Here is a 227,832-nt window from a genome sequence, read left to right on the forward strand (position 1 = left end):
AAAAAAAAAAAAGTCACACCAGTTCAAACGTGACAAAACTTTTCAAGATTAATTTTTCTGTTAGGATTTATTTAATAAAAATTGCTCATCTGCTGATGTCATGTGACCTCAACCCCCGAAAGCCAGAGGGGCCTCATCTTTGTTGTCATTCTATCGAAGATGATGATTTATTGATTTATTTGAGTGGTTGTCATGGCGGCGGTCGTCGTGGTAGTGGGAAGTTGTAGTGGTGGGAGTGGTCATACTTGGGATGCTCCTCTGCTGGTAATCAGACACAAAGAGTCAAATGACCAGCAGGGTCACATGACACCCACAATGTGACTGCACAAAGTGGCGTCCACTATTTCTTTCAATGAACAACTCAAGAGGCAACTTTTGAATCCTTTAAAGTGTGTCAAAAGTCAACTCAGGTAAAGCTTCTCAGCCGACATTTCCCGGAATCCACGTGATGGTCTCACTTAAAAAAATGACAAAAACGAGCCATCTTCACGGCCGCGTGCGTGTTCCGATTCAAATGTACTGTATAGCACAGTGCCGAAGATTTCCATAATCTGCTCAAGCCGAAGCATTCCTGAAGCTGATGGACAACAGATGAGCACGTCACATGACATTCAGCCAATTCCAAAAAAACACATCAGGCCGTCAAGAACTTCTCTTGGATTTCTTTCACGTCGTAAACCAGATTTCTTTTTAACCTGCAGGAATAACAATGACCATCCCTTTGAAAACACTGAAGTGTCTTTCCTTAGCCACACTCTGCAGTACGTAGACTTACAACTGCATCAACATGCCAACGCCACACAGATTCAAACTCATAACTGTGAGGTCAATGCGCAATCCACTAGTCCACAGTGTTGTATATTTTTTCTTTATTTTTCCTAGAAAAAGAAATATGGTCAAATGCCGTCTATATTAATGAGATCATGAATTTAAATGTTCACATTGAAGATTTAAAGAATAAATCCCAACAAGTTGACCAGCTTGATCTTTGCGCCATCTAGTGGCGATGCAGTGCACTGCTTAATAGAGAAAAAAATTACAAGGATTGACGGTGGATTTTACGGACACTTTAGTCATCATGACAATGATGAATGAGTTGTCAATTAATTTGAAAATGACAAGGCTTAGGCTAACGATATGCAATATGTAGTCATTTAATAGTGGCGAGTTGTTATATAAGTGAGGAGTAAATTGTATGCAAGATGACTTAAAATGTTACAGAATAAGAAATAAAAATCAAATCATGTCAAATATGAATAAAAACACAGAAGAGCACATTGGGTTCTTTTTTCCAAATTTATTGTCATGCTAAAATATAACAAAAGTCTAGTCTTCTGCTTCAGAGTCTTCGTCATCCTGGCTAATCTGGAAGTAGCGCAACTCGTATGTTTCCTTGTCCGAGGCCACCACTCTCAGCCAATCACGCAGGTTGTTCTTCTTCAGGTACTTCTTCGTCAGGTACTTTAAATACCTGCAAGAGGGGGCAGATGTGGCTTTCAATACCAACACATGACATGCAGGCAATTAGGGGGAAAAAAAAGCTTAACAGTGCCTTCACGTTCTCCCACCTTTTGGAGAACTGTTTCTCAGACGTGACATTGATTTTATTCTTCATGCGGCCGACCGACACCACGTTCCCGAGATTGCCGGTCTTGCCGTTGACCTTAATCTTCTCTTTCAGGAAAGTTTCCTATTGGGCAGAGCACAGTGACACGCTAGGGAAGGGCGCCCTAGTCCACAAGCCCCATTAGCAGCCCGCTTACCAAAGCGCATCTTTCTGGCAATACATGTCTTTTTTTTTTTCTTATTTAAAATTCAGACTGCTTACAAAGTTGGCGGAGTCCATGATGCCATCCTCGACAGGGTGGGTCAAGTCCAGACTGAACTTCCAGCCAGGCCCCTTTTTACTCTTCTTGCCAACAAATTGCTTCTTCTGACGCACCTGGGATGCCACACCGCAGACGTCAGAACAATATAATAATAAAACTCCCCATCTGCTATGTGGTAACATTACCATTTTGTAGTATTGTTATAGCCTGCAATGCATCTTGAAAACGAGTTACTGTACAAGTCAATACAGTATATGCCATGACACATAAGCTATCATTTCCAGAGTGTTATTAGATTTTCAGCATGAAACAATCACAAGTATGGTCATAAAAATATCATTAACTCATTCAGTACCAGACTTTTTCAGACCATCCGTGAAATGACAGTCATTGGGATAGAATGGCAATGACAAGTACAGCAGTGATTTGTTTGGATTCAGCGCACACATTTTAAGTGTGACCTATCTATTGTTGTGCCTTGGTGACATTTTGGTTCCAAGGATCTATGTTGAATAGAGTTGAAACGTTTAATTTAGACAAAAGTAGTACTAAGTCGCCCCTTGACGCTTACGAACAATGTCGGGGTGTGTTTAGGAGTTTCGGTTGGACAAAAATAGTGGTTAAAAGCAATTCTAAACCTTTTACGGTGGACGTCAATCACACGCAGGGTGTGTAATTGTACTCTGCTCTCGGTAAAGTGTAATATGAACATAATATTAAAGTAAACTAGTCTGACGGTGAACTTTTACAACATACGATGAGACAAAGGTTGAATTTTAAACATTTGAAGACTCGCGTAGTCCGCACAAGAAACACGTGCAAGCTAGCGCAGCTAAGCTAGCTTCTTTCGGTGGTTAAAATTAGAGCTTCAGTTCGCACAATTGTAAACCAGCAGCTTTCTATGTCATTAAAAAGATACAATTCGCAGATTTATGGGTAAAATAAAATGCACACAGAGTGGTTAATTTTTTTGGAGTGGAGAAGCAGGGACTTACGGGTGCCATGTTGGACAGAGGAAAGCGGAAAGGAAGATCCGGAAGTGACGCATGAATTGTTGTCATGTCCTTACCAAATATGGTCAATGAAAAAGAAATACATTTTTACAAATAAATATCACGTTCTGATAGCGACTGAGACAGTTTAGATTTTTTCTTGTCCAAACGTATGAGCGCCGCAAAGAGGACGTTTGAATGTGACGTCAGATCCAAAGGTTGACAAACAAACCCACTTTGTGAGCGATCCTGTCAATCATTAACTCCACCGAAGCGTCCGCCCAGGCCAAACTAGAATTGAAGGAAGATGACTCAAAAAATCCACCGTCGACATCAACACGTGTTCTGACTCACTTTTGAGAAGTGAAATGATTCATGAAAACAAATTCAGATTCAAATTAAATGACATTTTCGAATTTTACATAACTCCCATGTTTTGAAACTAGAATTTTGAGAAATTGCAAACAGAAGCAGTGACTTTTTGGCCTCACTAGTAATACTGTCCTACTGGATATAAAATAAATGCTCAGTTATTTCGGCATTTGTTCAAGGTCTTTAAGGAGGAAACTAGATCTTGTTCTATGTTGGACGTTTATTTGGATCAAAATGTATGCCTTGCTGCGCTCTTTGTATTAACGAACTATATTTGAGTTCTGAAGTTTAGTTTCATCATTGTAGACAATAGCAGGCCACTAATAGGGAGGCCCTTTACAGGTGATGTTCCAAGTGCACTTCCATTCCAGCAACAAGACGCACAAAAGCAGACATGTTCGGAGTTGATCCATTTGTTTCAATGTTTTATTTCAGCCATCTCCAGTCAGGTGACAAAGGCCTCGAGTGAACAAAAAGTTTGCGGCCGCCACCCTTCCCAACGCGATTTTGAGTTCCTCAAACAGAAAGCTCACTGCAAAGCGCCTCCCACGTCTGAAGCTCACACTGCATTCAAATTGCGCCTCTTGGATAACAAATAAAAAAAGCACTCTTTTAGTATTGGGAGGATGGCTTTTTTTGGGGGGTGGGGGGTCGTGCACGCGAGCCTCACAGCATTATGAGGGAAGAAAATCACTCACGTGTCTAAGAATGGTGGGAGGATGGGGGGCGGGGGAACTTCCTGGTTTTGGAATTTGTGGTGGTGGGGTGGAGCTTAAGCGGCCAGAGGTGCTCGCCACCGCCAACATCCCGTCAATGGAGATGCTTGACGCTAGAAGGGCGGCCCCAAGCGGATCTAGTATCTACAGAGGCCCCTCGCCTCGCTCTAAAAGATTTCAATCTAAAGAATAGTCCTAAAAAAAAAAAATCAAAAGACAAAAAAAAAAAAAAAAAAAAAAAGATGCAAAAGCTGAATCCCATTGTTGTCATTTCAACATTCAGGAATGTGAGCGACACTGTGAAGGCGAAAATAAGCAGATGCAATGAGCAGCTGATGATTTTTTTTCGTTTGAAGTCGTTTTTATAGAAAGCCGACGCGTTACCAACAAAACGTGAGCGATCGGGCAGCGAGCTGCACCCAAATATTCCCGACGGCGATGAGAAAAAGCCAAATGGGAGGAAATCAAGAAATGACAAAAGAATGATTGAGGTTGTCAGTGAAGGCCGACGCTTTGGTGACAGAAACAATGAGAATGCAAGAGACTGGTTGTGGGCGGTGCTTGTTGCCGGGGCTGCAAAGTCCGTCTCCTTATTTGTTGGCCAGGACCTTGGTAGCCACGGCGCACTCCTCCCCCATGGCGGACATCACGGTGACCTGCGAAGCCAGAGAGACGCGTGAGTGGTCGTGTGATGGGCGGGTGGGGGTGACGCGGCACACGCGCGGCTCACCAGAAACTCGTCGCCCGCCTCAAACTTAGTCTCGATTTCCTTGCCGACTTCGTTGTCGGGAACGCGCAGATCCTCCCGGATGTCGCCGTTGTCAGCCATCAAGCACATGAAGTTGTCGGTGATGTTGAGCAACTGAGACGGAGTTTTAGATGAACAATATGTAAAAACATTTATGAAAAAATTCTAGGCCAGGTCAGTCATGTGCTAGTGCAAAGGAACTGTGATTTGAGCAGTTTCATTCTGACAAAAACAGGGCTTTGCCGCCATCTCGGTCCAAGCAAATATGTTGAAGTGAGTTGCGGAGTTTGCTTGAGACAAATGTAGTGCTTTGCCACCATTTTTGGTCACTGTTGAAGTCAACTGAGAAGTTTCAATTAATTAATTGAATTACAAAAAATGCTTTAACAGCATCTTGGTGTTGCTCGCATCTAATGGCCCCTAACAGGCAATTACTATTTTTTGGGGTGGTCAATTACTTGCACTTTTTTGCAATTCAGTCCTTATTCCCAGTCAATAATCAGGATTCACTGTAAGACATTTTTTTTTGGCTTGGCTGTTCAGCCGAAATGAACAAGGCTAAACTAGTTAGCGTGAAACCACCACGAGTTTGACACCTGTGCTCCAAAGAGTACGACTCAGCGTTCCAAACTCGGGCGAGTGCACGGTGTGGCTTGTGTGGACATACCTGATAGTCTAGCCTCTTGATGGAGGGGACATCCATGTTGTGGGTGGAGGGGCACATGTCTTCATACTTCTTCTGGGTGAAGATGTCGATGCCAGTCAAGTTAACCTGCACGGCAACAGAATTGATATTCAACAAATAAGATCTGTATTTTTTTTTTTTCATGTACACAAATATAGAAACAAAAGGACATGCTGCCGCCAGGGTCAACATCGTCAGACAGGAAATCAGACGTTGCTGGCATCACCTTAGCGTGGCCATGCTTGCCGGTCTTGGAGGTGGACATCTCCACGATCTTGCAGGGACGCCCCTTGAGCACCACAAAGCCGTTCTTGCGCAGGGCCGAGCACTGCATGGGGTACGTGGCCGAGGCGCCGGACTCGACGGTCCCGAAGTCGAGCTCGGGATCTGACATGATGCAATGCTTCTGGGCTGCTGGAACGCAAATTGGCACATCACAAAAACATTGGCGTGTCACAGAAACTCAACAGCAGATCCAAAGTTTAACTAATAAGACTTTTTTTTTTTTTTTAAATAGAAGATGCTTTCACCCCATCAGGGAAATCAAATTGTCATAGCATTAATTACTAGGGTCCGGGTGATATTAGCTCTTATACATTAAGATAATGACATTCTTCCCCCCCCCCCCAAAAAAAACAGGCAATATTTCTCTGTTGTAAAGTTGAATAAATGCTAACAATGGGAAACGTATGGTAAAAACAGTCAACTGTGCTGTTGAAAAAAAAAAATTTTTTTTTTTTAATTAATTTTATTATGCCAAATATCAGAATAGGCACCAAAAAGTCCATTTTGGTACTTGCCTCAATATTTACTTGTGCAAGTAATAGAAACCAAGTGCAGCATTGGGGAGAAAAATCTACCAAAAAAGCCGAATGACCTTAACTTTCATTTTATTTCACTGCTCAAATAAATGTATTTCCTTTTTATGATAACCGCAAGGCGCGTCTGATGATATTAACAAGCAAAATATGTATACCACAAAGTAATAATACTGCTTAGAGGCATTTAAGAAATAATAGCCCTCAATTATTCCCAAACTCTTAATTTACCTGTGAGGTTATTGTCACAGTTTAATGTTTGCATTCTTCAACTTTTAACAAGTGTCATACATGGAGGCTAGACCATTTGCCGGAGAAAAGAGCCACAAGTGCCTAATACGACAACGACATGACGCCGGGATTCACTGAAAGCTTTGACTTAAGCGCCGAACAGAAGAAAAAAAGTGCACACACAAAAAATACTTTTGGTGACAGTGAAACGTGGAGGCGCTGACGACGCGCTCGCGTCAACACGAGGCTTGCCTACTCATTCAACTTAATTTGAAACTCTTGTCTGGAATACTCAGCCGGGAGAAAGTCCATGCTTAGATTAACCGCAGACCACAAAAAAGAAAAAAAAAATCGATACATTTGACAAAGTTGGAAGTTTTAACTGGATGCCAACACATTCTGTTAGCAAATGCTAACTTGTGTTAGCTGGCCTGTGTTTTTCTAATGATCCTTAAATCGTCTCATTGTCGACACATTTCCGAATTCGCACTTTTATCCTGACATTCCTTTTAAATGTCTTGAGTCGGTTCCGGCGGTGTTGTCAAGTGTCAGCAAAGCAACGTGGAAAAGAGCTTCGTGTCGGAATTTAATCTCTGCAAAGGCAAAACACGCGGGGCGCTCGAGTACCGTTATCTGAGTTAGCGACGCCATGCTACCAGCGGCTAGCCGCCTTAGCCGTCCATTCAATTAAGTCGCCATTAAAAACCACAACGGCGCACGCTCCAAATTCCTCCCCGCGGAACCCGTTCCAAGGCCGAGCCGAGCGGGGCGCTTCCCATCGGAGAGACCACCGACGCGAGCGAGGAATCGGGGCCAAAGCGTGGCCGTTAGCCGAGAGGATGACAAGCGACTTGTAGCGGCCGCGCCGCGGCGAGCCGACCTAAGGCCTCGTTGCCGCTAATGCTTTCATTCCAGCCCGGCCGCCCGTGCGACACGACAGCCGCGCAAGCTCTGGAAGCGACAGCTGAGGCCGCCCGGCCGGCGCCCAGCTCCGTTTGCTCGCTCCCTGCCCGCCATCACCTGCGCCGTGGACCGTTATTTCCCTTCTTTTCCCCCCTCGAGGCACAAACACGCGCCATGCCACACTTACCTTCCAAGGAAAAGAGGAGCGAAAGTGCGCATGCGCGTCTAACTTACTGCAGCACCCGTAAGAGGGGGAGGGGGTGGGCGAGGCAGGGGGAGGGGCTGTTTATGTGCCCACGTCGGGTTGCCAGGCTGCAGCCCCACATGGCAACCCACCGCAACCGCATTCAAATACAACGTTGACTTTTGTTTTGTTTTTACGCCTCTATTAAGCCATCGTGCTTCTAAACACTTGCTTCGCTTAATAAATGCACCTGTTAAAATGCAAAATGGAGAATACCGATGCTGTAAATCAGTTTACCTCCGGCGGAAGTTCTTTCAATTAGAAGACGAACAAGAAGAACAGTAGTCATGGCAACTAGCTTTTGGTTTCCACAACAAGGTTTTTCTTTATAAACCCACCAAGATTGTGCTTAAACTGTTAACTTTCCTCCCCATGGGCGCTCATTATAGAGAAAAAGCTTAAAACAGCAACCAATCACCAAAGTTGATGTGCACGTGCATGCCCACTTCCAGATTGCCCCAATATTTTAGATTTGGGCATGTCACATTACATTTATTTTAATTTGAATACAAAACTATCCGCTCGCCACTTTCACCTCGAAATACGAAAAAATGTGAATCTTACGTTAGTGACATCATTTTTCCAACTCTTCATATTGATGGTTTATTTTGCCGATTGTGAGAACAAAAACAAGAGATGTGGTTGCTGTACAAGAAGAGGACGTTTATTGTAGAATTCTAACATCACAGATGCGTGTCCTTAGATTGAGGTCGTTGTTTGATTCCGGTGATCCAGATGAGGTGAAAACACACTCACATGCATGTCACTCATCTGTGCTCACACACGCGCGCACGCACGCACGCACACAGTGACAGCTGCTCACAGTCTTGATACAAAAATTGAAATACAAATATCACAATAAAAACAGTGTTGACTTTTTTTGTTGTTGTTTAGAAAGTGTTATCGCTATGTTTTCTAATCTGTAGAAAGACACCTAAGCCTTGATCAACATGATTTTTTTTTTTTTGTCTTTCTCTAGAACTCAAGAGTAAGATATACAGTGTAAATATATATATATATAGAGAGAGAGAGAGCACAGAATGTCCACAAAGGTGAACATCTGATGCGTGACGGAAAAAGGCTTCAGCGGGCCCATGTCGGCTCGCTTCCACCTATCACATACGCTCATTAGGAAAAAGAGATAAAGTCAAACATGAGCCTCTTGTAGGCCAAACAAGCAAATGCTGGAAATTAAAACACATCCAGTTTGTGCTCGGGGTCTGGGAGAGGGGGGGGGGGGGGCTGGGGGAGTACCCCACCTCTTTGTAGAGTGGCAGCAAAACTTAAAAATAATCAAACAAAAATAAAATTGCACAATTCCAATGATTAAATCATGTGATGTGCATGACTTATTTCATTGTTACAATGTTCACGGTTACATTTTTATGGAAATCCGTTTGAGCATTTACGCCATATCCATGATATCCAAGGTAGGTCACTAGTAAGACAATTTAGCACGCTAGTACATTTCCCCCCCCCCATTATTGTATAAAAATTATGCACACTAGTAGGCAGTGGTAGTTTCTGGCATGCGCAATATGTGAGGCCGCGCGGGGCGGCAAAAATGATACGCTTTCTCCTGGCATCATCCATCATGGGCGTTAAAAGGGATCTTCAAGGTTTTTTTTTTTCAGTGAATCTTTCAGGGAGCGTAGCTAACGGTAGCTAGTTGCTAGCATAAAGTGACTCAAGACGGCCACATCTGTAAGTTTGTTTGTTCATTGTTGTACATGAACGATCAATGCTAATGTTGCTAGTCGTGCTAGTAGCGCGCATTTTGCCTCGCTAGTTCTGCTACTAGTTGGGCCTAGTAGAATTACTAGCGGGGGTTAATTGCATATTTGTCATTCTATTAGTGCATTGAATTGTTTTATTAGTTAGGACAAAGGGCGTACTAGTGCATGGACATCAAGAATATGGAATAAACGCCCGTCTGGGCTTTCCATCCATTTTGCTCAGTAGCCAAGAATACACGCGGAGTTTCCTGAGTGAGTGACGTCGGAGCAGTGGTGCGTTCAAGGACGCCGACATCGGCAGCACTGCTACACTCACGGCCCGCGTTTGGGTGCACCGTGTGTTTATTTTGCAGCAGAGGTCCTGTGAAATGATCCGATATACGCAAATCTCAGATTCTTCAGTTCAGCAGAGCTCCATGAATTATTTTAGCATGTTGCCGAGCAGTGGGGTGCAAAGGTGGGTGTGGGAGGGGCAACGGGTTGGGGGCCCCTGGGCATCTAGCGCGCTTTGCACACCACCAAGATGGCAAATGGCGAGTTTCAATTCTTGGCTGTGAACATTGAGTACCTACTAGTCTACTTTTTCTGTCACACAGTTGTGAGGTGCAAAAAGGTGTGTTAGAATGCAAAATAGTACACAACTGAAGCAAGTAGCTGTGTGGGGAATCATTCACTCCTGAATCACTACACAGAAATTTTTATATGACGTACAGCTCGTGACAATCGGTGAGGGCGGGAACGACAATCGACGGGTGAAACGCGATTGCAGGGTGTGCTAAAAAGAGCCCGAAAACTAAATCCCGAAGTATAATGCAAAGAGAATTACATCTTGTGTGTTTAAAACAACCAGGTAGCTTAGCCTTTCTGTTCGCTAGCTTAATGCTAACGCTAAATAGACATCTACTGTCTGTTGCTGTGCTTCAAGCAACGGATTGAAGACAAAAAGAGGAGCAACGGTAGCTAGCGAGGGATTCCCGACACAGCCAGTGGGACGAACAGTGTTGTGCAAAACTCCAATGTGTGCAGATGACGCTGCGTCCTAAACACCGGGGGAGTATTTACACAGTAGCATGGAGCGTGGGGGGGTGGGGCGAGATTTGGGTTGAAGAATGAAGAAAAAGCCGGCGTGCAACATTTGTGGTTGCTTTAGTGGGAATAAGTTCAGGAGAGGACAACGCTTTGGAGGAAAAAAGAGAGAAAACAATTTGAACATGTGACTGGTGGATAGTGACAACAAGGGAGGCTTGAAAAAAAAATGGAACAAACAAAAGTCAACCATGCATGTTGACTCATGACGAGGGTTGCAAAATTGCGGGAATTTTCAAAGTTGGGAATTGATGTGAATTTATCTGGATTTATCTGAATTTTAACTGGAGGTTGCCTCTTAACAGAGAGCTCAAATTTAGTTGCGGAAACTGGATTTTAACGATTAATTAGCCAACATAATTTGGAATATTGGCTGCAATGTTTTGAAGTGATCACTTCAGGACAAGGAAAATAATGAAGTGAAAGAAATGTTGCTTTGCCAATGACTTCACTCATGACGTGACTTATGCACTGCATACATTTATGGCCAAAATCTTCATGCACGTTTTTGTACTTGAAAATTCATCTCTGTTGTAAAGCAAAAAAAATAAAACATACTACAGAGCATTGCAAAACAGTCAAATGTTCTGCCTGCAATCCATATCTTTTTTGTTGTAAACATTAAGGGACCAAAAAAGTTATTTTATTCATCGTATTTTTTTTTTCAACTAATCAGCCGATTAATCGGTTATCGGAAAAAAAATCCATCGCGGTCGGGCCCTAATGCTGATTAAATTAATCAGATCTGTGCAGTGGGATCTTGACTTGAGATTGTCACAACTTCAATTTTTCAAGTTACAAGATGTCCCCTGGTTGATTTTTTATTTATTTTTTTGCTTTGTTTTACCAGCCAAAATTTCGTTACAAGCGAGCTTCTGGCACAAATGAATATGTATGCATATCATTTATGACAAAACAAAATTCCTATTCACTGTAATTCCCATGCAATTTCCAATCTGGAATATTTCCAAAATCCCACAATTGAATTTACGTGATAATCACTTGCGTATTATTTCATCCTCATTAAAACGAATCAAGTTGTTTTTCCTCTTTTCCCCTCAGCGACAATTTTTTTTTTTTTTTTTTTTTTAAACACTACAAAGTTTCCACAGCGCTCACGTTCATGAGCCATTATTGGACAAAGACGTATTATTTTGAAAAGCAACAGGCGGGCGGAGGCGTCCATTTGGGAGTAAAAATGTTTCATTTGGTTCCTGGCGCAATAGGAGTGGTGGCGTGAAAAGACGTCGCTGGACTGGAGCAGATCCAGGAAGTGGTCCCGCAAAGAAGAAATGATGTGCTACAAAGCGTCCGCAGTCGCCCGCTCGGCCACACGGGGGAGATCCGAGGCTACTCGGCGTCACGTCGGCCACCTGGCAAGGAGCCGGCGCCACAAAGGCATCGCGGAGCTCTGCCGGACCCTGGAGGGTCCGTCCTTAAGCCCCCGGGGCGCGGCGGCCAGGTTGCGAGTGGAGTCGGGGTTACCAGTTCATCATGGAGCTTCTGTTGAGGGTCATGAAGAACACTTGGCTGCTGCCTCCCGAACGCACCGACGCAAAGAACACCTGCGCGGGACAAAGACGACCACACTAATACATCGAAAATGTTTTTTTTCCCCCCCCCCCACGCATATATTCTTTATCCGCTACAAAGAACAACTCATGTTGCTACGCCTTACTGAGGAGTTTTGACCTGCTCCATGCGTATCTGTATTATACTGCCCCCAGGTGGCCAAGGTATGTATATCAGGAACAGCAAAACAATGTCCACGTGGCAAAAATGGTTTCATTTGTCTACATTCTATCTAATTATATCATGTCTTTATTGTGCTCGAGGCCAAAGCAATAAAAATATTCCTTGCCTGCAACTTGGGCCAAGCAACTACGTTGAAGTGAATTAAGGCGCTTCATTGAGACAACCTTATGCCGTTGCCACCACATTGGTGTCAAGGAAACAATTGTTGCCTAATTTTGTCTCATTAACACTCCTGATCTCACTTTAACATACTTCCCTCACACCAAGACGGCGAGCAAAGCACCATTTCGGTTCAAATGAAACTCCTCAACTCACTTCAAGATCGTTCATTTACACCTATGGGGTGACAAAGCACTAATTATGTCTTAGTGAAACTCTTCAGCTCACTTTGACACCGCGAAGGCAGAAAAGCAAAACGTTTTGTCGAAACGGAATTCCTCAACTTACGTCAGTCGTCTTTTACATCAAGATGGTGGCAAAGCACTATTTTTGTCTAAATGAAACTTCTCAACCCTCACTACAACATAGTTCCAAATAGCAGCAAAGTACTATATTTAGATTTTTTTTTTTTTTTAATTTATATATATATGGACATTCCAACACCAAGTCTGACCTTCTCCATTCGACCCACTAAAACAATCCCACAGCGTTTTAGTGCAGCTTCGGCAAGTCACACGCGATTTCCACCCAAATTTCCTTCCTTCTCTCGTCAAGCCTTCCACTTCCAACCTCGCCGCGGTGCGGCTGGCGTGGGGAAGAATATTCCAGTTGAGGCGCTCACCTTGTCGTTCCTCTCGGACAAGAACTTCAGGCGCTGCGCTCGCTTGTGCATGAAGACCCCGTCCAGGTGTCCCGTCTCCACCGAGCGGATCTCGATGGCCTTCTCTCCCCAGCCCATGATCTGGTTGGAGTGGATGTAGGCTGAAACGCACACACGCACGGATCACTTTGTTATGTCTCGTAATCCGATACGGTCGCACCTTGGCTCACGAGAGCCTCCGCTAATACGCGCGTTTAAGTCAAGACGACGATATGGCAGGGCCACGTACCGACCGAGGTGGGCATTTCCCCCCACTGCAGCACCACGTCTTTGGTGATGCGGCCGTAGGTGTTGACGTAGACGCCCTCGTCCTCGTAGCACAGCAGCATCTCCATGCCGTCCGTCTTGGGCAGGACCACGATGGCGTGCGGCGTCACCTGACCTTGAATCTGAGGAAAAAAAAAAAGTCATGATGAAAAAAATATATATATATACAATAAACAGACGATGGCGAGGTCATGCGAGTGTGAAATTTGATCGATGTCAAAAAAGGATTTGATACGTGATACCGTTTATTTATTTTTGGCCATGATGATCATTTCTTTTTTCGACTCACATGTGAGGGTATGTAGATATCGTAGGGGTTTCCAGAGTCCACATCCACCACGTGGAAGCCGGCGTTGGAGCCGTAGATGACCTTTAACCTCTGCCCCTCCTCCACAGTCAGGTCCACCAGCAGGGGGCGGTGCTGCAGCTCGGTGAAAGACTGACGCCACGCATATACAATGAGCCCCCATTTCTCGTGGAGGACACCTCGCATACCCACCCACAATATAGGGAGGCCATATCCATTTTGTCACTTTTAAAAGGATTGTCACTGTCAATACTGAATGGGAGATTATCGTATAACATCACCGAGGAAATGAAAAGGAGAATTTGTCACTCCCAGTTGAGGTTTATTGCAAAATTGAAAACAAAACAAAATTAAACAGTGTATTTAAATGCCAAAATGTTCGACCAGACCGTTTAATGACGAAAGGCCACTAGCTTAATGCTAACATAAAATGTGAGAAGCCACTGACGGGCTAGCCGAAATTAGCATGGATCAATTGTTTGGAAGTTTCGTCCTTAAATTGAATGATGACATTTTCCAAATTCTCTCTCGATTATTGAATGATGACATTTTCCAAGTTCTCTCCCGATTATTTTTGTTCTCCACACAAACATGGACGCACCTTGAAGGCCATGAACTTGTGGTAAGGTTTGGGAGCCCAGGCGTAGATCTCCACGGCGTTCTTCAAGGCGATCACCAAGAACTTGATCCTCTCGTACTTCACTGCAGTCAGAGTTGAGAGGTCAGCGCTTGGAAATGATACCCAAGAAGTCCCGCGTCGCGACGGCGCCGAGGCGACCTTCGTACCGACTTTGTAGTGCACGCAGCCCTCCAGATCCCCCACCGTGATCCAGCCCTGCTTCTTCTCCACCTCGGGGTCATTGTGGAGTATCCGGTTCCTCAACCAGGACAGGTAGTAAACGCGCAGCTTGTTCTTCTTGCCTGCAGATATTTCTTGTTTCAGTGAGCTGAGCAAAAATGGACCCCAAAGAGATTTTCGGACAAAGGTGTTCAAGCGAGCGTCCACCTGAGATGGTGACCAGGACGTTGAGACCTTCCAGGACGTCCATCTGCTGGAAGCGTCTGCGGTTGATGAGGTTGTACACTTTGCCCTGCCCGCTACGGTCCAGCAGCATCAGACCGTTCTCCGTTCCCACCAGCAGGTTCACTCCTGCACGCGCACGTATAAAATGTCAACTTTGTGAGGATAGGTGGCAGTGGACCAAGCAAATATCCGCATCATTTGTTCTTTGCTTTTTCAATTGTCAGTCCAAAAAGTCGCTCAATATTTATAGATGTAAAAGTAACGCTCCATAAGGTGCTGGAATATTCGTCAAAATACCCGTGAGTATTGTTATATTATCTGTCTACCTGTGTTGCTCCACTGTTGGAGTCCAAATGGCTTCTAAAACTATTGATGCTAATGTTAGCGTGTCAATTGTGTTCTGTATTGTTTGTTAGCATTAAGCAAAGTAGGCTTTCCAAAGGCAAAGCTATTGTGTGAAAGTTTCTAAAACTGTGACTATCTTGATGCTAATGTTAGCATGACAATGGAGTTTTGCATTGTTTGTCAGCAGCAAGCTAAGCGGACTTTCTAAGTTGCTTAAAATTCCGCTGCTTTCTAAAACCGAGACAGTCAATGTTTACCGTTAGCATGCCAATGGCATTTTCCGTTATACGTTAGCATTAAGCTAGCAGGCTGTTCTCAAGGCAACGCTGCGCTCACCCCAGAGCGCGGCGCAAAGGATCTCGGAGTTGAAGCGCTTCTTGTACTTGCGGATCTCGGGCGTGTCGCTGTGCGGTCGGATGTTGGTGGGGTTGACGTTGACCACCGAGATCTTGCGGGCCTCGTTGAGCCGCGCCTGCTCCTGCTTCAGCAGCTCGTCGGCAAACAGCGCTGCGCCACCACGCAAAAAGACGCGTTACAACAGCAGCGTTCGCATCAGAGTGGACTTGCTGTTTTTTTTGAGAGCCGCATCCGCCGCACCCGAAGCGGAGATGTCGTCCTCGTCTTCCGTCGGGGACGTCCCGTACACCCTGGGATCCACAAATGGCGTGAAGGAGGCCTTGGAGCCTCCGCCGCCGCCTCCTCCTCCTCCCATCCCATACTGCGGGGACACAAAAACACAGTTTAGCCACAAGCGGGAAAAAAGTTTCCAGGCAAACGTCTTCAATTAAAAGCGCTGACGGGTTGCTATGGCAACGGCAGAGTTCGAGGACATCTGGGAGGATATTTGTGGGTCAGAGGCCAGGAGAGGAAACACGGGCTGTGTTGGGAACCACTCCATAATCACAATTTTTAGATTGTGGACTATATAGTTGTCCCAAGGGCTAAAGCGATTAATCGAATGCTGCATAATCCCTTTTTTTTAATTTTTTTTATTTTAACAGAGTGGACTCATTAGTCAAATAAAAAATAGCTTTGGAATGTGACTCAGGTGCCATTAATGAGATTGCTGTCGCAAATATAGGGCATGGGTAGAGCGCATCTGCATAGGGGGAAAACTGATTGCCAACACAGTCAGAATGGCAGAGGCTGCAGGGAAGACGTCCAATCACCAAATCAATAAACCTGGAACAGTGGGCGTGGTCACTGGGAGGGATCACGGGGTGACAAGGGGATGTTTGCTTTCGTCAACAAACATTGGATTCGTTCAACCTTACTTGTGCCCCGGGAGCGTCGCCAGGGGCAACGAGGGGGGAGGCGCTTTGCTGCACCAAATCGGGGAGATTTGAGGCGTCGGCAAACAAATTAGCGATGCCGAAGACGCCGTTGCTGGCGGTGGAGCTCCGCCGCCGCTCGACGCGCTTCTGGAAAAAGACAGACAGGGGGCGGGCAGCGCGGCTGTGATTGGCAGGCGAGGGGCTGGAGAGAGCAGGTTGGAGGGCGCTTTGGTTTCGCCACCTTCTCGAAAGCTACTACTGGCGGCTACTGGATGCGGTGGCGATTTTGGTCAGGAGGCTGCTAAACGCGATCGGTCGTTCGTTGACTTGGTGAAGCAGCACGTGGTTCACGGCGGCCGCAAACGTGAGAGGACGCTCACCTCGCGCATCATCAGGGTGCCGTCCCGGGAGTTGTTTCCGTACGCGTCGCCGTGCGAGTCGTTGTGTCCTCCCATCATGCCCTGCGAGTCGTTGGCTCCTTGGCTGGCGGCGGGCCTGAAAGACATTCGGGGTACGTCTCATTTCTTTCTTTGCAGCCTCCTCTGTCTTCTGAAGGACAGACGTTTCTCTCTTCTGTGTTGTTGTTACGATAAGGAGACGCCAATCAAAAATGGCGCGTCACAAAGTAGTGCATCGTCAATGCTAATTTCCATTAGCCTGTCTATATAATCTCACATTATTTGTTAGCATTAAGCTAACTGACTCTCATTATAAATGTAATTAACTATCGAGCTAATCTCAGGCGCACAACGTCAAATGCTCACATGATGCGCGGTATGTCGCTAACGGCGACCGTCCCGTCGTTTGGTCCTCCCTCTCCGTCGCCTTCCTCATCCTCGCTGCTGTGCGACTCCTCGCTGGATGAAGAATAGTCGGTGACCTTGACGGGCGGCCGGCTGGTTTCTTCGCCCTGGCGCAGCTCTCGCAACTCTTTGGCCAACGCCGTCAGGTCCTGGCAGGGACATAAAGCAGAAGATTAATTCTGGGAAAGGAGGAGTTCAGAACCTCACGTTTGTCGAGTGGTGCCAAGGAATTATGTTGATGTGGTGGATAGTTTTTTTCGCTGTACATATCGGGCCTTAGTTGACTGTAAAAAAAAAAGGCTTTACATTGACAAAGGAATAAGAGCACAGAGTGTGGTAGCCTCACTAAGTTTGTGGGGGGGGGAGGCTGTGTAGACGTGCTGCATGCTGGGGAGGAAAGGTCAAAGGTCAGGGAACTTTTGCACCCCCAAAATGTCAACTACAAAACAGGGAGAGGTGGTGACCATAGACATATATACGTAGACACCTCATGGTCCAGTTGCTGGGATACGTCAGCATGTCGGCCATATTGGATGTGGCAGATCTGCTGCCTGTAAATTAAAACCGATGGTCTGAAATTCAGAAAGCAACAAACAGACGGCGTCTATGTCTACATGTCTTTGGCAGTGATCGGAAGGTGGTGCAGGTTCACATCGGGAAATCAATTCATCCTCTCATTTGGGCCCCCAAAATTCGCTACGTCACACTCCCTCGGGGCGACAGGCCACATTCTTAAGCACTCGTCCGCCGCTACTGGTCCCGTGGCTAGCATGCTAACGTGCGCGTGAAGACTCGCTCGTACCACTGACCTCGTCTAGAGCTTTCTTATAGCTCTGATGGACGGGCGGATGGATGGAGGAGAGAGAAGAACAGCGACGATGAGCATGAGAAGTGGGCCAAGTGTGTGTTGAGTGCGCGCGTGGTTGTACTCACTGCTGGCCGACTGGGTCTGGACACGTCTCTGCTGTCGTCTTTTACTTCGTCACACGCCGCCGCGGAACCTTCAGGCTTCATGGCTGCGTTCGCTGAACACACCAATCGATAATATTGAACACGTTCTACATATACGCTGAATCAGCGATTTTGTTCCACGTGCCATTCCTCCATCTACTCTTATTACTATTTATTTGTGTGTGTGCGTGTGTGTGAGCACCTCGCTCGTTGGATCCCCCCTGCGAGCTGGGGGTGCTGGAGCTGGAGGAGCTCCCACTGCTTGTCCTCTTCAGGGGCGTATCCATGGAAATGTCAGTCCTCCGCAGGTCAGGGTTGCTACGGCAACACAAGCGCTCATTTACCAAACGACGAGTGGCGCGAACAGCGTGTTGCACGCGTGCTGAGTGCGTTTGTGTACCTGGCCCGTATGAGGTGAGCTCCGGCCCGCGGTCCCAGTCCCGGCCCGTTTCCCGGAGAGTTCTTCCTGACCAGGGCCGGAGAGATGGACGTGGTCCTCTGAGGAACCTGCGGGAGACACGTCGGGAAGGTCACATGCGGGATCTCAAATTCACGACGGCAGTGAACCCCTGACGAAGACGACTTTCTCATGATTTTGAAGAGTCACAGTTTTGGGCTACGGTTAGCGTCAGGTCTATTGTTTGGAACGCGTTATTTCTTTTGCTTCTATTTTTCATTTTCAATTGGTTTTCCTTTTTTGTGATTGTATATTACTATTTTACATACAACTTGACTTTTAAAACTCAATGGTGGCCACTGTTTTAAACTATTAAGACATGTAATAAAAACAAAAATGCGGGTGGGGTACCAGTTAATGATAGATTTTCGCTAACTACTGGCAGGGGTCCACTGTACTGCATAAACAAACCACACACACACAAAAATAAGACGACAAATGACGCCTGGTGTTTGTGCTGACACACACATGCACACACACGCACACAAAGCATACTCAAATGGAGTGAACCCCCCGCTATAAGACGATTCCTCCATCAAGTCTCTGCTATATCACCATTTTTCTTGTTGCAGTATATAGACAAGTCCCAATTTCAGAGCAGTCCCACATTGTGCCACAACATGGCAGGCGGCACTGAGCTCTATTGGATGAGATGCGGCGTCATTGAATTGAAAATGTATATGCTCATTTCTATTAGCCTGTCTATGGCATTTCCCCTTATACGTTAGCATTAAGCTATCAGGCTTTTGTTACTACATGGTTTGGTTGAACATTTTGGTGTTTAAATATATAGTGGGGGTCATGAAGGTATCCCCCGCGTTACACGGGGGGCTCACTGTACACGACAGAAAGCACGCACGCACACACGGAGGCGCAGAGGAGGCGGCATGCAGACACCTTGGGGGGCATGTCGTCGTCCTGCCGCAGCCACGAGCTGCGATCCAGCTTGTCAAGAGGGGGCGCCAGACGTGCGAGAGGCAGGGGAGGAGGGGTGTCGGAGGTGGGGTCCGAGTTCTGCCGGGGCATGGGAGGGCGCGAGGGGGAGGGCGACAGGGCGGAGGACGAAGACGACACCCCGTGGGGGTCGTAGAGGGACTGAGAGCCAGACAGGCCCGGACTCTTCACCTGCACCAGGTGGGCCATCTGCACCGGCACCAAGCGGGAGAGGAGGAGGTGGAGGAAGGTGATGAAGGAGGAGGAGGAAATGCAGGAGGAAAAGGAGAGAACGTCATGCATCACGCTCAGCATTCGACTTCACGCACTCACACTCGGGCGGACAAATAAATCCCGGTTTATTTGTCAGGACAAATCCATTTTTTCTCAACTTCTTTGACCCCCTCCGGCGACCTTGCTGTTTTTGATCGTCCAAACAGCAATCAAAAAAAAAAAAATCTCATTTGACTTGAGAGCATTGAAGGGGGCGTGTCTATTATTTGACTGACATCAGCCGTTGAGGTGCATTTTGTGCGCGGGAAGTCGCCTGGCGTGTGCCCACCTGCGGTTCGACGGAGCGGTGCATGGGCGGGGTCCTGGCCTGCTGGATGCCGCCGCTGCTGAAGGACTCGGAGCGCGGGGGCAGCGACGGGTCCGAGATCCGGTTGGAGACTTTGTGCTGCAACGCAGGAGAAGTCTGTCGGTTGACCGCAAAACGCTCGTCCACCTGACACACACACACGCGCGCATCAACTCAGTCACTCCCAGCATGCAACAGGGCAACTTGAAACCTTGGAAGCATCTTTTGCCAGCCAAGCTAGCGCCGCATCTTAAATTTCAGCGTGTGCAGCGTACATCCAAGTATGCGCTCAAAAAGCGAACAAGTGAGTCCCCCGTCGGCCAAAATCATGTGACGCAAGAGTGGAGCAGTGCGTGCGTGCGTGAGGGAGTCAAAGTATATGTCTGTGGATGTGAGTGCGCCATCCGCAGGGAGCGAGTCTGATTATAGCCGCAGTTGCCCTACATGTGTCAACCGGTCGCTGCGGCCCTGAAATGAGTGCAGCAGTGTCAGGGGAACTTGAGTGAAAAGTGCCGCCTCTCTTTTTGTAGCGCATACAGAGCTACACTGCTCATGAACGTTTGCTCGGAACGCAAAACATGTGCTCAGAGGGACTTCATGTGTTGAGAAAATTTTGAGGGGAAAGAAGCCTGCGGGAGAACAAGGTGTTAGTTTGTTAGTTAGTTGGTTAGTTAGTTCCCCTCGTGAGCCTTTTAGTGCAAAGGTGAAGAGTTTGTGGGTTTGGAACAGTGCTGCCCAACCTTGACCGCTAAATAAAAATGTCACAAAAGTTATGGTGTCATGGTGCTTTGAGCTACCATTTTAATTATGAAAAATAGCACTGGATAATATTGCAATTTTAAGTCATGTTGAGCAATGACAAGTAAATAGAACGTAAAGAATTGAGGCTTGATTTCAAAAGACAGTGTGCTGCTCCTTCTGGCGTGCGTGCCGTGGCCACCTGGGGGCAGTGTCATACAAAAATGTAGATACGACAACAGCTGGTCATCTCCTCAGTAAGATGCAGCCTGGAGTAACATTTGCCATTCATTTCAGAGGATAAAGAATATATGCCAGGGGGAAAAAATTGTTTTTTTTCTGGCATATATTTACTTAATATTTAATTTTTTTAAAAAGTGAATATTTTCAAATTAATCTTTAAGTAAATATTTTCTTTTTTTCTTTACTAAAAAAAAAAAAACAGTAATTTTTTTTTGGGGCATGTGAAAAAAATCCTTCCACCCACCTGGCGGTGGTGCCCTTTGCTGAGTGACTAATAAATATATATTTCGAAAAAAAAATTTCCTTGCGGCACAATGGTTGGGAAGCACTGCTTTGGAAGAAGGAGCTGAAGAAAAAAAAGACCGTGAGTAAGAGACGACAGCAATGAGGACACATTAATAGCTTGTTGTGAGCACAAAAGCCCTTGGAAGATAGTGAGGATGGCTGTGAAAGCGGGTCGCCCGTGAGAGGAAGTGAAGCCACCTGCTCAGGCAAAGAAGCGTTAGCGAGCTTTTGAAAAAAAAAAAAAAAAAAACAGTTAGTCGCGCCCTCCGGTCCTCCAACTGACCCGGCGGCCGGGACTGCGGCCTCGTGAGTCGCGCTCCGGGACGCAGGTGATTCGGATGCGCGGCAGGTGGACGTGATCCCTGGAGGGGCTGACGTGGGCGGGGTAGGAGGGGGGGCGGCGGCGCCGGCGAGGCTTGTAACCAGGAAGTAAGAGAAGAGGGTCCAGGTGGGCGTCTCGCACGTGCCTAAAGGAGTGGTACTTCTTGGGGGGAACGCGAGGGGAGTTGCTCTGAGCTCGCCGCATCACCTGCGGAGGGCGACGTCAGTGTTTACCAGACCACACACACACACACAGTCTGCATATTTCTCTCCATTCGGGGTCACCATCCTCACGTTCGACACCGTAGTATCTGTGACGCTGAATGTGTGCATGCCTTTAAAAGGTGAACTGGAACGAATCAGTAAATGTGAGTCAATCGCCCCGCCCCAATACACAATATGAGACCATGTTCGCAGGTATTTTCCCAGACATTTGTCACACATTCAAAAAAGGTCAGCCGTGATTGGTCATTGAGAGCGGCTGCGATGTCATTTTCCGTCGACAGAAGACAAAATGGCCGCCCCCAGCGATGGCTAAAAACGAGTGCATTTTGCTTCTTAATGTATATTCCACAAAGGCAAAATTTATCCAAATGCCGTGTTTCAACTAGTGAGCCTGCTGGGAACATATTCTTGAAAAAATATGTTTGGGTTGACTTCCTCTTTAAGATGTCTCAACTCCTTTCTACTCATCAGTATGGCACTAATTTGTCATTCTTTACAGAGGATAAAGAATATATCACTTTGAGTACTGTTATGTTGCTTGCCTGTGTTGCTGTGCTCAAGCCTTTGCTGAAAGAGTCATCACAATGCAAATAGGATGCTATTTAGCGTTAGCATTGTGGTAGCAAACTGAAAAGCTAAGATGTCAAAGTGTTTAAATACCCAACTAATTGTCTTTGTTGGCTTAACTGTTGACTATTTCACAATTGTTCTGTCGCATGTGGATGCAAATGTTTTAGGGGAAAACGTGCGAACATGCGGACTTGATCTCAAATGACCCTTTGTCAAACTGCAACCTGCTTCCAAGCCTGTTCAAGCTGAAGGTTAGACTCTTAAGACAAACCGTTAAAGGGCAAACAGTTGAGAACTGCGACAATAACAACGGAGAGGATGGACAAAGTGGACTGTTTGCAGCAGGAGCTCTGGAAGTCAACAGAACGTGTTAGCAAGTCAAATTCCAAACTCAGAATGTCTCTCAGTCTCACATTTTCCTCAAGCAATATTCTCCAAGGTGACTTCAACCTCGGACCAAAACAATTTTCTGAATTTTCCCTTGAAAGTCCCTTGAGCCAAGTATGACTTTCAGGTATTTGATCCTACCTCCTTGGCCCAGGCGGGCTTGTCGTTGGCGGCCCCCGGCGCCTGGTCCTTGTAGTGGTAGAGCTGCTTCTTGTCCTGCAGGGGGCGCTGCTGCGGGTCCTGCTGCTGCTGCTGCTGCAGAGACACCAAGTAGGCGCGCTCCTGCTGCAGCTGCCTCTGCAGGCGCTCGGCCTGACGCTGCTCCTCGATCTGCTTGCGCTTGTACTCCTGGCCACGAAAGAATGATGATACAAACATTACGGACGTACAGTACAGCACAACACACTTCCGTGTTTGTAAAATCTTTTTTTGGTTTGTTTCAGATTTAGAAAAGTGCGCCTTCTGTGTAGTACCGCCTTCTGCCACAACATGCCAGGCAGTGCTGAGCGCTACAGGAAAAGATGGAGCGGGATTAAAATCAAGAAGAAGAGGCAGAGAAGGTTCCCTACTGTTATTTTTATTTTTATTTTTTTTGTGTGCGGGAGAATTCAAACTAAAGAGTCCGACTTTCACCTATCGCGGGCGTGTCCGGAAAACATCCCCTGCCTGTACATGCGCTTCTGCGGTCGCCACGGAAACGGCACCGCCGAGTAACGTTACCAGCAGTAAGGCCTGTTCCTGCAGGAGCTGCTGCTGCAGGATCTCCAGCTGCCTCTGCTCTTCCTCCAGCTGTCTACGGATGTACTCCTGAGGCGGGCCCCGCCCAGAGAGCGCGGCGGCAGCCAATCAGAGCCACCCGCATCACCAAAGCAGGAAGAAGAAGAAGAAGAAAGTGCAGGGAGGACAGAGCGGTTAGAAACCCAAAAAGGGGACGCTGTGTTAGTGCCTGATTGGTTGCAGCTTTTCAAAAGGCAGGAAGACGTCAGGTGACGTTCGGGAGACAGGAAGTAGCGCGTTCCAAACAGATATTTCATCGTTTTATTCTGCTCAAATTTTGAACGGCGATTTGATTTCTCTCAAGGGATGACGAGAGCGCCGTTGTCTTTTTCCCATCGGCGCAAAAGGCTCATACCTGCTCCCTCTCGGCGTGCCGCCTCTCCTCCTCTCGGCGAATCTGCTCCATCTCCTCGTACCTCCTCCTCTGCTCTCGCTCCTGCTGCTTGCGCATTTCACGCTCGCGACGTTGTTGCTGTAGGTTGGGAAAAAAAACAAAACAGGCGGGAACGTGAGTGTGTGCATTTGACAGCACTTAAAATTTCAGGCCAGTCAAAAGTGTGATTATTATTTTGTTTTTAATTGCAGTGGCAGTTTTACGCCAACGGGCGGCGCTGTGTCAGTTGGAAATCGCTCCTAAAAATGTCAAAGAAGAGTTGATCTTTTTTTTTTTCCTATTACAACTGTGTCAGATGATTTTGTGGATTTTCAAACGAGTCAATATTGTTTGCCATTGATGGTCTATATGCACTTTAGTTGAATAAAAAAAAAATGTAAAAGTGGTGACCTCCTCCAGGCGTCGCCTCTGCTCCTTCTGCTCCTCGATGCGCTTCTGCCTCTCGGCCAGCAGTTGGCGCTTGTGCTCCTCGTTCTGCTGCTGCTCCAGCTGCTGCCGGCGAATCAGCTCCGAGCGCTCCTTATTGGCCAGCTGCAGGCGCAGGAAGTCTCGCCTCAGGGTGGACTCCCCGGGAATATTGATGATGGAACTGGAGGAAGGGACCGAGGAGGCGGGGTTACACACCGAGGGGGCGGCGACGGAGGCGGGCGGTGCTCGTACCTGGGCTCTCCGATGTCCCGCTCTTCATCCTCTTCCTCACTGCCACTGTACTCGTACTCCGTCTCATCTGGAAGCAGACGCGGCTCGACATGGTCATGGAAAGATTTTCCACATGGATGACTTTTTTTTTTTTAAACACGCAACAGGCAAGTCCCAATTTAAAGTTGCATGCCTTCAGTGTAGTGTATGCCATTAGAAGAAATGCAAGTTGAAGACTGGATGAAGGTTTTAAAATATAGTAACAATAATGTTCATTTTTGTTAGCCTGCCATTGGCGTTTTGAATGTCATGTTAGCATTAAGCTAGCAGATGTTTGCCATTTTGCCGTTGACTATATAATGTTGTCTTTAACCTTGAAATGCGCCGGTCAAGGAGGATAATAAACTCACCCCTCTCCCCGCGCCTCTTCTTGGTGCGGTCGATGTGGTCCTTGAGCTGGATGCGCACCTGCCGCTCGTTGGGGAGGTCGCGGATGAAGGGATGCTTGAGGAGCTGCTCCGTGCTCGGCCGCTGGCTGTGACTTTTCACCAGGCAACTCTCGATGAACGACTGGAACTTCTTGGACCTTCGCCGGCACAAACACAACAACAACACAGCGCTGAGGCCTCCCAAGCACATTCAAATGGACCGATCGACTACGTTCTATTACTTCCGCTGGTTGGAGGGCTGCATGTACGACAGCGTGTGTGCGGGTGTGTGTTTTGTGTCACACGACTCACCACTTCTTTGACTTGAGTCTGGGGGCAGGATTTCTGGGGATGAGGAAGAGCGCTCTCATGGGATGCATGTCACACAGCGCTGGAGACAAGAGAAGGAAGGGAGAGGAAAAGAAAGCAAAGGACAAGAATGGAAAGGAAGTGACAACAGAAGAAAAAGGGAGAAAAGGAAATGGGGAGGAAAAAGGAAAAACAGAAAGGAAATGGGGGAGAAGATTGCACAAGAAATAATACGAATTAAAGGATATTGACCCGATCATTGTGCGCTGAACTTTAAATTTTGTTACTTACGCGGCGCTCCTTCCGCCATCTCGATGGCCGTGATGCCCAGTGACCACAGATCGCTCTGCAAGAACACACACACACACAAGCCTTCACTTCTCCATTACCAGCTAACGTGCTAACATGCTAGCTGCTCTACATGTACTTGTTAAGTCATAAAAATATCACGCCGCCATCTGTCCTCTCACATTCGGACACTTTTCGCTCGCACTTCACTTGTTCCGGAACCGTTCGGCAGCCACGCTTGGAAGCGGATAACGGGAAGTGGAACACACAAACACGTCGCCAACACAAAAAATAAACAAAAAAGGCTTCGAGGTCGTCTTGTGAGGGCGGATCAATTGTACAGCTAGCACAGTAAAAAATACTTCCTGATCAGAACGGGATCGTTGGTTTAAAGTTTTTGAAAAATGTGGACTATTTTGCCCGGCAACATCAGAATACTGTACGTGGTATTGGTATTAGCATTAGCTCAACCGTAAAGACACTTAAAAAAAAAAATCATTCAGATTTAGCGATTTAAAAAAATAAAATCCCTGTCTTAATTTTTGGGTCATAATAGAAAAGACAACCACGAGATAAATAAACAACTTTCACGGCAGTCCGATACAAATGTAATCTGAGCAAGAAAAATGTCCGAATTTTGCACATGTACCTTGAAGTCGTAGGTGGCGTCCGGGTTCTCGTCACAGGCGATCACCTCCGGAGCCATCCAGTATGGCGTCCCGATGAAGGTGTTCCTGCGGCCCACCGTGCGATCCAGCTGGGCGCTCACACCAAAGTCCACTACGCATGCACACACACGCACACACAATATAGACCGTGTTATATTGTGGCCCAGATACTTCCATAAAATGTACACTTGAAAATTCCGGATGTGCACGTGCGTTTTTGTGTGTGCATGTCTGCGTTTGGAAAATAATTTCACTTTTACTGTAAATTTCAACTCCAAGTGACAAATACCATCTTGAAGCAAGCACGCTTAGCCTCTTTGAGGTTTTTTTTCTTTTCCTTAAAGTGCCGTAAAAAGGTGTTTTTAAAACATATGTAAGCATGTTTAACGTGGACACCCGGGCTGCTCTGATCTCACCTAGCTTGACTTCGGCATTCTCTGTCAGGAGCACGTTTTGGCCTTTGATGTCACGGTGGATGACCTTGTGCTGGTGGAGGTGAGTGAGACCCTGCAGGAGGACACCGTCAACTTGTCAGGGCGTGCCCTTCCTTCTCTCACTTGTTGTTCAAGCCAGCTCACCCTGAGGATCTCCCTGCAGACGTAAGCGATCCACTCCTCCTTCAGAGAATTGCCTTTGGTGTTCTTGATGAGATCCGTCACCGAGCCGGCGCCGCAGAACTCCATCACCAGCTAGAAAATCACACACGTAAAAAAAAAAAAAAAAAAAAAAGAGCAAATCTGATTTGAATAATGGAAATTTAGAACAAGTCAGCGATGGTCTTTTAAGGCTGGGCCCGACCTACAGGAAGTGAAAAGCTGTGGAATCTGTGGGACCTTTTGTCCACCCGTCATCCGAGCGTGACTTGTTCTCACAGAGTAAAATGTCAGCTTCAACTAACCTCGGGTGGATTCATTCATTGGTTGAATGTGTGTCCCAAAACTTTTGTCCTGCCCAGTGTGTTTGGCTCCATACGCACCCACAGCTGGTCGTCCATGCCGGGAGGATTCTTCTTGATGAAGGCGCCGTAGTAGGTGGCGATGTTCCTGTGGTGGCTGTACTTCTTCAGCATGTTGATCTCCGCTTTAATCTCCTCCTCCTCATCCTTAACACACACACACACATACACACATTTGTGAGTGTGTGTTTACGTGAATGTGTATGTACGGCGTTTGTGTATTGTCCGATGCGCTTTATTTTGCTGCTCTGTGTTAAAGTAGCAGTTGTTTGGAGGGTTAGAATTAGATGCTAATTTCGAATAGCCTGTTTATGGTGTTTCACATTGCACATTAGCATGAAGCTAGCACACGTTTGTTGATTTATTTGAGCATTATATCATGCGTCCATCATACGCGTCACGATATATGCCGCGTGCGTTACTTACTCCTGTGACATCCATGACCTTGATTGCCGCCAGCTGGCCAGTCTTGACATGGCGACCCTGACGCACAGAGACGGGTTTTTTTTAAATCATGTTAATGTGATCAAAGGCGTGTGAAATGTGGGCCTGTTACGATACGTCACTGGCATAGGTGGAGAAATAAAGTTATTTGCAGTCAATAAATAATCATTTTGAGACCGAATGATGTGTCATGGAGAATATATCGCATTTCCATAATTGGCGACCTCCTCCAAGGAGGCCTGAGGACATTTTCATCCACGCCAGTCATGTGATTGGACGTCAGGTTGACAGCGCCAGACTGTGGAGGCGGCGGCTTGTCGGCGGCGGCCATCGGGCAATAAAAGTGAAGCGAGAGGAAGAGATAGCATCTCTGTTTGCTTATCTGTCTTCCTGCAACACTGACGCCTGCCACACGATCGCTCCTGTTAGTCGGTGCGCGCGCGGGCTTGTGTGAAATCCACACACGCGCGCGTGCGCGCGGGCGCACACACACCTGCAGGGAGAGGAGGAGGTGGACCTCTTTTAGCCGCAGCCTCGCGAACAACAACAATCCTCGGGTGCTGTGTTCAGACAAGCCTCACATTCTTTGCATGCTGTTGCCGCTCAAATGACTTCAATATTATCAAGGATAAGCTTCAAAATGATGACATATATTACAAACGTACACAAAAGCGGCATCTTGGCAAAGAGTGAACAATCCTTCAAAAAAAACTTCACGCTGTTTATTGCCATTCGCACTTTACGTTTACTGTTAAACTAAACGTAAAACCAAGAGGTACACGTTGTGGATTTAAAACAACCAACAATGATGTCTTAAGAACCGCCCATAATGCTAATATATAATGGAAAACGTCATTGATATGCTAACGGTTAGCATTGATAAGCGACACATGCAGACAGATAATATAACACTCACAGGGGTATATTCTTTATCTTCTGAGAAAAATCAGTAATATTAACGCATCTTACTGAGTCATTTACAGTAGTAAAAAAATATATATATCTAATCTATTGTTCTTCGTTCGAGAATGTATTAAACTGCTTCCCGGTGGCCAAGGCGTCCACACTAGAAGGAGCAGCACAATTAAATCAACTGCAGCATTAAATCATGACGCACGAACTGTCTAATTCATCACAATCTATTGTACATGTTAATAAAGCACAATATTATAGTGCGCTAATTTCCCTTCATTAAAAAACATAAACACAAAAATTACGTTTTTTGGGGGGGGAGGGGCTGGAATAGATGAAAGGCATTTCCAATCATTTCAATGGGGAAAGATTATCAAGTGTGCTATTAACTTCTCATTCCTAGTCTTCTGATTTAATCAAACCGAAACCTCCCCAACCACAAACATGCTCACTAGCCTAATGAGTCAATATTACTGACTCACTAGCCAGTATTAAGCAAGTCATATATGTGTTATGCAAGAATGGACAGAAATGATTCTTTGAGTGTGCACATTTTCCATGACACACAAACACGTAATTATGTAATTTTTCACCGTGCGTGAGCGTTACGGGAACATCGCACGTGTGAACGTGCGCTACTTTCCCGACTTCTCTGTCAACCTCCAGGAATTCCAAAAATGTTTCGCCCTTCAACGGCGCTGCTAGTTGTTAGCACCTGTGTGTTAGCACCCGTGCTAAGAGTCTGCTCAGGCAAGTCACAACTCTGAAAATTACATTCACAACCTTGTAATGGACTACCAGAAGCTCCTTGACCATCACTACAACCTGGAAATTCAAATCAGGGCCACTGCACCACGTCTGGGAATGCGCAGCTCAGACGGGATGTGTTTACACTAAACACTTGTTATGATTTTAAACCTGATTATTATCAGAAATATACACAGTCACACAAAGGGAATAACAAGAATATGAGGCCTTACCTTGTAACAACAGGTCTTACCTTATATACTTGGCCGTAGGTACCATTGCCAACCAGTTCAACCAGCTCAAAGATGCCCGCCGGGTCCTGGGAGAGAAGCGGAACAAGTTAGCAAACGGGAAATCTCAACAAAAGCATGTTCAAATTACAGTGGTACTACAGTACAGTTCTACAGTACTATTTTTGAGAGTGAGACATTGCTTAAATAAACACTGAGTAGGAAAAGAGACTACCTAAAAGATGCAAAGTTCGCATAAAACAATGTTAAGCTAAAAGATGCTATGTAGGAAAGAGATGACGCTATAAGCTAAAATGTGCTAATTTGGCGTGAGATGATGTTAGGCTAAAGCTAACAGATGCTGAATAGTAGCGAGATGACGCTAAGCTAAACTTAAAAGATGTTGAGTAGCAGCTCGATGACACTATAAGCTAAATCATGCTAAGTTGACGTGGGATGATGTTAGGCTAAAGCTAACAGATGCTGAGTAGGAGCAAGATGACGCTAAGCTAAACTTAAAAAATGCTGAGTAGCAGCTCGATGACACTAGAAGCTAAAGTATGCGAACTAGGCGTGAGACAAGCTAAAAGATTCTGAGTGGGAGCGAGATGATGCTAAGATAAAGCTAAAAGATACGGCGTGGGTGTGAAAGCTAATGGATGAGATGGACACTATCAGCTAAAATACCACCACCCCTGATATTTGAGGGTTTTTTTTCCCTTTAGGCCCTTTTCAAACAAGATAGAAAAGAGGGATTAGCTGATGTTTTCTGTAGTGAGGAAATGTTTCAGGTGGTCAGAAAGAGCACCAGTATCCTCCGTTTGGATTGGAATGAGAGAAGCTAGCTGTTGTGTCATGTGTATGTCTCCCAAAAATAAATCCATGGTCCATTTGGTGGTTTTAGCGCTCACTGTAGAACTGTCACTGTCGAGATATACGTAGAGGTGCTGCTGTACCCGAGAGATTTGTAAGGGTTACAGTTTTACGAAAAGCTTGCAGTCTTGTCACCAAAATGTACGCAAGCGATGTACGCAGCGCCCGGACACATTCAGGTCAACGCGGCCGAGCTGAGCCTCTCAATATATTCCCACTCGTATTCTCCTAAATCCTCTATCTGCAGCAAACCACTTCTTCCTTGACTGTTATCTTTTTATGGTTTAATAAAAGTGATAAAGTTCAATACACTATGCGCGCTGCCTCAAAAGCCAATGCGGGCTCGCCGTTTAACGTTGATAGACCAAATCAGAATAGGTTCTCGTGGTAATTGGGTTTGGCCACACCGCGTGGTGTGCAGTGGGTTTTTAGAGGTTAAATTATCGAGTCTCTTCGGAAGGGATGAAAGGACAGCTTTGTACGCGGGAAATAGGTGGTGTCGTGCAAGCCCCCTTCTCCGTTTTAAGACGACTCCTCAACCTTAATGTACTGTATCTGCTGGCTTCTCTCACTCCTCTGTTTCCGCCATCCAAGAGTGCCACTTCTATAGGCTAGACCGTGCTAATCAGCGGCTACATTTTACGAAAAGCACAATTTTTTTTTTTTTACAACAAAGGGAAGTGAGCAAGGTTACCAAAGTGAATGAGTGCGTGCGTGCTCAAGTGTGTGTGTTATCTCAGCCCTGTGTGACCTAATTTCTCCTCACTGATGGAGACATTTGAGGCCTACAATGCATCTGCTCTTTTCTGACATCTCTGACACACACACACACACACGCGCGTACACGCACACACACCCGAGTCGCACCCTCCATCATGTTCAGACTTGACTGCAGGTACTTGTTTTGTGTCTCGTGTTGTTCACTGTTGTGTTGTGTAATTAAAACAATAAAGGAGAAGAGACAGGCGAACGCGCACGCACGCGCGGTGACACGCACGTCTGAGCCATATAAGAGGAAGGTGCAAGTTGGCATGTGAATTCTCTCAGCAGGCACACGCACGCGCTTGCCCGCACGCCCACACATTCCTTAGCTGTGGCGTGCGAGAGTGCGCGTGCGCGTGCTCGCCAAGCGCGTCACTGCTGCTGCTGTGACCACAACATCACGAAATGGCGGAACTGGCTGGCTGGCGCGCGCGCGCGTCGTCTCCTCGTAGGGATTTACGTGCACGCGCGTCAAGCCTAACGAGACGCGCACACATCTGCACTAATCGAGGTGTGAGCACACGCGCGGCCTCGATTGTCAAGAAAACACCTCCGCGCGCACCACAAATGCAGCAAGTAACGAAGCAGCACGCGCACGCGCACCGCCGGTAGGATGAGGGGGGGAGCAGGCAGGTTGAGGAAGGATGGTGAGGAGGAAAAAGGGTGAGACGAAGGAGGACAGGACAGGTGCTGGGCAGCACGCACGCAGCCGTGCGCGCGCTCGGCTTACCCGCAGAGCAGACAGGTCGATCTCGTCCAGACTCCTAGCGGGGGAGTCGCTCGCCATGGCGGCGGAAGGACGGATGCGGCTGGTTCACTCAAGATGGAAGGGAGGAAAGAAGCGTCCTCGACTCGTCCTGCTATCTCGCTCCCTCCTCAGCCTCCTCCTCCGCCTCCTTCTTCCTCCTTCCTCCTCTACCACCTCCTCCTCTTCCTCCTCCCGCCACGCGGTCGGGCGACGTCAGGAAGAAGAAGAAGAAGAAGAAGAAGAAGCGACGACGACGTGCACGGAACCTTCAGGTACTGCTACATGCCTCCACCTGCGCGGACGCGCGCACGACAGAGTGCATAGCGGCGGCGGCGCGCACTCGGCAGCGTCACTCGCCGGCCACGCGCGCAGATGCCGGGAGGGGCGTGCGCGTCACACCGACACGCCTACTATTGAGACGAATAAAGTATCTATCTGTCTATCTATCTATCTATCTATCTATCTATCTATCTAACAAAACAACATGGGGGATAATCATCCTGGATAATATGCTTTCATTAAAATGTATTGTTTTGGATTAGTTTTTATTAGTTTCAGTGTTAGTTTTTTTTGTGGAGATTTTAAAGTCATAAAAACGGAACAAAAGATGCTACTTTTAAAATTATATACCGTTAGAACACGAACAATTATTATATCATTAAAAGTATATAAAATAATCTTAAATACAATATGAATTGATTGAATATGATTCACCATTATTGCATCTTTTTTTTTTTTTTAATTAGTTTTGTGAACACACAATGCAGTTTGTTAGTGATCTTTTTCACCCACATTTGAACTACAGTACCTTGGTCCTGTGAGTGAGATCCGGATGGTGGTGGCTGTCAACCACATTGTCTCAGGCGCCACCCAGTGGCCACAGGTGGAATATTAGCCCACTTTTTCAGATTTTCTAAGGACATAAAAAATAGCTTTCACACCCACTGCTGAGGATCTTTACAAGTGTGTCAGCCTGGAGTTGTTGAAGAAGTTCATCTTGCTGTTCTCGGGTGCTCCAACCTGAGTGAGCCTCACCGACCTCTTCTCAACTGCTGTCACCCTGGGACCAGCAATTTCTTATCTTTACATCATAACCCCAAACTGCCCAAACTTTCAACCAGTGTCGGATGAAAGTAACACTACGGGCTCAAAATCCGCAGCTCCCCAGCTGGCTACGAAGACAACGCAGCATTTGTTTTAGTGTGCACGATTTGTTTATTCGAAGGAGCACAAGGTGACGACCGGGCACTCGCCACGACAACACGAGCAGAGTCTGTGCAAAATAGTGCATGGGGTGGAGGACACACACAGACGCAACATGCGGGACAACGACGACGCTCACTTCCTGGGAACATTTCCACGTTTCAAGGCAAGTCGAGGGCGAGTGGCGAAGACGAGGCAATCGTTGAAAACAAGGCGGGAGCGCTGCGAGGTAGAAAACGAGGGGCGAGGAGGATAGGAAGAGGAACAAGGAGAAGGATGGAGACGATTCCACCTCCATCCGTAAGACAAACATGCCAAGAACAAACATGGAGGACGGCAAGCCGGACACATGCTCGTCGCGCAGTGATGACGTCGCCCGCCGTGGGCGGGGCTAGCCAGTCGGAACGGCACGTGGGCCGCTTCCCGTGACGAGGTCGTCGCATCGGATTTAAGGCGACCGTTTTCCCACAGGGCCGACGACTTCCCGCCGGTCGGCTGAACAGTCGGCGAGCGCTTGGCACTTCGGGAGCATGCGAGGAGGCCAAGGGGCCGCTAGTGTCTTCTGCTGCGGTCAGTCTTTTCACTTGGTGAGGTTTTCCGGAGGGAGGGGGAGGAGGGAAAGGCCCCGCGAGTCCCGCCGGACGCGGCCTCAGGTCCAAACCTCCATGGGCACCATGGCCTCCTTGGAGCCGATGGGAGGGAGGAGGTTCTGCTCGGCCAGGAACTGCAGAGGAAACTGCACCACGAAGCCGCGGATCTTCTTGAGCTCCTCCCGGGCTCGGTCCGGGTCGTCCCGGTCCAGGCTCGGCTTGCTCAGGTAGCCCTCCAGTTCCAGGATGTTGCGCACGTCGCTGGACGGCAGGCAGCGGAACACCTGAGCGCCGCACGGCAACAGCAACGACACACCTGTTAGCATGAGGCTAATGAAGCAGCATTTTTTACCAAGATTTAATGTAGAGTATTTAAGTCACTTTTAGGGAGTATTTAAGTAGACTTCAAAGTTTTTTTACTTTTGAGAGTATTTTGGTAGCTTCAAGAGTATTATATTAACTATTACGAAGTATTTGAATACATCCAGGAGTGTTTAGGTCACATTGTAGATGAACACTTACTGTCTTATTGGTCATTATGGTGGTACCGGAAGAGTAACGTAGTTGGGATTTGACTTCCTCTATATCGCATTTCAATTTTTGAACGTGAGCTACGAATGAATTCCCGAAATCTGGAAACTTTTTCTACCTTCTGGTAGATGGTGGCGTTGCGAGAACACGTGGTCATCCAGACCTCCTTGTAGAACTGATCGCTGATCGGGTCCGACACGTCGATGCCGGCATCGGTGTGGCCGCCCAAAATCGTCCTGACAGACAGACGGGCACCAAGTGGTCAAAAGTCTTGGGACGCAAACACCCAAGAAAAATGAATGGATGGAAGAAGCCGGGAAGTAACAATCGCTGCGGTGTTACTTGAAGCACTCGATGCGAAGCTGCAGCGCGAAGCGTCCCGCCCGGTACTCCAGCCCGTCCATGACCGACATCACCGTCTCCACGTCCTCCACGATCACGGCCACCTCGCTGTCCCGCTTCCCCAGCATGCTGCGGTCGTTGATGTTGGCCGAGCCTGCGGGTGACCGCGCGCCGGTTACTCGGGTCGGCCGGCGCCGGCCGCGCCGCGCTTGCGGCTTTACCGATGATGACGGTGTTGTCGTCGGCGATGAGCATCTTGCTGTGCACGTAGATGAGCTCGGTCACCAGCTTCCCCTCCAGCTCGGCGTGCGTCCTCAGGCCGGCGATGGAGATGTAGTTGATCCACTGGTCGTCCACTGCGGGTCACATCGGCGATACATGACAATGGTGAAATTCCAAATACTAAATAAAAAAAAAATATCCCGCACAAACAACATAAAGAGGAATTTAATATTGAATATTAAAAGATCAAAACAATCAACCAAACGGCCACTAGCTCAATGCTAACATATAAAGAAAAACAGCATAGACAGGCTAAGGGAAATTAGCATCCATGTTGTGGTAATTGTAAATTGTTTTATGAGGGAAAATTTGACAGAGCCCTGCGAGTAAAAAATGAATTTTGAAGTGATGGAATTTGAAGAGTCAAAACTATTCCAAAAAAAACCAAAAAACGACGACTTCCTGTCAGGTGACTTACTTTCTCTTTTGAGCTGTGAGATGATGGAGTGGTCGCCTCTGTTCATGGTCCTGCGGAGGTGACACATTGACAGGCGAAGGGCATCAACGTTTGCAAATTTACGCAAGATCCTCACACGCGGGGTGGACCTGAAAGGAATCTCATACAAACGTGCTCTCACACGCGGGCCCCAACCTGTAGTTAAAGTGCATGATGGCCTGGATGGCGCTTCCTCCGCCGGTGCGGATGTCTCCCTCAAAGCCTGGCAGCAGAGGCGTGACCACGTACACGCGGTACTTTTTACCTTCCCTGAAAAACGGAAAACAGCCGCTTCTTTCTTGAAATAGTCAATCAATTAAATCCAGACTTTCAAGAAACGGAGCAAACTCGGACATACGGTTTCCGCCCTACAGCGACAAGATGAAAATAGCGTGCGTCACCTGTGCGCTTTGATGATCCGCTCGGCGATGGCGTCCCCGATCTTGTTGAAGACGTGTCGGTTGTCTGCGCAGCTGATGAAGAATTGATTCTGGAAGGAAACACCTGCATGTCAGCAAGGCGCCCAAAACACCACAGCGGCGCTGGCAACAAAAGTGAGTACGCCCCGAAGTGAGAATGTCCAAATTGCCAAAAACGCGTATTTGAACCTTTTGGACGGCGTTGCCTTGAGATGCTAGTCGAATTTGTGCCATGCGCACACACGCACCTCGATGTAGATGAAATGCCGGCTGTTCTCGATGACCTGCACGTACGCGTTGTGGATGGACTCTTCGTGGTACTTGATGCCGGCCGACCAATCGGACGCCGAGCGGAGGACCTGGACAGACAGGACAGACAATTGGACGCACGTTCCAGAAGAAGAACGGTTGACATTGTCAAGCTTCTTAAGGGAGAGAGATAAAATGGCGGCCAACCTGAACGTTGGTGTTGACGCATCCGGGGACTTGGTAGCGCTGAGGGCCGGCGGTGGTGTGCGACTTGGGCAGGAGGTACGGGAAGGACAGCAAACGATATTTCGGCTTGACGATCTGCAGAGGGAAAACCCGCCGTCAACAGGAGGCCTGATGGATTTGATCGATGGGATCGAGGTCAGGACGATTTTTCAAGCCGGCCCACCTTGGTGAAGTTCCATCGCTGTATGAAGTGCCGGGCCACGTCGCGCGCCGCTTTGCCATGAACCACCGACGAGATGTCGTGCCAGGGCATCCTGGGTGTCAAGTGACGGTCGATGAAATCTGCGAGAGCAAAGATCACCGGATGGAAGGACGGATGGTGTTCGAGGTAAATGTTAAATATCGATTTATCAGAGGGATACTTCAGAGAGTTCAAACCACCACATAGCTTAGCTTTTTAGTCCGCTAACTTGATGCTAATGCTAGCATCTAGTGATTGGACACAAATGGTTCAGCAACACGCAGGCATACAATGGAAGAGCACTTGGTCATATTCTTTATCGTCAGCGTAGAATGATGATTAGCGCCGCACTGATGAGAGGAGCTGAGACGTTTACCATCGAAAGGTTTGTCCAGTTCGATCCAGTCCTTGTGCACAAAGTTGCAGTAATCTTTGCCGTGCCAGAAGCGCGTGTTCCCGCACAGGTCGTCTTCGCACGACGGCGTGTTTTGCTCCAACTCGTTTTCTGAAACCCGCCACAGACGTTTATTGCGGATCAAGTTTTTTTTTTTTTTGGGGGGGGGGGGGTGAGGTTCTTAGAAGTAACATTTTTGGGGAGTTTGTGAGAGGTTTTTGAGTGTGTGTGAAATAATTTTTGTACACAGTTTTTTTTTGATAAGTGTGAGATTTTCTTTTTGTGTGTTTGTATTTTTTTTTGGCTGTGTGCTCCGGTCTGTGCGAGAGTTTTTTTTGGGTGTGTGTGGGATTTGAGTGTGTGAGAGTTTTGTGATGTGTGAACGTGTTTTCATTGCGTGAGAGGTTTGCTGTTGTTTTTTTTTTTTTTTTTTTTTTGTTTTTTTTTGAGCGCCTGAGTTTTTTTGCGTCAGCTTTCTACCCGTCACGTCGAGTTCGTCATCGCTGTCGACGTGGGCCAGCCGGTGTTTCTGCAGGTGGCGCTTGATGCTCATCTTGGCCCTCCTCATCCTGCTCTGACCTTTGATCTTGGGTTGCACCACCGTGTCGTCGGCCGAGAAGGCGGCGTTCCCGTAGCCGCCGCCGCCGCCGCCGTTGGCTTGGGCGACCGCGTTGGCGGAGCTCGCCTCGGCCTACAATCGGATACGATCACAAATGGGATGCAATTGTAATAACGATGGAGTAAAAAATGTCAACAATACGGGATGCGATCATGTAAAAAGGACGCGAGGTGACCTGCTCCGCTTGCGAGAAGGTGACACTCCCCACGTCGGTGAGTCTGTGCTGTCGGTCGTCCCAGCGGCCGTAGGCCAGGTCGATCCCGCCCACGAAAGCCACCGATTGGTCGATGACCACCACCTTCTCGTGGTGAGCCCACAGGTACACGGCGGACGACACGTGGTCGGGGTGACGCATCACCTGGCCGGCGACGGCGACAGTGTCACGGGGCACAAACGCGCACACGCGCACACACACACACACACTCACCTTGATGTTGGGGTGCAGGTGGCGTAGCGTCAGCTTGCTGTATCCCGAGTTGATGCCCAGCGCCAGCTCCACTTCCTTGTAGAGCATGACGTAGATGTGCACGCCTTGCAGCTGTCGGCAAAGCGCCACAGCCGAGGTCAGCGCCACGCCCAATCGCCGCTCCCGCCCGCCCAAGCCCGCCTCCCGCCGCACTCACCGCTTTGCGCCGCAGCAGGTGGTCCAAGCGCCAGCGGTTTGCCCTCCACGATGGGCCTCTTCAGGAAGATCTCGGGACTCAACCTGACATCAAATGAACACACACGCACACACAGTGAGGAGTTGTGTGTGTGTGGGTGTGTAGTAGCCTCAGACAGTAACTGATCTGCTTGGTGTAGCCGAAATAATTTACTCAAGTAAAAGTACTGTTCCTTCAAAACAATATGACTCAAGTAGAAGTAAAAAGTAGTCATCCAAATAATTACTTGAGTAAAAGTAAAAAAGTACTAGGTGAAAAAACTACTCAAGTACTGCGCAACTGTAGCAACGCCTCTTTTTTTATATTTTTCAATAAAATGAATATAATTTAATTAAAGAATAGCGTAAAATAATCTTAAGGTAAATTCAAGTACTTTAATAAACAATAAAATAATCATCTCTGAGAGAGAGAGAGAGAGAGAGAGAGAGAGAGAGAGAGAGAGAGAGAGAGAGAGAGAGAGAGAGAGAGAGAGAGAGAGAGAGGAGAGAGAGAGAGAGAGAGAGAGAAGAGAGAGAGAGAGAGAGAGAGAGAGAGAGAGAGAGAGAGAGAGAGAGAGAGAGAGAGAGAGAGAGAGAGAGAGAGAGGTGATTTAAGTAATGGGTTCAATGTAGCGGAGTAAGAGTACAGTTTCTTCTTCACAAATCTACTCAAGCAAAAGTAAAAAGTATAGAGATTTAAAACTACTCCTAGGAGTACAACATTTCTCAAAAGTTACTCAAGTAAATGTAACAGAGTAAATGTAACTCGTTACAACCCAACTCTGCTGCTCAGACATAAAAGTTCCACTCGAGGTGACCACCAAGTGAACTCGCATGCTAACACGCGCGCACGCACGCACGCGCGCACTTGAACGCACCACCAGTCTGTGATGAAGATTTCTTCTTTGGCCTCCTCGAGAGCATTGGCCACATCTTCCATGAATGTCTTCCCGTTCACGTACCTGCACACACACCAATGCCGAGTTAAAAAAAAAAAACAAAAAAAAAAAACACTTTCTGATTTTTCAAAACATCTCTTTGCAACGTACGCTATACTTGATCATATTCGCCTGCACACCCGCACACACACACACACACACGTCTCACAGACAGTATAGTGTTGCCCAGCAGGGGGACAGGTGACGGACAACAGAGGCTCACTTTCCCCTCACTTTGTGTCGAGTTACGTTTGTGAAAAAAAAAAAAAAAAAACACACACTGGATGGCTGGCCTGCGGCGTTTAATTTTCCAGATGGAAGCTCTGGCCGGTTTTCGCTGCGTCCGCAACGAAGCCAAAAAGCCGGACTGACGGGCGGTTGCCGCGGTTACCATTTGGCGGGGACGTTCTCCTCCTGCCTGGCGAAGGAGCCGAAGCGATGGTCGGTGAGGAAGGCGCCGCCGTGCTTGTGCACGAAGCCCTCGATGGCCTGCCCCCACCAGCGGGCGTGCCGGTAGCTGCTGCACTTCAACACCAGGCACCTGGAAGGACACGCTCGGTCGGTGTACTAGCACGCTCCATGGCAGGCAAAAATTGGCCAGCCAGCGCTAGTAGGCAAAGAATTTTACTAGTCAGAATTCTGGAGTCGTTTTTTTGATTGTGGGCGTTGTTGACCTGGACAGGCTGTCCACGGCGCACGCCGTGCTGCGTCGCCGTGTCCTTGGAGTCCATTTTGACGCTGAACTCCTTGTCGAACAGCATCACGAAGGAAATGGCGCCCGAGTCGGGTTTCATGTACAGCAGGAACGAGTCCTTCACTACCAGCCACCTACTCACGCGCACACACACACACGCATAAATACACGACGACGATAATGGCATTCAAAAAGACAATTGCTTGATAGGGTTCTAAAACCGCCACAATCGATGCTAATTGTTGGCATGTCAATGGCGTTTTCTATGATATGTTAGCATTAAGCTAGCGGCTTAAGGTAACCTTTGGCTCATTTGAATACACAGTATGTCATTCGTTTTGCTTTTCACAGTACAAAGCCTCTTTTTTTACATGAAAAAAAGATCCTTTCGTCAAGTAATGGGAGTATTTGTGCTCAGTTCCTTGTGGTGTGCGCACTGACCGTTTGGACCAGCGGTAACACATCTTGCTCTGACCGCAGCAGTTGAGTCCGGGGATCCGATGGCCGCCGGAGCGCTTCAGAACCATTCCTTCTCTACGAGCACAAAACACTTGAGGGTGTTGGCAATTGTGTGTTAACTATAAAATGTGAGGACTGGCCAATCAAATGACTTACAAGCCTTTCGGGCCCAGATCGTGGATGAAGGACAGCTCGCTGACGTCAATGAACTCCATCTGACAGCGAGAGCAAGTCCAAGAATTCAACGTAAGCAACAACAACAACAACAACAATGTGGCGGCTGCTGACCATGCCGTGGTAGTTGCGGTACGTCGGCATCTTGAGGAGCTTGTTGAGGTAATCTTCCAGTTGTTTCTGGACAAAAAGCAGCAGAGGAACATCAACGTTAGCTAGCTAGTTAGCTCCACTAGAGAGAATAATTAACTCTTAGAATGTGGTGCTGCTTGGTGTGTGTGTGTTAAAGTAGCAGTTGCTTGACGTTTTACAATTGCCATGACATCAATGCTAACTTCAGTTAGCCCGTATAGGGGGTTTCACATTATATGTTAGCTAGCTGGTGGGATGAAATGATATGGTTTGGTGGGGCAAATATACAACGTTTAACTTTAGATTAATGTGGCCATTTTTCAGGCAACTGGGAGTGAGCCTTGAGGACCAATTTTTGTTGGCGGACCTTGCGGCTGGACACTTGCTCCTCCCTGGCCAAGTCGTCTCCTCCTCCTCTGGGCAGGTTGGGGATTTCCCTGCCCTCCCCCGTGGCCGTCTGCCTCCTGATGGTGTGACTAAAAAGAAAAAAAAAAAAACCAACATATCACGATCCAGTCAAATCAAAGAGATTTTCGGATTCCTGATTCAAATCGGTTTCCGTGACATCGCTAACAGCCACGGACCTGCGCGTGGGCAGCGGCAGGTTGAGGACGGCCTTGTACGTCTTCAAGTCTCTGTGGAGATCCTGGAAGTGCTTCTCCTTCTTCTTCACCAACCAGGTGAACTCGCCGTGTTTCAACTCGATCTTGTAGACCGCAGGCAGGGACTGAAACGTCACACACACACACACACACACACACACACCAAAACCTTTTAGACAGAAGACACACGTGCGGGACTTAGCTAGTTTGGACTTATGTGGCACCTTGTTGACACTCCTCTGCTGGCTGACATTGAAGCGGTCCTGGGCCGCCGTGAAGCGTTCCACCTCCAGGATCTTGGCGGTGATGGGACAGGACAGGAAGGCCGACTTGCAGTCTTTCAAGCCCACCGTGTTGTACACAGCCAGGAAGGGCAACCCGTCCCCTGGAATGGCATGAAGGTCAAAGTATCAGTGTAGCTGATATCAGACGCCGCAACCCCAAATTAAATTCTCCGAATCGGAGCTACCTGGCTGTCCGGCGTTGTGAACTCCACCGCCGCTGTCGCCCGTGTCCAGCTCGCCGGCGTCCAGCGTCTCCATGATGCCGGTCATGTCGCTAGCGACCAGTTGCAGCGTGCTGGTGGTCGGCTGGGTTTGACCCAACATGGCTAACACTCAGCTGGGAGCCCGAGGCTCACCTGGAGAGACAGGTAGGGGAGGTACCAACAATGAGGACACACTTCGGCCCTCGCTATATCGCAATCTTTTTTTTTTTTTAATAATTCACGACAGTACATCTCAGGTAAACATGACTAGCTAACTCAATACAGCCTAACCCAACTAGTTAGAACAAATTGTGATGGATAACGGGCGAAGATGGAAAGGAAGATTCCCTTATTAAACAAACAGTAACAAAACACGATGATCACAAACACATTCTTGCTTTACCTCCCAACTGACATCATAGCCGTACGCCGCAGCGGCGAATGCTATAGCTAGCAAACAGCCCACTTTTAAGTTTCATCAGACTTGCGACAACAGAGTTCAAAGGGTTTGACGTTTGTTTCAAAGAGTCACTCCGTCACTTGGGCCCCAAAAAATGCTCAGCCAACATTTGCCTTCGAGAATAATATACGGTCCAGACAGCGTTGACAGCACGCCGTTCAGCACTCACGTTAATTGGCCGCGCACGCGCGCACACACAGCCACTGAGCTCAGGCTGCTACACCGAGCATCGCCATCACCCTCACTGCACACGCACGCACACACATCGGCATCCACTGACCTGAACCGGCGATGACAGAGGAAAGCTGGTCCTCATCCTCACCTCGTGTGCTCCCCCTCCACTTTATCATAAAAGCCCCCACACACACACACATGCGCTCACACACCGACAGACGGTGTGTGAGGTGGTCAAGCGGACTAGTGCGGCGTGAAGAGGAGAGAGACCTGACTGGGCGGGGGTGGGGGGGTGTCATTGGCCCGCCAGGCTGTCTGGAGTCTGACCGACAGCCAATGAGAGGCCAGCGGGGACGGATTGCGCTCAATCTACCTGTGTGTGCGTGAAACCAACTTTTACTTCACGTAATGCCGAACTATGTCCCACGTAGGTGTCATGAGCTCTCTCTCACATCACACAACGATCACAAAATGGCTGCCCGAGACAGGAAGTCCCAAAAAAAAAAAAAAAAAAGAACAACACAAGACATTCACACTGGACGGAAGTGAAGCGTAGCAACGCACCAGCGTCAAAGAGGTGACAGGCTGACGTTGAGGTGTGTGCGCGCGTCAACAAAGAAGCCACACAATTAGTTTCAGGTGGTCACACACACCATGAAACGGGAAGAACCAGAAGGCGTGCGGCCTGGCTACTGACTCATTGTTGACATTCCACATGGCAAGCAGGCGCTTCTTCGTCTGTAAACATCTTAGCCGTGTGTGTGAGGATGACGATGACGATGATCTTTGATCTCTGGCATTCCAATACGTAGGCTTTCTTTCCAAACAAAAGCGACACCAAACCCTTAAGTCTGACACTCAGTCAGTGCAGTGACAGCATCTTGTCCTCATCATCAGGTGACGCTCATCTGATGCCGAGATAATGCGAGCGTCACAAAAAAGCAAACCAGTCGCACAAGCGCCACATTGACAGGCGTCAGTGGGACAAATGTCAAGAATTCAGCGGACAATGCCCGATAAGAGCAAAACATCTCTTAGCGTCCGGCTTTCTCACATCGCACCTGGCGGATTAGCTTCATTGTGTCCGTGTTTTTGATTGCATTCAAAACGCTTCGAAAGCAGACTCGAGCGCTCTTTGCTCGAGCACCATTTTGGCGAATGTAGCAAGAGTCCCGACCAGAATTTCACGCTAAACACGTTATGTCAGCGGTTCGTTGTTATTCACGTGTTATTCACTTTTTCGGCTAGCATCTTGTCCTTGGTCATGTGACCTCAAGCTACAGCGTCTCGTTTTTCTCACATTGGTAGCACCTGGTAATTCCTTTGTTCGCTAAGCTCTCACACGGGTGAAACTTTGTTAACCACAACAACAACATGGGGGAGCAACACCAAGATAAATTGCTGCCATTAATGATTCAAAAGCTAATGCCGGCTACTTTCTGTGCATTGCATCAACAGCTGATGATGACTATTGATAAAAGGCTGCACCTCTCACACACACACTCACCTTGAGCACTGAGTGTACAGTATGTTGGCCACGTACAATACACACATACACACCCACAAAGTCAATTAAGTGCTTACGGGCGCACACACACACACAAAACACACATACACGCCCACGTGCGCAAGGTACCTGCACGTAACAAAAGCGACGCCAAACCATTAAGTCTGACACTGAGTCAATGTTCATTCAGGAGGACAAGCCGCAGTGGAAGAGCAGGTCTCTCACACACGCACACACACTTTCCTCACACTTCCTGCGGGGAGCCTTTCGACACAAAACGGCCAAGAGATCGTGAAAAAGACGCACGAGACGATGGCGTCATTTTGAAAACGCAAATGCCCGAGGGACGGGCCTGGGAGTAGCATATGTAAAAGTAGAGAAACGGCGCTGCGCCGACTTTTTAAGAACTCGCTCGAACTTTGAACTCTGATTCAAGCAAACAATGTGGCTGAGGAGTACTTTATAAATATGTGACAACTACAACTCCCATGCAGCATCTCTGCCTCATTTTGGACACATGTGGTTACTATGGCAACGCCTCTTGGCATTCGCTGCCGCTTGGTCTCCATGGCGATGGCATCTAGGTAATGTCATTTCCAGGTAATCAAATTTCTAGGTAACCATTTTGTTCACATTTGAAACCCTAATTTCAAACCTGAATCCTATCATTAAGAAAAAACACAATTTGAAACCCTAAACTTGTCTTAAAAAAACACCTTAAAACCCTAATTGAAACCGAGCTTGCAACCGTAACTTCAAACTTGAGACCTGGTTTAAAACCCCTAATTCCAAATCATAAAAAATGAATAATTACAAACCCTGACCCCTCATCTTATATCCTAAACTTTTGGGGGGTTGTACACCTATAGCCACTACACATTCCTACAGCACTAAAAAAAATGGCCAAGTCATTCCAACACATACGCGACGAAATTTGAAAAAAAACAAAAAACCGGAGAGCCCATTTCCAGTCAATAGGAGGAAGTGCGGTGGAAAAAAAAAAAAAAAACAGAAGCTGATCACGTGCGTCTCATCCAATAGAGACCCCCCCACCATCACCCCACCGCCCACAACGGAAGCGCAGGCTCCGGGGTGATGCTCGTGCACGGTGATTGATTGACGCACGCGCACAAAGGCAAACTTTCTCAAATTCGTACCCACGACCACACACACACACACACATTTAAACACTTGCACACACACATCACATCCCGGAAGTATGGAGCGCCCGGCGTGCGTCTTACCTCCTCCAGATGAGAAGCAACTGCTTGAGTGAGCCACTGAGCGCGACCAAGACGTGAAGACGACGCCTCACTCACGAGAATCGCCACACCAGCACTTCCTGTCTCTTCAAAATAAAGGTAGTAGAGCGGAAACACGTTCACACCATTGCCTGAAAGCACAACCGGGTTATTCACAATTACCTCTGTCAGTCGTTGTAATGCAAAATCAAAATGTAATACAATACTGATCGATAAGTGAACTCATAATTTTTGCACGCAAGCCTTTTATTTTGAAAACGGACAGAAGAGCGGGGGGAAATGCGTTAAATAGATGTGAAACGTCATCCAATAAGTCTTGTATTTTTTTTTATTGATAATTCAATAATGAATCAATTTATATTAAAAAATAGTGTTAGTAAATCTCATTATTATCAGTCATTGTTTATGATTCAAATATAATTAACCACTATTATTTTTTCTATATTAATTCAGTAAATTGATTACCTAGTTATTGAATTTGGACAAATGAACAGAAAATATAGCAAACATTTTAACGAAGCAATTTTAGCAGCAAAAAACAAACAGAAAACGAATGCAAAAATTAGAATATTACATTACAGTTGATAACCAAACTGCTCCGTGGGAATGTTGAATGGTTTACAATCCACTTTTGACTAAAACAAAAAATCCCAAATTGCGACACAACATTTCAGTCATCATAAACACGACAAAAATGCTGTCAGTCTTCCAAAGGCAGTTACATTTTCACTCATGTTCCATATGGTTCATATTTATATATTGCCTGACTTATATGCATAAAAACAAATCCCGTAATGGCCAAACTAAAAGCCAACTTTTCAAATCAAACCCTCCAAATACCTTGAAGAAGTCATTAGCGGTGTGGTGTGCTTTGGAGCTTTCCGACGACGTTTGTCTGCTTTTTGTGGCGCCTCCCTGAAAGCAAACAGGTGTCGGGTACCTATGTGGCCTTGTGGCACACGTCACACACAAAGCTCCCACGCAGGCGGGAAAACAGGAACCGTCGGCATTCCAAAGCAGCTCGACATTCCGGATCGCGCCGCACGGGAAATGAGAAGATGGCGGCACGTCGCCAATATTACTACAGTGCTTCCATGGCTTTTTGTACACTGGAAACAATTTCATGGGCGACAAAAGTACATTTGAAGGCCAATCCATAGAAATAAAAATCCATTTATTGCATCATAAGGTAGACTGAAGCATGCAACTGAGCAGAGTAACAGAGTGAAGGCAAAATATTACATAGAAGATACATTCAAGCAGTGCATAGAGTCACCCAGGAGATGATAAATAAAGTATCATCTTTAAGTATGGATGAGGTGTGTGACATCAGAGCGGTAGTCCACGCTGACTGGTCCAAAAGAAAAGGAAGTAACAGAACGCAGATGTCAAACATGTTCCCGTTGGGACAGCCTTGTAAACATCACAAAAAGTAACACGCACACACGTGACCATGTGTGATGCGTGTGCGTCTTTGATAACACACACACACACATTTTAGCTCCGTGCCCGTCACTTTGGTTCCACAGTTTGATTAAAGTGACGTTTCCCATCCAGATACAACATGGACTCTGTGGGACAAACAACACACACACACACAATGAAGGGGCGGGACTAAAATGCGCAAGGGTGTGTGTACAGGTACTTCCCAGAGAACGTCATTTACTTCAGTAGTTCATTTGAAAAAGTGAAACTCATTTGTGCTAGAGATTCATTAAACACATTGGAAAATACTTTTCAGAATACCAGTTCCAATCTAATATCAATTTCGTCTCATGTGATATTCTAATTAGGGCTGGGGGAGAAGAGACGATCATAAAAATGTCGACAGTAGCTGTGTAATGCTTCAAGTGGAGTCAACACACTATTAGCACCCTCTACTGGTGGAAAGCAGATACTGCAGTCTAACGCTGAAATAATTCAGCTTTTCCCTGTCAACGGCGTCACAACAACCCAATTTTTAGTTTATGAACCGAACTACTGAAAGTGATTGACTTTTGGACAATGTATTTAGGAAGCCCCTCCCAGTAGGTGCATCATGTGCGTGCGTGCGTGCGTGCGCGCTCACCTCCGTACGTCTGAGGGACGATGCTGGGGACGTCGCGGTCGGACACGAAGGTGAAGTGGAAGACGTTGGTGGTGTTGTGCTGGCGCGTGAGCGGGTCAAAGACTTCGCTGTGAACTCGGACCTGGATGTGCTTGCCCTCCGTGTAACACACCTGAAAGCGCCACACATTCCCGGTTGTTGTTGCTTCATCTCGGCTATCGTTGCTTTTTTTTTTTTTTTTTTTTTTCTACCCGACCTGTGACGAGAGCAGCAGCAAGGATCCGATCTCCACGGGCTTCTGGAAGAGAATGTCGTCCACGGCCACCAGACTGGGCCGACACCCCCTGTCGTGGAGCGGGGACGCCCCCCCCCCCCCTCGTGTAAGTGAGTGTCAAAGTGCTCGCGTCGCTTGTGTATTTCATTCCGATGTCACACTGACCCGAAGGAGCAGGCGTTGGCCCAGCCCAGCTCGTACGCTTTCCTCATCAGGAAGCCGCCGAAAATCCTGTTGAAGATGTTCCTTTCCTGGCACGCACACAGTGTCACTATTTACCCAACTACATGTTTTTTTCTTTTTTTTTTTTTTTTTAAATACAAAAGACATACCTGAGATTGAATGGCTGGATTTTTCAAAAAAAAAAAAACATGAAAAAAAAAAAAAAAACGAAAAAAAAAAAAATTCTTGGTGCGCTCACCTGCGGGTGGCAGATCTCCAATCCTTTCAGTTTGGCGTCTTCCATCCAAACCGAGTTGGGCGGCAACACGCGACTGCGGAAGCTCACCGTCCTTCACAAAAAAAATAAAGATACAAAAAAAAAAATGTGAGCGACTGCGTTAATTGTGATTTTTTTTCCCCCCTCATTTATTGCGATTGCAATTTAATATGCGATTCTTTTTTCAAGGTCCTCTTCCCATGTGTTTTTGGACAAACGCAACCAATAAATAGTCAGATTTACTCTACGTAAATATTTTGGTCTTCCAGGTTATGCAAAAATAAAGTGAAATCAACCGTGGGTCTTCCTACTTGGTGTCCAGCGTGTTGAGGAAGAGCCCATGAACGATCTTCCGCTCCTCGGCCGTGGGCGCCACTTTGAGGAGGGACGCGGTGCTCAGCTCCACCCGACGGGACTTGTTAGCTGGAGAGCACGCGCAGCAATACACAAAACGGAGGTCGCATGTCACAACTTTGGTCTTACGCAACACGCGTCCTCCCCTACCTTCGCCCTGCCGGAAGAGTTCCTCCTCTTCCGGACCTTTTGGACTCAGAGGATTGACGAAAGCCGCTCTGGAAACAAGACAGACGACAAAGTCAACGGGCTTGAGCGGGATCCCTGATGTCCGCCGCGCCCCACCTCTTGTTCTCCGGATCGCGAGCCACCATCACAATCGTGGCGTCCAGGACTGGTGAATACGCTCCATTGCGAAACTAAAACGACAACAAAAGAAGAATCTAAATTGAATTGTCCATTCAAGCTGGACGGACGCAAGTGTTGGGACAAGCGCAGCGGCCTGTGGGCGCGCGCCACCTGCCGATCAAAGCGTCTGCGACGTCACACCTGCGTCATGTGCATCTTGGCTTCGATGGAGGTCTTGCCCACCCAGGTCACGTGACCCGTGAACTTGATGTCGCAGTCGGGATAGATCACCTGCTGTCGCATGTCTGCAAACAGCCGTGTAACCATGACAACCCACGTCGGTCCATATATGGTGCGACGTTGCGCTCGTACTGCTCACGAGCAAGGCAATACTACCGAGCATCGTTTCATGTTTATAATGTTACTAGTGAGGACATACTAGTGCATGGACAGCAAATAAAACTCATATTGCTTTTCAGAGGCGTTTCCATGTGTGTGAAACTTACCAATTTTGTCCACCAGGGCGGTGACAATGGACAACGGCGACCTCTTCAGGGCCGGATTGTAAGTGTGCGAGTATGAAATGAGCACTGAAGAAGCAGAGATGTTATCGTTATCATCATCATCATCATCACTCAGTCTATCAATGTTGTATTTTGTGCGCTACGTATTTAAAAATCAAGTGCTTGACAGAAATGACATGAATAAAGATGTAAATACAAGAATCATTTTTACTTTCGCGTGCAATCGTTTTAATTGAAAAATTAACACATTTTGTTTTGTTTTTTTTTACCCTATTTTTAAGTACAGTGTTAACGTCAAGACAAAAACGGACAAAGAAATATGAGTCTGTTAGAAGTTCAAATTTGTGGAATAATTATGAAAATAATCTGAAAATGAGTGGTTGAAACACACTTTTTTAAAGTATGTTTAAAACTTAAAGTACTATGTGCCAGGCATTAAAAAAAAATAAGTGCAGAAATATTTTATATTTTTGTGGTAGCTTGACTGGACAATTTTGCGCAACAAGCTTGTTTTAAAAAAAAAAAAAAATTAAAAAAATGATTTGCTTCTACGTACACTCATTTAATTTCACTTTAAGATGATGAAATTTGTGATGGTGTTTTGTTTGATTTTTTTCATCTCCTTATTGAAAAAATGTTTTTGCTTCAAAAAATGGGGCAGAGGTAGAATAAAAATGACCGATTAACTGAAAGCCAATCAAGAAGACAAACACAGGAAAAGAGGCCCCCCAAAATGTCATTTGTGATGTGTTGGTACCTGCCAAACTATCCAAGTCCTCCAGGATGCGTCCAAACCTGACAAAGACAAAAAGCGGGCGATGGCGTCAGCGCCGGGTCTGCCCATGTGTGCGCGCGGTGCCGCTACCTGACGGTGTTGTGGAAGGTGAGGTATTTCTCTCGCAGCTGCGGCTCGGAGCCCAGGGGGAGGTGGACCTCCAGGAGGCTCTCCTTCATGCTCTTGGCCGGAAGTTCGCTTTGGGATCGGGCCAGCATGGACGACAGCGACGCGCGTTCCGACATGGCCTGCTGGTGGTCGCTGCGCGGCAATCAAACGTACGGTCATGACGTAATACACCCGATTTTTTTTTTTTTTTAAAACAAGGCGGTATAAGACAGACAGAAGGATATACTGGTTATCAAAACGTCTCAACTCCTCTCGGCTCATCAGTGCTGCGCTAATATGAGTCATTCTATGCAGAGGATAAAGAATGACACTCCATTGCTGGAAGAGTTGAAGCACCGCGACACAAAAAAGTATGCGCTGTTACTTTGTGAACATTTCACGCCTAAGGTGGGGGCAACTCGAAGGAAACAACAGGAAATGTGTGAAATCTTCGCTGATGATCGCGTACCTCCAGTTTGTCGAAGCTCCCACGATTTCTCTCAGCCTGTTTCGTACTGGAACAAATCAAATCACAAACCATCAGAATCTTTAAAATAACGCAGCACCGAGCCATTAACGTCTGGATTGTAGGCAACAAAAGTGAGACCACCCCGAAAATGAAAATGTCCGAACTGAGCCCAACGAGCCATTTTTACTCCCCTGTGTCATGTGACTCGCTGGTGTTACAAAGCCTCGGGTGTGAATGCGTGTCAAGAGTGTTAAATTCGTTATTATTGCTTTGGGCCCAATTTGGACATTTTCACTTCGGGGTGCACTCACTTTTGTTGTCAGCGGTTAAACATAGTACATATCAAATGGGCATTGTCCTACAAGCTGTAAACTGACTACTTTACATTGGAGCAGAATATTATTTTGTCATTGTCGCCCCGCGAAAAGATGAAAACGCGCCAATCGCTCGTTTCCTCGGTCAAGAGTCGACAGCGAGAGAAAAGAAACTAAAAGGGGGAAAGACCATACGGGCAAAGTTAACAGGCGAGACCAATCCCAGTGCAGCAGGAAGTGTTTAGCCGCGCTGTGGAAGGAACAGGAAGTCATGTCCGTGTGAGACGCAGACGGCGGCATGCATGGGAGCAGCCCGGCGGACATGCCGCAGAGGATAAACTTGCTACGCTATTAGCACTAATTAGAGCTGGGCGATGTAGTGTGCCGGCCTGTTTTGGCCACCTGGGGGCAGTATAAGACAGACGGCCGCATCTAGTGTTCATTGAGACTTCTCAACTCCTCTCAGCTCATCAGTACAGCACTAATAGCAGATGTTCTTTGCAGAGGATAAAGAGTACATGGCGTCATGGAGTCATGTTTTGTTGCCTGTCTGAATGTGGGGTAACTGTTTGTGTTCAATCTGTTGCTTAAATGGTTACAGCACTGCAATTTTGGATGCAAATTAGCATTAAGCTAGCAGACTGAAAGGCTAAACTGTGTGGTTGCTTTGAATATACAAGGTGTACTTTGCTTTGTTTTATGTGTGGTTTCACAGTTCGCTGCAACTGGAGTGACATGAAACAGCGTGGCGCCTCTTTTTGGAAGTGTTCACTATCGCCCAGCCCTAGCACTGCTAACGATGTTGTTATTGTTATTATTGTGCATTCAATTACCAACACACCGTTTGACACGTGCAACAGAGGATTTCCTGTGGAGAAAGAAAAACACATCAGACACACGCCGCGCAGTCCTTCTCGAGATTTAAGAGGCCAACATCCGATGACGTCAGATCATCAAATGAATTCTTTGAATGCGATCGCACATTTTGAGTTCAAGGGGGGGATGATGATGATGATGGAGATGAAGAGGCTTAAGTCTAACCTTCGGCCATGTCAGGCGCTCTTCCATTCTTCACCGCCGAGCACAGAAGTCTTCTGCTCGTCCAGGACGCTGAAGGTCGCAGACATGACATCAACCTGGACACACACATGATGTATATAAACAACTTTGGATTTTTTTTTTAGTCTATGCATGGAATCTATTACAAAAAAAAAATGATGCACAGCAATAATATTCATTATTTTCGCTGTATTTTACCACAAAGGATAAGGAAAATGATACCATTGGAATCGTCTTTAAAAGGGCTGCCAAAAAATGCTGGTTTCATGTACCTCGATTAAGATTTGAAACTGTACGCACGCCTAGAACGCGTGACGCATCAGATTTCAATTCATTTGTCTTGACAATCATGCAGACGTCAAGAATCATTCCCAGTAGTTTTCCTGAGTATGTCCGTTCCAGACACACCCAACTCAGTGTGGCCCTCCACCCTCCAGCCAAGCCCAAAGCAAACCCGAACACTAACTTGTTTCTTTTTCCACTTGTGGTGGCTGGGGGGGGGGCAAAAACAACCTTCGGGGAAACTGCTAACATCGACGCACGGAAAGAATACAACAAACCTCTTTGAGAACATCGCGCCGAGGAGAATGAACGCAGACGAGTTGTCAAGAAGAAGCAAGGAGGAATCACTTTTCCTCTCCTCGGTCCGACAGTACGCTGGGGACCACAGAATCAGGGTAGACAGGCACTTCCGCGTTGGCGATTAAGCACGCCCATTAGAGGATGACGCATAAAAATGTGGTCGGTTTTTTTTCGGCCGCGTTGTACCGTATATGCCCAGCAGAGGGCGCCAGTATAGTATACAAATGATCTGAAAACAGTCGGCGTACAGCACAGTCAACTCCGCTATATCGCGGTTCATTTTTCGCCTTTTCATTTGTCCCCTTGAAATTCTCTTCTTGCATCTTGTCTGCATAAATAAATAAATAAAAAAATTAAATTAATAAATTGAATTTTTTTTTAATGACAGCAGTCGTCTACAGAGGTAGACTGACTGTTATGTAAAATTTGCGGGGACACTAAGCAACAACCTGTGGTGCTCCTTTGAGAACCAGACCAAAATTGTTCTATACTCTTTAATTGTGATAAGAGAACTATTAACAATAACAAGCATGATGCAATATTGACCGTCGTGCTGATAAAATGTCAGTCTTATCTGTGTGAACTTTCATTCAGGAAGAGAATAATATGAATGTCAGGTCGTCAATCCGCAAAGGTTGAATGGGGGCAACTGGACTAGGTTTGTTTGTGGAGTCTCGGTGGGTGTGTGGAGTGTCGACATTAGGGTGTTGTTGTTGCTCGGGGTGGTTAGTGAAACTATCGTCCCGCAAGTGGTCGTCCACTCGCCTTTTGAAAAACAGCTCTTCTCGTAAAACGAGGCAACCCTAAGGGGGAGAAATGTCAGGCGATAATTGATGACTCAAACTTCCTGCTGTTTACAGACAGCTTGTTGGACATAGACGGCTTCTTTTACACCTCTTTCAAAGCAGAAGTCCTCCCTATGCAGAATTTGGACGCCGTTGTCCTCAAAGGAATGACAGTGATTGAGATGAAATTGAACTGCTGACTGGACACGAAATAGCAGGCCGCCGATTTTGCGCCATTTGCCTGCGTAACGTCTCTCCAATGTAGACATCATTGCACTCCCTACTGCACCGCATTAACGAAAAACAACAAACTATAATGAGATATAACAATCTTTAGATATCATAAATGTGTGATACAGTGCGACTGCAAAAAGTGAACTGCGAGAAGGTGAATGATGATCATATAATGTTAACCCCCCCCCCACCCCCAAAAAGGCTCATTTAAATATCTGCAATGCAGCATTAGGGTGAACCGATATTGACAGTTTCGATTTGAGAAAAGCGTTCAAAAGCCGGCTCGTCACGTGACAATGACGAAAACACAAAATATGAGCATTTAGACTATTTAGTAAGACACTAAATCTTAATATCCCTACACGTGACACCCAGTAATTCCAAAAGGACTATTGTGTATGTAAACATACCCTTTACTTCCAATTGGATAAAACGACCAATGGTGAGCAAAATTGGGAGCCAGGTAATGAAAATAACAACAAATATGACGCAATTTGGACGATTTACTCGTATAATCAGTCTTGTTTATTATTTGTTGATTGTTTTAACAGTCGTAATCGCGAAACGCGATAACTGTACTTTGATTTGAGGAAAAAAAAACATTCTAGCCGATTAGGAAAAGTACTCGGCACGTGAACACACCATCAATTCCGATTGGCTAAAATCGACCAATGGGGTTTGTGGAAACCCGAGCTGGTCCGTGCGACGTCCAATCACAAGGCAGAAGGAGGCTGCTATAAAAAGCGGAAGTAAACAAAGAAGCTCAAGCAGTAGTTGGCATCGACCCGTCCGGGTTTCTCTTGCTGAATGTTCTTGCGTAGACAAACTCGTCCGGACCAGCGGCTGACTGCGGGGGGAAAGCGTCTCTGAAGCGAATGAAGAAGCTCCTAATCTTTCACTTCACTTACAGAGGACTTCGAACGAAAGGAAAAAAGAGTAAACGGAGAAAATGGAGTATAAATTGCGAAAGGCTGAACCAAAGGACGTGCCTGATATATTACGACTGGTGAAGGTAAACAGCACAGCAATTATTTACAGATCGCTTTTAATCCCGAACGCATCACATGGAAGTGGGTCAGATTAGCCACGCGCAGTTTGCTTTCGACCTGTTTTTAATCCAAACCGTAACAATAACTGGGGACAAATTTGCTCGATGGCGATGTCGTACGATGACCCATCATAACGGGGAGCCAAAAATGTTGACGTCAGAGCCGAAAAAGTATTGAGGACGGCCGATTGTGACGTCACCGTCGTCATTCTTTGTTCGGGTCGGATGACTCACATCCGCTTTACTTGTATAAACAGCAGCTGGTGGCCGCTCTGCATGGATCAGGGCGCACGACCGTGTCTTACTAGAAACATATTTTTTTTAAACCCGTAATGACACGTGTAGAGCCAAATATTTGACTCCTCCACTGCCGGCCAAAGCATCATGTGACCTATTAAAGCCATTTATTGATAAATGTTAACTGTTGTGAAGTTGCCACAAATAACTGCAGACATCAAATTTTAGGCACAGTATTTATACACGCAGTACACAAATTTTTGTTTTGTTTTATAAATGTGCCCATTCTCTGGGAAAGCAGCCAAAATGAAACGCTTGTCAGGTTTAATTTGTTTTGAGAGTGTGGGTGTGCACTGAATAAAAACCTTGTTGTTTTTGTTTAAAGGAACTTGCCAAGTATGAAGACATGGAGCACCAGGTGACGCTGACCGAACAAGGTGAAGATTTGAAAAAACAAACAAAAAAAAAAAAAACCGTTCTGTGTCTGTAATAAGGTTGCAAAGGGCTGGAACATTTTATTTCCATGGCAAATTAAGAAGGGAGGATTTGGAAATAATTGCAAATGTCCCATGGGGATTTATGGTAATTTAATGGAATTGGGTCATATTCAATGATAAATGGGAACATTTTGTCGAAAGCAGACAATAGTGCAAAAAAGTGGTGCCTTAAAAACTGGAGAAAAAAAATTAAGAGCTAGCCAACTTCAGTTTTGTAAATTCCTGGTGTATTCTCATGAAAAGGGACATTCTTTCTTGTATCTTTTAATTAAAGATTTTATGTACAGAACTTGTTTTTTTCTTTTCACAGCTGCAGTTGTTTTAAGGGCTCTAAAATCACAACTATTGACGCTAACCGTTAGCACGTCAATGGAATTTTCCATTGTGTTGGCTGCTAACAACATAACCTGAAGGCAACATTGGCTGTTTTAAATGCACATGTAATTCTTTGTCCATCTTGAAAGTAAACTTAAAGTGAGCGTGGACTTAAAATAGCCTGAAGCCTCTGCTCTGAAGAACAAAATGTTTGTCGTCGCAGAGCTCCTGGAGGATGGATTCGGTGACACGCCGTTCTACCACTGCATCATCGCTGAAATCCCAGGAGGCGACGGCAGCCAAGGTCAGCCAGGCCGTTACGTCATGGAAAGAAAATTCCTCACTTCCTCCTTGTGTGGGCAGCGCAAAGAGAAAGCCGAGCCAAGCATTTATTTAATTTCCGGCTTGAGGGCCACGTACGAGAAATAAGCTCTGTGTCCTCTCTAGTGGGACAACTACATGTTACGAGTAAGGCGAGACTGTAGAATTTTCTCATTTCAACTAATTTCGTACTTTATGACAAATAAACGCTCAGAAAGATAAACTCTTGGGAACAAAACACAATTTTGTCTCACCCCCCAAAAAAAGAAAAAAAAAAAGTCAGGTGTTACAAGTTGCCAACTCTGATCACATGAGTAGCCTATGGGCCTGTTCTACAAAGTAGATCACTTGATGTTTGCAAAAATGGGACATTCAGAAATGTTGTGCAACTGACCGTTTGAAAAAAATGTTAACACTTGTTGCTCATTTATTCTGGGAAATCGCGAACAAAGTAAATGTGGTTATTTTGACGTGTGGGCAGATTCCAAGGTGGTGGGCTTCGCCATGTACTACTTCACGTATGACCCCTGGGTGGGCAAGCAGCTCTACATGGAGGAGTTCTACGTGATGGACGACTTCCGCGGTAGGAAGCGACGTCCGCTATCGCCGCGCTCTAGCCGCTCCGCTCCGCTCACACGCGCGCGTCTCGTCTTTTCACAGGCCTCGGCATCGGCTCGGAGATCCTGCGACGGCTCAGCGACGTGAGTGAGCACTTTTTTTTGGGTTTTAATGAAGCTCCTCAATTCACTTGAGCATAGTTCCTTGGCCCTAATATGCCAGCAGGTGGCGCCAAAGCACTACTTTACTCCAAATAAAGCTCCTCAACTTCGCTTATTCATAGTTCATCGGCACCAAGAGTCGAATCGCGACTTTTGACTTTCTTGATTTTTGTCACAGTAACTTGGGACTTGAAAGTTGAGACTTAGAACTAACTCCCTCCCCCCACAGCTGGCAGTGAAGACTCGCTGCACGGGTATGATGTTCGTGGTGGCCGAGAACAACGAGGTGTCCATCCAGTACTACAAGCGGCGCGGCGCCGAGGACCTCTCTCAGGAGGAGGGCTGGAGGCTCTACCGCTTTGACAAGAGCAGCCTCGTCAAGATGGCCACGCCCACCGAGGAGTGACGGCGCCGGGAGGAGTTTTCACTCTCTTATTAAATAAGAATAAGACATTTAAGTTCTTGAATTGTCTGCTTGACATTGTACAAACCGCATGCTAAAGTCACTGAGCAATAATAAAATCTTTGATAACATGTCAATTGTGTCATTGTTACTTCACTCCAATTACACTCACTGGAAGCCCATTGGTTTAAGTAGCATACTTGTCGACATCTATTAGTGGTAGTTGTTTTACGATTTCAATCGTGATATTTGGATCACAACATTCAATGATAAAACACGCGGGGCATGTCAGTATAAGTATGAATGAACTCGCACGCAACTGTAAATACCTTTCCAAGATGGCGGCCGACATGCGCATGCATTTTGGATAGCTGCAAAACCTTTGGAACAAATCATCAGACCGATCACAATGAGGACAGAGTGTGTGTGTGTCCTTTATTACATTAAATGGGGAAGAAAAAAAAAAATTTCAGCAGCGCTGAATTTCTCATGTTGACACGACATTTTCCTTTTTCTTCCATTTTAGCTTCTTCTGTGAGTATGTCATTAATAGTCATAAGTGTCTAAACTGACTTTCATTTGCATTCCAGACATTAAGCAGTTGGAACACGATAATTGGTCCCAGTGAGCATTCAACACGTTCCTGTGCACTCTGAATAAAGATTAAATTAATTGAAACTATTTTTTTAATTAATGTTGATTTAATGTGTGCGTGTGCGTGTGACTCGTCTGGCTTCAGCTGGACGCGCCGCCGCTCTCCCGCCGCTCCGTCTTGTCAGACTTGACAAACAAGTTGTTTTTTTTCTTTTCTTAGTTACGGACGTGAGGTGCGGCACATGCTAATTGTGAACAAAGTCCCTCTGCGAGACTCACCTTCGGTTTGCCAAACGGCGGCTCTTTCCATAGCGTCTCCACGGCGAGGCGACCGCGCTGAACCCACACGCGCGCCGAGTCCCGACTCACCTGCGGGGACGAACGACAACAACTTGGAAAAAAGGTTTCAGAACCACGATGTCGCCTCTCACACTAAACCCAAACAAATGATAACAAGTACCATGAGATAGGGAACAAAAAAAAAACATACAGACCTTGACTAGCGAAGCGGCCTGCTGAGGGTAGAACATGGAGGCGCTCAGAGCCATGAGGCCCAGCGGAAACGCCACGCGCTTCACCTTCGACCCTGAAGACGAAACAATCGCACGTGTCAGGGGTGTTTAACTCTGGGGACCTCTCACATTCACCTGAAACTCCTCCAGACAAAACAAAAGTGTATACACGGCTTATCTTATCTCGCTCGGCCATGAGCGCGATATTGTCGGAGCGCTTTTATAGCACTGCGAGTTAGCCTGTTAGCATAGCGAACACCAACGACATCCTTCCTCTCATAAATATAAACAGGGTTTTGTTGATATTGCCAATGTTGAGCGCGTGTTTGGGTGACCCAGTCGGCGGCTGCAGGCCTGATATTTCTGACTGAAAATAAATGTTTTAAACTGCTGTAACAAAGGGTAGCTCATTTCTCATCACGTTGTCTTTGTGCGCAGCAGGTCACCTTTGGCCAAGTAGAGTCCCAGCAAGCCCGAGAAGCCCACCACCGCCACGCTGGGGTACAGATCAGGGGGCGGAGCGCTGAACAACTGGACAACGTCTGGAGGACAACGCCACAAGCTTTGCGTCAACTTTTTGTTCACGTGTGTCTCTCGGAGGTAAGTCTCGTGATGGAAGCTCGTCAACCTGTGACGGCGGCGGTGGATGCGGTGACGGCGGGCTCCACCTTTTTGTACACTTCCTGTGGGGAATCAAACAGGCGCATATATGTGCGTTTCAGAGAACAGACATTTTATCTGGGCAACACAGCTGAGTCGTGGTTAGTTTCCATATGAAAAAAATAAATCAAAGTAAATTTGACTAACCTCAACTTTGTCCGCCGCTGACCTTCCTGCTTTCTGCAAACAACAGAGATGTTTCATGAAACACCGGCTGTAATTTCTTTAAATGCTAAAGGATATGGAAAGCCCTTTGAGTATTTACTCCACATCCTTGACGTGCTGAATTTTCTGACTAGATAGGAGAAAGAGCGTGCTAGTACACGGACCAAGAGTTGGACATCAAGGATATGGAAAAAAATGCACACAAACTTTCCGTAAGACGTCAAGATGAGTGACGTAAGCTGGCGTCTCCAAGCACATCATCAAACCTGGCATTGATCTGTGTACGGTTCCGCCCATTTCCTCAGTGATGCCACGCTCTGCTCCAACTGGCCCGCTGCCGCCACTGGATCCACGCGGCGCTGAACCTCCTCAGGTCTGGTGTACAGAGAGGGTAGCTCAAAAAACAAACAAACAAAAACATTATTTGCTTATGTTGTGTACAGTGCATCTGAAAATACAAACATTTGTTGACTTGACTTGTATTATCTTACAGCCTTCTTCCAAAATAGAATAAATCGTACAAATGACCCAGCTGAGTTTTTTTTTTTTTTTAAACACATATCTTAGCCTTTAAGTCCGCGCACACCACAAAGAGCAGCATAATGACCACTGAATTCAAGCAAAAAGTGGAACAAAACTGTTTTAATCTTTTTCACATTCTGTTTAATTGTATGATTACTGTCTGTTTGTATAACGTTTTAAAGTGCTATTTTTCCACGGTCAAATTGTGTGTAACACACATGACTTTTTTATTCACTGTACAATGGACATTACGGAAAATTGAAAATACTTTTAAATGCTTGCATACAAATTGCTGTGCGTTTCACCCACCACCTTTACGACTGCTTGAGTACAGAATGTAAGAACTTGTTCCACCACTGTGTATTTGTTTAGTGGCCTGCACAGTGGTCGGTGGAGGTCACCTCGTCGATGCTCATGGCCGGCTGTGCGCTTCTCTTCGCGGCCTCGCAGGCGGCAGCAGTCGGCAGCAGCCCCGGAGCGGCGGCGCACAGCGACACCTGCAGGAACAACCACAACACGACAAATACACCTTATCAGGTTAAATGTAAGTCACGGGGACAATAATATCAAAGAAATATTAAAAACAATATACGTCAAAAACAATAAGAGTGGCGTCAACCTTTAGGCACTAAAGACACTAACTAAAGACTGACACTCACTACTAACAGTTAGCAATCATCTGAGTCAAGGATTAGCAACTAGCTAACGTTAACATTTAGCTTGTGTAGCAATTAGCAAGATATCCTCGAACTGGAGTTAGACACTTTACTGCGCTCGCAAACACCAGATATAAATATAGTGGCAACACCAAAGTAGGCTTTGCGTTCAAACATGCAAAAGTAATTTCTTATTTACCAGCTTGAAAGATGACATTTCCCGTCCCAAACAGATTCGCTTTCTACGGCAAGTCGTAGGAGTTGGGCGCATGCGCAGTTCTACTTAAAAACGGAGCTATTTATTTCTCCTAGAGAACAAAAAGACTTGTTGATTTGTGTACTGTACTTTAGATTTTTGTATGTATTTTTAAAATATGAATATTTTAAATAAAAAAAAACTGTCAGAATTCATCCAATATGAACATTTATTTCAGGAAAGAAGTTACAAACATTTCCAAAGAGGATTTACCCAGATTACAAGTTCATTTTATCCTGCCCTGTTTTCCTGTTTCAGTGCTAGCAAGATACTGTTTGAGATGCAACAATCAACCAATGAATCACCAACTAATCGATTGTCAAATTAATCGACTATTTAAATAATTGACTACTCATTTATTGATATTACCTTTAGCTTGTCCAAATCTGAATTTCAGCCTCTCAAAAGTAAATAGTCACCTCATAGCCTCATTATCTTTGTGGTTAATCAAAAGAAGATATTTGCAAACATCAGTTTACTTTGGAAAGCAATGATCAAAGTTTTGCCCATTTTCTGGCATGTTCAGGACCAACCAGAAACTGAATCATAAACATTTTGTTAATTTTTTCTTCACTGTCAATTTGAAATGTCAGATTTTTGACTAAAGGAATGGAAACTTGATTTTTTCTTTTTTAAATCAGATTCATCGAAAAAGATCATTGCTAGATCAATCGATTTTTAAAATTGTTAGTTGCAGCCCTACTGTGTGTGTATATATATATATGTATATACAGTATATATACTGTACTGTATGTGGTTATACGTTTTTATCTTCTACTCTCGATTGCCTACTGACGGACTAAAGGATGCTGCGACTCGGCAAGGTAACACTTTTTCCATCACATTTCTTCTTTGACAGCAACACCGGAGGAAGTAAACACAGACACACACCTTAAAACAGCCCCTTGCAAACATTCCTCAAACAATTAGTTTGACACATCAGTGGCCATTAAAAAAACAAATAAGCACGTGTCAAGAAAAAAAAATACCAGTAAAAAAAAAAGAAAAAAAAGTGCATAGTTAAAATAACAGTAGTGACAAGGTGACTTGTGTGAAATGATGTGGAACCGATAACCCGAGCCAGGTGAGGGCTGACCTCATAAAACAATATATGAGATGAGATAGTGTGGAATGTGTCGATTTGTAAATTGCGACAGTGCAACCCTGCCTGACGCGAGCGGTTTGGAGGCTGCTAAAGTAAAGTTGATAGCGTCAACAAAAAAAGAAAAAGAATAAAGGAGGAAAGGACGAGGAGGCATCTTGGCAACGAACTTTTTCAGTCTTGATCACCCCCCCCCCCCAAAAAAAAAGATGACATCTTAAAAATAAATAATGCAACACATTACTGCATAGCTTGCTAAATAAATAACATTAAAACACTGCATCAGTATGTGCTGAGCCCTTTGCGCAAAAACAAACACAAAAAAAACGATCCCGGGCGTTCGCTTGGATGCGACGAAACGATGAGCGCTGATTGACTGACGATTCTAAAAAAAAAAACAAGAAACAGAAACGAAGGTGAGCGCAAATGTAGACATGTCCCGACCCGACGGAGACACGCGTGCGGGGGACGCACTGGAAGCCCAAAGCACATTTTCATTCTTACGAGTGTGAATTCAACTTCAACAACTGCTTATACAACTGGAATTCTGTGTGTGTGTGTGTGTGTGTGTGTGTGTGTGTGTGTGTGTGTGTGCGTGTGTGGTGCTAATACTGCACATGAGGAGAGTATAAAAGTAGCTGCACTAGTTCAAAACTCATTCAGTGCATCGGGGTATTGATTCCGCGTAATCCTCCGACGAGAATATTCTTGACTACATTTCAAGTCCCAAGTTTGAGCTTCCAGTGCGTTGAGCAGGAAAGCGAGCAGAGCCCCAAAAACAGGTACAATCCAAACCGTTCTTTTTTTTTTTTTTTTTTTTTTTCTCCTTTCGGCCATTTTCTCGGAAAGCTGAGTGTGAAAGTGTTTGGAACCCCGACAACACCGTGTGCTCAGTTGTCCATGTACTAGTACACGCGTTGCCCTCGCGAGGAAGACAATTCAGCACGCTGGTAGACACGGCCATGTCTTACATTTGTGACGTTTCTTTCCTTGCTTCCACTACGGTGACAGGACTGCGCTCAAGTACAGGCTACTAGTGAGGCAAACTGCACTAGTTGACGCAACTCGTGCAAATTTTGCCTCACTACTAACATGTAGTTGTCCTACTGGTATGCCGCAAGACGTCAAAGTAGCAGGAAATGAGCTTTAGGGTGGGGAATAAATGCGCAAAACCGCTTTTACCATATCATTAAAAAAGGAGGTTACTAGTGCATACTAGTTAGGCCTTGTAGTGTTATGAGTGCAGTATAGCAGTTTACTATTAAGGTTTATTTGGGTACTAGTTGGCTAAAAGCGCAAATAGTGAGTAGGGCCGATCCCAATTGCCATATTAGTCAGAATAAAATTTGATAGCCGATTAATCGTTCGATGATTTAGAAAAAAAAAAAAAAGAAAAAAGAAAAAAAAAGCTTCTTTTTTCTTTTTTGGGTGCCTTAACACTCACAACAATTAAGATATTGATTGGAGGCAGAACATGTAAACGTTTGTACATTTACACTAAAATTGGCAAAAATAATTTTGGGAGGGTTTTTTTGGGGGGGGGCGGATGAATGTCATCTTTGTCTTATGTTGTAATAGGTTTAAATGTGTAAATACATTTAAAAAAAAAAAAAACATTAACAGCAGCAAAAATGGGCCGGCCGATTAATTGGTCATGCCAGTAGTGCCCCAATTGTCTTACTGGCGAGGTTAAAGAGCGCAGCGTACTAGTATGGCCCTTAAGATGGATATCAAGGATATAGAATGAACCCTTAAATGCGCGCAAGCAAGACGACGACTACCACTACCCTTGAGTCATGCGCAGAAATGTCATACGATCATAGTGGAAGGCAGTGGTGGGAAAAAAAAAAAAAAAAAAAACATCACTAGTAAGACTCGTTTTAGTATATGGACAAGTCAGCGCACTCGTAGGATACGGACTAAATGCTCCCCTGGCGTTTAAAAAAGGAAAAAAAGTGTGTCCAGTGTGTAGCGGACCTCAGCTGCAGCGTCTGACGTGCTCCAGCACGTACTCGGGGAAGTGCAGGGTGCACACCTGCAGCCCGTCCAGTTTGCAAGGCATCCGGGGATACTCGTCCTCCTTCCACTTGTTGTCGTCGGGGTCAAAGGTGAGGATGGAGTCGCTGTAGTGGCCGTTGTAACACAGGCCGCCCAGCACCATGATCTGGCGCTCCAGCACGGCCACCCCGTGGCCGCTGCGCCCGATGGGCATGGACGCCAGGATGGTCCACTCGTCGGCGTCCGGGTCGTACACCTCGGTGGACGGGCAGCCCTGCGACTCGAAGGAGGCGCGCAGGATCACGCACACGCCGCCAAACACGTACAGCTTGCCGTTGTGCGAGATCATCTTGTGGAAGCAGCGGGCGTAGTTCATTTTGGATTTGTTCTCCCAGCAGCCGGCGTGGGCGGCGGGCAGCGGCGCGCCGCGGACCCCGCGCGTCCGCAGCGAGTCCGACCCGCCCGAGCCCCCTCCGGCCGCCGCCGCCGCTCCTCCCGCCGCCGCTTCCCGGCCCGGATCGAAGACGCACACCTGCTTGGAGGTGGACGAGGACGTGATGCCGCCCGTGATGTAGAGCTTCCCGCCCAGGACGGTCCCCTCGTGTCCGTACTTGTTGACGGGGTACGGGTCCACAAACTCCCAGCGGTCCTCGGTGATGTCGTAGCGCTCGGTGGAGTAGAAGGTTTCGTCCCGCGTGCGACCCGCCACCGCGTAGATGAACTTGCCGATGACGCCCACGGCGAACTCCGACCTGCAAACCGACAACGGCCAAGAACCAAGACCAGAAAGATTCATGACCATTTCGGCGGCAACTACTGCCATTTTTTCCCGGAATGTTGCAATTGAGATTTCTTTTTTTTTTTTTCTTTGCCAGGGTCCTCTTCCCAAACACAAACAATAGATTCATCTGTATTTAGATCAATATTTTTGCGTATAAAACCAAAGCATATGGCAAATCTGATATTGTTTATTGATTTCATTTAGAGTTAATTAACTCAAGACGAAACTCTCCCAAACAAGTGTGATGTAAACGTCATAAGTCACATGGCTTTCGCAATGCGAGCTTGAGGGTAGGGCTGCTCGATTAGGAAAAAAAATATTAAATCGCGATTATTTTGGTAATAATTGAAATTACAAATATTTAAAACAATCATTTATTTTTTGGTACAAAACAAGAAAATGTTTCAGCTTCAAAAATATAAAGACAAATACATTTCTTTGAAACAAATAATTATGTTGATAATCGTTTTTTTTTTCCGATTATGCCAATTTTGTAATCGTGGAGCGTAATAATCCAAATTGTCATTGGATTTCGATTCATTGCACAGCACGACCCGAGGGCACTTTGACATCAACGCCAGCTGACAGCAGACGACCGAGAGCAAAAGCGCAATCTCTGACCTGGGCACCGACATGTCCGCCATGCGCAGCCACGAGTTCTGCCGGGGGTCGTAGCGGTAGACCTTGGACGAGGCGTGAAACTCGCCGTCGGGCCCCAGCTCCTCCCCTCCCAGCAGGAAGGCAAAGTTGTTGACGATGGCCAGGCAGTCGGGTCTCAGCGGCACCTGGGGGCCCTCCAGCTCCCACCACACCTGCGGGATAGCGAGCGGGTTACCGCATGGGGCCCGCCGGCCCGAGCAAACGGCGACGGCGGGGGCACCTTGGGGCGCTGCAGCAGCAGGATCTTGCTGTTGACCATGCTGTGGCCGATCATGCCCCGGAAGACGGCCGTCTGCGGCCGCTGCGAGCGGATGCGGTTGGCGCGCGTCTCGGCGAGAGGCTGCCGGTTGACGTCGTGGAAGTAGCCCAGGGCCTGCTCCACCTCCTGCCGCAGCTGCCGCGAGTAGCGGTAGAACTCCGACGTCTTCACCTGCAGGCGGCCACTCAAGTGTTCACGGGAATTGCATTGTTCACATCCAACGCTGAATCGAATTCAAATCGACGGCGCTATGGGGTCAAAGGCGCTTTGCAAATCAAAAGGCTGTTGTTTATTTGGAAAGTCAATACGTTGAGTACGTCAACACGTCTTGGGAGTCATTTGCCTTTATTTTAGCATAAGACTATCGCAAAAAAGAATCGCATATTCAAAAAAATAAATGGCAATTAGGTTCTTTTTCAAAATGGTTCAGGCCTACAATAAAGTGTGTTTTTAATAGGTTGGGTGGTTCGGGAACAGAGTTGGTGACTGGAATGGCGTCACCTCCAGCCTCACCTTCTCAAAGATGTTCGCGGGCGTCATGAGGCAAAAGCGGACCGACTGGACGATGGTGTCCGTGTGTCTCCAGCGCCGCCGGTCGTGTCGCAGCCACGACTGGACCGCCTCGTACAGTTCGATTTCCGGGTAGCGACTCAGGGTGTCGCTGTTCAGGTACGCCTATGGCAAAAGTCACCTCGCTTCATTAGCGCTTACCCGAACCGGCAAAGGAGTATTGCTAAGTTGTTTGAGACATTTTTTTTTTCCCCCCCCGTATCCTAATAGTGCGCTTTACAATAGTTGAATGCAGGAGGTCCCTGAATTATTTTAGTTATATTTATACACAAACATGGTAAGTCCACAAATACTGCCTTTATTTCATATTATATCTAAAAAATACATTCATTCGTTTTTTTTACTTTATCCTTCAGCATTACTGTTAAAAATTCACTTCCGATAAAGTATCGACAAAAAAAAACAGTTGTCAGTTACTTTTAAAATCAAATAATATATATATATATATATATATATATATATATATATGTATAATATTACATAATAATAATAATAAATAAAAAAATAATCCATTTAAATAGCTAGGTTACTATTTCAAGTTAACTGTGGCAAAGCTGCTGTTTACTGCTCATTAGTAAGATGATTCAGTAGGATATGGGGGGAAAAAAAAAAAAAAGGCTTTGTAAAAAATTGTTTAGTGCCGTCACGGACGGTCTCAACCTGCAGTCTCTCCAGGCTGAGGTAGGACAGGAAGTCGGCTCGGCTCATGAGCGGGACAAAGTTGTCCAGGAGGAAGTTGTCCAGCTGCTCCTGGACGCCCTCCACGCCCACGCTGAAGTCCTCCAGGAGCCGCATGACCTCGGCGCAGTTCTCCAGGCAGATCTTGGCCAGCAGGAAGGAGCAGCAGAACTCCACCGCCTCCGTCAGCTGCACGTACATCGCCGCCTGCCGCCGCACGCGCAGCAAGACGTCACGCTCAGAGAGGTGGCAAAAAACGCGCCGTGACGTCACCTGTAGGATCTCCTGCACGGTGGGCATGCTGAGCTCCAGCGAGCCGTAGTACATGAAGCGAAGGATGTGGCCGAAGCCCGCCGCCGTCAGCCCCTTCAGGTGGATCTTGTCCTGGTCCCGCTCCCGCATGTCCGCCGTGAACATGACCCGGAAGTAGTCGCTCTGGGTGGCCAAGAGCGCCTTGTGGGCCTACAGAAGACATCGAGAACATTTTTTATTTTATTTTTTTTTTTTTAGTTCACAACCGCTGGTCTTGCGAGGGCATCAATGTACGTCTACCGTAAAACCCGATCAGCTCGATGAGCGCAATGTTCGAGGCCGCACACCTGGAAGTGATGCTCGTCGATCATCAGCGTGACGTCCAGCAGCAGACGCTCCTCGTACAGCGCCCGGAAGCCCGACGACACGCTCCCATCGTGCACCTGGGATAGATACACCTCCACATCCGCCCCCGACATAACACACCTGACGGCAGCAGAAAAACATATTACCGTGTGTTTCGATACATTCAAATACTGTCTGGTGAGCTTAAATGGGCCAGAAAATGAATGATTTTTTTTTTTTTTTTTTTTTTACACACTCACCTCTGATTGGCCACGGGCATGTCAGAGGGAGTTGGTCGCAGCCAATCAGAGGACAGTGCCCCAGTGTGTCCAGCTGATGCTAACAAAGACCCTCGGTCAGCGTCAATCACCTAGGCGGCAAAATAACAGCACGAGAGAGGATGATGAAGCTGTTTTCAAAGTTTGGAGGTGAGGGAGGTGGCGGCTGACGTGTTTTGCACTCACAGCTCCCAACGTCTGGGCTCAAAGCGGCCGCTGGCATTTCACGTTTGTGTTTCCAGCCTAGTAGGAAAGACACACGATACGAGTCAGGTGACCATGCAATGATGCTGATTTGATGAATGAATGAATGATGGATTTTAAGTAACAGCACTGCATATAGAGTAATGTTAGCCCATCTGATCTAACCTGTAAAATGTTTTTTTTTTTAATTAACCATCAGAAGAGACAGAAATGGTAACGCATATACATTAGACTACGAAATGCAATTTTTTTTTAAAGAAATTGAATGAAGAATGTGTGAAAAATTGTAGATGGAGGTGGTAAAACGTCTCAGTTTTTAAACTGAAAATTCAAGGTGTCTTGAAAAAGCAGTTTATTTTGAAGTTGCTACACTGAAATAGAGGTTAGTTGAACCTTAAGAGTTGCTATGTTTCCGCTTGTGACCAAACAAAGACAACGTGACAGCGCCACCGTTGTGATTTCACAGCTGGCCATCTTAACCGATGGAACACCACGGCGACGAACGACCGTTACCGAACGTCTCCAGCTGCCGTGGTGATGTTTACTGGTGTCGGGGGCGGCAGGGCTCCAAATGGGCTGGACCGGGAGTAACAACTTTAGCCTAGCGGCTAAAGAGGCGTCTCACCTCGGCGCTGAGAATGCACACGAGCCGTCTTCGCTTCGGACATGGAGCGGTGCCGTTAGTTTCGGAATGAGAGAAGACGACTGCAGCGACCCGCCGCCATGGTGTCACCCCTCAGCCAGAGCCCCAGAGCCCCGGTTCGGCTCAACAGCAGACAGCTAGCAAGCCAAATCGATCCGCAAGCTTTGTGGACGCCATCTTCTAGCTTTGCGTCACATCCTGTTTGCGCGGAAGTTGGATGTGCAAGCAAGTGTTCGCAAAACAAAACTATAATAAAAATGGACAATCTTTATTTGGGTTATTTTATTTTAAAATGATAACATAATTCACAAACTAACCAAATCCTTCATCTTTTATCCTCAAATGTGCCGGTGGTACATCCACATCCCAACATTTCGCGAAAGGACTATAAGACTACAAGACACCCGTTGATGATGTCATTAATCCACGACGGACCCGACAAGCGAGGAACGTACAGTACATTTCTCTACTCACACTGGAGACAACGAAAATCGTTTGTCGATATTGTTTGACGGGTCGGCGGAACTCCGTTACTTAACAAATGTAAACAGCTGTGGCTGGATGTTAGTGGAGTCACCATTTTATTTAAGTTTTTGATCATACCTGCAAGTTGCATCAGCCGTAGTTAAAGGACCCCGTTGCGTTATTGTCAAGGTAAAATCAATATAAGAAAAATATTTTTCTGTCACAAACACATACTTTAATATCATTGTAATCGAAAATAATCCAAAGTAGAATAGATACCACATTATGACAGAAGAAAATAATTTATTTGAATGAGTTCAGGCATTGTCTTCGGTTACCTTCCTTCCTTTCCCATTCAAGATGGCGGGCGACGAGTCAGGTACAACGCTGGGTCAGCCTCATTTGGCCAAACAAGACCTCAGTAGCCTGGTAAGTGCTCCCCGAATACAGCTGACGCCTTCGCGATTTAGTGGGCAAGACTTTATACGTTTTTTTGTCAAAGATTAGCTGTAATATAAGTCTTGTTTGTTGCCCGCTAAGCTACTGCTACTGCTGCGGCTCTGCCACCACCCGGCACACGACGGCAGGCTAGTAGCTGTTAGCTGCCGGGTTCCCAACAAATGTTGAACTAGATTTTATTGGCACTTGATCACGTCTTAATATAACATTTCCATGGATAAATACTGCATTCTATTCACTCAACACAAATAGTGCAATATCACAAGTAGACAATCAATATTATAGTACACAGTCATTTATGTTCTCTGCATAGAACTAATATTACTGTACTGATGAGCTCAGAGGGGTTGAGACGTCTCAATAAAACTGTTGTTTGCTGTTTGTCTGCAGGATGTGTCTACTCTGACGACTCTGTCTCCTGAGATCATCAGCAGACAGGCCACCATAAACATTGGTACGGCCATCCAATGAACAGTATCGAAATGCTCACCGCGCTCTGCGCCGTTTAACGCAACCAACCAAGTTCTCTTGTTTTGATTGCCAGGCACCATCGGCCATGTGGCGCACGGAAAGTCCACAGTGGTCAAGGCCATCTCGGGCGTTCATACCGTCCGCTTCAAAAACGAGCTGGAGAGGAACATCACCATCAAGCTCGGCTACGCTAATGCTAAGGTACGCTAGGCATCGAGACGCGGCTCCTGACGCTGATGCTAACCGCCGCCGGGTTGTCGCGTTAGATCTACATGCTGGACGACCCCAGCTGCCCTCGGCCCGAGTGCTATCGCTCTTGCGGGAGCAGCACCCCCGATGAGTTCCCCACAGACATCCCCGGCACCAAAGGCGACTTTAAACTTGTCAGGTGAGTTAAACTTGGCTGTACCGGGATTACTTCTGACCAATCTGAGGATGTGAAAATGTTGATGTCATCGCTGGTTATGATACAACAAAAAACAACTAACAATGTCATGGAGTAAATACATCGGAACTTGGGTTGGTAAACATAAGTCGGTGCGTCTTACAGTAATTGGTCTCTTGTAGACACGTGTCCTTCGTGGACTGTCCCGGTCACGACATTTTGATGGCGACCATGTTGAACGGAGCCGCCGTCATGGACGCCGCCCTCCTCCTTATCGGTGAGTCGTCTCGTCCGGAACGGCCTCGCCGCCCGCCACGTGACTAGCGAGTAACGCGTCGATCCTTCCAGCGGGCAACGAGTCGTGTCCGCAGCCGCAGACGTCAGAGCATCTGGCCGCCATCGAGATCATGAAGCTGAAGCACATCCTCATCCTGCAGAACAAGATCGACCTGGTGAAGGAGAGCCAGGCCAAAGAGCAGTACGAGCAGATCCTGACCTTCGTGCAGGGTGAGCGCCAACGCCCTCACAAATCCAACGTCGGGGCTTTCCAAAATTAAAAAAAAAAAAAAATCAAGAAGACTGTCCACATTGAGCACTCATCTCGTCTGATTGACAGGCACGGTGGCCGAGGGCGCGCCCATCATTCCCATCTCTGCTCAGCTCAAGTACAACATCGAGGTGGTGTGCGAGTACATCGTCAAGAAGATCCCCGTCCCTGTGCGAGACTTCACCTCGGAGCCCAGGCTCATTGGTAAGAAAGGCGTGGGAAGGAGCCGCACCGCTTGCATGTTGGAACGTGGGCTTGGGTGATTTGTTTGAGTGTATTTGTAGATCAGTGGGTTATATTCATCTTGAAGTGTCCAATCCAATCAGACTTTGCATTTTGATAGACTTTTTGGAAAATCCTGTCATGTTGTTGCCAGTATAACTGTCGTACTGAGAACCCCAAAGAGGAGCTGTCTCCAGGACAGCACATCTTTGTGGCATGCACACCAGAATGAGCACAGCAATGTGCAGTGAAAGAAAAAGTGTTAAGTCCTACTTCAAAAAGTTTAGTGTCTCATTTAATTGTCGTCCTACCGTAGTCATCAGATCGTTTGACGTCAACAAACCCGGCTGCGAAGTCGACGACTTGAAAGGCGGCGTGGCGGGCGGGAGTATCCTCAAAGGCGTCCTCAAGGTGAGACACCGCCGAGGCCAGCCAAAGAGTCACGTGACCCGAGTGTGAACGGGCCGCCTCGGCGTCTGCAGGTGGGCCAGGAGATCGAGGTGCGGCCGGGCATCGTGTCCAAGGACCACGAAGGGAAGCTGATGTGCAAGCCCATCTTCTCCAAGATCGTCTCGTTGTTCGCCGAACATAACGACCTCCAGTACGCTGCGCCCGGAGGCCTCATCGGTACGTACGTTCGACGTTGGTGAGGTCAACCGTTTGCCGATTTATACATCTGTCCGGCTCTCGTGAACTCGATGAACCTCGGTTCAGGCGTGGGCACCAAGATCGACCCGACGCTGTGCCGAGCTGACCGTATGGTGGGTCAGGTGCTGGGCGCTGTCGGGGAGCTGCCGGAGATCTTCACCGAGCTGGAGATCTCCTACTTCCTGCTCAGGAGGTTGCTGGGCGTGCGCACGGAGGGAGACAAGAAGGCCGCCAAGGTGAGCGCCGCATCGCCGGGCGTGCGTGTCAATATTAATTGAAAACCGCGATCATGGATGCTAATCGTTAGCATGTCAATGGCGTTCCGCATGATTAGCATTACGCGAAGCGGACTTAAGTCCTAACTCCCTCGCAGGTCCAGAAGCTGTCGAAGAACGAAGTGCTGATGGTGAACATCGGCTCGCTGTCGACGGGCGGCCGCGTTAGCGCTGTCAAAGCCGATCTGGCTAAGATCGTCCTCACCAACCCCGTCTGCACCGAAGTCGGAGAGAAGATCGCCCTCAGTCGACGTGTGGAGAAACATTGGCGGTGAGGAACTTAAACCACCGCATTTTTTTCCATGTCAGCGTCAGGTCCGTGTACTAGTAAGACAATTCTACTAGTACTGCTCGTGACTTGATACTTCTATACACATCTTGTTTGTCCTCGTATTGTCATCTGATTGTCTCTTCCCCTTTTCCTCTCTGCAGTTTGATTGGCTGGGGGCAGATCAGGCGCGGTGTGACCATCACACCCACTGTGGACGACGATTGAGAGGAGAAGGCCTTAGCAATGTTCCCATCATATACCGCAAACGTCACACCGGTCTTTGTCGTTTTTTTCCCCGCCGAGAGGACAAATCGGAATGACGCCGACTTAACTTCGGACTGGCGTGAACATCGGCCGCCGACTGCACTTCAGTGCAGCTCACTTTCTCTTATCCAATAAACATTCGAAACTAACTTTTTGTTGCATCTCATTGAAGAAGGCAAACGGCGCAGAAGATTGCGCAATTGGCTATGATGCAAGTAGAAACTGTTAAATTTTACACATCAGCCCAGCTGTTTTGTATAAGTTTGCATTTGGTTGGTGATGCAGTAATAAAAAAAAAATCTGATTCAAATCTATTACAGGCATGTTCTTTATCCTCAACAAAAAAATCTTACTGAATCGCAGTAGTCGCAACATGACTGTATTATGCTGCCGCCCAGTAGCCAGGACAGGCACACCCAAAGGCGCAGCAATAAATCAATTGCTATTGTACTGTTTCTAAAATGTAAAATATGTAGTGCTAATTTTCCTTATTACAAAAACAAACAGTTACGTCATATTTGAAATTGAAATTCTACCTTATTTAACAATGTGTACAGGTCTTTCTGAATCAAGAAAATGGAGGAAAAAAAATGTACTCAGGCGTGGTTTTTTTATTGAACAAATTTTGAAGAAAACTGAAGTAAAAGTGACCATCAGAAACAAAATGACGTCAGCCTGTCCTTTTAATACAACCAAAATCACAGAATTAGGAATAACACAAATTGTCCTCGTTGCATTTTCTAATAAACAAAAAATGACAAAGTAATGTAATCATTATGTTGAAATGAAGTGTTTCTTCTGATGCAGCGTGAACGTTCGTGTTCTTTGCTTCCTCGAGGTAACGCAGCAGTAAAGCTATTTGTTGACTACACAGGGCCACTGGTTTACAGCGGTTATTTGGGATTTTCATACAACCATTTACACCTTTAGATTGGTGTGTTCAATATGCTTCGGGTCAAATTGACCCAGGAACTTATTTGCTGCTCCAGAAAAATGAACATAACAGTAGGGTTAAATCCTAATGCGTGTTTTAATGCTTAACTAGATTTTCAAATGCGTCAATTTGACCCACAGCAAGTTTAAGACCGCTTATGGAGTCCAGTTTATTTTTTCTCACATTTGACCTGAAAAAAAATTCTAATCTTTTTTTTTTTTTTATACTTTCAGTATCGATTTCTAACAGGTCTAATTGACCGACAGCATATTTAACCCCCAGTTACGTTGACGTATGCCCCGAGAACATTATTGCTACTCCTGAATAAAAAGCAATGTGCCAGGAAAGTATAATTCTTAAACAATTTTCATTTTCAAATGGGTCAGTTTGACCCCAGCCATGTTTAACACACCAGTTACGGAGAAATTAACCTGTACTGAAAATATACAATGTGGTACATTATCACAAAATACATTTGCATCTCAGGAGCAGCAGTAATGGTTGTGGGTCCCTTTGACCCCGGGGCATGTTTAATCCTATGGTTATGGTCAAACTGACCCACATTTGAAAGTCTCAAGTAATATATTGAAAAACACATTCAGATTAAAATATGATTTCTGATCCTTTTAGCTAGATTTTCAAATGGGTCAATTTTACTACAACTGGTGTGTTGAACATGCTCCGGGTCAATTTGACCCAGGGCATGTTTAACACACCAGTTATGGTGAAATAGCAACAGAAGAGTGTCGTAAAACAACATTGATTCTAAGCCGTCTTGTTCATCACAAGCCTCGTACTTTTAACATTTTCAAGCATGCCTGATTGACGCGACAGTGCAAACGTGGAGGCGGAGTCATTGGGGGGAGGGGGGGGGGGCGTGTTTGTGGGAGGAGTGTTTTTCACCGCTACGAGAGAGCCTCCCAGTCATCGTCGGAGACGTCGTCGATGGGCACGGCACGCGTGTTGCTGGCGCGGATGCTGCTGATGGGCGTGGAGGCCAGCAGGCCGGCGATGCCCGCCAGGCTCACGCCGGTGCCGTCCAGGTTGACCTGAGTCAGACGCATGCGCGCCAGGAACTTCACGCCTGGCGGGGGGGGTGAAACGTATGACGTGACCTTTACTCCGTGTTAGAAAGCGCGTGGATGGGCTTACCGTTATCCGTGATTCTGGTGCGGCTGAGATTCAACTTCAGCAGCTGGGGGCAGTGGATGAGCCCTCGTCTCACGACATTGTCGCCCACCTGAGTGCTGGCCAAGCCCAACACCTGCAAAACATCAGTCAAGTTAAAAAAAAAAAGACAATCATTATCATTTTTTTTTTTATAAAATGGTGGAAGGATTAAGGAACAGAAGGAGGACCTGGAGATGCGGCAGGCAGGTGATGAGCGCCGCCACTCCTCGGCTGCTGACAGCCGTTCGGTCCAAGCACAGCTCCTGCAGCTCCAGCAGGGGGCGCAATGAAGGGAGCCCGGTGTCTGTCACTTGAGTGTTGCTCAGAGACAGTTTCTTCAACCTTACACACACAGCAGACGTCTCTTTACGCGCTGTAGTCTATCGCTAACCCACTCTAGACATTATGGGACAATGTGGCAACAAAACATGGCACACAACATGAGATAGTATGGTATGATGAGAAAAATGACAGACACTATGAAACAAAATGGGACACAGTCATTATGGGATGAAATAGGACATAACAGGGGTCTTTACAAGACACAACGGGGACATTACGTGACTAAATAGAGGACATATGTATGTACCTGGTCATAGCACAGAGGTGCTGAACTCCCAGGTCCGTGACTTGTGTGTAATCAGTCAGGTCGAGCTCCGCCAGCAGCCGCAGCCGCGAAAGGAACGCCAGTCCGCCGTCCGTGACCGAGTGACGTCCCGGGAGGGTCAAGTGAGTCAAAGCAAGTCCTGTTGAGAAGACAAAACGCCTTGAGCGACGTGGCGCGCAATTCTTCGGGCTAGAAGCGGGCGCCGACGCTAACCCGAGACGATCCGCAGGGCGTGGTCGCCGTCCGACACGCGCACCCCGGCCAGGCTGAGGGACGAGAGTGACGGGTGGGCGGCCAGCTGCGCCAGCGAGGCCTCCGTCACGGCCGTGCCGTCCAGGTTGAGCGTCTGCAGGCCCGGCAGCTCGGACAGCGCCGACACGTCAGACACCTGGACGCACGATGATGTCACAACGGGTGGGTAAGTGACTCAAGCAAACATGGCGGTTTTATCGATACATAAAATGGCGGTGGAATGCTTTTTGTCTTTAATCGGTCCTCACCCCACATAATAAAATTACATTCATTCATAAAACAGAACTCTACAATATTGTACTTTATGAAAACACAAAATGAGGATGTTTTTATGTTTTCTGTCAACACGTTTTCAAGTCTATAATTACTGAGACATCCGTACTAGTTTCTTTAGCCTGCCTATGACGTTTTTTATTGTGTGTTAGCATTGAGCTAGCAGACAACGTTAATGTGGTTTGTTTAAATACACAACATGTAATTCAGTTTGTTCTATCTTTTGAGTAATTCACGTTCAAATATAAATTGTTTAATATTTCTAGTTAGCCCAACAACAATGCTAGTTTTGTTAGAGCCTCCATCACATTTGGCATTGTGTGTGAGCTTCAAGCTAGTAAACTCGGTGGTTGGTTAAATAAACGAGTAATTATCTTTTGTGTGTTGCTTTTTCTTTAGTTCAGCCTGTGCTCCAATACAAGATTAATAATTAGCCCATCGTCAATGCTGGTTTCTTCAGCATTTTGCACTGTGTATTAGCATGAAGCTAGCAGACTTGGTGGTTTGGTTGAATACACAACATGGGATTGTCTTTTGTTTTACGTTTAGCGTTAAAAGTCAACTGAAACAAACAACTTGAAGCCTCTTTTTTTTTTTTTTTGCTCTCCACCGTCAACAGGGTGGCGTTTGAAAGAGAACCGGCGCCATCACGTGGCGAACGACCTTGGTCTGCTTGATGCTGAGCATCCGCAGCTGCGGCGCGCAACCCGGCAGCGCCGCCAGGGCGGCCTCGCCGACCGCCGTCTGGTTGAGGCTGAGCTGCGACAGGCACGGCGGCGCCGAGTGCAGGTACAGCGCCACTCCCGCGTCCGTCACTTTGGTCTGGTCCAGCGATAAGAAGGACAGGCTTTTGAGACCTGCAAACGCCACCGGATTAGGCTACACGCGGCGTTACGTAAACTATTAATCCTGCCTGAGTGCGTGTGGAAGGACTTTGTCACCTGTGATGTACTGCAGACAAGAGTCGGTCAGTTTGCTGCAGGAGGCCAAGTTGAGGTACTGCAGTTTAACCAGACTGGACAGAATTGACAGGCCAGAATCTGGATGAAAACACATTAGAATGCGGGGAGTTAATTAAGTCTCATCATTTAAAAAAAAAAAAAGAAAAAAAAAAGAAGAATTGACATCAGATGGAAGTTGTTTTGAAACAAGGCAGAGTTGTCTGTACCCGTGATGAGCGGCGAGTTGACCAGGCTGAGGTGCTTGAGCGCGGTGAAGGCGCGCAGCTGGCGCAGCAGCTCGTTGGTGGAGTACGGGTAGCAGTTGAGGACAAACTTCTGCAGCGGGCAGCCGAAGAACAGTTCCAAGTTGCGCGGGCGCAGCACGCGCTCCTGGGCCATGTGGCTGAGCAGAAGCTCCGCCAGCTCGGGCGTCAGGCCGGCCAGGCTGCTGCTGTACTGCATGCTGGGAGCTGAAGCGCGCACACACATTTAACACACAAACAGACGCGGTTTCCCTCACCGCTCCAAGCGCTTACCCGTCATGAGGTGAACGGTGGCGCGGGTGGCCAAGGCACAGAGCGAGGAGACGCTGGGGGTCTTGAAGGACCTCTTGGGGGGCAGCGGCTGTCCCTGCGCGGCGTCCGGGGGCCGCGCCGCCCGCTGCAGGCGCTCCACGGCGGCCTGGCCGGCGGCCCCGGGCGCCGCTCGCCCCTCCGCGTCGTCCGCCTCGTCCTCCCTGAGTCGATTGCCCTGCTCGGGCCAGCGGTGCCTGGGCTCCGAGCCGCCGCGGTTCCTGTTCTCCGGGAAGAACGGCAGCCGCGGCATACCTGGCAAAACACCGTTGTTACGTCACGAGCGCGCGCTTTAAAAGACTCAATCTGATTGGCTGACCAAGGGGCCATTAAGTAGGATCTTTCCTAATGTGCGGCGTACCGTTAAGCACATGTGGCGCTTCTCCTTCTCCCTCTCCCTCTTCTTCTTCTTCTTCTTCTTCGTCGTTGCCCTCCTCTTCCTCCTGTTCAAGTTGTACGTCTGCAGCTTCCTCTGGATTGCCGGCAATCAACTTTTGGCCTCGCCCTGTGCAATAAGCAAGTGTTCGTGATGTTATAGTTAAGAGACTGCATCTCCGGGCGACTGCTGTACTCACAAATACGCCCGGATAAATATTTGACGGCAGTTAAAACGTATTCTACGTCATTGTACAGCTTATGGTGATAACTTGCGCAAATTGTGCAACATTTATTTATCGTAAGGGGAGGGAGGCATCTTTTTTAAGTGAAGACGTATATTTCCAGACACCGGTTGTTTCCCGAAGGGGGGGAATTGAGGTCTTTATTAGTGGTACAGACACATAAATGTTTTCCTGAGGGAGAGAACGGGGTGTTTTTTGAGGTAAGGCATTTATTTACAGACACTCGTTCCCGAGTTGGAAAAATTAGAAGAGCTGTTTGCGGTAAGGTGTTTATTTACCCAAAAAAGCAGCAATTGGTTTTGTTTAAGAGGAAGAATGAAGTGTTTATTTACAGGCACTTAGTTTTTCCTGGGTCAATTATTTGAGGGGAAGCGAACACTCTTTATTAGTTTCTTGAGAGATGGGAATCAAGCCTCTATTTACAGACGCTTGTTGATTGTTTGCTAGGGTGGCTGGGTCACTTACTTGAGGCGAGGCATTCACTGACAAATGATTATTGCTTTATTATCGGTTTCCGAAGGGAAGAAAATAAGAAAGCGTGAAATTGCAGACACTTGTTGTTTACGCAGGGAGGTGGACGGAGGCATTTATTTGAGGCGTGGCTTTTAATTCGGGGATATCTGTTTTCAGTCAGTACTTGCCCCAAAAGTGAGAGGGTCCATGCAGAGGAGGACCTCCAGAGATCCCAGCGAGACTGGCGGCCTCTTCCCACACGTGATTGGGAAGCAGAGGGGGCACGACAAGGTCCGGCCCCGCCGCCCTCTCCTGAACGGGGAGCTGGGGAGCGGGCCGCGCCTGCCGGTCGCGCTCGACCGGGGGCGGCTCGGCGGGGCCGGCTGTGTCCTGGGGGGTGTCCGGGGGTGTGGTCTGAATGCAAAGGGCGGCGTTGGGCGTGAGGCCGAGGGAGCGCAGCGAGCAGGCCAACTCGGCCTCCCCAAAGCGTTTGCGTGGGAAGCCCTGGAGGAGAGAGAATGTGGGGAGGGAGGGGTGACGTCCGGTGATGTGCTCCACAACGCTGCGCAGCGGCGCGTCGGCCGGAAAGCGTTCGCGCACGGACTCACCGGACGGCAGCCGGATCTGCAGCGAGGCCACAGACGAGACAACATAAATTGGGCGTCCCGCATCAAAACGACTGCGGCGCCTTTACAACCTCACCATGAGGATACAGTTGTTATCCACATTAGTCTGAACCTTCCCTTCCAGCGTGTGCCCTTGACTGCCATTGGACGGCGATGCCGCCGCCGCCGCCTCCGCCACAGCGCCAGACTGGCCGCTCTTCTTCTCCTGTAAGCTCCTGCGGTCATCTGCGATGCGCTTGAGCACCAACTCTCGCTCCTGGAATGAAGATGAGGCAAGGACAAAATAAGGACCGGAAATCAAAGAACAACTAGTTGGTGCACTCGCAAAGCTTTCACAGCGCCTCACTTTTCACACGTTGTGTTACAGCGATATCGAAATTAAAAAAAATGATGAAAAGTTTTTTTTTTTTTTTTTTAAGCGCTTTGTTACAGCTGTAGCTGTTGTGAAATGCGCTATAGAAATAAAATTGTATTGTACTGTATTGTATTATGGGATGTTACATCATAAAATGTAAATAATTTCTGGATGCCCGTGTGAGACGACGAGGCCACGCCGTTCAGTACCTGTTTTTTTTGCCAGCGCTCCGCCCTCGCCTCCTGAGCCACGCGTTGCCTTTGCTGCTCCTCAAAGTCACTTTTGTCCTGTTTGATGCGCGACTCCACAGGGGGCAGCTCTCGGGATGGAGGGGAGGACTTCTGCGTCGGCCTCAGCACTAACGAGCTGCTTGCTGTGACAACATGAAAATGAATACTCACTTGTAAGTATCTGTTAATGCAGGTATATTATGTTTTTTATAGTGTGTATACAAATATGATGGTTGTCTCCTTTGGAAAGCATCTTCCCAAAATTGAGAAATGCTATTTGTGTTGAGGTGTAGTTGGGCGCCATACCAGGACAGTCAGCAGCAGATGCACTGGTCGACTCTTTAGGAGGGTTGAAAGCCGCAAACGCCGTTTCCGCTGGTCCTGTCGGCTGCTTGAGCAAACTGTGTCGTGGATGCTGATGGCCCTGCAGGAGCCTATTGGAAAAATGCAAACCATGTTGCTTAAAAAAAAAAAAAAAAAAAAAAGAGGTAGCTATTCTGGGGACAAAGTTTATGAGTTATGTGGACAAACTCACCACTCAGCTGCGTCCATCACGGAAAAATGGCCGGCCTGCACAGCCGCCTGGATCTGCTCCTGTGTGAAGCCCATTTCGCCAAGTGTGTGGAATAGCTCCCCAATTGTCTGCAAGACAGTCACAAACTCTATAAAACATTGAGTATGACGAGCTTCTCAAATTTGGAGGTGGTCACCTCTGCCTAATATCAAAGGACTTCCGGTATTATTTTAACTGCAGTTATGGTATTATGCAGCCTGAAACAGTTGGAAGAAAAAAAACACCATGAAAGGTGGGATTTCTTACCTAATGCAAATGCGTTGTACGATTTTGTGGATTTTCAATTTGGTAAATATTGTTTTATTTTTTTAACTAAGCACATGTCAGCTTTAATTTGAGCCAGGGAAAAAAAACAACCTTCAGTCAACCCTTTTCAGACGGGTGACCAGACTTGGAGGTGCTGGTTCTCATCCCAACCGGTTCACACTCGGAATTTGAAAAAAGGGCTTGATGAAGTCACCGGAATGTGTAATCTATTATATGTCCATTACGTCATACCTACTTTAAACTGCTGTTACCTTTATCTGTTGCTCTTAATTTCAATGACGCTGCTTTAATCAGATCACATATTAACACGCATTTCCCAGAACAATTCAAAGTAAAATAAGATAATCAGTCGACGTAAATGCGACTGATCATTTGTGACGCCTGACTGTCACAGCCGTTAGCATAACAACTAGCTTAGCCGTCGAGGCTAACTAGCGAGCTAATCTGCCCCAAGCGCGTCGTGACGTGTCTTTTACAAGACTCAGCGAGTCGTTAAAAGCTTACCGGGGAGCCCGAATAACTCATGTCCCTCTTTGGGTGTGCAATTAAAACGCCGAAGTGGAATTAAACAGCAACTTTGTTGGACTTCCTTCATCGGCTGCTTCGCTATTTTAAACCCAGCCGGCTATGCTAACAAGCACGAGACAAGCGTCCTGCGGCTGCCCCCTTTTGATTGACAGCAGGACAACAACAACAAACCAGCCAGAAAATTCTTCAATGTACACGATCTAGTCTGTTGTTAGCAATAACGGTATCAGTGACTTTGATGGGCAAAACTGGCTTTATGACGTAATGATGCACTCGTTTTGATCGAGTCACTAAGGATTTGTTTTGCAGCGATCAACCGCAGAAATCAGTCAGAATCAAAACAGCTACAAATAAAATCGAATGTGCCAAGGGCAATCCGGCGTTGATTATTTACCGTGGAGAATAAGAAGAGTGGTTATTATTTTCACAAAATAATCTAATGTCAAAGCCAATTCGATGTGAAATACAGGTTTATGTGCATGTTTGCACACATTGAGTGATTGAGCACATCTGCCTCAAGGTTCTGGGATTGTTTCTCGAATTGGTGTTGTCTCCGGGCACTCCGGCTTCCAAACAATTCCCAAGGTTAAGTGAAAACAGCAAGGGTATACCGTATACCCTGCTTTTCACGTCAAAAGATCATCTCAGGTTAACTGAAGAATCTGTGATTCTCAGTGTGTTAACTAGCACCACTAGTGTTACTTGGGCGCACTCTCGTGTTACATGAAAGAATCAATGCCCTAGCGCAGTTCAGTTTTATTGAATTTTCAGTCCCATATTTAGGCACAGTATTAATGGTCAAACTGTACATAATGTTACAGGGAATTGCAGTAATATTATTTTCATGAAGACTTGGACCCACTACATGCTACTGTATTTTAATGTTGGTCATATAATGGTACTTGATATAAAAGGTTTGAGGATAACTGCTCTTAATTGTCCATGGGTGTGAATGTGAGTGCAACTAGTCCGGGGTGGAGATCACCTCCAGTTACCTGGGACCCCGATTAGGACAACAGCCACTATAGACAATGATTGGATGGATGGGTATATTGGGAAGTAAAATCAGAAAATACTGTATAACATGTTGATAAACTTCATGTGGGTGGACGTATTTGAATAGAAGGTCACTCATACATGATTATTTTCAAAGGCCACTCCAGCTTTTTATGAACAATGGCATAACATCTAAAAAAAACGATGCAGATTGACAGTACAGTACTTGAAATCATGTTTCTTCATGGATGGATGGTCAGCAAACACCTTCTAGAATCCGCATCAAGTCTTCCCTTGGTGATATTTAATAAGGTTTTCTATTTTTAAAATTGAAGGTCGTGGCATCATCATCCTAACGGAAAGGGCCCCGCCCCTCTACAGCCTCTTGTCGGAATCGTGAAGTTGCATTTACGCATGCGCAGAAAATATACAGCCCGGAGACCCCGGTAACAAATTGCCTGAAGCAATCCAAGCGCAACCGGAATGTGCAATATTAATTTCAAAATAAAAACTTAAGGTAGAAAACAATGTTTGTATAACTCCCCAGTGTTGTTTATGTGTGTTACTTGTTGATTAATATTTAAAAATATATGTATAATATATAGGTTAAAAAAATTAAGAAAAGGAAACATTCGAATACACTCGACGAAAGGCTTTGATTTTTTTTAACAACTGACCGGAAGAAGCGAACATTTGGTATCACTTGTCTGACACCGGTTGAGAGCAAGTCATCCAGCCTGCCAAAGGCAAGAGTTTGAGGTGAGTACCACCTGGTATCGCCGTGGAAATAAGTCACAATTTCTGTGTCATATAAGCTTTATCAGACACTTTTAAAATGTCTTTTGGCTGCCGGGGTTAAGTTGAACACCGTGGTTGTGTGTCTGTGTGGGGGAGAGAGTTGTTCCCCCCCACATTGCGAGTGGACTGGCGTTGACAGTTCACACTCACACATACATTTTGAGTGAGTTCGCTTTTGTTTCTCGGTTTATTATTAACAAAGGTCCTTGCAAATCTTTTCCCCCTTGGAATTTTCATGTGGTTTGGCACAGGTGGATTTAAAAAAAAAATAAAATAAGAATCTCGAAGGGTGGGTGTAGAGACGTATCTATTAAGCTAGCGGGTACCCCCCACGAAATATGATTGCTAATGTTATTGCTGTGCGTTAGCAAGCATCAATTTTCTGATTATTAAGCATAATGGAGTATTTACATTTGTGTGACTAAGGAAGTAAGTAGATAAGAGCAAAAGGGATATATGTGCTCATTTATTTATTGTTCAGTTGTGTATAAATGAAAAGTCTCCCGCAATAATGAAATGTATCATTCCATTAGTTGATGGCTTGTGTCAGTCAGGATTAAGTCATTTTTATGTAATATTTGTTTCTTTTAGAGAAGCAATAACCACAAGGTAGGAAGGTGTGGCATCCAATCTAATGTCAGTACAGTGAACCTGTACTAGCACTTTGTGGAGGTTAAGGAACCAAAACCTGAAGGGAAATGGGAAAATTCATGACTAATGGGCACTCCCCGCATTGAAAATATTCATAATTTCATGTATTAAACATTTAGACAGTAAACAAACCCCAAACTACTATCCCAAAAATCTCAAATATCATTTTAATCACATTTTACAACATTACACAAAATGAAAATAAATCTCTTCTCAGTTTGACACCACAATAAAGCGGTTGTTAACAACCATGGCAAATTTAAATAATTAGAAAAATTACTAAAATGAGGCTTTAAAATCGCAAAAAAATCATTTCATTGTTGCCGCATATAATTTTTAGTAAAAAAAAAAAATCTCATTTCTGATTTTGATAAATGTTCACCCTTTTAATAAAACGAAAACTAAAATGACAGTGACATTTTTCAAAATGTGGAGGAAATGATCCCTTAATCGCAACCCTTAATGCATTTTAATAAAGCATTTTAAGTCTTCAATTACATTAACAAAAATGTTCCCTATTGGGTTAATATGTAACAACACAACTGTCACTGAACATAACATGAATCAAATGTGCTGCTTCCAAGCAAAATGAACCTTTGTCCCTGAAAATGTGAACAAAGTCCTGCATATACTGTAGCACTCCAGCTACACGACAGGTAGGTTGCCTTGTTTTACTAAAGATTTTTTTGGCGGGGCGGAAAGGAAGCCAGGAAAAGGATTTTTTTTTAATTTAAATCGATGTAACCGAAAAATCGATTAAATTGATTTTTTTTTCATTTCAGATTTGTGTTCAGATTTCATTTTGTGAATAAATTGAGATGTGATCATTATTATTTCAGTATATCTACACTTTTGTGACATTTTTGTTTGCTGTGACATTTTCATAACGTAAAATATATGCCCTGGCTCAATTCATGTTGGGAGACACTGTTTTAATGGAGCGATATGCCAGCCCATAATTGGTTGCAATTGCACAAGCCTCTTTTTAACCCGCTGATGCATGATTACGATGTTGTCCCACGTCGGACACTGCCTCCGAAGGGAGAGAATGTCTGAGCTCCTGTTCCGAGTCTGTGTCGATTACAGGACAGCCACATGGAAAAAAGATGCTGGTTGTTGCAGCCTATGTAAAGCGGACAACGGGACATAGTCACATGACTATTATCAAGATGGCAGGGCGAGGAAGGATGTGTCTTGTTGACTCATCTGTAAGTTGAAGATGAAGTCAAAGTGGAATAAATCAATGTGACGTTTAAGAACGCCATCGTCCCATATCTTTGGATTTGTTTTCCCTCGCCTGTCAAACGCGCTCCGTGTGAACGGATTTGTCGCAAGCGGAGCGAACGTCCCCGCATTCCTGCTGGAAATGGCTTGATCATGCAGAAAACGAGGCGGGGGGGGGGTGCAAAAAGGTTGATAATGCCGACTTTCTGTTTGTTTTACCTCACCCTCAGCCAAAAGGGATTTGGTGTGTGTAGCCTTCAAGAAAATCGCGCGATATTGACTGCGATCCTTTTATCATGAACACGGAAAGACCTTCAAGCGCTTCGGTACCGCAGGATTTTCTTACTTAATTTGACCGTGAGATGAGATTGTCGTCCTTTTGCTTACCGGGAGCCGGCCGGCTTGTGTTTTCTCACGAGCGCAAACGCACTTATTACGGGTCAAAAGGCCTCAATGACGACGCTCTGTGAGAACTCAGCCCGGTGCAACCCGAGCAGCTTCCCATCCAAGTTTTGCGGCTGCCGCCGGAGCGCACAAAAGGGCTTATTGTTGACCCCGGCCGAAAAGCAATTATCAAAGCGGGTATGAATAACACGTTTGCAAGAAGCAGTAGATTCAAAATGACTTACAAGAAGAAGAACCGTTGCTTTGGTGGTATTAAAGACTCTGCCACTCCTGTCCTCCTATTGGTCCCGTTTGTTTGGTCTCCAATAATCGAACCCTCGAGTGAACTGAATCAATGGCGTGTCGAGAAAGCAAAATGACCAAAAGCCTGCAAGCCAAAGGACAAAAAATCCATACTGAGCTCACAGGAGCTTAATCTAAGACTGTTTCCCCCCCCCCCCCCCCCCCCCATCCGCCTTTTTGTTTTTCTGGGTAAAGTTCTTTCGGTCAAAATGCGCTAACTGACCCAGTTCATTACTCAGAACTTTCCATTTCATTTGTCCAAAACAATACCCCCTAGTCCTAATCAGGGGTATAAAAATGATTGAAAGTTTATTGCTTTTTCCTTTTCGAGAACAATGGGTAAGCCTTTATATTGGCTGTTACGTAAGCGGTCATATCTCGGTCCCCCCTTAAATCCCTCCGTACCCCCGGACAGGTGGCGCCTTAGTCCCGCCGCCACTCCTGGGATGGTACAAAGGGGCGCGCAGCTGTTAGCGGATCCCCAACATGCTGATGCGTCGGACCGACCCGAACCCTCAGCCACGTTAGCGCCGACGACCGCACTCGCAGAAAGGCTCAAGTCTCGCAGGGCTATTTCGGGCAAAAACACTCAAGCGCTATCATCGCACACCGGCGGCACTAAATCCCTTCAGAGATTCGCGGGCCGGACAGCTGTCGGGTTTGGCCAAAAGACGAGGCGTCCGGGTGAGTTTTGCACGTGGATAGCTGACAAACCAGGAGAGCTACTGCGCGCGTTAAAACTAACAGGCCTTAACTGGAAGTGCTCCGAATATTATTCCTGTTTTGATGTTTGCCACTTGTTGCTAGGCAGAATTCAGACAACTTTTCCATACGTGGTAATTTCACAATTTTCTGCTTCCGTGCAAAACACGAAGACTGCCCGATGCTGAAATGCTGTGTAATATCCCACCGGGTTCCGCGTGGATCGCTCTGTATTGCATACGAAATTGTAGGAGGGACTACGAAACAGCGCCATCTTCTGGATCTGTACCTCATAGTGGCCCCCGTGTGCGTATAGAAATGTGTTTAACGGTGTGCCGGGGTTAAGACAATGTTGTTCATCCTCAGCGCGTCCTCTAGGTCACACACACCTCTTCACGTTGTTGACCACGTTTGTCTCGGCCCAGGAGGCTATTTTCTGCAACCTGTTGGGATGGAGGAAAATCCCCAAGTGACATATTTAGCTTTCTGTATGTATTTCCCCCCCCCCTCCCCGCAAGACATTCATGTGACTCCACGGTGAGCCCTCGTCCCCGCGGACAACAATTCCGTCGTGCACACACAGAACCTCCTCCGGGGTTTCGGATATTCCGTCGGCCCCCCCCCCAGGCTCAAATAAGCCGATGTGGAATGCGCGGCTCGATTATTTGGCAAATGGGTCGTAGCGACTTGTTTAGATCACAGGACCTTCTTTGTTCCAACAACACAATTAATCCGGTGGCTTTTGTGACTTTTAGGTGGGATTCTTTGTGTAATGATTTTGTGGGTTTGTTACTACGTGACAAAATGCATGCCAGTGTGCCGTTTCGCGGTGATGAAACAATACACAGGCATATACTATTTATCCTCTGCAAAAACATATGGCCGCTGTGCTGTGAAAAACGCGTATATCCAATTTTTTAAAATTTTTCACCTGAATGCAATGTCTGTAACATGGAAAGACCGTTCACTAAAAATAAGAAATATTAAAAAAATGGACATAAATATTTTTCACAGGACAGTAACAATATGCATCTTATTGAGTCCCTAACGGTAATTTTTGATACTCTTTTTTTGTCTGCATGACTGCATTTTATTTACTGGCCCCTGGTGACTAAGACGCACACTAGAAGGAGTCACGTTGCTTGATTCGCGATGCTGAAAGAAAATCTTCACATTCTATTTGATTATTTTAGTACTGGATGTTTTCATATATTACAGTATGACAGCGTTTACATTTTATCATTTTTATTTGGAAGGCTGACATGGATTTATTCACCCCCTCATTTGATTTCGTGAATTTGAGACCAGTGTTCTGCGTTCCAAGTGGGTCACAAAACAAATTAATTCGCAGGGAGCTGTGATTTAAAAAGAAAAAAAAAAAAAAAAGTTTAAATTGTATTTTTTTTTTTTATTTAAAGACTTAACATACTAATGAGCAATAAATGACTTGGCAGCTATGTGAAACGAATTGACATTACTCAAGCCACGCTAAAGTTCCAGATATTAATCATCGGAGGTGCGCACGCGCGTGTGTGTGTGTGTGTTTGTGAGTCAGTGTTGACGAGGCCCTGCAGTCACATGGCTACTTGTCAGCAGGCTCCAGGAGGAAACTTAATGCGGCCGCCATCAGTGGGCGCACGTCGGTCCGAGAGGTTGGACGCTCGCTCCGCATCGCCTAACTTTTGTCTTGTCTCTTCCTCTCTCTCTCTCTCTCTCTCTCTCTCTCTCGCTCTCTCTCTCCCTCTTGTGTATATTTGCCTTCCTGCTGCACTCTGACCAGAAGCGTCTCTCCCTCCACCTGCCTGCAGAGTTCACAGTTGCACGACTGGCATGTCTGCGGTGGCTTCTCTGCACTAAGCAAAGCAAGGTACGGACCTTCACCTATGGATCTTTTGTTGATTGGATGATGTGCCTTGCGTCAATTCGAACCGTAATCGTGTAGTCATTTCACTACTTGTGTGCTTTCTGAATAACATACATCTAGTTTAAAAAAAAAAAATGCTGTATGAGCTTCTACCAAATGGCTGATGTCAGCATAATAATGAAAATAACAGGAAAAAGCTACCTAAAAAAAAAAAATACTGTACACAGCTCAAAGTTTTGGGGGCTTTGGATTCACTGTATTGTGTTGTTTTATGTCAACTTTGCACTCGCTATTCCTCCATGTCATCCTCATCGAATGCGACAGCACGCCTTTTGGGTTGTACCGTAACAAAAAAAAAAAAAAAGGCTTAACAGTCTTTATTTACATCAGCTGTAAGGCATGGGTGTAAAAAAAAAAAAAAAAAAAAAAAACAGACCGTTTTTAATAATGATATGATGCGCATTTGTTTTTTCTTTTCAATAAGAGTTCCAGGCTGCGTCTATCCCTGTCGGCGTTCCTCTCTCGCCCACTTTTCGACATCTTAGTCGTCGCTCTGATAAGGCCGCAATGTGTCTGCGCCCCAGGACGGGAGGCTATCATGAGCAGTATGTGCCGTATCTGGGGTAAAACTGCGGAATGACTCGCAGGCTTGAAAAAAAAAAAAAAAAAAATGCTTGTCATTGTCGCAGATTTTGTTAGTGCAAGCACGTAGGACGGTGGAAATGCCAAAGTCAAACCCGGTGAAACGGGGGGGGGGGAGTCAGTCCAAGGAACTGATGTATAGGCAGGAAGCTTTCAATTGTGGTCTTTACCTTTTAACAACCATGTGCCGCTTTTGAGGTTTCGACGTGATCAATTTTTCATAATTGTTTTCGCCGGTCTGTGGCCTTTTAACCAAGAGGTAATTTATTAGCAGGTCGCCTGTGCTCGACATTTAAGTGTGTCACATGACCTTGACGAACAATCACGCTTTTGTTTTTGGGACTAGTAGTAAAAATAACCAGCTGAGAGAATGGCATTGCATAAGTGTGCACACCCTCTTATAACTGGGGGTGTGGCCGTGTTGACAATCATTCAGACTCATGTTCAACGGGAGTCAGGACAACTCGCCAAATCAAGTGAAGTGTCAGTATGCTTTTTCCTGACATTTTTGTAGTCACAGAGATCTTCCACAGCAGCAGAGCGATCAAATGATCAGTCGGAAGAAGGGTACGAAAGAAATACCAGGGCATTAAATAATATGGAACAAAATATGGCCCCAAAGTGACACGAAGAACTGGATGTCCCTCCAAATTTGATGACGAGATGAGAACAAAAACCTGTCAGGGAAGCTGCCAAGAGGCCGGCAGCAACTTTGACGGAGCTGCAGGAATTTCTGGCAAGTACTGGCTTTTCAGTGACAACAATCTCCCGCCTTAATCATATGTTTGGGCTCTGGGGTAGGGTGGCAAGACGGAAGCTTTATATTTTTAAAGAATCATCCAAACCTAGTTACATTTAGCAAATGTCCCAACCGCGCCTGGGAATAAACTTTTCAGCTCCAACTCCGCAAGGTATGTTTGGCGCAAACCAAACACTGCTCATCACCAAAAGACCGTCACAACGACAGTGAAGCATGCTGGTGGCTGCAAAACATGCCCGGAAAAGCCTACTAGAACAGCTGAACTTTAGGGGTTCATCAGAAAAAGGTTACAGGTCACATTATTGGTCTATAGGTTTTTGAAAAACAGGGGTGTGTAGACTTTTTCTATCCACAGTGTACATGCCTGAGTGTAGCAGGCACATGCACGCGATTGCTCACGAATTGCTCGGCCCTCCCCTCATAAAGCGCCTATAGAAGGCTATAGCGGGCGCAAGCATCAGCGGCAGGAATTTATTTGGTGTATTTTTACGCCGCGGGAGAGATCAGTCGCGCATCAATCATAATTCATAACAACGAGATGCGGAAGGCTTCTATTCTTAGTCCTTGACGGGATGTTGTTTTCAGACTTGAGCATGAGTGCAGGGCAGCACCAAATTTGACACACCACAGAGAAGAGTGTTGTTCGCAACGCTGTCAAATGTGGATGATTAAAAACTTCGGCAAGTGTAAAAAAAAAAAAACAAAAAAAAAAAAGAGGCGAGGCTTCAAAATTGTGAAAAATGAAGTTGTTGTCTCCATTAACAAACGCTGTGGGAGTGTCCGCCGAATGTGCTGAGAATTATTCTTTATTTATTTATTATTCCAAAAATGCTTCGTTTAAGTTGAGCTTCTATTAGTTTTAGTATGTTTTTTTTTTTTTTTAAATAAATTGACAAATCCGGAACTGAAGGCCATTTGTACTATAACTCTAAGTTAATTTTAGTTCTTTTAAACTTAAGACTTAAAACGTTTTTTTTTTTTTTTGTTTTTTTTTTCGTCAACGAAAATGTATTTTACAGTTGAGGTTTGATCGTTAGTTTTCGCTAACTCCAATTAAGTTGCTAATGTGAGGGAGAGGCGACTTACTCCCGACGGCCAAATGCGTCACTGGGCTCCATCGTAGCCACACCCCAAAAATCAGCAAAAGTGAAATGGCCAAAAGTATTTCAATACTGTTGCTGCATTTCGATAGTCTTTGCACGTTTTCAGCAATTCTCTTCAATCACCTGGAAAGTATTTACAAACAAATTCACTGAATTCACATTCCAGGGCCTTTGAAATATTCTGCGGTCGTCCGTTTCATATTTTGGACTTTGTCCCAACACCCTGACACCAATTGGTCCCCCTTTCCTGTGGAGTCTCGTGTCTATAGGAAGACGGCGGTGTCATGCCGTGACAAATCGAATTAGCCCACGAGGTCAGCGGGTGGGCGTTGTCGTGCATTAGCTTAGCGGGCTCTTTTATTTATTTATTTATTTTTTTTTTTTTTTGAAGACGTCAACTATTTCAACTCCTCCTAACGGGTGTTTTGACACATTTTCTCTCCCAGCAGGATACGTTTCCCCGCAGCTTTGACACAGTGACCGAGGCGGCAGGCGAGGCGCAGGACTTTCAGGGTGACCCTGTTAAAGAGGACATGATGAAGCTGTACTGGGAATGACAGCCTTTTTTTTTTTTTTTCCTTCCCCCCTTGTCCTCACTTCCTCTTGCACACTCAGCATTCATCCATCTCTTTTTCGGCACAGTCAGCTGTTGCATAAGGCGCCGGCAGTTCCTTTTTAGTGGAGCCCCGCACAAAACCACAATTGAGGTCCAGGTGTCGTCCACAATAAGACAATGATTGGTGCCTTAGCGGCGTTATTATCTTTTTTTCTCCCAGGTTGGTGGGCTGCCGGTTCCCATAGTCCGGCCTCCAGATCCCACCGTTCTGTAACTTTATCCCTGTGCCTCGACCACACTGGCCGGGGTGTTCGTTTACTGGGAAAATCAAGCGTGTGTAGCGGGGTGAATGACTCCGTTATCACCATTGGCACAAGCAGGGTTTAAAACTTGAAGGTTTAGTGAAGCCTTTTTTTTTTTTTGGGCTTGTACAATTGGCAATGACAATTGGAAGTGGCTTTTTTTTTTCTTTTAATTTAAAGATTATATCATCATGTTAGTTTTTTTTTTTTTTTTATTTGGTTGTTTTCTATACTGTATATGGCCAAGAGGTTTTATACGGACGCTAGATGATGACATTGAGCTAAACCGGTTTACGTCGCAGCAAGCAGCTGTGTGGAAGATAGTGAGCAATTTTTCAAAAAAAAAAAAAAAAAAAAAGAGACGTCAAGCTTTTTACTATCATTGCCAGTTGAAGTTTACTGTCAAACTGAACATAAAACAACAAAAATGACATGTTGTGTATGGAAACAACCGCAACACTTTGACCTTGAAAAGGCTGCTAGCTTAGTGCTAGCATGCAATGCCAAAACACCATAAACGGGCTAACAAATAACATCGATGTTGCTGTGTTATAACCTTTAAGCAAGGGATATTTAAGCACAAGCGGCGCAGCCTGACATGTAGACAGACAATACAGCAATACTCACCGGCATATATTCTTTATCCTCAGCGGTAAAAAAACGACCGCAGCTTCGCAGGTCACTTGTGAAATGCTACAATGTGTATTGTATTGTACTGCCCCCTGGTGGCTGAGGCTCACACACACCAGTGCGGTCACAGAATGACTTAAACATGTCAATCGGGCACCTCTGTATTCTTTTTTTTTTTTTTGCATTATTTCATTTTATGCATCATGAACCGAACGCTTCAAACCAAGATATAAAGCCAACCGCCATTTTCGGCGTCAAGTGACAGCCCTGGCAGGAATCTCTGTCAACAAGGTCACTGATATGACCCACTGTGCGTACGTGCCAAGGAACCTTCATCATCGCCTTTCTCCATATATCCGCTGACGGACGGCCCGCACGCAATTGGCGACACACGACTCCCCGCTTAACCTCAAACTACTTCTATACATTGGGCTGTGATCATTCCAAACGACAAGGCCCTCGTGCTAAATGTTTAAAAACGCCATCAGAAGGCGAGCGGAGGTCAGCGGAAAACGCCGCCGCTTATCAAAAGGGTCTCCCCGCACAGTAGTGCGCGCCGTTATCAGGCTCTTATCCGGCTGATGCTTAACGACCTTGCATGGCGGCAACGTCGTCCCTCGCGGCGTGGAAATGAGAGAGTCGTAAAAAAAAAAAAAAAGTCCGAGTCCAGATCGTCCCTTAAAATGTCGTAACAACGATTGTTGCCAGCATTAAAATGATCGAGGGCGATTCCGTGTACTTGTTGCCATTCTACTTCCACACACAACATGAAATGCTAAACTCCTCGCGCCGATTTTTGCTGACAATCAGCCTTTTTTTTTTTTTTTTTTTTTTTTTTGTAGCCCGATTGAAAAATGCCGATGCTGCTATTGCGCGGCTGCAGACTGACTGTAATTACGCACGATTATAGGGGACAAAAGGTCAGCGGGCAAGTTACACATTATACCGTACACTGGAATGGAGCTTTCATCGCGGACATTTTATTGGCTCCGTGAAGATGCCTGTAGCCCATTCGTGGCCTTTTAACCAAAAATGTCTTTTCGGAGGAGCTCCTGTCCTTCTATCTCTGTCAAAACTCATTCATTTTCATCGTCTGTGCCTCCAGGTTATGCTGCCCAAAAGTTGCCTGAGTCCCAGCGAGAAAGAGAAGGGCTAACCGCGCCGCAACCCGTCCCCAGCAGTTTTTCCACACAGCCTGTCCGCCGAGCAGCGCCATGAGCAGCCGCGACGCTCCCAAGCAGGTCACGGATAGCGTAAGTGGACCCGGAGCTAAAACGTGACAAATTTGCATCCGGGACCGCGCGATAGCTCCGCAACCGAATCCCCTCGGACGCGGGCCGCCCGTCCTTCCGAAGTAATGCCGGAGTCGCGTTACAGCAGCTTGGCCGGGATTTCTCGGCCGGGCCAGACTGTCCAAACCCGGAGCTCTGCTGGTCCTCGGCCAAAGCAAGCAGCATTCCTCTGCCGCATGGAGAGGTCCCCCCACATGAGTGATTAACATCCCCGAGCAGAACATGTCCCACACGCTTTTCAAGGGGACGTTTCTTCCCATGCGTATTCCAAGAATGGAAAATGATGATTATGGCATCCCAGGAATCTTACTGTAAGCATTTCTCTCTGACCTTTTACCCAGTTTCCTTCACCCCGAGCTCATCTTCGTTTTTTTTTTTCCCCCCCCTGGCTCAAGGTTATCATATAGAGGTGGAGACAGGAAATAGTTTATTGCATTTGTGCTCCAGTGAGCAGACGGCGACAAATGCTTCTTAGGGAATTTCTTCACTGTAAGAAATGTCACGTAGGAAATACCTGCCTTCATTTTCCTTCATCTGTTTCACGTCCGGACTTTTTGTTTGCGTTACCTGCGCGTCGGGGAACAAGACATGGCTGAGACAATGTCCAGATGTCTCCAGCTGATGTCACCGCAGACAATTTGGTGAGCTAGTGGAGCATGAAGGATTCTAGCCATAAATAATTGCCCGTATGAATGCTTTAAACGCGGAATATTCCTCAAAACACTTCCCATATCGTTTCACACTCATTTTACAACATTATCGTTAAAAATTTGGCTTACACACGCCTGCACTTGGCAGAGCGGCCATCCTCCGTAACTTCCGATAACAACCCAGGCTAAACGCGGATCCTCTCCAACTCCAGACAGGTGCAAATATTTGTCATTTCAGCTCTACGGGGAACAAATAAGGTGGGTTGACTGTACAGGGAGAAATAAAAGTGCGTTAATGCAAGCGATGCTTTATCTGCAACCTAATAACCAGGCAGTGATTACGGCAATAAAAAACAGGCCACGATTGGGCTATCAGGCGCGTAACAACAATGATAAGGTGCAAGCGCCGATGAACGGGCCCTGGCGCCCTCTTGCTCATGGCGCATCCTCAAAATGACCACCAAATTTTGCCGTTAAGCTCCGCCCCGCGGGGGGTGATGATCTGTCTTGCATACCTGGTGCTCAGCGCCAGTGAAATATGAAGAGGACGTTTTTCGTCAGGATAGACGCGCTGGCCAAAATCGGTGGGCCTGTTGAGGCCACAAAAAGATTGGAAGAATAATAATAAAATACAATGTCACCAAAAGGGGCGTTGCGCAGCCCTAACTCGAGCAGTAAATTATTAAGACGGACTACATTTAATGCCACTTCCTTATTTGAATGCTTCCTCAAATATTTACAATGCCGGAAAGCCCGCCGTAGTGTAGTTTCATATCCTGTAAAAAAAAAAAAAAAAAAAAAAAAAAATACCGTAAACGTGCCATAAAAGCCGCTGATATCGATGCGTTATCCCGATTGCGCGTTGGCCGCAGTGTGTCACACTCGCTAGCAGGAAGTGTGGTAGTCAAGAAGCTCACTAAAGACATATCAGGGGGGGGGGGGGGTGAAAAAAAGTCTTTGTTTGCATTGTGACACTTTCCCGCGTCCCCATTGGCTGCTCTCTCAGCTCCGGCTCAGTTAATTATTACATCCCAACTACTGCACAGGGGAGAGTTCTGATGTGCCGTCTTTTGGAGATTTAGGGTTGAGGCTTGACTCATGTCGTGCTCCTTCCCTGAAGAGCTGTCGCCATGGTCATGTGACCAGGGCTAACTGGAATGAGAACTGTGGCGTGGCTGGATCCAGAATATCTCTCTTGAGTGACTTTCCCCCCCCCCCCCCTCCTCCTCCTTTTGAGCGCTTTAAAGTGGTGGCAGCACTCCTGCGAATCGCTTCCATGGACTATCTGTACCAATTCAAGGTGAGTTTGGCATTTCAGCAATATTTCCCACGGGCCAAAGGGAAACAGAATTCCTGAGATGGTCGTCGTAGCCTCACAACGCTGCCCACGACCGCGGCGGTGTGATAGTTTAGTCCCTCGTGTCTCTTCTTCGCAGAGAGCTCAGGGTTGCACAAGTAAGAGCCAGGAGGGATTCCTGTTTCTAAAAGTCCCTTTTAGGCGTTGCTCTCAAGGAACACTGCGTGCGCTTATTAACTTTTACTACAGAATCGGATTTATGTGCAGATCGCCACGGATGTGTTTTGCTAGTCAAACTTGGCTGTGCACCTTTTGCTCTGACCAGCCAATCAGAGGACAGAAAAATACTGATGTCATCGAGGGACAGCTCACTAGCTCCGGCTGACCCCGTGAGGATGACGTTGAAATGCGATTGGTTAAAGGAACTGGCCTATTGCCAATATCGTTCAAGTTGCCGACCGGCGCGGCTGAATCGGAAGGCCCTGGGCAGATTACATTGACATGGCGACATCCTCCTCTGCCGCCCTCGCCAAGTGCTGACTGTGTTGGATTTCTAATCTCCTCCGTGGGCTTTATATGCCGCTGCCATTGCAGCTTGCTTGTATTACCTGCAAGCTTATGGTCAGCTTCAGGTGCTATTTCAATCAAAACGGGCGGCGTCTCTGCCGCTATGTGTTTATCCGTCCCATCTGCTGACTCCTTCACGGGAGAGTCGATAGATCACCTCCGCCGTGTTTTTGTTTGCCCCTCGGCTCTCCGCGGCTTGTTTTGGCACTTGGCGAGCGCTGGAAAATTGTCTCACCTCGGCGAGAATCCCTCGCAAGTCTCTCCCAGCTCCGGGGATTGGCTGTGAAAGCGCCGTGGGAAAATAAACCGCTGGAGAGGATCTTATGTTGCTTTATTACACTTCCTGGGGAGGTTTTTAAAGCGCTAAAGTAGGGCCGGGTTAGCGAGTCTTAAAGTAAAATCACAGATTTTTTTTTTCTTTTTTTTTTTTTTTTTTTTTTTGCATAAATGTCGCATTACCAAGTTAGATTTTTTGTCCTTCACTTACGGAAAAAGCAAACAATGATATTATTCCAAACAAGTTTGGCCTTATGTTGTTTTCCCATCTGGGAATATCTTGATTTCTACTAATACTAAGCAAGCTTGGAAAAAAAAATAAGAGTGTCCTCTTGTGCATGTAAACACAATCATTTAAAATAAACATTTCAAATATTTTGCAGCTTGGAAGCTTTTGCAACAAATGTATCAAGCAAGGCTCAGCGCGATTGTCTCTTGCCTTCCTCCGGGCTCTGCATTTGTCAATCGGGAATAACTAGTGAAAATTATTCCACTTGTCCGTTTCAATAAAATAGTCACTAGCAGTGTCAGAAAAGTCGTAAATTGCCAACACTGACTCTGCTTTTGTCAACAAGGTCCTCTCTGTTCGTGGCCATGTTGTTAGTGGTAAGCAACTGTGGACGCCGCAAAAAAAACCAACACAAAACGATTAATTGATTTATGCTAATGATTTAGGATTCCCCCTGTGAGGCTTCAAAATAGTCAATCTGTTAAATTGGCTCCCTTTATGAACTGTAGGTGTACGTAACGGTTAAATCCTGAATGTCTCGTCTCACCAGTGTGTGACATGTGAAACACACACATTGGCCCCAGGAATCAAGGGTGATATTCTCCAATAGAAACTTTTCACACGTTCTTCGCAAATGCTGTCGATTTAGGAATGTGTCTTGCAAACCCGCGTGTCGCGCTGCTCAAATTTCCACGCTCTCGGTTGATTTGATTTGATTAGTGGAAGAAAAAGAGAGGGAAATTATGAGTAGGTAGCAGGTAGTAAAGCAGGAAGGAGGATGATTCATAGTCACATGCTTTGCAGCATGGGAGAAAAGTTATGCACAGTCGACATCACATGACCCTCGCACACCTGGCCGGTAGTGAAGGCCCTCGATGCCGACATCCCGCGGCGGCGGGAAAACGACCCGCCATGACTGCGATGTGGGAAAACGGTAACGAAACCCAGCACATGGTCACCGTGTGCAATTGAAGGCTTGAGAGGGCCCTCAGGTCACATGACGCTTCAACTGTGGGAGCGCTCGTCTGCACCACAGCGCACTCTAGTGTCCGTTGGATGAACTGTCTGTTTTGCACTCGAAACATCAACTGCAGTCTTGATACAACGCACAATTTCTACGGGTCACACGAACTTGGGTTTTGGGTGTTAAATAATATTTTAGCACATTTATGTTTAGCACATTTTTTGTTTGGATTTGTTTTTTTTTTTAATTTATTGTAGTTATATTTTAAAAGAAGTCATTAAAAAAGTTTCTTTCTGGCTAGACTCTTTACACTGTTGGGTCGTCCCAAAAAAATTGGGGTTGAAAATGGTCTGCCATGTTACTTGAATTAATTTGACCCACTTTTGTACAAAACAATTTTGCACCCGGAAAGTTGGGTTGTTTTGTACAAAAAATAATTATATTTCCTTAACAGTAGATTATTTTTAGCTTCATTTAAGAAGTCCACAAGTATCAGTGCAAGTATGGAAAATTGACTGCCAAATTGTCATCGCTGTGTTGTTTGGCCTTTCAGCCTGAGGCGTCGTCTTCGCACAGGCCGCCGCAACCAGACGAGGATGACGATGATGACCTGAACAAGGCCTTGGGGGTCCAACGCTTCCAGCACATCCTCAGGCCGTCCACTTCCGTTCCCGACGAGCAGCACCACAACTACCACGAAGAGGACATCGAATGTGAGCCCTCTTTCCCTTTTTTTTTTTTTTTTTTTTCTGGGGCTGCTCAATATCACCCTCCCCTACTTCCCTTTACATGCTGTCACGCTATCAATCTCCCTGAACCTAAACTGCGCCCCGCAGACCACCGCCACTCCTCCCACCACATCCACCGCCCGCTGTCCAAGTTGCCGCAGGACGGACGCCGCAAGAAGAGCAGCAAGAAGCGGCGCAAGGACAAGGAGCACAAGGGCGGCCACGCCCCCGGCGGCGGCCCCATCGAGGAGGGCGAGGATGAGGAGGAAGAGGAGGACGAAGGGCAGGAGACCAGCGCCGCCTCTTCCGAGCCAGTGGGGGCCAAGGATGTGGAGGTAATGACGTCGCATACAGAAAATGAGGGCTGCCCTTGTGTGCCGTTTGCAGAATTTCCTTTATTAATATTTTAGTGCAGTCTAAATTATTCACGAGTGGCTCTCGGGTTGAGTCGCTGTGATAATGATGCGCCAAACATTATTATTATTATTTTTTTTAATGTTTACATTTTCACACTTTTTTTTTTTAACCTCTCCTAAGGAGATTGTAGGTTTGCTCTATCAACACATATAAACTCTGTAGATGTTAGTTTGGATTTGATCCAGATTGCATACCAATTATGTTGTGCTACAAAAAAAAAAAAAGAACACGGACCAGTGATTTGTACCACTGCATTAGATAACCTTTATTAAAAAGCAACAAAAAATGTCTGTTTATTGACAAATTGCACTTTTTGAATTGAACTACTGAACTAAATGAACTTCTCTACCATCATCTAATTTGTTGAGTTGCACCTGTCCTTTTTATTACACAACACAAAATAATGAAGAACAGCCAAAAGTGTTGAGGAGTTAACAAATTAACTCAAAATATCCCACCGTAATGTTTTGCTTGTGTTCGTCAGTTCTTCCTGTCCGATGACGACCACGTGGGCGTCCCCGCCCGCGACCTGGACGTGGTCCCGCACTCCGCCGTGGGAGCCGATCCTGCCGACGGCACATCCACCGAGTGAGTGCGGCCTTCTCCTTCTTTTTAATCGTGTGTGTCTTGCTTTTGGGCGCACATTGTACGTTGCCATGTCTCCGGCATCCAGCGGCCCCGCTGCGCACGTTGATGCGATGCGCCCCAGTAATGCCGTATATCAGCTGTCGCTATAGACGACGCGGCACACCTCCGCAGAGGCCAGGCTCCACCTATGACATTTACCCCTCACCGCATCACTCTGTTGAGTCTGTGGCCGGATAACGCAGAAAGTACACACGGCCCGCTGGGACCTTTTTGATGAAATTTAACTGATAGAAGATATCGTAGCTTTGACTTGTTGGGCGGTGAGTTCATTAACCCTCTGGCCTTGTTTGATTCCATGATGTATTCCTTTGAAAGTTTTGCTTCTTTTCTGCGGCACGAAATTTGCAATTAATGTAACTCTTTCAGAAATCAAGAAAATGACATCAAATGGCTCCCTTGTCAAAAAATTGATGTCATTTTCATTCGTTCCAAAAGATGCTACGATAGAGTCAGAATGTAACCTGTGTATTACTTAGCTGTAGATGGAAATGACATCATCAAACAAAAATCCCCAACTTTTGACAAGTTTCATTTCATTTGCATCAACGCAGCTAAAATGTTTCCCAAAAAAGGGAAGCGAGGTGGACACAAAAGGCTAACAGAGTCCAGAGCGATCTTGGCTTGAGGTTTGGACATAGCAGAACAGCAAAAAAAAAAAAGATATAAACATCCTGTTCTCAAACTGTAAAAAAAACAAAACAAAAACAAAAAAAACGCCCTCATAATACTTGTCTTCTTCCAGCAAGCCAGAGTCGTCAGACGTCCCCGGCCCGCCGCATTCGGACCACCCGCCGCTAGCCCGCGTGTCCTCGACAGGCCGCAGCTACGACCTGCAGGATCGGCGGCGAACCGGCAACATGACGGGCGCCGAGCAGGCCAAGTACCAGCGCATCCCCACCGACGAGATCGAAGCCCAGACGCTCGTCTCCGCCGACCTGGATGGCATCAAAAGTGAGTGCGGCGCATATTGTTGGAAGTTATTGCGTTGAATGGGGTATATTATTTCAGTGTACAGTGGCATGCGGGCCCCTCCCTTTCCCCTTGTTATGAAATGAGCCCCTCCCGCTGTCAGCTGAGGCCTCTGGATGGCAGCCCGAGCCTGCGCGGCGGTTAATTGCCAAAGCCGGGCTGACACGCGGGGTTCACCGCCCCGCTTAATTAGCGGAAGAAAGTCGGAAAAAGCCACTCCGGCCGGGCGGTGGGGATGTGCGGTTATTACGGGACTTAGTGACACAAGCCTCCCTGTGGGTTCATCCACCCACCAGAAATCAGTGGGGGGGAAATAACAAATACTTTCTTACCATACTGCAATCGATTTTTTTCTGGCATCTGTACTTGTGTATTGATTTTCTGATGAGTGAAACGACGTGTATGCGGTAACATACTTTAACGTACTTCATCTTTTTTTTTTTGCTTTTCAAGTACATTTCGGATTCTATACATTTTTACATTTCGGTGCACTAGTTGAGTCAGTGCTTCTACTTTTAGCAGTCTTTTTTTTTTTCATTACTACTTAAGTACAGAGTATGAGTACTTTTGCCCCATCTTCCGAAAATCATCCTGGGAAAGCGGCTCTGTGCCTGGCTGCTGGTCAACAATAGGAATTATTAGATCGCCAGTACTCCCCTTTTGTTCCACCCCAAGCAAATTAACGCTACTGTGCGCTGATCTGCTCTGATGGCTTCAGGCGGGGGGTGGGGGGCTGGGGGGGGGGGGGGGGGGGGGGGGGGGTCAGGCGCCGGTCAAGAAATGACCACTTTTCCCCAATTGGTCCAAACACTTGTCGCGTACTCACCTGTGTGAGCGGCGAAGGCCCGCCCTCTGCCTTCAAGAGCCGCCGCGCCCGCCTGCCCTGGCCCGGCGGCTGGCGTGATGGATCTGCCTGACTTTGGAGCCTCTCAGTCCTAAAAGCGCTCGTGAACACGATCGCAGGCCAGTCTTAGATGAGTCAGTCAATGCAGAACAGAATTAGGAGCATCACCGTTTGTTACATAGGACCTACCGACCCGGGCGAAGGTAAGACCATTGGGATTGTTTGTCTTGTCATTTGAATGCAGTGATTCTTAAAGTGTGGGCTCCCTCTAGTGGTATGTCTAAATTATTATTATTTTTTTTTAATCCAGTACGGCACATTCATTAAATTCAGTTCCCTTGTATTTCACTTTTCTGTCTAATACTTTTGAATCTTGAGCCAAAGTTCTGCTCTCTGCCGCCAGGCCATCGCTTCGAAGATGTCCCCGGCGTGCGCAGACACCTGGTCCGAAAGAGCACCAAAGGCCAGGTGGTGCACACGGGCAAGGACCACAAGGAGTCGGCCACCCGCAGCCGCAAGCAGGACCGCACCCCGCACGAGGTAAGAATGCTCGCCGATACTGGAAAACATTGGGTACACCTGTGCAAATTTCATATTCCTCATTTCACATGAACGGAATGAATTCTATTTCCATCCATTTCAATGGGAAACATTGCTTTGGTTCACGACAAGTCTCGGGAAGGGATTCACTTTGTGAACCGGGGTTCCGCTGGACAAGTGCTTGACGTCTCCTAATATTCTGAAAGTTGACACTTAATAATACTTGAGACCAATCGACACTTCCGGCGATCATCTCCATCTCCTCGGTGGAATTTGCGGACGGGTGGGTGGCTGATTAATGATGAATGAATGACTTCTTTCCTTCCACACCAGCGAACAAGGGCCGGCTTAGGCAACCCGACACCGGGCGCTCCTGCCGTTATGATTTATTAACGCACGCACACACGCAAATTCTCATGCGCGGCCAAGCCCCGTCAGCTCGGTGTCGGGCCTTTCAGTCCTCTGTCCTGTCCCGTCTCGCTCCCCACCCCCCTCAGCCGACGCCGGTGGTTCTGTACCGCTCCTTCTCTCGGCCCAAAGGCGTCCTGCTGGACGTGGGCGCCAGCGCGGTGGGCGACACGTACAAGAAGGTGAGCCCGGCAAGGTGTGACATCGCCCGCCGCCCCAAGTGTGTGAGCGTGATTTCACAGGCATGCGGCGGGTGTTTATCAGGCTTGCCAGCATGGAGTGAGACTTTGAGGGAAGTTGCTTCGTTTGTCGACAGACCTTAATACGGAGCCCACGTTCTCTTCTAATAACATGACGCAAACGACAGAAAGCAGTCGTGATTTGGTATAAAGCACCATGGGGTACGCCCGCTCTTGTTCTTTAATCCGGCTCGCTGAGCATTTACATGATCATTTGTCCTGTGGTGTTTGGTACATTCATTTAGCTATTTTTCCGTAAATGCGGTTTTTTAAAATGTATTCATTTTTTTTGCTTGTATATCTCATATAAAACGTTATCTAGAAATGGCCTGGCCCGTCTGTCTGCTTTAAAAAAAAAAAAAAAATCCTACCATGGTCCTTAAGTGCGCCCACTCCTCACTGGCAAAAATTTTTTGCATGGTCACTTGTTGCTAGGCAAAGTTCAAAGAGCTCATTTATAACAGCCAAAAGTCCGTTGACGACAAAAGAAATAATACATTTGATTTGTATCGTCTTTTGTTTTGGTTTCTCACATGCCTCCCAGGAGTGATTCTGGTAGTGTGGGCTGCGAAAGAATCACTGCCAAGTTCACTTCAGTTGTATTTAACTTTTAAATTCAAATCACATTTAAATTTTTCAGAACAGTTTATTAATAATTAGTTTTAAAAAAAAGTGCTTTTGTGTGCATCCAGCAGATGGTTTAACAGCGCTGCTTTGAAGAACTCACCAAGCATGGAACCATTTTTTTTTTTTTTTTTTTTTTTTGCACATACTTAATTCACAAGCACGTTAGTTTTTCCACGCCAATGACCGCGTCGTCCGTCCCCCGTCCTCAGGTGTTTGTGGAGCTGAACGAGCTGACCATGGACAAGAACCAGGAAATGCAGTGGAAGGAGACGGCCCGCTGGATCAAGTTTGAGGAGGACGTGGAGGAGGAGACGGACCGCTGGGGCAAGCCGCACGTGGCCTCGCTGTCTTTTCGCAGTCTGCTGGAACTCCGCAAGACCATCGCGCATGGTAAGAAGTTGAAACAAAGTGAAAGTAAACCTTGGCCTTACGTTAGCCCAACACTCAAAAGTCTTGAAATGCCACAGACAGTAAAGATAAGACGCCGAGCATGCTTGCTTCAAGCTATTTGTCACTCCCAAGTGAAGTTGACTGTAAAACCGGTGCATAAAACAAAAGAAAATTAAACATTGTATATTTAAATGTTTAAAAAAAAAAAAAATGTCAAATGACATTCTGCCAGCAACCTTCAAATCACTGCGAGCAACAATGCTCAGGCATCTTCTCTCTTCTCTGCGTTTGTGCAGGTGCAGTGCTGCTGGACCTGGACCAGAAGACCCTGCCCGGCATCGCCCACCAGGTGGTGGAGAAGATGATCATTTCCGACCAGATCAAAGCCGAGGACCGCGCCAACGTCCTGAGGGCCCTGCTGCTCAAGCACAGGTGAGCGCCAATCGCATCAGCCCCCCCCCGCCGAGCTCATTTCCTGCCCACCGGAGCCCCGCAAATTCCTCAAAGATTACATTTTGTCCAAGAGTCTGGAAGAATCCCCCCGGCCCCTTCCCGCGTCCCCTTCAGGTTGTTTGTCCTTTTGCAATTCTTTTGCCAAACCGTCTTCTGCCCAGCCATCCGAGCGACGACAAGGAGCACAGCAGCCCCTTCCCCAGGAACATCTCGGCCGCCAGCCTGGGCAGCCTCATGACCCACCACCACGCCGCCAACCACGCCCACACGCCCGAGCCCTCCGTCACCGACCCGCTGATGAGCAGCGCGCACGCGGCCGGCGACTGCGACACGTGCGTCGACGTGGAAAAGAACGACGCGCAGGTACTTTTGGTCGACAGTGCAGCGACGGGCGCCACGGCCCGTCGCGAATGAAAGCGGACGAAAATTGCCCCCGAAAACAAAAACAAAACAAAAAAAGTTGAGAATTGCCTACTCACAACTCGCTTCACAATAAGCAGCAGCAAAACAAAGAAAATGATGTTGCGTATTTAAATAACCAAGCAAATGACCTGATGAACGGTCATTGCTAGCTAACATGTAATGCAAAACGCCACTGACATGCTAACATGCTAAGCTAATCAACAATTGTAATTTGGAAACGGATATTTGAACATAAATGAAGAAGAAACACATGTGGACAGCTAGAACAAAACTTGCAGGCATATATTCTTTATCCTCAATGAAAATTGAATGACTAATATTACAAAAACTTACTGAGTAGTAGTAGTAGCAGTACTATTCGTTGCGTCTCTGCATGACTGTATTATACCGCCTCCCGGTGGCCAAGGCCGGCCCTCCACCAGAACAACAAACAAACTCGTATCTCAAGGCACCACTGTACTGTCCATGGAGACGGTCTTAGCTCCCCGGTTCAACTGTAATATAAGCCGTTCCTCACAGAGGATAAAGAATATATGCCTGAGAATAGGTGTGTTCTATTTGTTGGTCCTAAAGGAACCACTGCTCTAAAATGTCCTGCCTGTCCAGCAGAAAGAGCCCACCATGGTGCCGGGCATGCATCGCTCCAAGTCCAAGCACGAACTCAAGCTCCTGGAGAAAATTCCAGAAAACGCCGAGGCCACGGTTGTCCTCGTGGGTGAGTCATCTCGCTCCAAGTAAGAAGGGGCGTCGAGTCGTCTTGCAAGGTGTTGAGCGTTTGCCCTTTTCCAGGCAGCGTGGACTTCCTGGAGCAGCCCACCATGGCGTTCGTGCGGCTGCAGGAGGCCGTGGAGCTGGAGTCGGTGCTGGAGGTTCCCGTGCCCGTCCGCTTCCTGTTCGTCCTGCTGGGGCCCGCCGCCACCAGCATGGACTACCACCAGATCGGACGCTCCATCTCCACGCTCATGTCCGATAAGGTGCGTGCACAGAGACCTTTTTTTTTTTTTTTTTTTTTTTTTATAAATAAAAAATGGATATTTTATATCAATAGTGTGTTTGACTAACGAAAGCTCTCGATTTTGAACGCGCATCCAGCAATTCCACGAGGCGGCCTACCTGGCCGACGACCGGCAGGACCTCCTGAACGCCATCAACAGCTTCCTGGACTGCAGCATCGTGCTGCCGCCGTCGGAGATGGGCGGCGACGAGCTGCTGCGCTCGGTGGCCCGGTTCCAGCGGGAGATGATGCGCAAGCGGGAGGAGGGAAAGCTGCTGGCCGACGAGCCCAAAAGCCTGGAGGAAAAAGGTAGACCTTGAGAATAGAAGGGCCGTGGAGAGCGCGCCGTAACCTCCCCCGCCTGTCGCCGCCCTCCCAGAGGCCCTCATCGCGCCGTTCAAGAAGTCGGACGACCCCTTGGAGCGCAGCGGCCGGCCCTTTGGCGGCCTGGTCCGCGACGTGAGGCGGCGCTACCCCAAGTACGTCAGCGACTTCAAGGACGCCCTCAACAGCCAGTGCATGGCCGCCGTCATCTTCATCTACTTCGCCGCCCTCTCGCCGGCCATCACGTTCGGAGGCCTGCTGAGTGAGCGCCACCACCAGCGACCCCCAAGCGGCGTCATTTTCAGATGTTAATGGGGTTTTTGGGGTTTGTTTTTTTTTGCGTACGCGTTCTCAGGCGAGAAGACGGAGGGTCTGATCGGCGTGTCGGAGCTCATCGTGTCCACCGCTGTGCAGGGCGTTATCTTCTGCTTGCTGGGAGCGCAGCCTCTGCTGGTGGTGGGCTTCTCCGGACCCCTTTTGGTCTTTGAAGAAGCATTTTACAGCGTAGGTCACTGAGCCAAATTACACGGGGGAAAAAAAACAAAACAACCAAAACGTTTGTGATGTGTTTTCAAGAAGAAAAATAGCACTTAATAATATTGAACTTTTATAAAAATGTACAATAATTACAAATTCAAATCGAATTTAAAGAAATACACCGCCCCCCCCCCCCCCCCCCCCCCCCCACATGTTTTGCTTTAATTCAATGGACCTTGTGCTGCTAGGGAGCAATGTAACACAGATAGATATGGAGACCGTCACTCCTTAGTAATATTAGCTGTTCTTTGCAGAGGACAAAGAATATAGGCGTATGAGTACTACTGACAAACACATTCTAACAGATTTGGCTGGACTAGTATCCGACCCCGGGGTGCGGCGGTCCCTAACCCAATGCGTCAACTTGAGTGCGTTTACGTTGTGCCAGTTCTGCAAGTCCAGCGACATGGAGTACCTGACGGGCCGCGTGTGGATCGGCGTGTGGCTGGTGGTCATCGCGCTGGTCACGGTGGCCTTCGAGGGCAGCTTCCTGGTGCGCTTCGTCTCGCGCTTCACGCAGGAGATCTTCTCCTTCCTCATCTCGCTCATCTTCATCTGCGAGACCTTCATGAAGCTCGGCAGGGTAAGTGACCGAGCGCCGCCGGAAAAAATACAAATAAATTTGCAGCGCGTTAGCATCTGTGACGCTAAAGCGAGCGGGCTCGGTCACTCCTGGACAACGTTCGGAACTCAGGGCTGAAAACGAGTGTGTTTTTCTAGCGAGCGGAGCTCAAATCTCCACTGATGGATTGGACTTGAATGTTTATTGGATGGAGAGTTTATTATCCAGGCTTATGTTTTTTTTTGTTTTTTTTTTTCCACGTTAGTCTGTGCGACTCAAAGCTAATTGAGCGAAAGCAATGCTAGGAATAACCACCGGATTTGAACTCAATCCAAACCAAATGTGCGTCAGTGCTTCCAAATTTTTATAATAATGAAATCTTCTCGTCTCCGGGCAGATTTTCAAGCAGCACCCTCTGAAGCGCTGCCCCCTCGACCCGCTCCTCCCTTTGAACGGCACGGCGGCCCGCAACGCCTCCGTGGAAGAGGTCACGGCGGCGCCGGTCGACGTCGGCAACGTCACCCACGTTGCCGAGGCGACCAAGATGGCCGGGCCGACCGGCGAACCCAACACGGCGTTGCTGTCGCTCGTCCTCATGGCCGGAACCTTCTTCATCGCCTTCTACTTGCGCAAGTTCAAGAATAGCGCCTTCTTCCCCGGAAGGGTGAGAAATAAGTTGACATGTTTGGTTCTTTGAGAATACAAATGATCATGTTTTTTTTCATTATCAAAATTAAAGCATTAACTATGGAGATTAATTTAAATTTCATAGCGCACTAAAAAAAAAAAAAAAAAAAAAAAAAAAAAAGAGAACTCTGTTTTGTTTACTTCCTGTAGCAGCTGACCTCTGCTTACTCTGCAGCCAAACTTAGAGGAGGGTCACTGTTGCAAACACGTACTTTTACGTAGTTGTACATCTGTTTTACAGGAAAAGAATCGTATTCAAGGGTCAAAGAAAGCTGTTAGAACAGTCTTGGAATCGAAATATACCTTTCTTTTTTTTTTTTTCCACATTAATTCCATGATTTTACTCAAGTAAATATCGGTTCCAGGCTTCGTAAAATATCGTAGTTGAAAAATGCGATTAATCGCGATCGATTATGGAAAGTGTTAGCGATTAATTACGTCCCCAAGAATTAATCGCTTGACAGCGCTAATTTTCATAAATTAGACAAATGACACATTTCTTCCCCTCTTGCGTTTTGAATACTGGAACAAATGGGAAAAGGTTGCGCAACCTCTCACGGTTCCCGTGTCCTCAGCTACGCAGGATTATCGGCGATTTCGGGGTGCCCATCGCCATCCTCATCATGGTGCTTGTGGACAACAGTTTGGACGACACGTACACGCAAGTAAGACGATTCATCCCAAGCGGGTGGAGCCTCGGGAGAAGCAGCCAACCGGACCTTCGGATTTGTGCGCAGAAACTGAACGTGCCACGCGGCTTCTCCGTGACCAAGCCCGACAAGCGCGGCTGGGTCATCAGCCCGCTGGGCAGCGACGGCGAGTTCCCCGTCTGGATGATGTTCGCCTGCTGCCTGCCCGCTCTGCTCGTCTTCATCCTCATCTTCATGGAGACCCAGATCACCACGTGAGTGGGGCGCGAACCCTCGCTTTCCCGCAAACGCCAGAGCGTCCTGCGTTTCCTCCCGACAGGCTGATCGTGAGCAAAAAGGAGCGCATGCTGGTGAAGGGCTCCGGCTTCCACCTGGACCTGCTCCTGATCGTGGCGCTGGGCGGCGCCTCGGCGCTGTTCGGCCTGCCGTGGATGGCGGCCGCCACCGTGCGCTCGGTCACGCACGTCAACGCCCTCACCGTCATGAGCAAGGCGGTGGCGCCGGGAGACAAGCCCCGCATCCAGGAGGTCAAAGAGCAGCGCGTCACCGGGCTCCTGGTGTCCGTCATGGTCGGTGGGTGTCGACTCCATCCGGATCCGGCTCGGGCAGGCCAAACCCGGAGACGGCGGTCCCGCTGCGGTGTCTTTACGGGGATTGGGCGCCGTCTCTCCGCAGGCATGTCCATCGTGATCGGAGACCTCCTGCGTAAGATCCCCCTTGCCGTGCTCTTCGGGATCTTCCTCTACATGGGCGTGATGTCACTCAACGGTATCCAGCTGAGCGAGCGCATGATGCTGTTGCTCATGCCGCCAAAGTACCACCCCGACCACAGCTATGTCCGCAAGGTGGGAACCGCATTCAAGGAAAAACATCAATGATGTCCTTTTTTTTTTTTTTTTATCATGGCTCTAATACGCTGTTTATTGTAGAAACAGACTGGTGAAAAGTGTATGGAGTGAGATTCCAAAGTCTGTCAACATTGACGTGTCAATTTAGTGTCTTTTGTTCTAATTTGGGCCTGTAGCTGAGCAATGCTGCGAATCGCTGCCCTGGAAACAGACGAGAGCGTAAATTGAACGGAGCGAGGTTGCCCAGTTAGTGGGGTAAAATCACTTCAATTTTTGGTGCTTTAGGGTTTTGTCCAAATCACAAAAACTAAGACCAGGTTTTGTGGCCATATATGATGGAGTTAGGTTCCCGAGGCTGGAAAAGTTAGCATGTCAATTTTCCCTCCCTTTTTTTTTGTTGTTGCTTTTTTTAGCCCAACCTTTCCCATATTTAGGGTATAGATATCTTAAGTAAATTCTAGTCTTGGGCAGAAACCAAATGTTGTCATTTGCTTTTCCCCTTTCCGCCAGGTTTCGAACGCTGCGCATGCATCTGTTCACGTGCATCCAAATGGTGTGCTTGGCTGTGCTGTGGGCCGTCATGTCCACGCAGGCGTCGCTGGCCTTCCCCTTTGTGCTCATCCTCACCGTCCCCGTCAAAATGTTCCTGCTGCCGCGCATCTTCACCTCCCGCGAGATGCTCTGCGTACGTCGTTCTAACGCACCATTTCAATTTTCCATTTTCTCCTGTTACACATTCTCTTGATCTTTTTCAATTGACAAAAGCTCAATTGTGCTCCCAGCTGGACGCGGACGACGCCGAGCCGACGTTCGACGAGCGCGAGTGCCACGACGAGTACTCTGAGATGCACATGCCTGTGTGAACCGCCGCCCCCGGATCCTCGTAGCGCCACCCACCGGGAGGCGCCCATCGGCACACCCAGCTTTGTCCTAACCTGCTGCCTGCGTGTCATGTCAACAACAAGCGTTAATAGTGTACTTTTTTTTTTTTTATATATATATAATAATTATTATTAGACTGTATTTCAGGGCATTCCAAAATCGTGACATATTTACGCTCAATCGACGCGCAACATGATTCAATTTATTTTTTTTTTATTTTTTTTTTTTAGCCCTGAAAGGTTTGCTCTGATTCACATTGAATATGTGACGAACGTAGGCGAAAGTTTCCGCTGTGTTCGCGCGCTGACTTGCCGCTGCCTTACCAACAAGTGCCTTATATGAAGGACCTACTCAAGTGTGTACTTGGAGGACATCTGGACGCCTCACCTTTCACTTTACTCGATGCTAGTAGCACTTTTTGTTTCTTAAATGAAGATACCAAATCAAAAATGACCGTAACGCAGTGTGATTGTTTTTAATCGTCAAATCTCCTAACATTATTTTTTGTCGTAGTGACCGGAAACCTGGGAGTGACTTGTTGCAATTTTACACATTTTGTTTTTAGGATTCCCTCAAATGCAGAAGTTGAGAGACTGTCCCTCGACTTTTTATATGGTTATTTTCTGTCTGTATTTTTTTCCCCAAACGTACTAAAATACGACATATATGCCATACACTGTACATTTTAAATTACCGATAAGAAACACAAAATACATTAGTGGTTTACTACTACAATGTAGCTTAACAAGCTAACAGGTTACGCTAACTTATCCCAATATATTATAGCTCCCTAGTTAGTCCTATGAAGCTAACTAAATGCGCTCCTATAACGGAAACTCTAATCTTAGACTAGCTAGCTTGAAAAGCTAACTAGCAACTAGTACTAAGCATATGTAAGCTATTGTTATCTTAGACCTGCTAGCTTGACAAGCTAATTCACAAGCTACTACTTAGCCTATTAAAGCTCTTAGACTACCTTGCATGACAAGCCTACAAACAAGCTACTTCTTAGGCTATTTATTGTTATCATAGATAGCTTGCTATTAAGCTTGTCAAGCTCGCTAGTTAGCGTATCAAGCTAGCTAATCTAATGGTTAGCTAATGTAATCAAAATAGCCACCAGAGGGAGACAAAAACAAACGCTCACTTTATTGTTTTTATTGACGCTAAGTACATCAATTCCTTATTTTCTGTCCCCAATTAAATACTTTTTTTTTGGTTATTCAAGCACAGAGTGGAATTAATGGCGATATTAAAGGTTTAGGGCACTTAGTGTCACATGGTTTGTGTTTTTGTTCTTTTTTCGCGGTAATAATTCTTAGTGCCAAACAGTCCATCCAACACCTAACCGACATTCCACTTTTGTCTTGAAATGGTCGACGTGGCGATAGTAGACAATGTTAATTGGACGCGAGGGCAAGGCTCTTTAAGATTTTTTGTTGTCAAAAAAAAAAGGAATTGTGTCCTGTTACTCAATTTGTGGTGACATCACCAAAAAAAAGTGCCTGCGGGACCATGAAGTGGTGAATTAAAAGAGACGAATATTTAGCTGTTGCATTACCGCTTGTTCTTATTGGTGGTAAATACACACATACGTTTAGTTTTAATGTTTGCTTGTGGTGCTTGTGAATGATGTGAAGGTGTTCTGTGTCTGTGTCCATGATGAGAATGGAACACAGAGGCCACTACTGAAGCGTCCTTGTACATTTGACGCTTCAAATATGACGACAAATAAAAGTTATTTTCTATTTATTCCCATGTCAATTGTCTGTCTGTCACACGCCTGTCAGAAATTGAATTGATCTGTTTCAGAAGTGGGTTCTCAGTGTCTTTGACGCTTGCCACATTTGAATTACTCGTAGGTTGATCCCATTTCTGTTGTATGGCACATTGGTGTCAGAAGTGGGGTCTGACTCGTCTAATTGGGCCTTGGAGGTTATGTCTTAAGTTGCACAATTTTTCAGCCTTTTTTTTTTTTTTTTTTTTCGGAAAAAGGGGCAGGATGTTCCCGACAGAGAAGAGGAAGGAAGGGGGCCGGGGGGGGGGGGGGGGGGGGGGGTAGGGGGAGGCTGGACCAACCACCACAACACAAACAAACGAGGGACGACAGAAGATGGCTGTTTGTTTCTGCTGCTCACCATCGGAGCAACTTTATTGTGCTCCTCCACCGAGGCGCAAGAAGCTTACGGAAAACTCGAGGAGACGTTCAGGAAAGGTGTCAATTTGTCCCTGGAGAAAGCTCAGCGAACACGCCGGCATTCAGAACCACTTTCTCTTCTTCCGGAGCGTCGCCAGGTCCAACGTGGAGGTAACTCTATTCACCCCGTGACAGAATGCAGAATGATACACGCTGTCAAAACCAGCTTGTAATACCGCTTTTCTCCTTATTGAGGGCGCCAGTGAGCATTAGTGGTGACAAAGCAACAAGTCAAGAATTAGCAAAGAAGTATCGAACGATTTTTGAAAGGATTAAAACACAACTTGGTGTGTTTCGTTTACTGTAAAACAACAAAAATGTGAATACATTAGAATCAGATGTGTTTGTACCAAATCATTCGTGTTTTAATAGTCAAACTACGCCTCGACTAACTTGTAATACCGCTTTTCTCCTTGATGAGGGCGCTAGTGAGTAATTGTGGTGACAAAACGGGAAATCAACAACTATCAAGGAAGTATCCGATAAGAAAGTCAACGTTTTTAAAACACAAGATGAGTGTCATGGTTTCATCCCATTCTTCTGCTCAGGCCGGCTTTGACGTGGTCTTCATCTACCACCACTTCTACCTGAAGGCCACCAGATGCCCCAAAGGAACCGTGGATCCGGCGGGTTGCAGCTTCAGGAACGACATCGTGAGTGGAACACCAAAACAAAAATGTGCAACATGACAACCTGGCTCTCTTATTCTCACCTGTTTCCTTTCGGGGGGCGTGGTTTGCAGCCCATGATCGACTGCGCCATTTGCTACAAAACCTTCCAAGGAAACATTGAGCCGGAGCCCAAACCTTACCTCAACTGTCTCCACAAGCCCTCCGTCACCCCGGTGGGTCACTTGGTGGATTACTCATTAGCAGTTGAACTTCTTCCTGAACTTTTTCTCATCTTTCCTTTCTGTTTTTCAACGTGCGACAGGAGATGCGGGTTAGCCGAATGGAGCATTGCAACAGGTTGGCGTACAGCAATGGAGCCACAAACCTTCTGGCTTCCACCGGAACAAAGTAATATCCCGCGAATCAGGGTTTGATGTGTGCCGAGTGATGCCAGGAGCTGATGTCGGGTCAGACACTTTGTCTGCGTGAGTGTCTGGCCGTGAGCCGTGGTCCACAGCAGCATCTCCTTACGAGTGTTGTCATTTTATATTTGTGTGTTGGACTGATTGTCCTGTTCAATAAACATTTTTTTCTGGAGGTCAGTAAAAAGCCCTTCAAGTTTTTTTTGTCCACAGAGTCTGTGATTGTATTCCATTAACTGCATCGATCATATTCTGTACCAAAGCATTTTTGCCCTCAAAGGAAAATGCACGCAAATGCACAATACATGATGCACAAAATCCACCATTTTTATCTTACTTTTAAAACGCATGAAAAATTAAGTGAATGATTTCTCATCTTTGAAAGGCTATCTGAACGATACTTACCTGTAGTCGGGTTAATTATTTTTGCAAGCTATGTGGGCAAAATGTTAAAATGTAGATAAGTGCTGCACAAAGGCAACAATGGAAGTTGACATTGGAAAGCGTCCGAGTTTCCAAAGTTCATTTTCTGCAGACTTGTTGGTTTGAGTGACTTCATTTTCCCTTCATCGGTTCTAAAGCGTTAAAAGTTCGTTGTTGTTGTTGGTGGGGTTTTTTTATTCATAGATTTGTACCACAAAAGTGTTCAAATAGAAGTACATAAACAAGATCGAAATACAACATTTGTCCTGAATTAAAGAAAACTGAGATGAGAAGAATGTTAAAAAATGTTTCGGATGTCATTGTCATTTTTTTTTTCTACAACTGAAGGGGAAATCTATTAAAATAGAGAATTGTTTATAACTATTTGGTTTTGCCTACCATTCCGTGTTGGGTGTAATTCCCCTTTTGTCCACTAGACGGCAGCACAACATTTCATTTAACACTATAAATTTGAAAGAAGAGTAATGAACAGGAAATACTTAAAAGTCGGCCTAATTTTTGCTGAAGATGATTGAATGTGAAATTGAATGTGAAATCCTCTTCAATGCTGTTTTTTTTTTTACTCATGACAACGTCTGTAATGTTCAGGTACAGTACATATTTGTTCATGTTTTATGTTGTGAGATAAGTTTGTTCGTTTGGATAAAACGGCATTTGTTCACTGTAAAACATATCGAGCCATCTGTGTTCACCATGATTATTTTAATGTTGATCATGATTCGTTTTTGATGTGGTACTAGGTGTAAAAAGTTAGAGAACCACTGCAGTAGAAGAATGGTTGGTCTGCAAAACAATTCAAAAGTGTCCACGGGGGTCCCCACTTAGGACTCAATTATGTCAAATATCCCTCAGCACGTTAATGATGCAGCGCCCGTCGACCCCTCCAAACGTATTAGTCACAAACCGAGCCGGGTCGAAACCATCAAACGGCCTCTAATTGTTAGCCGGCGCCCTGGTGGGTCACGTCAAATCCAAGTTGTGAAACAGGATTTGCGTCATTTGGATCCTCTGAAGGGCGAATGATGTTCATTACAGGTGGCCTGTTTTTAGTTGATTAGTTTGAGGGGCGGAGGGAATCAAGAGCCTGCGCATGTTTTTCATCCATACCTCCAATTTCTGTTTCGCTGAGGAAAAATAGAAATCTATCGTAATTTACTTTATAAAAACAGTAATCACAACAATAAATAGAATGTAAAGATTTTCGCCGCTCTCAGTTCAGTGGTCATTATGCGGCTCGTTCTAGTGTGCGCGCCTTTACCACCAGGGGGCAGTATAATACATCCATACGGATATATAGAGCAACAATCAAACATCCACAGCAGGAATATTAGCAGTTCTTCGCAGAGGATAAAAAACACATTCCTGTGAGTATTTTTTTTTTTAATATAATCTGTCTAAAATATATAGTTTTATTCAAACGGAAACACACTTTTAAAGGTAGACATTTTCCTATACTCTTTGTCACCAAATGGGAGACTTTCTTATTTATAATTTTTAAAAAAGTTAATGAAACATTTTGGATGTTTTGAATAGTAGATCACGAATTGTTCAGTGCCTCCTGCTGACCTTTTGAATAGTTTGGAGGCGTCGTTCTGGGATGACGGCCTTGGATTAGTAATCCAAGTGTGTCATAATGAAACCGTTTGTCATGCAGCTGCCTTTTTTTTTTTCAGAGCGTGTTTTTGTCAAGACTTGCTATGAACCTCTTGGGGAGGATGGGGCTGGTGGGTTTCCAGGAAGAGGGAGGAAAAAAAAATGTTGGCGTGGGAGCCGCTCTATTGAGTCCAGGACTTGTTTTGACCCAGTAGACAGACACAAAAGGTTGTTCACCCCTCAGTGTATTCAGTTGCTCTCTCCAGTAAGATGGCGGCGGTGGTGTTGCTGCTGCTGGCCTGCGTCGGAGGAGCCGTGTGGCGCTCGGCCCGAGCCCAGGATGCGTACGAACTGCTCCCGGCGGACTACAAGAAAGGCGTGGACCTGGCCTTGGTGCATCTCAACTCTCACGCGGGCGTCCAGCACCATTTTCGCTTCCTGAGGAGTCTGGAAAAGTCGGACGTCGAGGTAATCCCTCGCTCGCTTTTCTTTGTTGAAAAATGAAAAAGAAAAGAAAACATCTTAGGGAGACTCAATAAGTGTTCATTCTGGTGTCACTGTGTTTTTAAATGTCCAGTTCAGAAACAAATTGTTAGTGTCGACTCCTTCCTGCATCTTTTTACACATGAGAGACTTTCTATGGAATATATTAAGAAGCAACGCTGAACTTTCATTAACTTAATGATTCAAGGCGGTCTTCATGACAAACAATGTTGAAGTCATGTGAATCAGGAACATGAGAAGTAGAGCAGCTACGTTTGAGCTGCGACGCATTCAGGGACCCTTGTTCATTCCAGCGTCAACTTCAATTTATTAGTTTGACATTACATTGAAGCGATTCAAAAGCAAACGGTGAATTTCTGACTCATGCCGGTTATTTTAGGATGTATCAATGTTCAAATTATTGATTAATGTTACTCTCATCACTCTCATCTGATTACATCAGATAGAACCAAAGCAGACTTCTCCAATGAACAAGGGTACCCTGAATGCAACATTAAACTTGTTTCGTTCATTTTCGCTTCCGAGTGGACTTTAAACATCACAAAAAAAAGAAATATATTTATTCTAATCCCTGTAGATGTTTAATGATACTTAATGGTTATACGATGTAAAATGCCATAGACGGGCTGACAAAACGAGCGTTGATGCCGCAGCCGTCCAAACTACGGATATTTGAACACAAATGGTGCAGCATATAAAGATATTCAGAGACATATATTGTTTACGCTCTGTACAAAACGATGTCAAATACTGCAGCTTGATGGAGTGTTGCTGATTCGCATTTCCATTTCATTTGCAGTGTGACTTTGACGTGAAATACTACTACCACCACTTTCAACTGAAGCCCACCCGCTGCGCCAAAGGACCCACTTCGAGGAACCAGAAATGTCCCTTCAGGAACGACAGAGTGAGCTCACTTTTATCATTAGTGGGGAAACAATATCGCTGAGCCCAATAATATTCATTATTTGAAGTTTGTGATGTCATCGTAGCCTCTCATGGACTGCGCCGTCTGTTACAAGACAGAGGGGGACCAGATCCTATCGGATCCCACGCCTTACGTTCACTGCATCCAGAGGCCCAGACTCACTGAGGTACGGAACAACATTTACGTATACTGTATTCTTTTTAAACATTTGACTTTTTTTTTTTTTGTACATAATAGTAGTGTATTTACATTGATAGTTGCTAAAATCGATTTTCTCCGGAAATTTCAGGACATGGTGACGACCAGGACGGAGCACTGCAAACAAATGAATTACAACACCGGAGGTCTGACACTTTTAGCGGTGCAAATGGATTAAAAGTGATCAAAAAAACTACAAGAGCTTGATAGTTGACAACCTGAAAAGTAGCCAAGCGAAACAACATTTATATTCACGTGTAAGGCTTTTTTTTTGTGTGTGGAAAATGTAATATTACCGCATTAAAAATGACATTCGCCTCATCAAAATGGCTGTCCAATTAGGATTATGTTCACTTTGGCTTCACTTTTCACTCTTGCAGCGACTTTATACAAAACTGTGCAGCGTTTCTCTCACTCTTTTGTCCAATATTTGCCTTCTTCTTATTCACACACTTTACACCTTGTCATGCTCGAGGCGCCATTTTGCGGCCTGGCCGCCCCACCGGTGCGGAAGCCCACTTTGTGTGCCGTGCAGCCTTGCGCCAGGAGCAAATCTCATTAACGGCAGACTGGCAAAGTGGGGGGGGCCTCCCTAGAGGTGCTAAATATAGAGGGAGAGTGATTACAACACGCGTGTGTGATTACATCTCACTGACCAATAAGAGTGAAAAAAAAACAGTGTAACCTCAGTGGTAAACAAATTGTTAAATGAACACGGTGAAAATTGCATGAGTGCTGATTGTGAAAAGCGGCAATGATAGTAAAAATGCCACACACTGGCTCTACATATAATACAATATGATAAAATGTCATCACACGCAAAATATAAAATAAAATGTAGTTCAATAACATTCAATACTCAAAGCATAAACAAAATCAAATAAAAATGTTTAAATGACCTTGTTACATTACTACATTAAACTGAAATAAGTATATAAAGACGTTTTTAAATTATTACATTATAAAATGAAAAAAAAAAATATATATATATATATATATATATATATATATATATAGATATATATATATTTTTTTTCAATGCACTGCAGTAGGGTACAGTAGTATCTTCCTTCAAGAGTGTTTTTCCCCCAAAGACCACTAGAGAGCAGAATAGAGTCGTACCAGCCTCATGTTGACTCGACAGATTACCGTAATCCTTCTGATTTGGGCTCAATAACATAATGAAGGTTTGTGATCCAACTGTTGTAAATTATTTCAACATAGCTCATGTCCCTCCTGTGAGCGGTGTATGGAATGGGGTGACATGACACAAAGCGTGCTTTGGCGTTTTGGCATTCTCTTCTTTTCGGCTAATTTCCATTACCAAACCCACTATTTGTTTACACACCTTCAAAGTACCCGGATGTATAACTTCCCCCTGCCAACAGTACCCGGATGTGTCAGTCCTGCCACTAAAGTACCTGTATATGTTTCCCTACTGCCTTCCAGGTGCTCTTGAGCTTCTCACATTTTGCGTGGCTCTGTGTTCAACTCCATTACGGTAAATGTGCTCCGCTCGGTGCTTCTTGGTTCGGTTTGGACACAGACGGCTCACACACACACATACACACACACCCCCACACACACTCCTCCACTCGCAGGATGACGCGGAACATTAACCCTCGTCCATAAAAAGCGGCCAACCATGCGACCACCGCCTCCCCAGGATTGCTCTGCACGTCTACCCGACTCGCGCGGAAGCTAAGAAGCGAGTTTTCCCGATTTATTTCCGATTTTAGCCTTCCAGTGAGTCTGCTTCTTTTTTTTTTTTTTTTCACCCACAAGGGGGGTGTGGCGTCTATCCCAACCGGTAAGCTTGTTTTAAGCCTTTGTCGACACCGAGTGAAACAGAGAAACGCCGGCCGAGGGAAAGCGTCGTCCCTGTGGGTCTCATCCTCGCCGAACACACGGGGGAGAAGGAGGAGCAGGAGGAGGAGGAGGAGGAGGAGGAAAGGGACTGAAATCTGTCAACAGTAGACGGCGTGAAGATGACGATGTCCGTCCCGGAGAGGAAATCGGGATCGGAGGGGAAGGAGGAGGAGAGCGAGGATGAGAGCGAGATCCTGGAGGAAAGCCCTTGTGGACGATGGCAGAAGCGCAAAGAGCAGGTTGGTTGTTAGGGGGGATTAAATGTGTTCTTTTTGTGTGCGGCGGGGCGTCCCGCCATCCCGCCGCAAACCACGATCCCCACTAGACACTTCATTAGGTACCCCTGCACTGTCTCAACACAACATTTCGGCTCAAGACTTTTGAGTGGCACTGTCAGCGTTTGTAACTGAACAATGTTGGCAATCGTGGTTGGAGTTTGTAACATTGTCTACAGTGTCTTTCTTAGAAACTCTAAATTGGCGTCATTGCTCGCTACAACGCGATTCACTTTGTAGAACATGAGGTGGCGCCCCCCAGTGGACAAAATTATTACCTGCACTGCACATGCATATAGTATTGGTGTTATGCATAAAGCTTTAAAATATGTGGTAAATGGCGCTGCTTGGCGGAATTTGTCTGTGGTGGGGGTGGTCTGGAATGTCACCCCCGCGACAAATGAGGGATTACTGTACATTAAATTTATGACTCAAACATCTCTTTTTAGGGGGTGGTTCCAGGACTAAATATTTTTTTCAAATGAAAACACATATTTGAAGTCCATAGAAGACAAAGTTGTCAGTGTTTACGAAAACATGCACGCTAAGTTTATTTCCAACTGGAAATTGCCTTCGATGTTTACAAAAATGCAGTTCATTCGTTGAAGACTCGTAATTGTCTTCAGCGTTCACCAAACCACGTACTCTCAGTTTGCTCGTGATTCGATATTGTTTTGGAGGTTTACGAAAACATGCACGCTAACTTCATGTACGACTTGAAGTTGTGTTCGATGTTTACAAAAACATGTAGGTTAAGTTTGTTTACGACTCGCAATTGTCTTCGATATTGACATAAAAACTTATTTGGTTTGTTTAAAGCGCCATTGCCGTGCTAACTAGCTTGCTAACTTTTTTGGGGTGGTTTTAGAAGTCAGATCGGAAGGGGAAAAAAAAGCCTATACACGCGAGAATATGACTAAGCAAACAGGTCCTTTAAATGACAACGAGTTTGATTATCAGACAGCAAGCCTTGACGGCCTTGCACGACTCGGCGATTGCGCGTCGGGCGGGGGGGGGGTGGGGCCGCAGTCGCTAGCGACTTGTGATAAAGCCAAGACTTTCAACGCGAAGGTTATCTCTGGCTCACATTCTTCCGACCTCGCGCATCCACGCCAGAAAGGACGCTCGGCCTTTCGCAACCCCACCCGAGCGTTGTTCCACCCATTGATTACCTAACTTTAGTGCTTCCACTAACCCCCGCTGCTGAGAGCACCAGCCAGCTATCGATGAGAGTTGTACGCATAAAGTCTTTGATGTTGATGAAAACACGGATTTGTTTCTGAAACCCCTTCAGTTGAATTGTCTTAACATTTGAATGCATTAGGTTCATTGCAAACTCCAGAAAAGATATGTTAGGTGACTCGAATCGTGTACGAAAATGATTGCGCCGCATGAATTCTGCCTAGCAACAAGTGACAAGCTTGTCGTACATGCACTTGATCATGTCAAGCAAGCTCCCTTGAGCGTCTCGGTGTAGCTCACATGCTGTGTAAATAAGTCAGTGTGTCAAAGTTCGCAAAGCACGCCGCTTGATTTGGTATCGAGCTCGCTCAGGCGTTTAAATAAACACGTGGTCACGCGCTTCGGTGCCCTCCGCTGGCTCAGTCCTCCTCCAGTCCTTCTATTAAAGTAGTCAAAAGCAAGTCTCGGCTTTAACCTTTCCATGCAAAGTGGTCACCACAGTGGACGGCTATTTAAAAGTTGCTTTCGCCTATATTAATGAATCTAAAAAATATATGTATATTTTAAATAATAACATTAAATCATAAGTAATGCATGAAAGGGTTAAAAATATATTTTAAAACTTAGATTAATTAATATAGGCAAAAGCAACTTTTAAATAGCTGTCCACTGTAGTGACCACAATGCATGAAAGGGTTAATGTAGCCACACAGGAAATCAAGCACGGTTGAGTCACCTGAATCTTCTGGAATGGCGACATTTGCTAAAGTGACTCACAAAATGTGTCCAAATCGGATTTTGTCTTCATACTTTTTTATGCGTTAGCATTTGAGCAACGGTTATTTGAAGACTCCGTTTTGTTGAGTTCAAAGTTTCAGGTGACTCTACAAGGCAAGCCCAGCTCACAATAAATCTTTCGCAAGGGCGTTAAAGACTTGCAACAGAACCATTTCAAATGTCTGTGGATTCTCGTTTAATTTACATTATAAAGCGAACGCATATGCCGTAAAGTGCTATTGTGTGGATGCGTTTTTTTTTTTTTTTTATAGCCAACCAGTCAACGCTACTCTTTCATTGGGGGATTGAGGTGACAAATGACTTTGAGCTTCACGGCTTTACCGACGACCCATTTATGAATGGTTTAACAGCACAATGTGCTTGTGTGTGTGTTGACATGCGCCTTTATTAGGGCCTGACTAGATTAGATAAGATCTAGCATATCTGTGTGTTTTCTGGAGACGGACACGACAACTGTTTGCACGGCAGATACTCCAGGACTCCTCCCCCTAAAGGCAAATTAGTCAATGGATTGATGAGATGAATGAGATCATGAACGTACATGCTAATAGAAGTAGTCAGTAACATCAGGCCGAGAAGTGAAACATTTGAATGTGTTTGTATTCTGAATGCTATTGAGGTGTTGTTTCTGTAGTTTCAGCCTGACATTTTCCACATGGACGTTTGTGCTGGTCTCCGTGGGGAATGTGTCAGTGCCGTGGCGTGTTCAAAACAAATAATAGATCAACAAGCGGCCAGGAGGCGCAGTTTATTAATAGAAGTTGGTGATATGTGTCAGTTTGCAGTATCAAAGAAACATGTGATCTCGACCCGTCATGTGAGATCGAGGGGTTCATGTGGACACGCGCATGCTAATGTTAGCTTAGCATTTTCCTCTGCCTTAACTCTGCTTAGTGGTATGTTTACTATTTACCGTTGACTATTTCCGGGCCCTGGTCGAGCAGATTTGTTATCTGTCATTTGTCATTTTCGCATGGTCTAGAAATCATCAAAATAAACACACGAGCTAATGCTAGCTTAAAGTTTGGCTCCGCATACTCCGTTATGTGTCAACAGTGTGCATTCTCTAACGTTTATGCTGCGAAATACTGCACTCTTTTTCCGCACAGATAAAGAGCTAGCTCGTAAACAGCTTAGCGATAATGTCAATTGCGGGAAGATCATAGCACTTAACATGTGTGCTACCAATTAATATTCAATGGAGTACCTCGAGGTTGCAGTTTTTCCATGTACCCTGCCACCACAGGGTGTATTTGCCTGGCGTCTGGGGACTGCTGCGGTGTGCCATGTTGCATAATAGCCCTCAAGTAAATAACTTGCTTATTTTTTAGTTATTTTATCCGGATGTTTTCACCCATGTCCACTTTGAGGTAATTTGATTGATCCGCTTTAATGCAGAGCTCCCAGGCTTGAAGTTTTAAACGATTACATGATGAAAATGGGGCGGAACCTTCCGGCGTGGACGAGTTGCGCATTAGCGTCTCATGACTGATGCAGACTCAAACGCAGTCAGCAGCTGCAGTCAAGTTGAGATGAATGCACTCTAATGCCCTTTTAGAGCCGCTGTTTGGCTTCAGAAAGAATGCATCGCGGGTGGGGCTATGGTCAATAGTAAGAACTTTTTGACTTGGACCAGGTGCTCTTGCGCAGTCCTTGCCCTAAAAGAGCATGCTTTCTTCAATGTTACACAAACCCTCCCTCGGACCCTGCAAGGCACAAATAAGATTATAACTGTCAATAAAAAGGGGGATACGGTTTGAAGTGTTGTTGTATTCCTTTGCATTGCACCGTCTTTATCTTAAACCTTTGAGAGTAAACGTGGCTATCTTAGCAGCCGCATCATGCTACATACACAAATGTGACACAGTGGCGTTCAGGCTTCTGATATGCTTTGTTACTGATAGCTTTATCGTTTAGTACATACTAAAGCTTGGCGAATCCAAACTGTTACAAAGCTAGCAGCTAAACTAGCATTTCAGCTCACTACAAGGGCTTCTACAGGCTAATGACGCACATGTTGCCTAACTACTAGTCTGCTATGGATCATGCTAGTTTCACACAGCTAAACCAGCAGCTAAACTAGGCTTTTTGTGTACTACTAGTGTTTTATTGGTTACAAACAGATAAAGTCAAGGCTAACAACTGGCATGTTAGCTAACTACTTGCCTGCTAAAGCTCCATGCTAGTTAGATGCAGCTCAGCCAGCAGCTAAATTAGCCTAGCATCTAACTACTAATGTTAGATGCATGCAATTCATGCAAGTTAAAGCTAAAGCTGATTAGCAACTCAGCTAACTAATAGTGTGCCAAGGTTCTATAGAAGAAGCCGGACGCCGGCAATGAAAAGCAAAGTCATTTTAATCACAGTTCTCAGATGTTCATCAGATAAGAAAACCAATTTCCACAAGACCTAAAATGCACCAACGTGTAGCTTGCGCAATGCGCATAAAATGTTCACATGAAGCCGTTACCCTGGGATGAAATCATCAAATTGTGCGACGCGAGCGGAAATTGTGGTTTTGCTTGCCGTAAATCAGACTTTGGCTATGTTGTTGGCTCAATGTGATGAAAGCTTCTCGCGCGCAGCCATCAATCAGGACGATAGTGTAACGTGCATTACTTATCGCCTTCAGTCTTTCGTTTTGTTTATACAGACAGGCATTGTTCTGGAAGAACAGTGGTCGCTCTCAGAGTGCCCATTTGGACTTGTGAAACTGGTCTCCTCACCCACCTATCTGCCATTATGTTCGCATTCAGCTCCAATTAATTTTATTCCCAGCCCATCTCAATGATGCAATGAAGACATCGTAGTGTTGTTGCATTCATTATGCCCGGGAAGTGCTGAAACTTGTCCGGGAAGTAGTCAATAGTCGGTCGGGATTGACTGCGGCAGCTCCGTCTCGTCTCTGGAGAGGATAAGCGCGATAAACCTCTTAGGCGGCACATCGGCTTTGTGATATCTATGGAGAGAAATGCCACTTCACAGCAAATTTGAACATTATATTTGTCCCTTTTTTTTCATACTTATCCCAAACACTTTTTTTCTAAAGATAAGCAAAAAAAAAAAAAAGCTTCATCAGTATGCAAGATAAATACGAGCTCTCAAGTGATTGTAATCATATCTTCGCCACATGGGGCCGTCCTAACGGTCTCCGTTAATTGACGCGTGTAAACAAAACAGCGCTTTCTCCTGCTCCACTGTTTGTACTTCCACTCATGTAACCAACGCTCCTTCTGAATGTGGCAACTGTGCTGGGCCAATTTAGTCACCCCTTTTGTTTTGTTTTTCTCTTTGCTGGAAAGCTGCACTGCAGTAAAGGCTGCCATGCCACGGGAAAGACACACTCTTTGTCTTTTTAAGATTTTTTTTTTTATTTTCAAATGCAGTCTGGCTCCAAGAACTCCAAGAGCAGTCGATTGCGTAAGTGCGCCAGTTTAGGCAAGAAAAACAAAAACAGGGCTGCTTGTTTTCCCAGGAACATGGAAACTGCTGGCTAAAAAAAAGGCCAATCAGAAAAGCGGCCGTCCTTCTCTCACCGCATTGTGCAGGGAGCGGCAGTTCATAAACTGCTAACAGGGGGAAAGTGATGGTAATGAAACCAAAGTACCTTTCACACAGACAGAACAGTGACAGGGCTGCTCCGTTTATGTTAAACTCACAGTTGTTTGAAGGTTTCTTAATTACCGTAACATCTATGCTAATTTACGTGATCTGCTCTAAGATGTTTCACGTTAAGCTAGCAGACTTCCGTTAAGCTAGCACACTTCCGTTTGATGAAATTATACGCTTTGGGTGAACATTTTTGTTTTGAAATACATATATCGTGTTTAATTCTCTTGTGTTTTATGTCAGTTTTACAGTAAACCTTAACCGGGAGTGACAAAACAGCTTTGCTTTGCGATTCCTCAGAAGGTGAGAAATTCACAGGTTGCTGTCGTTCCCCCATTCCGTGTCAGTGTCTTTCACACAAAACAGTTCCTTGGCCTACAATCAAGGGCACCAATCTGTTGGCAAATAAGTAAGCAAACACCAGGGCTCGGTCTATTAGTGGAAGTAGAAGGGTGTGACTAGCACGCGGCGTTCCATATGAGCGATAACAGGGTTAGAACGTTTCATATGTGATTATAGTCGGGAAAATGATTACAGTTATCAGTATTATTATGACATATAAAAAGAAAAAATATTGGAGAGAGAAAAATAGATCAGATTACCTAAAAATACACAAATATTAGAGGATAGAAATGTTAGACCACAAGTAGAAAATTATAAGAATATATAGAATATACAGAAAAAAAAATCAAAATAAAAGCATTTAAAAATGTATTTTAGGCAAAGAAAAAGAAAAATATTAGTGTAAAAAAAAAAAAGGGAAAAAATCATATTCCACAAAAAATTTGCAAAAATTAGAAGAATAAAAATACTACACTGAAGCGAGAAAATTGTTAGAATGCAAAAAAGCTTAATTAGTAAAAAAAAATAATAAATAAGAGTCAACTTAGAGAATGAAAAATAAATACATTTAGAGAAAAAACCAAAAGGGAGAATTACACAAATAATACACAAGAACAAAATTAAAAATAGTACCGGTATATTCCATCCATCCATTATCCATTTTTCCCACGACCTCTGAACTTTGAGGCAGACGTGCCACCGTCGACCACTGTGCCGCTACCGGTATATAGAATTTTAGATTTTTTTTTTTTTTTTAAATTGAGAGTAAAAAGAAAAAAAATGTTAGAAAAAGAAAAATATTAGAAAAAAAAAAGCAACACCAAAATAAAACGTTACACAAAATCACATTCTTATAAAAAGTCATCGTTTTCCCCTTTTTTCTTTATACGATTTGCAACTTCTTTCATCACAGGTATAATTTTTTTTCCTGTTCTGGTATATAACGTGGGCTTCAGTTCAGAAAGACTTCACCCGCCGCAAAATGCTGCTGAACCTGCTTTTCCGGACTTAAAAAAAACGTGTGAATTGAGGTGAAGTTGATCCATGTCTGCCTGTGCGCCTCCGTCCTGCAGGCAGATGGCAGATAAAAGCTGCCAAAGGGTGAAATTCCTTACGTAATACTCGCCACTCGCAATGCTCGTCACGTCCCGGCCGGTTCGGGCGACTCTCCCGCACCGGCAGGCCTCGTAAATCCGCAGCATTGTCGCGGCCGCCATTGTGGCTGGTTTTCATTATGGCCGACTTGCCAGCGTCAAGGTCTCCTTGAGGAAATCAAAACGTGTGATGTGATGTGATAACACGCCTGCTTGTGCCGTCTGTGACCTTGGCCAAAAGTCATTGTTTGGCCCTTTTTTTTTTCTTTTTTAAACCAACTATTATGTTGCAATCGCATATCAACCCATTGAAAGATCAAAAATACGTATTTTCAAAGAGATTTATTAAAGAGAAAGGCCAAAGGCCACCACGCCGAATGCACACACTCACTCGCTCTCTCTGAGATTGGCTTCGAGCTGGCCATGTGACGTCTTTGGGCGAGAGACAGCTAGCCAGACAGACAGAGAGCGAGAGGGCGAGCGAGCGAGAGGGCGATGGAGGCGAAGGTCAGCAGACGGTCAGTGGCTCAGGCCGCTGGCACCGGCGGGATACGAGGAGGAGGCGGGTGGCGAGCCGTGACAGCTCTGTCCGTCTTCATCCCCTCGTCATCTCGTCACTACGACGAGTCCACTCGGCTTTTAATCGCCGTTGATGTGGATTGATTGATTGCCTTCAGCGTCCGGATTTGATATTCCAAGCCGTAAATTGAAGAACAAAATGGCTATTTAAAAAAAAAAAAAAAAAATATTAAAAATGGGCCCCCTATGCTAGTTGTCCTTAGCACGGTATCTACTATGCTTTTCTCTTATACGCTTTTTTTCCGTTATTTTCAAAACTAGGTATAACCAAGATTCCAGTACCGTACGGCTGGCATAAACTGCAAAATATGAATCGTCATTGTAATAATTGCATATAATGTCACAAAGACGTGCTTCGTAAATGTTATGACTTTTTTCGGAATGCTACAACTTTTATGTTCGGACTATTCACGTAATCGTACACTGTTATTCTCGCAACATTACGATTTATCGCTCCGTTACTGCTTTTTCTGGCAATTTATTTTCTCAGTGTTACAACTGTTTTTTCACGTTTGACTTGTGCTGCTACGACTTTTTCTGGTAATGTTACCGTTTTTTTTCCCAACTTTGAATACGTTACGACTTATCTCGTAATGCTACTGCTACTGCTTTTCCCTGTAAATGTTATTATGTCTTAAGTAATGTTACGATTGACTTAATTTGATGACTTCGTTCCCACAATGTTACGACTTTATTCTCAGAATGTTATAACTTATAACGCTATTCATTTTCTCGTACATCTTGTAATTTTACAAGTTCATTCCAGCAATTTGATGTCGTTATTCTCGAAAATATTGCTGGTCTTTCCTCACGATGTAAGTTGTAATGTTCATTTAATTATTATGAATGACGACGTTTTTCTCGCAGCGTTACAGCTTTATCCTCCGATAAATCGCAAACCTTGCGGCCTGTCTGGCGACGCTTTGAAATATTGATGCGCCGCGGCCCGCGGTGATGCAAACGAGCGGCCGCCCAAGCTCACCGTGACAAAGAGCTGCTTTCATTGATCGCCGTGACAACCGCACACTTCATCCGTCCGACAAAAGTATGTGCGACAAAAGGCTGATTGGCCTCCGGAAAGCCGTTTGTCGTCGCACTCACTCGTGCTTGCGTGACGCCGTTTTCCATGTCCAAATTCAATCTGCTGTCAGATTTTCGCCGCTGCGGTCGACTTTTTCCTCAGTCGATTGTGCAATAACCACCGTGTTGGTATTTAATCAGCACCTAAGCCCCCACCTTGGGATATTTTGCTTCTTTTTGCAAGAAATTTAGAAAATGCAAACTCTGACTTTATAATTCCAATTTTTACTGTCATCGCTTAGTGTAATACGAAAAAATCTGATGAATATCATGATCAATATATCAAAAAATAATATTATTCAAGTTCTAGGGATGTTCAGTACCACTTTTTTTTCAGACCGACAACAGCACGAGCAGTCACTCTTTGAGTACTCACCGATACCGAGTACCGATACCTCGAGTACTTTGGATATATAAAATTTCATTCAAGACAATGACAACATTCTCTTATAACATAAATGATTTGATGCGTCTAACATCTGGAGTATAGCGCCAACTAGTGCTGAGGAGGACTTACTCGATGTCAGATTTTAAGTATCGCTGGCTGGTATCGGCTGCCTCCACGAGTACTGTTACCTTAAAATAAGGCTGGTATTGGGACAAACAAAACCCAACAGAGGGTTAAATTACTTTTTCCTCGCCTGATCTGTCACTTTAAGGGCGCTTGCTTGAAATTCGAACAGCCTTTCTACTACTCGTCAGCGTTTTGTAACAGCTGCCAAACAGAGGAAATAAATAAACAGACACTTCAAGAACACGCTGACATTCCAGGTCGCGCAAACTCAAGCTGGATTTTCGAGTCGTTTCAAGCTCCGCAGCTCTCTCTTTTTTTTTTTTTTTTTTCCTTCGGGCCCAGAGTGCTGCACCTAATTTGCATGAAAAGATTGTGGTTTAGTCAGCGAAATCTATGAAAAGAGACCCGAGGCTAAAAATGAGCTGTGACAAGCGATAATTTCCTTTTGGAGCGGCGGTGGTGATACACTTTTTGAAATTTGTATTTACATTCTAGGGATGTTCAATACCACCTCTACCGATACCAAGTACCGATACTTCTAGTATTTTCGATAGATAAAATCGAATTGAACCCAATGACCAAAAAAATGTGAACCGACCTTTCTTCCTGACGCAGATGATGAGTCGTCGGAACACAATTGTGTGTTTATAACAAGAACCCGGTGCCTCGAAAAGCCTTCCAGCGCCTCCCTTGCACCAGCCAATCAGTGAACAGGAGCCCAGGTGCTTGTTTACCAGTCTTATTCTAGCGTGACCGTGCAACCGAACCCCTCGGCCGCAGCTCCGCCACCGAGTGTTTCTCAACAGGAGTCGGTCGGCCCTGGCGGCCTGTCAAGGGACGCCGATTTTCTTTGACCCCGTAACCTTTCCCTAACCCTGCTGGGAAACGTAAAAGCTCCTTGGTGGAGCTAATGAGGGACTTAAAAGCAGATTTTGCCGCTGGTCTCGGTCTGCCGGTTCGGGCCCCGGGCCCAACAACGGTCCCCCTGTGGAGCTGCAAACTGAAAGCCGTTTCATGTCCGCGCGTGTGCTGCGGTGACGTCGTCTCGATGGCCCAGCTCGTGGCCGTCTATCAATGGCTAGCATTTAGCGCTAGCGGCGGGACTAGGGGAGGCAGACGTCAGAATAATTTATCGCCACTCTTGCCTGGAGCGCGGCGGGCAGTCATTTTGATTGAGATGATGATTGAGGAGCACCAGGTTGTTGAAATTATACAAGTGAGGTTTTTTTTTTTTTTTTTTTTTTTGTGGGCTCCAAAGGTAGCATTGTTGACTTTGTGGCGTGCGGCGGCCTGTGATTGGTTGATTGAAATCTGCCTGCCTTCCTGTGTGTAAGTGAAAATGCCTGCTTGGGATTGTGTTTTTTTGATGATTTTCCCGTCATTTTTATTTCTTTTGATACACGACATTCCAATCGGCGGGAATGGATTATATGCAGCTTCAGAGCTAAATAGCGTCGCTACTTGGCTCTTTCAGGGCTCATCTTAAAGGATGTTTGCGGTCTGCGGTTGTATTTTAATTTCAGCCAAGAGATTTATAGTGCGTGAAATGAGTCGGTTTTAATGGTGGGCATGTGTGGGTTATTATCGCCTGTCCGCCAGTTATCGTTTTAATATGGCCTGCGACTTCCCAATTTTGTCAGCGATCAGCTTTGCGAACCACTAGGGGGCAGTCTATTTCCTGAGATGAGAGCGTGTGCTGTAATAATAAAACGTTATTGATTTTTTTGTTGTTTTTGTTTTTTGTTTCTTGGCCCGTTGCAGGTGAGCCAAGGCAATGTGCCGGGCGTGGAAAGCGCCTCCCTGGCCATGGATACGGAAGAAGGGGTGGAGGTGGTGTGGAACGAGGTGCTTTTCTCCGACAAGAAGGTCTTCAAAGCTCAGGAGGTACGCAGAGTTGGAATAACATTTTATTTTTGTAACTCTACGGATGTCGACTTTTTTTTTTTTTTTCTCAGCCTCACTTGAACCTTTTTTCCGGCGTAATTCACGTCACTTTGGCCCACATTTATTTGTATAGGATCGTGTTAATTTTATCGGAAAAATACAACCTGTGATTTTGCAGCTCTTTTTTTTTTTCTCGCAATGTTACTAGTGTGTATGGTTTTATCCTTGAAAATGTATTCTCAAAACATGATAGTTTTTCACCAATATATGACTTTATTTCAAAATATAATTTCTTTTTCAACTTTTTTCAGACCGTTCCGCGCAACTCTACGGCTTTATTCTCATAACTCTACAAACGCATTCTCATAACATTACGGCATTTTTCTTGGGGAAAAAAAAAAAGTATTTACTCTCTGAATATTGAAACTTTTTTCCTCATGCCGTGATGACCTTTCTCACAACTTTGCAACCATTCTTGTAATTTTACAACTTTGTGACGTTGCCGTTATAACATTTTGCTGCAACACTATTCTTGTGGTTAGAACTTTATCGTCATTACGTCAGCGTTTGCCTGCAGTGTTACAAAAACGTTTTCTTTTTAATTACATGCAGCATTTATACTGACAACTTTGCGGCCGTTGTCACAACTTTACCACATTTCGCAATTGTCGTAAACATTTTTTCCCGTTTTGTTGGTGCGGCGTAGGAGAAGATCAAGGAGATGTTTGAGAACCTGATGCAGGTGGAGCACCCCAACATTGTCAAGTTCCACAAATACTGGCTTGACATGAAGGAAAGTCAGGCTCGGGTATGCTTATCATTTTTCTCTTTTCTGTTTATTGATATAAGGTATAAGTGCCTCAGGTGCATACGTTACCGCCACCCGCAGGTCATCTTCATCACGGAATACATGTCGTCGGGCAGCCTCAAGCAGTTTCTCAAGAAGACCAAGAAGAACCACAAGACTATGAATGTGAAGGTTGTTATTTCTCTGTCTTGAATTCCCAGTGTGTCTTTTTCTGCTGCCCAGCCATAACTTAAATCCACATTTTCAAACAGGATTAGCTGTTATGTAACGCGTGGCAGGCAGCCCAGCACTTCAACCTGCTTCAGCCACCCCCCCCCCCCCCTTCCCCCGTGAAACGTCCGTCGCAATAAAACCGACTCATCAATATTGTGTATCTGATGAAAAATGGTGTATTTCAGGCATGGAAAAGGTGGTGCACGCAGATCCTCTCCGCCCTCAGGTACGGGAGGATCACGTTTCCTCGTTTCTATGGCCGTGCTGCAGCATCGGCTCTTTTATTTAAGTACGTTATTATTATATCCCCCCCCCCCCCCCCCATCCCCCACAGTTATCTGCACTCGTGCGATCCGCCCATCATCCACGGCAACCTGACGTGTGACACCATCTTCATCCAGCACAACGGACTCATCAAGATTGGCTCAGGTCTGACCCCCGCAGGGCGTTCGGTGCCACTGCAGAAAGATAATTGACGCTCTTTTGTGATCTTCTCCCCCGCAGTGTGGCATCGGCTCTTTGTTAACGGTAAGAAACGGAGACCATTTATCTCGGAGGTTGTATTCGGTCTCATCCCGTTTTTCTCCCCTTGCCAGTATTTCCGGATGCCAACGTCCAGGGCAAAGGGAGACAACACCGCGACGAGCAGAGGAATCTTCATTTTTTTGCACCAGAATATGGAAGTAGGTTTTGTCTAATTTTGAGATGACTATTTAGCCTTTTGATTTAAATGTGAATTGCGTTCCCACCTGGTATGAACTACTTTGTATTTTGCAACCTCAAGCTGGTCAGTGGCCTCCACACAAAAAAAAATATGAATAATTTGGACACAATTTGCACAGTTAAAAATGTCTTTAAATTAAAAAAAAGTATTGGTCAAATAAATCATAAAAATGTTTTAGGGGTAACCTATTAACATGAATTATTTGATCGTATGTGTACGTAAATAATACAAATAATATTCATATATATACTGCATTATATTGAGATAAAATATAAATATTAAATATGAACACGTGTGTCAGTTTTAAAAGGTAAATATTAAGATTACAAAAATGTAAATGTAAGATATGATAATTGGATATAAGTTGTATTTGTATTTGATATATAAAAACAAACACTGTGCCGGAATAAAATAGTATTGTATAGACCGTAAACAAATATCACAATGAAGAAATGAAAAATGTCAAAAAAAAATAAAATGTAGTAGAATATAACATAAGATATAAATTGTACGTACTTATAAATAAATAAATAAATAAATCCATCCAAGAAATCTATTCCTGTATTACATAACATATTTAAATAACATCTAAATATTAGATAGAATTACATTTTATGTGTATATGAATATATAAAAATACACAGTACAGGCAAAAAAAAAAAAAATGTTTTAAGTAAAATTTGTATAAAATAACTACATTAAATTTGCTTGGCTTGGCTTGGCTTGTCCTTCACATTTCCCGCATGTCTTCACCCACTCCGCTCACTCCTTCTTTGCCTCGTTTTTTCTTCTCAGCCGGCGAAGACGATTACGCCATCGACATTTTCTCCTTCGGCATCTGCGCCCTGGAGGTGAGAAACCGCTCAGTGTGTGTGTGTGTGCGCGCGCGCATGCACTGTATGTAGGTGTGTGTTGACAGAGGATTTTGTCACCCCTAGATGGCGGTGTTGGAGATCCAGGCCAACGGAGACGCTGCCGTCTCCAAGGAGGCCATCGTCAACGCGGGCCAATCCCTGGAAGACCCTCTCATGAGAGTATGAGCGACATTGCTTACTCGGGTCGTGATTTCTAAAACCACAAAAATGTTGCGTTAGCATTAGCGCATATGCGGATTGCCATGTCAGCAACGAAAATGGATATCGTCTCGACCCGCAGGAGTTCACGCAGTCGTGTTTGCGCCCCGACGCCAAGCTCCGCCCGACCGCCCACGACCTCCTTTTCCACCGCGTCCTCTTCGAGGTGCACTCCCTCAAACTGCTGGCCGCTCACTGTCTCATCAACAACCAGTGTGAGTCCCACTAAAAGGCGACAATTTAGAGGCCAAATTCCCTTTTGAATTGTTTGCTCACGCCGTGCGCATCTGATCAAAGGAAAGCACACATTTCCAGCAAAGTTGTTGGCATGGGTCATTTTGTGCCTGCGTTAGGCCATGTGTCTGCTGCATGTGCCACATGGATGGATCCCAAACACTTAACGCCTAAAAGAATACTTGACTATCATTGAAAATGCGATGTTATTCTTGTATTCTTTGGTCGTTTTTTTGAAGAAAGCACATGACAGGCATTAAAACACCTGGGAACTGTTTTAAAATGTAAAAAAAAAAAAAAAAAATATATATATATATATACATCATAATATAACATTTTTGGCTCCGTAGACTTGCTCCCTGAGAACTGCGTGGAAGAGAGGACCAAGTCCTTTGACCCTAACGCCGTCATGGCAGAGATCAAGCATGAAGACAGGCTCGGAGTTCAGCTAAAGTAAAAAAAAAACCAAAAAAAAAAAAAACATATATATATATATATACAATTTTTAAATCAAGTCTTATTATTAGGTAACTCGTAAATATCACATGCTAAAGCACGCTTGGCTTTTTACATCCGACAGGTACTCCCACGTGTCCCCTTTGGAGCTGGACAAGTTTCTGGAGGACGTCAAGTAAGTAGAAGACTGTTAACGCGGCGCGACGGATTAGTGGAGTTGCTAAGCCGCGTTGTCCGCCAGGAACGGGATTTACCCCTTGATGAACTTCGCATCGTCCCGGCCACATCCCGTCCCTCGCGCCCTCTCCTTGTCTCAGGAGCAGGTGGAGACAGTCAAGACGCCCACGCCGGAGCCCCAAGAGACAGAGAGCAGGAAGGTTAGCCCTCCACATGTCACCGGTGGCATTTTAGAGCTCGGAAAATCGGATTTACGGGCCCAAAGAAATAACCGTTTTAATCCGCCGTCGAATATTATCCGGTTGCTTGCCCGTCACACGTTGACTTGCTACATTTGCAAAGCTGCTCTAAATAAACTAGCGCAAAAAAAAAAATAAAAATTGTGCAGATTGAAAACAAAATGATCTTCAACTTTGTTTTGCCCTCCTCGCATCGTAAACGTAATTGCCCTGTATGTTTCATGTAACACATCATGTGTGTTATTAGGTCATTCAGATGCACTGCAACTTGGAGTCGAATGAGGAAGGGACCAAAACTCATGTGAGTCACGTAGTACATCAGGTACATTCCCGTAAGGTTTTTCTTATCGGGCTCCATCTCACATCCATTCTATCGTGCGTTCCCTTTTTTTTTTTTTTTTTTTTTAAATATGGACTCTTTCCTTTATCTCTACTCCAGCTTTCTTTATTTCTCAAGATGGACGACAAACTTCACCGGCAGCTTAGCTGCGACATCCTTCCAAGTAGGTTTGCCGGTCGGCGTGTCTCGCGGGAGAATGCTGCTATCTCGTTGGCCGGCTGTGTTTAAATGATGTCACGTGCACCTTTCAGCTGACACATCCAAAGACCTTGCTAGCGAACTAGTTCACTACGCCTTCATAAATGAGGTACTGTACGTTTATTTTATAAAATGGACATTTACCAGAGCAGGCTGCTTTTTTTTTTTTGACTGAGATCATGTAGTTGCACAATTGTGCACACCCCCTTATAACTTGGAATGTGGCTGTGTCCAGAATTCATTCAGTCATTCTTTGCAGAGGATAAAGAATACATATACGTTTCTAAGGCAAAGCCCCACACCACTGTATAGTCTGATTGTGTCATAGTTGTACAGTTTATCGGATAAATGTTTAAAGTGCTGTCTGTAAAGCTTATTCCTGTCAGGAGATTATCAAAAGGAAAATGCTTCAAACGAATGATTTTAAAAGCATGATCGTGTTTCTTTTGTCACGAAGGAGGACATCGAGAAGGTGGCCGGGTTCCTGGAGGACGCCATCAAGCGACACCGGGTACGAGCTCTGCCGTCCGGGAGCACGCAGTGAGGGGAAGGCCCGTGACGGATGGCAGTCGGGGGCCCAGGGGCCTTTGAGGGGCCTTTCATGGCCGCACACGGAGGGAGCGGGAGCCTGGATGGCGTCAAAGCAACACCGAGCGATGTTAAGTCAACCACAGAAGGCTCTCAAGGAAGAAATCACGGCGGTGGAAAAAAAGGGAACCGGAGGACCGGGTTGTGTTCGGATCGACTCCCTCCATAGGGCACGTTTGCCTTAACGCGTGTTGGTTCCGTAACGGATGCCACTATTCGCCACATCCGGCCATCTTGTCAAACGAATGTTTTACTACGCGCCATTTTTGCACTCCGGCGTCCACCGCGACAGGCCAATATTTCTTTTTTTTTTTTTTTTTTTTTTTTAGTACCCCATCCATCTTGCGCTGTTAACACTCATTCACTGTGGACTTATTTATTATTGAGAAGCAACGCACAAGGTTGTCATGTTTATTGGCGCCCTCGAATATTTCTCACACTGCGTTTCCCGCGGCCTCTCTTTTTTTAGCCTGAGGTGCTCTTAAGGGCTTTTCCCCTCTCAAAGTGTTCTGAGTGCCAAAGACTTGTTGCAAAGTGCCTGACACGGCAAAAAAACGCGGATGAAATGCAGTTCAGGCGAATTGACTAATTGGGGATGGCCGGAAAAAGTCATTTACCTCAGTGCAGTGCTCCCGTGCTAATCCGTGAATGATTGACGCCCAAGATAAAAAGGTCTAAAATTGCAGAGAGATGCCACAAGATGGTGGAAAAGCACTACTTTCTTGTTCGACATGGCTTTGAGCGCCTCCCCTGATATGAATGTGCAAAGCAACATCAACTTGACTCTTGCTTCTTGTGCGTTGGATGTAAATATCATTTGGAGTCACTGACACACTTGTTACTTCAAATCATGCAGTCCACGTCATCATAAGAATTGTGTCTTTTGCTTTATTTTTCTGTTTCGCCCATTTATTATGTCTTAATTTCATCAAGGAGAATTCATCATCTGTCCAAATTTTGATTTTCTTCTTTTTTAATAGTCATAGAGTTAGTACAGTACCGTTATTATATGCGTAATGTTTATTATTATTATAATCTTAATCGTCTTGTAATCACTGTTTCTTCTTTTCAAGGGTCTTAACATCATTTTTTTTTTATGTCCCGGTGAATGTATATGTATTTTCAGCATCCCCAAAACATCCCCTCAAAAACTCATTCGGTAGTTCCCCCCCTGGAAAGTTAGAAAAAAAAATAGCCTGTGACACCAGTTTCACTGATTAACATCAAATTGGGTCTATCGTAACAGAACGTACGAAAAAGAATCAAGGACCCATGCCTGAAATTAAACAGGAAGTTGTCCATTTTGGTTTGAAGCAGCCATTTTGGATTTGGGCCTGGCAAAGTTAGAAGAAAAGTTTTTTAAAAAAAATCAGCCCCTATCACCAGTTTCACACCCATTGACATGAAATCTGGTGGACATTTCCATCACAGTTGGACGCTCAAAAAAGTCTCAAGGACCCATGGCCATCAGCCATTTTGGACCAATTTTGGGGTTCACGCAAGGGAATCCATACAAATAAGCCCCAATTTGAACCTAATGTAGATGTCAAAGTGGAAAAAAAGGGTTTTGGGGACCCGTTCGGTTTTAATTTCCATTGAGATTCCTGGAGGATGTCGATACTAAGACGTAACATGCAATAGAAGTATTGTAAATTAAATAATTTGCTTGCAGCAAATACATTTTGGGTGGATTTTTTTTTCCAACTACAATTCGACATCAATGTTTGTAAATTGTCTGCTCTTGTTTTGTCTTTGTTTGTTCTATGAATTTCCATTTTGATAACAGACTGCTGTACAGTGACTGCTTTGAGTTTTACTTTTGCAGATGGGAGTCCGGAATCTTCACGGATCTTTACCTTCCATACTGGCTGTGCGGTATATTTTTATGTGGCTTTTAGGCAAGAATTTACTATGGATCCGACTCCAATGTGAAACAGTGCCACTCTTGCTCTTCTACCATCTTGTAAGCTGCATGTCTTAAAAAAGTCTGCAAGCATTCAAAACTGCATTTTGCCATTGTCAATAACAGTTCAGTTCGAGGGGAGCGGGGACTGATTGTGAATGTTTGCATACATGGTACAATAATAATTTAATAATAATAAAAACGGTCATATTGGTCTTATCAGTCAAGGCTATCAGAGGAAACTTGCCTTTGGATGTGCTCTACTTAAGCATTTGTAATACGTATATTGTAGCATTGGTCATTCAATAAATAAACATGTGACATGAGTATTAAGTTTGGAGTTATTTGTATATAAAGGATGTAAGGATGCAAGAATAAAAAAATGATGGTATGATGAAGAAAGGAAGGCCAAAAAGTAGATTTGAGAAGAAAGGAAGAGGTCATGAAGGCAAAAAGAGTGCCAGAGAGAAAAGCACGTCTGAGGGGAAGAAAGGTAGAAAGAGTTAACAAAGGTAGGATGTAAGAATAAAAATGTAAGAATTAAAAGCATGAAGTAAAAAGATGCCTGAAAAAAAGGGGCCTGAAGGGAAGGAAGGCACAAAGGAAAGCAGGAACAAACAAAGGACGCCAGAAAAAGAAATCAGCAAGGAAAGGATGGAAATAAGGATGTAAGAGTCAAAGCAGAGATGAAGAAAGGAAGGCATCTGTCCATAAGATCTGCATTTATAACATTTGCTTTTTTATGAAGCTATGCACGACTTCCGCTCGCCTACGTCATGGTGGTTGTCTTATCGCGAGATTCTATCACCAGAGAACTGCCCCAAGTCTCGCGATCGTTTCTGAACGAAGGCCTCTCCAAGGAGGTGTGCTTCATGGCGGTCACGGAGACTGCGGTAATTATTTGTCGTCGACAAATGTCACCTGTTAATCGAATTACTACTCAAGTGGACGACGTTTAACAAGTGCGCAGACTCTCTTTCTGTCGAATTGTTGTATTTGTGGAGCTAATGTGTGTTTCTAGCCGGCGAGAAATGCGGTTTGCTTTGCGCGCCATTGTAATGAATGGCTAGCAGTTGCTAATCAGCTAGCATCAATGATAGCCGAATCAAGGGCCTAAATAGGCTCCTTGCCTTTTTATCGTTGTTACGGCAAATCGACAATTTGTGTGTATTGTTTGACATCCCCATCGATCATGGACTAAGTATTGTTCAGCTAAGTGTTAGCTTTTTGCCCATTTTGTATCACAATACTTTGAATGAAGACCCTCTTTGTCAACGCGCTAACGCTAACATAGGTTGCATTTTATTTTTTTGGTAGGTTTTTCGACGATGTGCCTGTTTCTTTATTTATGTAGTCTGAAAACGATTTTTTCCCCTTCCTTAGAATTTGTTGAGTCGTTGAAGCTTCCCCCATCATTTCCCCCTCTGGGGCTTTTCTTCCTCAGTGTGGTGGCGCCAACGCTTAGCTGGTTTGGTAGGTAAGGTCCCAACTCCAACAAATCCACATGAATTCCCTGTAGATGCTTACAAATATCCCCTAAATTAGCATTTATCGTTCAGACCAAACCTTGGAATGGATACAATGTACAGATTTAGGTATCTGTGTAAAATTTCAAAGATAAGTTCATTTATACGAGAGTAGAGGTGTAACAATCTGATGTGTAATTAATGATCAAATGAATCAGCAACTATTATGATAGTCCATTAATTGTTTAGACCTATTGTTTAATTTAAAATTGTCCAAATGCCTCTCAACAGTAAATATTCTCTGATTTCTGTAGGGCTTCGCGAAAGACTGATTATCTTCATCTAAAGAACTGTGCAAGCAACTGCTTGCAAAATCTAAGAATGAATGAACACTGCATAAGTTGCTAAATGCACTGTAAGAAAGAAATATAAGAGTAAAAAAAAGTTTTTATTTTTTATGCAGATTCTGAATAAATATTGGTTGTAAATATGTAATAATCTAAAAGGCATTCAACTTAATTTTCAATCATCAGATTCCGATTACATTTCTTTTTTGAATAAAATAATCAGGGAAAAATGTTAGTCATCATATTCATTATTTTTATTTATTTATTTTTTTTAATTCTACAGGGAGGTGACGTTATGACGATGGAGAATGGACAGGGCACAGGCTCTAAGCTTGGCCTGCCGCCGCTCACCCCGGAGCAGCAGGAGGCGCTGCAGCGGGTAGAGCAGCAATTTTACAACCCTTATTTGAGCTCATCCTTTTAAAATGAAATATTTGGAGGATTGAATGTCGTTTGCCTCCCGTTTGCCAGGCAAAGAAGTATGCCATGGAGCAGAGCATTAAGAGTGTGTTGGTGAAGCAGACCATTGCCCATCAGCAACAGCAGCTCACCAATCTGCAGGTGAGATGTACATTTTATTTCCTTGCGCGTTAGTTTGCATAAACAACCATAAAAAAAATTGTATCGGCTGTGCAGGCTCTAAATTATTAGACCGTATCTCTTATTCGGCTATCTCTTATTTCATTAATTTAAAAAAAAAAAAAAAAAAAAGCTCATTTGATGCTTCTTCCCTCTTCTCCACCATGCAATGGAAAAAAAAAGCATGTGTAGAGCGTGTCCTGCTTGTGCCTCTTGTGTTCTTTTTCAGGTGGCGGAAGTACCCGTGAAGGCATTGAGTTTTAAAAAGTGTTTACTGTGTTCTGCTCAAAGGAAGCTTATTTGCTAATTGTGCTGATTTTTGTCATTTAAAATGGAGGAGGCAAGTCACCAAACTGTATGTTGTTTAGTGGAAGAGTCTGCTCATAGAGTAGTCACAAGCACATTTGTCTGTCTAGGTGTGATAGCCTTTTTTTTGTTTTGAAAATTTAAGAAAAGAAAAAGCAAAAAAGCTAAGGGATATCTAACCTACTTTTCAGCACCTTTTTCGTCTTTACTGTCTTTCAGATGGCAGCAGTGACTATGGGCTTTGGAGATCCTCTCTCACCTTTACAATCGGTCAATAGATTATTAAATTTTTTTCTGTGCGCATTCCCAATGGAAATAAAAGGACTGTTGATTTGGCACCAATCCCTGCATTTACCTAAGCAAAGAATGACTATTTTGTTTGCGTACTTCTAGTCTAGCTGCCGTAATTGACTTGACAAAAGCTTTGAGAGACACTTTTTAAAATGCAAAGTGAAGTCACAGTGGGGCTTTTCCGTTTTTAGCTATGGGAAAGAACGCTAGATAGTCATTTCGCTTTTAAAGGTCTACACGCGGTTCCTAGCACCATCCTAGCATGCGATAACGGATGGTTAGAAGTCGTCCCGTTCGCGGGACTTGGCCGAGAGCCGGAAGTCACGTCTCAAGCTCTTGTTTCCTTGGTGATGGGCAAAACGCGATAGATTCCTAGTTGTTAAATTAAGACCTCCGTTCGATTGCTTTCCTCAAGCTTTTGTTTGGATTTCATATGAACTCCACGATTAGGTTTCCCCCCCACCCCCTCCCCCCTCTTTTTTTTTGTACCTTACTTGCATCCCTGGAATACAGGTCAGTTTCTGAAGCCAAATGTTTGTGAGGGCTGTGCATGTCAATCACTTCAATGTTTTCTCTGCCTCCATAAGTCATTTTATAACTCTTTTACACGTACATAATAAGGCGTCTTCCACTACGGTCTGTCCTTTTTTGATTACCTTCATTATCTTCAGACCGTCCCCCCCCCCCCCCCCCCTTCCCGTAACTTTGAATTGGCCCCAGGCTACTTTTGGGAAACCAAAGCACAGTAGAAAAAATACACATTTATTATTTCCCGTTTGTGTGTGCGTGTGCATATTCTTCCCCTCGTTCCTTTTCGCTCTAATACTAACGCGCGGTCTTTTTTCCCTGGTCGGCAGGTGGCAGCTCAGCGGCAGCGCGCTCTCGCCATCATGTGCCGGGTGTACGTGGGCTCCATTTACTATGAGCTCGGCGAGGACACCATCAGACAGGCCTTTGCTCCTTTCGGCCCCATCAAGAGCATTGACATGTCTTGGGACTCGGTGACGATGAAGCACAAGGTTAGTGAGTCGTCTCGCTCGGCAGGAAGCGAGGAAGGGCGCGTTCGGTTTTCATTTTGCCTCTGGTGGACCCGCGCAGGGCTTTGCCTTTGTGGAGTACGACGTGCCAGAGGCTGCCCAGCTGGCTCTGGAGCAGATGAATTCCGTCATGTTGGGTGGGCGAAACATTAAGGTGAGTAGTCTGGACTCTTTTAATGCTAATGGTAAGTTGAGTCAAATTGCAGTGGAACCTCCAAAGCCCCCGGCACGATCCAATTCGAAAATTCAGGTTCCTTTGTACGCTGTCGTTTTGAATAAAGCAAAGCGCACGTCTTGTTTATTGAGTAGCTCTTAAAATTGCTACGCTCATGTCAACATGCAAAGACTAATTTGGTGTCCTTTGCCTTGTCTGTCTTTGACTTCCAGGTGCGTGGCTGTGTGATTTGCGCGTGCGTGTGTGTGCGCGCGCGTGTGCGTGCGTGTCGAATGTGTTGCTTCCACACTTGTATCAAGGCCTGTTCCCAGTGACCGCTCACAGTGCGTTTCCCAGCGGCGCGCTGCATCGCTCTGTTGCTACGTTGTGCCGATGATGGGCTGCGCCTGGTTGGTGTTGCTTGGCCGCCCCATCTGTAGTACAGATCCCAGTCCCGTCTAGATGCTCGTGACACTTAGAAAATAAAAACAAAAGAGGAGAGAGCGAAAGAGAGAGTAGTTAGTCAGAGAATAATGTTAGTTGTTACTAAGTAGTTTAACAATATCTGGAGTCATCTCAAGTGAGGAGGCAGGCGTGGGGAACTTACAAAAGCATTTGATTCGGCCCGTCGTGCCGCTCTAAAAACAATTTGAAAATTATATCTATTAAAAAGTCAATGTAAGATGAAAATTCTCAAACATTTCTCCTCGGTGCGTCGTATTTTTTTCACACATTTCGTCGTACCCCAAAAAAAAGGAAAAGTGAAGATTCCCCACCCCTGATTTAAGGATTAAAGTACAGTTGTACCTTGACTTATGAATTCCCTAATTTGAGTTTTTCAAGCTGTTGCTCATGTCAAAAACGAGCCACAACTGCAGTTGCACTTTCAGCTATTTACTGAACAGGACACACAGTCAGACACACAACTACAAAATGAATACACTCACAATGACCGACACTAGGCCAAAACTCAGGCCCGCATGCTCGCATGCAGACTAACCGGCCAAGATGTTACTCACTTGGCCACGCCCCTTAAAGGCACACGGCTGTAGTTGTGAGATACAATGATGCATATTTACACATTTTAAATAGTATAAAGATAGTCTTTTGTTTATGTAGTGGATTTTTTTTTAACACGCACACAAAAGCAAACATTCATCTACTTGTAAACAATATCCATCCACACAGCTATTCTTTGTCTTTTAGCTCCCAGGAAATTGTCGTTTATTTCCATCTCTATTTTAATGTAAAATAAAATATGTGGATATTTATACCACGATGTGAATATCATTTTTTTTTTCTCAACACTGCTTACTGCTTGCCCCTCCATGCACAGTAATTACGATTTCAAAAACAATATTTCTTGAAGCTCTCATTTGTTTTTACCCACGACAGTGCTGTGTTCTTTTCTGAAAAATCGTTTTGATCGGTATTAAACCTATAAGTCAAGGTGCAACTGTAATGGACTTGTAGCGAAGCGCATTCCACAAGACGGAGTGTGAGACGAGGCAGCTGCAGAGAATTTAGGTCAGGGATTCGGAGTGTGTCCTCGGTTTCCCATCGCAACCCTCCCCCCGTTAAGTAGCCCTGCTGGTATGATCTGTGCTATAGGTTGGGCGGCCAAGTAACATCGGTCAGGCGCAACCCATCATTGACCAGCTGGCAGAGGAAGCGCGCGCTTTTAACCGCATCTACGTGGCCTCGGTGCACCCCGACCTGTCGGACGACGACATCAAAAGTGTGTTTGAGGCTTTCGGGAGGATCAAATCGTGTACGTTAGCCCGAGACCCCACCTCCGGACGGCACAGAGGCTTCGGCTTCATCGGTGAGCCGCGAGCCGGGTTCGGGGGCGTCGCTCCGTAGCCCCGCTCTCATTGCCTTCTAACTACCAATTTGTTGACTTGCAGAGTACGAAAAGCCTCAGTCGGCCGTGGATGCCGTGTCTTCTATGAACCTCTTTGACCTGGGGGGTCAGTACCTGCGGGTGGGCAAGGCGGTCACCCCTCCCATGCCCATGCTCACCCCCACCACCCCCGGTGGTCTGCCACCGGCGGCGGCAGTGGCCGCGGCGGCGGCCACTGCCAAGATTACGGCCCAGGCAAGTATGAATCCCTTCCAAAGGGATTTAATGGCCTTCCAGGTAAATATAAAAATAACTGATGGCCATTTTGCTTTGATTTGAGGTGACTGGGAGAAGGCTGCTTTAGTCGAGTCAATTTTGAATACTGTACAGTGTTCCCCCCCCCCCCCCCCCCCCCCCCAGTTTTTCGGCGTGGATCGGGCGAACGCAGTACGAAACTGGTGCGACTCAATGTTGTTTCAAGAAATAAAAATACGACAATGGAAAGTACAGAAAACTGCTAAGCAAGTATTTTGAATTAGGACATCGGATCGCAAATTGCCTATAGTTGCCTCAAGATGGCGCCAAAGCACTACATAAAGCCCCCCGACGGATTCGACATACTTTCTTGGTATAAGGATGAGCCAAAGCATTACTTATGTACTATAAAGGGCTTTGGCCTGAAAACTAAAGCAACAAATAACGGAGGTTCTAGAGCTGCACCATTAGTTTTGCTCAATAATGGATGGATTATAAACCGATTATTAGTCACAATCCTGCAAGGTAGCAAAAACACTTCTTTTTAACGCAACATGAAAGTATAATAACTTGAGTACCATTTTAGAATAAATGACAAGAACACAAAACTTCCCGGGCATAATGAAGACCATTCGTCCCCCCCCCCCCCCCCCGACGGTTGACTGACGACTACGCGTGAATGCGCTACACTAGGTAATGCAGCAGAGCCCGGATTTGAAATGTAAAAACCGTCAACCGTCAGGTTCATTTAATGGTGGCTACCGAGAGCTGCGAGTTGCAGGGGAACACTGTACATTCAAAAGTAAAGATTGAATTACTGATCCCCATTCTTGAGTAGCACGACGACGCTCCTCCCATTCACTCTTAGGGTGTGCACGCTAAGAGTCTTCTCATAGTAAGCACACGTTACCTTGACTACAACCAAAATTTCTGATGGTCGCTTGAGTAATTTGGAAGACGAGCCCGCCTTCATGCGTTGGGGCGCTGAGCTGTCTGTGCGGTCACACTGTGTTGATTGTTGACTGTGCTGCCTCTGTGCTGTGTTCTTGTGTGTTTCCCTTACCTAATGTCTCGGGCACCCCCCTCTCTCAAGGAGGCTGTAGCCGGCGCGTCAGTCCTGGGGGCGCTAGCTGCGCCCCAGCTTCTTAGTCAGCAGATGGGAATACCGCAGGCCGTCATGGCCGCGCAGGCGCCCGGCGTCATCACAGGTGAGCGCGCCCGTTGTGCGCCGAGGATGCGCGCTTCGACTCTGTCGACGTTAAATTGCGCGTCCGCGAGTTACTAGTCGGCGTATAATGCATCTTGATTAAGTGAAGATAGGTTGGTAAGTATTATGACGCTTGTTTTGGAATTCATCGGATGAGAAATGAGATTTTTCAAAAATGTTTTAAGATTTAAGAAGGTTCAAGATTTTTTTTAAAGCACAAACATAGAAACTAGTTTGACCAAGTTTTCGATTCATATATTAGTCAAGCCAGTTGTGTTTATTGTATACAGCACATTTCATCGATTAGACAACTCAATGTGCTTCACGCAGTCAAAAGCATAACACCTACAGTAAAAGCATTTACAAACAGCTAAAGTAACTTAAAAGTAACTTAACTTGAAAATATCTTACTAAATAAAGGCCTTAAAGTTACGGGAGGAAAAAGCATAGATTTTATGCTGGATTTCAAAGCATTCACACTTTGGGCTAATTTGCGAGCAGCAGTTATTAGACCAAAATCCCCAAATTATAAAAAGCAAATTTTGGAATATATTCCAAAATGTTGCACACATTTTTTTTTTTAATATAAAACAGTAAAATTATTTAAAATGGCTTAGTAGCTAAATGATTTCTAGAATTCTAGCAATGCTTTATTTAATTGGACTTACGATAAAACATCAATATGACCCAAAAAAAAAAAAAATCACAAAATACAAATATGGAAAAAATGTGTCAGCAAAACATTGAAGTTGCTTATTTTCCTTCCGGCACTTCCTTTGTAGGAGTGACTCCGGTGCGTCCGCCCATACCGGTGCTCCCCCAGGTGGGCCTGGTGAATCCCGTGCTGGCGTCACCGCCCGTCCTCTCCAGTCAGGCGTTGGCGGTGGTCGCCGCCGCCAACCAGCTGCAGGAGAAGAAGGAGGAGAAAGAGGAGGCGCTCCAGGACGGCACGGGCCAGGAGATGCTGAGCGACCAGGAGCACATGAGCATCTCGGGCAGCAGCGCCAGGCACATGGTCATGCAGAAGCTGCTTCGAAAGTCCGAGGTAACAAAATGCCGAAGGTTGGATGGCAAATACAGAAACTATATATAAAACTATATATAATAGGCAAGGATATGATGAAAATTCAAAGACGAAAACTGATATGTGATCGAAAATAGACGTGTTTACAAAATACAGCAAAAATATTTGAAGGAAAATCACATTTTAAAAATACGTCAGATAATGCAAAAACATTAAACAAAAAAATTTGACAGAAATTATTTTTAAAAATACAGATTACAACAATGGAAAATATTGGACAACAAATGTAAAATACTGGGCCAAAACAAAAAATAAATGTTGGCTGGAAAACAGACAAATTAAAAGAAAAGACTTACACATTTCTTGTCAAACCATTCCAACTTCTCATATAATTGAGCATTTTCCAAATCCAATTAATTCCACAGACTCACATGCCATTTCTACATAAATTGCATGTTATTCTCAAGTCAAAAAGTAAACCAACTCCCTCATCCTATTTTTTTTAATTGCAGTCCACAGTAATGGTCCTGCGCAACATGGTGGGCCCGGAGGACATAGATGACGCCCTGGAAGGCGAGGTGACAGAAGAGTGCGGCAAGTTCGGCTCGGTCAACCGCGTCATCATCTACCAGGAGAAGCAAGGCGAGGAGGAGGATGCCGACATCATCGTCAAGATCTTCGTGGAGTTCTCCATGGCGTCGGAGATGAACAAAGCCATCCAGGCGCTGAACGACCGCTGGTTCGGCGGACGCAAGGTGGTCGCCGAGGTCTACGACCAAGACCGCTTCAACAGCAGCGATCTGTCCGCGTGAACCACTTCCATACTCGTAGCCCGCATTCCCCTTCCTGTGTTTGTCTTTTTCTTTTCTTTTTTTTTTCTTTTTTTTAAAGGAGGAATAGCTGTTTATTAATGATGCCTCATTGGGAGTTTGTTTGGCTCTGTGACCTGTGAAAACTCCTCTGCTGTCCAAGTTTCACATTTTTGTAACCTGATCCATTAAAAAAATAAAATATTTTTTTTTTTGCTATCGCTCATATACATGTTCTTTTTTCCCATGAAATGATTGAACCATGTAAACAGTTTGTTTTTAACGATTAAAGGTTATTTGTCCACAGCTGCACTTTGCTTCATGGTAATACAATAACACTGCAACAAAATGTTTTTACCAGAGGTGGCATTGTGTCCCGGAGTAATTTTTTTGCGTATATTGAAAAGTTTTTTTTTTTTTCCATCACATTAGATTTAACCAATAAAGTAGGATTGGAATCACTTGGTGCAAAATTAAAATCATAGAACTTTCTCCCATCTCTGATTACAAAGTTGCAAACGTGTTGACCCATGTGACATGAATACACAAATAGAAAAAAGGATAATTTCTATATTAACAATACACTGAAACAAATCAAATATGTATAAATGGAAAATACACAAAAGATTAGCTGAAATACACATGTGCATGTCATAAAGTAGACCAAAAACTATTAGATAAAAACTCAGTAAATTCGAAAACGAGTCACGCCCCCAAAACAAAATTGAATTATCAGAAATGTTTTTTGATAGAATATGCGCAAGTAGATGAGTAGTGTTCATCAAAAATGTAATTTTTGTATCGAGTACGTTGTATATTTATTTTAATGTGCAGTTAAAACTACTTCAGAGTATGACAAAAGCTGAAACAAAGTACATCAGTGATTCTCAATGTGGTACGTAGCACTAGTGATATGCCGTCTCCCTCTAGTGGCACTTCAAAGAATCACTGACGCTGTTATTCAATACGGTTGCATTTAATCGATTAGAATTTGTTTTAAAACATTTATTCGTGAACACATTTTTATTTACCTTTTCTGTGCACTGCATTTTAATCGAATCATTTTTTAAGAACAGCTTTGCAAGTATTTTATCTTTTAGTTAGAGCACCATTGCACCGCATTTTTTCAAGCACGATGAAGTTCCAGCGTTTGGCCTTGTAGGTGGCGCCATACATCCAGGATCCAGCGACAATAGCGCGTCGGGGGGCCGGAACGCGGCGATCCTATGGCCGCAAACCTAGCCCAGCCCCCCATACGCCTAACCGGCCTGGCTCGGGCTCAACAGTGGCAGGGAACCGCCGCGCGCCCGAGTCTGGGAAGAAGCTTATACACTCACTGTGGGGCGTTTCGCCCCCTAAAAACTCCACGCGTTGACTTTCATCCTGGCGTGGGGATTTTTACACGGAAGTCCACGGCGTTTTTCTACACATCTTCTGCGGTACTTGTGGAAGCTAACGACTGCTACTGGCTAGGCACAATAGACGCTAGCCGATGGAGGCTAGCCGTAACTAGCTCGCTAACAACACAAACCGGCGAGGAGCGACTAAGTATCCCCATGGACACCGCGCTGAACCTCGCCTGACTCATTCCGCTCCACACGGTCCCCCCCCCCCCCCCCCGGCGGCGGTGGCGGCTCTCTCGACGCCGCCTGACAAGCGTTTTTTTTCCGGTATTGAGACACCAGGATGGTGGCGGTGGTTGCTAACTTCGAGGGAAACAGTCCGACTCAAGTGAGACCATATTTGTCTTTTTATGTTCTGTTCATGTAAACCCCAGAGAGACGACGACAATATTCCACCTGACATTGGCCGGGGGATTATTTTTTAATTGGATTCCGGCCTGCTGGTTTGAGAACCAAGCAACCCCTCGCTAACCATCCTCCATCCAGCCGCCTAAGCACGCTTCGCCCTCCGATGCGGAGCCTCCAGTGACACCCACCCGGGGGACCCCCCCTCCCTTCCTCCCCGACATGCTCAAGTGTATCCCGCTGTGGCGATGCAACCGCCACGTCGAGTCGGTGGACAAGCGGCACTGCAACCTGCAGGCGGTCCCCGACGAGGTGTTCCGATACAGCCGCAGCCTGGAAGAGCTCCTGTTGGATGCCAACCAACTCAAGGAGCTGCCCAAGGTAAGCCTTTTTTAGTGGGCTGGGGGCTGAAAAAGTTTGTGGCGAGCGTCAAGCATCATTGCAGTACACGCAAATTGGTTTAGCAGCTGGATAAGACAACTATGCAGGGGGAACAGTCATTTACGGGCATTGGAGCTGGCTAAAAGTCTATTGAAGGCCTCCATGAATGTGATGAAGACCAAAAACATCCTGCTGGCGTGGTCGAAACATGACAAAAGCTCACTAAAAGTTGGTCTGGAACAGTGTAAAAGTAGTTCTGTGCTTTGTTGAATGGGATGAATGGCGACAGCATCCATATCTATTATTTGGAACGTGTCGAAATTGCACTAAAGTTGGTCATTGGGGCAGCAGTGGAGCAACTTGTTTGAATGCTTCCGTGAATGGGATGAGTGGCAAAACTGTCCCTATCCAATATTTGAGAAGCAAAAAGTTGGTCTGCAATAATGTCAAACTCGGTGATGTGCCTGCGAAAGTCAAAAGTTTACAAAAAGTTAGTCTGGAACGGTGTAAAAATGGTTTGATGCATCTGTAAATTGTATCGAGAGCAAAACCGTCAGTAAGGACTCTTTCAAACGTGACAAAAGTTGATGCGGAACAGCTTAAACTGCTATAGTCCCTACTGTGACCCTGCAAGTATGACCGCGCTTGTTCATCTGCACACTCAGATCCTTCGGCTTTGTTCGCAGACTTATGACATCATTTGAATGTGCTCAACCTACCCTGAAGTAACCGCTACATAGGTAGGCAAGGCGGGCCAATGTTAATTACTCATGACCAGCGTGCCGGTCATGCAGTGCAGAATTAGTGACTTCTGCTTGTTTGCGCTTTAGTGAACAGATGGAGATTTAGACATCCAGATAGTTGCTTAAGTTTTGCGGTCGTCCAACCCCCACCCCCGCCCGCCCCCCGAATCCTCAAGATATTGCCCACCAATCCGAGATTATGTCTTTGCTCTAATCATGACACAAACACCAATTTTTAAACGGGCTTTAAAGGATGGACTGGAAAGTTTTAAAAAAAAATTGGAAACGTTTGGCAAAGTTGAACAGGAGGTTGAGCATTTTGGTTTGAAATGGCTATTTTAGGAGCAAATTTAATAAAAAACGGGGCCTGGATGTTGGGGAAAATTAGACACTATAATAATGTAGTCAAATAATATAATAGCCAACTTTATACTGTCATTTGTTGACTTCCACATCACTCAGCAGGCCATTTTTATGCGATTATTCGACTCGATGGGACGATCAGTAGAATAATATCATTCGAAAAATGAGGGCCTGAAATATTAATTGATCAGACAATATTAGTTATTTTAAAATCGGCAGATTTATATATATTTTTTGCCGATTGTTGTAGATTTTTTTTCTGTAACACATTAATACATTACAACGGAAGACAAAGATAATGAATGACATTCAGTTTTTGCTTATTTTTATCTCCGTCGTAAAGTTAAACAAATACTAAAGGAAAAAGTAGACATTAAGGGACCAAAAAACAAGTTATTTTATTTATTAAATTTTTCCATAATTAATGGGACAATTGATCGGTTATTGGAATTTGATTCCGCCAAATTTCGGAATCAGCATTGGCCTCAAAAAATCCATATCGTCCTACTAAAAATATTTGATAGCCCCGGCCCTAATTGTTTTACATTGTTGGCCTACAAGTATAATTAATACAAATATTTACAGTAAATTATGACTTTACTCAGCAATTCATGATGGACTACGATGTATTACGGCTTGCATACATATTTTCTCCTCCGTAGTTTATTGCATCTTTTTGGGCATATAGTTTGTCCAAGTGTTGTTGCCTAAGCATCCGAGCCGCCCCGATAACAAATGTCTGAAAGACCCCGTTGAGGAAGCGGGAGTTATCTTATTCTCCAGTCTCATGACAGGTTACAAAGGAGGCCATTCACCATCAATCCTGTTACCCCCCCCCCCCCCCCCCCCAACACCCTCCTCGTCATATCAAATGTCACAGCTCGAGTCAGACTCTGCGCCGTCCACAGCCGTGCTTGCACAGTATTAAAATGGCAACACATCGCCATTTCGATTAAAAAGACGACGCGCAAGTCAGTCGATAAGACGTGCAGATGTACACGAGTAGCATGCACGGCAGTGGGCGTTGTTTTTGAGCTTTCTCCATTGTCGAATTGGGCATACAAATTCCTGATGGGTGTGTCCCCAATAGATTCTGCTGAACAGGTTCTCTACTTGTTGCTCCCACTGTTATTACCCAATACTGAAACGCCAACTCTTAAGTGGTTACACGGGACCAAGTGGCTAGCCCTTGGGTCTTTGATGTCTCTGTTTATCTGAAGGGATGATTATTAGTTTGATATCGTTGCTTCTAGCGGCCCTGGTTTTAAGGTGATAGGCAACGGAATGCAAAACTGTCCTAAAACTGTCCTAAAACGGTCCTAAAACGGTCCTAAAACGGTCATAAAACGGTCATAAATCAACTTTTTTTTGTGTGTGTAAAACCAAACCGATTTAATGACGTTTCAAATGTCCAAAACTGCAAACTGCAAGGAGTAAATTCTCCAATGTTCTTTATGTGGTCTTAACATTATTTCCACGTTCCAACTCCAAACGCCTCTGTACTGCATCGAAAATCCTGAAATCATCCGAGTCATTTAGGAGCGTGGACCCTTTAAATGTTGTCCCCGTGCCCCTCGTGCAGGGCCGGAGAGAGATCCAGAGCGGCCATGTGAGAGATCTCAGCGCATTCAGCAGGTTCTTTTGTCTGAGCCGATGACCAGCTGGTCCCACATCCTGCCTACCACTGTCCTACCCCCCACCCCAGCCCGATCTGGTGTGTGTGAGCGAGTTCGTGGTGGTAGTGCTAGTGGGCTACAATTTATTCCTAAGGAGGATTACCAGGAGGGGAAGGCATGGGTGGAGGGAAGGGGGGTCTTTTCAATACTGGAGGAAGTGATCTAGGAACTGAGCTACTCTGATCCTCAAGTCCGTTGGGGATCTGCTGGTAGGATCATCCAGCCATGAGTTGATTATTCTTTTAAAGGCTGCCACTGATTCATCCCTCGAGGGGATTTTTTTTTTTTTTTTTTTTTGCGTTGCTGTTGCGTCAACCCTCACCCAACACACAAATGGCATTAAGACTTTTGGGTGGGCCACGATAAGGCACGTTCCGGTGGTCCTGCCAGAACCGGCACTGGTCCTGGATATTCATGATATAATACGATCAATTTCAATGATTATTTCATCTTTAGCGTCTTTCTAGTGTATTAGTTGAGCCTTTAAGAAAATATTACATCTTTGTATTTACTTTTTTTTTTTTTTTTTTTTTTGTGACCATTTTCATCTTGTTTTTGCAGCCTACAATCAAAGAGAATATTTAACATTTGACATTTTCTGGGATCTCCAACTTGCTGAAATCATTAATCATGGAAAGTTTGACCTAATGCGCCGTGACTGATCGATTTTAAGTGGATAACACTCAAAATATTGCGTATGTAAAGCAAGAATGTGGTGATTTCAGTGAACTTCAGGTGGCCCGATACAGTGCCACTGGGCCACTGTTAATATAGAACCCTGAATTGTATAATTAATAGAAATGACCGTAATGACACAAATGATTTAAAGTTTGATTTTCTAACATGATTTTTTTTTTTTTACAATCAGAAGATTCCGTGTGCGTCACTTATTGTTGAAAATTCTGTGCCAAAAATGTGACAGCGTAAATTAGTTGTTAGTACGAGTGTGACAAAAACTGCTACGAAAATGATAAAACCATTAAACTATAAAGTAAAAGCAGGGCAATTTAAAAAAAAAAAAAAAAACGAATTAAAATTCCAACACCAGAGTCAACACGAAATAAAAACTAAAGCTAATCCAAAACCTAAAATGCCAAACTATTGTAACCTTGCAACACACCCAGCCACGCCACCCATCCATCCAGCCATCTGTCCTCCCCAGGCACTCGCCCGGTAGCCAGCGACAAAGGTAAACACGGAAGCAAAGCTCCGGTGAATAATTAATGGCTGCGGCGGTGGCGACGGCAGCTGTTTGCCATGGACGAGAGTCACACGCAGTCTGTGGGGTGGCGGCTCTCTTTGGCTGCAGGCAACGAGCGCACACAGACGCACATGAGCTCAGCCAACACTTGTGGCTAACAACGAGCTCAAAGGCTCACGGACGACCGGCTTATCAAGTTGCGACCTTCATTTTCTCATCCTGTCACTCCCGACGTCACCTGTGTTTAGCAGTCAAATATTTAGACTGAATCAGGAATCAGGAGTTGGATGTATTAATTAGCTGGGGTGCTCTGCGCCCTTTGGTACGCAAGGCTGGTTAGTGGCAAAAGCGTCGATTATTCTGTTGTATTTGTACTAGAATTTACGGACTGACTGTGAAGTGATACGACAAAACGGTCACAAACGTTTGGGCGAGTCCACTAACTTGAATCTGTTAACCCGTACGAGTGAATCGGCCACTAACTCTTGTTGGAGCTGATTCGATCGAATCAGCATTTCTGGTGAGGCTCGAATCATCACGGTGCGCGATGTCGGCGGGGCGCCCGCCAGCTCGAGCCGGTGTTCCGGCCGATACTTCCGAGGCGAGCCCACCAACTTCAGTCAGAGATTTGTTTCGAATGAATCATTAATCAAATGATTCATTTGAATCAAATGTTGTGTTTCCGGAGAGTCGGCTAAATTCAGCCGGTGACTCCAAGCAACCGATTCGTCTGAGTCAACTGTGTTTTCAATCAATACAACCCAATGATTCCAATCGGTTGTGTTTCTGGCGAGACTGCCATCTTGAGTCAGCAGACCAACACAAGCGAATCCTTTGACTCTGCGGCCTTTCCTGCCAAATTGAATCAGTGACCTGATACGACCAAAGCATCCGAGTCAGCGGTGGTTCCCATGAGTTCGCTAACTAGAGTCAATAAATTGATGAACTGAACGATCCAAGTGTTTCCTGTGCGTCTGTTCACTCGAGGTTCACTTGTGTCCGCTAAGGTCCTAAGTCATTGAGCGGATGATTCGGTTGTATTGATTCATTGACTCAAGTGCAGTGGACTCACCGGAAACCTTGCAAACTCTTGAGACGCAAGTGAACCGGATCGCTTTAGTAGAGCAACCATCCAACCAAAGAGTTTGCCAGCACTACTTCTGCTTCTTCGCCTCCAGTTTCCCTGAGGCTCGGAGCTACGCGTCTTTAAAATCAAATAAGAGTACGCCTGTTGATTCTCTTTGTCAAATATCACGCTAAGTAAATGCCAAAGTTAAACAGATATGTGCTAACTTCTGCAGCCTGTGGAACCTTACTCCGGTCGTGTCGAGCTGTCAGCGTCCGGGGTTTGGCCGCGTCGATTTGTTGACGTGCGCGTTTCTTGTGTTGATTCCTTTTGTGTCGGGAGCGTCGCCGTCGACAGGAAGCGGGAATAATCGAGCCGGCCGTGGAATGCCCTGTTTTTGTGCAACCGTTTTAGCGCTTTAGTGGGAAAATGCGGGGCAAAAGTGCATGTGTTTTTTTTAAATGGATTTATTTTCGGACGACAAGCCCGCATGAGGGCGTTTATGGTAAGAAACATAAAGCGCCGCGTTTGTTTTATGTTCTTAAGCCCCAAGGCTCCAGAGCGCTGAAAACAAAGCAGAGTGGTGCTTCACTCTTGTTGCCTGAGTGCTTCTTCGACACTCGCCGCCGAGTCAGCGACATCACCGCGGCGTTTTATAACCCTGGAAGTAAGGGATATTTGAGCACACACGGTGCAGCAACACATGTAGACTGACAAAATAACAAGTTATAATTTCTGTGTTACACATGAGAGCACATGTTCTTTAAACTGAGAAATATAGCTAGCAAGTAAAAAAAAAAAACAGACGCTATCACACTCCTTCTCATATGTTTTTGCTTATTCACCGATGGTGAATTATTATTTTTAATTACTCTGCCCTTTCTGCGTGACGAACATTTTGCCTTGAAGGAAGGGAAGCAAGTGTTGTACAAATATTACTGTAGCATGCATGTCAAAGTCAAAGCCCGGAGGACAGATCCGGCCCGCCACAATTTGTCTTTTTTTTTTTTTTTTTTTTTTTTTGTGGCCCTCTAAAGCAAACAAGATGTGTCTACTTCATGTTACCCTGCTAAATGGAGGCATTCTTTTCATTATGATAACCAATTCTTCTTAACACAAATGCAACAATAGTATTAATGTTTGGCTCTCACTGTTTTGCTTGACTTGTGCTTTGAAATTCAATTTGTTGCTTCAAATATGCGGCGGACGCAAGCAGTCGGCGAGCGCTGCCGTTGCCGGAAGTCCCAAAATGGCTCCGTGAAGCGTCATCGCCACCGGGCGGCTTCCGAGTGATGTTTCCTCCCTCGTATTTGTGCGAGGTCAGCCAAGTGTCGCGCAGGGTTCTTGAGACTTTCGACCTCCGCCAAATTTTCTGTCAAATGTTTTTATTTTTTTGTTTCACTTTCCGGGCAGTAACCAAAGGGTGATGAGTTTTGGGTATTTATCGTGTTTGGAATTCCTCAAAAACAAACTATTATTACCCAGGTCAATGCGCCTGGAGCGAGTTTTCAGGTGTGCCGTGAGTCCGAAGAATCAAAACAAACACGGCAATTTCGGCAGGGCCTGTTGCTGGCTATATATTTGTTCCCAGTGTAATTAGCTCAGCGTGGTCGTGTTTGCACTGCAGCACTTGACACAGGCATGCCTGGAATCTCCAGGAGTTCGTCCCGCGCACACACACACACACACACGTCCACCCAACCCCTCCCCTCCCCACCCGCTCCACCTCTCACACACTTGAACTTAGCCATGATTGCACATTCCCTATTGGCGAACACAAACGTACGTGCTTCACATTGACGCGCGTATCGCTAATGCACAATTCCAAACATAATATCCATTAACTCGCACATTTTTCGGACCCTCTTTTACCCGAACGTTTGATTAAAAAAAAAAAAAAAAAAAAAAAAAAACATAAATAAATTCCTGGGATTGAATAGCTTGAAAGTAAATTTGTCAATGGCAGTGATTAAATGCAAGCCTATTTCTTTTTTTTTTTTTTTTTTTTTTTTTAAAAGTAGTTAGCCGTTGTTTTTTTGGGGGGCATTCAGTGGCATTTACTGGAAAAGATGATCCGTCGATGTGTAGGCCGCTGGCTGAACAATGAGGCCATTGTGCCAAAGCTGCTCGCGCGCGCACATAAGTGTGTTTTGTGTATCGAGTTCATGCGTGGCCGTTTTGTGCGGATGAAAACATGAATGGTGGTTTTTGGACTGTTCACACCGCCGGCGTCCGAAATCACTCCCTAGGCAGTATATTGTGCCCTAAATAGCCGATTTGCCACGTTGGCGCTTTTTGAATGCGTCGGGGTCAAACGTTTCCGGCAAAGTTCCATGCGAAGACTTTTGGAAAGAAATTGAAACGTGCCATGGGAATGAACTGGTATCTTTCAAATACTGTAAGTAGACCAACATATCACAACAACACCACACAGTAGACCCAACACATCACACTTACGTTTACGATTATCGACTCGATACTGAGGCAGACGACGTTCCTAGCTAGCATGGCTAACGTCAACTCGTTCCCGGTCGGACGCTGTTGAACAAAGTCATCATTTATTTGTCGAATATTTATGACAAAAGGTCCACCGGATTTTGAGCGGACTTTTTTTTCAAGAACTATATAGCCTACTATATGTCGCCAAACATAGCCAACGAGACGTCCGGGATGGGACCCGGTGACGGGAACTCTTATATTGGCGTACTCAGCGCCTTATCATCTAGACTCGTTGTGCATTCCCCTCTTCTGTCTCCTGTAAAAGCAGTCCGTCATACGCTATTGATCGTCTTGCGTAATCCTTCCCTAGTCAGGTGAGACGTGGCCCGCTGTAAGGTGATTAAAAAAAAAAAAAAAAAGACAGCCCCGGCGGCGGGACAAAGTTCAAAGCCCTTCCAGCTGCTTTGAATATCATTTGGTTAGCAAATCCGCAGCGCTGACCGACTTTATTTGGACGCGATGTCCCAAAAAAGCCCCGGTGCCAACTTCTCGGCCGCAGCGACCGTTTTTTTAGTCACCAAAGCAGCGATTAGCCCCCCGATACGGCAACGCTGCTGGATTAGCTGGTCTATTTATAGCACATTGGCTGGAAATTACTTTGGCGTGTCAGAGGGCATCTTTCATATTACGCATCATAATTACGGCATCCAAAAATGATACAGTCTACCGTGTGTATGGTCTATACAGCGCAGCCCTACTTTGACCCACGAAAATGTCCAACTACGTCCAGGGGGGGGTCGGCAGTCAGGTCGGCTTCGCCACGCCCTTCCCGCTGTGTGGCCCGTCAGAGCGACTGCAGTGGGATAAAGGCGGCCGTGGTCGAAAGTGCCACTTAAATGAAACGCAAGCGCTTGTTTGGTAAATGGCCGCCCAAAGACACTGGTTTGACTCGTCGTGTGACTATAGCACCTTCATACATGTGTGTTTTTAACTCGTAAGCGGAGGTACGGACTGGAGATTAAAGTTCACTTCAGTTTAATGGTCAACGACCGAAGCCTTTTTTTTTGGACCGCGGGAGTCTACTTTTTTATTAATGATCCACCTCTCTCAACAACTTCCCTTGTTTATCAGCCGGTCTCTGCCTTTGTTCCCCTATCTTCACTTGCTGCTTTTAAGCGGCCAATCCCTTCATTTGCAGTCCTCCTCTCGACGCTCCGCGCTGCCCTAGCCCGGCCGAGGATGGGGGGGGGGGGGGGGGGGGGCTGGTCGGCGAGAGAGATTGACAGTCTACTGTGGTTTGGCTTTTGTCCCTGGTCCCAAGAAAATGGAGGGAACCCGGAGGGGAGGAGCAAAAGGAGGAGTTAGGGTGGCATTCATTTGATTGTGTGAATGCCGAAGAGCAAAACCCAGAGGGCTTTGATTTTTATTATTATTCTCTGCACTTCAAATCCTTCATCTTGGAGATGTCTTGGGAACTGTTTATCACATCCTAAAGCCCCCGACATTTTCACCCCAAAACTCCCAAGTATCCTCTCTTGACCGATTCCGTCGGCATTTCAGCGATGCATCGGCTCTTTAGCATTCACGCGCAATTTCTAAATGAAATCGGAAGTGTTTTTCCCACCCTACTTCCTGTAACCACTCTGCCAAAACTATTTTTTGACCTGCTCTGTTTTGTTAATGTGCGTGTCTGGGATCATTCGTGGAGATGACAATAGTCCACTCAGCGCAAGTTATCCAGTCAGCCATGTCCCCGTGAGGAGTCCCGTCCTGTTTCAAGAAGCATGTGCGTCCCTTTCCTCCTCCTCCTCCTCCTCCTCCTCCTCCTCCTCCCGCTGCTGCATTGTTGTTTTCAGTGTGCGTCGCTAGGCTGCATCGCCGCGGAGCGCTTAGTATTGGACGGACGGACGGACGGTTCGGGGAGGGGCGGGGCGGGGCGGGCTCACGCCAGGATTTGCCACAGGATTTGGAGCCTCGGGAATGTGTGAATCAGAATTCGACTTGCGCAGGAAGTGAAGCATGCGGATACATCGAGAAAATAATTGCTGGGTTCCGAAGATTGCTGATACCATTGACACCGCAAGATTTGTCAGTAGCAGGTTCATTCGGGCTCCCTAAAACTCACTGCCTTGGAAAGTTAGGGGAAAAAAAATTCCCCCGACGCCAATTACACGGGAAATTTGGCTTAAAGTTCAACCTCTAAGTCTTCCATTTTGGGGTGGATCGGTCATTTATGGGAGAATTTCCATGCCTGTCCTTGACCCGACTCTTACAAGGAACTTCACCCAAATGAGCCTCGATCCTAAGCAGGTACAGTGGAACCCCTGGATCGGCGTTCGCACTGTGACCAATTCGCAATATTTAGGGGTCCTCAAAACAATTCACCAAAACTCACCGCCCAGGAAAGTTAGCCAATGACAGCAGTTTCACTGATTGTCCTGACATATCTGTCATAACAGGACACAAGAACCCTAACCCTGACCCATGCCTGAAATTGAATAGTCAGCCATTTTGGTGGTACGCCGCTCCGGTATGTTTGGGCCGAATTCCTTGCGAGGGCCCGTTCATCGTGTCTTTGATTACACATTTTGTGTGTGTGTGTGTTAAAGGTCTAACGGATTCCCTTCACTGGAACACTGCGTCCTCTGTGACCAGAGCGTTGAGCAGAGCATACTGTCGAGCCGTAGCACACAATCTCCTTCCTGGATAGCTGATTCCAAACCAGTACGTGTGGGAGCCATTCGACAAACATTCCACTGTGTGAATTTACGGTTCCCTCGCCGACGTTTTTCCAGGCTAATCCGCGTTCACGTGCGCACGTGCGGCGCCGAGTGCCGTCGTTCCCGCGGGGCTCATCCAAGGAAAAGCTTGAGAATTTGTAAACACTGCTGAGTGTTGATGTGAAGACCTACAGCGCCGGCGATCTCCCTCGTCCGCGAAATGCAACATGCTAGCGTTCAAAAGCGGAAGGCGAGAACAAGCACGTCCAAACTGTGACCGTCGCTATTCATGGCGAAACTTTTACAATAATGGGCAACTTTAAAATGTTTATTTGTAGAAGTGCCTATATTTGTAGTTTAACCCCGAAATTAAGGCTGTCAAAAGATTAATCGCGATTAATCGCAAATACAGACTTTTACGTAGCCTTATTTAAAAAGTTACTTGACGGCTCATTTGAGAAATCCAGAATAATTTGCACACTTTGCACAGCCAAATTCAAATACCATATTTGCTGTACATCTTTGGTGTATCGTTCAGCTGTTGTATTTTACAGGAAAAGAATCGTATTCAAGGATCAAAGTAAGCCATTAGAACAGTCTTTGGATTGAAATGTACTTTTTTCCACATGAATCCCTAGATTTTACTCAAGTAAATAACGTTTTAAAACGTCGTAAAAAATGTAGTTGAAAAATGAGATTAATCGCGATTAATCTTTTGACAGCACTACCCGAAATATAACCAAAAATAAAAGGCTTATTGATGATTTGCATGTTGAAAAAATGCGCCTGTGATATTTTTGAAAATTGCTATTCAAATAGCAACATGGCGGCTTGGGGACCCCACGCTGCCCTCTGCTGACACTTCAACGCCCCTCACCTCCCCCAATTCACGTCGTCACCTCCTCCCTAATCAAACGAGCCGCGCTGTAAAACTTCCGCAGCTCGCGCCGACATGCCGCCTCACTCGGAGAAAATGTGGCTTTGTTGGCGGTCCACTAAATCCCACCACTAACTTTGACGTTTCAACTGACCCGTATTTAAAATAAAAAATACCGAATAAAAACACCACATTGTTTGAGTTGGATGCCGGGACATTCAACTCTCAATGTTTTTTTCGTTGTTGTTATTTTCAAGCAACGTATTTACTTGCCGAAAGCCTAAAGTGTTTAATTCACAGTGAATGGCCATCTTTGTGTTCGTGAGCGCTCATAATGTTATTACGGCCCCTAATGACGCATGGATGATACCAAGCGAGCTGAGGAATGCACTGATGCAAAGCTTTTTTGCTGTTTTTCTTTTATTAGATGATTGGTTTAGCCCGGGTGGCGGGTTTTGCTCGGAACAACATTGAGGTTCATTCGGGTCAGTGAAATTCTGGTTGAAAACCCGCTGTTATGCCAAAAAACAACAACAACAAAAAAGCTTTCATCGCATTCTATTTTACAACTTTAGAAATATCAGTGTTGCAAACTTTAAATCGGGCCAGTTTGATCGATTCTTAATGTGGCTGTAGTTGTCTGTTCACCTGTTTGGCTGCTCCAGTCTCCCGTTTCCTCTTCCCGCCACTCGATGCTGGCGCTTAATAACAAGCCAACGCCCGGCCACGATCTATGTCTGTCTCAGGTGCGCTACCGTCCGCCTCGCTTCCTTTTCCCATTTCCCCGCCCGTCCGTCGGTTGCGGAATGTAGCCACAGCCACATTTGAGAGCAGGAAATGTCTGTCACAAAGTCGATCGCCGGCGTAATCGTCCGGCTAACGCCCCTCCATCATCTTGTGTACCAACAGCACTCGTGAAAGAAGTTTTTTTTTTTCTTTCTTATCTGACCCAAACACATGTTCGGATCCCTTAGGAAATTTTATTACACCAAGATTCGCCCTCCGTGAAATCGGTGAACAAAAAAAAAAAAAAAAAAAAATCTGCTGTCGTCTGCGTTGACAACCTCTGGTTTAATTGGAATTAGCATCCAGACTCCAAGCAAATCATCGGGGGGGGGGGGGGGGTAATGACTTTATACAAATCCCAACCGCGAGTGGTGCTTTTGGCGTTTAGAGAGGACACCGGCTCCTCTGTGGATGCCTCTTGACTGGGGTTGATAGAGGAAGCTGACGGCACACTTTATCATTTCGACTCACAAAATTCTGCTAGCTTAATGCTAACATGACGAGTACAAATTCGGACTAGCAGAGGTATTTAAAAAAAAAAACACAAAAAAAAACCGAACACCGATGTGTTCATAGTTGCGAAATGTGTCCAAGGTGACTGTTTGTAAAGTAGGCCAGTGTTTGTGCAATGTAGAAATGTTTGCTTCAAAATCCGCAATGCAGCGTGGCGGCAAACGGCGGTTATGGTCGATTGAAAGCCTCCAATTGGCTTGTTTTTGGACTCGACAATTGTGGCTTCCCCCTGTATTGATGTTTTGAGTTCAGCAGTGAGAGGAATGAACAGGAAATGACCCGAGATGCACGCTGTACATCCTGAACAGTACAACTTTTTTTTTTTTCCCCTTCTATTTCTTTATTGTTCTTGTTGCCTGAACTTTGGGTCTTATGAACCGACGTGTGACATCCTGTGTGTCATCCTCTGCAGCCTTTCTTTCGACTACTGAACCTCCGGAAACTGGGCCTGAGCGACAATGAGATCCAGAGGCTGCCCCCCGAAGTGGCTAACTTCATGCAGCTGGTGGAGCTGGACATATCCAGAAATGGTACATTTGGTTTTGTGTTCATGCACTAATTCAATCTTTACACTAGGGCTGTGCAATTAACTGAAATTCAATTAGAATTCCGATTATTACACTTCAAGATTACAAAATTGGCACCATCGTAAAAAAAACGATTATTAATATTCATTTATACCGACATTTAATTTATTCCAACGCACTATGTCTGTTTACATGAGGAAATCATACTTGAATTTTTATACATTTGGACTTTTTGGGGAATTTTATAATAACACATTTTATAAATTTTGTTGCGTCCAAAAAGAACTTACTGACATTTATTTGTCTTTATATTTTTTACGTAAAAAAACATTTTCTTGTTTTTTTTTTTTGCTAAAAAAAATAACAAAAAAATTAAAGGTCGTTTGAATAATCGTAATTTCAATTACTACCAAAATGATTCATATTTTTTTCATAATCGAGCAGCCCACCGTTACACTCTTTTTAATTGTTACTCTCTGTTTTACATTGTACTTTAATAGAGTGCTATTTTCCTTATAAAAAAAAAAACCACATCACACGTGTTGTTATTTTTTTTGGGGGGGGGTTAACAAATTCATGAGCAAAGATGGCACCTGTATAGCTTCACTGTATGCGACCGTCTCCGATTTTGGCCTCTCCCGTGACACTCCCGGCGCCAGGCCATCTGGTTGTGTTTAGCGGCAACATGAAATGCTTTTTGCTCATAACATATCTGCTCCTCCTCCGTCCTCCCGGCAGACATTCCCGAGATCCCCGAGAGCATTAAGTTTTGCCGGGCCTTGGAGATCGCCGACTTCAGTGGAAACCCCCTCTCCAGGTGAGCCGAGCGCGGAGCCGAGCGAAGCGGGCCCGGTCGCTGCAGCGAGGCAATAAACGGCCGCCGCGTTGTCCGAGTTGTTTCGATGTGCCGCGACTTTTTTATTATTTTTTTTTTTTTTTTACACATCTCCGTGTCTTAAACGCAGGGAATGCGCTCGATACGAAGTATATACACAGAGGTGCTTTTAAGCTCTCCACCACACAGGAAATCCTGTGTGCAATAATTGAACAAGAGCCTGACGGTAAGCGCCGCGTTAATGCCACAATGCACACATAAAGCCCTGCATTAAATCGAAGGGTTATTATCCAAAAGTCGCTTTTATGGCTGGCGCAAATCGTTTGCTCTCTGGAGTCGCCGCTTCTCCGTCAAACCTGGAATTCAACAGCCGTGTACATACAAATTGTTGCTTTGAAAAGAAACCTCACCTTATCTGCTTTAAACAGCCACATAGCCTAGCCTGCCAGACTGCTAGCTTAATGCTAATGCTAAGCAGGATTTATGTTGCGGCGCTTTAACCAATGGTTTGAACACAAACGATGCAGCAAACCAATGTAGACAGACAGTATAACAACGCGCACACATATTCTTGATTAAGTAGTTATATCTAACGGACGAGATTATGGAGTGTTGTTTTTTCCCTGATTAAACTCCAAATGACAATTTGTTTTTCGCGCTCTGGGCCGGCAGGAGTCGCTCGCCTTGTCGCAACCCCGCTCTCTGACCCCCCCCCCCCCCCCCGGTCGTCATGGTAACAGAAGCCTTACCCGTAGGAGCCTTAGTCTTAGTTGAGCGATGGCCGCAACAACTTGTGATGTACCTGCTATGGAAGCCAATGCAAACGTACGGATGGTAATACTATGACGCCCCCCCCCCCCCCCCCTTCTTTCTTTGTGCCACAGATTGCCCGATGGTTTCACTCAGCTGCGAGCGCTGGCTCATTTGGCGCTCAACGAGGTGTCGTTGCAGACTCTGCCCGGCGACATCGGAAAGTATGCGCGCACGCTCGTTCGCGGGTGCTGCCATTCGACTGGCCCCCCCCCCCCCATATGAACAGACCCGGCTGCCATCTGACTAACCGACCTCTCCTCTTCGCAGCCTGGCCAACCTGGTGACGCTGGAGCTGAGGGAGAACCTGCTCAAGTGTCTGCCCGCGTAGGTGTCGCCCCATGATTTCCATGCTCGGGGGGGGCGGGCGGACGCCGGTTTGTGCTCAAGGGCCTCATTTGAGTTTTAAATGGGATGCAAGAGCCAAAGATGAGGCCTAAACATTGTTCAAATGCGTATGTAGTTTACTGTTCGGACTTTCGTCGCCGTCAGAAATGATTGCGTCTTTATTTCCATAAAATAAAGCTGGCACTATCCTGATTTTATCCTCCAAAAAATCTGCTTTTACCGTTTTAATCATCGGATTTATTTTAATGGGAATACTTTGATTATAATTTGAATATTATGACTATTCTCATTAAATGCGTGATATGAGTTTGTCAGTTGTTCAAATAATTCATTGTCACGTTTTATATCAACAATTGAATTGCAATAAATGCATCGGGAATTTAATGACATAAATGCGCACGTTGTGAGTGCGTGCTTCCACACGTGCTCATTTATTTGTTTCTCAGGTCGCTGTCCTTCCTGGTGAAACTGGAACAGCTGGACCTGGGCAGCAACGAACTGGAAGTGTTGGTAATGACCCACCGCGCCTAACACGCGGCACATGCTAAAATGCCTCCCGAGACGTACAGCAAACTCGTATTTGCCCAACTTTCCCAGCCGGACACACTCGGCGCACTGCCCAACTTGAGAGAGCTCTGGCTGGACCGGAACCAGTTGTCCTCGTTGCCACCCGTGAGTTTGTTTCAACACTGTCGACGTTGACATTATTCACGCCTTTCATTCTGCTAGGTTAACGCTAATGCTAAATAGCATCTATGTTCCGGCGCTATAACGCTTAGCGTCAGTGCGCTGAACAAAAGCGGGGCAGCAACACATGTAGACTGGTAACAGTGCTCACATGCCGTATGTTCTTTATCATCTGCGGCTAATTTTACTGCTGCGCTGAAGGAAAGTTTTTAATTTGCATTCGCATGACAACTCCTTGGCGTGAGAAAAGAAATGTTTTTTTTGTTTTTTTTTTTGTTTTTTTTTTTTGTTTGTTAGGAGCTAGGGAACCTCCGACGCCTGGTGTGCCTGGACGTGTCGGAGAATCGTCTGGAGGAGCTTCCCTCCGAGCTCGACGGCCTCCTGGCCCTCACCGACCTGCTGCTTACGCAGAACCTGCTGGAAGTGGTTCCGGACAGCATAGGTGACAAAAGTCCACGTGACTTTTCCATGTGACGATTGCTCAAAACAAAATCAGCAAAATATAGGCCCAGGAATAAATACTTTGTGAAAGCAAAAAGGGGGAATAGCTTGTTTTTGCAGACATGCCGATTCTTTCAATCATTTCCTTCAAAGTCAGCCAGTCAATTAGTTGCTCAGCACTGCCACCTACTGTAAGATTGTGGCTATTACAGACCATTAGCAAGTGACAAGACTTGTTTTTTTTTTTTTTTGAGAATTTATTTGATATCCTCAAAATCCAGTTTCAGGTCCATGTACTAGCCAAAAGTGACACTAGCAGTGGAAAAAAAAACATTTTTTCGTTGTGTATGATTATCATGAATTTTTAGATATTTAAAGAAGGAGTCAACGCAAACATGATTTTTTTTCAAGAATAAGTTCTATGCGAGCCCGCTCGTTGAGACGTTGTGATAAATCTTGCGTTTGCGGAATAAGTGTTAATCCACCCGTTTGTAGCCCTCTCCGGGGGCGGCCATTTTGTCTAATGTGGAACTGAAAATGACATCGCAACTGCGACCAATCAACGGCTCCGATTCAGACAACAGTGGCCGTGAGCGGCTGTGATGTCATTTTCCGCCGACAGAAGACAAAATGGCTCGAAAGGAGCGCATTTTGCTGCTCGGCTAATGAATCAGAACAGAATATGTGATGTATTGATTCATTTGGTTGTTTTGCCCCCCCCCCCCCCCAGGTTGTCTGAAGCAACTGTCCATCCTCAAGGTGGACCAAAACAGACTGACCCACCTGACCGACTCCATCGGAGAGTGTGAAAACCTGACCGAGCTGATCCTGACCGAGAACCTCCTCCAGGTAACCCGAAGCCGACGGACGGTATCAACATGCGCTCGCCGCGTCTCGACGATGAGCGTTTTTTTTTTTTTTTCGCGGATGATTTCCCCCCCCCATTCCCCGCTCCCTCCCGAAGACGCTTCCTCGCTCGCTGGGCAAGCTGAAGAAGCTGACCAACTTGAACGCGGACCGCAACCGGCTGGGGGCCGCCCCCAAGGAGCTGGGCGGCTGCGCCGGCCTCAACGTGCTGTCGCTGCGGGACAACCGGCTGGCCAAGCTGCCCGCCGAGCTGGCCGACGCCACCGAGTTGCACGTGCTGGACGTGGCCGGCAACAGGTGACCTTTCGCTCGCTAGTAGCATCCGATTGGATGGACTTGTGCTTACTCATTGATCCCTTTTTCTTTTTCTTTTGGGGGCCCCAAGATTACAAAACTTGCCTTTTGCCTTGACCAACCTCAACCTGAAGGCCATGTGGCTGGCAGAGAACCAGTCGCAGCCAATGCTCAAGTTCCAAACCGAGGATGACGAGCGCACGGGGGAGAAAGTGTTGACCTGCTACCTGCTGCCTCAGCAGCCGTCGCCCAGCCTCGGTGGGAAAGAAGCACGCCTCGTTTCGTTAGATGTCGCGGATTTGCGTGCCGTGGTGATTTGCCACAATCAAACTTTGATTCCACGTGGGTCGAAAAGTTCAACACTGTATAAGATGCCCAAAACCTTAAAAGCTATATAGTCTTTATCCTCTGCGGACATTACTGTGGATTACGATGCCCCCGTGTGGCCAGTGTGCACACACACACGCGGAATTAAATTGAGGCAAAAATGGATTATTACTGTATGTTGTTTTATTTATTTATTTATTTTTTTTTTTTAATTAACTTTTTATTGAAAATGAATCAATTAGAAAAATATAAACAATTCCTCATTGCTTTTCCATTTTACAAATATAATGAACTAAACGACCGAGGAGCATGGGGACCGCCATTGTTCTACAAAAGAAAAAAAGTATTTAAACAACATCACTTCTTACAGGTTTAACATATTCTGTCCATTTAGACCATGTTAGGTTGAAAGCGTCCAGTTGTAACTTAATTTACTGTATGTTTTTAGAAAGTACAATATTATGCAGTGCTTTTTTATTTTAAAAAAAAAAGGTCTTTTTACTAAGACCGATCAATCAGATATTTGCATGCAGTCTCTTTGTTTGTTTTTATTCTGCGCCCTTGTCCGCAGAGAACCTGCTGCAGAACAGCGTGGACGACAGCTGGACGGACAGCAACCTGAACAGAGTGTCGGTCATTCAGTTCCAGGAAGAGACCAAGGACGAGGACGAGGACGACGAGGCGGCGGCCGAGCGCAGGGTGAGGGAACGGGAACGGGAACGACGGCGGGTCACTAATACAAAGATGCTAGCTTTAGCCTTAAAGCGGATAACACACAATTTGGCATTTGCTGACTTTGATCGCAAAGGGGGGAAAACGCTCAAATGTTTTTCATTTTTAGAAATTAAAAAAAAAAAAAAAATGTGGCAGAATGAAATTCCGGTACCCGATTAATCGGCCGATTAATTTAAATAAAAAATATTTATATAATGAATTAAATTAGTTTATTCCACCAATTTTTTTGCGGCGTGGGAATGTTTGAATGTCATTATTTTTTGTCCTATATGATAATGTGTAAAGATAAAAAAAACATTTTTTTTTTACGATTATCGTGAGGGGAACGTTTGGATGTCATTGGCTTTGTTTAATGATTTAATCTCAATGTGTAAAAAAAAAAAAAAAAAAAAAAAATCGGCATAAATCGGCAATAAGTTGGCAGATTGGACATTTTCCTTTATTTAAGTGGTTCCACTCGGTGTGTTTTTTCCAGGGCCTTCAGCGTCGAGCCACGCCTCATCCCAGCGAGCTAAAGGTGATGAAAAAAGTCATCGAGGACCGACGGAACGAAGCGTTGACGTCCAGGCCCGAAGGAGATGACGACTCCTCGGATGTGCAGGTAAGGTAAACGCCTCGCCGATTGACGTCCCCCGTCCGCTCTCCCTGACCGATGCGTTGCGCTTTTCAGGAGAAACGGCTCAGCGACCTTTCGAACCGGAGCCACGACTCGCAGGCGTCCGACAGCACGATGTCGGCCGCCTCCCGCGACGAGCGGCGAGAGGTCGCCGCCCCTTGCCGCAGGGACGACCTCGTGGACGGCCACTCCCATCGCGAGGAGGAGGAGGAGGACCTGGATGAGATGGAGGTGGAGTACGTTGAGGTAGGGCTTGTGCAATTCATCGAAAGTCAATTGCGATTATTACACGATTACAAAATTGGCACATTCGCACCTTTTTTTTTATCTTTTATTTTATGACTAATTTTGTTTGCGCCAAACGGAACTTGCATAAAAGACATTTATTTGTACCGTATTTATATTTTTTACGTTGAAACAGTTTCTTCTTTTGTGCCCATTAATGTGTTCCAATGCCACGAAAAAGGCATCGTTTTTTTTTTTTTAGTACAGATAGCAGGTGTCATATAATTTCGATTATTTAAAGGTATTGACTATCGATATCAGCCACCGATACTTAAGGCAAAAAAAAAAAGGGTAGTTTTACAGACCGATGAACCATTACGTGCATCGGAACGAAAGAGTTCTTTGTTCACAATTTTCTGTCGTCTTTGTGTTATTGATTATAATTTTTTTGTATCAAAAGTAAGTAGAGCGAATACTCATCAATCTGGAAAAAATAGTGGTATGGAACATGCCTATTTTTTTTTTTTAAATAAGCAAATCCACCGTACTTTATGTTACGCGAACACATATGAAATAGAAAGTACCATCGTTAATAAAAAAGTTTGCGCCTCGGGAGAATTGAATGGGCGCCGTGCTGCCTATTTGCACCTTGGCCACCAGGGAGCGGCATATCCTCAAATCGATCCAAATTCCCCGGCGCTACGCCTCTCCGTCCGTAAACTCGGAAAACCTGCGCCTCGTTCTTCCTGCAGCCCACCGTGCACTTTGCCGAGGAGCCCATCATCCGCCGCGGGCGGGAGGACGACGCGGAGGAAGACGGCGGCGAGAGGAGCGACGAGGACGACGGGGACGAGGGCGACAGGCCGGCCGAGCGGCAGCGGCTCATCCGGAAGGACACGCCGCACTACAAGAAGCACTTCAAGATCAACAAGCTGCCCAAGCCGGAGACGGTGGCGGCCCTGCTGCAGGGCTTCAACCCCGACGGCCTGGCCCCGCCCGCCGAGGACGAGCGGGACGGCCGCCACGAGGACGACGACGACGACGACGAGGAGGAGGAGGAGGACGAGGGCGCGCCGGAGATGGAAGACAGCCGATATCACGTCAACTGCAGTCAAGTCAAGGTAGGATGACATCATATTTGTTTGCCAACTATCCAAATCCTCCCATGTCGGGAGTCACCGCAAATGATATGGGAGCCCCCAACCCGGCCGTCCGTCCCCGAGCCGCTTCAGGCCGAGTCTTTTTGCTGACTAAACTTTTCAGCGTCCGCGCCAGCGGCCGCGGCTTCTTAACCAATGGCGTCACTTCACCGCGCTTTGTATGTTGCGTGTGCGTGTGTGTCCAACAAAGTCACATGAGCAACAGTTTGCCGGATTTCCGCTGATTTTTCACGTTCCTCAAATTGGTGATCAATCAGCGTGTTTGCAGAGCTGCAATCTTTCTGTCATTGAGTTTGCCTTTTTTTTTTTTTTTTGTGTGGAAATTCCGTCAGGCAATTTCAAAGTTTCCTATTTTCGGGGAAAATTGGTACCGAATTTCTACAAAAGTAGTGCTTTGCCGCCACCTTGTGGTGCGCGTTGACGGTTATCAATTCATTTTGGAGGGGTTCAGTGACAGGGCTCAGTTCTTATCTCCATGGAAGTTTTTCCCCAAAAATAAATACTCATAATAATAGAATGCAGTTAAGAAAAAAAAAAAAAAAAAAAAAAAAAGGGGGACTCGATTCAAGCTGCGGCATCCGATTGATGAGACGTCAGAGCTTTTTCAATTGAAATGAATTTCTATTGTGTCTGTTCTTGTGGTTCTTGTGTGTGTGAAATGAGAGTTTGCTGATTGATTGCAAAGGATGCGTGTCAGGCACACGCCGAGATGAGAACCGCTTTCCGATTTTTTTTTTTCCTCAGTTGCCGCTAAAGCCGTTGTTGGGCGCCTCCCCGCATTCCCGAACGGAAGCTTTATTTATTTATTTATTTATTTTTTTCCGTTGGGCCTCCTCTTGCCCGCTTTTGCTTTTTCTCGGTCTCTGACTTGTGGTGGCTGGGACGCTGCGAGCGCGCTTTGGCGCCGCAGTCTCCTAAAAAGTGTCAAGGACTCCTCCTTTTTTTTTTTTTTTTAATTTTGATTCAGCTTTTGGGAGTGAGTGCGAGCCTTTTTTTGTCTTTTTGGGGGGCCTAACTAATCCGCATGCTTGTCGCTGGTTCCTGTCCCTAACAGGGGGTGTCATTTGATCAAGTCAATAATCTGCTGATTGAACCTGCTCGAATTGAGGAGGAAGAGGTCTGTAACCTTCGCTTTCCCGTCTACTCTTTTGTCTCACTCCTTTGCCGCCGAAAATCCGGGTCGCCATCAAAGCCGATCACGTCGCCGGACGACCCCCGAGTGTGGCAGAACCTGAATGCGGAGGAAGTGATTTTTGGTTCGCCATTTTTTGTGTTGTATTGTTGAAAAAAAAAAAAAATAATAAGAGAAAAATAAACATTTGACGGATTAGATTGCCCTTCAAAAAAAACGGGATTCTACGTGCAGCTTCACGTTCTGCCACCTCCCCTGCCGTCTTTCCTGCTCCGCTGCTTTGCTTGGCTTGTCGACAGCTTGCTCGGCCCCGCAAACGGACGACCCGGTCGGGGCGTCGCCGATTTTGTTTTTGTCTTAGATAGTCACACTGAAGCACAACAACAGCCCCCCCCCCCCCCCCCCCTCTCGGATGAATGCAGACTTCCTCTTGAATCGAATGATTAGAGTAAAAATGTGTCTCACTGTGTGTCTTTAGTGTCTCGTTGTTTTGGTTTTTGGATATGTCGAATGGATTTTCACAGCATGGTTCTTTTATTCTTTTTTTTTTTTTTTTTTTTTTTTTTTTAGTCTTAGAACACGCTTTTCTTGACTCCTTCTTTACGCTCTTCCTATTTATGCATGGCTTGTGAAAATACATGGTTAGGTTTTTATATTTACACTACTCACAAAAAAAAAAGAAGGATATCAGGCTTTGCGGTGACTTTCTAGAATCAACCTAAAATGCGCTATAATCGTGACAGGTGAACTCAATTTGACCTTTTCTAAACTTGTCAACACTGCTAGGGATGTAACGATTCACTCAAGCCCCGATTCGATTTTCAGTTCTGCACATTCAAAATGTGGAATGGGAAGACATCATTTTGTAGATGAAGTTAATCAACTCAATGTTCGATTAATCGAATCGATTAATCGGGGCGAATCGATTTTCAATGAATTGTTACATCCCTAGTCAACAGCCAATTTTTCAGTACTTTTTGCAAAAAATACTTAATTGACAACAGGCGTCATCAGTCGAAAGGAACAGAAGTGGATGGAAATCTATTTATTTTTGTCATTTTTTAAATTTTTTTTTTCGGAAGTTAAATATTTAATACGGACCAAGTATTATAAAATAGTTAAATATTGTACCTGAAGTTCAGAAGGGGAACAAAACGGAAGTCTTTTTTTTTTTTCTATTATTTAATCGGCCGATTAATCGGTTGTCCGCATTTTTTTTTTCCCTGTCAAATATCGGAATTGTCATCTGCCTTAAAAAAAAAAAATCCATATCGGTCGGGCCATCCATCAAATGTGTTGTGAACCCTTGCCATTCGGCGTGTTGCAAAAAACGACTGACACATTGAAATTTCACCCAAAAACGAACGGAATGTCCCCAAACTTTTTGTGAGTAGTGCATGTCACAATTTTGACTCCTTGATATCACGCACACGAATCCCTCTGACGAGAGCTTCCAAAAGCGCAGACGGTCGCGCTTGTGTCCGGAGTCGAAAGGCTTTGATCTGAATCTAATCACCTCGCAGCACACCTTAACCATCCTGCGGCAAAGCGGCGGCCTCGGCATCAGCATCGCCGGCGGCAAAGGCTCCACGCCGTATAAGGGGGACGACGAGGTCAGACCAACTTGCCCGACAGTTCGCACCAGTGGGCGCTGCCGATGTATTTAATGTCATTTTCCCTTTGGCTTCAGGGGATCTTCATCTCCAGAGTTTCCGAAGAAGGTCCGGCGGCCAGAGCAGGAGTGAAAGTGGGAGACAAGCTGCTAGAGGTATAACAGTGCACGACATTCATTAATACGGCGCTTAAAATACGGCGACAACCACTTAGATAATGCTTTGATTAAAATGTGTCATGTATGTACCTAAATGTTTAAAAGCAAAAAGTTCTCAAGTTAAATACGACTGAACCGAACTGTAGAACGATCCATCGAAAATCGATTTTAGCATCTATTCGTCCCGATTAATCGATTTGATTATGGAAAATCGGGTTGATTAACTTCACCTAGAAAATGATGTTTTGAAACGTTTTTTCGTTCCCGATGCATAGCACGTTTTGAACGTGTGGATCAAGTTAAGCTTTAGCAAAAAAATCGAATCGAAAATCGGGAACTGAAAATCGAATCGAATCGAGGCTTGAGTGAATCGTTACATCCCTCGTAGCTAAAGATAAAAAAAAAAAGTCTTCAAGGCGAAAATGTGTCACTTTTCCGAACTTTCCAGGTGAACGGCGTGGACCTCCACGAGGCCGAGCACCACGCGGCCGTGGAGGCCCTGCGCGGCTCCGGCGCCGCCGTCTCCATGACGGTGCTTCGCGAGCGCATGGTGGAGCCGGAGAACGCCATCACCACCACGCCGCTCAGACCCGAGGACGACTACTTCCCGCGGGAGAGGCGGAGCAGCGGGCTGGCCTTCGGCGGCGAGGGCGGCCACGGGCAGGGGGCCGGGTTAGGACCCCTGCAGCGCCTCTCGGCCTGCCTGGTGCGCAACGACAGGGGGCTGGGCTTCAGCATCGCCGGGGGGAAGGGATCCACGCCGTACCGCACCGGCGACACGGTGAGACTCTCGGATTGTCTTTACGACTGACCTCGATTCTGCCGTGTGTCTGCCGCCCTTTATTGGGGGAAGGGAATAATCGGAAAAAATCGGACAAAATCGGACAATCTTGAGCGAAACGCTTCAGTTTGTGTCGATCGTGGGTCGTTGGGAAGGCCGGGTCACTCACACACCCCCCCCAAAAAAAGAAAAAAAAATTGAGCCGCTCCACTTCTGCCCACGGCGTTACTCGGCCGTCGCCAGGGAGACGGAGATATGAATAGCGAGCCCCGGACACATGATAGGTTCACCGTAAACGGACGGGGTAGTCGAGGCGTTTCTGGGGGCCAGCCAGTGTTCAAACTCAAGCAAGAGAGACAGCGTTTCGGATTGGAGGCGAGTCCGGCTGCAAGTGCAAAAAAAAAAAGTCTTTTTTTTTTTTTGGGGGGGGGGGGAGGTACGACTGTGAACTGTGTTGACAGACTTTCTTTCGCTCGGGTTTCATCACATTCGATTGGACGATTGTTCAAGGTGCTCAGTCTGGCCAGCTCAATCTGCCGAGGACGCGGCGGCACTTATTCAATGACATGCGCTTGTCTTGCTTTTAGGGGATCTACATCTCTCGCATCGCAGAGGGGGGAGCCGCCCACCGAGACAGCACGCTTCGGATCGGCGACCGGGTCATCTCTGTGAGTCGTCGTAGCAACTTTTGCAAGGCTTTGCTCTTGCTTTATTTTCACCCCGTCTCACTTTTCTTGCTTTATGGGCTAGTTTTGTTTGGTACAACCTTTTGGGCTACCTACACCAATTTTATTTTAACCCGCGTTAGGGCTGTGCAATTAATCGAAATTCAATTCATTACAATTAAGCATTATTACTCGCCACGATTACAAAATTGGCACAATCGTAAAGAAACGATTATTCAAATGCATTTATATCCAACGCAGTTTGTCTACGCAAGGAAATCATACTTGAATTGATACATTTGCACCTTTTTTATTTTATAATAACTCATTTGATTTGGTCCAAAAGGAGCTTACATAGTGTTTCCAAAAAAAAAAAAAAAAAACGTCTTTATATTTTTTTACATTTAAACATTTTCTTGAGTTGAACAAAAAAAATGATCGTTTGAATAATTTCAATTATTACCAAAATAATCATGATTAATATTTTTTTCATAATCGAGCAGCTCTAACCTGTGTAGTGGTGTTTTTTTTTTTTTTTTTTTTTTAATTTTAGGATGGTCTTAGTATAACCTTCCTAAAACCTTTGTAACTTTCCAGGGGCTTACGGTTGCCTTATTTTTAATCCGCCCAACTTTTTTTTTTTTTTTTTTTTTTTTTTTACAGCGGTCATTTTCAACATTCCAAACATTTTGGGGTTTTACAGAAGTTTTATTTTTACCTGGTTTTGTCTCTTTTTTGCAACTTTCACAGACAAACGGCACGCAGCCTAACTCCTCCCACTTGACACTAGTCCTCTTATTTCGAGCACTTTTGCGAGTGAGGTTTTGAGCGTTCCGGGGCGGGCAAGAGTATTTGGCTCCTCCCCGGGCTTTATCTCCTTCCTTCCTCCGGCACTTTCCACTTTCATTCCTCCCTTTCGCTGCACGCTCACTGTCGCGTCACCTGCCTTGCGTGGCGGCGGCGGCGGCGGCGGGCGTGGTGTCGGCGCGGCGGCCGACGGTAAGCGGCGATACTGTCGGGCCAGCGCTGACCTCTGCTTGTCTGCTGAAAGCTTAGCGGCCCGGTATTTGAACCCATTCAGTGTACTCTAACCAACTGCGCCGCTTGCCTTTGTTGACGTAAAAAGCAAAATCGTTTGGAGTCAGGACACTCCCACTTGTGTTTTTAAACCAATGAAGGCACACCGGCGAGGAAGTCAATTTGTATTTGTGCATATTTTAGTCAAGTTGTGAAAGTCAGGCTCCTGCATGCTGGCTGTCTACCTGCTTTTCTTTTGAGCCTTTTTTTTTTCTGAGTAAAAAAAAACCCCACACAAAATGTTTTCAATAGGGATGTACCGATTAATCGAAAATGGATTTCAAATCGATTCGATTAATCGAAAATCGATGAAATGACTTTTTTTTTTCTTCTTTTCTATCCAGATTTTGAATGTGTAGATGAAGTTATGCGCCAAATATTGCGTGCCGCGTTTGTGGATGGCCGCAGAGTGCACAGTAGCAATTTAAAAAAAAAAAAAAAAAAAAATGGAATCGAAAATCGGGAAATGAAAATCGAATCGGGGCTTGAGTGAATCGCCGCATCCCTAGTTTTCAAAATTCAATCGCCCATTTAACGCCGCCCCCCAGTCAAAGTTTACTGTCAAACTAAACATCAAACGAAAGAGAAGTCATCTTGAAAACAATCAATGGATGTTGCCCGGAGAAGGGCGCCCTAGCTTATCATCATGGAAAATTCCACCACACTCTAGAAGGAGCGGCACGATGAATCGGAAGGCCGGCGACATCCTTTTGAATGGTGTCATGACCTTGTTTTGATTAAGTCCAAGCATATAGAGCGCGATTGAAAAGCAAGCAAACGAGCACCAAACTGCGGTTGTTTGTCACTGTAAATCCAGATCAATGGTGTAGACATGACAGAGGCCAGACATGACCAGGCAGTAGCGCTCCTTACCGGCACCTCGCCCACCATCGCCCTCCTGGTGGAGCGAGACCCCAACGCCCCGCGCTCGCCGGGCCCGTCCCGGCAGCGGGCCCACTCCCCGCCGCCCCCGGAGCCCTCCGACTCTCCCGACCAGGACGAAGAGGGCCCGCAGGGCAACCACCTGGGCCGGATGGACGACGAGTACCCCATCGAGGTGAGGGGGCGGGGCCGCCACAACGGCTGCCGCCAAATACCGATTAGCTCCTTAATAGCTTTTTTTTTCTATTTGGCTTCTTCGTGACACTTGCTGCTGTCCAGCCGGAAAGAGGATGGTGCATGGTATGAAAATGAATCGTGTCATGAATCGGTGATTCCCAACCGGATTATTCAATTTCACCTAATTGGTCCCCCCAAAAAATTTTTCGACGATGATTTAATGTGTACTTTTTTTTTATATGGTTGGCGTAACATGAGATTTGTTTTTTTTTTTTGTTTTTTTCCGAATGTGAAACATGGCTGTCAAGCGGAAACCCGCTGTGTCCAAATATGGTCGGTCTCATCTTTTTTCATAACGTGAATGGACACTATTGGTCGCCAGGTCATCTGTTATTCTTACACATTATTAACACATTTGAAGTGTTTAAAGAACAAATCTAGTCAGCAATGGTATATGATGGTGATATCACGTATGGTACCAACTTTGGTAACTCAAGATGGGTTTTTTTTGTTGTTTTTTTTGGGGGGGATTAACTGAAAAGCAGGGATTTAAAAAAAAATCCGAGGGTCCCGCCTGACAGTGACTAAACTGTGCTTTGTCTTTATGAAGGTTGGGAAACATTGGAAATAAATATTGCAGCCCGATAACTAGAAACTTCTAAAGCGGGGTACATGCAGCATACAAGTGTTTAACATCTTATCTATTTTTTTTTTTTTAAAGTTAGTTACTTCTCCAATCGTGTGTAGCGCCACCACACACATGTATAACAATGTCCGGCGTAGTACCAACACTGACCTGTGAGAGGCAGCGTGGAGCCAAAAGGCAAGAAGCGGCACTAAAAGACGCTAGGCTAACTGTTAGCTTATCTGCTAACTACATTTTGACACCACTTTTGATCACAAGGGAGGCCAAAGTATGTGTGCACCCCGCTTTAGCACAAACAGTAGAAAACAACCCACGATAGAATCCTTTAAATCCTCTAGTAAACTTTTGGATATAAATAATAATAATAATAATAATAATAATAATGCTACTAAATGATCCGCTTTGCCAGGAAGTGACGCTGGTCAAATCGGGCGGTCCCCTCGGCCTGAGCATCGTCGGGGGCAGCGACCACGCCAGCCACCCCTTCGGCGTCAACGAACCGGGGGTGTTCATCTCAAAGGTGAACTTTCCCCCCCCCCCCTCACATTCCAAAAATCATGTAACATTTGAAGTCTCCAAATTGCCCATCGCTGTGAATGTTAGCGCGGTTGGCTCCTTGCTAAGATTGAGTCCCACCCCCCCCCCCCCCCCCGCCCCGCGCCCAGGTGATCCCTCACGGTTTGGCGTGCGAAAGCGGCTTGCGCGTGGGCGACCGCATCCTCGAGGTGAACGCCATCGACCTGCGGCACGCCACGCACCAGGAAGCCGTGCGGGCGCTGCTGGCCAACAAGCAGGAGATCCGCATGCTGGTGCGCAGGGATCCCTCGCCGCCCGGGATGCAGGTCAGTCTCGCCGCCGTCGACTCGGACCAAAGCGGAGTGTCGGCGGGGATGCTGATGGCAAGTGGTTTGTGTGCCCCCCCCCCGTAGGAAATTGTGATCCATAAGCAGCCGGGAGAGAAATTGGGGATCAGTATACGCGGGGGAGCGAAAGGCCACGCGGGAAATCCTTTGGACTCCACCGATGAGGGCATCTTCATATCCAAGGTAGCAGTTGGTCAATGTGGCTAGCTTGGGCTAGCACTAGCGTTAGCCACCGCCCCTCGGTTGTCGCGGCTACGCACATTCTGGGCTAGCAATGCGAAGCAGGATTTGGTTTGGAATCTTCAATTCTATCGATTTGTGTTTTGCGTTCATTTGGGTGACTTTTGATTTGTACTTTTCAATGTCGCATTTGACACCTGGGTGTCAAATTTGAATCTTGAGTTTTGTGTGTTAAAATGAGAATTTGACTGAAGGGTTTCAAATTTGAATCTTGAATTTCAATTTTTTTTTAAATGATTTTTTAAAAATTTAAATGGAAATGTGAATTTGGAAATTGGAAATTTCAAACTTGCATCCTTTAATTTGAATATGAGAGAATTTCAAAATAAGTTTTTCTGTTCGTTAGAACACAAATTTGAAAGTTGAATTTTAAATGTGACTTTCAAATTATAACATTGAGTTTTTACATTTTGGATGTCAAATTTGTGCCTTAAATGTCAATTTTGAATTTGACTTGGATGTGGATTTTGAGCTTGGATATTGGACTTTGGAATTAAAAAATTTTTTTAATTTGGAAATGGAATGTGATTTTTTTTTTTTTCTAAGTGTATTTGGATTTTGAGCTTGGATATTAGACTTTGGAATTCGATTTTTTTCAATTTGCAAATTGAATGTGATTTTTATTTATTTATTTATTTATTTATTTTTGAGTGTATTTGGATTTTGAGCTTGGATATTGGACTTTGGAATTTGATTTTTTTTAATTTGCAAATTGAATGTGATTTTTATTTATTTGTTTTTTTTTGAGTGTATTTGGATTTTGAGCTTGGATATTGGACTTTGGAATTTGATTTTTTTTTAATTTGCAAATTGAATGTGATTTTTATTTATTTGTTTTTTTTTGAGTGTATTTGGATTTTGAGCTTGGATATTGGACTTTGGAATTCGATTTTTTTTAATTTGCAAATGGAATGTGATTTTTTTTTTAAGTGTATTTGGATTTTGAGCTTGGATATTGGACTTTGGAATTTGATTTTTTTTAATTTGCAAATTGAATGTGATTTTTATTTATTTGTTTTTTTTGAGTGTATTTGGATTTTGAGCTTGGATATTGGACTTTGGAATTCGATTTTTTTTGGGGGTTTTTTTTGGAGTGTATTTGGATGTTGAGCTTGGATATTGGACTTTGGAATTTGATTTTTTTTTAAATTGGAAATGGAATTTGATTTTTTTTAATTTTTTTTTTTGAGTGTATTTGGATTTTGAGCTTGGATATTGTACTATGGAATTCGATTTTTTTAAAATTGGAAATGGAATGTGTTTTTTTTTTTTTTTTTTTTTTTTGTGTATACCCGACCCATATTCCGTCTCCTTTCAAAACCAGGTGAGCTCAAGCGGGGCGGCCGCCCGCGACAGCCGCTTGCAGGTGGGCATGCGCATCCTGGAGGTGAACAACCACAGCCTGCTGGGCATGACGCACACGGAGGCCGTGCGAGTGCTGCGGGCCGTGGGCGACTCGCTGCTCATGCTGGTGTGCGACGGCTTCGACCCTCGCAAAGTGCCCGCGCCGGAGGCCAATCCCAACGAGGAGCCTTATGTTCGTACAAAAGCCTCCGCGGTTGACCCGGCCCGTGAGAACGCGCCGGCTCGACTAAAATATGTTTCCCCCAGGCGTCCCCCGGCGTCATCGCCAACCCTTTTGCCTCGGGCATCGTCCGGAAGAACAGTTTGGAGAGCATCTCTTCCATAGACAGAGACCTGAGCCCCGAAGAGATGGACATCATGCAAAAGGTACAATTTCGCCGCATCGTCCGAAAATTATTTCATTCAAATTTGACCCTGGCTGAAATAAATTTGTCAGCAAAGTTCAGCGAGATCATCGTTATTTCAGTTTATATCTTTGTTTGTTTGTTTTTTTGGAATATTGGCCTTGAGTCGTGAGATTTGTTTAAATTAAGTCAAGCGATTCCGATTTTTTTGAACTAATTAATCGCAAAAAATGGCCATCGTTGATCGCGATTAATCGCATTTATCAACGACAATTTTTTTTTATGGAGCTTGGAACCGATATTTATATTTTATATTCTTGGAATCAATGTGGGTGGGGATACAAATATATTTCGACAACAGTTGAACGACACGCCAAAGACGTACGGCTAATATGCTATTTGAATTTGGCTGTGCAAAGTTTGCAAATTATTTTGGATTTATTATTTTGAAGTAAAACGATGTAAAAGTCCGTCTTTGCGACAGTGACCCTCCTCTAAGTTTGTCTGCTACAGGAAGTAAATAAAGCGGAGTTAACTGAGTTAATTTTTTTTTTTTTTTAGTGCGTTATAAAATTTAAATTAATCTCTATAGTTAATGCTTTAATTTTGACATCGCTAGTTGAAAGCGGAAGTCAACCCAAACATTTTTTATCAATAATATGTTCCAAGCAGACCCACTAGTTGAAACGGGGCATTCTGATCAATTTTGCGTTTGTGGGATAAGTGTTAATCCACTCCTTTTTAGCCATGTCTGGGGGCGGCCATTTTGTCACTTCTGTCGACTGAAAATGACATCGCAACCGCTCACGTCGCCCAATCGCGGCTGACCTGTTTTCTGAATCTGAGCCGCGATTGATCGTTGTGAGCGGTTGCGATGTCATTTTAAGTCGACAGAAGTGACAAAATGGCCGCCCCCAGAGATGGCTCAAAACGAGCGGATTAGCTCATATTCCACAAACGCAAAATGAATCAGAACGCCGTGTTTCAACTAGTGGGCCTGCTGGGAACATATTCTTAAAAAAAAGATGTTTGGGTTGACTCCCACTTTAAATATGCGCCATCACAAGTTGTTTGGGGAAAGCAGGAAGTCATTAGCATGCATCGCGCGCGGCGACTTTGCCGGTATTTCTTTTTTTTTTTTGCCAGTCATCAACATACCGGGAATGGCTTTTGCCGCGGCCAAGTTGGAGACCGTGAATCAAATGTTTTTGTTCAGCGCTTTTTTGTGCCGGCGCCACGGCAGCAATTCGGCCTTAGCGCCCAGTTTTACCGCCCCCCGCGCTCATGCATCAGAGCACTCGAAAGCGCCAGCGCGGCGGCCGTTGATTTAGCCGAGTGAAGGCGTGTAGAATGGAACGGAGCCGGCGGGCGCTAAGGAGGCCGACTCTCGCTCTTCTCCAGGAGTCTGAGATGGTGAGGGAGACGTCGCAGTGGGAGAAGGAAGAGATGGAGAAAGTGGTGAGTTGATCACAAATTTCGCCGACAATGTGATTGAAAAGGAATTTCCCCCTTTTTTTTTTTTTTTTTGGAAATACTTACTGTGTAAGCTAGTTTTGTTCCGTAGTGTTTGAGGGTTTCGGTGACTGCGCTTCCTCAATTCATGGAGAGTTTACCGCGAGGAAATTCTCAAATGAGTGGAGTCATTTTATGTCATTTTGCTCGGTTTGCAAGGTTTCAAAATGTCCGACATTTTCCATGAGGCAAATTAAAGGCGAATTTATAGGTAATCGAAAAACGCGTATTTTTTATTTTTTTTTTCAAAATACGACATCTGCAATTTTAAACTAATGATCGGATTCATCGATTACGAAAATAATCGTTGGTCGCTGCCCTCATTTTGAATGAGTCCTCATCACAATACACTGAAACAAATGAGAAAAAAAATGACAATACGCATCTAAATTTCCCGAAAGTATTTTGAAATAACTGTCGGCTTGTTTGTCAGCGAACGCCCGCGTTACCTCGCCTGAGACCCTCGCATGCTTTTTCTGCTCCCCCAAGTGAACGAATGATTCTCTACTTTTCTCTCCTCTCTTTTTCCTCTCCCGCTCTGTCCTTTTGGGTCGTGCGTGAAATCCTCCCATCGCTCCATCTGTGCCGCCGCTTTTTTTTTTTTTTTTGTCTTGCTTTCGCTATCATTTCACCTCCCATCAAACGCGTGCGTGCGTGTGTGTGCGTGTGTACTTCCTCCTTCCGCACTGTCCCCCCCCCCCCCCCCCCCTGCCTGTCCGGGGTCGAAGGAGCGTATGCGCTTGGAGCGAGAGGAGGCAACTCGCCTGCTTGAAGAGGAGACCGAGGTGAGACAATCGCGGACCGTGCTTGGAGATTAGCACGCTAACGCTCCCCGCCCCTCCCCTCCCTGAAATTACAATATTCGTTGTGGAAAGGCTGAGCCAAGGCAAAGCATTTTAACGTCAAAATATTCAGCTCATTCATCCAGAATTCTTCTATATTATTTGTATTTTCTCAATATTTTTCCCAGGGCTGGACCGATTATCGGCGCCGATATTCTGCGTTTTGACAAATATCGGCATCGGCCCTTTTAAAACATCTGATGCCCGATAATAAATCAATTTAAAAAGTGTGTCGGAATCAAAACATAGATATGTGAAAGTTTGATTTTTTTTAATTTACTGTCGACAAGTGTTTTCATTTCACCTTTTAAGACATTCTGGGTGCCCCCTAAATTTTTTGTTAGAATTTGACAACAAAGATGTATACTGTCAAAAATGTATCGCAATAATAATAATAATACAAAAAAAAAAAATCTACATGAAGCAAATGTGAAAAATTGCTCAATAAACAATTGCTTAAAGACGTTTCAACAAAGTTAAGATTTTTTTTTTTTTCTCCTTTTTTAGATTTTGATGCCATTTACGAAAGATTAATATCGGCTCCAAATATCGGTTATCGGCCGCCTAGACTGCTAATAATCGGTATCTGTAAAAAAAAAAATCTCAAATCTGACATTTTTTCCGATTCAATGTTCAGCCTTTATTTTTTTTGTGTGTGTATTTTTTTTATTTTTTTATTTTTTTTTTTTTTCTTGAATATGTTGTTGTCTTTAGAACATGGGCACTGGACCTTTAAAACTGGACTACAAAACGCTGGCAGCGCTGCCCACCGCCAGCCTCCAGAAGATCAACAGGGTAAGTTCAACCTTCCTCAAGGAAGCCCTCGCGTTTACATCCCGTCCTCTTGAACCCGCCATTTGCTCCGTACGCCCCTCCCCCCCCGTTCCCCCCCCCCCCCCCCTCAACATGGCCGACCTTGGACCTAGCGTGCTCGTTCCAAGGACACGTGCCCCTTTCTGGAGGATGAATAAAAACAAAGCACGCGGTGGTGCTGTTTTGCATGCGTGTGTGTGTGCGTGACACGGAGAGGTGGACAGCTGCCCCCCTCTTGTGATATTTTAAACCTGCATCTGGCGCTGAAGTGGACACAGGCCACTTTGGGTGGGGGGTGGGGTAGGGGGGGGGTGGAAGGGCAGACAGTTGGGGAAGGGTGTTGTCCCGCAAGGGTTTTTTCGCTTTGACTTCCAAGAAGGCGACTTACTTTTGACTTGGACGCTGCAGCCCAACACTCGAGGTAGGAAAATGACATTTGGAGGCCGGTGGCATTTTTTGTTATTTTCTAGAAATGGAAGCAGTTCATTCTCAGATTTTCGAGTTGAGTTTTTTTTTTTTCATGAGAGTTTTTCTTTTATGTTTTCAGAGCCGGTTTGTTCATTCTTTTATTCGTTTCAGTATGAGTTTTATTTGCCGAGTGCTAGATTTAAAAAAAAAAAAAAAAAAAAGTAACAAGTATTGGCCATTATAGTTAGTTTTACTAAACTACAAAAATGTAGTTTCGGTCACTTAGCTTTTTTTTTTTTTTTTTTTGCCTAAAACACTCGCTTTTATTTATTTAATCTTGCTTACGGAAATGTGTTGCTCATTCCATCGACTGAAATAACTGTGGTAAGATGTCGTAAAAATACAAAATCCTAACACGGAATTACGATGCTCGGCGTCAACACAATGAGCACAAAGGAGCTGCCGTGGGCCACCGCTCACACCGGGACGCTCTCGTGCCAACCCCTACGGGCCCCGCCTCTTTAAGGACCTCTCCTGAATGTGTTCAGGAGAGGTCAATCTCATTTAAAAAAAAATATATATATATATATATATTTTTTTTTTTAAATTACTGTCGTGCTAAATTTACATCGTGGCTCCTGCCCCCCGAGTCGCTCGCATCTCGGAAGGTGCCAAACTGTCTCGCCACTCTGATAAAACTGCTTATTTTAGGCACGTGTGCAAAGGGCCAGTCAATCTTAAAGTAAATCACTCCAAACAGTTCAAGGTGCGCCAATTTTCACTTCTCCTCCCAATTCACTTTCTCTTCCGTTTACTTGTTTTTAAGTCTTCCCTTTTGCTGTTTTTTTTTTTTTTTTTTTTTTTTTTTTTCCAATCCTTTCAACTGTCCATGTCCTCCCTCTGGCTTTCCTTTTCTCCCTGTTCAGTTCTCTCCTTCTCAAAGTCCAAGCACCCCCATGGAGCCCCCCCTGCAAGCCCAGTACGGCGCCCCCTTAGAGCCTCCGGGCCTCAGCCTTAGCCACGCCCCGAACCCCCGCGCGGACCCGCCGTCCTCCCCCAGCTCGCTCTCGTCCAAAGAAGGCAGCGCGGGCTCGACGGCAACTCTGAATTTGTCCGAGGGAGGTGAGGAGTCTCTGGTGGACTCGCAGCCCATCTGCTTCAACGACAACCCTTTTTTAGTGGCCAACCGCAAAGGCAAGGGTCTGCCGCCCGGCCAGCGGATCCTTTCGGGACCACCGGTGGGCTACGGGAAGCGGGGCCAACTTCAGCCTTGGTTGTTCAGCAAGGCAAGACCGGTGTGCCCCGGCCGAGTGTGCTGTGGAGCTGGCATGTTGTGTGACAATACGGTGACCCCCGCCCGCCTGTTTGTTGCCGGGGAGACGTTCCACGCGCACACCCGCCGATTGGTGACAATCCCGGATATAGAGAGGCCATGTTTTTTTTTTGTTTTGTTTTTATATATATAATTAGCATTTTGACTAGGGATTTAACGACGAATCGAAAATCGATTCTAAATCGATTCGCCTCGATTCATCGAAAAATCGAGTCGATTGGTCGAGAAAATGATGTCTCGAAACGTTTCTTTTTCGTTCAAGCTTCATTGCGTTTGCGCACAGATAGCCATTTTGATAAAAATGGAATCGAAAAGCGGGAACTGGAAATTGAATCGGGCCGTGAGTGAATCGTTACAGCCCAAATTTTGACAGAGGTTTTTCAGAGATCTTGTCACATTGCTAAGTCTAATTGGAATGGCCAACGTCAACCTGAGTACAACTCCCAAGAACATTGAAAATCCGACGATGGGTTCCAGATAAATTGAGTTTTTTGTGTTGGGAAAAATTTGCTTTTTTGTGGGTGGGGGCGGGGGGGGAATCTGGTCAGCAAAATGTTTCACTTGATTATTTCTCAACCTTTCTCCTCGACCCTTTCGTTTGGTCTGCCGCTTCTCCGATCGGCCCGCAAGTGTCGGTGAAAAATGTGTCAAACTGACACATGGAAGAGAATTACAAATTGTATATTTAGACCCCAATCCCATATCATTTCTTTACATACCGGTCTGCTAGCTTCATGCTAACGTGTAGCGCACAGCGCCCTAGACCGAGCGGCGGAAATCAACAACGCTCACAGGCGTATATTCTTTATCCTCCCGAGGGGCGGTGACTTAATTGTGGAAGTTGCCCGGTATGGGCGGCGGCATGCTTTGCCGTGAACTGATAATGACATTAAGAACAAAAATCTAGATGTAAAATCTCTTGATTCCGCGTGCTAAATTTTTTTTTTTTGTCTTCCAGACACCTTCATCCGATTACAGCAGAAGCGAGAGTCCAGTCAGAGACGCCTCCTACTCTCCGACCATCCAGCCGGTGAGCGTTTAACCACATCATTTGCATTCAGGTCACCTTTTTCTCAGGCATTTGGGTCCCTTCTTAACTTTGGCCCGCTTTCATCCTTGGAGCTCCGTTTGTGTGCTTGGCACCCGTCACGGAACCGCCCCCTCCCCCCCCCCTCACAATTCTCACATTTTCCTTCACAGGCGAGCATTCATTTCACCTCCACCCCCATCACTAAGGAGCACGCTTCATCCGCTGTGAGTGTCCGTTTTGCCACGTTTGCCACCCTCGAGTCCTGCCTGACGGCCGACCGTTCCTTTTTGATGTCTGCAGACACGACCCGGCGCCATCCTGCCCGCGGGGCGCGCGCGACCCGGCGCCTCCCCGGACGGCCTGGGCCCCGGCCCCTTTCAGCATGGCCCCCCTCCCTTCAACTCTCAGACCTCTGTAAGACCCCTCACCTCCACGTAGGGCCGCGCTCGAGCGGCCGGCGTTTGGCAAGCCGTCGGGGCATTTATCGCGCGGTCCCGACATGCGGCTCGAGGCCCCATGTGCGAGCGCGCTCTTTGTATTTGTACGACAATTTGCAACGTTAACAATCGTATTGAAATGCCGCTTGAGGCGAGCCGTATAGGAAGTAAGTAGGGATGTAACGATTGGGCGATTTAAAATGGATTCGCCCCGGTTAATCGGTTAGTCGATGTAATTAATCGAAAGTCGGTGCGGTTAGTCGATGCAATTAATCGAAAGTCCATTCGATCAATCGATGCAATGAATCGAAAATTGCTTCGCTTAATCGGAAAATCGAGTTGCGTGAAAGTGATGTCTTGGAACTTTTTTTCAATTTCAGAGCAAATGATGCGCTTGCGCCAAACATCGTTGCGTGTTGCGTTTGTGGACGGCCGCAGAACCACACTCGTGCACAGCGACTAGCACGGCAGCAATTTTTATTAATAACCGAATCGAAAAGAAATCGGGAACTGAAAATCGAATCGGGGCTTGAGTGAATCGTTACATCCCTAGAAACAAGTTATTAAAACTCACTTTTTGTTATTCATGCACAATAAGAGGTTAATACGATTGCATACCCAAAAAAAAAACAGTCACTGAATAAAACATCGGGGGGATTTATATCATAAAAAATCGTTCTAGTAGCGACTTGAATTGTCCTACAAAGAGTGTCCAAATACGGATTTCAACGCTCTAAGGACTTTCCATCCCTTCACCTCCTTTTGAGCCGAGGTGCAGGTCTTGTATAGTCGCGCAAAAATATTTGTACTCTAGAATCAAACCAAAGAAAAGGGGCACGACTCGATTCCGTATATGCCTTAATGCCTCCGATTTCTCATGTATGTCCAAAGTCTTCCCGCTTTGAGCTTTGCGAGCCCTACTGTCTTGTCTTTTCTCTGGCCTTCCTTCACGCGCACGCCCGGCCGCCATACTCCTCACCCGCCCACTCCTCACCGTCCACCCGGATCGGATTTTCATCGTCTACCCTCTCGTTTTGTCTGTCATCCCCATCGCCTCCTCTTCCTCCCCTCCTCGGCTCCTGGGCCATGACCGCCCCGCATTGCAGCCCCGCGCCCCCTCCCCCGCCTCGCACTACGACTTGCCCCTGAACGCCAAGCAGGCGTACAAGGCGTTCGCCGCCGTGCCTCGCTCGCTGGCGGCGCCGGAGCCGGAGCAGGTAGGCCCGAGTCGCCGCGGCAACGCATGCTGTGACCCGCCCGAGCCGTCCCGTCCCCTCGTGTTGCACGTGCACTGATATCCGTTTGCGTTCTGCACGTACGCTTACCTTCAAAAGGTTTGCGATTTGACGTGAAATGGAATGACGATGAACCGGAAATACTTCACGCACAATCACGCCGTGTTTTTTAGGTTCATCGTGACATTTCACTCGAAAGCTCAAACTTTTTTGTCAGTCGCTGTCCTCCGTCCTCTTTTTGTTGAGGACTGATGAATTTCTTTTCTTTGTCCATTAGGACTCGTACGGCGTGAGGAACAATTTCCACTCCAAGCAGCTTTCTCCAGAGGTAAGTCGATGCACAAGAACTTGGCCTGTCAAATTCTTCACCTGAGGCCAATTTTGCAGCCACGAAGTGAAGATTCTTCGCAATTCCAGTCAAATCTGTCGTCCGGGGAGCGTTCCAACCTTATTCCCTGTCTTGTTTTTAAAGAGACTTTCTGCATATTAGAGGGCACGCGACAAGTGTATTGTACGAATGTTGAAAGTCTGCAATTAACTCATTCACTGCCAAAGACGAATTTGTTCGTCTTTGCACATTGCAGCAATTCAGTGCCAGGATCTCATTTATGTTTTTTTTCAATTTTTTTTTTTTTTTTTCACACGTTAGGGTAAAAGAGGGTCTGAAAATGTCTCGCGGTGAATGAGTTAACCACCCCCCCAAAAAAGGTTTGCAGTTGCCCACGGATGCCAAAAGACGGCAGCAAAGCACAACTTATATGCACACCGTGATATATTTAAGCGCCAAGCTTTCGACCCCGTCCGACCGCCTGGTGACGGCCCGTGTGGCGCTTTCAGCCCGAGTTGAACAACGACGTGTTTGAGGACGGCGCGGGGGCTGCGGAGGCCCGCCCCGCCCTCGTGTCCGACCGTTGGGAGTATACCAATATGGCCGCCGTGCCTCGCATCTCCAGGCCGTCCCTGGACACCCAGGTAGCCGCCGCCTCCAGCCGCGCTGCTCCCGCGGTGTGCTTCGTCTGGCCGGTGGCGGGCTGCAGGCCGCGTCCGCGATCTTTGAATTCACTCCTCAAATGAAATCAAATTTGGGACTTGAAACTGAGATGACTTGAAGCTCAACGTTTCAAAGTTAAGCCCGACTTAGTCCCCGCCTTCCGACGACTGGTGCTGGGTTCCTCCCGCGTTTGCTTGCTGCCGCTTCACCTTTCAGATGGTGCCGAATCAACGTTGTTCGCGTCCCCGCCGTCCGTCCCGTGTGCCGACTTTGAGCTCTGCTGATAATTCACGCCCGCCTACCCCTTGGCAGAGCCCGTCGCCCGGCGGCAAGGACGGCCCCGAGCGGCGCTCCTTCCGGGACCGGCAGAAGTACTTTGAGATCGACGTGAAGCAGCAGACGCCCGACAAGCCCAAACCTCGCGTCTCGCTGGTCGGCGAGGACGACCTCAAGAAGATGAGGGAGGAAGAAGGTTGGTCCTTGTTGCGCTTTGGAGAAACGGTCATTGCACCTTCTGGACTCGCGGTCCTGCTAGTTCCCTTTTTTTTTTTTTTTTTGTACAAATTGTAAATATTTTCTTCTGTTCATTTGGAGTGTCAACCACTAGGCGACATAAAAAAGAAGAATGCTAATCACAAGTATTTCAAGCTCAGCCTCCTCTTCAATCCTGCTTTTTACGCCTACAGAAGGCAACAATTGTAGTTCAGATTGCGACCCAAGTTCAGTTTGTTGGTTTGGAAATCATTTGTTCACTGTCCATTAAATGTTTTAAACGTTTGTGTCATGACCTTTAAAAAAAAAAAAAAAAAAAATCGTGGGTTTGTCCAGTATGTGGCGTAAGCCGTGTTGGTTTGCACGCAGAGCGCAAGTTCGAGCAGCGGGGCGCGCGACTACCTGCTGGACGACGAGGACGAGGATGACGAGGAGGACCTGGCCAAGCACGTGGCGCAGATGAAGGCGACGGGCAAGGTGCTGCTGGACGGAGTGGAGTACGACGTGGAGCCGGCGTCCGCGCCGTCGCAGCCGCGCGCCGCCCCGCCGAGCGACTGCGGGAGTTCGCGGTACAAACGCGTCATCGTGCTCTTTTTTTTTTTTTTTACTGCGATCGGATCAGGCCTTCGTATCGAGCAAACGTCTTCGTCCGTCCCCCCCTCCCCGTAGGCCTTCGTCGGCGGACAGCAAAGGAGAAACGGCGAGGAATCGGTTGGACGACGACTTCCGACCGGAGCGGCGGCCCGATTCCACCGCTGGGTAAAAAGACGACGCTCAATTGCCGGTGTGGCGTTTTGCCACGCAAGGCCCTCATGCGCTTCCCGCCGCCCCTCCCCCCCCCCCCCCCAGTTTGATCCCCGCGTACGCCGGCGACGCGGCGGCGGCGACTCCCGTCCGCACCGCCAAAGCCGAGCGCCGGCACCAGGAGAGGCTGCGCATGCGGAGTCCCGAGCTGGCCGTGGCCCCGGACAAGGAGCTGTCGCCCGCCGAGAAGCGAGCCCTGGAGGCCGAGAAGAGAGCCATGTGGAGAGCGGCGCGGTAAATGCCCAGCGTACTCGCCGGCTCCGTCCGAGAACTGTCACAGTGAAACACCCAGACTTACAGTTCGGGGTTTTTTAAAAATTTTTATTTTTTTAATCTGTGGAACCTATCCTTAGCTAGTCGCTGGAAAACTCAACTGCAGCGGTGCCTTGAGATTAGGCATGGGACAATTATTGTTTTTTACCGTGCTTTTAAAAAGTTACGGTTTTAATAAAGGCTGTTATTAAAATTTTATTTTCAGGGCACTTTCCCCTCCTTCTTGGCCAGCAGAGAGGGGAGGGGTGAGCAGTTACGCATAGAGGAGGTGGGAGGGAGCAAGGTGAAAGACAAAAAAAAAAAAAAAAAAAAAAAAAGGGAGCCAGCGTGTACTAGTTAGCCCCAAGGTCAACATGAGTAGCCATGGGTTTGTTCTAAAAAAAAAAAAAAAAACAGCTCACCAGAGTTGTTTTTTTCTGCACCAAATATTCAATATTTTCTTTCAAAAATGCTGTTTTTACGGACACTAATATTTAAAAATAATTTTGAAACATTGTACAGTTGTCATTTTTTGCTCATGTCAGGATTTAAAATCGGACTATGCCTACTTGAGCTAAAAATGCCTTCTGTGACCACAGTCCATTGGAGTAAATTCCCCCCCCCCCCCCCTCCGGAATTTTATTCGATGATGTCACCGGTGTACGTTGAAGCCCGTAAACGCCTGAAGGCACCACTGTCCTCGGGTGCTTTCCCCCCCCCCCCCCTTTTCCCCACTTTCCTTTCTCTGTGTGTCTTCCTTCCCATCTTCCTCTTCCCTTCATCGGTCTCGGTCATAGTGGGGGGCGCGGGCCTTTAGGCTTGGACGACCATGTTAGGCAGTATGAGCAGGACCTGGCTAAGAGGCTCTACCAGGCTCGAGTGAGGGCCTCCGGCGGCGCGGCGGCCCCCGCCTCCAATGCGTCCTCCCAGCTCAGGTCTGCACACATGCACGGCATCGTGTGTGTCAAGGGGGGGGGCGGGGCTTTGAGTCTTGAAAGGTTCCGCTGTTGCCTTTCTGCTAGTCTTGCTCCTTGCACGTCATTTCCCGCCCCCCCCCCCATCTCATCCATGTCCTTTTTTGTGCCTTGTTGTTCCATTTGTACTAATGCACACTTGCCTGCAAGCAAGTTTGTGTGTGAAGGGTCAGCCTACCGGCAGAGTAGCGAGTCCTTTTCCTGGAATGCCTTCAGCTTGGCTTTAGTGCTCATGAATTAAAAAAAAAAAAAAAAAACAAATCTGTTAAAATCAAATCCACCGAAGCGTCTATTCAGATCTGCTCACGTATTATTTTTGTCGTCCGTATTTAGTGAACACTCACCGACTCACCGTAGCTGTTTTTGTCACTGACACTGGCAGCTTTTAAAAAAAAAAAAAAGAAAAAAAAAAAAAAATGTCACCTAATTGTCCGTAATCTGCCCTCGCTGAGCGCGCAGTGTTTAGTTCTAAACTGCTCTTGCCCCCTAATGCGTCATGAATGCAAAAATCAAACGACTTTTTAACAGCGTCGCTGCATTTATTAGCGAAACATACTGCAAGTGCACTAGCTTAATGCTAACATTCAATGGGAAAGGCTATTGACGGGCTAATGGAAATTAGCAACGCCATTGCGGTCATTTTAAAGCATCAAACAAGTGTTCTCGTAACGTACAAAGAACGCGCATCCATGCTTTGGGCTGCGGCGAAACAATTACAACTGCTGAAGTTTAGCTTAAACGTTTTGACCTCCATTTATTTTTTTTTTCCACGGCGGCATATCACAATTGATGAATTGGGGCACTCAGAGGTCATGTGCGGATTAAAAATTGACATAATTTTGTCACAGCAAACCAGGACAAGGAGCACCCAGATTTGAAATGCCGCACACCTTTGTTGTGCGTGTGTGCGTGCGCCTTGCGCGGCCTTGCGCCTTGACGTCCTCCGGCCCCGCCCACTTTCCTGACGCTTGCTTTGCTCTCTTGGCAGGATGAAGTCCCTGGAGCAGGACGCCCTCAAAGCTCAGATGGTCATCGCCAAGTCTCGGGACGGGAAGAAACGAAGCCCCCTGGACCAGTTGGCCGAGTCGCCTTCGCCGGCGCCCACGCCCTCGCCGGCGCCCACGCCCTCGCCCACCCCGATGGAAGGTAGGAAGCTGTTTTTAGTGCAAAAAGTGATTTTCACGTCATTCGACTTCACCCCCGTCTTTCACGTCTCTGTCTCCCAAGAGCTGACCAGTCCTCGAGGACTGACTTCCCCAGGCAGACTGGTAAGTCATTCAAAGGAGCGAGCCCCTTCGATTTTGTATTTCGCATCGCCCAACAAGCAGCCCGTTCGGCAAGTTGTGAACAAATCTTGATTGAATTCCATTGTCAACTTCAACGTCAAACAAAGAGAATTAAGAACCGATTTCGAGGAATTTGTAAGATTGAAGTGACAAGTTGCTTCATGGGCAAATCCAATCCACCATCTTGCCACTGGAATCGCAGCAGAGAATCCACTCCGTCGCACGCTTTCACCGCCGCCTGTTTGACTCCCCCCCTCCCCCCCCGCCGTTCCTCCTCTTCCTCCCCCCATCCTGTCTTGCCATCCTTCTAGTCCCTGTCGTCAAAGAGGTTTGACTACCGCCAGTTTGCCGCCATTCCCTCTTCCAAACCGGCATACGACATCCAGGTATCGGCTGCATGCTGAGCCTCACATAACCCAAATCCCCCCCCCCCCTCGCCCCCCACCCGTGCCTACATGCACTAACAAACCAGGCCTGGGTCTTGCTCCCGTTCCCCTCTGTCAATCTGTCACTCGCAAAGCATCTTCCGCACTCACTAATCAATCAATCGGTTAATGGATCCCACTTGCATTCCGATGCGAAGGAATAACTTGGCTGGAATGGGTTTTCTACTCAAGGGGGGGCGGGGTTGCGGGGCTAGCTCAATTCGGGTACTTGGACCGGCTGTGCTTTGCGCCGATGAGCTTCCATTAAAACCTAACGTAATGTGAAATTCCACACTGACGGCGTTTTTGTCCCCCCTCCCCCGCAGTCTCCCGGCGCTCTGGACGACGCTCAGTTGACGGACGGCGGCGGCTCGCAGCATCCGGGTGAGTGCCCCGCGCTCCTTTTGACGTTGCGCCGATGACCGAAGCCGGGACAAGAGGCCGAGTGAGAAACGTGTTTCCTGTTCCTTTTTTGATTCAGGTGTCCACATGGGATAAGCGGCGGCTAGTGGTAGGACGGTGTTTTTGTGTGTGTGTGTGTGTGTGACTGTTTGGCGGTGGACTGCTTTGCCTTGAAACGCTAACGTGATAGTTCAGCGGCCTCGTATTGACACCCGCGTGAAAACGAGCCCAAATGAACATCCTACTAACCAGGAATGGCATCGTGAAGCCGCGTCGTCGGTTCACTGCAGCGGTCGTTTGACGTAATCGTGTCTCTCATCGCCTTTGCCCCACTGAAATGGGTGGAAATGGCCGATATCGACAAAAATGCGGGGAATGTGTTTTTCATCTGGAAAAAAAAAAAAAAGACGCTTTGCAGTTTTTCCCCTTCATAAAATCATCCCATGAGAATGTCATTGAATTAATAGAAGGTAAAGAAGTTTGTGCATCACGATTTGCTTCAATGCCCATTGACGTTCACTCCTTTGGCCTCCAGGGGGCAGTGTAACATAGATGGCGCAAAGAGGAGTTTCACAACTCAGTGACTCAGTAAGATGCAGCAATATGAGTTGTTTTTCATAAATACTGTTTTTTTTTGGCTTCTTTTTTCGAACATTTTCCCCCAACTTTTTCAAAAACATTTGACCCAAAATGACGATGCACATTTTGTATTTTAAACTTAATCAAATCAAAATCACCCTCAACTTCAAAAGGGGTGGAGGTGGGGGAAGATTCAGCCTTTTAAAAAAAAATGATACTTTGTGTTTTTCCAATAACACAAGTTATGAGTTTTCCAATTTCTTTTTTTTTTTCCCCATTTTAGTCCAATTCCGAATGGTTTGCCTTTTTTGCGGTTCCTCTGCATTCGATTGTGTACGCTTCGTTTTCACTGTATTCCTTCTCGGTGCCTTGCGACATCGTCACCATCTCCTTTCGCTCCTGCTTGTTTTTCAGCGTTGGGAATCTCGCAGGGGATCTTTTCTGCTTGTACCACTATCCTCTACAACGCGGGACTTGACTCTGAGGCTAACCGTGTGCATGCGTGTGTCATTCCCTATCTAGGTCCTGCCAGCGGCCCGGAGGCCGAGGTCCCGCCGCCCGCCACCTCGGCCCTAGAGGAGATGGCGCTGTACAGCAACAAGCGCAAGCTGCGACAAGGGCGCCGCAGTTTGGAGACGGCCGTGCCCACGTAACACCTCACATAAACACATCAGCAAACACTACACAAGAAGACAAAGAGTCCGTTTTCAAGAGACCAGGATAGCGCTCCCTCATATCCAGCCTTGCCTTCAGTCGCCATGGAGACCACACTTCCTCCTCGCTTCCTCCTGCCTGGCTAGCATTCTTTTGTTGGTGTTTTTAGCTTGTTTTTTTTTTTTTTTGTTGTTTCTTTTTGTTTTTTTTCTTAGCCTCCCAAAGACAAAAAAAAAAAAAAAAAGGAGTCCTAGCTGTAACATGCGGAAAAAAATATTTTGACTAGATTGTAAAATGTTGTTTTTGGAGTGTAAATAATAGTAGACGACATCCTGCTACCTTCACACACACGCAGACTGTCGAGAGCTTTAAAAAAAAAAAAGAAAAAAGGCATATCATGCATCATTGTTGCGCTGCCACGCAGATTTTTAAATAAGTAATTTATTGTTTTTAATCATTTTACGCCCAATTAAGGTTATTTTAGGTATGTGGCAAAATTTGCTGTGCATATCTACACTACTCACAAAAACGTGGGGATATTGGGCTTTTGGGTGAAATATCAAGATGAACCTAAAATGCATTATAACAGTGGCGCAACAATTTTTTACACCAAGTATCAACTAAAAAAAAATACTCCAAGTACCTCCATCTTGACTGACATTAAAGTACAGTAGGGTAGTAGACCAAAGTGTTTAAAAAAAAAAAAAAAAAAAAAGACAGGTTACATGCCTAGTAAGCCGCTGCCATTGGGCGAAATCCTCGCATCTCCAAAACCACACATTGAGAAATTTTTTTTTTAAAAATAACGAAAACATTTTTTGAAACATTTTATCGTTATGCATTATTATGCATGTTCCAACATTAACATTGCACTTAAGCATATGGAGGGGGGACTACTTCAGTAATGACTTGATTAGCATAGAATGTTTTTAGAAAATTTGACCTGAATACAAATTTTATTTTGAAATGGCTACTGAGACTGGAAGATGGAGACAAAGTAAAGAAGTGCTTGGAAATGTTCATGGACCATACACTAGTTGTGAATTTTGCCATTTGGTACCCCAAAGCCTGATATCCCAATTTTCCTTTTGTGGTCGTATGGGAGACACGAGAAGTTAAACAATCTTTTTACATAAACGGTACCTGCACTCCTTTGACAATAGTTCTTTTACATGTTTTAATCATCATTGAAGTTGTGTTCTGGCGTGATGTGAAGGTAGCGGATGCTTTATTTTTCTGCCCGACAGGGCTAATTTAATAATCTGACGACACTGAGAGATCATTTTTCTTATCATGGTGTGAATAATGTACAAATATGAACGGGGGGCGAGCTAGTGAAAACTGAGCCAATGTGTTGACCAATCGAGCGTCTGGGTTTGGACAGTCACATTTATTTTGTTCATTTTGATGGGATAGGTTCAATAATCAAAACAACATTGAATAAAACCTCCCATAATATCATAACTTCTCCATAATGACAGTATAGTTTAATTTTTTTTAGTTGTTATAATTCTAGAAGGTTCAAGTCACGTTCAAGTTTGCTAATAGCTCTTTTTTTCAGTTTACCATAGTTTTTATTTTTTGTTTGAGATTTTTTTTTTTTTTTAAAGCATATTTTCTAACAATTCAGTTTACTGGCTAACAAGTGTGCTAGTTTGTCCCGTTTGACCGAACGATATCCCGTAGTGCTGAACTATGACGGAAAATTAATTTAATTCAAATGACAAATGTTGTAGAGTGACCACATTTATGTTTTGTACATCAATTACATTTGTGTAACTGGGAGAAAGAACACAAGTCTCTTCTCTGTCCAGACCCAGCTGACAGGTTCCATTGCACGGGCTAAAGGATGAAACAAAATGCAAACGTGCTCTCTGCTATTCCTCTCTGTAAAGACACACAAATCAATGGTTTAATTTTTATAAATAAACATTTTAAAGTCATGAATACACTTGTTTCGCTGTTAATTATTGTGACAATGATACAAATAAAGTGCATACGGGTACTTTATTGCCGATGTCAAATATCACCACAGAGCCCCAAATTCAACGTCAATATTTTATGATAAAATGAGACATAAATACTTTGTTCACCCACAAGGGAAATTCACTTAAGTGCAGCGCGACAAACATTTTAATGAATTGTTGACTTCACCAAAGTGCTTTTTGGGCTGCTGGCAAATTTAGCTCACGCCAGCTTCGTTCGTTCGGTGTATTTTGCTAGCAGTTGTTCGCAACCTTCAAAACGTGAATGATTAGAATGACACCAATCAGATGGATGTGGCTGCGAAAACAACAGCGGTAAAACGAGTAATGTATATGTACATTTCCACTCATTATCAATATATTACTGATTAATTGGCAGAAGTGTGGAGCAAAAGTTTGTCAGCAACAAAAATAAGATTTTTTTTTTTTAAATCAGCAAATTTATTAGTCATACATGGGCAAGAAAATGAAAATGATAATAGGCGAAATGCCACATTTTAGGGGCAGTCTGGAGCCCATTAGGGGTCTATAATTAGGCATAATGCACACAGTAAGACAAGTAACACTAAACCCTGTCTGTTCGTGGAAGTTGGGGTCGTACTATATTAATATTGCGAACATGTTATAGCAGAGTACGGCGCGTTCACACTTACGTACAAATTCGGGTTACGTCGCCGGCGTAGGAATGCAACACTTTCGGAAACGTGACTTTTTGTCGTTGCTGTTTTTTTTAACATTATTATTTTTATTATCATAGTTAATATCTATACAAACTAAAGATATATACTGCGTAATGTATAAAATAAAAATGAAGAACGTTTTAATTAAGTCGTAACTTCCGGGATCATGTCCATCTACTACCGGGTCACGATGCTGATTTGTCAGATTTCCTGTGCGGTGCATGGCATACTTGACAGGATAGCTGACGGCTCACACAGACACTTAGCCGAACATTTTTTTTTAACTATTTTTTTTACGAGCCGTTAACGGAGGTGAAACGACACCAAAGAGGGCCAATCAATCTCCGTGGAAGTGTTTAGTAGCGGCTGCCGTGCTCTTCCTTCCCCCACACTAGAACCACCCCCCCCCCCCGGCGTGTCATTGCATCTGCGTGCTAAAAAAAAAAAAAAAGGAAAAGAAAAGCTAGCGGCTCTCTCTTGAAAATGGCGGACGTGTCAAGCGAGAAGAGCCTGGACGACTTCTTTGCCAAACGGGACAAGAAGAAGAAGAAAGACAAGGGCAAGGCCAAGGAGTCGGCCGCCTCCTCGACGGGCCTGAAAAAGGGCAAGAAGGAAAATGAAAAGTCGTCGAAAGGCGACGGCCAGGACGCCAACATGGACAAGGTAACGTGGTCTGGTCGTTGTTGGAAGCCACCACTTTTAAGCTCCTTAATAAGTCACGGAAAGCTCCCCGGTGCCACTTAAATGATGAGAAATGAACTTTTAAGGATTGATTTGGGGAAGACATTGCGACTAGCTATCTAGCATATGCTCCTCGCGGCTCATGTGACGACCGGCTGCTAACCACCGCTTAGCTTTTCGCTTCTTTAGCTGACACATTGACTAGCTCTGTAGAAGCACTTAGGTCGTCAGTTTAAGTTTACTGTCAAACTATGGTATCGTATGGTGTCCTTTTTTTTTTAATCACCGAGAGGAGAAAAGGGAGGGCGAGCCGCCGCCATTTTAGTTTGTTTAGGCTCCCCACTAAGACGTCGATACAGGGGTCCTCGCTTTACGACGCCATTCTGTTCCTACGATGGGGGCCCAACCCAAGTCTGTTCGTAAGTCGAAGTATGTCATCGTCTAAACACCGACCTCCCAAATGGCGCAATTGGAGCAAATGTTTTATCAGAAAAACACAGCAAGTGGAAAGCAATCCAATTAAAAACTGCAGGAACAGCCTTTCGTAACTGTGGTAATTAGAGATGATTTGTGTGGAAAACCTTAAATACACAAAAATGCGGAGGTGCAACAATTAATTGATAGAATAATTGGTATTAGTGGGGAAAGATTTGGAAGAATTTATCTTGGTCTATTTTCTTTAGTAGTGCTTGACAGATTAATTGTTCGGACGATTTAATCGGCAGATATTGGCTTTTTATCCCATTTGTTTTTTGACATATTGGCACGCTACAGTATAAGACAATGATAATTATATTTTAACATCAACGGCTATCGCAATTCTGTTCTGCCAAATATCGGCATTGGCCTAAAAAAAAACTTACAAAGTATGTCACAAATACCTGCCATTTTAACAGGGGGGGGGGGGGCGATTTTTATTATCATCCTGCACACTCAACCTGTGGCAATTCACATTATCGCACCGTGTCCGTAACACGTTATAGTCAAAAGCTACGGTAAAGTATTGAAAACCCTTTTAAGCCATGAAGCTAAAACGAATTAGAAACAGGAAGTTCGGTGCTCACAGGGCGTGATGACATATTAAAGCCGCTGTGCAAAATGGTTAATTATGCACCGCTGGGCGGCTCTTTATCGCTGACGTCCTGCTAGTGCAATGTTCAGTGGCCTGTGTCCCCTTCCGGCCAGGAGGACGAGGAGTGGAAAGAGTTTGAGCAGAAAGAGGTGGACTACAGCGGCCTGAGGCTCCAAGCGTTGCAGATAAGGTGAGGGTGACGCGTAACCTTGGAAGCGTCCCGACGCGGCCGTAACGTCTTGCTGGTTTTCCCAAGCGACGAGAAGGAGGAAGATGACTACGAAGACGAGGAGCAGAACGAGGACGGCGACGGCGACAAAATGGACGCCGCCGGCGGCGACAAAATGTCCGGCCCATGGAACAAGTCCACTTCTGTTCCTGCGCCGGCTGCACCTGTTGGTGAGTAGTAACCCTCCGCTTGCCCACAGGCCGTGGGCCACTATCGCATTCAGACGATAGCATAAATATTGCCCTTTTATATTAAAAAATGTTTGCAGTTTTATTTTTGAACATTTGGTAAATATAGTCTTTTTTTTTTTTTTTACTCTCAACAGTAAAAAGTACTTATTTTCAAGTTATTAGAAAATTGTTTCAGCCCTACTTCCAAATAGTGGTTGATTATTTTCCTTTTCATCCCCGCAGAGGAAGTGGAGACGCCTGAGTCGAAGCCGGCGGGCGTCTACCGTCCCCCAGGGGCGCGCTTCTCCTCGTCCAAACGAGGCCAGAACCAGGGACCCCCTGAGATCTTCAGCGACACCCAGTTCCCCTCCCTGATGGCCACCGGCAAGCACGTGGAGACGCGCAAGTAATTCCACGCACCACTATTGGTTGGCTTTCCGCGCGCCATAAAAATATCCCGCCACCAGACGGCGCCACTTTTTCCTCATTCCAAGCGCACAACAGCAACATTTAGCACGTTTTAAGAAAGCATCCAAATATTTATTGGCCCCAAAAAAAATCAATCTTTCATTTTTTTTTTTTTTTTAATGTATTTGTCAAATAAAAAGAGTTGAGAAATAATAATGTAAGTAACTTAGTCTCCTTGCCGCCAGGGACCGCGAAATCGACAAGACGTTTGAAGTTGTGAAACACAAAGGCCGCGGCCGGGAGGACGGCAACGCCAGCGCCGCCGTGCAGCACCTGCAGCTGGATAACCAGTACGCCGTCCTGGGGGACAAGTAAAACATGCACGCCGTCGCCGCGCCATTTGGCGCAGCGACCCCCCCCCCCCCCCCCAAAAAAAAACCACCACCACCGACCAATGAGAAGGAAGGAAGCGGCTGAACGTTGTATTACGGCGCTCGCCGCCATCAACACCCACATTTAAATCGTCACACCTAATGTTCACGTGGTTGGGGAGGGGTGTGGGAGGTGTGGGGGCGCAACTCCAAACAAGCTTTCTGCGGTGAGGACTTTGTGGACCACGTGTCAATCTGAACTTCATTGAGGTGATTTTACAAACTTGTGTGCGTGGAGGGCGGGGGCGGAATCTATTTTTCACACACAAACACACACACACACACATGTGGGGTAGGGGGGTGCATTGGGCGTTCAGGAGTGGACGGCGGGGCGGGGGGGGGGGGGGGGGGGGGACTACCTCGACCACGTGGATTCTCTGCTTTGCCGACGCTCCCCCCCCTCACTTTAAATCCTGGCACCTGTGGCGGTGAACGGGATACGAGCTGCGGGGTGATGAGACTCGCTTATTCCCTAATAAAGTGGCCTTATGGATACGAACGGCTCGGTCATCCCAGGAGCACTAAATGTACTTGAACTCACCACAAGAGAAGGAAAAAAAAAAAAAAGATTGCTGATGTGGTTTGGAAGACTTCAAATATTCTCAAATCGGCTGTTTAGTTTGGCAGCCCTTTCATCATTATGATTATTATTAGATCAACGCTGGCTCGGATGTTTGACACCATACGTTCAAATGCATAGTTTGCCATCTGATTTCATAATTTCAATTTAACTGTCAATTCACTTCTAGCATTCAACTGAGCATTTGTTTTGCATTAATTGATGCCGAATAAGTGTGTGCGTGTGTGTGTACGTGTGTCGTTTTGGGTCACTTCCATAATGAGTACAGTAAGTGCTAAGATACTTTTGTGTGTGTGTGTGTGGTTGAAATAGAACCTGTTTGTGACAAAGACAGCCGATTTATCAAATTAAAGTGCTAATCTGGAAAGGCTGTCTTTTGTGTGTGTGTGCATGGATTCGCAGCTTCAAAGTAACCTCTGCTAACGCAGCAGTGAACTCAAAACTAGATATTTGTATGAAAACACATCAATTTAAAATATAGAAAATAAATGTGCTGAGTCCAGCCTCTTATTTTTGCTTTTTGTTTTGTCAATTGGAAGCAGAAACACAACGTTGAACGCTAACAGTCCTGTGGAACAAATAGGAAATTCCATCTGGAATGAATGTGACATGGTCAGCAGGATTATTTTAAAAGGCTTTGTAGCGCCGTCAAGTGAAAGGGGGGGGGGGGGGGGACAGGGGCCAAATGCATTTTTGTTCTGAGTTTTATTGTTCATCAGAAAAAAAGCGCAGTGGGATTGTAAAAAAAAAAAAATGCAGGAATTAAGGCTAGAGCAATAAATCAAAGAAAACTTTATTAATCAGTTTTTATGAGACGTTTGATGGCCTCCTAGAAATCTCGAGGCCCGTCAGCCCAACATTTTGAGTACAGTTATACGGTTGGTTATCAGACGCTAATACGGCTGACACTCTTGGCTAAAGCTAATCTGTGCTAACACTTCATCCCTTCGTACCTTTAAGGGTTGTACGACTTCAGATTTTTCAAGTCAACGCTTAGATGATATAAGTCTAGTCAACGTCAACTTCTCATGACGTCTTTGATCATTTTTCAGTACAGTACTATAAATGTTCACGTAAGTGCTGCACAATATTTTATATTGACGAACAATGGAAAGCTCACAGAATTTGCACAGACCAGTGGGAAATAAGAGGCAGTTAAAATGCTTTAGGTGACGGGTTCGTTTAATTCAGAGCATTCATTTGTTACGCTTTATTTTTGCTCCTCTCAACATAAGCGGCTATGGAACGCTGCTTTAGACATCAGTGCCATCTAGTGGTACTCATGGCACACAACATGTATATATACTGTACTATGGATTAGCACCGCTCTTTTTTCTCGTTTTTCAAAAATTGTATGAGTAATCTTTTAGTATGAACATGTTTTATAAGGGATAAATTAGTAAGAAAAAAAAGATAAGCACCAGCCAGCACTTCTGGGGTGTTCTGGATACGTCATAAAACAGCGACTCAAGAGCGGGTTTTTAAATGCAAGATTGCTCTTGACATTTGCGTGACACGGTTGTCTCGGCGGTAAGATTTTTTTCCCCCAACCGTTTGCCGCTAAGTATTTATAGTTTTTAACTACAATTAACGTATTAACTATATTCATTCAATATAAACTGACTCCGCCTTGAGCGGTTTGGCACGTTGCTGAGTTACGGAAACGCATCTGCCATATTGGATGTGTCATAGCTACTCCCCCAAAAATGCAAGTCAATGGGCTGAATTTGATGAAACGCCAATCTGCAAACTGCACAAGTTAATGCTTCTTATTTACTCATTCATACTTTCTGTACTAATATGTTTGGTAAAGGGATGCAACGTTTAATTGTGGATATAAATGAATTCCCATATGTATTTCAATATTCCTCAGCTTCAATAGATTAGTAGCTGGTAAGCACTAATGGTAACATTAAAAAATACAAACGTTGCTTTTGGTACTGGGATTCTGCATGTTTGACATATAAAGACTAAATATCTATTATCATTAGATTAATACTGTAATTACTTTCCTTAACGCTCGTACATCCGCAACATTAGACGACGGTTTAAATTCAAATTTTATTGACTGGGTGTAAGGTTGAGAACAAAGCTCTGAATATTGTAGAATTGAGTTTATTGAGTTTTGCACATGATTTCACATTTCTAGAGCTTCCACCCACACCCCCACTCCGCCCCTGTAAATTGCGGCCTCTTGTCCCTATAAGCAGAATTGTTGATTGAACATCAATCAACGGTCTCGTGTTAGCACCTTTTTGTTTGGAGGGAATCGAAGTAACCATACATACACACACTTGCAGGTAAACATCATCAACAAATGCAGACAAAATGTTGGGTGTTTTCCCTCAAACAAACATACACAAAAAGCGTCTACATGGAGATTTATTGTTTTTGAGCTTTTCCTGATTTCTTGTCAATTATTTGGGACACTGTTAATATCCGAATTCTTGCTCCCCCACGTCCAGCCCTCGGTGCGTCTCTTTACGGCCATTTGTAAACAGCAATTGTGCCTCCTCCCTCCCGGGCTTTTGTCAGATGCGTTGCAGTGGCGGCTGATGATGAAGATGATGACGTGGCGATTCGGCTGGCTCCAACTAGTCGTCCTTCTCCACGATGACCTCGCCGTGGAGCACCCTCCTCCTCTGCCGCAGCATGTGGAAGAAGAGCTGAGGGAACACTGGACACCACAACGACAACAAGTCAGTGTTTCATACACAGTACATTCCAGACCAAGGTTACGAGAGTTACCGAAAATGAATGAAATCAGTTTGTATTGTGGCATCTCTTCACGGAACTTACACGGGATGTAGGATAGCATGATGACCACCAGGCAATAGTAGTAGTCAAAAGAGACGTTGTATTTATTGGGGAGCCTCATGGAGTACATGCCCGAGCGGCGCACGAAGGGCAGCGCCGAGTAGATGGTCAGCAGCTCACCCACCACGCCCAGCGGGTACAGTACGATGAACAGGGTGTATCTGCAAATACACACAAACGTGCGCGTTTGTTACAGGCGAATAACGTGACAGGACAGTGAACACACAAAAAAATGCACACACACTCAAGCGGGTGGCTCATTGAGTCACCACTTTTGAGCGTCAATCAAAAAGTTTTAAAGTATAAGTGTTGCCACAGCAGGATGTTAGCATATAGCGGCTAGCACAGAAGCTAAAAAAAAAAAAAAAAAAAATGCAACATGCTCAGCACGACGGCGCCTCCACCTGGCCCATTTGATGAAGTATGGCAGGTGGTGTAGCAGGTTGAAGGTGTAGTAGGAATATCTGGTGATCTCGGTCAAGGTCCACACCACCAGGAAGAGGACCACGCTTTCTTCATTCTGGATCTTCATTAAAGGGTGGGAGGGGCAGGTTGAGGCCCCGATTTCAGAACTGTAGGATTTGTGCGTGTGTGTGTGTGTGTGTGTGTGTGTTTTGTTACCTGTCTGATGCTGTTAGTGATGAACCACACCATGAAAATGCGCGAGCTCACTTGCACCCCGGTGACGATCACCGACGTCCGAACCAGGCCTGCGGCGACAGCAATTGTTAATGGCGGACATAAGGCGGAAACCGGCATTGATTCAATTTGTCACGTACCGATGGCGCAGTGTCCCACCTGGAACACAAAATACATAAGAATGAGTAAGAACTATTGTGTTTTTTGTGTTACAGCTTTTGGAAGCTACCATACAGTATTTAAACACATTTATGCACTAGTGTCAAATTATTGTGCATGACTTTTTTTTTTTTTTTTTTTTTTTAGAAATGGTCAAAGTGGTCTTACCTCGACTAATGCAAAAGTCTGGAAAAACTTGAGGGTCCTGGCTATACTTCTGTACAGGCCCTTGTGTGTGCCTTTCTGCATGTAGAAGCGCATCATCGCCATAGCCAGGACCAACCACCTGACCACAAAAATAACATGAACGAAATATGCTAATTTTTGCTAATTACACCCATTTATTTTGCTCCACCTTGGTTTGTGTTGCGTGGTGCAGAAAAGCTTTGTCTCGTCTCGGTTTTTATTGTGTTATATTAGTAAAACAAAAATGTAACGTAACGACGCGTGGCTCTTGCTCGCATTTTGAATGGGAGCCTCTCATTAGGCAGTCAACGCTGCCCTCTTCTGGTCTGAGTTGGAAATTGCACCCGCTCCCACAATAATACGTTTTTCCCTGTCATTATTTTATATTTTTCTACATTTGTTATAATGTTGAGGAAAACATATTTTAATATTTCTATGTTCATATTTTTCATATAAAATGTTTACGGGACTTTAAATGTTTATAAATTGTTTAAGGACTCTCTAGTTTCTTTAATTTTCTGTACGGATGCGTTAAAACCGGTAGTTTAAAAACAAATCATGACAATATTTGCGATCGTACCGTACGAAAACATACTGTGATCTTTTTTTTTTGGGGGGGGGGGGGCATACCTCCCAGCACTAGTCTCTTCCCAGGGATGACCAATTGAAGAATCACGGCGAAAAACTGTTTTGAAAACGGATGGCAGTGAAGGAGTAAAGAAGCATTCACACAATTATAAATCGCTTATTTAAAAAATAAAAATAAAAATTAAGAACTGGGAAGAATACTTAAGATGATGATGATTTTTTTTTAAATATGATCATGAACACAGGATGTATTCCCGCTTTCCAGGATGTGTGCGTTTGCACACGCTTGTAATGGAAGTTCGAAAATCCAAATAAAAAGTGCCCATTGAGCATTTCCAGCGTCGCTCCAGTGTCGCCGCCGTCTAAACTTATACCAGCAGGCAGCCCCCGCGGCCCTTCACACTTCACACCCTCGCCTCGGCCCTATTTGGACACGCAGCGACGCTCCATTCATTCCAGCGGCCCGCCACGCACGTACCCACCCGGCAGTCATGGCGATGTTGTAGAAGGCGAGCCACGCCGTGGCCGCGGTGCCTTTGCCGCGTTTCTTGTTGTTGTTTTCCTTCTCCTCCGACGCCGCGCCGCCGTCCTCCTCGCTGGACGCCATGGTGGTGCCCGGGGCTGGGGTGGGGTGGTGGCGGCGGGGAGGGGAGGGGAGGGGGGGGGCGGATGACGCTGAGGGGGGTCCGGGAAGTTGGGTGACAGCTGGAGGGAGGGAGGGAGAGGGGGTGGGCGGCTGAGTGGGGGGCGTTGGGCGGCGCGACAAGCAAGTGTGCTGCCCCCTGGTGGACAAGTGGAACCTCCCAAATCGAATGCCCCTATAAAGTGGTACACTCATTACAGCATTTTTTTCAGAGAATACTTTTTTTTACGTTTCTTTTTATGGCAATTCTAATTTAGCAGGTGTTCTCTTGTGAATTGCGTTCAGTGCAGTCCACGCCGCACCGAAGACTCAGCTCCTCTCGGCTTTTCAGTACAGCGGTGATATTAGTTGTTCTTTGCAGCGGATAAAGAATATATGCCTTTTGAGTGTGTGTCATAGAGTGTGTATAAATGCGGTGCAGTACCGTTTGTGTTTAGATATGGTTGAACGGTTAACAACACCGTCACACAGATGCGAATTGTTAGTCTTTGTACCTATGGTGTTTTACATTGTATGTTAGCATTTAGCTAGCGGAGGCTATTTGGTTGCCTTTAATTATCGATATGGGTAGACCCCGCTTTAGATATTGAACAGATTTAAATATTTGCAATTCATGGCCCAAATAGGTTGCTGAGCAGGTCACGGTGGAAAAATCTAATCACACCAAACACCTCAGGATCATTGCTGAGGATAATATTTCAAAGATATCAGACAATCTGTGTGTGTGTGTGTGTGTGTACCCCGCGAAAGCTAATAGACAGTCCGCATCCTTGTCGAGCTTTGTTGACCAAGCACACAATAACGAATGCAGCGTAAGCAGTTTCCGGCCCTCGCTGTGTGGAACGTGCTCGTGGCGGGGCAGGGCGGACAATGGTGGGCGCCGGCCGCCGCCGCCGCCCCCCCTGCGTCTCCCACCCCGGTGTCCTCACAGCATGGGCTCGGGCCGGACGCTGAAGTTGGCGGTGTGCGAGGCGCTGCAGTTCGCTGGCCTGTGCGTGCCGCTCCTCGTGGTCATGCAGCGCTTCGCCGCCATCGTGGCCAAGGTCCAAGGAGGGGGCGGCGGCGGCGGCGGCGGGGGGGCCTACTGGCTCATCGTGGCCTCGTCGGTGGCCTACGTCACGTCCGTCGCCCTCCTGGTCTGGGTGCCCCTCAAGTACATGGTGTTCGCCAAGAAGAGATTCCTGGTCAGGAGGAAGAAGTGGTGAGCGACGCCGTGAGCGGGAAGAAGCCGTCTTTTTGTCTTCCTGCCCTCACTGATGTGTGTCCGTCCAGGAGGCCCGTGGCCCTGGTATTTGTGATGGTCTCCACGATGCCCTGCTTTGCCTTCCTCATCGCGAGCGCTGAGGTACCACAAATGTCCACGCACCCGTCTTCTATTGAAAATGAATGTTAATCAGCTGATTAATTGGTTATCGGAATTTTACTCTGCCAAATGTCAAAATCAGCCTCGGCCTCAAAACATCAGGGCCCTGCACTGGACTGGTCGCAGTTCAATTGCAATTTAACGTCTTATATTAAGCTAGCATCTCTGGATAAGATCAATAAAATGCATTTTTTAATGTGTGGAATTTTCCAGTAATCACATGCACGCACAAGCTATTCTATTTACTGAACATTAATTAAATAGCAATTCGTTTTTGTAAAGATGAAACAGGAAGCGGGTCACATTGACCCGTGAACGTTTTTGGCGCAACAAAGAACCCAACGTAGCAGGACTGACTAATCTGCACCCAACGCTGGTTCAAAGATACTCCCCTCGAGTCCAAGGCACAACTGACAACTTGTATTATTTATACACATAAGCTCCTTTGATGAGAAGCTTTTTTCCCGGGCCAATTGCAACAATGTCAACATAAATTATTTAGCGGGAGCCCAAAGAGCTCAGTTGGCTCATCAGAATGAAGCAGTTTGATTTTCATGATTTACTGCATTCCAATTCAATGTGCTATGCAAAGCTTTGGCCACTGGGAGGCAGTACAGCATAATACAGTCATGCAGACACAGACGAAAAAGAATCATCTTTTTCTACTACTGTGATTGACCAGTAAAATACTATAGTTAATTTTCGTAGAGGACAAATGATATATATTTGTGAGTATTGTTATATGATCTGTTTGAATGTCTCTATGTTCAAATATCCGTTGCTAACCGTTTCCATATATGTTACCATTAAACTAAACGGACTCTTGCGGGACAGACACACACGACACGTCAAGTGTTATTTCCTTTGTTTTATATTTTATTCGGCATTACATTTCTATTGGGGGTGGCATTAAACAACTTGTAGCCTTTCTTTGGAAGAATTCTTCACTATTTGCCAAACTGCTAACTGATTGATTGTGAATTTAGAGCGTCTTGGATTTGTCGCATGTTAACTTAAAAAAATATGCAACCCATTTAATTTTCAAGGAGAATGAAATGAGGGATGAGTTTAAAATGATATTTACACTGTCTTGAGAATGGTGCATTTGCTGTTTAAACATCAAGCATCAATCTACTCGCGGGTTTTCGCAAATAGCGGGGGTCATGATAAAATGGAGCCAAAGCCTGTTGGCGGGATAAAGGTGATGACTTGTGAGAAGAAAGTCCCCGGGGAGTCATATGTGAGGATAAGGAGGCGCTGATAAGCAGCTGGGTTTCTCTTCCTTCCCTCCTTGTCACGTCATGTGTCCACCAGGCACATTTTCACTTCCTGGTTGGCCCGTGGCCCAGGACTCTCTTTGCTGCCTTGCATGGCCCCGAACGGACCTTTGGCTCCCCTGCTTATCGGATGTAAAAAAAAATGCTGCGCTGATTCCCGCTTGCTCGGCTTTGTTCTCAAGTCCTGACTCAGGCTAATGTCAAGAGATGAATGGCACTTGGGCCAGTGATTCTCAACTGGTGGGTCTGGGCCCAAAAGTGGGTCGCCAACAGGTATTAAAAAAATCACAGGGGATACTTGGTTAACTACAGTACTGACATATGATATTTCAAGGTTTGAGATGGTGTAAAAATACATTTTCATGTGGTATGCTCATTCATTGGATTGTAGTAGAAGTAGTTTTCTGTTTTGTCTGTGTCTGTTTTTTTTTTTTTTGCAGGTTCAGATCCGCAACAATCTGCGTCACGACACGTTCGGCGAACTGCCGGTGTCGCTCATCCTTTTCTCACTCGTCTGCATGGACGTGGTGGAACGGATACGGCACTGCAGGCTGACGGGACAGGGTGAGCTTACGATCGACGCACTTGGGAAATAATGGCAATGGTAGAAGCTCGGTCATCCGAAAATAGCCCAGTGCTGCTGCTCCACGTTGAGAGGAGCCAGGCGAAGTGGCTCGGGTATCAGATGTCACGTATTAGGGTGCCTGCCGGTCGCTTTGAGCTGTCCCGGTCTCCATGCTGGAGATGCTATGCCTCCCAGGCCTGGTAATGCCTTGGGATCTCCTCTGGAAGATCTGAGTGAAGTGGCTGGGGAAAGGCGATTTTTATTAGCCCTTTTAAAAAAGTTGTTCTGGTTGTGTCTTCAGATAACGTGGCGAGAGATGCCGACATCCCCTCCTCGGTGTTGACTCACGTGGAACAGGTCACACCTATCGCCCCAACCGTTCCGGGTGCCGGACTGCCGGTTCCCGGAACGGCTGGTCCCCGCGTGCCCGGCCAAGTCACGGGGGGGTCCCCCGCGGCGCCGGTGGGGGGGCCAGGCCAGCGGGGGGGCGACAGAAGCCACCACGGCTCCGGCCTTAGACCGGAACCCAACGGCAGCGTCCCTGGAATACCCGGGAACGCCGGGCGAGGGTTCAGGGCCTCGGAATCCGGGTCCGGCCGGGCGTACGCCCGCTCGGGCCCGCTGCGCTTCCTGTGCGCCAGCGACGCCCGCGCCGACGTCTTCGTGGACGGCTTCATGTTCTGGATGGACACGGCGGAGATGACTCGGGCGGCGTCCCACCCGCTGGTGTGCTACTCGGGCTGGGTGTGTCCCATTTACGTCTTCTGCTGCCTGTCTTGCCTGCGGGTGATCGTGGCCCCCCACGACCCGCTGCTGTCCTCGCTGGGCGTCGCCCTGCAGGACCTGCCCTTCCTGTTCGTGCGAGCCGGCCTGCTGGCCTTCTTCGGGTTGGTCACGCCGCTGCTCTACCTGCTCAAGAATCTGCTGGTGTGCCTGGCCTTCATCTACTTCAACTTCATGACCAAGCTCAGGATCTTCAACACACAGAGGATGTACTTGTAAACTACTCAAACTTGGAGGAATGTCACGTAGGTCCACAACCACACAACACAAGCACGCGTCTTGAGTCGAGGCTTTTATAGTTCATCAAATAACTCACTTTGGGGGAAAAAGTCCAACTTAACTTAACTAAAACGAAGCATTTTCCCACAAAATGAAAACAAACAAACAAACCCGCCATGAATTGAAGCTAACCGAGGTACAAATGCGAAATGAAAACATTTTTCACAATTTCCAACAGTTCCCACGTATGAGGGATTGGAGTGTTTCTGCATGATGATGTTTCAGACAGTGTAGGCTGTCGCTTGAAAATGACCCTGGATCTTCACCTAGCCGAGCTGATCAAGTCAAGGTCGTAGAAAGTCAGTGTGTGTGTGTGTGTGTGTGTGTTGGGGTAGTGCTATTATGCAATGAGAAAATGACAAGCTATTTTTGGAAAAGGGGGCGGGGTTGTCGCTGTATTGTACTTGAGGGAGACATTTATTTGTGGATTTCTTCCCATTTGTAATAAATATTTAGTACAAAAAAAAAAGAGAAATACTTCTCAACAGGACTTTGTTTTTAATCCAACCCACATTCGGAACTTAATTGCCAACATTTCAGGGCACTTCCCCACTAGGAAGCAGGATTTCCCCCTGTGCTCTTTTTTGCTTGATTTGTGTCATCTTTGGAAACGGCACAGATCTCCTTAGGGGGTAGTGGGGGGCTTTTTTTGTGTGAGGGGGGGTCTCTACATTCTTCACAGTATGCCGCGTCAGCATTTGACTCACATTCCTTGCCACTCTTCGGAAGCAATCTCTTGTCCTTGAGCGTGCTAAGCACATTGGGCCTATAACCAAAATGACCCATTCAAATATGTTGATTTTATTTCTGGGATTTTCCAATTTTCACAAATTGGAGAAAATTACATGAGTGATTCCAATAGTTGCCCTCGTATTACTGCATGCTTAACCATACCAGGTGTAACACTTTGGGTCACTTTGACCCGTGGTCGTTTTTTTGTTAGACCAAAGAAACAAAGCTAACAGGAAGGTTTACCATCATACTGTATTTGCAAATTGAGTAAATAATGAGATATTAGATTTGTTTCATTTTCTGGGTCATTCAACACTTTTTGGGGTCATATTGAACTATAAAACGTGTTTTGTGTTTTTTTTTTTCTAATTCCCAATAGGGCAAATACTAAATATTATAACAGGATGTTTTTATGGTAAACAAAAAATCAGCATCGCGTTGATGAATTTTTGACTTGATTGTGTTGCGGTTCAAATTGACCCACTTTCCAGTTAACAACATATTCAATGCACCCTGCAATGGTTAATTTTCCATATGCAAATTGGGTTAGTAATAAAAAAAAAAAGCTTCCCTTTCTTTTAGATCATTTCACTTGTGCTGGGTCAAATTGACCCGTAGAATGTTATTTTTGTGGATTTCATCTCTGGGTATTTCCAAGCTTGTTGTCGTTTTCCTTCTCCTCAACTAAATATGAACTGACAGTGTTTTTTTTTTTTTTTTGGGGCAGGTTAAACGTTTTATCATTGACCCTTAAATGTGTTATTTTTCCAGCAGGATTTTCCTCCAATAGGGGGGAAAAAAAGTGATGACAAATGATTTTTGGGGGTTAGAATGCTGCGGGTCACATTGACCCATCCACTGTTTTATGGACCACAGGAACAAAGGAGCATATTTGCAAGTGAGGTTGATAACGAGATTTAAGATTTATTTTGTTTGCCGACTCTCCCGGACCATTAAGCACGTTGCGGGTCAAATTGACCCATGACTATCATTACCGCGCAGCAACCTGCCGTAACAGGAGTTCCCCCATCGAATGCGGCCCTTAATAATATCCGAGTGTCAGTTTTCTCACGTCTACTGGTGCTTCCCCGCTGGCTTCCTGCCGCCCGCTCAGCCTCCCTCTCCGAGCGCCATGTGACAGGATGTCCGAGGAAGACGAGTCGCGGCGGCGGCGGCTCAGCTCGCCACTCGGCCGCTGGACGCCCTGCAGACAACCGCCGCCATGTGTCCTCGCCTCGCCGCGCTTCTGCTCTGCCTCCTGGGTTCCGCGGCAGCCAATGTCGGTACGTGTTGTCGGGGCCCTTCAGGTTCTCGCGTGCAAAACTGTCGGCTTGTTTCTGGAACTTTAACTGTGGGTGGCAAGTAGCTAAGTACAAATGCTCGAATGCGCTCAAATTGATTTGTCTTGGCGATTTCATTTCCCGCGCTAGGATGTTTGATCCCGTGACTGCTCCGGCAGCCTTGCTCTGCGCTGCGCCGAGCTTCCGAGGCAACAAAAATCTGTGCGTTTGTGTTCTTGCGCTTTAGACAGCAGCTCCTTCCTGATCTTCAACCAGGATCACAACAAGTGCGTGAAGGCGGTCCACGCCTCGTCCGTCACGCTGTCCAGGTGCGAGCCCCGCGCCAAGGACCAGCAGTTCCGCTGGGCCTCGGCCGACCGCCTGCTCAGCCTGTCCCTCAACCTGTGCCTGGGCGCCGTGGAGATCAAGGACTGGGTCAAGGTCCTGCTGTTCGAGTGCGACGAGGCCAGCGAGCTGCAGCGCTGGCAGTGCAAAAACGAGACCCTGTTCGGACTGCGGGACCGAGACCTGCACTTCAACTGGGGGAACCGCAACGAGAAGAACGTGATGATCTACAAGGGATCGGGTGTGTGGAGCCGGTGGAAGATCTACGGGACGCATTTGGACCTGTGCGCCAAGGGCTATCAAGGTAGGCGGTGGCTGTGCTGGAGTCCATCGCAGGACACGGATAGACGAGCTTAAAATAGGCAATTGTGAGCGGTCCGAAACCTAAAAAAAAAACTAGAACAAAATTTCCATTTCCGTGTCACCGCACGGACGAATGGAGGGATGATTGTGCGATTGTGTAGAACGCAAAAGCCTGCTGTTTGACCCGGGGTGTGTAGACTTTTCATATCCACTACAGCATCCCTTCACCGCCTTTAATAGTTGCTTTATTGATTGTGTTAACAGAACAAAATTAATTAATTGTATACTACTGTTTTTTTTTTTTTTTTTTCTCAATAATGCCAAAGATAATGCCAATCCTTTTTTTTTTTTTTTTTTGACTTGAGCACCTGCCGCCAAAAAATGTGCGTGCACGTACCCGAAACCGGTGTATGCGCGCAGTTAACGTATCACCCCCCGTTTTATGCTTTTATTCCGAAAGACAAAGCATCGCGCTTCTGCGTCGGAATTGGAACAGAACCGAGCAGCACTCGCAGTCATATTTTCTTTATCCCCCGCAAAGACTGTCTAATATCAGTGCCGTATCGTAGCCTAACGTGAATCACTGTTGCCCCCGCAGAGATTTTCACCATTGAGGGCAACTCCTTCGGCGCCCCTTGTCTGTTCCCGTTCAAATTCAATGAGCAGTGGTACTCGGAGTGCACCAAGGTGGGCCGCACTGACGGGAAGCTGTGGTGCTCCACCAAGCCCAACTACAACAGCGAGAGGAAGTGGGGCTTCTGCCCCACCAGAGGTAGGCGCAAAACATTGGCTAATCGCGCAGTGTGACACAACACAAAGTCCCGCAGTTTGAGTGCTTTTGTGTCGTTTTCTGCCTTGAAAGAGGTCAGTGCTAACAATTGAGGTTTATGACCCCCCCTTGACAGAACAACACGCGTCCCCGTCCTGACTTGTCAGCAGTCTTTGTTTTCCTCTTCCCACAGTCCTCTCATCCCCTCCGCAACGTCTGCAAAATGAAGGCAAATCAACACGTGTGCATTTTAGGCTGTTATGTTGCGGGTCACATTGACCCGGTCTACAGAAGAAAAAAAACAAAAAAAACAAATGAAATAATCCCCTGTTCAGAGTCAAGCTGGATGGTGAGTGGTGGGGCGGCGCCCGAGTGCCCTCTATTGGCCAGCCATCAATGTCATTGCTGTTACCGGGGAAGAAAAAAAAAAAAAAAAAAACAACAGGTGGAGGAGGTATTTTGAAAAAAAATAATTTGAGCCTGAAACGGAAATGACAAAGGTCAGAGCAAAGTGTTTGCACCAGGAGAAATGAATAATGAGAATTTGTAATATCATGAAGCTTTTATCAACTCTACAGGCAATGTTTACATTTTTACATTGTGGGTCAAATTGACCCACATTCAAGTTTGACACTCCTGTTCATTTGCGATTCGAAATGACCCCTTTGTAAGTTTAACCCTCTTGCGAGGTTGCGAGTCAAATGAACCTATGTTCAGGTTTAACGCTCTTGTTGCGGGTCAAACCGACCCATTTTCAACTTTAAACAAGTCAATTAGAACCACAACGTAACCCGTAAGCTAACAGAAGGCTTACGCTTTCAAATGTGATTACATCACGGGCCAAAATGACCCATTTTGCGGGTCAGATTGACCCATGTTGAAGTCAAAACTGTAGGGACAGCTGCTAATCAAAGCTGGGTAGTTGAGTTCATGATGATGATTTATTCCCCCCCCCCCCCCCCCTCATTGTGTTTCCCACATTTTCCCATTCAAGCTTTCGTGAAAATGCGTTCATAAAACTAAAGTACAACAACGGTCCATTTGCACTGCAGCTACGTCGGGCTGGGACACCGACCCGGTGACGGGGGTCCAGTACCAGCTGAATGCCCAGGCCGCCCTGAATTGGCACCAGGCCCGCAAGAGCTGCCAGCAGCAGGGCGCAGATCTCCTCAGCATCGTCAAGCTCCACGAGCAGTCCTACATTTCAGGTAGCGCCAAAAGCCACAACAAACTCCCTCCCGTGTGGGACGGACGCACGCCGACAGGTCTTGTTGACTCTCCGGCAGGACTGACCAGCACGTTGGGGAGCGCGCTGTGGATCGGACTCAACAGTTTGGACTACGAGGGCGGCTGGCAGTGGAGCAACGGGAACCCTTTCCGATATTTGAACTGGGCTCCGGGTCAGTCAAGACCGCTCATTGTGTCGTTCGCCCCTTCCGCAACCGCAGGACAATTTCACGTTGCGAGTCAAATCCACCCAGTTGACAGTTGAACCCATCCGTCACATTACGCAATATGCCTTCGGTCAAATTTCGAATAGGTACAAACATGTCAAATTGGTTACATTTGAAAGTCAACGGTTGCGTCATATCAACATGAACATTTGTCGTATCCGATTGGTCAAATCTGTAAGTCGTCCTCCGTTTTGCCAACAGGTCATCCCTCATCTGATCCTGGAATGAGCTGCGCCACCTTAAATGCAGGCAAGGCCTCCAAATGGGAGACCAGCGCCTGCACCAAGAAGCTGGGGTACATTTGCCGCAAAGGGAACTCCACCGGTCTTCCTCCACCGCCCGGTAAGTTCATTTCACCGTGCCAATCTGGAAAACGTGCAGAAAGTCAGCCATTTTGGTCCAAAACAACTATTAAAGTTCAAAGGCCTCGGCTAAGAACCCTGCGGGACTATTTGGAAAATTCAACCCCCGAAAACACTTTGACTGAACGACACGAAATTTGGTCCACATGCCCATCATGACTAAGAGATCCACGCAAAAGAGATCCACGCCCATGTGCTGACGTTTTTTTTTGGGGGGAGTTTTAGCCGAATAAGGCAAATGCGTGTGCGAATCTCAACCAGTCAACCGGCCCAGCTTCTGCCCCAACCACTGGGTGCCTTACGGCGGCAACTGCTACTTCATCGAGAGGAGCAAGAAAATGTGGAAGGAGGCTTTGACCGCTTGCCGCAGGGACGACGCTGACCTGGCCAGCGTTCACAACGTCGAGGAGCACGGCTTCATCATCGCCCAGTCGGGATACGGTAAGGCGCGCGGGCAAAGCGTTGGCGGCTTTGGCCAGTCCGAAACCGTTCCCCCCAAAAAAATGTCACATTTCAGTGGCGACGGACGTCCTGTGGATCGGCCTGAACGACCAGAGTAGCCCCATGTTGTTCGAGTGGTCCGACGGCTCGCAGGTGACCTTCACTCGGTGGATGATGGACGAGCCCACGCACGGCACCAACCACCAGGAGGACTGCGTACTCATCCGGGGAGAGGCGGGCAGAAAGAGCGGCTTTCAGATCCCCCGAACGCGCTTGCTTCCAAATTCAAACGTTGCGCTCGTCTTTTTAGGCCGGCAGGTGGGCCGACCACATGTGCGAGAAGGCATACGGATACATTTGCAAGAAGAAAGCCTCCTCCAAAGCGGCCGAAGGAACCCACCAGGAAAGCAACCCGGGATGCGAGCCGGTGAGGAACTGCCAAATTCGCAACATTTAAAAAAAAAAAAAAAAAAAATGTCCCGCTTTATTTCCAACATAGAAGAAAATAATAAATAGGAATAAAATAAGAAGAAGAAAACAAAAAAAAAAAAGGAGTGGCATTTAAGTGCATGCAAAAAGACTTCCATATCCATATCCACTACTGATTACTATATTAATAAATGTTGTTAAGCGTAGTTCACTATTCGATTATACTGGATTCTGTGAGTACGGATGGGTACACCAACTATTTAGAAATACGGGTTGACATAACGGCACAAGAACAACAGTAATAATAGCAGTCACGATATTATTGTTGTTGTCGTTGTTGTTGCCTTCTAGGGTTCGCTCAGGTACGGCTCGTATTGTTACGCCGTCGGAGCTGAGAAGAAAACGTTTGACGAGGCCGCGCGGGCGTGCTCGCAGGACGGAGGGAACCTCGTCGATGTGGCCCACAGGTGTGACTTTGCACCACGCGCTCACGTAGCGCTGCGCTGACGCCACTTCTCGCTCACCAAGGTACGAGAACGCCTTCCTGACCAGCGTGGTGGGCCTGAGGCCCGAGAAGTACTTCTGGACGGGACTTGCCAAACAAGAGGACACGCACACCTTTACCTGGACCAGCCAGAGGAAAGTCTCCTTCACGCATTTCAACGTGGGCATGCCAGGTACACACAAAAAAAAAAAAGAAAAAAAAAAGAAAAAAACATTTTCCGGTTGTTTTTTCGACTTAACTTTTGACGCGATGGCGTCGTTCTGAACGGCAGACCGCAAAGCCGGCTGCGTTGCCCTGGCGACGGGGACGTCAGCCGGCCTGTGGGACGTGGTCGGCTGCGGCAGCAAGGAGAAGTACATCTGCAAGAAAAGTGCGCAGGGCGTCCGGCCCACCACCGTGCCGCCCACCACGCCCGCCCTCAGCTGCGCCTCCGGCTGGACGCCCGTGGCCGACCGGAACGTCTGCTTCAAGGTGACAGCGTGTCCGGCGTCAACTGGCAAAAAAAAGTCAAAAGTTGCGATTTTATAGGAATAAAGTCACTTACCGGTGGTATATTTATTTGGGATTTTTGAGGAAAAAAAGTCATCTCTTTGAGGGGGGAAAAAAACATTTTGTAAAAGTCCCTGCCTTATTTTTATGTTTGCTGCAAGGTTATTTTAGTGACTGAAAGCTAACGAAATAGCTAAAACTCAAATTGAACAAAAAATTCCGTTAACAAATTAGGGAAAAAAAAACAAAATAATTGTTTTAAAAAGAACAAAAACTAACCGAGACTACATCCTTACATTTATCAAACTAGCTAGAATTATGGGGGGAAAAAAAAATCCTTTTTAAAATTTTTTTTATGTCTTTGTCAATTAATATCATACGCGAGCTTGCAGGGTTCATTTTAAATCTAAATTGTTTTTTTTCAGAATTGCTAACAGAAGAAGGAAGGTCAAACTTTTGAGAATTGTTGCTTCTGTTACTTTATTACACAATACTTAGTTTGAAATCTTGCACTCCACAACACTCTCTATATTTAAAAAAAATAAAACTAATACTAAAACAAATACAAAGGAACCCCCCCCCCCCCCCCAAAATTCAAATTAAGACTACCAAACCTGCTTTCAAAACGATTTGAATCCATCTAAACAAAAGGAAGTCAAAATGAAATGAAGACTAACTATAATGAACAAGTCCAAAATGATTCTAATCCTGTTTTGCAGTTGTACAAACAGTCCAAGGACCTGAAGAAGACTTGGCACGAAGCAAAGGACTTCTGCAGGGCCATTGACGGCGACCTGATGAGCATACACGGAGCTCAGGACCTCAGCAATGCGCAGTACGCACACGCGCGCGCGCGCGCGCACGCACGCACGCACGCACGCACGCACGCAGTCAACTGAGTGCGTGTGTTCACGATCTGTGCTGTTGTTAAGGTTTCATTCGTCAGACGCGGCCTGGATCGGACTCAGCCTACTCGGTGCAAATGAAGGTTTCGTCTGGAGTGATGGATCGCCCGTGGGTACCCCCTTTTAATCCTTATCATACAAATATAAGGACGCGATTTAAAAAAAAAAAAATTTTTTTTTCAGATTTTCAATTTTTCAAAATGTCGTCATTTTGAGAAAAAAAGTATACCTTTTCAAGAAAAAGTTGGAATCTTAAGCAAATAAAGTAACACATTTTCAGGGAAAAATGTATCATATGATTTTGACAAAGAACTATTTTTCTGAGAGAAAGTCATATTTTTGAGCAAAAAAAAAAAAAAAAGTGGCCTTTTTTCCTTGAATATATCACTTCATTCTCATAAAATGATGACTTGAATCTCGTCGTTTCTTTTCAGTGTGGCCCTAATACTTTTTCTGTTGAAATGATTCCTACTACTACTACTACTACTAATGAAACCCTGTGCTGTAGTACGGTTTCGAGAACTGGGGCTTCGGTGAGCCCAACAACTACAACGACGCCGAGCACTGTACGGAAGTTCAAACCTACTACGGGCGACACTGGAATGACCGACACTGCGAGTTCTATAACGACTGGATCTGCCAGATACGCAAAGGTAACGCGCTCGCGCGTACAATTCTTGTAGCACCATCCCTCATTTCCATAAATAGCTTCATTTTGTCCTTTTTGATGTGTTGCTATTTTTTTGCAGGAGTGACTCCCAAACCCGAGCCCGTCGTCAACATGCCAAGTAAGACCAAAACGTATCGTTGGGAGAAAAAAAAAAAATATATATATATATATCGTTTTGCAAGAATAGCGTTTCATAAAGTTTTAATCTTGCTGGTATGAAGGATTTTCTCAAAAATGAAGGCATAACGTTATCGGAAAAAAATAGTTACATATTTTCTCATGTGTATAGTATGAGGAAAAAAAAAAAAAGTTGTCATGTTACAAGGATAAAGTTGCATATTTTCTTCAAAAATGAAATATTTCCAAAAAAAAAGTCCTCATCTTTTCTGGATTCTCATATTTCTGTTCCTATCGGGCCTAAGATAAGTTATAACACGCCTGTCGCAAATATGATGCACATTTTCCTTGTGAGTCCGTTAAAATCCGTCAACGGTTATCCACGTTATTACGCGCCGTGTAAACTATAAGGAGAGTTTCGAATGTCAACAAACGACTGCAGTTTTCACAGCTTTCCTAAGCCGTTTGGAAATTTTTTTTTTTTTAAAAAAGCGCTCTGCCGATTGTCCCCGTTGAGCAGCGTTCAACACCACCGAGGACGGCTGGGTGCTCTACAACGACTCGCAGTACTTCATCAACATGGATGAGCTGCCCATGGAGGCCGCGCGGGCCTTCTGCAAAAAGAACTTCGCCGAGCTGGCCGTCATCACGGGCGAGAGCGAGAGAAGGTTCCTGTGGAAGCAAATCGTGAAGGGCTCACAGAGTCAGTACTACATCGGCCTCACCGTCAATCTCGACCACTCCTTTAGGTAATTCGAAATGCATTTCTCGTGAAAATTGTGGGGAGGAAATCGAGACAGGTGCTAATCTTGCAAGGAAGATTTGTGTTTGTTTGGGGGGAGAAAAAAGGGGAAAATGTCATTTGACAAGGCAGAGCTATTTTTTTTTTTTTTTTAGAGAAGTCGTACAAATTTGGAGAAAAGATGTTTGGATATTATGAGAATTAGTGTGTATATTTTTGAAAGTATAAGTGGTCCGTTCCCAGGACAAAATGATAAAGGGAAAAATTTTGATAATTATTATTTTTTTTTTTTGCATATTTCAGTTTCATATTTTTGAGAGAAAAGTAAATCTTACTGTTTAGAAAAGTCTTTCAGTTTAGCAAACCATGTTTTGTTTATTTATTTATTTGTTTATTTTTTTAGAGGAAAAGTACCCCAAAAACGCATCATTTAGGATATTTTCTCTTTGTCCTTCTAGCTGGTTGGACGGAACCCCGGTGACGTACACGGCGTGGGAGCAAAACGAGCCCAACTTTGCCAACAACGACGAAAACTGCGCGACCATATACAAGAGCATGGGTAAGCTCATTTGGCTTCATTTGAGCAAAAATCAACGCAGGGGCAGGAACGGAGAATGTATTGTAAGTCTCATGCCACAGAAATGCTAGATATCTTTCTTTTACAAACAAATATCCTCCTCCAAGCATTCCAACTTGAAGTGTCGATATTGCGTTCACTGGGTGCGCGTGTCTACTGAAGGCTTCTGGAATGACATCAACTGCGGCTTGGAGCTGCCGTCCATGTGCAAAAGGAGCAGCGTGTTCGTCAACACCACCGCGATGCCCACCGCCGAGCCCAAGGGAGGCTGCGCGCCCGAGTGGCTGGCCTTCCAAGGCAAGGTAAGTGCGAGGAGAGGGGGGTGGGGGGGGGGGGGGGTTCTTGGTAGAGTCATTTGATCAAGAACGGTAAAAAAGCAATTTCAAAAAAAAAAAAAAATTACTCGCACCTCTTTGAAGTCCTCCCTCTCATGTGAAAATCTCCCACGGGTGATTTATTTCTGTGGTCATCTTGACTTCTTATCTGGTTTGCACAGTGCTTCAAGTTTGTGGGCGCCGACAAAAAAAAGTGGCTGGATGCCAGGGAGTACTGCAAAAACCAGGGCGGCAATTTGGTGTCGGTCGTCAGCGAGAGGGAGCAAGGTACGCCAGGTCCTCGGATTATCGCTTTCAGTAATAAAACCGCGCACCAACTCACAAAATGTGTGGGCGAATATTCTCATTCATCCAGATCATTTCATTCTCACGGCAGCATTGGATCGATAAGTCGTACATACGTTGGCATCAAGTGATTTCGATATACACGTCGAAATCACACAGGTTGCACGGGTTAAAAGGAGACAACTGTAAATCCCCGAAAAAAGTTGTGCGGGTTCAAATAAGACCATCCCCAGAATTGCACCGTATACCCCCGGAAATTGCGTCTGAAACCCCAAATGTTGTTCGACTAGCGTTCCTGACCACGCAGATGCTGAGGTACGGGGAGGACCTGTGGCTCGGCATGAACGACGTCAACTGGGAGATGCATTTCGTGTGGACGGACGGCCGCGGCGTGTCGTACACCAACTGGGCCAAAGGGCATCCTACGTCCACGCCGGACGGACGCTACTCCTTCATGGACGAGGTCTTCCATTTTTTTTTTTTGTGTTTGTTCTCCCTCATTTTTTCAAAGAGGATTAAGAATATATGCCTGTGATTATGGTTGTATTAGCCGTCTACATGTGTTGTTCCACCGTCTGTGTTCAAATATGCGTTGAGGTTTGCGATACCGCAACTAGCAATGCTAACACTTAGCATGTTAATGGAATTTCCCATTGCACTTTTTCTTTCTCAGCAGGTTTTCGACTGTGTGATGATTGTGGGCAGTGTTCCTAAACAAATGGGACTGTGGAAGGTGGACGATTGTGGCGAAAAGCGCGGCTTCATCTGTAAAAGGAACCTCGGTCAGTAGTGCCGCCAATAAATTAGCAACTTTTTTTTTTTTTTTTTTTTTTTTTCAAAAACAAAATGTTTTTGTTCCCTTTGGTATCAAGCTTCTTCTGCTGACCTTCTTTTCTAATTCTTTCTAACTTTTTTTTATTTTAAAAAATGATTACGAAAATATCTAAATTGTTTATCTTCATTGTTAACGTTTGATTGTGATGTAAAAATGTAATGTGAAAAAAATTGGCTCAATTTGGTATTTAACTTTTTTCTTCTGATGGATTTGATTGGTTTGATTTAATATGATTATCATTATTATTAATTTTTTTTTACATTTAGTGGCCATTTTTCAAAATCTAGAAAAAAAATTCTGTTTAAAATAAAAAATATAGAGATTTTTTTTGGAGGGGGTGATTTAATGTAAATGTTCAACAGGTCACAATCATTTTTGTAATCATTTAAATTTCATTTAATTTATTAGATTTTTTTTAGGTTTAAAAAAAAAAAACATTCTGCCAAAATGAATTTATTTTTAATGGCCTAAATTTCACAAATAAAAACATTTACCAAGAAAGATACATTATAAAAAATTTAAAAAAAAAACAAACAAAAAAAAAAGACTTTTTATTTTTCTTCATGTAATATCCTTTAAAAATGAATCATCATTGTTTTCCCCACTTATTTTTCATGTTCGGAACGGGCGTTGTCAACTATTACCGTTACAATCGACAACTAACGCCACCCGTCTCCAAAGACCCGCAGATCGAGCCCGCGGCCACCACGGTGTCCCCCAAGGCCTACTACAAGCTGGGCAACGACTCGTACAAGCTGCTGACGCAGAAGCTGCAGTGGGACGCGGCGCGCCGGCAGTGCCAGGCGGACGACGCCGAGCTGGCCAGCGTGCTGGACCCCGTGGCGCAAGCCTACGTCACGCTGCAGATCTCCAAGTTCAACCAGCCCGTGTGGATCGGCCTCAACAGCAATTTGGTAAAGGAGCGGACTTATCCTCTTCCCTACGAAAACGCTCGACGCAAAAGCGAGCTTGTCGTTGCCGTTTCCCCCTCGAACAGACGGGAGGTCGCTTCAAATGGGTGGACAACTGGTACCTGTCGTACACCGAATGGGGCAAGGACGAGCCCAAGAGCAACTACGGCTGCGTGTACATGGACGTGGACAAAACCTGGAAGACGGACGCGTGCAGCAACACCCACTACTCGCTTTGCAAGAGCTCACCAGGTCCTTGGTGGAGGGGGGGGCGACTTTACTCGCTCTTCGCCGCCATCTTAACGACTCTGCAATCGCTTGCTTCTTTTTTTTTTTTTTTTTTGTAGAATTAGCACCCACAGAGCCTCCCCAGCTGGCCGGAAGCTGCCCAGAAAGCACGAAGAAGGTCAACTGGATCCCCTTCCGGGGTCATTGTTACGCCTTCCTCAGCTCGCTGGTGGACAATTGGGCCCACGCCTCCGTGGAATGTCTGAAAATGGGTATGCCTGCATTGATTTTTTTTTTTTTTTTTTTTTTTTACCACCACTTCAGAGGGCCGTGGTATTTCAAACGCGTGCTCCCTTGGTCAGGGGCGTCTCTGGCAAGCATCGAGGATCCCCAGGAGAGTCTTTTCGTCCAACAAAACCTGGAACTCCTGCAGGACAGCGCCAGGAGCTTCTGGATCGGCTTGTACAAGACCCACGACAGTAAGGGCTGCGCCGGTCCGCCTGTTGCGCGTGAGCAAAGTCTGAGAGCTTCTCTGTCAAAGGTCAGTGGTTGTGGATCGACAATAGCGCGATGGACTACACCAACTGGAAGGTGGGCATGCCGGCCTCCGAGTCGTGCGTGGACGTCCACTCCGATAGCGGCAAATGGAAGACCACCAGCTGCAGCAGATACCGCTCGTACATCTGCAAAACAACCAAAGGTAGAGTCGCTTCCCGTCGGCGGTGACTTCACTCTCACCTTGAATATTTCACCACCCAGCAATCCTCTGCCAATACAGGAGTGCCCCAGGGCTCTGTGCGAGGCCCCTTTCTATTCACAATTTCACATATTTTTTGTGTGCGTGTATTTTTGCACCAGTACTAAAACCCTGACCACTATCAACGTAGTAATCGGTGTCAAGGAAGTATGTTGAAAGAATACTGCTCGACTGTTCTAGGAGGGAGGAGCAAAGTTTAGCCCGGGTTGTTAGGGGAGGTCTTTGTCGTCCGTGTACGTATTTGCTCTGACCTCTTCAGAATTTCATACTTCCTCCGAGTACTTAGTACCAAGTGCCAGTTTATCGTGCCGCTTTTTATATCACAGGCCTTTTTACGATATTATTTTGAAAAAAGAGCGGCAGCTACTAACGGCAAGCCAATTTTTCCAGTTGTCACGCCGACAGAAAAGCCTCCGGCCGTGGGTGAGTATTGCAAGCATCCAGCGGCTAATTTCCGACTCGATTCAATATTCACGTTTGTACCTTCCTCGAACTAGCTCATATCACGGAAGGCGCGTCCAGCGGCTCCGCCGGCATCAGCGTGGCCGTGGCGCTGGTGGTCCTGGCCCTGGCGGGACTGGTCGCTTTCCTGCTCTTCCGGAAAAAGATGCCCGGCCCCCCCTCGCCTTCGGGGGAGCCCACCTTCGTCAACAAGTTGTACTTCAACAATCCCATCCGAGCTCTGGTGGACACCAAGAGCCTGGTCGGCAACATTGAGCAGAATGAACAAGCGTAGGTGGACGCCACCGGGCGCTAATCTGTGCTAATGACAAACTCGATTTTTCTACCTTAATAATCGATGCGAGTACTGGAACTGCGCTAGATGACGCTCCGAAAAAATGTGATTTAAAAAAAAAAAAACCAAAAACCTGTACATAGGATTTTTGACTTTTGAAGAATCAAACGTTTCTCTTAATCGTTCTTACAACAACGCTTCAAGAGTCAAGATCATCTCAAGATTTTTTTGTCAAACTAATTGGCCCGATTTTTCTTTGTCTTTTGTTTCCCCTCCAACGGGCTGACATTGTAAATAGATTCAATAAAAGAACTTTTAGATTGAAGATGCAAATGGTCATTTTCTCCCTTGTAAAACCGCGAACGAGAACTCAAATGCAACACAGTCCCCGCTACAGGATCTGGATCCGGATCCGGATCCGGATCTGATCGGGCCTTTGCTGTCTTTGACCCAAAAGGGGTGAAAATGCTTGAATTGGCCCCACTATTGATATGTTTGTGCCCCACTTCCAGGATATCAAAAAAACAGCAAAATATTTCTCTGTCGTTCAGTCACCTCCAGTAACCAAATTCTCTCCATGGCAACTAATCCTCAAGAGCTTACTTCCATTAATGAGCCTTATTCCCGAAGCCGGAATTCTGCCCCAACAGCCGACGAGTTGCCTTTTATCACCTACGGACGGGTGGAGTTCGCCTGTTCAGGAGCTTCGCAAACATTCCTTGACTGTGCTGGGTCGGTTTGACCCGGAGTGGGAGGATGTGCAAAAGTGTTTTTTGTGAAAGGAAAAAAAAAAAACAACAACAACAACAACAAAAACAACAAAAAAAAGCAGTGACTCCGAGATCGTGAACAAAATGGTCTGTTGTGCTTTTTAGGAGGGATGTACTCGATGTTCTGCATTCCCGGTGACCTCGTTAATTGAACTGTTTTCCCCCAGCCTTGAATGCCAAACATCTTTTTTTTTTTTTTTTTTTTCCTAAATACTAATTATGCCCCCCCCCCCGCCTTCTCCCTGCCCCCGTGCTCTCTGACTGGCTGCGCTAATCCTTTTGTTGTGGACCGAGAGGCCCGGCTTTGGCTGCACTGTAAGGGTTAGTTCAAGCGGAGGGTGACCGCCAATGCCGATGCCCCCCACCCCCCACCCCCCCACCCCCGCCGTCCTCCGCGTTTGGATGGTCACCTCATCTCGGCAAGACCTCGACAGCAACATGTGCTCCCGGGGATTTGCAGTTCCTGGTTTTCTGCTGCTGCTGCTGCTGGGAAGAGTCCAAGCAGAGTCCGATCTTCGGGATGTCCTCCGAGTCTTGGATCTACCGTTCAGTCAGGATGAAGAGCCGCACCTCCAGAAGAACCACGTCGGCATGCTGGTCTCTGCCGTTCTCGTGGCTGTGAACTGCCCTGAGAGGACCGGCGCCTCTTTAGAACTCTGTGACAAGGTAGGCCCATCTCCCCCAAAAAATAACTTTTGTGTTTGTCCAAGACTGGAATGTGAATGCGAGGCTTAAGTTCTCGACCTTGATGTCTTGATGGCTTTCTTCCCCGCCTTCCACGCGGCCAAGCCCCGGGAGCGCAACGGGGGCTACTTCGCGTCAGTGCGAGGTGGCTCGGCAATGGCGCGGAGCTTCGAGAGGAGTCCTCGATGAGATTGCGCAATTGCTTTGTTTTTGTTTTTTTTTTGAAAAGCGGGCTCTTGAAATTTTGTGCTTCGCCAACACTCCTTCGATGACCGTTCCCAAAAATCAGCGGGTACAATTGAAACCATAAAGTCCAATAATGAACCGTGAAAGGCACATCGGTTTATCTTGTAGCTTCAAGGGCAAAATGGATTCCTACCGCACCTGTTTCTGGGGACTAGACAGGAACATGGACTACCTTGTACCTTGAAAGGTAGGAACAAGCGCTCGATTGTATTCTAAAAGGTCAACATTGACCCCCGTTGAAGCCCTCGGGAGAATTTTGGGACAAGGTTGGAGCAAGTCCTGGATTGTCCCTTCAAAATTGTACACTCAGAAGTGGACTTTGTCCCTTGAAATGACTTCCTGTCGAAATGAGCAAAGCAATTCCACCCTCTTTCTTCTTCTTCCTCCAGTGCCTGCCAGCGGACGCGGCGCTCTCCGTGCTGGGGGACGACGGGAAGCCGTACCTGAGCGGGGATGACTTCCGGCGCCTCGCCGCCCTCCTGCTCTACTACGTCGTCAACCTGCGCGAAGTGTGCCGGCCATCCCCTTCGCCCGTCCGCGGCTACGACTTCTACCCGCGAGCCCTCGCCCGCCTCCACGCGGCGGAGGACAGCGCCGTCCTCTCGTTGGGCGAACTCCAAAGCATTCTCCGGATCATCAACCAGCGCGGCGACCCCTCAAGTTCTGCCACCCCCGACCTTCAGGTGAGCAACTGAGATCGGCATCGGAGCGTTCCGAAAGCGTGATATTCTTGCTCCTTGGCGCCCAGTGTGTTGACGTCGCCCATCTGCTTGAGGACACTAACGCCAAAGAAGGTGTCACTTTGCCGTCCGTGGCCAAAGTGTCTGCCGCCATCATCAGTCGCCTCCTGCGGGGTCCCTGTTTTGCTCAGAGGAACCTCCCCCCGCCGGATTTCTTTACCAACTACATCTTTCGCTCCCTCAATCGAACCAGTGAACTCCAAATTTTAGGTGAGACGTCCCCCCCCCCCCTTAATATCTAGACTTCCCTCAATGATTTGTTTTTTTTTCCCCCTCCTTCGAGATCTGGAGGTGCTGCTTCACCAGCTCGGCGTTGGCGGGGAAGGAAAGAAGCCGCGCGCTCACGGCAGGGAGCGGCGAAGCTCGCAGACCGAGCCGGGGCGCTCGGCGGGGAGTTGCGACCACGGAGCGGGAAACTGGGCGCAGGTAAAAAAAAAAAAAAAAAAAACGCTCCCGACGAAAACCCGGAGATGAGCCGAGACGACAAAGAGAGCTCATCAGGTGGCCTCGTTCCATGAATGCAAACAGGTGTGCTTTTCAGCCAATCAGCTGGTGCATATTTTTGCTCTGGATCCACTACTGCCCATTTCCAAGGAGCGCTTTGGACAAATGTGCCCGGCCATCGTCCAGCAGTTGCTAGGCAATGCGTGCGATTCTGCAGAGCAGGACGCAAGTGGGTCCCATCAGCCCACTGCTTTTGAGAGTGAGACTTTGACCTCCCGTTTCCCTCCCTACTTATATTTTTACAGTAACGGTGAAAAGATATGACTGTATTTTTTTATACTTGCAGAATATGGCTACAGCACGGTGGCGGTGCTGCTCATCACGCTGGGATCCATGCTAGGCATCTGCCTGATCTTCTTCAACTCCTGCCAGGAGACCTACGCGCTCATCTTGCAGCTTTTTGTGGGCTTGGCCGTGGGGACCCTCTCCGGCGATGCCCTCCTTCACCTCATCCCGCAGGTGAGCCCCTCGTGGGCATTCAATCAACGGCGGGCGGAGCAAAGTCCGTTCAATAATGAGCATCTGCTACCTTAAAGCGACACTGTGTCATATAGGAGTTTTTGTTGATTATGGCGCCGCCGTGTGGACAAAAGCGGGTAGCGTTTTGACAAAAGTCAACCACATTTCCCATCGTGAAATCCCGAGCTCTCGCTGGCCTGCAAGTTGGACCGAATGACATTTCTATTTCCAGTGGCTGTGCGAAAGATGAATAGTGATGAGGTCATGAATCTCATTTTCTTTAAACAATACTTTTGGGGTTTTTTTTGTTGGTTTTGGGGCTTCTGCCATGACGCCAGTAATAAAAAAAAAATCCATTAAAAGAGTTGTGAATTTTTTATTTATTAAGGTCGAATTCTCGCCCAGTGCTGCTTTAATGCTTTCATACAGTAAAGCGAAATTGCCAATGAAAATGAGTCTTCAGTTTTGTTTTTTTTTGTTGTTGTTGTTTTTGTTTCCGACTTTGTAGATCCTCGGCCTCCATGGGCATGACGAGGAACACCCCACGGAGAAGACGGACTACCTGTGGAAGATTGTCGGCGTGGTGGCCGGCATCTACGGCTTCTTCCTCATGGGGAGGATCTTCTCCTTCCTGGTTCCTCCGCACGGACATGTAAGTTCCCGACAGAAATGCTTGGAATTCCCAAGCGCGGCTTTCCTTCTTCTTGCCCTTTAGAGCCACTCTCAGGCTGACTGCGAGGGTCCGTCCCAGAGGGGCAAGTCCATCTCTACCATACAGCTGGTAAGGCTCATTCGGGGTTGTCGTTTTATGAGCTTCTAAAAGGGAGGCTGGAAAAATGTTCCCACTGTTGTTTTTCTTTTTTTTTTTTTTACCAGCGCAATAACCACAGGCGCCATGACAAAGTGGCTACTGACCATCAAATGGCATTATGAGAGCAGTGACTGCCTAGTTATGGAATACATTAGAAGCTTAGAGATGGCGTTTGTGTTTTCTAGCAGGGTCCAGTGGATGACGACGCAGAAACATGTCCAGAGCAGAGGCCTTCGCAAAAAAGTAAGCTAAAGACCAATGTGGTCCAGTACTGTGGTTGCGGCGAAATCCTTAACGCCGCCACGTGGTTTTCCCCAGAGGGTGGCGTCCCCCTGCTGGCCGTGATGGTCATCGTCGGCGACAGCCTCCACAACTTTGCTGACGGCCTGGTGGTGGGCGCCGCCTTCTCCTCATCGCCCGAGACCGGCATGGCGACCACAGTGGCCATCCTGTGCCACGAGATCCCCCACGAGATGGGTGAGGACTCGCTCCGCCGTCCAAAGGCAGGAATTGTCAAACCTAATTATTTTTTTTTTTTTTATCCCTCAGGGGATTTTGCGGTGCTGTTGAGCTCTGGACTCCCAGTGAAGACGGCCGTGCTCATGAATTTCGTCAGCGCCCTGACGGCCTTCGCGGGCCTCTACATTGGACTCTTCGTCTCGGCCCAGGCGCAAGTACAACAGTGGATCTTTGCAGTGACTGCGGGGATTTTCCTCTACCTGTCACTGGTGGAGATGGTGAGATAAGTTGCCAAACGCTACCTGATTGAAGCTAGCAATAAGCTTCTACATAGTCTGAAGCTAGGAATAAGCAAATATTGTAGATGTTTCCTGGCTGGGGCTAACACTGCGCTATTAGATCCTACAATGAGATACTTTGATGATCTACCAATGGCTAATGTTAGCAGTGAGCTAATAAATGACAACATACTACTTGTCTAAAGTGAGCAATAAGCTCCTAAGCTAACACATTACCTTCCTAAGGCTAACGATAAGCCCGTAAGACACTATATGCTTCCTGTCTGAAGCTAAGAATAAGCTAATCGATGCTCATGGAGTTGTACACTATTTTCATCCATCTTGCGCACTCATCCTCCTTTTTTTGGTCCCGCCAGCTTCCCGAGATGAGTCGCTTGCGGAGCGGGCGACCATTCACTGCGTTCCTTCTGCAGAATGTTGGCCTCCTGTCGGGTTGGGCCTGTCTCCTGCTGCTCGCACTCTTTGAACATGATCTCAAATTCTAGTATGATCATAATCACAACAATAAAGGTGGCTATTTTATGGAGGCGGCTCCTTTGTGAGGCTTACCGCTGGTGAGTAACGGTCAGCCAGCACACGTGCCAGACGGTTTGCGGGTGAACGGAACACGTGAGGAGTCTGACACCTGAAGTGGATACAGAGAGAGAATATGTTTCCTCTCTCCTTTAATTAATTAGATATCTGATCAGCGCATGAGTCATCAGTGCTGCATGTATACAATTGTTAATTTAATGTGATTTTTTTTTTTTTTAATACGCAACATTTTATTAAAAAAAAAAAAAAAAAACATCTGACATTTTCTCTGAAAAATGAATGACATTTTTCTGTCAGTAAATAGTACTTGGTCGTGGTAATACTTTACACTGACGTGACTTTACATCTGAAATGTGACTTTCTTTTTTTAAAGGAAAGTGACCTGTTTTTGTTGAAATAACTTCATTCTTGCAATATTCCAACTAGGCTTTGCACGATCACGATTTTTGGGGCCGATCACCGATCAGAGTTAAATAAAGTGATCTTCGATCCGATGCAAGGATGGAGCAATACCGTGTATCAATTTAAAGAATGTTTATTTACTGTATATTCAGTGGAACCTCAGATTGCACACTTAATTGGTTTTGCGAGTGTAAATGTTGCAAAAATTGGATTATTAAATTCATATGTAACATTTTTTTTCCATGTTACAATACAGTTCACTATATCGTCTTCAGGCGCTACGCTGTCGCCATCTCCTGGTCACTAGGAGAAATGCTGTCGGTGACAACTTCCAAGAATCTAAAACAGATATACGAGCCGTATTTCGATTTGTGTCACGTGTTGTATTCTATTTTTGTTTTAGAATTAAAAATAGAAAATAAAACTGTTTTTAGACTTTTCCTTACTCGTTCCAG

The 227,832-nt window shown here is 45.9% G+C and overlaps 20 protein-coding genes and 1 pseudogene across 48 annotated transcripts; 12 read left to right on the forward strand and 9 right to left on the reverse strand.

Moving 5' to 3' along the window:
- Window positions 1–1,277: 1,277 nt before the first annotated feature.
- On the reverse strand, window positions 1,278–2,988 carry rpl22l1 (ribosomal protein L22-like 1). Its single transcript, XM_086021152.1, has 4 exons — window positions 2,825–2,988; window positions 1,829–1,942; window positions 1,569–1,690; window positions 1,278–1,471 (listed from the first exon to the last, which is right to left on the reverse strand). The coding sequence occupies exons 1-4, from the start codon at window positions 2,888–2,890 to the stop codon at window positions 1,327–1,329; spliced, it is 447 nt and encodes a 148-aa protein (XP_085877278.1). The 5' UTR covers window positions 2,891–2,988; the 3' UTR covers window positions 1,278–1,326.
- Window positions 2,989–3,590: 602 nt separating this feature from the next.
- LOC147127194 (eukaryotic translation initiation factor 5A-1-like) lies at window positions 3,591–7,559 on the reverse strand. 2 transcript variants are annotated; one of them, XM_086021149.1, is made up of 5 exons: window positions 7,482–7,559; window positions 5,569–5,756; window positions 5,325–5,429; window positions 4,640–4,771; window positions 3,591–4,565 (listed from the first exon to the last, which is right to left on the reverse strand). In XM_086021149.1, the coding sequence occupies exons 2-5, from the start codon at window positions 5,734–5,736 to the stop codon at window positions 4,500–4,502; spliced, it is 471 nt and encodes a 156-aa protein (XP_085877275.1). In that variant the 5' UTR covers window positions 5,737–5,756; window positions 7,482–7,559; the 3' UTR covers window positions 3,591–4,499. The 2 variants fall into 2 exon arrangements, with proteins under 2 accessions (XP_085877275.1, XP_085877277.1); XM_086021151.1 differs by lacking the exon at window positions 7,482–7,559 and adding an exon at window positions 7,412–7,434.
- Window positions 7,560–8,180: 621 nt separating this feature from the next.
- Window positions 8,181–32,260, reverse strand: LOC147127195 (TRAF2 and NCK-interacting protein kinase-like). 5 transcript variants are annotated; one of them, XM_086021295.1, is made up of 34 exons: window positions 31,802–32,260; window positions 29,460–29,525; window positions 27,530–27,586; window positions 27,125–27,250; window positions 26,727–26,837; window positions 26,565–26,655; window positions 26,130–26,260; window positions 25,484–25,538; window positions 25,196–25,274; window positions 24,866–25,041; window positions 24,477–24,543; window positions 24,207–24,405; window positions 23,778–23,894; window positions 23,366–23,452; window positions 22,787–22,993; window positions 21,426–21,671; window positions 19,859–20,023; window positions 19,261–19,506; window positions 18,307–18,413; window positions 18,109–18,224; window positions 17,889–17,980; window positions 17,765–17,788; window positions 16,917–17,104; window positions 16,533–16,647; window positions 16,153–16,299; window positions 15,476–15,596; window positions 15,215–15,385; window positions 14,516–14,659; window positions 14,296–14,430; window positions 14,111–14,211; window positions 13,492–13,641; window positions 13,165–13,324; window positions 12,897–13,036; window positions 8,181–11,925 (listed from the first exon to the last, which is right to left on the reverse strand). In XM_086021295.1, exons 1-34 carry the CDS (start codon window positions 31,856–31,858, stop codon window positions 11,842–11,844), a joined length of 4,278 nt encoding a protein of 1,425 aa, XP_085877421.1. In that variant the 5' UTR covers window positions 31,859–32,260; the 3' UTR covers window positions 8,181–11,841. The 5 variants fall into 5 exon arrangements, with proteins under 5 accessions (XP_085877421.1, XP_085877422.1, XP_085877424.1 ...); XM_086021296.1 differs by lacking the exon at window positions 17,765–17,788 and having other exon boundaries at window positions 19,859–19,975; window positions 31,802–32,259; XM_086021298.1 differs by lacking the exon at window positions 19,261–19,506 and having other exon boundaries at window positions 31,802–32,258.
- Window positions 32,261–33,010: 750 nt separating this feature from the next.
- Window positions 33,011–45,852, reverse strand: LOC147127196 (phospholipase D1-like). The gene is given in 29 exon segments (XM_086021303.1): window positions 33,011–33,896; window positions 34,262–34,379; window positions 34,486–34,639; window positions 34,707–34,841; window positions 35,186–35,235; window positions 35,360–35,473; window positions 35,605–35,693; window positions 35,871–35,981; window positions 36,079–36,192; window positions 36,281–36,399; window positions 36,675–36,803; window positions 37,173–37,383; window positions 37,487–37,669; window positions 37,739–37,849; window positions 37,935–37,973; window positions 37,975–38,017; window positions 38,830–38,913; window positions 39,281–39,430; window positions 39,564–39,580; window positions 39,582–39,717; window positions 40,025–40,117; window positions 40,199–40,257; window positions 40,331–40,396; window positions 40,716–40,824; window positions 40,933–41,075; window positions 41,175–41,335; window positions 41,420–41,590; window positions 44,823–44,971; window positions 45,681–45,852. Coding segments are annotated over 27 exon segments (3,102 nt in total). The 5' UTR covers window positions 41,559–41,590; window positions 44,823–44,971; window positions 45,681–45,852; the 3' UTR covers window positions 33,011–33,671.
- Window positions 45,853–45,993: 141 nt separating this feature from the next.
- LOC147127197 (acyl-coenzyme A thioesterase 9, mitochondrial-like) lies at window positions 45,994–52,215 on the reverse strand. Of its 2 annotated transcripts, XM_086021301.1 has the most exons (16): window positions 52,052–52,215; window positions 51,474–51,568; window positions 51,274–51,300; window positions 50,119–50,164; window positions 49,632–49,802; window positions 49,524–49,561; window positions 48,749–48,832; window positions 48,444–48,547; window positions 48,240–48,313; window positions 48,105–48,172; window positions 47,912–48,023; window positions 47,583–47,673; window positions 47,327–47,412; window positions 47,144–47,231; window positions 46,909–47,059; window positions 45,994–46,411 (listed from the first exon to the last, which is right to left on the reverse strand). In XM_086021301.1, exons 1-16 carry the CDS (start codon window positions 52,063–52,065, stop codon window positions 46,353–46,355), a joined length of 1,308 nt encoding a protein of 435 aa, XP_085877427.1. In that variant the 5' UTR covers window positions 52,066–52,215; the 3' UTR covers window positions 45,994–46,352. The 2 variants fall into 2 exon arrangements, with proteins under 2 accessions (XP_085877427.1, XP_085877428.1); XM_086021302.1 differs by lacking the exon at window positions 51,274–51,300.
- A 1,625-nt stretch (window positions 52,216–53,840) lies between these two features.
- LOC147127198 (diamine acetyltransferase 1-like) lies at window positions 53,841–56,769 on the forward strand. Its single transcript, XM_086021634.1, has 6 exons — window positions 53,841–54,104; window positions 54,763–54,814; window positions 55,413–55,493; window positions 55,992–56,093; window positions 56,171–56,211; window positions 56,459–56,769. Exons 1-6 carry the CDS (start codon window positions 54,042–54,044, stop codon window positions 56,633–56,635), a joined length of 516 nt encoding a protein of 171 aa, XP_085877760.1. The 5' UTR covers window positions 53,841–54,041; the 3' UTR covers window positions 56,636–56,769.
- On the reverse strand, window positions 55,066–60,011 carry apoob (apolipoprotein O, b). Of its 2 annotated transcripts, none has more exons than XM_086021633.1 (9): window positions 59,941–60,011; window positions 59,487–59,582; window positions 58,830–58,958; window positions 58,546–58,578; window positions 58,367–58,421; window positions 58,185–58,280; window positions 57,721–57,812; window positions 57,506–57,595; window positions 55,066–55,539 (listed from the first exon to the last, which is right to left on the reverse strand). In XM_086021633.1, exons 1-9 carry the CDS (start codon window positions 59,956–59,958, stop codon window positions 55,507–55,509), a joined length of 642 nt encoding a protein of 213 aa, XP_085877759.1. In that variant the 5' UTR covers window positions 59,959–60,011; the 3' UTR covers window positions 55,066–55,506. The 2 variants fall into 2 exon arrangements, with proteins under 2 accessions (XP_085877759.1, XP_085877758.1); XM_086021632.1 differs by lacking the exon at window positions 55,066–55,539 and adding an exon at window positions 57,049–57,412.
- Window positions 58,922–67,986, reverse strand: klhl15 (kelch-like family member 15). 3 transcript variants are annotated; one of them, XR_015084587.1, is made up of 12 exons: window positions 67,750–67,986; window positions 67,107–67,163; window positions 66,903–67,012; window positions 66,645–66,783; window positions 66,319–66,507; window positions 66,028–66,252; window positions 65,311–65,472; window positions 64,759–64,968; window positions 64,500–64,690; window positions 63,077–63,849; window positions 59,487–59,582; window positions 58,922–58,958 (listed from the first exon to the last, which is right to left on the reverse strand). XR_015084587.1 is itself a non-coding variant. In XM_086021630.1 (11 exons), exons 3-10 carry the CDS (start codon window positions 66,920–66,922, stop codon window positions 63,078–63,080), a joined length of 1,908 nt encoding a protein of 635 aa, XP_085877756.1. In that variant the 5' UTR covers window positions 66,923–67,012; window positions 67,107–67,163; window positions 67,638–67,986; the 3' UTR covers window positions 60,149–61,484; window position 63,077. The 3 variants fall into 3 exon arrangements, 1 of the variants encoding a protein (XP_085877756.1); XR_015084586.1 differs by having other exon boundaries at window positions 67,638–67,986; XM_086021630.1 differs by lacking the exons at window positions 58,922–58,958; window positions 59,487–59,582 and adding an exon at window positions 60,149–61,484 and having other exon boundaries at window positions 67,638–67,986.
- A 186-nt stretch (window positions 67,987–68,172) lies between these two features.
- On the forward strand, window positions 68,173–71,923 carry eif2s3 (eukaryotic translation initiation factor 2, subunit 3 gamma). Its single transcript, XM_086021631.1, has 13 exons — window positions 68,173–68,421; window positions 68,593–68,661; window positions 69,082–69,145; window positions 69,236–69,363; window positions 69,429–69,550; window positions 69,730–69,824; window positions 69,896–70,054; window positions 70,164–70,298; window positions 70,633–70,727; window positions 70,799–70,943; window positions 71,031–71,200; window positions 71,338–71,510; window positions 71,672–71,923. Exons 2-13 carry the CDS (start codon window positions 68,593–68,595, stop codon window positions 71,733–71,735), a joined length of 1,419 nt encoding a protein of 472 aa, XP_085877757.1. The 5' UTR covers window positions 68,173–68,421; the 3' UTR covers window positions 71,736–71,923.
- Window positions 71,924–72,367: 444 nt separating this feature from the next.
- On the reverse strand, window positions 72,368–81,550 carry LOC147127202 (uncharacterized). Of its 2 annotated transcripts, none has more exons than XM_086021629.1 (16): window positions 81,399–81,550; window positions 79,343–79,449; window positions 79,114–79,241; window positions 78,787–78,950; window positions 78,299–78,478; window positions 77,785–78,220; window positions 76,885–77,028; window positions 76,488–76,778; window positions 76,179–76,421; window positions 75,952–76,050; window positions 75,674–75,867; window positions 74,699–74,873; window positions 74,468–74,624; window positions 74,067–74,220; window positions 73,861–73,972; window positions 72,368–73,792 (listed from the first exon to the last, which is right to left on the reverse strand). In XM_086021629.1, the coding sequence occupies exons 2-16, from the start codon at window positions 79,414–79,416 to the stop codon at window positions 73,614–73,616; spliced, it is 2,730 nt and encodes a 909-aa protein (XP_085877755.1). In that variant the 5' UTR covers window positions 79,417–79,449; window positions 81,399–81,550; the 3' UTR covers window positions 72,368–73,613. The 2 variants fall into 2 exon arrangements, with proteins under 2 accessions (XP_085877755.1, XP_085877754.1); XM_086021628.1 differs by lacking the exon at window positions 81,399–81,550 and adding an exon at window positions 80,153–80,400.
- Window positions 81,551–81,858: 308 nt separating this feature from the next.
- slc4a2b (solute carrier family 4 member 2b) lies at window positions 81,859–110,288 on the forward strand. 6 transcript variants are annotated; one of them, XM_086020566.1, is made up of 25 exons: window positions 81,859–81,931; window positions 87,015–87,101; window positions 92,197–92,344; window positions 96,920–97,079; window positions 97,203–97,429; window positions 97,996–98,099; window positions 98,902–99,110; window positions 100,376–100,512; window positions 101,010–101,102; window positions 101,996–102,176; window positions 102,473–102,608; window positions 102,791–102,992; window positions 103,659–103,767; window positions 103,842–104,026; window positions 104,145–104,355; window positions 104,426–104,632; window positions 104,726–104,874; window positions 105,296–105,490; window positions 105,867–106,133; window positions 106,732–106,821; window positions 106,894–107,060; window positions 107,126–107,379; window positions 107,482–107,652; window positions 108,167–108,339; window positions 108,437–110,288. In XM_086020566.1, exons 3-25 carry the CDS (start codon window positions 92,306–92,308, stop codon window positions 108,515–108,517), a joined length of 3,747 nt encoding a protein of 1,248 aa, XP_085876692.1. In that variant the 5' UTR covers window positions 81,859–81,931; window positions 87,015–87,101; window positions 92,197–92,305; the 3' UTR covers window positions 108,518–110,288. The 6 variants fall into 6 exon arrangements, with proteins under 6 accessions (XP_085876692.1, XP_085876687.1, XP_085876689.1 ...); XM_086020561.1 differs by lacking the exon at window positions 101,010–101,102; XM_086020563.1 differs by lacking the exon at window positions 101,010–101,102 and having other exon boundaries at window positions 103,662–103,767.
- Window positions 108,986–111,941, forward strand: LOC147127204 (uncharacterized; annotated as a pseudogene). Its single transcript, XR_015084568.1, has 5 exons — window positions 108,986–108,991; window positions 110,532–110,844; window positions 111,282–111,386; window positions 111,476–111,577; window positions 111,667–111,941. The product of XR_015084568.1 is annotated as an uncharacterized LOC147127204 (transcript).
- Window positions 111,942–112,690: 749 nt separating this feature from the next.
- On the forward strand, window positions 112,691–115,760 carry LOC147127205 (uncharacterized). Its single transcript, XM_086020731.1, has 5 exons — window positions 112,691–112,798; window positions 114,057–114,271; window positions 115,107–115,214; window positions 115,300–115,401; window positions 115,525–115,760. The coding sequence occupies exons 2-5, from the start codon at window positions 114,074–114,076 to the stop codon at window positions 115,609–115,611; spliced, it is 495 nt and encodes a 164-aa protein (XP_085876857.1). The 5' UTR covers window positions 112,691–112,798; window positions 114,057–114,073; the 3' UTR covers window positions 115,612–115,760.
- A 1,126-nt stretch (window positions 115,761–116,886) lies between these two features.
- nrbp2b (nuclear receptor binding protein 2b) lies at window positions 116,887–135,938 on the forward strand. 2 transcript variants are annotated; one of them, XM_086020728.1, is made up of 18 exons: window positions 116,887–117,541; window positions 128,537–128,659; window positions 129,366–129,467; window positions 129,549–129,638; window positions 129,866–129,906; window positions 130,015–130,109; window positions 130,185–130,208; window positions 130,277–130,363; window positions 131,200–131,255; window positions 131,343–131,438; window positions 131,560–131,692; window positions 132,062–132,164; window positions 132,292–132,342; window positions 132,409–132,544; window positions 132,831–132,905; window positions 133,023–133,086; window positions 133,175–133,230; window positions 133,579–135,938. In XM_086020728.1, the coding sequence occupies exons 1-18, from the start codon at window positions 117,422–117,424 to the stop codon at window positions 133,663–133,665; spliced, it is 1,539 nt and encodes a 512-aa protein (XP_085876854.1). In that variant the 5' UTR covers window positions 116,887–117,421; the 3' UTR covers window positions 133,666–135,938. The 2 variants fall into 2 exon arrangements, with proteins under 2 accessions (XP_085876854.1, XP_085876855.1); XM_086020729.1 differs by having other exon boundaries at window positions 116,898–117,541; window positions 132,831–132,884.
- Window positions 135,939–136,367: 429 nt separating this feature from the next.
- Window positions 136,368–145,236, forward strand: LOC147127207 (poly(U)-binding-splicing factor PUF60-like). 7 transcript variants are annotated; one of them, XM_086021239.1, is made up of 12 exons: window positions 136,368–136,505; window positions 136,996–137,089; window positions 137,709–137,804; window positions 137,897–137,986; window positions 138,530–138,580; window positions 139,459–139,620; window positions 139,700–139,792; window positions 141,404–141,617; window positions 141,700–141,932; window positions 142,984–143,098; window positions 143,880–144,142; window positions 144,634–145,236. In XM_086021239.1, the coding sequence occupies exons 3-12, from the start codon at window positions 137,721–137,723 to the stop codon at window positions 144,931–144,933; spliced, it is 1,605 nt and encodes a 534-aa protein (XP_085877365.1). In that variant the 5' UTR covers window positions 136,368–136,505; window positions 136,996–137,089; window positions 137,709–137,720; the 3' UTR covers window positions 144,934–145,236. The 7 variants fall into 7 exon arrangements, with proteins under 7 accessions (XP_085877365.1, XP_085877369.1, XP_085877366.1 ...); XM_086021243.1 differs by having other exon boundaries at window positions 141,700–141,890; XM_086021240.1 differs by having other exon boundaries at window positions 136,996–137,085.
- An 883-nt stretch (window positions 145,237–146,119) lies between these two features.
- Window positions 146,120–193,676, forward strand: scrib (scribble planar cell polarity protein). Its single transcript, XM_086020640.1, is given in 46 exon segments — window positions 146,120–147,059; window positions 159,856–159,973; window positions 160,709–160,787; window positions 161,690–161,779; window positions 161,886–161,942; window positions 162,410–162,473; window positions 162,561–162,635; window positions 162,948–163,092; window positions 163,822–163,940; window positions 164,056–164,255; window positions 164,344–164,510; window positions 165,151–165,278; window positions 165,790–165,915; window positions 165,985–166,176; window positions 166,908–167,276; window positions 168,370–168,432; window positions 169,971–170,060; window positions 170,138–170,215; window positions 170,667–170,999; window positions 171,587–171,667; window positions 173,559–173,798; window positions 173,903–173,923; window positions 174,856–174,966; window positions 175,112–175,288; window positions 175,376–175,492; window positions 176,874–177,086; window positions 177,161–177,280; window positions 178,660–178,716; window positions 179,499–179,555; window positions 180,327–180,407; window positions 183,125–183,196; window positions 183,367–183,420; window positions 183,497–183,610; window positions 184,740–184,850; window positions 185,146–185,196; window positions 185,706–185,840; window positions 186,172–186,331; window positions 186,721–186,740; window positions 186,742–186,920; window positions 187,021–187,110; window positions 187,201–187,389; window positions 189,370–189,527; window positions 189,609–189,649; window positions 189,979–190,053; window positions 190,419–190,476; window positions 191,596–193,676. Coding segments are annotated over 46 exon segments (5,565 nt in total). The 5' UTR covers window positions 146,120–146,900; the 3' UTR covers window positions 191,727–193,676.
- Window positions 193,677–194,566: 890 nt separating this feature from the next.
- cdv3 (carnitine deficiency-associated gene expressed in ventricle 3) lies at window positions 194,567–197,687 on the forward strand. The gene is made up of 5 exons (XM_086021508.1): window positions 194,567–195,055; window positions 196,259–196,335; window positions 196,402–196,544; window positions 196,788–196,950; window positions 197,198–197,687. Exons 1-5 carry the CDS (start codon window positions 194,876–194,878, stop codon window positions 197,325–197,327), a joined length of 693 nt encoding a protein of 230 aa, XP_085877634.1. The 5' UTR covers window positions 194,567–194,875; the 3' UTR covers window positions 197,328–197,687.
- A 2,642-nt stretch (window positions 197,688–200,329) lies between these two features.
- On the reverse strand, window positions 200,330–202,999 carry hacd1 (3-hydroxyacyl-CoA dehydratase 1). 2 transcript variants are annotated; one of them, XM_086021041.1, is made up of 7 exons: window positions 202,835–202,999; window positions 201,747–201,864; window positions 201,560–201,578; window positions 201,402–201,490; window positions 201,185–201,306; window positions 200,763–200,941; window positions 200,330–200,640 (listed from the first exon to the last, which is right to left on the reverse strand). In XM_086021041.1, exons 1-7 carry the CDS (start codon window positions 202,957–202,959, stop codon window positions 200,558–200,560), a joined length of 735 nt encoding a protein of 244 aa, XP_085877167.1. In that variant the 5' UTR covers window positions 202,960–202,999; the 3' UTR covers window positions 200,330–200,557. The 2 variants fall into 2 exon arrangements, with proteins under 2 accessions (XP_085877167.1, XP_085877168.1); XM_086021042.1 differs by having other exon boundaries at window positions 202,831–202,961.
- An 896-nt stretch (window positions 203,000–203,895) lies between these two features.
- LOC147127211 (transmembrane protein 236) lies at window positions 203,896–207,852 on the forward strand. Of its 2 annotated transcripts, XM_086021293.1 has the most exons (5): window positions 203,896–204,196; window positions 204,268–204,340; window positions 206,076–206,199; window positions 206,502–207,228; window positions 207,441–207,852. In XM_086021293.1, exons 1-4 carry the CDS (start codon window positions 203,928–203,930, stop codon window positions 207,200–207,202), a joined length of 1,167 nt encoding a protein of 388 aa, XP_085877419.1. In that variant the 5' UTR covers window positions 203,896–203,927; the 3' UTR covers window positions 207,203–207,228; window positions 207,441–207,852. The 2 variants fall into 2 exon arrangements, with proteins under 2 accessions (XP_085877419.1, XP_085877418.1); XM_086021292.1 differs by having other exon boundaries at window positions 206,502–207,850.
- Window positions 207,853–207,947: 95 nt separating this feature from the next.
- mrc1a (mannose receptor, C type 1a) lies at window positions 207,948–221,794 on the forward strand. 2 transcript variants are annotated; one of them, XM_086021290.1, is made up of 29 exons: window positions 207,948–209,277; window positions 209,522–209,923; window positions 210,521–210,694; window positions 211,744–211,899; window positions 211,978–212,091; window positions 212,347–212,487; window positions 212,769–212,948; window positions 213,025–213,182; window positions 213,259–213,375; window positions 213,729–213,844; window positions 213,906–214,054; window positions 214,154–214,353; window positions 215,091–215,206; window positions 215,304–215,385; window positions 215,785–215,929; window positions 216,026–216,064; window positions 216,584–216,812; window positions 217,264–217,364; window positions 217,545–217,684; window positions 217,879–217,984; window positions 218,293–218,465; window positions 218,676–218,784; window positions 219,519–219,751; window positions 219,835–220,000; window positions 220,096–220,248; window positions 220,339–220,455; window positions 220,518–220,676; window positions 221,124–221,156; window positions 221,231–221,794. In XM_086021290.1, the coding sequence occupies exons 1-29, from the start codon at window positions 209,217–209,219 to the stop codon at window positions 221,467–221,469; spliced, it is 4,308 nt and encodes a 1,435-aa protein (XP_085877416.1). In that variant the 5' UTR covers window positions 207,948–209,216; the 3' UTR covers window positions 221,470–221,794. The 2 variants fall into 2 exon arrangements, with proteins under 2 accessions (XP_085877416.1, XP_085877417.1); XM_086021291.1 differs by having other exon boundaries at window positions 218,679–218,784.
- Window positions 221,795–222,627: 833 nt separating this feature from the next.
- Window positions 222,628–226,965, forward strand: LOC147127213 (zinc transporter ZIP12-like). 3 transcript variants are annotated; one of them, XM_086021453.1, is made up of 12 exons: window positions 222,628–222,905; window positions 223,559–223,852; window positions 223,918–224,119; window positions 224,193–224,335; window positions 224,438–224,612; window positions 224,700–224,872; window positions 225,381–225,524; window positions 225,588–225,653; window positions 225,869–225,926; window positions 226,002–226,160; window positions 226,233–226,420; window positions 226,798–226,965. In XM_086021453.1, exons 1-12 carry the CDS (start codon window positions 222,642–222,644, stop codon window positions 226,924–226,926), a joined length of 1,995 nt encoding a protein of 664 aa, XP_085877579.1. In that variant the 5' UTR covers window positions 222,628–222,641; the 3' UTR covers window positions 226,927–226,965. The 3 variants fall into 3 exon arrangements, with proteins under 3 accessions (XP_085877579.1, XP_085877580.1, XP_085877582.1); XM_086021454.1 differs by having other exon boundaries at window positions 225,872–225,926; XM_086021456.1 differs by lacking the exon at window positions 225,588–225,653.
- The last annotated feature ends 867 nt before the right edge of the window (window positions 226,966–227,832 follow it).

This window comes from Filicampus tigris, chromosome 21, assembly GCF_054856515.1.
Source record: "Filicampus tigris isolate MCC_2025a chromosome 21, RoL_Ftig_1.0, whole genome shotgun sequence".
Classification (NCBI taxonomy): domain Eukaryota; kingdom Metazoa; phylum Chordata; class Actinopteri; order Syngnathiformes; family Syngnathidae; genus Filicampus; species Filicampus tigris.

Excerpts from the sequence above, each read along its gene's own strand:
- LOC147127207 (XM_086021239.1), top strand. The coding sequence starts at position 137,721 with ATGACGATGGAGAATGGACAGGGCACAGGCTCTAAGCTTGGCCTGCCG. Across the intron at positions 138,581-139,458 it reads CTCTCTCACCTTTACAATCG|GTGGCAGCTCAGCGGCAGCG; the intron begins GTCAATAGATTA and ends CCTGGTCGGCAG. Across the intron at positions 143,099-143,879 it reads GGCGCCCGGCGTCATCACAG|GAGTGACTCCGGTGCGTCCG; the intron begins GTGAGCGCGCCC and ends CTTCCTTTGTAG.
- LOC147127202 (XM_086021628.1), bottom strand. The coding sequence starts at position 80,173 with ATGAGTTATTCGGGCTCCCCG. Across the intron at positions 78,951-79,113 it reads ATCTGCTGCTGACTGTCCTG|CAAGCAGCTCGTTAGTGCTG; the intron begins GTATGGCGCCCA and ends ATGTTGTCACAG. Across the intron at positions 78,479-78,786 it reads AGCGCTGGCAAAAAAAACAG|GAGCGAGAGTTGGTGCTCAA; the intron begins GTACTGAACGGC and ends TCTTCATTCCAG.
- LOC147127211 (XM_086021293.1), top strand. The coding sequence starts at position 203,928 with ATGGGCTCGGGCCGGACGCTGAAGTTGGCGGTGTGCGAGGCGCTGCAG. Across the intron at positions 204,341-206,075 it reads TCCTCATCGCGAGCGCTGAG|GTTCAGATCCGCAACAATCT; the intron begins GTACCACAAATG and ends TTTTTTTTGCAG. Across the intron at positions 206,200-206,501 it reads CTGCAGGCTGACGGGACAGG|ATAACGTGGCGAGAGATGCC; the intron begins GTGAGCTTACGA and ends TTGTGTCTTCAG.
- slc4a2b (XM_086020566.1), top strand. The coding sequence starts at position 92,306 with ATGAGCAGCCGCGACGCTCCCAAGCAGGTCACGGATAGC. Across the intron at positions 101,103-101,995 it reads TGGGCGACACGTACAAGAAG|GTGTTTGTGGAGCTGAACGA; the intron begins GTGAGCCCGGCA and ends CCCCGTCCTCAG. Across the intron at positions 102,177-102,472 it reads CCGCAAGACCATCGCGCATG|GTGCAGTGCTGCTGGACCTG; the intron begins GTAAGAAGTTGA and ends GCGTTTGTGCAG.
- hacd1 (XM_086021041.1), bottom strand. The coding sequence starts at position 202,959 with ATGGCGTCCAGCGAGGAGGACGGCGGCGCGGCGTCGGAGGAGAAGGAA. Across the intron at positions 201,307-201,401 it reads TCACTAACAGCATCAGACAG|ATCCAGAATGAAGAAAGCGT; the intron begins GTAACAAAACAC and ends CCTTTAATGAAG. Across the intron at positions 200,942-201,184 it reads TACTTCATCAAATGGGCCAG|ATACACCCTGTTCATCGTAC; the intron begins GTGGAGGCGCCG and ends GTGTATTTGCAG.
- nrbp2b (XM_086020728.1), top strand. The coding sequence starts at position 117,422 with ATGACGATGTCCGTCCCGGAGAGGAAATCGGGATCGGAGGGGAAGGAG. Across the intron at positions 128,660-129,365 it reads AGGTCTTCAAAGCTCAGGAG|GAGAAGATCAAGGAGATGTT; the intron begins GTACGCAGAGTT and ends GGTGCGGCGTAG. Across the intron at positions 132,165-132,291 it reads AGGCTCGGAGTTCAGCTAAA|GTACTCCCACGTGTCCCCTT; the intron begins GTAAAAAAAAAA and ends TACATCCGACAG.
- LOC147127195 (XM_086021295.1), bottom strand. The coding sequence starts at position 31,858 with ATGGCGAGCGACTCCCCCGCTAGGAGTCTGGACGAGATCGACCTGTCT. Across the intron at positions 26,838-27,124 it reads GCATGGACGACCAGCTGTGG|CTGGTGATGGAGTTCTGCGG; the intron begins GTGCGTATGGAG and ends GTGATTTTCTAG. Across the intron at positions 11,926-12,896 it reads TGTCCGAGAGGAACGACAAG|GTGTTCTTTGCGTCGGTGCG; the intron begins GTGAGCGCCTCA and ends TGTCCCGCGCAG.
- LOC147127194 (XM_086021149.1), bottom strand. The coding sequence starts at position 5,736 with ATGTCAGATCCCGAGCTCGACTTCGGGACCGTCGAGTCCGGCGCCTCG. Across the intron at positions 5,430-5,568 it reads GCAAGCATGGCCACGCTAAG|GTTAACTTGACTGGCATCGA; the intron begins GTGATGCCAGCA and ends GTTGCCGTGCAG. Across the intron at positions 4,566-4,639 it reads AGGCGGGCGACGAGTTTCTG|GTCACCGTGATGTCCGCCAT; the intron begins GTGAGCCGCGCG and ends CTGGCTTCGCAG.
- LOC147127205 (XM_086020731.1), top strand. The coding sequence starts at position 114,074 with ATGGCGGCGGTGGTGTTGCTGCTGCTGGCCTGCGTCGGAGGAGCCGTG. Across the intron at positions 114,272-115,106 it reads TGGAAAAGTCGGACGTCGAG|TGTGACTTTGACGTGAAATA; the intron begins GTAATCCCTCGC and ends TTTCATTTGCAG. Across the intron at positions 115,402-115,524 it reads AGAGGCCCAGACTCACTGAG|GACATGGTGACGACCAGGAC; the intron begins GTACGGAACAAC and ends CGGAAATTTCAG.
- apoob (XM_086021632.1), bottom strand. Across the intron at positions 58,959-59,486 it reads CGGCCATGAGCATCGACGAG|CTACCCTCTCTGTACACCAG; the intron begins GTGACCTCCACC and ends TTGTTTTTTGAG. Across the intron at positions 58,281-58,366 it reads ATCCACCGCCGCCGTCACAG|ACGTTGTCCAGTTGTTCAGC; the intron begins GTTGACGAGCTT and ends GTTGTCCTCCAG.
- LOC147127198 (XM_086021634.1), top strand. The coding sequence starts at position 54,042 with ATGGAGTATAAATTGCGAAAGGCTGAACCAAAGGACGTGCCTGATATA. Across the intron at positions 54,105-54,762 it reads ATATATTACGACTGGTGAAG|GAACTTGCCAAGTATGAAGA; the intron begins GTAAACAGCACA and ends TTTTGTTTAAAG. Across the intron at positions 56,212-56,458 it reads TCCTGCGACGGCTCAGCGAC|CTGGCAGTGAAGACTCGCTG; the intron begins GTGAGTGAGCAC and ends CTCCCCCCACAG.
- LOC147127197 (XM_086021301.1), bottom strand. Across the intron at positions 48,314-48,443 it reads CCAAGATGCACATGACGCAG|TTTCGCAATGGAGCGTATTC; the intron begins GTGTGACGTCGC and ends TTGTCGTTTTAG. Across the intron at positions 47,674-47,911 it reads CTCAACACGCTGGACACCAA|GACGGTGAGCTTCCGCAGTC; the intron begins GTAGGAAGACCC and ends TTTTTTGTGAAG.
- cdv3 (XM_086021508.1), top strand. The coding sequence starts at position 194,876 with ATGGCGGACGTGTCAAGCGAGAAGAGCCTGGACGACTTCTTTGCCAAA. Across the intron at positions 196,336-196,401 it reads CTCCAAGCGTTGCAGATAAG|CGACGAGAAGGAGGAAGATG; the intron begins GTGAGGGTGACG and ends GGTTTTCCCAAG. Across the intron at positions 196,545-196,787 it reads TGCGCCGGCTGCACCTGTTG|AGGAAGTGGAGACGCCTGAG; the intron begins GTGAGTAGTAAC and ends TCATCCCCGCAG.
- LOC147127213 (XM_086021453.1), top strand. The coding sequence starts at position 222,642 with ATGGTCACCTCATCTCGGCAAGACCTCGACAGCAACATGTGCTCCCGG. Across the intron at positions 225,654-225,868 it reads CCATCTCTACCATACAGCTG|CAGGGTCCAGTGGATGACGA; the intron begins GTAAGGCTCATT and ends TGTGTTTTCTAG. Across the intron at positions 225,927-226,001 it reads GCAGAGGCCTTCGCAAAAAA|AGGGTGGCGTCCCCCTGCTG; the intron begins GTAAGCTAAAGA and ends GGTTTTCCCCAG.
- eif2s3 (XM_086021631.1), top strand. The coding sequence starts at position 68,593 with ATGGCGGGCGACGAGTCAGGTACAACGCTGGGTCAGCCTCATTTGGCC. Across the intron at positions 69,364-69,428 it reads TCGGCTACGCTAATGCTAAG|ATCTACATGCTGGACGACCC; the intron begins GTACGCTAGGCA and ends TTGTCGCGTTAG. Across the intron at positions 69,825-69,895 it reads CGCCGCCCTCCTCCTTATCG|CGGGCAACGAGTCGTGTCCG; the intron begins GTGAGTCGTCTC and ends CGATCCTTCCAG.
- klhl15 (XM_086021630.1), bottom strand. The coding sequence starts at position 66,922 with ATGCCCGTGGCCAATCAGAG. Across the intron at positions 66,253-66,318 it reads CCGTGCAGGAGATCCTACAG|GCGGCGATGTACGTGCAGCT; the intron begins GTGACGTCACGG and ends GTGCGGCGGCAG. Across the intron at positions 64,691-64,758 it reads TGCTGCTGCAGCGCCCCAAG|GTGTGGTGGGAGCTGGAGGG; the intron begins GTGCCCCCGCCG and ends GCTATCCCGCAG.
- rpl22l1 (XM_086021152.1), bottom strand. The coding sequence starts at position 2,890 with ATGACAACAATTCATGCGTCACTTCCGGATCTTCCTTTCCGCTTTCCT. Across the intron at positions 1,943-2,824 it reads CTCTGTCCAACATGGCACCC|GTGCGTCAGAAGAAGCAATT; the intron begins GTAAGTCCCTGC and ends GTGGCATCCCAG. Across the intron at positions 1,472-1,568 it reads GAGAAACAGTTCTCCAAAAG|GTATTTAAAGTACCTGACGA; the intron begins GTGGGAGAACGT and ends CCCCTCTTGCAG.
- mrc1a (XM_086021290.1), top strand. The coding sequence starts at position 209,217 with ATGTGTCCTCGCCTCGCCGCGCTTCTGCTCTGCCTCCTGGGTTCCGCG. Across the intron at positions 212,488-212,768 it reads CGGTCTTCCTCCACCGCCCG|TCAACCGGCCCAGCTTCTGC; the intron begins GTAAGTTCATTT and ends AATCTCAACCAG. Across the intron at positions 215,207-215,303 it reads CAGGACCTCAGCAATGCGCA|GTTTCATTCGTCAGACGCGG; the intron begins GTACGCACACGC and ends GCTGTTGTTAAG.